The 222,604-nt window shown below is 40.1% G+C and overlaps 3 protein-coding genes across 3 annotated transcripts in view; 1 reads left to right on the top strand and 2 right to left on the bottom strand.

The window, feature by feature from the left end:
• The first annotated feature begins 1,018 nt into the window (after positions 1-1,018).
• Positions 1,019-187,813, top strand: LOC124282685 (cGMP-inhibited 3',5'-cyclic phosphodiesterase A-like). Its single transcript, XM_046718713.1, is given in 15 exon segments — positions 1,019-2,312; positions 154,330-154,590; positions 159,096-159,511; positions 159,513-159,660; positions 163,046-163,291; positions 169,985-170,029; positions 170,031-170,097; positions 172,256-172,384; positions 173,651-173,838; positions 175,512-175,715; positions 176,523-176,684; positions 178,467-178,719; positions 179,321-179,484; positions 180,218-184,232; positions 184,573-187,813. Coding segments are annotated over 14 exon segments (3,282 nt in total). The 5' UTR covers positions 1,019-1,454; the 3' UTR covers positions 180,359-184,232; positions 184,573-187,813.
• LOC124283076 (excitatory amino acid transporter 2-like) lies at positions 185,161-201,393 on the bottom strand. Its single transcript, XM_046719102.1, has 8 exons — positions 201,192-201,393; positions 200,277-200,486; positions 199,112-199,183; positions 196,702-196,828; positions 195,786-196,019; positions 194,943-195,137; positions 193,803-193,937; positions 185,161-185,245 (listed from the first exon to the last, which is right to left on the bottom strand). The coding sequence occupies exons 1-8, from the start codon at positions 201,391-201,393 to the stop codon at positions 185,161-185,163; spliced, it is 1,260 nt and encodes a 419-aa protein (XP_046575058.1).
• A 14,871-nt stretch (positions 201,394-216,264) lies between these two features.
• The window catches only part of LOC124282696 (sphingomyelin phosphodiesterase A-like), a 34,622-nt gene continuing 28,282 nt past the window's right edge, over positions 216,265-222,604 (bottom strand). The window contains exons 12-14 of the mRNA XM_046718723.1: positions 221,110-221,278; positions 220,001-220,097; positions 216,265-217,598 (exon numbers count right to left, since the gene is read on the bottom strand). Of these exons, the coding sequence (XP_046574679.1) occupies positions 217,436-217,598; positions 220,001-220,097; positions 221,110-221,278 (429 nt within the window). The 3' untranslated portion in view covers positions 216,265-217,435. The remainder of the gene's footprint in view (positions 217,599-220,000; positions 220,098-221,109; positions 221,279-222,604) is intronic.

Here is a 222,604-nt window from a genome sequence, read left to right as displayed (position 1 = left end):
TTATTGAAGTGCTTATGGTAGTCGGCCTATTGCTGGCTGTATAGGGCAACATATGAACTCACTCAAAAATATGCCATTGTCGCAGCGCTAGGACAGTGCGGTCGTCCGTCGTCACAAACTGATTCACCACAAGACTACAATTTGTGAAATGCGTTCATGGTGTCAGTCATGCCGCGATAATCGTATCTGATAAAGTTGATAATGTCGTAAAATGTGATAATGTCGGAAAATGTGATAACACTGCACATTTATAACTATCGTAATTCCCCATCACTTTACAGCCACTATACATTCAGGTAAAGTCGGTAATGTCGTAAAATGTGATAATGTCGTAAAATGTGATAATACCGCACATTTAGAACTATCGTAATTCCCCATCACTTTACAGCCCTGTGCATCCAGATTTAAAATTATTCCTCATGGTAGAGCATTTGTTAAAAACACGAATTATGTTACCGTAATTCCAACGGTTGAATAATGAAAGGTTATATTGTCTGTGCGTATCACCATACGTCAAAACTCCTATATTTACGATTCCCATATGAAAAGACTGGTCTTGTTTCCGTTTACAACTCGTTAATATGATTTCTAATATATACCAGACGTTTCTTTATTTAGTTGAACCATTTGCCGCCCACATCCGTGGTTTCATGCGTCTTATCTTCCAGACGCCCGTGCAGCATCTAATCTCTGCAGTAATAGTAACGAATTGTCGATAGAAGTAGCTTAAATATCTGCCAATATGAAGAGATGCATTTAGGAATGGGGAGAGCTAGCGGATTCGCTGATCACGCAATTCTGAAGCTCTCGCTTGTGGATCATTGCATTTATAACGGTATTTTCAGTAATTTCTTCTCCATCAATTCTCGAAATGTCGACCACAACTCAGGTGTCTTCTTATCAAATCTGGATCTCTATATCAAATCGCAGCCAGCCTTATATTTATTTGACTCAGCGTCAGCTCCGCAACAGCGCTGTTCATATCGCACGTGTGTAGAAAGTGACACAGTGTGTAGGGAGTATTACGGGTGTAACGTTGTTGTGTTGAATGTGTTTGTTTCAACAAGAGTAAAGCAAGGGATGCAATATGAAAGATACTCAGAAGACACAGCGAATACATCAGGCCAAGCCGCGAGACCCGAGTAAGTGGAGCGTTCGCTGCTTGCTTCGATCAATGTAAAGCTTGGGCTCACTGGCGACAGTCGGGAAGTAGAGTCGGAGCGAGCAGTTGCGTCGCACACCTCGATCATGGCGGAGTGTCGGTGTGCTTGTGTATAGACAGCTGATAGACAAGATGTGTATTACGGTTGACACGGAAAGATACCATTTTGCACGAGGAGAAAGTGACATCGGCAGCACAGTGCACGAGCTCCGCTAGGGGGCAAGTTGTACATTTCGTACCCAGGGTTCCTAGCGGCTGTAGTGACGGAGTCGGGAAGGGAGTTGGATTCAGTATGGCCCTACATCGGCCATCTCAACCCGCGAGGCAGGGGGCTAAGAATGACAACGACAAAGAGGAAGAAGACGCAGAGAATAACGGATACATTCAGATTTTTGTGAAACCGCTTGAACAAGGCAATTATAGTTTCTTCCTCAGTTGGTTAGGTCTGAGCAACACCAATTTCTCCAGCCATCAACTCGGCGCCCTCTACGGAGTTGGTGTGTTGTTCTCTAGTGCGGTCTTTTACCAGTTGCTAAGATGTGACGTCGGGATGTTATTCCAGAGATTGTGTGGTCTCATTGTTCCTATGTTCAGTATATTATGTGCATTTTACTGGCTGTCACTGTACTTTCGTCGAACTTGGAGCACTACGAGTGTGTACCTTCTATTCAGTTCTTGTTATGTTGGAGAAACACTAGCACAGGTATTCTTGCGGGACTGGGGTGCCACCCACCCTTCCGACCTCACCCCCCAGGCTGGTGTAACCATAAACAGCGTCACCCAGCCATTAGTTATAGTGTTCGTCCTGTTGGCCATCAGCATAGCGAGTGTGTTTTCATCACTCGAAACAATACATAGTGCTGTTGTTATTTTACTTGTGAGTTTCACTCGATTCCTAGCATGTTCCGCATTAGCAGATTTGCCTCAAGGAATAAGACCCTACGTTGCATATACATGCGGGTTTGCAGGCATACTGGTAGCCAAATATATGGAAACAGTCTTAAAACCCCCAATACAAAACTTTATGACCCAGGACGGGAAAATCCCAGTTATCAAACGTCGGCGATCTAGTTCATCGAGTGCTCATGCATTTTCTGCACATAGATCGGCAAGGAGGACATCGCTTCCAGCTCTCATTCAGAAAAGCCAGGTAAGAAACTTCATATACAATTATAGAACGATGTTGTTTGTCCTCATGTATTTCCGGGATGGGATGTAAACCCATACAAAGCCCCTTCTGCCAAGGTCGAGTGCCGGAGCCTGGTGTTGATGCTTTCATCAAGCGCCGAGCAGTAGACCCACAAAGTTCAAGGTTGGGGTCAAAGCTTACATTGACTACGCATGCGAGTTTTCTCAACATAAGAGCAACTTATCATAATATGTACACAAAGCTTTCTGCAAAACACACATGCCAACCTTCTACTATCGGTGACATGTGGTATTTGTCTTTCAAGCACTACCCTAAATGTTGTAGTAATGTATCAAATGTGCCCCCAGGTTTAACACAATGTTGTTATCATACAGCATTAGTGACACCTGATCTGTTGTGGTGTGTGTAACACTGAAAGATATTTTTCATTGGTGAATATATTTTAATATGTAACATTATAAGAACCGGTTGTACTTGTTACATTGAAATGCTGCTATAGGATGATTTAGGTGTATACACAAATATACGACTAGCACTAAATAACACAAGTTGTTCACAGAGGTACAATGTGTAAGAAGAGCCAGAAAGACTTCCGCCTGTATTCCCCCTGAAATTTCATATTCCTCAGCTGATAAGGATGAGTTTTAACATGTTTCTTTAATTGTATCTAAATAACTAAAAACATATCCAACTTCTAAAAATGCCACTCAAAGAAATTTGTCCTCACCGTTAAAATTTAGGGGGGATATGGCGGAAGTCTTACCGAAGTGCCATACTGGCCAATGCTGTGACTCCCTGCTTTAAAGGGCACAGAGTTAACAAAGACCTGAAATTGCATTTTCGTCCAGTAGACTGGTTTGATAATACTGATTGATGGCAATATACACTGTAAACTTTGTTGATTCGTAAACGTTCAGGAACACAAGTGATATGTACAGCAATGTACAGTGTTTACAACTGAAGCAAAACATCTCCATTTGGTAGAGAAGTACATATTGTTTACTGTGAAAGGAACAGGTATTTTCCTCAACTCTCTCATTATAACAAATTTCAATGAAAATTTTGAGGAAATGATGCAATACTAAATCAAGTCAGTTTTCCGATTATTTGACAACCATTAGTCATTAACAGGACATGAAACTATGTAGTAAATATAGAGTAATATATTTGTCAACATGCAAGCAATTGTCTGTTTCCTCATGCTTTGAAGGGGCGGTGGGGGTAGCCTAGTGGTTAAAGCGTCTGCTCCTCACGCTGAAGACCCGGGTTCGATTTCCCACATGGGTACAATGGGTAAACCCCATTTCTGGTGTCCCTAGCTGTGATATTGCTGGAATATTGCTAAAAGCGGCGTAAAACCAAACTCACTCACTTGCTTTGAAACAAATCCAGTGTCTGAAATTGCAATGAGAATCCTGGTTTATTTCTTCTTTTCAAGTATAGTATACATGTATATTGCCCCATTAAGGACATTGGCACCGTGTGCAATATTGCTTTTTATTTCCTTCATGAAGGATAGGGTGTACAAATGAATAGTGATTGCATATACTAGAGGTTTCTGTATAGAAGACACGTATTATTCAAACACTGCCTCCTTGTCATGGATTTTGATATACTGGTTACATTCTTTGGAAGATGTGTTTTTCTGTATAATTTGAGTAGTTAATATTTGTTTGATGTATTTTTATCGGGAAAAACAATGAATAACATTGTTCAACATATGGGAACAGATTACTTCAAACACACAATTTTGATTTGTAAAGAAAACATAATTTTTGTAGCTGTAACCAGATCAAGTGTTTATTGTATTCATGTCAGAATATAAACAGAATTGAGGACTGCATTCACATGAAGGGTGTTTGATGTTGCAGAAAAGTGTCGATTTCACACCAATGTATGGAGCGGATGTATTAAAAAATGTGTACAGCATCCCCAGAGATGTATTATGATATTCACTGCACCAAATTCTTGACAATAGGTATAAAGATCCAGTAATTTAACTCATTTTTAAATATTTTACTTCAGTACAGCATACAATTTGTATATTTTACAGGACTGTTATACTTCCTTTAAGGATTGTTGAAATGAGTATTTTGGGGGTTGTGTAGGCCCCACATGTTACAGGTGAGGGTAATGTCCTGTGGGGAGGGGTTAAAACTGGCATGTTGACAGCCATGTGGGGTCCAGGAAAATACTGCCATATTTATGTTACATTAAAGCCTGTTGAAATAAAAGAGGTGGACCTCTGGGAGGTATTAAACACAGTGCCAGCCCAGATGATGGTACTTGGTAGCCAGTACGGATTCATGTTGGAAACAGTTTCTGTATTCTACACACATTTCCCAAACCTGACGTGACTGTTGCCGTTGATGGAGACTTTCTAATTGTTCACGGTTTTTTAAATGTATTCATTGATGCTAGTTTTAACTTTGTAAGGGAACTGTTGTAAAGTTTTGTGATGTATAAATCTGAATGCCATAAGGTTTTAAATATCCTGCCACAAATCCTTCTTTCCCTAAACCTGAATTATAGATATGTTGGCGATGTCAAAAAGATTTTCAGATATAAAACAGAAATAAACAGGATCATTGCATAAGAAAATAGCTCCAGCACTGACGCTCGAGAATAGGATTTGACAGACTGGTTCTTTTATTTCAACAAGTTTTAACCATGATAGCGATGCTGTTACTTTTGAGAGTCACAGTAATAACTCATACCTGACTAAAAAGAAGTCAGGGTTGTTATTTATTGACCTAACCTCCTGACCTTGGAATCAGATTTTATCAGTCATCAAAGTTTTGAACTGCAGCCTAAGAGATTGATTGAGAACCTTACATGTCATAACGCTTTAGTTCCATGGATTGTACCTAGCTTATTTAACAAATTTCATTGATTTTTATCTCACGTAAGGCTTGATGACATCAGAAGAGCCACTGCGACTGTGGTAGTCGGGACGTCCGTGTCTAGGGGAATTTCGTTTGGTCCAGTGCCGTCACCTCACAAAATAGCCTATACTACAAGACTGAACTTCACCGAACGTGGTTCCAGTCAGGGTACAATTCTATGTATTACAATGGTTACAGTTGTAATGGCAATCATTACAAGTTCCTGGTGTCTTCAAAGGGCACGTGTAGAAAATAAATGACAAAAAATGTTACCCAAATTACCTTGATGATCTGTGTAATACAAAGCCTGTGTGATGTGATCTGTATGTCATATAAACTGAACATACAGTTCACTGAAAGCATAGTGTTATTCCTGAATTAAGGGGGCGTTGGGATAGCTTAGTGGTTAGAGTGGTCGCTCATCACGCTGAAGACCTGGGTTCAATTCCCCACATCGGTATAATGTATGAAGCCCATTTCTGGTGTCCCCAGTGTTTTAGCTGGAATCGTGCTAAAAGCGGTGTAAAACTAAACTCACTCACTCACTTTAATTAAGGGATTCAGAAATGTTATCGATCTCAATAGAAAGGAAGGAAAACTTTATAGACTACTGGTACTACTGTTACTGTCTAGGTTATTGTGGAAAGATGTTTTGAGGGTGAATAAAAGTAATTTATTGCCGGCAAACAACACACCTTAACTTCTATTCCTACCTAGAGACAGTGAGTGAGTGAATTGGGTTTTACGCCGCTTTTAGCAATATTACAGCAATATCACGGCAGGGGACATTAGAAATGGGGACCCACAGACAGGTTTGGGCTAGTTGACTGAAAAAGTTTATGCTCAGGCCGTCACAAGGACTGGCTTTGTCTAATGCTTAGTCTCTGAATATATATTTAATTTTAATAGTAAAATTTTAATAATAACAAATAAACTCTTTAAATTGAAAAGGAGACAGAGCGAGATCGGAGATTCTGAACCTGAGGAAATCTAGACTTGCTTCATTTAGGGCTTTAGCACTCAGGGTGGGCAGTAGGAAAAATAATGTGGTTCAGGGACTGTGAGACAGACTAAGGCTGGCTATACACTTCATAAGAAGAGTTTGTTGATATGGGAAGTTAGGATTATTGTGTAATAAACTTGACCTAATCAAGTGATTAGTATAATCTTTAGGTAAGTTGGTGTTACATGTTAATCCTGACAAAAGATGGCTTTGAGCATGTTTATGTGTGACCATACTTTGATCTTTGTAACAAGCAGAAAAATTCACGCTGAAGACATTTTTGTCACCCTCTTTTGATTTTATGTCCTGTGTATAAAGGAATGAGGATATATATCATGTCGTCTTGTGTGAAAACGTGACGAAATGACAGTATCGTGTGTGAGAGCATGTGTACTACAGTTTTCACATACACTGACATGGACATGGTCTTGTTTCATTGGTCTACTTTACAATGCTTTATGGTCCTTGTCTGTGTCTCAGTAACTGGTCTAAATATGTTTATTTTATAAATGTTAGGTACTCGTTAATGTACGATGAGTCTGTTTCCAGTAGGTCAAGCTCAGACCTTTGTCAAACGCACAGAGCATTTATTAGTGAATGATGCGCTATATAAATGCAATTATTATTATTATTATTATTCCCACAGCCTTTTTTGGCTTGTTATTGGGGAATGTTCTTTGTTGATTTGATTATACAACTTCAATAGGTGAGATTCCCTACATGGGTGTACAATGTTTGAAGCCCATTTGTGGTGTCCCCCACTGTAATATTGCCGGAATATTGCTAAAAATGGCGTAAAACTAAACTCACTCAAGGAGTGAATCTAATGTGATATTTTGAGTGAAACCCTTTGATATGCTGTAGGATAGCTTATTCAGCGGTGAATTTGAAAGGAATATTTGGGATTAAATGCTTACAATATGTTACAGAGAATATTTATTGTTCCCAATGATGTATTGTATTATTATACTGTAGTATTAAACTGTATTATATTTGTATATTTCGTAGTCTGGGTTTGTCAAATAGTTTGCTTGTTGTTTAAAATCGCCTTCAGAGTAATTCCTCTGTATGGACCAGACAATGCAGTGATTGACGTCCTAAGCATTGATCAGTGGAATTGGGATACAATGACAGGCATCACACGGTTCAAAGTGGCATTATCTGTGAAGGTCTTGGTTAGAATTGTTCTTCAGCAGCCGTTGCTCGTTATGGGAGGTGATTCACCAGATCTAGTGGTTTGACTCAGCTGATTCCTGTCATCCTATTCGATGTGTGTAGTTCAGGGATTTACAGGATGTGAATTCCTGCATCCTATACGCATATAAATTGACAATGGACGCAACCAAATTTATTAGCGCGTCCACAGGGACGCAGGAAAAGTCCAAATATTTTGTTAAAAATTTCAATCAAGTAACAATAAGTTATTACTGAGTCTACTACTAGCCGGGTTATGGTATCATTTGCAATATAATTACTGTAACAATGTGATGATCATGATACACAATACAATATCAGAAGCTGGATTACAACAATATTACAACATAGTGTTGTTAATAATATTCAAGTGTTTGGGACCCCCATTTTGTAGTCCAGGACCCCTGAAAATTAAGAGTATGAGTCCCATGGACCCTCAAATACAGGACTCAAGGTAGATCCATGATGGTAACAACTGGATGTCTAATACAGACTCTTTTTACAAACTACTCGCATATAATGGGATTATTAATAATATTATTGAACGGAAGCAAAATATCAAACAAATGGTGTGAAACCCAACCCATTCCAGAGAGTTGACCATTTAATAATATACACTCAGGAACATGGAATAACCTCATTAACCATGGAATCTGAAAGAATAATTTCACAATAGTTGATAAAAATCGGAAGTGGTTTTTTCCAACTGCTCACAAGCACCTGTTCTAGTTCCCATACCTGTTGGAAGCAATATGGCTGATACAGGTTGAGTCTGTTGTTCATTCATGCGGAGCCTCCTCTGCTGTTATCTATAGTTACCAGAACTCACACAGCTCCCGATCTAGATACTGTTCAGTTGGCTAATACGTAGTATTCATTTTGTGGTTGTGTAAATCTCCATGTCCATGCCGTTAGTCTGTCTGATGACGCTAGTTATCGACAAGACAAGAAAATGTCTTCAGCGCTCTTGCTGACACTACCAGCTATGGTAGCTATCACTGACTTTATCACTGACTTTATCACTGAAGCCTGAGAGATTCTGTGCTCTCCTACACAACTATCGTCTCTCGATCACAGCTATAAGGCAGCCATTTATTCTATCCATCATCACTATGCAATGGTACCTAAAAAGCTATCTCGCCCTCGTTCGCAAGTCATTGTACTGCGATTAATGTATAATAAAACAACATGATAAAAAAGAGGTCATGGGCATTTTGTTGCGAGTAACCCTTGGAGAGAGATAGTCTCATGTAGCAAGTCCGGTCGGGATTAGTGCTCGATTAGTGATTTTAATTATTGATTAGTCCAGACGAGCTTCCTGTGGTGAAGATAACCAGAAATTGGATCTCTTGGAAGTGTTTTTGCCCTGTGAGGCATTCCAACAATTCCCCACTACGCTGTGTTTCCACGTTACAAGGCTAAACACCATACGCTACAATAAGGTTGGGGGAAGTTGAGAATATTGTCTTTGTCGATTGTGAGATGTGTAAACAGGGGCAGCGCTGCAAGGACCTGGTGGGAGGTCGAAGGTCAAGTTCATTACGTCAGTATGATGCTGTTGGCTCATTTGCGGAGTAAATATGCTAATACTACAAATTCTCTTGACACTAGCGGATTACGAGTGTGTATTCGCGTTAATCGCATTTATGGGCAGTAGATTTTCCTGAAACATTTACGTTGTCCTAGCGAAGAGCTGTTGCTTGTGGGTGAATGTGGAGGTAGCTTATTGCTTCTTTATCCTCTTGCAGGAGAAGATGATTAATGCAAATATTTGAAACAAGAAGATCAATCCACGAAAGCATATCTCTTCCTCACTTGCTAATCAGGGTCGTTGTACTTGAAAACACCTAAAATGTCGAATCTATACCAAGAATGCTGTTACAGGGTCGTAGGACTGAATGTTTTTGCTGAATTTAGTTGTTTCTGTGATATAATTGAATTCCACAAGTGTCCTGAGAGATTTAGAACGTATGAGGGACATTGGGTCTGGATTATTCCGTTTTGGTAGAAACCAGATTAGCTTATGAAATTTCAAGTTGTACTTCCACAAATACGAAGACTATAAATAGTGCATGTACATAGGCGGATCCAGAGGGTGTGGGGGGGGTGCCTTGTTCTGAAAGTTTATTAAATGACCATTGAAACTCGCGTGAAAACAGGCAAAAAATGAACTGTGCACCCCTTCTTCTCAGAAAGCTGTATCCGCTGTATCCCTGATCTATCTGTTTGTTGCTGAGTATCTCTCAAAGTTTGAAATGAGGAACTTGAAGTTTTGGCTGAAATGTGCAAATTAAAGTTGAAAGGGATGAGAATATTATTGAAAATATTAATGCAAAGTTTGCAATATTCTGTTGAAAAATGTAGATAATAAGAGTTACCCGGTATTTGTTTCATTCTTATAATTGTTGGAAAAAATTCTGTAGAACAACCTGGTTACCAGTGAAGGACAGCATCATTTTCAGGGTGTCTGTTGTCAAAATTGTGGAAGTGATTCTATAGAACTAGTTACAGTATCTTGCAGAACTCTTACTCTGATGTTGTCATGTTTGTGAATGATCTGATAAATAAATGTGTTAAAGGTTCTGTATTTCTTCACACTTCATGCTGACAAACAATACATCAATAGAGATGTATTCCTTTCTTTCTCATGAATAAAATATCTGATGGTATCAATAAAAACCCACTGCTTCATCACCAAGATCTGTAAATAATCAAGTCTGAGTTGAATAAACCAGTGGTTGATATTATCAGCAATAACTCCAACATGTTTTATAGCTGTTATTCCACAGTTACATATATTCCGGATTTATCACACAGATCTGTAAATAATCAAATCCATTAAACCAGTGGTTGATATTATCAGCAATAACTCCAACATGTCTTACGTCTGTTATTCCACAGTTACATATATTCCAGATTTATCACACAGATCTGTAAATAATCAAATCCATTAAACCAGTGGTTGATATTATCACAATAACTCCAGATCTGTAAATAATCAACAGATCCAAATAATAAACCAGTGGTTGATATTATCAGCAATAACTCCAACATGTCTTACGTCTGTTATTCCACAGTTACATATATTCCAGATTTATCACACAGATCTGTAAATAATCAAATCCATTAAACCAGTGGTTGATATTATCAGCAATAACTCCAACATATCTTACGTCTGTTATTCCACAGTTACATATATTCCAGATTTATCACACAGATCTGTAAATAATCAAATCCATGAAACCAGTGGTTGATATTATCAGCAATAAACCATGTTAGATAGCACCTAATCTATTAGTTACCTGACTGCTCAGCTTTTTGTTGCTGCCATTAAGTCCTAGGACCCTGTTTTGACCTTGGCACACACAAGTCTTGAGACCAATATATTATTGATATATACCGACACCTGTATAATCATGATGTTTGTAGACGATGTTGGAATGCTGGTGGAACGGTCCTTCTGTAACCTGCAGGTGTGTGGCAAGGTCTTGATGTGTTATGACACCCCACTTGAAACTGATACCGGTTTGGTTTGGATGTTTTGCAGTGTTTAGCAAACTCCTTCAAACTAAATGGTTTGAAGTGATAAGCAGTAAAGTTTACTATCTCAGGACAGAGTTAAGTATTTCTTGTCAGTGAGCTCGTGCTTCAGGCTTCTGAAACAAATATGACCACAACGTAGGAAGATTTGTTTACGGTTAATGTTCAGCAGGAATTAAAAAAAAACTTATTCAGGTGACCCGTTGCTTTACCTGACCATTAAACCATTAAACACTTGGCAACAGCTGTGATAAAATCCATATTTTCATTCGGAAAAAAAATTAAATGTTTGCATATTATCACTGCTGGAACTAGTTTGACCTTCAAATTAGCGATTATTGATTTCGTTTATTCAATTAAATCCCTGAGCTACAGACCCTATCTGTTGGTCCCATGTTAAGTGGAACAAGCATATGTTTCACTCAAATAGGTGGTTCGTTCGTAGATATGGAAATATTAAATGTACATTACAATATGATGAAGGGACCTGGAATGGTCCTGAAACGTTGTGAGGGAAATAAAAAAGAAGTTTAATCCATAAACATATCTTGGACATCTATGTACAACTTCTAAATGCCACTAAAAGACATCATACATTACAATAGTTTTTGCTTTTTATGATGTGGAAGCTTTAGGAGAACTAAAGTGAGCCCTTGCTGCACTCTCATAAAGTAAACATTGAATACAGTTGAAACGAAAGATCCTGAATGTTTGAGTTTCAGGTTAATCAAAATGCATTATCGGATACGGAAATATCAAATATTCGTTACATTATTTTGTCAGCATTGTTGCAAACCGTGTATTAAGAAGAGTGATCGGCTTTGGGAAGGTTGTAACAGTTTTCAAACAAGCTTCATGTAATTATTGACAAGAGTCAACAGATGGCTGGTATTTACAAATACAGATGATTTGATCATTATGGATGCCGTGTCATCATGGCTATTTACAAGCTGGTAGGCTGTGAGTTACCCAGATCAATGAAGTGTGGCTGCCGTGGATGGTATCGAGCCCTGGGGCTCAACGGTTCATGTGGGTTATGGTTTCATACTGATTTCAAACATGCTGACTAAGCATATTTATTGGTTTCCGTTACAAATATGAATATCTGAATGTATGTAATTGTGATAGCAACAAATAATTCCATTTAATTTGAAAAGGGGCCCCAGTGGTTTGGGAGATTCAGAACCTGAACAAATCTAGACTTGATGTATTAAGGACTTTAGCATTGCAGAAAGGGAAAATAATGTGGTTCAGGGACTGTGAGACAGACTATCTTGTTGTACAATAGATGATTTGTACAGTTTCATCTGCAACTGATGTGGTGGGGTAGCCTAGTGGTTATAGCATTCACCCGTCGTGCCGAAGAACCGGGTTCAATTCCCCACATGGGTACAATGTGTGGAGCCCATTTCTGGTGTCCCCCTGCCGCGATATTGCTGGAATGTCGCTAAAAATGGCGTAAATCACTCACTCAAGTCCTCAGTGTTGTCTGCAAAGATATTTTGAGCACTGACTTCTTGTTTTTCAGTTTTATAAACATTTCCATTTCTGTTATAGTGAGTGAGTGAGTGAGTTTTAGTTTTATGCCACTTTTACAATATTCCAGCAATATTACATTTCTGTTATCGGCTGGGTAGGTAGGCTAATGTTCATATATATTCTGTCCTAGTATAGTGTGATGCATGTGTACTGTTAGTGTATGTATATTTGTATGGTGACTCCTTGATATTCAGCCAGATTACCTGGTTATGCTCCGTCGGGCATGCTGATTAGGAGATAGGGCTACCCTAGGGGCAAATGTTTGTCAAATGCCCCTGGGGTGGTGGTGATGGCCTTGGATCCTTCTAACCTCTAGACTGGGTTGTACATCCAGACTTTCAACACTGTCTCAGCTTGTTGTCCCACATGTTAAACACTGTGCGTCATTGTATATCTCTATTTGGGTGTAATATGTCTTGTACATCTCAGGGTATAAATAATCATGACCAATTTATTAAAATCAATACATTCATGCTAATCTTTTATATGTTCATTTGTAATACTGCTACTGTAATACTGCCATTGATAGTAATTTATATTGTAACATTTAAATACACTGTTACACTGAAACAACAATATATATACTGAGCATTGTAAATGTTGCACATTTTTTAAACATTATATCATTTTTACATCTTTGTATTAAACTATAGTTACTTAAAGTTAATATATATCATAACATTTAAGTAAACTGCTAAAGCTCCATGTGTTAAAGGCTGTAAATATTGTCCATCCATTGGATAAACAGTGCAAATAACACAATCCCTGTGTAAACACTGTATACATATAGACTCCCAGATGTTAAACACTGTAATGTGTGGGTATTGTATTGCCCTACAATAAACCCTCATAAAGCAAGGATCTAACTATGCAGATTGTAAACAGCATCTTCAGATTATTGATTTTGTGATCTGACTTGCATCCCACCATTCTGCACTCTGTATTTACCTTATGAGGGTAAGTACATTATCATGGCTAGTATACACATGTACATATTTCAGCCTGTGAATTTGCATATGTTTAAATATGAGCATATGGTATTTATATAAGTTCCATGTTTGACATACTGATTCTGCCTCTGCTGTTGATGTACAATGTAGAAGGTGATACATACTTATTTAGTAACCATCCATCTATCCATCACTGTATCCGTCTGTCCATCTGTCCATCATAAGTATCCATTTTTCCAGGTACCATCATCTTATCAATCCATCCATCAAGAACAGTATCATACATCTATCCATTTGTTTAATCATAATTCCATCCATCCATTCATCCATTTAGTTGTCATGTCTATGTCCATATTCATTGGTTCATCCACCATCCTAACTAACATTAAATTAGTTTGTCATCAGTAATAAATTAGAGATTCCAGCATTATATAATTTACCAAAAAGTAGCCAAGATTTGTTTTAGTTGAAATAATTAATCCTCAGTGAAATGCTATTCCATTTGTTCTTGTTTATATCATGGCACTCTTTCCAGCGTGGAAAATGTAGTGGAATCGCTTTGTATGTTTAATTATTGACTGGTAGACTGTGTGGAATGAGTGTATATCTACAGATCAGGATGCTGGTGATAGGCCTTGCATGCTGCTTCATCAATATCTCATGTGTAGGTGATACGATGTGTTATTACCATGCTCTGCAACACACCTGGGAGATGAGGTTGGTGTGTCAGCATGCAAACACTTGCATCTCATGTATCGCTTTATTGACAAGTTTTTGCAAACCTTCTGGCGAGAATATTGGAAGTAAAGCATTATGTATAGTTTTATTCCCTATACGAGACAAATCAACCATAAAAAAACTAAAATTAGAAATCGATATAACTTTGGACAATTTTAGTTGTTACAACTCTGGTTTATAGTTAGATGAAGCGAACATTATTGTCTAGTTTTGAACAGTTTGAAGACAAGACCATTTAATCCAGAATATCGAAGATAATAACAAAAACCACACCACACCAATAGGTTTTTTTTTCAGTCTGTGAAGCATAGGGTCGGACTGTGAAGTATGGGGTCGTATTGCCATTCTGTGAAGTATGGGGTCATATTGCCATTCTGTTAAGTATGGGGTCGTATTGCCATTCTGTGAAGTATGGGGTCGTGTTGCCATTCTGTGAAGTATGGGGTCGTGTTGCCATTCTGTGAAGTATGGGGTCGTATTGCCATTCTGTGAAGTATGGGGTCGTGTTGCCATTCTGTGAAGTATAGAGTTGCATTGCCCCAGAATTAACTCTTGATAAGAAGTTATTTACAATCCAGTGTTTTAACCTTGGATGTTTTAACTGTAAGATTAGTGGTTTGTAAACATTTCTTTGAAAAGATTCAGGTGTGATTTAAACAGATGCTTTTTCTCGAGTTCCAAACTTAAGAGCAAAGTCTTCAATTTGGAACCATTTTCAATTCATCTCTTGTACAATTACATATGAGTCCTGACAGTGGTCAGTGGCATTGTTTCAAAAGAAAGGAAACAGTAATTTCATTATCTTAAACCATGTGTTGCACTTTCACGATATATTGCAATACATATTGCAATACGCCAATGCATATCACAATATATCGCAATACGAAAATGTTAGCAATACCCAACCCTATGTAATAGGATATGATTTGATCTTCCTTGTATACCACAAACAGTTAAGGAGCACTATATTCTTTCAATTGACTAGGACTGTTCTGGCATGCCCTGTCTTGCCATGACAATTTTACTATAGTCATGTAAAAGAATCAGGAGACCTTTAATGTTTTAAGGGGTTTATGTACAGTGAAACCTTCTAAATGACGACTCAGAACACGTCACGGTAGAAACTATTGGGAATATCTAAAGCTGATTATAGAGACGTTACCCTGCCATGCATGCTTATCATAAGAGGTGACTAGCAGGATCATGCTCATCTACTAGGTTAATGCATGTCATTGTTTCCTGGTGCATAGATAGAGGATCACAATGTCATCGATCACTGGAATTTTCAAACTCATTTGTATATTGGAACGTTAGTATGTTAAGTGCCATGTTAAACAGACAGACAAATAAATGGACATTTCATTGGTTTATGTTTTCTTCTTACCACTCATTGGTTAATATTTTCTTCTTACCACTCATTGGTTAATATTTTCTTCTTACCACTCATTGGTTAATTCTTTCTTCTTACCACTCATTGGTTAATTCTTTCTTCTTACCACTCATTGGTTAATTCTTTCTTCTTACCACTCATTGGTTAATTCTTTCTTCTTACCACTCATTGGTAAAATTCCTTGTCCAGCACATTTTTCTGATAATGGAATTGTAAGGATTAACTAAGTTGTAAAAGTATTCTTAAAAGCCTGGAGATGTTAGGCTGGTGAAGTGGCTAGGTGAACTTCACTTGTCATGCCAGAGGTTGGGTTTGATTCCCATTTCTGGTGCCCATCAACTGAATATTGCCAGATGAGGTGTAAAACCATCATGTCTCGTGCACTTAAAGAATTACATGATTTCAAGAGGCCTGAACCTAGTTTAGTACATCTGTCTGTTCAAAGCACAGTCAGTACCGGTGCTGATTCACACCTTCTTGAAGGCTGTACCGATCTGGCCATGTCCAAATTGCCGACATTTTAGTAATGCGCTTCCGATGCTTCTGACACTAATATCTTTCACAGGAACCAGGTCTCAGGAAAGTAGCATTTTGGAATAATTTGTAGCTTAGTGATTACCTGGATAAGTTTTTTTCTTAACAGAGCTGAGGTGTTAAGCACAGAGCTTGGCATTTGTCAGACATGTCAGATTGACTGCTCAGGATACTAGACTGTCAGTGGATGGGATACGTTTATCGTAATACCTTCTGAATACAACTCAGTGTGTTTTATGGAAAAAAAACCTGAATTGTGCATGCAAGTGTGTTTTACTAACTCTTGTGTTCGTGAGTGAGGGGCCCTCGTTAACATTGTCTGAGTATACTAACCAGTTCAACAAATTATGATAACAAATTAGAGAAGCACTTGACATGAAAAAGGTTATCTGCCAAAAAATATTTATCAAGTAGCAAATTGTTTACCTATGTGGACAATGTATTGTTATTTTGTCAGTGAGTCAGTGGATGAGTGAGTGAAGTGAGTATCGTCAGCTTAACTTTTGATTATAATATATGTCATATCATATTCTAACATGGATAGTTGTCAGGAAATATGTATGTTAATCATACAATGGTTTGTTTTCTCAGGAGGATAAAGCCAACAGGAAAAGATATAAACTGGGAGCGTTTTTAGATAAATATGAAAATAAGGCAGATACTGCTTTCAGTGTTGACAAATATTGCACCTCCCTTGTCTGTTGGTGATCAAAGTCAAAATTGATATTTGGGGAGTTGAACAAATTACAGTTGTCACCATGATAGTCAGTGATAGAGAAATTCAGTTGTTAAACATTGGCATAGTGGAAGATTTTCACAAGTGTAGGCAGCTTAAAGGCGTAATGATAACAGAAATTTAGCTATTTTTCAGTTTCTCTGCAATAAGCTATTTGTATGACAACTGCTCTCAACGGTCCGTCTAATTCAGTCCCTACTTGAAGTAATAGGAATATCTGTCTGTAGTTATACGCATATACAGCACAATCTGTTTCCATGGTAACCTCATGTAGAGTTGCTCCACTGCATTTGAACTGGATTGTGGCTGAGACAAGGACATATTTACCAGACCAACAGAGCGATCTAAGTGATCAATGGGACATTATTTTTTGTCTTTGATGAAATAGTGTCTTGTAGTACTTAATCCAGGATAACAAAGGTCTTTACCGCTCAGTAAAGCATATAGAAGAGGGAAATTATCAGCCAGCTTAGGCCTGGTGCTCTGATAACATTTGATGTCAAGTTGTTACAACAATATTGATACTGTGACATCTATAATCCAGTGATTATATAGGCTGAGCTTAAAGGGTTACTTGTATTTAGAGTCCAGTAATGTTTACTACCAAGCAGTTTTTAGGAAATAATTATAGTCCTCTTTCAGGTACTTATTATCTTTCAGGTACTGCATAATTCAGCTGCAGCTTTTCAGGCTCTGCATAAATGGGCATTATTTGAAAATAATGTTTCAGGTACTGCATAAATTCCCATCATTTTCAGGTACTGCATGCATTAATTCCCATCTTTCAGGTACTGCATAAATTCCCATCTCTTCAGGCTCTGCATAAAATTCCCATCTTTCAGGTAATAAATTCCCTTTTAAATTCCCATTTGGGTCAAGTTAATTGAATTATTTAGATCTGACCTTTTAGGCTGTTGCTACAACTATCCTTTGGGAAACTGAGAAATTGTCTGCTTCTTGAAATGTTGCTGCTGAGTGTGACTATCTTGATGGAGATGTTAGAAGATGGAACTTATTGTTACCCTGCCTGGTGCTAAATAAATGTTAAAGGGATAAAACAAGGTCTGGTTGGTTTGAAGTACTCCGTCTGAATGGTCCATGAAACTATGACATGCTAACTCAGGGGGCTAACACTAAAACCAGCATAGTCTAAGAACGGAGGAGGGACGGACGGACAGGCAGATGGACAGATAGTCCACTGTGTAAGTGCAGTAATCTTCGATGTTAAACCCCACCTCACATCTTAGTCAAATGTTATGGTAATATTTTGAGTCCTGTAGTTATAGTAATATTGGAGGCAGATCATTCATGTGAGAATCAGTTCTGTTCCCAGTGTGACTCTCCTATACAGGTGCCCTTATTCAGGCAGTTTTGAAGTGCACAATCATGAAAACCCAGGAATATAAAGCCTTTACAAAGCACAAACTCTTTCACAAAAAAGAGGAAGGATGTCCATTGGATTTTATTTAGATATGATTTCTGTTTATCACGCATTCACAGGCATCTTCCGCATGCAGGAGGCCTTCGGACTCCCAGTGTCAATTGACGTCATCTTTTATCACTTACAAAGTGTCACATTTAATTTAAATTTTGTTGCTTTTTTTCAGTGATCAAAGTTGAAGGACTTATTTGTCCATTTTCAGCACTGACCTAAATGTTGGTATTACATGGAGTTTTGTCAGGGAGGATGATGTGTAAAGTTCAAACTACTTGTCACGTTTCAGGCTTTAGGAATTTATGGCTTTGAAAATGGATTTAAACTGACAGTCCTCATTGTAAAGGTGTCACTGCGGTAATGGATGATGCATGTTTTGCTTTTTCTTGAAAAGATTCTGGAGCAATGTTCGTTCTTCTTGATACCTTTCTGCCTGTGATCGTGATTTTTACTTTGACAAATACAGACTTGCAGGTTGTTGTGTGGAAACTGGTATTGTGGTGCAGTTCTGATGGAAACAAACATGACAAATTATTGTTCTCTGTGATTATGAAGATTTGAGTTGATCTGTGGCAACCCTGCATGATATAAGCAGAGACTAATGGCTCCCTGACTCAGTTGACACATGTCATCATATCCCGATTGTGTAGATCGATGCTCACAGTCACAATGTCGATCACAGGTTTGTCTGGTCCAGTTGTATACAGACTGCTGTCATATTGCTGTCGTATTGATGAATGCGGCGTGAAACAGCAATACAAATGTACAAGCGACACAAACCTTGAGCACATCATTGAATTGGTAGATTGCTTTGATGAGCTTAAGATTACTATATGTTTTTTTACCCAATCACTATCGGTTCTGTGAAAGGGGTGTGCGATTGAATACACAGTAGTGGTGTTCCGATTAACTGAAATAATCGAAGATTGGTCGCAGTGGCAAAACGACCAAGCAATCGATCACATTTTCTCATAATCGAACACAAACGATTTTGGAACGGCTGTAATAGAGTTTGAAATACTTGATGATAGAACATATCTAGGACGTTGTCAGGGCCTGAAAACGTGTTTATTTCTAAGAAAACTCATGTCACTTTCTGAAAAGTCATGACTGAATATTTCTTGAAGAATCTGGGAAGTTTATGTTACTCTGGAACTGAATCATTTTACACTGGATGTGAAATTTGCAAATGTAATTTGTGCAGTTTCAAAAAAACAACAACAGAGAACCAAATGTTTTTTCTTTATACTTATCTGCAACTACAACCTGAATAGGAAAATAGAAAAAATGACGCGAACCAATTTTTTTCTATGATTGGTCGTTGGTATTGAACCAATCATCAATTGTGAGATTTCAACCAATTCCCAACACTAATACACAGTACCATGGCCGCCATCTTGTTAGCCGCGATGGCTGAGTCTGAGTGACTCTGTGTGCTGGCGATTTAGTGCCTGACTCCGTGGGTGTGGGTTTGAATCCCAGATGGGACTCAACCCAACAAAAGTATAAGAATCTGTACTTTACTGAGAAAGTGCAATCCCAAATATAACATGTGTTTGAGTGAGTGAATGTCGTCCATTGTGCTGCATCAGCAGTATTGTTTTAACCTATACGTACTAACCCTGACGGTGTAGGTTATGATGGCTTAACAATAGAATGTGACCAACAAGGCCATGCATCACTGACGAAATGGGATATTGGTGAAGAGCAAAGGTTCCCCTGGTCGTGATTTCTCATCGCAATAAACCCGAGATCTATGCAAATCTGCGCTGATTTCCCCAGAGCTAGCTTGGTAGTCCTGCCGGTGTATACAGCCCGATCATCACGAAGACACCAACACCATGGCTGCCATCTCGCAGATTGAATTGATGATCCCAGAGTTGCAACATGACCCATGTTGCATGGAATATAACATGACCCACCATTGGGTAGCCGATGACATCGTAACTGGCCTACAGCCAGTGAAAGGATGGACGGTATTGTCAGAAATTGGTTGGGACGACCAACTGGTGATTCAATAATGTGGAAAGGATGTTTTATGTCATTGCATGGACATATACAGACAGGAAATTGATGATTTCAGAACTGTGTATTATCCTGGGTGGAGAACAGATCATAATTCTGTGTATTCCAGGGACCAGATTATATTAATTTGGTGAGGTTATAAAGTCTTTGTTTGGCTTTTAGAATCTAGGAGACAGGCGGGCATCATACTTTCTGGAATAGCATGTTTTTCATTCTGATCATTTTGGTTCACTGTAAAATTCTGGGGCCTTTAAGGGTTGCATACTTCTCAGGGAGTTGAGAATGAAAATCGAGTGCACATTGATCCAGTGACTGGGCAATAATGTAGTGCTTTTAAGCATGGTTCAGGTTGTGGATTTGGTGCATTATATATATACTGAAAGACACAAATAAAGGAACACAGGAAAATTCAAGCGTTTCCTTAATATTTCCCAGTTTTCATCACCAGCTTTGAATAGCACTGTGGTGATGAAAACTTGAAAATAATAAAGGAACGCTTGAATTATCCTGTGATCCTTTATTTGTTTCTTTGAGTATATATTATTTTTTGTCATCGTCATTATTTGTGGTCAGTGGTCAATATCATTAAAAGTGACCACCCAATCCACATCTAGTTGACTGTTATGATGTTATCGACCTACTCTGAAAAATAGCCCTTGTGTGTTAACAGTGATATTGCAGCCTTACAAACCCCTGAGCATGCATTTTATATATGATGCATCCCCAATCTAATCTAGCTGAATATATGTAGTGTTCCATACACAGTTACTTTTCTACTTTATGCATAACTTTATTTGCATAGGTGGGGTTGATTTTGTTTTTGTTTACTGATATTACAGCGGTAATACTGTAAGAAATAACATCAACGCTTGTTTGTAAATAGGCTAATATATGTAGTGTTCTTTTGTCGGAAGGCAAATATGATTGACACACTGCCGCTCAAAACGGCTGTACGTCACGTGTTTATTATTAAATCCCTCCAGGGCCTTGACAGAGGAAGCGTTCTGAATACGTCCAGCTTGTCAATACAGTATAAAGATTACACAAGCCGATAGTGTTCACATTTTCATATCGACTTCGGTGTATTGAAAGGATTTAAAAATCATATACCGTATTTATTAAGATCATTCAGACTTCATAAAATTCAGTGTAGTGTCTTGACAGCATTTGCCACATTACAAAAAAATGTATATTCTTTGAACCAGCTCCAGATTTATCCAGTAGGAAATAATTCACCTTACCTTACCCAGCAAGATAAGATCCTGTTGTTTTCTAACGGAAAGGTAACCATCAATCAAGGGAGATTTCAATACACTGGTTTTATCTTTTATACTGCGGAAGTTTACCACAAATGGTGTACGAGGGAATGAATTGAGGATGAAGGATTTACATTACAGTAATTACTTTAGTTGGTTGTGTCCAGGAAATGACTGGATTATTGCCGAACTTGACGTCTACAAATGTCTGGTTAGATGGATGTTGGGAGGAGAGGCAGCTTGTTCTTTTCATAATTCTAACCAGATTGTCTTTCAGCTGGAGTTGAGAAGCAGCCATTGTGTTGTAAGTCAGCACATGCACTTTGAGGCTTCTCTTGCTGTGGCCACTGTCGGCCATTGTTGAGGTGAAATTGGAAACAGAGATTGCTGGAACAAAATAACTGTTCTCCTTTTCTTCTCTGTTTCCTTGTCAACATGTCTAGTTAATTTGCATGGTGAGATGGCAAGTAATTCTTGTTGTATGTTATTGTTAGGTGGATGATGGTGATGAGATAACATGTTCCTGTGAGAGCGGAGAACATTGTATGTTTGTAGAACATAGATAGCATGTTCTTGTGAGAGCATAGAATATTCTACGTTTGTAGAGCATAGATGACATGTTCTTGTGGAAGCAGATCACATTGTATGTTTGTAGAGCATAGATGACATGTTCATTGTATGTTTGTAGATCTTAGATGACATGTTCTTGTGAGAGCAGAGAACATTGTACGTTTGTAGAGCATAGATGACATGTTCTTGTGGAAGCAGATCACATTGTATGTTTGTAGATCTTAGATGACATGTTCTTGTGAGAGCAGAGAATATTGTATGTTTGTAGAACACATGACATGTTCTTGTGGAAGCAGATCACATTGTATGTTTGTAGATCTTAGATGACATGTTCTTGTGAGAGCAGAGAATATTGTATGTTTGTAGAACACAGATGACATGTTCTTGTGAGAGCAGAGAATATTCTACGTTGTAGAACATAGATGACATGTTCTTGTGGAAGCAGATCACATTGTATGTTTGTAGACCATAGATGCCAAGTTCGTGCGAGAACAGAGCACAGATAGCATGTTCCTGTAAGAGCAGCGTTCCCTCCTCTGATTCCACAATGTCATTAAAGTACAGCAAGTATTTTTTAACTGATTGGCCCGTTACCCATTTCATCATGAAGACTATCAAGCTGAACATCCTCAAACTGGTTCTCAGGCAGTAATTAAATCGTCAATGTTTTTGCAAATCCATCCAGCAGCAAGTTCAGATCGAACTGGGTGATTGTGAAGACTTTCTTTCGTGTACCAGAAATCAATCGCCCTTCTGTCTGGTCCTGAGTTCTAGGCACATTAAATAGGTTATTGTGAAAATGGTTTATTTATAGTGCTTTATATCATCACGTGGCGCTGGCATCTTGACTTGAAGTTTTATGTTCGCAATGAGGGCTCATTGCTCTCAAGTTTCTGTGAACAATGAAGGATGACTCTCAACAAGGCTTATCTGGAATATTTCATAAACAAACACAACGATGTTGCCCTCAAGGTAATAGCGCCAAATAAAGGAATAAATCATCTTATGTGCCTCATTGTCATTGTTTGGTTTATGTTATTGGAACTGTGACAATTGAAGGAGATGAAACGTATTGCTACCATGAGTATATTGCTGAATACTGGACCCAATGACATTCAGAATATATAAATCATTGTATCTGTAGTCTATGTAGATTACCAAGTAATTTTACCTTCCCTTTAAAGGACAGCTTCACTTGAGCTGTTGGAATGTCTGAATTGCTGTACCTGTTGTCTCCTAATTTTAAGGGGGTTATGGGTAGCCTAATGGTTGAAGTGTTTGCTTGTCACGCCGAAGACCCGGGTTCGATTCCCCACATGGGTACAATGTGTGAAGCCCATTTCTGGTGTCCCTCGCCGTGATGTTGCTGGAATATTGCTAAAAGCAGCGTAAAACCAAACTCACTCACTCACTTTTAATTGTAAGGGGGTTATGGGTAGCCTAATGGTTGAAGTATTTGCTTGTCATGCTGAAGGGGCGGTGGGGTAGCCTAATGGTTAAAGCATCCGCTCGTCATACTGAAGACCAGGGCTCAATTCCCCACATGGGTACAGTTTGTGAAGCCCATTTTGGTGTTCGCCACCATGATATTGCTGGAATATTGCTGAAATCAGGGTGAAACCATACTCACTCACTCACTTGTCATGCTGAAGATCTAGGTTCAACTTACCCTTATGTACTTTGGGAAATAAAAATATTTAAAAAAACCAAAAACAAACTTACCCACCTTGGGACAATATGTGCTCATTTCTGGTGTACGTCATCATGAAATCAGTGATCTATCAACAATTCTAAACTCACTCACTCACTCACTCACTCACTCACTCACTCACTCACTCACTCACTCACTCACTCACTCACTCACTCACTCACTCACTCACTCACTCACTCACTCACTCACTCACTCACTCACTCCTCCTCACTCACTCACTCACTCACTCACTCACTCACTCCTCCTCACTCCTCACTCACTCACCACTCCTCCACTCACTCACTCACTCCTCACTCACTCACTCACTCACTCACTCACTCACTCACTCACTCACTCACTCACTCACTCACTCACTCACTCACTCACTCACGTTTCTTCCAGGAAGGGTCCCAGTTTAGAAGCACTAATTCTAACTTCACACAAGCACTGGCAATAAGTACCAGCCAGACAGACCAGATTGTGCGGAAATGTTCACGTTGATTAAAGAAGGTGACATCCCCACCTCTAGTGACAACCATTTTAATGGCAATCAAAAATGAATGATGCAGGTTACGAGTGTCAAATCACACAAAGGACCAGGAAGCTGAAATCACTTCGATAGTATTACACGAGACACTGTTAAAACATCGTGATCTATCATGCGTCGGCATATATACAGAGGTGTGTTAAACGTGTTATCACGTTTTAGTATAGAAAAAATCGTGATGTCTAATGTGTGGCGAGTATCAGGCCTGCCTGGTTTCACTTGCATCACGTGGTTATTACGCTTGGTTAAGCCGTTAGATATCTGACCTCCGCGGATCATGCTCGAGCAACTGTCTATAGCTGCGTGACGTAAGAGACAGGCAGGTGACAATAGCTTCACAGTCGCTTGATTATACTGATTTCAGAGCGTACAACTTAATGGCCTCCAGACGGATGAATTACAATTTTCTTTTCACCCATCCTCACATTTAGAATATTGGTTTAAAGATATTACCTACGTCAGACAGTTGAACTTTAAACCTGCGTTAAGAAAGGCACCATTCACACTGGCGAATAGAAGGGTTAAGGTGTGTGTGTGTTATCTGTACTGAGTTTGAATTTTAAGTTTTAGTTTTTTCTTTATCGTCTAACTGATGGGATGGCCAAGTGGAGAATGTGTTTGACTGATACAACAAGGGCTTGGGATTGATTCCCACTTGAGTACAATGAAATCCATGTCTGATGTGGCCTGCCGGGGATTTGCAGCAATGTTGTTGAAAGTGATATACAACTGCACTCTGTTACTCACTCTTTACAAACAAAAACATGTTTTTCCAATACATGTATGTTGCTTATATGGTGTTTTGCTATTTGGAATGAAAAAATCGGACATGATTTGTCTTCTATCATTATATCGTCTTTTTATGAGAAACGCAATCTTTGGTTCAAGTAGAAATCAGTGTACTAGAATATCTTACCTGTACATTCAGTCCATGTGATGTGAATCAATAAGTATAAGAGTCAGTGAAGCAGGAAGTGGTGCCATGGCTTAGTGCAGACTTTCCTGCCCCAGGATACTGACTTACATGTTTAGTAGGGGTGGTGGGGTAACCTCGTGGTTAAAGCTTTTGCTCATCACGCTGAAGACCCGGGTTTGATTCTCCACATAGACAACAATGTGTGAAGCCCATATTGCTAAAAGCAGCATAAAACTAAACTCACTCACTCACACACATGCACATGTTCATTATAAACACAAAGTCACCTTTTTTTAAAATTACACATTTTAACTTTGCAATATTTTTCACTATTTAAAGCATGGGCTATTAGTTTACATGTATGGGGTGGTTCTGATGGCATAATGAGTGAGTGAGTGAGTGAGTTTAGATTTATGCCGCACTCAGCAATATTCCAGCTATATGGCGGCGGTCTGTAAATAATCGAGTCTGGACCAGACAATCCAGTGATCAACAGCATGAGCATCGATCTGTGTATTTGGGAATCGATGACATGTCAACCAAGCCAGCGAGCCTGACCACCCGATCCCATTAGTCGCCTCTTGCGACAAGCATGGGTTACTGAAGGTTCATTCTAATCCAGACCTTCACGGGTGATGGCATAATGATGATGATGATGATGATGATGATGATGATGATTTTATAATCTCACGTTTAGTCAGACAAATTGGAAATAAATGTATGCTTATTGAACATGTTGACATGTTGATTCCTGTGTATTTTGGAAATCAGAGCGTTATCTCAGGAACTAAACCAGTTACTAACAGTCTAAGTGTCCATTGTACTCATGGTCAACAGAGATGCATTTCTATGTTGATTAAGTCGTCCTATTGTTTGATGTATCTTTGGACAATCTGTAGTCGTAATGTCAGTCAAGTGTACCAGTTTTGAACATCCATTACAGTGAGATGACTGTTGCATTTATTTCTGTTTTCATTGGTGTGTCCAAGTGTTTAAATAGGCTCAGTAAGTGAACCAGCTACTTACAGACTGAACAGCCTTCGTGATCATCGGAAACACATTTCTATATGCATGCGTCCTATTTTGGCATGGATTTTATTGAGAACAGGTAGAAATATTACTGTGTGCACCAGCAGATGTTTGACCTGCGTGTAATCTGCGGGCCTCCAGCTGTTGACGGACGCTGATGTCGCTTGCTGTCAGTTGCTGTCACAGATGAGGGAACACAGGCATATTGACACTGACATGATGTCAGTGGCAGACTTCTGATACTATCGTGGATGATAGGTGAGCCAGTGACGTCTGCACTGGAGACACTTTGACGTACGACCGATTCTATCTTGTTTGATGAGGAGCTAATGGCTCAGTAATGTCAGACGAGATACGTTGATGGTATTGATCTTGCTGTGACATTAGGAGAGATGTTGCCTTGCATGACATTAGTAGGGACATGTTGCCTTGCATGACATTAGGAGAGACATGTTGCCTTGCATGACATTAGGAGAGACATGTTGCCTTGCATGACATTAGGAGAGACATGTTGCCTTGGATGACATTAGGAGAGACATGTTGGCTTGCATGACATTAGGAGAGACATGTTGCCTTGCATGACATTAGGAGACATGTTGCCTTGCATGACATTAGTAGGGACATATTGCCTTGCATGACATTAGGAGAGACATGTTGCCTTGCATGACATTAGGAGAGGCATGTTGCCTTGCATGACATTAGGAGAGACATGTTGCCTTGCATGACATTAGGAGAGACATGTTGGCTTGCATGACATTAGGAGAGACATGTTGGCTTGCATGACATTAGGAGAGACATGTTGCCTTGCATGACATTAGGAGAGGCATGTTGCCTTGCATGACATTAGGAAAGACTTGTCGTCAGGAGAGACATGGTTTAGCATAAAATCTGAAGGGACATGTAGATTAGCATGACATCTGGAGAGACGTGTGGACCAACTTGATATCAGGAGTGATCGATCATGACATCGCGAGAGACACCAACTTCTCAACATGATTTTAGGAGAGATGCAACAATTCAAGTTATCCTGATATTAAGAAATTTGTCACCTAAACAATGAACCACACAGTGATTAAACTATAAACTATTAAATCTTGTACATACACCGATTCAAACAAATATCTCACCTGGGACACAAATTAAACAGCAGGGCTCCAGATAAATTTTCAACATCAGGAGTACGTACGTACTCCTTACTTTTTCAATGCAGGAGTACTGGAAAACCTTAAGAGTACATTCAGAGTACTTAATGGAATTTAATGGAGCATCAGTAATCTTGTGTTTCGTTTCATATATGCACAACAACATTGCTACTCTTGTGTAAACAGGTCAATAAACAATAAAACAATACTTTTTCAGATAAATATGTCTGTAAATGATTCTAAGACCGTACACCATTGCCGTGGTGCGTATCTGCTACGTTTTCTAAATTATTTCCTACCGTATCGTGCATATTATATATCCGTACATACGCCGATACGGCCCTTATCTGGAGCCCTGAAACAGAGTACTTCTCTCTTCTTACATCTTCCAGGAATATTCCTTGTCTATGAAGAGGCAGTTGGGAAGCCTATATGGCTGTTCCACATGGGTACAATGTGTGAAACCCATTTCTGTTTTCTCCGCCAGAGTATTGCTGGAATAGTGCTAAAAGTCATATAACACCATACTCACTCACTCACTCTGTGAATAAAGCGCAGCTGACTGGTTCCTGACAAGTGCCAAAGTGCGAATGATCTCTGCTGAGAGGTAGTAGATATAAAATAATCATTTCTTTGAAGTAGATGTTTAAGAGCCACATCTACTTGACTGAACGACTATTTCATTGCCACTTCATTGATGTAAGCTGTTATGAGAAAAATCAGTTCATTAATCTTGCATTCAGACAGGGAAACGAGCCCAGCTCGGGATCAGGTTGGTTCAATATGTGTATTACAAATCTAAGGGATAGTGACATAAATTAGGCCCGAGGGCTGGTCGATTATACAAGCCAAAGGAACTGGTGGTCAGGAGCTCTTCAGGCTGATGAAGTAATAAGTGGAGAGGCTTACTGATTGGAAGGAAGAACTCAAGATTATAAACAAATTGCCTCCGTTTATCTGCTCCTTTTAATTTTTCTCATGAATTAGAGTAGATGTCGAGGTGAATTCGTAAAGCCATCATTAATCCATTGTACATGCTGAGACCTTCATCAGTTGGAATACACTGGAGTGTCTTGGGGGATTTATCAGAAAGGTTTCTCATTGGATGGGGGATTGAGTCTGAGAAATCTGATTGGTTAATTATTCTGAAACTGCTTTCTGATGATTGATCCTTGGTATTTTGTTGATGACTGGAAAGACTGTTTTCCAGACAACATTTTTTTGCATTGATTAATTTGGAGTCAACTGAGTTCTAATGAAATTGAGCTGAAGGAAACTACAACTGAATTAGTTTGTAAACTGTTCTGAAAGAGTATATGGATATTTAAAATCACTGTAGAAGCTGGAGAACTAGGATTGAGGGCCATTAAGATTCAGATCATCAACTGTACTTGGCTGTAGTAGATGAATGTATTGGGATAGTTGTATTAGTGATCTTTTGTCTGACGATAGTCTCATTCCCATATGTGTACAATATACTTATTCTTGATATCCTCTGCTTTGTGATAAAACTGAAGGGCGGTGGGGTAGCATAGTGGTAAAAGCGTTCGCTCGTCACACTGAAGGCCCGGGTTCGATTCCCCAAATGGGCACAATGTTTGAAGCCCATTTCTGGTGTCCCCCGTCATGATATTGCTGGAATATTGCTAAAAAGTGGCGTAAAAACGTACTCACTGTGATAAAACTTAAAGTGCCATAAACTATTCTTACTTGTGCTTTGATTTTGCTTTATTTAATGTCACACTCAGCAGTATTCCAGCTATATGACAGCATGCTCTGGGGCAGTGGGGTAGCCTAGTGGTTAAAGCATTGGCTCGTCACGCCAAAGACCCGAGTTCGATTCCCCACATGGGCACAATGGTGATATTGCTGGAATATTGCTAAAAATGGCGTAAAACTAAAACTCACTCACTTTGTCAAAGGTCAGCATCTACAGAAATGATAGTTGGAGCATAATTTATCTGCTCATCGGCAGACTCAACTGCTTGAACAGTTTTGTTTCAAGATGATTAAATTTTTACAGTTTTTATTTTTGAGATTCTTTTTTTCAACTCAGTAAGGTCCTTGAGACGTGTGATTCGAACAGGATGGTTGAGGTGACAAAATGCTTGATGCAATTAAACCTGTGTAATATCTACATCCTTGTCTTCATCCCTGCCTTGCACTAACTAAATAACAACAAAACTATGTATTTACTATTCACATTTCCTGGATGGGTCACATTGAAGCTGCCATGTGTGTTGATCAGCCATTGAATGTCACAGTGTCATCCACAGGAGCCCTATTGTTCAACACTCTCAACACTACAAACCATAATGGCCAAGACATTGCTACCAAATTGAAAACAATTTAAAAGGAAATTAACCACATTCTTACAATATTCTTCCTGAATTGCATCTTGTAGAACCATGCATGGCTGTGGTTGAGGAGGTGAAGGTCGAGAGAAGCAGCCATCTTGTTGACTGAGAAAATTGGATTGAGATTATAGGAATGTCCTGTTTCATCGTGTACTTTCGGGATTGTGTCGAAAAGAAGCGTGCTGACTTCCGTGGAACACAAGCTGCTATTGAAAACTGCACATCTATGCAAACTTTGCACATTTCAACACAATCCTTTAGTAAAGAGTCACATTGTATGTTGAGGGCAAGCAGAGAGACCATGGACGTCACTGGAAGGACGTTTTTAAGCAAGTTCGAGTTTGAATCTCACTTAACATATTGACATATTGCCCAGTAACACACAGTGTTTTAAAAATATCTCTTAACCATAAGTGTCTTATTGACACTTTTTGTTTGACAACATTTGAAAAAAAGACATTTGTATATTTGTTGAAATGGTTAGTTTATGTGGGGTCTATGGTTGGTGTTAGAAATGCTTTTCATGTTCTTTTACACATATTGGCACTTCAGAGCCTTTGTCAAGTGTCAATAATTAGATGACATTTTCTAGATCCTGAAGCTCCTTTGGAAGTATTGTCCTTATTTTGTGGCTATTTTGTGAAAAACGGTTTTAAGATTTCAGTGACAAAACACGGTAGTTGTGACTGTATCAAATTGACATCGGTTGAATTTAATTTAATTTTTTGCCAGAACTGGTAATGTCTTCTGAAATTCACAAATTACAGGTTCAAGATTTTTCACTGGGACATGTTTTTTTGGGACACAAAAACATTTTCTCGAGTTTCAGAAGCGCCCATGGCAGTATTTCAGGATTCCATCACCGAACCCATCACAGCGACTGATGAGCATGAATTCATTGAATTTTCCGCTCCATATCCTGCCACAAATTAGCAAAGGGATTCCAAGGAGGCCAGGCCCTGGGTTTATTTCTGCTCGTATAGCTTCAAGAAACCAAACTTTGATGCTCGTTTCTATTCACTGGTTGAGTCTCAGTGAAGAAGATCAGTGTAACAAGTATGCCTGTCACAATATCAGATAGACTGAGTCTCAAGGTTGAGGTGCATCTGGTGCTTCATTATCATATTCCACATGTTGGGAAGTACTCTATACCCCATGGAGACTTCATGGCAGGCTTCTTGAGCAGATCATCTGTTTGTTCTGATGTCAGTAAGTGTGTCGCAGGTTTGAAATGAAGTATACTGTTGGCATTGAATTTCTTGTATTCAATGGCCTATGGAAAAAATGTCTTGCTCTGAAATGACCAGTTTAGGTATTGGATGAGTGTTGAAGGTTCTGTGCTCTGACAGCTGCATTTGAAGGAGTACCAATGGTGTTCATAGAAGTTTCTTTAAAAACCGACCCTGTCACTGTCTCTCTATGACATGTAAACCCCACCCAGTATCTCTCAGTAGCATGAAAAACTCAATCCACCAAAGAGACTGTCTCCCTAAGACACGAAAACCCACCCTCCAAAGTGACTGTCTCTCTAAGACACAAAAACCCACCCTCCAAAGTGACTGTCTCTCTAGAGACCCACCCCTCCAAAAACCCACCCTCCAAAGTGACTGTCTCTCTAGGACACGAAAACCCACCCTCCAAAGTAGCTGTCTCTCTAGGTCTCTCAGTCACCATGCATTGATGCACACACTGCAATGATGGTTTCATGTTCAAGGAAGCATGAAGCAAGATTAATAAATCACAAATAACCTTAATGTACTGGACTTGGAGACAGCTACCGGTCTGAAGCCTGAGTCTTTTAACATGCCCCTGTGTCAAGTAAGTTCAGCTCAGAATAGCCCACTAATTGACATTAATTAAAACCACATTAATGAACATTATAATCTACTAAAGATGTTGCCAGGAGACGAGTTTGGACTAACAGATTGATTTTGTCACAGACTTATATTGATCTTCATCACAAGAAGCAAGAGTAGCTTGTGAAGTTTCAGCTGATATGTGTCCTTCTTGTAGTACACGTAAAGTAGGGTAGCCTCTCATGTTGTACATGGTCTGTCCAAGGACTATAAATCATACCTGCACTTCAATGGGGCTTCTGAACTGATCGTGTAAACTGTAGATACATACCTTAATCATGCCAAATTTATGGCCTGTTAATGTCTATCGCTGCAACTCTCAGGTTCATGCAAGTACAAAAAAGCTGATAGATGTGAACAAAATGTTAGTTTATTTCGATATCAATCTGATTAACGGTTAACGTAAGGCCTTTCTGGAGACACTATGGATAGAGATTATATCTGTGTGCAAGCTTTTGTCTGGGTGTGATGGCCACTGCCCTGATTCATATGTTGAGCACGGGTGGCTCAGGTGATTGCTGTGCAGGGTTACGTTTCTTGGAGACACCAGGACCCTGTGAGTGTGTGTTTAGATCCCTGATAATGCTTCTAAGTATTTTGGCACCATGTCCCTCTTTCTGTGGATTCACCAAAATGGTAAAGATCCCGAGTCCTACGTCAATTCTGGGTTTACTCTAACATTAAGCTTAAGCTGCCAAAACTCACTCACACACTCACTCAGCATGTTGCAGACCTGGGCCCCGTTTCACAAAGCTCTAGTAAGCCTAAGATCTTGTAACTTTTCTCGTAGCATTCCTACTTCTTATACTGTCTCATTGACTTACGATAGTCGTAGCGCTACGAGAGCTTTGTGAAACGGGGCCCAGTGTTTGATATCCCCCACAGGCTGAATTTGTGACGCCATTTCTCTGTGCCGATGCTGAAATATTCTTGAAATGGCATAAAACTCTGTTACTTTACCCAGGAAGGCTATGAAAAGACACAGTGCCACAATCATCTGTGGTTCACACTTGCTCAGTCAAATGCTGACGTTATCGTCTATGTTGTGATAAGCAAGATGCTAAATATGACTTTGTTACGTAAACGAGATCACATTTTCATTTTCAAGGAGGATATCATCTGCTCTGTAAATAACCTATTTTGAGAGTGACGTAAGTTTAGCTTATCGGCCTTCCTGAGCAGAACACAGAGTCAAGTGTGGTATGTTTAAGGCTGATGGTTGGACAAGTGTTTCGGTCATCCTCCTATCATAGGGTACATCCCAGTTCCTTTTCTAACAATGGGTACAGTTTTAGATGTCTATTTGCTGTGTCGAGAAGGAAGTCCTGTTGACTGTTATTACTGCCTTCAATTGGTGGTTATTGGATGACTATTAATCACATATGTTTTTGTTGATTTACAAACATTCCAATATAAAAACTCTGAAATGAGATAAAGTATATAATATCTTTACTAAAGAATTTGGGCCCACCTTGAGATTATGTCACTGTTGCTTGTAAGAAATGGTGACTTGTAAGCACAAATTCTGTATTCTTGCTTTCTAAGCAATCAGACCGCCTCCGTGGTGTAGTGGTTAGAGCGTCTGCCCGGAGAGCGGAAGGTCACGGGTTCGATCCCCGACCGCGTCATACCAAAAGATGTTAAAATATGGTACTTGTTGGTCCCTGCCTGGCACTCGGCATTAATGGGTACAACAAGGACTGGTCGGCTCGGAGTCAGTATACTGTGTCTGAGCAGTACCAGAAGACACATACTCACATACACACATATCCACATGTGCATGCACATCACTATATAATTGCAACTGTCTTGAACGTGACGTTAGACCCAATTTCTTCTCACCTTCCACTACCATGAGTTAAGTAGGTATATACCATGGTAACAGAGCTGCTAAGTTACTTCATCTAGATAACATACTGCAGTCTGTAGCACATGGACAATATCAGGCTGTACACACTGTAACAACTGGTTCCTGTCTGGGAGGCAATACGACTGTATACACCAGCAGTGTGTGGCGCTGTCGTGTGTGGGGCTCTGTCGTCACTGGTATGTCATGGAGAGATGGCCAACTATCCTGGTGCCCAGCGGGAATATACCTTCCTTATTACATATGACAGGAAATGAGATTGATTCCATGACTGATGACTGTGAAATCTCCCACTGTGACTGATTCGTTCAAATTGCAGATTTTATAGATCTCGGGCATGCATATTGGCTGGGATAAAATGTTGCTTTGGTGATAAATATAACATCAACTAGAGTGATGACTGCTGTGAAGTAAATGTTTGACGTCAAAGACTTTCATTGTTCCAGTGTTGTGTTTATGAAGAACATTGAAAGCCAGAAAGATGATCAAATGTGTGATAATAAACAAAAGTATTGATCGTATTGTTTTTTATGCATTTTTAAGATCTTAAATAATTGTTTTTATAGTACTGATTTTGTAAAGGAGGAAGTGTATAATGTTGCTGATGTGATAGACCTGTCTCAAAACTATAATAAACAGCAACACTGTCGTTAACAGCAAATGGAGGCGACATTGTTGTTGAAGTGAATGCAGCAACATTGTTATGAAGCAACACAGTTGTTAAGATTGAAAGCAGCCAAAATGTTGTTAGTAAATGAAAGCAGCAACACTGTTGTTAGGAAGTGAAAGCAGCAACACTGTTGTCAGGGAGTGAAAGCAGCAACACTGTTGTCAGGGAGTGAATGCAGCAACACTGTTGCCAGGGAGTGAAAATCAGGAGTGAATGCAGCAACACTGTTGTCAGGAAGTGAAAGCAGCAACACTTTTGTCAGGGAGTGAATGCAGCAACACTGTTGTCAGGGAGTGAATGCAGCAACACTGTTGTCAGGAAGTGAAAGCAGCAACACTGTTGTCAGGGAGTGAATGCAGCAACATTGTCAGGAAGTGAATGCAGCAACACTGTTGTCAGGGAGTGAATGCAGCAACACTGTTGTCAGGGAGTGAATGCAGCAACACTGTTGTCAGGGAGTGAATGCAGCAACACTGTTGTCAGGAAGTGAATGCAGCAACACTGTTGTCAGGAAGTGAATGCAGCAACACTATAAAAGAAGGAAGAGAGCTAAACTGTTGTTAGAGTGAAAGCAGGCAACTTTGTCTGAGAAGAAATGTAACAACACCGTTGTATTCAGGAGGGAATGCAGGAATGATGTGTCTTGCAGTGAATGTCAGAAGGGTGGCCATTCACGCCGTGGTTCATCTCCTTGAGATTGCTGTGTTGATGCAACTTACAATGCAACACCAGCGTGGAGACTACCAGATAATTCCTGACAAATGCCCAGACTATCAAGTGATAAGACCGTGATGTAAACCTACCTATTCCCAGCTGTGGGGAAACAACATGCAGGTCTTGCCTTGCTGTGATTGGTTGTTGGGAATTTGCAAACGCAGGTCAGTGACGACAATGTACACACTTCTTCGGCTTTGAAGAGAGCTTTGGAAGAATGGGTAAATTATGCTTCGGGATTAACATCCTGGCTTATGTTTGTAGAAAAACGTGCCATCAGATTAACCCCTCGTACCCTGAGTTGTTGGTGCAGTATTTATACAAGATTAACCCCGTGTTTAGGGCTACAAAAAACTGGCCCAGTCAAGCTCGGGACTTGGTGCTTGAAGGTTTGACTGTAACATCCATTTGTATATAGCCTTAAAGCATTCTTGCAAAGAGACATTAAACTAGCTTATGAAGAATGTGGAATTCTTTCTGTTTTATTTCAGTTGAGTTTTTTAATGAAATAAAGCACCATTAGTTCTATTTTCTTGTTGTCCAAGGTATTTGTTTCAACATTTGTCTCAATGCTTTGAAATGAAAGAAGGTCTAATCTGATAGCAAAAAGAAACTTTGATAAGTTTCTGTAATGGTGAATCTTATTATCAAATGACAGTCTGTTATGTGGGATATTAAATATGGACTACAAATTTTTTCAACATATCAAGCATATCTAGCTAAACAAGTTTGTGTGTGTAAAGTTATTATTTTCAAATATTTTCTTGAGTATATATTATTTATTTTTTTCACTGCCCAGTTTCGCGGAATATCAAGAGGTCATTCTCTTATAACCTATGGCAAAAGTTTAACATATCTTACAACATTCTACGTAAGTCAACCTTATCAACATTCTAATTGGATGCTTAACTTTGATGAAATGTCACAACGAGAGGCTCCAGGGCATATTATATAGGCAGAGAGGGCCTTGACTGAGTCAAAAGCAGGTTTGGTAGGTAGGTGCACCCCAAGGGAAGTAATGCATCATATCGGCCACTGTGGGAATGTCCCATCTCACCATAGATACTACATGTGCCCAGTGACCCACTGACCGGTCAAAGGTCATGACTGTTTCATGATAATGTGCACTGATACAGATATGTAAAACCTGGATATCATGTCCATTGGTATTTTGGTGTAATGATGCAGGTTTAACTGAAGCAAGTATGGATTTGAAATAAAAGATGCCCAGATTTCGTCAGGTTCAGGAAACTTCCATCTCGTTGTGAGCACTTTTCCATTTAGTAGTTGTTGGTTTCTATCAAAATTATGTTTTTCAGAGACTAAGTATTTCGGGTGTCCAAATATATAGTTTGGTTGTCTGTAAAGGCCTGCTCCTTTCACAAAGCACTAAGGTGATCGTAAGTCACTAAGGTAACCTTAGTGCAATGTTAAAGAATGGGAGTTAAGGTTAACCTTAGTAAAAGTTGCTTCGTGAAAGGAGCCCCTGTCCCTGAGCTGTTGGTATCTTGTTTAAATCTCCTGCAAGAATACTTCAGCTAACTGGAGCAGTCTGTAAGTATTCCAATGTCAAACCAATGGTCGATATGGTGAGCAATATAATTGGAAACTGGTTCAAACATGGATGGAATTCCTGTGGGGAGGGGCAGTGGGGTAGTCTAGTGGTTAAAACGTCACACTGAAGAACTGGGTTCTATTCCCCACATGGGTACAATGTGTGAAGCCCATTTCTGGTGTACCCCTCTGTGATATTGCTAAAAGCGACATAAAACTCACTCACTCACTCCTGTGGGTAACTGTGTTTTTAATTAGAAGTAATAAGCTAAGGTTCTACATATGTGTATTAATATACATGCAAATGATAAAAAGTACAATAGTTTCACAAAACTTTCACATTAATAGTATAACAGGAACACAACAGTGACACAACATGAACAATTCAAGGTGACTTTGCTGGACCCATATTTCATTAACGGCAGTTTGGATTTGAGTCCTACGGATTCCACTGTCTACAAACTCGAATATAGAAATGTCAGTAATCACGGTGCAGCATTCATGGTGTAGTGGATAAAGTGTTTGCCTGGAGAGCAGTAAGTCTGGGTTCGATCCCCAAATATGTCATAACATGGTACTTCTTGTTATCCTGCCTATCTGTGAGTATGTCAAGATTGAAAAAGGACTGGCTTGGTTGACACATGTCATCAAATCCCAATTTCTGTAGATCGATGCTCATGATGTCAGTCACTGGATTGTCTGGTCTTGATTATTTACAGATCCCGTAAAATAGAAGGAACGATGAAAGTGGCATTAAGCAAACAAACAAACAAAGTGCAATAGTGCCGAACATTACCAGGCCTACCAAAGAAAACTTTCCCACTGTGCAGAAAAACGCAGAAAAGCGCACATTAATCGTGGAAATAGCAACATAAACACATTACCTCGCTACTGAAACAGTAAAAACTGCAACGAAAAACTATGAAACTGCAACATTTTCATAGCTTTCATAGTAATCGGCGAACTTTGACCTCTACTGCGCATGTGCATTACGATCCGGGCTTCTTTCCAATTTCCGAGCAACCGTGAATGCGCCTTCAGCGTAAAAAGTATTAAATATGTCGAAATAATCTCTGTCAGTTGTTTCATACGAATGGAAAGTAAACTAAACAAGTGTGCACACAAGTATCATGATGATAAATGACAAATAACACAACAGAAATACTTAAAAAGAAATGTAACTTTTGTCCAAGCTGGAAAATGTCAACATGCGGTCGAGACTTCCTCTTCCATGTGCGCATGCGCAAAATCGAAGTTGCGGGCTCCTCGTTTTATGATGCAGTGTTAGCGATTTAAAGTTGCCGTTTTCACTGTTTCAGTAGCGAGGTATTATGTTTATGTTGCTATTTCCACGATTAATGTGGGCTTTTCTGCGTTTTTCTGCACAGTGGGAAAGTTTTCTTTGGTAGGCCTGATTACATTAAATCCCAGTACGCCTCACCTCCCATTGCAGCGGTGCTAGGTATCTACCTGTCTAACACTGCCAGCAATCACAGGGGGGTTAATGAAGCAGAGAGCTGAGTGTGGCTTGATACCCTGGAGCAGTCTATCTTCCCTGTACAGATCAAGGTCACTGATAAAGAAGATATTTGTGCACATGAAATATGATATTAGAACTATTGTTGCTAAAAAAAGCCTTGTTTACTTTAGTGCAGCCGCAGTCGTTGAACCCAAAGTCATTACGTTGACCTGTTTTAACTTTGAATAAAAGAGGTAATAGCTTAATAAGAATTTGATATTTGGAATTTATTAGCGATTAGGAATATTTGGATATTTAAATACCAGAAGCCCCATAGGTTTTGTCTGTATTGCGGTGGTTTAGGGGACGTTTTATAACTTCAGAGACACAATGCAAATTTGAGACATTATATTAAAGTTAAGGCAAGTGTTCATGTTTCAAAAGGAAAATATGTCCTGAAATGCTTGGAAACAGTGTGCTCTCTAAAGTATCGTGTCTAGATATGTTTCTTGTAAATTTCAGTGAGTGTGGTAATATGTGGGTGATTGGTTTTCAACAAATGATCGATTGTGTGCATGTTTTGCACTTAGTACTAAATTGATTATCCATTAATCATACTCTCTCTATTATGCTCAATGGGCCGTTTGCATTGGAACAAGATTTGATGGAGAACAAGCTGTCAGTATAGATTCATAGGCTAGTGTTTGTGTGTAAGTGCATAACCCTTCTACTTATCTTTCATTTTGGGAACATGTTCTGTTCCTTTGAAGGTTGTTCTGGGCATAATCTCCTTTACAAATGCTGTCATTGTGGACTCGGCAGCCATATTGGAAATGCCATCTTGACTGCTACACATCTGATAATCCTATAACTTCTATAAGTTTCTCGTTACGTTTCTGCAGTGATAAGTGATGGTGTTTTATTGTGTCAGTAAGCTATGTTTTATTGTATCAGAAAGCTGTGTTTTATTGAGTCAGTAAGCTATGTTTTATTGTGTCAGAAAGCTATGTTTTATTGTGTCAGAAAGCTATGTTTTATTGTATCAGAAAGCTATGTTTTATTGAGTCAGTAAGCTATGTTTTATTGTGTCAGTAAGCTATGTTTTATTGTGTCAGAAGGCTATGTTTTATTGTGTCAGAAGGCTATGTTTTATTGTGTCAGAAAGCTATGTTTTATTGTGTCAGTAAGCTATGTTTTATTGTGTCAGAAGGCTATGTTTTGTTGTGTCAGAAGGCTATGTTTTGTTGTGTCAGAAGGCTATGTTTTATTGTGTCAGAAGCTATGTTTTATTGTGTCAGAAAGCTATGTTTTATTGTGTCAGAAAGCTATGTTTTATTGTGTCAGCTATGTTTTATAAACTGTGTCAGGCTATGCTTTGTGTGTGTCATGTTTTATTGTGTCAGTAAACTGTGTGTGTCAGTGTCAACATTAGTACATCCAAGATGGGGTGGATATCATGGCATCTTTATGAACAAATGTATAGAAAATACTAGTCTGTCATACAGACCCTGAAGCAAACATATCCAAGAAAGCCCAAGAAAGTCTAGAAAATCTGGCAAGTCTAGATTTCCACAGCTTCTGGAAGAAAGTCTCAGTGCTCCTTTTCATTATATTTTTTTTTTTTTTACAATGAACTTTTTCGATTGTAAAATATGTTCATTTCAGAGACTAGTTAGTCGAAGAAAATACCTCTCTAGTATTGATGCTTCTAAGTTCAAGTTCGATATTCATTCTGACAGCAGTGCCTACTGACCCAGTAGCAAAGTTTCTACTTCAGGTTCAGTATTTGTCTTGTGGTATGGCATGAACAGGGACAGACATCGCAACCATAGTCAAACACTTAGTAGTCTCTTGGGTGGTGGTGGTAGGGTAGCCTTGTGGTTAAAGCGTTGGCTCGTCACGCTGAAGACCTGGGTTTGAATCCCCACATGGGTACAATGTGTGAACCCCATCCCGGTGTCACCCGCTGTGATTTTGCTGGAATATTGCTAAAAGCTGCGTAAAACCAAACTCAGTCAATCAGTCAGTAGTAGTCTCTGGAAATATATAGCTCGAAGAGAAACAGAGAGCCCCGTTAGACTGCAAAAGAGCCCCAGTGGGAAAAGAGATTGAGAACCTGAGGAAATCTAGACTTGCATCATTTTGAATGTTTGCATTACAGGCAGTGCTGGGTGGAAGGTGTGTGAGACAGACAGTGAGATCTGAAAGCATCAAGTGAATAAAGTATATACTTTGTCAGTTTCCCTCATAGTGTCTTCATCTGGTGTTCATGGTTCAGTCTGGATTGTCCAGACGAAATTATTTACAGATGGCTGTCATATAGCTGGACTATTGCTGTGTGGTGTTAAACGACAAACCAACCAATCATGGCTCAGTTCATTATTTAACACCTTTTGACCTGACCAATTTGATTACACACACATTTTAGCTGAGTCTTGGAACCTTGAATCTCAAAATGGAAGATAAATCAACATTAGGGTAATGTTTGATCTCTCATCCTGATAACATTTCCTTCCAAAACATGAATCAAGTCAGTATGCCTGACCACCTATTCTTCTTAATCATCAGGGCCGGTGGGGTAGCCTAGTGGTTAAAGCGTTTGCTCGTCACGCCGAAGACCTGGGTTTGATTTCCCACATGGGTACAATGTTTGAAGCACATTTCTGGTGTCCCCCGCTGTGATATTGCTGGAATAGTGCTAAAAGCGATGTAAAAACTAAACTCACTCTCTTAATCCTCATACCTTATGACAAACCTTGGTTGTTAAAGATAATCAGTTCATGGGTTCAGAAAATGTTGAACAGTCTAGAAAATTTGCCATTCCTTATCACATTATTTGCAGTTGTTCTATAGATGCTGTTTACAGTTACAAGGTTGGTTGTTCCTCCATTGAGAACCCGTAAAGATCCGTGTTAGAATTGGTCTTCAGTAACCCATGCTTGTCGTAAGAGGGAACTAATGGGATCGGGTGGTCAGGCTCTCTGACTTGGTTGACACATATCATCGTATCCCAGTTGCATAGACCTATGCTCATGCTGTTGATCACTGGATTGTCTGGTCTAGACTCGATTATTTACAGACCGCTGCCATATAGCTGGTATATTTTGCTGAGTATGGTGTTAAACAACAACCAACCAACCAATCAATCAATCCGTTGTGTCCAACAGTTCCCTGCTATTGTCTGGACTCAGTACTGCCCTCGTGTCACACAACATGGCCGGCTGAGACTCGCTGCTACATTTTGTTATCAATTATGTCACTGGGTGAAATCAGCGCAAACGTGACAAATTAGATTATTTGTTTAAGCATCCTAAGTTGACAAGCAACATCGAGACACAAAGGTGGCAATATATGAAACAGTATTAGCAGGTAGTTTATTGTCGGCAATTGACATTAACTGTATTAAAAGGGGAAACTTTCAAAGGAGACGATTTTATTCGATGTATGGCAGCGCGATTTAGATTGTCAGTTTTGCTGAATCAGTCTGCACTGGATATATCTCATCTCGGATATATTGTTATATTTTCTTTTGAAGTATATATGTTATGATTGTATATATGACCATTTACCAAATGTTTTTTAATTTTTATTATCCGATATTCTATTAGTTTGAAGCAATATATGCTGTTCAAATTATGATAAAGAAATTCAGGTATTTCATAATGGAGCAAAAGTGAGAGTTTACTAAGCTTTGAAATATGTTTCTTAAGTTTATTTTCTGTTCTCTTGAAATGAGGTTGATAACATTGCTCTTTGGCAACATCAAATACTGTTTGTTAGACAACTAGTCTCCAATGTTCATTCTTTCGTGTTTGTATTCAAATGAAGATGACAAAAATTAACTGACTCGATCAGTTCTGCTCGATATAAGGTCTTTATATCACTGGCTGATATTAATGTGAAGATCAGAACTACAGTGGGGTGTTGCTTGTCTGCTTGTATTCATACTTACACTGCATGCCCTTCTGGTGATTTAGAGGTCAAGCAGGAGCCGAGAGGAAGGTGATACACATCTCTCTGTCTCCACTCTTGCGGTTCTTCCTTCTCATCTTTGAGTCAGTACGCTGACACTGTCTATATATGGGGAGGTGTTCTTACAACTGAACACGTCTGTGTCTCCACTCTTGCAGTTCTTCCTTCACATCTGTGTGTCCATACACTGACACTGTCTATATATGGGGAGGTGTTCTTACAACTGAACACGTCTGTGTCTCCACTCTTGCAGTTCTTCCTTCACATCTGTGTGTCCATACGCTGACACTGTCTATATATGGGGAGGTGTTCTTACAACTGAACATGTCTGTGTCTCCACTCTTGCAGTTCTTCCTTCACATCTCTGTGTCTATACACTGACACTGACTATATATGGGAAGGTGGCCTTACAACTGAACATGTCTGTGTCTCCACTCTTGCGGTTCTTCCTTCTCATCTCTGTGTCTATACACTGACACTGACTATATATGGGAAGGTGGCCTTACAACTGAACATGTCTGTGTCTCCACTCTTGCAGTTCTTCCTTCTCTGTGTCTCTACTGACACTGACTATATATGGGAAGGTGGCCTTACAACTGAACATGTCTGTGTCTCCACTCTTGCAGTTTATCCTTCTCATCTCTGTGTCCGTGCACTGACACTGTCTATATATGGGAAGGTGGCCTTACAACTGGACTCTTGCAGTTTATCCTTCTCATCTCTGTGTCTATACGCTAACACTGTCTATATATGGGAAGGTGGCCTTACAACTGAACATGTCTGTGTCTCCACTCTTGCAGTTCTTCCTTCTCATCTCTGTGTCCATACGCTGACACTGTCTATGTATGGGGAGGTGTTCTTACAACTGAACATGTCTGTGTCTCCACTCTTGCAGTTCTTCCTTCACATCTCTGTGTCTATACACTGACACTGTCTATATATGGCAAGGTTGCATCATGCTTTCGTCTCCTATTAAACATTTATGTGTCCCTACACCGTTTCATGCTACACAACAGTGTGTACATATGCTATCACTGCTGTCCATATCTAGCAGTTTATCTCTACACTTATGTTTCGAGCTACACAACTCTGTGTCCATACCCCAACCCTGCCATCCATGTCATTGTATATCAGTTTCGTAGATCAATGCTCATGCTGTTGATCACTGGATTGTCTGGTCCAAACTTCTATTGCTTACAGACCACCTCCATATAGCTGGAACATTGCTGAGTGTGCCCTTAAACAACAAGCAAACAAACAATGTCCAGCCGGGTGTCCCCAATCTTGTGTTTCATGCTACACAACTGTGTCCAATATTATGCCAACACCTCCCAGCCCTCTCCACCAGTGTCCCCACATTGTCCCAATTACACCATGACTTAATTCCAACTCCCAATATTTAGTTGTGGAAAGTCTAGGACAAGGTCTTCGAGTCTGCACTACCACAGAGGAAGAACTACATGTTCATCTTATCTGTGCAGTCATATCATCTTGGATTTGTGTAAAAGACCAACACCAGCTGTTTCCCTGAGAGAATTCCCACATGTCTACCTGAACTGGTTCAACACTAGGCCTATAAAAACCATGAACCAGAGAGTCTGTTGGTGTACAGGCAACTCTTATCTTTCAGTATTATCTCTCCTGTCATGTTTTCAACATCCTTGATAGACACATTCCATCCAGCAAAGGCCTCAAACCAGGCAAAGATGGAACCTCATTGATTTTAAATATTTGGATATTGATTTCTGCTCTAAACTGGATTTCTTTCTGCTTATGAGTGTAAAATACTGGGTTGTGGTGAGTGGTGTCGGCTCGGAGAGATTGATACACCCAGAATCTGTATACAGCCTCCAGTAATTGGAAAGTCTTGAATAATTAACCCTGAGAAACTGGACATACACCTGAGTCAGCATGGCCGTGGTATCACAGAGTCCAGGATTGATTCGCCCAACGCGAAGGAAGTGTGCGATCTTTGTCGATGCTGCTAAGAAGGAGATGTAATTGAAGTGCATTTGTACAGGATTGATTTGTGTGATTACTGTAGTATCAGCCTCCGTCTTTGCCGCCCCCTGTCCCCGAGAGTCTATTGTGTTGCGAACCTGTGGACCACGTTCACTGTAGTCAAGTCAGTAATGATTGAGCCCCAAATGTGACCCGGACAGAAGTCTGGAAGTAGTTAAGGATCTTGTTGTTTTCTGAATGACTTTGTAGGGTTCATGTTTTTGGTCTTAACGAATGCTTTCTCATGGTTGTCAGGCTTTCCGGTTAACGCCAGTCACTTGTTGACATTACACAAGGTCTTTTGTTGATGTCAGGCATTTTTGTCGATACTAGGCACTCCAGTCAATGTCAGGCACTCTAGTCAATGTCAGGCACTCCAGTCAATGTCAGGCACTCCAGTCAATGTCAGGCACTCCAGTCAATGTCAGGCACTCTAGTCAATGTCAGGGTCAGGGTCTCTAGTCAATGTCAGTCAATGTCAGGGTCTCTAGTCAATGTCAGGCACTCTAGTCAATGTCAGGGTCTCTAGTCAATGTCAGGCACTCTAGTCAATGTCAGGGTCTCTAGTCAATGTCAGGGTCAGGGTCTCTAGTCAATGTCAGGGACTCTAGTCAATGTCAGGGTCTCTAGTCAATGTCAGGGTCTCTAGTCAATGTCTCTATAATGTCAATGTCAGGGTCTCTAGTCAATGTCAGGGGTCTCTAGTCAATGTCAGGGTCTCTAGTCAATGTCAGGCACTCTAGTCAATGTCAGGGTCTCTAGTCAATGTCAGGGTCAGGGTCTCTAGTCAATGTCAGGGTCTCTAGTCAATGTCAGGCACTCTAGTCAATGTCAGGGTCTCTAGTCAATGTCAGGCACTCCAGTCAATGTCAGGCACTCTAGTCAATGTCAGGGACTCTAGTCAATGTCAGGCACTCCAGTCAATGTCAGGCACTCTAGTCAATGTCAGGGACTCTAGTCAATGTCAGGCACTCCAGTCAATGTCAGGCACTCCAGTCAATGTCAGGCACTCGTGTCAATGTCAGGCACTCGTGTCAATGTCAGGCACTCGTGTCAATGTCAGGGTCTCTAGTCAATGTCAGGGTCAGGGTCTCTAGTCAATGTCAGGCACTTGTGTCAATGTCAGGGTCTCTAGTCAATGTCAGGGTCAGGGTCTCTAGTCAATGTCAGGGTCTCTAGTCAATGTCAGGCACTTGTGTCAATGTCAGGGTCTCTAGTCAATGTCAGGGTCAGGGTCTCTAGTCAATGTCAGGGTCTCTAGTCAATGTCAGGCACTTGTGTCAATGTCAGGGTCTCTAGTCAATGTCAGGATCAGGGTCTCTAGTCAATGTCAGGCACTTGTGTCAATGTCAGGTACTTGTGTCAGTGTCAGGGGCTCTAGTCAATGTCAGGCACTCGTGTCAGTGTCAGGGACTCTTGCTGACATTCTGTCATTGTAAGACATTCCCATTGTTGTAAAAAAAATTTGTTGGTCAATGTCAGGGTCTTTACTAAATGTCAGGGTCTCTAGTCAATGTCAGGCACTTGTGTCAATGTCAGGAACTCTTGCTGACATTCTGTCATTGTAAGACATTCCCATTGTTGTAAATCATTTTTGTTAGTGTAAGGCATTCCCATTTGTTGTAAAGCATTCTTTACCAGTTTAAGGCACTCAAAGATTAATGTCAATTTCTGGTGGTACCAAAGTTGTCAGGTTTAAATGATCATAAATAAAAGATCACACTAGGGTCCTGTCTGCTTATCTTGACTTGCCTCTTGGAACAATAGAATTACTATACATCCATGGGCTCAGCATTCAGTTCAGCCTTGCCTGTACAGGTAGAGCTCTTCATTTGTCATCAGGCATTCTTGGCAGTGTAAAGCTCTACCGTTGTTATGAGGCATGTTGGTACACGTAAGGCTCTATAATCATCATCAGGATTGTTGTCAGTGTAAGGCTCTACCAGTGTTATTAGACATATTTGTCAATGTCAGCACAACCATAGCCGACATGACCTGTCTTCCCTGCCTCTCCTCCATCAAATAGAAAAGAGCAAGAATAGTTGTAAGAGCTTTGTACAGCTCCAAATGGAACCCACCCTTTTGATATCATTGATTCCTGGCTTGTTAAAAGTTGGTGTCCATGTAGACACAGACATTGACAGCAACATCATTTGTAGGAGCTGCGGCCTACAGAAAGCACAATCAAAGCTGTCGGCATCGTCAACCACGCGAGTCCATATCCTGTGTGTGTCAGGAACTTCATCTCTCTTGCTGTGTTACTGAGGTTCTACTGTCGACTGTCTACATTGAATATTGCCATGTGCTGTCATTTGGTGCATGACGACAAGGTAGTAGTGTGTTTGCAGCCCAGGGCCCCGTTCCTCAAAGTGACCATAGCACTACGACAGTGGGAGTTACGATCATCTTTAGTGCTACGATCGTTTTGTAGAACGGACCCTAGGTTCCTGGGTACAGGACTTTCAGCCTGTCAGGCTCTCGTTGGAAAAAAACGTTTCGATCAGCTGATAGGTGCAAGTTTCTTTGCAGGAGGTTGGTCATCAGTTTCGCTGACCAAATGCTTTTGGTCAGCGAAACTGATGACCAACCTCCTGCAAAGAAACCATGGACGTCAGTGTGACAAGCGATATTGGCTACTCCACCAATCTCTTGTTCTTCAAACACATGCCTATGAATATTAACAAATGACATTGTGACGTTTATTGAGAAAGTTCAACCTGCATGAGATATAGGTTCTCCGCTGTCTGTGGTATAATTCCAGATATATGCCAGCTGATGTATAAAGCTATAATAACACATGACCTACCTCACATGACGTCATACACCCATGTAAAAGCCTAATGGCATATTGCATCTCATCAAAGCCAAAAATGATGACAACGCTTTCATTAAACTGTCTCATTACGGGACAAATTGTATTTGTTATTCATCCACGTCATTGAGACAGCGAAGAGATGTGACAATGAATTTTGTCTTAGAACGTCTACACCGTCAACCAGATGAGGCAAATATGATGATAAAGCATGGAATAAACTTGCCATGCATCGTAATGTTGGCAATATGAGATAAGTAGGTCTGAGAAGCAGGACATAATGAGATATTCATTCTTACTATCTTAGAATCACCATCATCCCTGTGACTGTATCAAACACATGTTTTTCTATCAGCAGCTTAATGATTCTGTCTAAAGGACTCATTGTCTTGTTGTTTGACAAAGTCAGCTATGGAGTTGGACCTGCCATATCCCTATTATGCACAAACACAGATTTGTCAGGGATGTCTGAGGTCTCCGTCAATAGATACAACTGTTGCTGTCAGTGTTGAGACTACTCACATATACAGAGTTGTTGGATGTGTGTGACTGTACCTCTACACGTAATGTTACCGTCAGTGTTGAGACTACTCACATATACAGACTTGTTGGATGTGTGTGACTGTACCTATACACGTAATGTTACTGTCAGTGTTGAGACTACTCACATATACAGAGTTGTTGGATGTGTGTGACTGTACCTATACACGTAATGTTACCATCAGTGTTGAGACTACTCACATATGCAGACTTGTTGGATGTGTGTGACTGTACCTATACACGTAATGTTACTGTCAGTGTTGAGACTACTCACATATACAGAGTTGTTGGATGTGTGTGACTGTACCTATACACGACTGTCAGTGTTGAGACTACTCACATATACAGACTTGTTGGATGGGTGTGACTGTACCTATACACGTAATGTTACTGTCAGTGTTGAGACTACTCACATATACAGACTTGTTGGATGTGTGTGACTGTACCTATACACGTAATGTTACTGTCAGTGTTGAGACTACTCACATATGCAGACTTGTTGGATGTGTGTGACTGTACCTATACACGTAATGTTACTGTCAGTGTTGAGACTACTCACATATACAGAGTTGTTGGATGTGTGTGACTGTACCTATACACGTAATGTTACTGTCAGTGTTGAGACTACTCACATATGCAGACTTGTTGGATGTGTGTGACTGTACCTATACACGTAATGTTGCTGTCAGTGTTGAGACTACTCACATATACAGAGTTGTTGGATGTGTGTGACTGTACCTATACACGTAATGTTACTGTCAGTGTTGAGACTACTCACATATACAGACTTGTTGGATGTGTGTGACTGTACCTATACACGAAATGTTGCTGTCAGTGTTGAGACTACTCACATATACAGACTTGTTGGATGGGTGTGACTGTACCTATACACGTAATGTTGCTGTCAGTGTTGAGACTACTCACATATACAGAGTTGTTGGATGGGTGACTGTACCTATACACGTAATGTTACCGTCAGTGGCCTCTCTGATTGTAGTCGTGTACTGAACATGGAGTGCTCCTCTCACATTAGTCCGTCTCACAGTCCCTCAACCATTTTATTTTCCCTATTTCCTAGCCCTCCCTGCAATGCTAAGGCCTTAAATGAAGCAAGTCTAGATTTTCTCAGAATCCCATCTCACTAGGGCTCCTTTTCAATTTAAATTGGTTTATTTGTTACTTTCAAAATTACATATATTCAGGGACTAAGGTCTGTCATACGCAAATATGTACAAGAAAGCCATGCAAGTCTAGACAATGTGGCAAGTCTAGATTTCCACAGCTTCAATGAAGAAAGTCTCAGGGCTCCTTTTCATTATATTTTATTTTTTTCACTATGAATGTTTTATGTGAAATATGTACATTTCAGAGACTAGTTGTTAGTCTAGGACTAAGTGTTAGTCTACTCTGACATAAATGATGAACACTGCTGATTGTCTGTTTCTCCGTCCATGAACCACTATTTTCCCTCTTGCCCTGTATACTTTCTCCAATGCAAGAGCACTAAATGAAGCAAGTGTAGATTTTCCTCCTGAATGTTCTACCTCGCTAACATTCGCTCGTCACCCGGAGGGGCGGTGGGATAGCCTTGTGGTTAAAGCGTTGGCTCGTCACGCCGAAGACCCGGGTTCGATTCCCCACATGGGTACAATGTGTGAAGTCCATTTCTGGTGTCCCCCTGTTGTGAAATTGCTGGAATATTGCTGAGAGCGGCATAAAACTAAACTCACTCACTCCAACTCGCTCGGGCTCTTCCTCAATTTAAATATTTTTAGGTTCGATAAAAACTAGATATTTTCAGAAACTAAGCATTAGTCTACATTGCTGTCATTGGCCTCTATGACAGCAGTTTGGTACCAAGGAACTGTCAGCGTTGAGGGTGTATGATTCGTGGGTCTCCCTCATCACGTCCTGGATAACTGCGTCCATGGCTCTCTGGTTGATCTGGCGACAGGTCCAGATCAGATATGGTGGGCATACATATTGATGAGACTGAGAGAAGTAACAGGGCTATTAGCAGTGGTTAGGCTCTGTAGTGACAAGAGCATGATCTGTCAGATTAGAAAGGAACAAATGCGTTCAGTTTTATTTTCTCCGGAAACATTATTTCGATGTTATGTTTTTGTATCTGCTGAGCATCATGTTTCAATTCATTTGACAGGAATTTGAATATTGTTATAACACTTGTCAAGATGTTTGATAAAATTGTGGAGGTAGAGAATATTTTGTCATTGTTTGTGAAGTTTTAAAGAGTTGTAGAATAGGAGGTCATGATGTGTCCTTTGTGAAAAAGAACAGAACTGTGTTGAAGGTTTGTTTGTGGTTGTGAGCACTGATGAAGCTGTTTCAAATTTTAAGATCTTCAGTTTTATTTTGAATTTGACTAGAGAGACTCATGAATCATTTAAAAAGGTCATTGAAAAAAACCCATGTTGGTTAGCGATGTGGAGAACAATTAGTCAAGATGTCAGGGAGCCATCCTTGTCTTGGATCGAAATGGACTTGTAATGTTAATGAGTGAGTGAGTGAGCTAGTGGAAGATTAAGGCTGAGTGAGTGAGAGAGTTTGGTTTTACGCCACTTTTAGCAATATTCCAGCAATATCACGGCGGGGGACACCAGAAATGAGCTTCACACAATGTACCCATGTGGGGATTCGAACCCAGGTCTTCGGCGTGACGAGCGGAACGCTTTAACCACTAGGCTACCCCACCGCCCCAGATTAAGGCTGAACAGTGAGTGTTGTGAGTGAGTGGGTGGGTGATTGGGAATGAGTGAGTGGGTGATTGGGAATGAGTGAGTGAGTGATTAGGAATGAGTGAGTGAGTTGTTGAATGGGATGAGTGACTGATAGTTTGGGTGAATGAGTGATAGAGCAGGAAAGTTAGTGATTGGGTGAACGGGTTATTGGCATTGGTCATTTGATGGGTGAGTGAGTGAAATAGGAGGGTGAGTGAGTAAAACAGGAGGGTGAGTGAGTGAGTTTTTATTCCAGTAATGCTAGTTTTGATTTTGCATCAGATAGAGGAAGCTGTATAATTCTAGACAAACATCTTTAATCTAGAACAATCTGAAGTAAAGTCAGCCATGCAGGAATGTGACCATTCAGTTACCGAGGTCTTATTTCAATAGGGGCGGTGGGGTAGCCAAGTGGTTAAAGTGCTCACTCACCACGCTGAAGACCTGGGTTCTATTCCCCACATGGGTACAATGTATGAAGCCCATTTCTGGTGTCCCCGCCATGATATTGCTGGAATATTGCTAAAAGCGGCGTAAAACTAAACAAAATTCATGTTATTTGAATAAAACATGTAGGTCAAAGTAAAACATTAAGTGGCAATGATGAATAGCTCCTCTTCAAGATGATGAGGATGTACTCATGATTATTGGATCAAAATGGCAACCACCTTCAATATGGCAGCAATTTGCATTCCCCTGCCCACACAGTATGGACACTGATAGAGGATCTGCCATTTCTTCCTCCACTCTGGAGACGCATGTGAAACTATCATCGGTGATCAGCTGGACGTGCACCACACGAAACAGTTTACCACCAGTGCTCTGTACAATCAATCATACTTTTAAACAAGCTCCGTTTCAATGTTTATTCATTGACGTAGAATGTTCAAATATTTATTGTTATTGGATTATGTTTTGAATATTTCTAGTGTTCCATGTTTTGATAAATACCAACCTGTCGGAGACATGAGTCTCGGGCATAATTCAAACATCACTGACAGCAACAACTTTCATTTGATTCACGCAACTAAGCTGGGGTTTTTATGACCAGAATTAATTTATCATAGTTTGGTGTGTTAAATAACTTGGTTATAACATTCTGTAAGAAGATATTCTCATTTCGCTGAAGTAATCAGTTTTATTATAACATCATTTTTTAATTTTAAGTTTTTAGTTATATGTCTGTATTACATGTTGGTTTGTTCTGTTCATATTGAGCCCCAAAATAGTAATCTTTCCAAGCTTTAATAGTGAGTGAGTTTAATTTAACGCTGCTTTTAGCAATATTCCAGCAATATCACGGCGGGAGACACCAGAAATGGGCTTCACACATTGTACCCATGTAGGGAATCGAACCTGGGTCTTCAGCGTGACAAGCGAACACTTTAACCAATAGACTACCCCACTGCCCCCAAGCTTTAATAAACAGGATTGGTGTTTTCTATCTCCAGTATGTTCCATGTTGATGATAGGTATATATGTGGGGACCTTGTCTCCTGAATAAAATACAGCACTTATGACTGAACAGAGTGTAATGCACGTCAGTCCTTCATTGATTGGCGCCTGATAACCGTTCAGCAGACCTCCGCTACATCAATATAGAATGGTGTATGTATATGGGAGAGTTAATTTGGGGCTAATGTCCTCTCTGCCCTGACCATTAACCTAGAGCATGGCTATTGTACAGTGAAGAATTAGTGTGGGTTGGATGGTCTTGAAGCTTTTGTCACTAACGTGGTATACTTCATTTAGCGTCTGTGGCCTTGGTTGAGGGGGGACATGTGGTGTAGTGGATGAGTGTATGCTCGGAAAGAGGGTTGTTTTGTTATATCCGCAGTGTTATGCCGAAAGACGTTAAAAGGGCGTACATGTTACCCTGCCCAGTTCTCAGCATTAAGGGGATAAAGCAGGGTCTGGTTGGCTTGGAGTCAGTATGTTGTGTGTGAGTGGGTGTCCCTGTTAAACTCAGTTGTATCTCAGTAAGCTAGTACTGTAAGACTGGCATTAATCTGGTTCAGTACAGGCAACAACACATGCATGCATGCACATCACTATGTAGAACACTGTTTAAAGCCCCATTTCATTACACCTCACCGTGGTTGGGTTGACAGGAACTATTAAGGTATACTTCATTTACAGTCTCGTTTTCTTGGCTGAGGCCATTTACATGCTGTACTTCATTTTCAGCCTCATTATGTTGCTTATGGCCAACGACAATGCTTCATTCTTCATTGTATTTGGCAATATTGTCTTCTACACTTCATGGTCTGGTTTCCTTGATACTGGTTAAAACTGGTGTGATACATTTCAACATGGGGCATGCAATCTGTACTTGGTGTAAGCATTCAGTCTCTGCCATCCAGATCCAGTGTCTACCTTCCAGATTAATGTCTGCTTTAATACAGAACCAGTGACTCTCTCTCTATAACTTCTGGCATCAAGACCTGACATCATGGATCAGTCTCGGGTACACTGAGCCAGCGTCTGGCTCACTTAACCGGACGTCATGATTCAGTCTTAGGTATTCCCCTGACCACACAGGGTCAGAGCCAGTGACTGGTTCCCTTAGGTTTAATTTTTAATTTCTGGCACCCAGACCGGACATCATGATTTAGTCTTGGGTATACTGAGCCAGTGACTGGTTCCCTTAATTTCTGGCGTCCAGACCTGACATCATGATTCAGTTTCGGGTATACTGAGCCAGTGACTGGTATCATGGTGCCGTCTGCTCCTCCACCATTATGGCCGTCTTCTGGTGTTTGCCCTGAATTATGGATTACAGTTGTTCTCTATCGAATGTTTGACAACATCTCCCAGACATCATGTACAACACTCTTTTTTTTTTTTGTATGAAAATCAATACATGTTGGTCTGACACCAACAAGTCTCAACATGGGAGAATGTTCCTGTATAGTTGCTGTTTGTCTGAAAGTCGGAGCAGAACCATCTGATGGATGTGGACCATGGTTTCAACTTCCAGCAGCTTGTTTTCTGACCGACAATTGTGGATGTCCACTCTGCCGATAATTGATTTTAGACCCAGCTGCTCTCTGTCGGTTGTATTGTCTTACAGCAAAATGCCCGTCTTTGTCTTCTAGCAAGCACTGGTTTGCTGTATCTGGCTCCAGTTTAGAGGGACCTAATGAATACTGTATGGATTTTGGTCGTCCATTAGCAAATAGGTTAGGTCACAGGAACCGGAGAACATGCACCTTTGCCTAGTGTTTGTTTTAGAACATAATTGCCATGGTGTATGTTATTGTTAGCATGGCGTGTTTCAAAACATAGATTAGGGTTTATTTATATGTGTTCTCTTGGAGAATTAAGAATATAAACAATATTCATCCTTTTGATGTTTGCCTGGAAGAACTGAAAGGTTTGATTATTTTTTCATGGAAGTATGTTTTTTCGTCTGATTTGCACCAACACGCCTTTACAGGTTAATCTTCAATAGGTTCTTTTTATTCCTGGCTCTGGGTTGTTTTGTTTTTTTGAAAATAGTTGTTACTTAGCCCCTATATTGACTCTATACCTTTAATAATAATAATGATGCTGCAGTGTTGTAGAGCCTTCATATTCTCTGGAAAGTTTTTGGTGGGTTCAACTAGGCAGCATTTCCTGGGAGAAGTCCCATTCGCTCTATGGGCTGCGTGTAGAGGGGGCGAGGGCTCTGAGCTAATGATGAGCCTTACCAGCCCGGCTGTGCCAGGATCACCCAAACATTCTCTGCATTTTCATCTTAATCTGTAAAACATAATGATAATGGAGGTTATCTGTAATGACTAATTTGAGGTCCCCTGGTGCTTGCTCAGAGAGGTACAGGGGTGGGTGGTGGGGTATCCTAGTGGTTAAAGCATTTGCTTGTCATGCCGAAGACCCGGGATCGATTCCCCACATGGGTACAATGTGTGAAGCCCATTTCTGGTGTCCCCCATCGTGATATTGCTTGAATATTGCTAAAAGCGGCGTAAAACCATACTCACTCACTCACAGAGGTACATCATCATTGTCATCTCCCTGGGAAGAATACAACACAACCTGCCTATCAGGTGTGACAAGGTTTACTGTCAGATTACTATCCTACTAGGTACCCATTCACCGAGCTGGGATGGTACGGTGAGGTGAAATAGGGCTCTGCTTCCTGTTCAAGATTTGCACATGCTTGCAGTGTGTACGTGTGTGTGCGTGTGTGCGTGTCTGCGTGTTCGCACTTAGTTCGAGAAGCATGCAAGGTGGTACAATGTGTGAATTTCATTTCTGGTGTTCACCTGCTGTGATAAGGATGGAATATTGTCACAAGTGGTGGCAAACACACTGATTCACTGAGTGACAGGGATTTTACTACAATATGTACTAGTTACATTCCTAGGGAGCACCCTAGAGGCAAAGTATTAAGGAACATATGTGAGGGGTACAATGTCAAGTACCACAGAGGCATTGGACTATACCATAAAGGCGCAGATGTAAAGATATATTCAGAAATTCAAAGATTCACAAAGATTGTAACATGAGCCAGAAACAAGAAATACCACAGTGGAACCAAGGACTACCACTGCATCCTGAAACAAAGACGGTCAGAACAGACAGGACTAATCCAAAGACTAGAACCAAAGGCAATCACTGCATCCGGAAAGAAATGCTATTTAAATTCAGAATGTCTGCTATACAGAACCAAAGTCTGCCTCAGTAGAAGGACGACTCCATGAACTAAAACTGAAGGCAACCACTGCATCCCGACAAAATGTCTGCCTCCACAGACGGATGACTCCAAGGACTAGAACCAACTGCATGCACTGCATCCAGAAACAAATGCTACCTACAGACAGAATGTCTGCTGTAAAGAACCAATGACTGCCTCCGTAGAAGGACGACTCCAAGAACTAGAATGAAGGGCAAACACTGCATCCAGAAACAAATGCTACCTAAAGACAGAATGTCTGCTGTCAAGAACCAACGACTGCCTCCGCAGCGGGACTATTCCTGGGACTAAACCCTCGTGCTGCTAGAGTGACAGCTGGAAACCCGGTATTAGACCCTGCAACCAGAAACTGGAGCCGCCCTTCTGAAATGACCACAGATGACCCATCAGCAAGGTCCATTACCAGCAGGATTGTCGCAGATAGCCATCAGAATGTCTGCACAGGCTGGCATGCTGAGGGTGCTTTAATACCAAGGATGTAGTGTAGACAAGACTAGTCAACTCAGCTTTTACTGCATTAGTGTGATACCTTCCCTGCAAGTGTCTGTAATGATTTTAGAGCCCCTGACCCTAGAGGCCATCACTCCATTCTTAAAGTTCTTCCTCTAGTCTCCAGGCTTGCTTCCGACTATGGCACATCGATGATAGTTCCCTCCACTAAGTGTGGTTCATTTTCGTTGACTGACTCACGTATGTTTGCATTCCCATGGAGTCTGTTATCAGATTTGTCTAATGTGCTTGTTGTGAGGGTTGATAAATTGTCCCTTGATTTACAAGTGAAGGTTGGAGCAGAATCGATACTAGCCAGCTTTCATGATTACCAATGTTAATGATAGTTGATGGTTGATCTTGCAAACAAGTACAGTCACAGATTCTCTACTTAAGTTTGACACGGCGCCCTTACCTGTGTTGACCTTAGGATTGGTGGATGTGGTAGAATTATTTGTGTGGTCCCCACTTGATCATCCCTATAGTAATGTTATGTTGCTGACTATGACATAATATAACTTTCTCTCCTTTGATTGAAAGGAGTGAGTGAGTTTAGTTTTATACTGCAGTCTGTAAATAATCGAGTCTGTACCAGACAATCCAGGGATCAACAGCATGAGCATAGATCTGCAAAATTGAGAACCGATGACATGTGTCAACTAAGTCAGCCATTCTGACCACCCGATCCCATTAGTCGCCTCTTAAGAAGACAAGCATGGGTTACTGAAGATCAATATTCTAGACCTTCACGAGTCTGACTGGAAGGTAAAAAAGTGGAAATGGAATGTTAACCCAAATCTGAAAACACCTTTGCATCATGTCAATACTTTTGACCGAATTTTCATTCAATAATCATTCAACTGCCTTTTTAAATTATGATTAAAAAAATTAAGTGTTTGTTTTTCTGCCCAAACAAATTTTACCTTTTAAAACCTGTAATGTTTGGTCATGTTTTTTTGTTGACTGTTGGGTAGTGCGGCAGATAATGGCACCTGAAGCGCTTTGAATGTAGCTGACTGTCATGCTGAGTTGTTACTGACAGGTTCTAGTGGATGTCTTGCTCTGATGTACTAGGCCTGCTGGGGTGGACATGTTGCAACTGTTTTCTAATTTGTTTTCTGATAGTGATGGCTTTGTTGTCATGGAGCTGTCAATGTGGCCATACTGATTTCTTTGTGGCAGTGGTTCTGTTTTTAGTTTCTTAGTGGTAGTGGTGCCATTTTTGTGGCAGTTGTGCCATTATTGTGACACTTTTGCTGTTTTTGGTTTTTTAGTGGTAGCGGTGCCGTTTAATTTAACAAATTTTCAACCATGTCATTGCACTTCTGCAACAGTGAATCATGGGAAGGAGATACTTTTCAATGCATTATGGGAAGGCCACAGTGTCAGCTGGTGCTAGTTTTCATTTTGCTCTGGGATTTACTTATTCGGTTTGTTTGAATGGGATAAAGCATTTATTCTCTTAAGAGGTTGTGGTCATGTTACAATTGTGATGTTTTCTAACTTTTGCACGACTGGGTCATTATTAGTAAATCCCATGTTTTGAAGGATTTAGTTGTGTAAACAGTGGATGCTAGATTTGAATTCAGATTACCGATAAAGGAAAACATTGTTTTACCATTAAGCCATCTTAAGTTTTGGTTTTAAGTCACTATTTTCAAGTCCATAAAGTTAAAATTGTAGATGATGAAAGGTTCAAACCCAGGCAATCTGTATAGTAAGCAAATGCTTCAACCTCTGAGCCACCTTTGTTAATAAGAGCTGGATGAAAGATCTGCACTCATACAAAAACGTTTCTTGGTTTACCCCAAGAAGTGCTGCTGCATCTTTGCTGAAAGGAAACTAAATATTGACAAATTGCTTAGCTGTTTATAATTTCATATAAAACACCAGTCAAGTGATAAAAGTAAAATTTGTTATGAAACATCTGTTTGTTGCTCCTCAAGATGTGTCTATCACAGTGGACGTATCAGACATCGTGTTGTGTAAATATGTCAGCCATAGCCAACCACCTAGGCTGAAATCCTGCAGCTGTCAAAATGGGAATCTGCATGAAAAATCAGCTCCGAAAATGCAAAACCACAGGCAGTGCTCTTAAAATATGGATGCACACGCAGGACTCATTTCGAATTGTATATGCTTGAATAGTATGGACTGGGAGAAGAGGCCTGCTGATAATGAACGCTGGATATTGTAATGACCCAGACTAAGTGAGGAGTATATATACTGGAATGTTTAGCTCTACTATTAAGTGAAAGAATAGAATTGATCTGAGTAATGATTGTGAGGTCTGGTTTAATGTGGGTTGGAAATAGCAAAACACTAACGGATGTGACATGTTGTCTTTTTGTTTCCTGAAACTGTGTGGATGACCTTCCTGCTGAAATAATTTAATTGGATTGTGTACAGTTGGGTATTGCCTGTTTTGTGTGTAGGATTGTTGATTGGTTGGTTTCTAGGACAATGCGTGGTTGAGTTTAGTTTTTACGCCACACTCAGCAATATTCCAGCTCTATGGCGGCACTGTGTAAATAATCAAGTCTGGACCAGACAATCCAGTGATCAACAGCATGAGCATTGATCTGCGCAATTGGGAACCGATGACATGTGTCAACCAAGTCAGCGAGCCTGACCACCCAATCCTGTTAGTCGCCTCTTACGACAAGCATGTGTTACTGAAGGCCAATATTCCACGGGTAGGACAGTGAATGATTGTAGAGATTATGTGAAATGTCATGAGGGAAGAGTGGTTGTTGTTTGACGCGATAATTGTATTCCGGAATACTGATTGTATATCCTGTTGACCTGATCAGCTAATGTTCAGCAAGCAATGATACGTATCATTCCGACACAGTGACACATGCAGTCTGCCAGATCCTTACCAGTGCAGACACACTCACAGACACACAAACAGACAGACACATGCATGCATGCTTGCTCAGACACATGACTTTCTGCTCCAGAATACAAACACATTTGGTAATAATACAATAGTCCAGAGTTGATCGGATCATGAAAATATTCCCAAATATTTGCCATTTGACTTTGGAACATCTTTCAGGAGCAAATAAATAACAAGAAATGTCAAACTGTCATTTGGACAAAAAAAGACACATTTGGATGCTGCTCTCAAAACTATTGTCCTTTAACACCATAAAAGATGCTTTTCTACAGTGAGATTAATTTTTGTTTTTCTACCATTTCAAAGTCATTCTCCTCAGAAGTAAATGAGTTGAAAGTCGTGTCAATTCTTCCACATTTTAATAACAGATTCATGGCAGGGTCTGTTATTTTACACATGACCACACCATGCAGATGTTGATCTGGAAGTAGTACAAAAGCTATATCACACATGTGTTGACCAGCTGGACATCAAAGCTGTTGTCCGGTCTCTGACCCAGGCAGTATTGGCTCATATTTCACCCTTAGATGTGTAATATGAATGTATTAAACATACAGGGATATGATCACTCAGGTCAGCGCTGGGTCACCTGACATGTCGTGACTGCTGATATCGTCATGAAGGACACTTCCCCATGTTGTTGTGTGCAGTGTTTTTGTCAAAATCATATCGGAAGTGACTTTGGTTGGTGGGTTTCCATATTTGCCTGATGCCGTGTGTTTCTGCTGATTTGAGTGGAGTGTCTTCCTTTGAAGCCATCTAATTTCTTTTAGAAGAACAGTCTTTGCTCCTAAGCTGGGAAGATCCCAGTATTTATTGTTCCAGGAGCTTTTTGCGCAACCTGCTTTGAACATTAACTTGCTGGTTGTTTTTGTAATTCTTTTTACCTGTTACGGACTAATTTCAGGCTTGCAGGGAAGATCTTGAGAATTTTGTTACACATAGATGGGATCAAATTTTACACTTACCAAGTGGAATGGGTATACGTCAGTTAGTGATGGATAATGGACAGTGGGCACACAAGAAACATATGATAGTGTGTTTGAATCCTGGTTGCCAGGTGAGTGAGTGAGTGAGTTTAGTGTTACGCCACACTCAGCAATATTCCAGCTATATGGTGGCAGTCTGTAAATAATCGAGTCTGGACCAGACAATCCAGTGATCAACAGCATGAGCATCGATTTGCGCAATTGGGAACCGATGACATGTGTCAACCAAGCCAGCGAGCCTGACCACCCAATCCCGTTAGTCGCCTCTTACAACAAGCATGGGCTACTGAAGGTTTATTCTAACCTGAATCTTTATGGGTTGGTTGCCAGGTGTACGTTTCTACTGTGACAGCACCTTACCTCTGCTGGTTTCACCAATATGGTAAACATCAATACTTGCATCATATCAGGCTTTCCTCATAAGGGGGCGGTGGGGTAGCCTAGTGGTTAAAACGTTCGCTCATCATGCCGAAGACCTGGGTTCGAGTCCCCTAATGGGTACTATGTGTGAAGCCTATTCATGCCAAGACCTGGGTTCGAGTCCCCTCATGGGTACAATGTGTGAAGCCCATTTCTGGTGTCCCCCGCCCTGATATTGCTAGAATGTTGCTAAAAGTGGCGTAAAACCAAACTCACTCACTCCTCCCACATAAAGCTGACATGTCCTGATTAAACTGGAACACTAGCCAAGTCATTCACTCAAAGTGGCAGTAAACCAGACTCACTTGCCAGTTTACAAACTTTGTGTTTACAGTAGGTTAGTTTGGCTGACAAAGAAGACAAGATAACAAGAATGATTACAAAATCTGAAACTTTCTATGTAATTTTTTCCACCATCTGACTGATTCCATGTTAGAATTGGTCCCAAGCAAACAAGGATGGTTGTAAGAAGAGATCGAGGTGCCAATGTACAATGCAGTTTTAATGCTTAGGTGATTGTAACTCCCATACCTTAACTTACGACTGTCAAAGCAATAAGGTTGTTTTGTAAATTGGCAGGTAACTAGATACAGCAGCTGGTTCAGTGAATGGTGGTATGCGGAACAATTCTCAGAACAATATTCATTGGATTGTCTGTTCTCGTCACATATCTAAACACACACAGTCTGAATCCTGAAATGACAGCAATACATATTGTCTCTTTTTCGAACATGTTCAAAGAAATTTGAATGTGATTGGGTGATTCTAAGTTTGAGGCTGGTGTCATTTCGTGAAGCGACAATCCAATAGATAGTGTCTCCGCTTTGCACATTTTCAAAGACATTTGAATGTTATTGCATGATTGTAAGTTTGACGCTGGTATCACTTGATGAAGCCAGCCTAGGAGTAGAGGAGCGTGGTTATTGTGGAGTTGCCTCAGGCTGGTTCCAACTGTGTTCAAGATTGCTCCTTTTTTCGGGTGTCGGAAGTGACAAAGTGTTATTACGTGTTCTGATATGTGTCGGTGCAAGAGCTGAGTGAACATTTTCATGTTTAATGGTTATTGCACCATTATTATTCAGCATTTTGTTAAGTTGGAATTAAATTCCTGTCTCCCATCTAATACGAGAACAGTAGCTCGGAGCCATGCACTGCTTCTCCAGCTGTGATGCTCATATAAACAGGAAACCAATCAATGGCGGTGATTTGTGTGTCTCCAGAGTGATGAAAATGGTGTGTACCTCAAGAAGATGTTTCTTGGGATTAATATATCGATGGAACGTTGAGGGGAAACGTTTACTGCTAATCATTTTGATGTTGAAGAAAAATGTTGGCATCAATATGGATTTTGTGTCTCATAACGGGGAAATTTTGTGTTGGTTAAGGGGTGTTGGGGTAGCCTTGTGGTTACCGTGTTCGCTCGTCACGCCGAAGACCCGGGTTTGATTCCCCACATGGGCACATTGTGTGAAGCCAATTTCTGGTGTCCCTTGCTGTGATATTGCTGGAATATTGCTAAAAGTGGCGTCAAACTAAACTAACTCACTGCATTGGTTGAAGTGACATTGACAGTGTGTTAGGTCTCTACAAACTTGGGTTGAGATTACTAAGCTAACAGTGTATGGTTGATAGTCGTTAATGCATTATTGAAAATGAATGACATAAAAAAACAAGCTTTTAGATAGTTTCGCCCAACATGGCTATACATTCCCAGAGTTGGTAAATTTACAGTGTTTTAAGCTGCAGTTAATATTCCTTGTTGAAATGGCATGGCTGACTGACTGACTGACTGAGTTTGGTTTTACGCCGCTTTTAGCAATATTCCAGCTACATCACGACGGGGGAACACCAGAAATGGGCTTCACACATTGTACCCATGTGGGGATTCGAACCGGGGTCTTCGGCGTGGAAATGGCATGGACTAACCATTGTAACCTAGGTCACACACTGTGACTGTCCAATCCACACAACTCTCACAAGAAAGAACGGGTACTGCTGACCTATGTATTAGGCAGAATCATATCCTGTGAAACTGAGCGTCTACATTCATCAAGAGAAAGCAGGAGCGCGTTGCACCTCGCATCATGTGGAATCAAGAGTGTATGTATTTACTGTGAGAAACCAAGTTACGTCATTGTAAAACAAGAGCCTATTTCAAATAACATTTTGACAGATATAACCAACTGACTGACAGATGTAACCAACTTATAATGGACTGACTGATGTAACCAACTTATAATGGACTGGCAGATGTAACCAACGTATAATTTACTGACAGATGTAACCAACTTATAATGGACTGACAGATGTAACCAACTTATAATGGACTGACAGATGTAACCAACTTATAATGGACTGACAGATGTAACCAACTTATAATGGACTGACAGATGTAACCAACGTATAATGGACTGACAGATGTAACCAACTTATAATGACTGACAGATGTAACCAACTTATAATGGACTGACAGATGTAACCAACTTATAATGGACTGACAGATGTAACCAACTTATAATGGACTGACAGATGTAACCAACGTATAATGGACTGACAGATGTAACCAACGTATAATGGACTGACAGATGTAACCAACTTATAATGGACTGACAGATGTAACCAACTTATAATGGACTGACAGATGTAACCAACTTATAATGGACTGACAGATGTAACCAACATCTAATGGACTGACAGATGTAACCAACGTATAATGGACTGACAGACGTAACCAACTTATAATGGACTGACAGATGTAACCAACTTATAATGGACTGACAGACGTAACCAATGTATAATGGACTGACAGATATAATGAACCTATAATGGACTGACAGATGTAACCAACTTATAATGGACTGACAGATGAAACCAACTTATAATGGACTGACAGATGTAACCAACGATAATGGACTGACAGACGTAACCAATGTATAATGGACTGACAGATGTAACCAACTTCTAATGGACTGACAGATGTAACCAACTTCTAATGGACTGACAGATGTAACCAACTTATAATGGACTGACAGATGAAACCAACTTATACTGGACTGACAGATGTAACCAACTTCTAATGGACTGACAGATGTAACCAACTTATAATGGACTGTCAGATGTAGCCAACTTTTTTTTATCTCAGCCACATACTGTATAACTACTGTTTCAACAAACAAACATCAATGGTCCCTTTGAGTTTTTTGTACGTGTACTTTACTGGACGTTCCCTGCTTAGATCTGTTATGCGAAACAAAGCATGTAAAGTCATTTCATAGGTTCAGTTCTTTCATCTGACTTGAGGACATTTATTATTCACCATGTGAAAATGAGGCTGTGCAACTGACATGTGAAAAATGGCTGTCATCTGAAAGGAGCATTTAATTTCATGTCATTGGTTCCATTGTGTGAAACAAAGGCACAGGTTCTGTCCTGTGAAGTGAGCATGTAAATCAACTTGTGCATTCCCTCCTGTAAAACAAGGCATGTATATCAACTCATGCATTTCCTCTTGTAAAACAAGGGCATGTAAATCAGTTTGTGCATTCCCTCCTGTAAAACAAGGGCATGTAAATCAACTTGTGCATTCCCTCCTGTAAAACAAGGGCATGTAAATCAGTTTGTGCATTTCCTCCTGTTAAACAAAGCATGTAAATCAGCTCATGCATTCTCTCCTGTGAAACAAGAACAAGTAAATCAGCTAATGCATTCTCTCTTGTAAAACAAGGGCAAGTAAATCAGCTCATGCATTCTCTCTTGTAAAACGAGCAAGTAAATCAGCTCATGCATTCTCTTGTAAAACGAGCAAGTAAATCAGCTCATGCATTCTCTCTTGTGAAACAAGAACAAGTAAATCAGCTAATGCATTCTCTCTTGTAAAACAAGGGCAAGTAAATCAGCTCATGCATTCTCTCTTGTAAAACGAGCAAGTAAATCAGCTCATGCATTCTCTCTTGTAAAACAAGAGCCATTAAATCAGCTCATGCTTTCCTTCCTGTAAAACAAGGGCATGTAAATCAGCTCATGCATTCTGTCTTGTAAAACAAGGGCATATAAATCAGCTCATGCATTCTCTCTTGTAAAACAAGCAAGTAAATCAGCTCATGCATTCTCTCTTGTAAAACAAGCAAGTAAATCAGCTCATGCATTCCTTCCTGTAAAACAAGGGCATGTAAATCAGCTCATGCATTCTCTCTTGTAAAACAAGAGCAAGTAAATCAGCTCATGCATTCTGTCTTGTAAAACAAGGGCATATAAATCAGCTCATGCATTCTCTCTTGTAAAACAAGAGCAAGTAAATCAGCTCATGCATTCTCTCTTTTAAAACAAGAACCATTAAATCAGCTCATGCATTCTCTTCTTGTAAAACAAGGGCATGTAAATCAGCTCATGCATTCTCTCTTGTACAACAAGCAAGTAAATCAGCTCATGCATTCTCTCTTGTAAAACAAGAACCATTAAATCAGCTCATGCATTCCTTCCTGTAAAACAAGGGCATGTAAATCAGCTCATGCAATCTGTCTTGTAAAACAAGGGCATATAAGTCAGCTCATGCATTCTCTCTTGTAAAACAAGCAAGTAAATCAGCTCATGCATTCCTTCCTGTAAAACAAGGGCATGTAAATCAGCTCATGCATTCTGTCTTGTAAAACAAGGGCATGTAAATCTGCTCATGCATTCTGTATTGTAAAACAAGGGCATGTAAATCTGCTCATGCATTCTCTCTTGTAAAACATGAACAAGTAAATCAACTCAAGCATTCCTTTCCTGTGAAACAAGGGCAAGTAAATCAGCTAGTGAGTGGCTTCTTGAAAAATAAGAACTTGTACATGAGTCCCTTGATTATAAGACAGGAGGATGTGTATCAAATCATGTCTTCTCTTGGGCATCTATATCAACTCCCCAATTTTGTCCTGCAAAACAGAATCATGTAAATCAGCTCCTAGAATCTGCTCTGTCAGACCAGAGCATAGAATCAGTCATGTGACAAACCCTTAGAATCAGTCTTGTGAAGCAGAAACATATTAATTAGCTCCTAGTATCTCCTCTTCCTCACAGTGTGAAACAAGAACACATTCATTCACCTTTCCAGAGTTTCATTTTGGTTCTGCATGTTTTGTTTGTTTCATGTTTGCTAACTTCTTCGTAACAATTAATGCACATGTTGGTTTCACTGGCATAATGTTTGTTTTACTTTTGTGTTCATCAATTGATTTTGCCCCTTTCTTTTTATCTTGAAGTGGATGGACTCATACGGTATTTGGAGAAAGGTAAGCCTATTTCATCATCTCGCCTCGTATCACTCTAAGCCTCACCTGCACTACACTGCACTTACACTGCACCCACTTCACACTCAGGTCACACAGATGCCAGGTGCAGTTCACACTCTAATGCATAGATTACACCAACCTTACTGGTAGTCACTCTGTCCACACTGACGTTATGCTCTGTCCACACTGACGTTATGCACACTGACGTTATGCTCTGTCCACACCGATGTTATGCTCTGTCCACACCGATGTATGCTCTGTCCACACCGATGTATGCTCTGTCCACATTGACGTTATGCACACCAACGTTATGCTCTGTCCACACTGATGTTATGCTCTGTCCACACCGATGTATGCTCTGTCCACACTGACGTTATGCTCTGTCCACACGATGTATGCTTTGTCCACACTCTGTCCACACTGTATGCTCTGTCCACACCGGGATGTATGCTCTGCTCTGTCCACACTGATGTTATGCTCTGTCCACACCGATGTATGCTCTGTCCACACTGACGTTATGCTCTGTCCACACCGATGTATGCTCTGTCCACACCGATGTATGCTCTGTCCACACTGACGTTATGCTCTGTCCACACTGATGTTATACTCTGTCCACACCAATGTTATACTCTGTCCACACCAACGTTATACTCTGTCCACACTGATGTTATACTCTATCCACACATTATGCTCTGTCCACACTGACATTATGCTCAGTCCAGCGATGTTATGCTCTGTCCACACCGATGTTATACTGTCCACACCAACGTTATACTCTGTCCACACTGACGTTATACTCTATCCACACATTATGCTCTGTTCACACTGATGTTATACTCTGTCCACATCAAAGTTATGCTCAGTCCACCAACATTATACTCTGTCCACACTGACGTTATACTCTATCCACACATTATGCTCTGTTCACACTGATGTTATACTCTGTCCACATCAAAGTTATGCTCAGTCCACCGATGTTATACTCTGTCCACACCAACGTTATGCTCTGTCCACACTGACATTATGCTCTGTCCACACTGGCACTATGCTCTGTCCACACCGATGTATGCTCTGTCCACACTGACATTATGCTCTGTCCACACCGATATTACACTCTGACCTGACACAACATTCAGACTGATGTTACACACTGTCCACTCATGTACAGTGTTCATATCATGTGCTTGTTTCAAAGATTCACAATGGTAGGGGGTCATTGAAATTATCTGAAAGGTAGGTTCAGAATGTCTATACTTTATCAGACTGGATGGTACACTCTCATGTCCCATCTTTCACTGGAGTGTGCAGATGCTTCAATACTCACCTGTGCTTGTCGAGATGTTCTGCTTACACAGGTAAATGAGAATGGCTGATTGGAACAGAGATGTTGATTTTCAGCTTTGATGTCTATTGGAATGCCGGGAGATAAGTAATGTTGCATATGGTAGGAATACACAGGATACTGCTGTGTCACGTTTGTCATATCCTGAATATGTGGGGAATATTGCTGTCATACTTGTCATATCCTGAATATGTGATGAATATTGCTGACTATGTCATATCCTGAATATATGAGGAATATTGGTGTCATACTTGTCATATCCTGAGGAATATTGCTGTATACTTGTCATATCCTGAATATGTGATGAATATTGCTGACTGTCATATCCTGAATATATGAGGAATATTGCTGTCATATCCTGAGGAATATTGCTGTCATACTTGTCATATCCTGAATATGGGATGAATATTGCTGACTATGTCATATCCTGAATATATGAGGAATATTGCTGACTGTCATGCTTGTCAGATCCTGAGTATAAAAGGAATATTGCTATGTCATGCTTGTCATATCCTGAATATATCATGAATATTGCTATGTCATATCCTGAATATATGAGGAATATTGCAATGTTGTGCTTGTCATATCCTGAATATATGAGGAATATTGCTGACTATGTCATATTTGTCATATTCTGAATATGTGAGGAATATTGCTGACTATGTCATACTTGTCATATCCTGAATATATGAGAAATTTTGCTATGTCATGCTTGTCATATCCTGAATATATTAGGAATATTGCTCTGTCATATCCTGAATATATGAGGAATATTGCTGACTATGTCATATCCTGAATATATGAGGAATATTGCTGACTGTCATGCTTGTCAGATCCTGAATATGTGAGGAATATTGCTATGTCATGCTTGTCGTATCCTGAATATTTGAGGAATATTGCAATGTTGTGCTTGTCATATCCTGAATATATGAGGAATATTGCTGACTATGTCATATTTGTCATATTCTGAATATGTGAGGAATATTGCTGACTATGTCATACTTGTCATATCCTGAATATATGAGAAATATTGCTATGTCATACTTGTCATATCCTGATTGTTTGAAGAATATTGCTGACGCATCACATGTGTCATATCCATAATATACGTGGAATGCTACCGACAGTGTCATTCTTGGCTCGTCCTGAGTACGTACAGAGTACCACTGTGTCACATTTTCACAGCCTGTATATACATAGTTTATTGTGGAATATTATTTTCTGTGCATTACTTTACATTTTGCAACTGTAAGTATTGAGTTGTAGATAATATTGCTGACTACAGCATGACATGGAGATCACTCAATCAGTTGACATGTTCAGATAAAGATAAACGCCTCGATTATAAACAAACTCTAAGAGAAATAATCGTAAGGTTGTTGCACTTGAAATAGTTTCCCTTGAGATAAACTCGAGTTGTTAGTCCTTGATAACAAACCTCTTCAACCCGAACATCTGACAAGAGGTGTCAATTTACACCCAGTCACCACAGTTATTTTACACTTGGCTACACTTACTTTACACCAGATATTGTGTCCAGCACTGGTATATATCAGCCATATCTCCCATGTCAGATGTCACAATGTTTCATTTACATACGTTTCATCCATTGTACTACACTGTCACAGGCTGTATAACCAGATTACAGCCATACTGGGGAGACACTATTGTTGATATACAACTAGGCCAAGGTTCTTTTCAGACCAGGTAAACAGTTAACTATAGTTAGGAAGCTACTAGTCCCCCAAGTCTTTTTACTAGTCTCAGATTAACAGACTAGTGGCAGTGACTCACCCTGAGGGAGGGCTGGTGGTCCAGTGGTGTATGTTGCGACAGTTAAGAGTTGTGTCCCTTGCTTGTGTCAGGAGACTGTCATTGTTTGAATGTCTAAAACTTACCTCTTCTACATTAATGTGAAATGCTGTGATATAAATGAAATACTGTCAAAACAGTGTTAAACAGATTCACCGAGATATTTTTGATGCACTAAGGCTCTTAAAGCAAAGACACTCTCCTCATACTTGTCGTTTTGGGGGATTATGATGTCATTGAACATTTTCTTCATGACCTTCTCCAAACGATATTTTCAAATGACACCCTCCCCCTAACGACTGTCACATAGTGTGGTGATGTTTCCCGGATTCTCCCTGAGAAATGCTCTCCTATTTTGTGGGCATTAAATTGTGATCTTCCAAAATTTTACTGTGTGCCTGGTGTAAAGCCAATTCTTCATGCTCCATACTCTGGATTGCTGAAATACTTCTAAATGTGCCGTACTCACTGACTTACTGAAGGGCTTTCTTGTTACTGAAATAGAATGTGGAAGCTATTTTATTTTAAAAAATTGTTTAATTTATTTGATAATTCTTCTTGAACAATATTTAATTTGTGTTTTATGCCAGGATTTGTTTTGTTACTAACTGACTAACTGAAGGGCTTTCTTGTTACTGAAATAGAATATGGAAACTATTTTATTTTAACTTTTTTACAAATTTATTTGATAATTCTTCTTGAACAATATGTAATTTGTGTTTTATGCCAGGATTTATTTTGTTACTAACTGACTAACTGAAGAGCTTTCTTGTTACTGAAATAGAATATGGAAATCATTTTGTTTTAAATTTTAAAAAAATATTTGATAATTCTTCTTGAACAATATTTAATTTGTGTTTTATGTCAGGATTTGGTTTGTTGCTGCAATATCCCAGACTGAATCACATAAATTTACATTCTAATTTTCCTAGACTGTAATTGTATTGACTATATTGATGTCTGCCATGTCCTCAAGTGGCTGATAATTATCCTATGAACACAAGTGCAGACAGTTGTAACATAATTAGTGCATAGTTATGAGCATTTTCCGGGTGATAACAGGATAATGAAGGTGTTATCAGAACAAGCCTCCAGTGATGATCGGAGGTCAGCGGTGATATCATCTATGACATGTGCTTGAGACAGCATTGACAGTCTGACGACATATCCAGACCATTGTCTTGCCTGTCAGTTGTCAGAGATGATTGACATGTAGTCGTCAGTAGCATCCAGGGTCCATGTGTCTCATATTCCATGGGTGGTATATATTTCATATTGTTTAGGTCAGAGTAGTTGTCTAAATCACAGATCCTAGAATATATTAATAGGAACACAACTCAAGTCTAGGTTAGCTCTATCTGTGGTCCATTTGGAATTATTTTTTTGTAGATACATGTATATATTTCAGGGGTGGAAATAACCCATTGCCCGATACCCGAGTCCAGCGTTTTATTCTGTTGGGCAAGCAAATTTGTATATCACACTGTACCGGTGTCCAGTTGACTTTCCAATGTTAATTATGTTGTTTATTTAAAGAATCAACAAGAAAACGTCTGGTATAGTGGAAAAATCATCAGGGCAAGTGATTTTACATGTGCTACTGTACCGGAATTTTAAAGTTATTTCCACCCCTGTATTTATATAATAAGATAAATATTTCTGCGATTAAATGTCAGTGTCCTTTGTTTTGTTGCAACAGTGGTTATTGTTGGCTTGGATGTTAACAATTTTGCATTCTTTGCCATTACTCATATTTCCTACATGCATTGGACACTTTGTGATTGCTTTAAAACGTTCCACTTGATGAAATATCATCATCAGTGGTATTCATACCCTTCATGGCTATGGATAGGTGTTGTCGATAGCTGACATTTCTGTAAAAAGGTTCTATCGTTTTCTTGCTCATGTTGAACATGTTTTGCTACGAGGCTTTAGAAGGGAAACATTTAGACAAGCTTGAGACTAAGCTTCCAACAGCTTTAATCTTAGTTTGATGTTTTTATAGAATGAATTATTTGCAGTTTGTGACATTTTGAGAAATTTGCCGAAGCACTCAGCTGTGTATCACGTGTTTAAGCTGCCATCGGAATATTGGCAAGAAACACTGACACATTACGCACAGCCAGACTACAGCAGGCACAGCGTCCAGTACAGGACCATCATCGTCGGTCGTTACTAATTATTGTCATTGATTGGATCCTTTTAATGGCTGATCGAATCTCGTTATTGGCTGAAATTGATTGCGTTAATGATCTTCGCGATTTGTACCGAAGCTTCCGAACAGCCTTGATGGTGTTCACTGGACTGGGATGATGGCGCCCTTGCCATCAAAAGGACATAAACCACTCTCGTCTGTGCCATCGTTTTGCTGGGCCTACACGCTTTGGTTGCAGTGCCAGATCTTATTTGAATAATTTCGATGTTTGCTTAAGGAGTGATTTAATTATTGGTAAGATTAGAAAAGCAATTTGCAGGAAAGACGTCACACTTGGCACTATTAGGTGGACGGAAGTTTGCTGAGGGGGATGTTGGACATAGGAGGGGGAAGGTTTATTGCAGAATGCAGGATTATCGTGTTTTTTCATGGTGATTAATTGGAATTTGCTCATGAAATAAAGCTTGCTTTATCTTTAGTAGAAGAGAATTGGTATTCTTTTAAACATTTTATGTTGATAAATGGGATGCTGCCGCAGGTTTTATTGAACTTCAAATGCAGCTGGTGAGCAAATCATGTTTAATTCTGTTTAGAATGAAAGTTAATGGTCTTTTGTTCAGTTTAATGAAGTTGTTTGCTGTGATAAGTTGTAAGTAAGCAGCTTTGTTGGGATTAATGGGTTTTGATCCGTCTAATAAATGTAATTGCATTTGGAATAAACGATAAATCTTTGAGCAATTTATTGAGGAAATATTTGTAAAGTCAGGCGCACTTCGATGGGAAGTAAGGCAAACAAATTAGAGATGTGTTTCAGCATTGTAGCTTTATTAGTGGTAAGTGAGTAACTTTGGTTTAAGTTAGACAGTATGTCAGTTACATCAGAGAGGAACAGGGCTTATAGTCTGTTTGCAGTGAAAACGTACAGATGAATTTCACTTTAAGCAAAAAAGTAAATTACATAAAGTGAAATTAAGATTGCGAATCCTTATAATTTTACCTTGCCAATTGAACATTTAAGTCTCTGAATTTTATTTAACTTAGGGTAAAAGTTGTTTAACAAATGATCATAGTTTCAAAATGCTATTATTGGTTTGTATTACAAGGGGGTAAGCGCATCAGTTGGAACAGTGAAACAAATGCACGTGCGGTCCGTGATGAGCTTTAACTTTGACTACTGTAGAAACCAACCCTTCTTGTCCTCGGGGTTTCATTTAATGTGCATACCCCCTTGTAATACAAACCAATAATAGCGATTTGAAACTATGGTCGTTTTTTAAACAACTTTTATCCTATGTTGAATAAAATTCAGAGACTTAAATGTTCAATTGGCAAGGTAAAATTATAAGGATTCTCAATCTTAATTTCACTTGATTTGATTTACTTTTTTGTTAAAAGTGAAATTCATCTGTACGTTTTCACTGCAAACAGACTTTAGTTGTATCATCAAGGGGGTTGACAAACAGACTATAGTTGTATTATCAAGGGGTTGACAAACAGACTATAGTTGTATTATCAAGGGGGTTGACAAACAGACTATAGTTGTATCATCAAGGGGGTTGACAAACAGACTATAGTTGTATCATCAAGGAGGTTGACAAACAGACTATAGTTGTATCATCATCAAGGACTATAGTTGTATTATCAAGGGGTTGACAAACAGACTATAGTTGTATTATCAAGGAGGTTGACAAACAGACTATAGTTGTATCATCAAGGGGACAAACAGACTTGACAAACAGACTATAGTTGTATTATCAAGGGGTTGACAAACAGACTATAGTTGTATCATCAAGAGGTTGACAAACAGACTATAGTTGTATTATCAAGGGGTTGACAAACAGACTATAGTTGTATCATCAAGGGGTTGACAAACAGACTATAGTTGTATTATCAAGGGGTTGACAAACAGACTATAGTTGTATTATCAAGGAGGTTGACAAACAGACTATAGTTGTATCATCAAGGGGGTTGACAAACAGACTATAGTTGTATCATCAAGGGGTTGACAAACAGACTATAGTTGTATCATCAAGGGGTTGACAAACAGACTATAGTTGTATAGTTGTATCATCAAGGGGGTTGACAAACAGACTATAGTTGTATCATCAAGGGGTTGATCAAACAGACTATAGTTGTATTATCAAGGGGTTGACAAACAGACTATAGTTGTATCATCAAGGGGGTTGACAAACAGACTATAGTTGTATTATCAAGGGGGTTGACAAACAGACTATAGTTGTATTATCAAGGGGTTGACAAACAGACTATAGTTGTATCATCAAGGGGTTGACAAACAGACTATAGTTGTATTATCAAGGGGTTGACAAACAGACTATAGTTGTATTATCAAGGGGGTTGACAAACAGACTATAGTTGTATTATCAAGGGGGTTGACAAACAGACTATAGTTGTATCATCAAGGGGGTTGACAAACAGACTATAGTTGTATCATCAAGGGGGTTGACAAACAGACTATAGTTGTATTATCAAGGGGTTGACATCACTATAGGGGTTGACAAACAGACTATAGTTGTATTATCAAGGGACAGACTATAGTTGTATCATGACAAACAGACTATAGTTGTATTATCAAGGGGGTTGATAAACAGACTATAGTTGTATTATCAACGGGGTTGACAAACAGACTATAGTTGTATCATCAAGGGGGTTGACAAACAGACTATAGTTGTATCATCAAGGGGGTTGACAAACAGACTATAGTTGTATTATCAAGGGGGTTGACAAACAGAGAAACATGATCCGATGATGACAGGTATCTGGCTTATGATTAGAGTGAGTGAGTGAGCTAAGCTTTATGCCGCTTTAGCAATATTCCAGCAATATCATGGTGGGGAACACCAGAAACATGCTTTACACATTGTACCCATGTGGGGAATCAAACCCAGGTCTTCGGCATGACGAGCGAACACTTTAACCACTAGCTACTCAAAACGCCCCCTTATTGTTAGATATACTGATGCTGTGGATGATAATTATGAGACTAACATCTAATCTCTGAAATGAAATGAATATATTTTACCAAAAATTCCCAAGTTATGTTAAACAAATATAATTAAAAGGAGCCCAGAGACTTTCTTCATTTTTCTGAAACTATGGTAATCTGAACTTGCATGGACTGTATTGGGTATATTTGTTTGAGAGTTAGTCTGTCGTACAGACCCTCAAGCAAATATATCCAAGAAAGCCCACGCAAGTCTAGAAAATGTGGCAAGTCTAGATTTCCTCAGCTTCAGTCTCAGGGCTCCTTTTCATTATATTATATTTTTTTTACTATGAACTTTTTTCAGTAAAATATGTTCATTTCAGAGATTAGTTGTTAGTCTATTTTAGGGTCTGTATGACTGCCGAGCTTATTTTGTGATGATGCAGATCCAGGGCACCAGATAATTTTTCAACATCAGGAGTACATACTTATCATTTTGTCAATATAGGAGTACTGGAAAAACTTAAGAGTACATTCAGAGTACTGAATAGAAATTAATGGAGTATTAGTAATCTTGTGTTTCGTTTCATATATGAAACACAACATTGCTGCCTTTGTGTAAACAGGTCAATAAACAATAAAACAATGCTTTTTCTGATAAATACGTCTGTAAATGATTCTAAGACCATACACCATTGTCGTGGTGCATGTCTGCTACGTTTTCTCAATTATTTCCTACCGTATCATACATATTTTTTATCCGTACATACGCCGATACAGCCCTTATCTGGAACCCTGCAGATGGACATCAAGATATTGATGGAAGTGGCAAGGTGGTGGTGGTGATGATGTCTGGGTTGATGGGGTCAGGGCCGTGGTTGATGGTGTCAGGGTCGTGGTTGTGGGGTCATGGACGACAATGCTGTTGCCAGGCAGTGGTGCAGGAGGAGTAGGTTCGTCAAGATTGTAGTGTTATTAACTATGCCCTCCGGAAACACATTTCATACACCGGCGACACCTTAATAAAGAAAACCCAGTGTCTACAGAAGTATAGCGTCATATAATAATCCGTATCTTTGTTCATTCCTGAGGGTGAGCCAGAACAATAATATTAAATTTCCATTGTGAGGCCAAGACTGTTTGGCCACAGGTACTAATCCAGGTTGACTCGGCTCAATTGATGTCTTCTATGAAACACAATGTTTTTCAGATATGATTCCCCGTTTCATGTTGTCTAATAGAAGCCTTAAAATGCCTTTCCATACAGAACCTTAGTTCGTAGTCAGACAGCTACCAATTGCGCAGCACTTGCAATTAGTCCAACAATGTCGATGAAACCTTCCATAGCACCACGGCCAGTTTTAGCAAAACTGAAACAAACTACCATTGCAGCCACATGACACCACAACTATATTGATCTGTTTCCATAGCAACGACCTGTCAACATGTATCCACTATACAACAACCATCTGTTACTATCATTTCATCTGTCTAATCTGCAACAACTTGTCACGACAAATCACTTTTACCATCCATTTCCATGACAACCATATGACACCATCTTTACATCCATCCATTTCCATGACAACCAACTGTCACCATCCTTTTAGCCATTTATTTCCATGACAACCAGCTGTCACCATCATTCATCCATCCATTCCCACTATGACCTCCTTCCACCATGCTTCATTCACCCGACCGCCTCCGTGGTGTAGTGGTTAGAGCGTCCGCCGCAGAGCGGAAGGTCGCGGGTTCGATCCCCGACCGCGTCATACCATACGACGTTAAAACATGGTACTTGTTGGTTCCTGCTTGGCGCTTGGCATTAATGGGTACATCAAGGACTGGTCGGCTCGGAGTCAGTATAATGTGTCTGAGTGGGGTATTCATGCTTCACTGCGGCGTGGTATCTTAGTGGGCTAGCACTATAAAACCAGCTTCAGTCTGGGCTAGTACAAGCAGCCGCACATACACATACACACGCATGCACGTCGTCAAATGAGCGAAATGTTCTCCAGCACGACGTTAAACCCAATTTCACCTCACCTTACCTTCATTCATTCATACCATGACAACCAGAATTCACTCTCTACACAAAGCCTGAGAACAAACTTAAATTAGTATGTGCCAATTTCCTCTCCTGTTCTAAAGAACAAACAACCGTCTTAGATAATATGCAAGCGTATAGCCAGGATTTTGATGACCCAGGGTTTGAATCCTAAATTTTCCCTTATTATGATGCATGGTTCATCTGCTCCATATCAGTGCCTGTTAGTTTCACCAAAGTAATGAATATTTTTAATGAATCTGAGGGCAGCCCTTCTACATTACTGGCAGATCAGGAAACCACTCTCTTCCATTGCGTGTCATTTCTCTTTCATTGAGGAACTGGATGTGTGACAACTGTCTATGTTTAGAGAAATGGGTCTGCTGCTGCCTCCTACCCAGTTCAAACTGAGGATGGAGTCTGCTGTTGACCATTGTTGTCGATAACTGAAATAATTGCATTACCTTGTGGAAGATTAAAGGATTCTCAAACAGCTTACGTCTAACATCGCTGGCTCCAAATGGCCAGAAATAGCCCCGTAAGAAGGTGTGGGAACTGCTGGTGGGGCGACATACTTACCTACAGCGCTCCTTGTCTATGGCCATCAACGGGCTGCAGACAGCACATGCGAAAATAGGACTTCTTCTCAGGCGTTCTAATTTGATAACGATGATATAGGAGGCAGAGATAGATGCTGCAGCAGACTGATATAGAGTGCAAAACCTAAAGTCTCATTGGATCTACATGAAATATTTTTATCTAAATTGATTAAAAGTAAATTGAGGCATGGTTCATGGACTTTTTTCTGTTTCTTATCCTTGATAAATAAGTGAATCTACAGAGTGTATTTATTTGAACACTGGCCAAATCGCCTTGATGGGATGTACATGGACGTATATGCTTGAAGATTAGCCACTCTCTTTGCCAAAAAGTTTTGAGTCCTGTAACCTAAAGGTGTCGTTCTTCATCTGTTCAGTATGAGTTACTCATTACATATGGGCTGGCTGTCATAAGCCAAAAGCCTAAAAGTGAAAAGACATTAAACAGAAGTAAGCTTTGGATAAAGCTGACTCTCTTGCAGAAGCTTCTGTGGATAGAACAATAGTCTTCCCCACCAATAGTATGTCCTAACTGAACCAGTGTACAGGCTAATTGGTTCTGACAATTGTGTTGAGATACAAGTTGTCTATTGGGAAGTGGCATCTGCTGATGATGGGATAAGAGCTACCATGCAGCTCTACCCTGTGGCTTCCTTCATTGGCAGCCTCAACAACTCACATTCCATTAAATTAAACCTGGCAAATTCGCAGTGACATCCCAATACTTGCTGCAACCATAAGGGGAGACAACTCCCTGGCATTACACCAGTTGTGCTAAATTCTCGCTGTTAGTAATTACAGCCTATTTGTTGGGTTATGAAGAGGAGCATCAGGGGCATGCTGGGATATGTCTAGGTCGTAACGGCTTAATTCTGCTCATCATTCAATAATGATTGATTTGTATATATTAATATCTGGTAGGGATGGAACCCTGTATAATATAATAATGTATCATTAATTTGGCTTATTTTATGTCAATTAATACCTATGTTATTACCATGGATTTAATATATATCGATTGTTGTGAGCTGACAGGCAACAGCGGAAATGTACTCTGTTGTACACCTGCGATCTGTGCGTTTCAAAATAGAAACATTGAGAAAGGGATTTCAGTGATGGATGATTTTGACGGCCTCACTTGTGTTAAACTAGCAAACTTGAGGCAATGTCATGCTTTAATATATATTTTAATTTAACTGTTGCATTCAACTTTTAATACCAAGTGGTTGTCTCTTATTAATTTTCAGCCCGCCGTGATATTGCTGGAATATTGCTAAAAGCGGCGTAAAACTAAACTCACTCACTATTAATTTTCAGAGTGAGCCCTCAGGAATTTTAGGGACTGTAGAACAGAAGTTGCAACTTGATTGTAATAGAGGCACTTGTTAAAGAACATGGTTTGGCCCAAGGCTATTTCTAGGAAGCTAATTTAGAAATGTGGAGAGCTTCATGATCTGAACAATTCGACTGTTTAAACAAGACTTCGTAGAAGATCCCTACACCCTCCTTGTCAGTATGGTTTCCACGATATTGAATGATGAATGTCTGGCTTATGGGTAATACTGTGATTAATTTGACCCGTATCCTCCCCGGGACTCCTGCAGGGTCTTAGACTGAAGCCATTAAGGTGATACGTCAAAGATACCATTATAAAAAGTAAGAATAGAATTTAAGGATTGTATTGAGTTTACTTTTAGGATTTTCTTGTCTTTGTTTTTTTTTAATTTGATGGATTTTGAGGCACTAAGTTAACCTGTGTGGGTTTCAGAGACGCAACTTTGTTAGAATAGTGTCAACAAAATCTTTGTGAATCCATCAGTAGATTGTCTGTTCAAGATTAGATTATTTACAGACCTACCTATATAGCTGGAATATTAACAAAAAAACATAAAAGCCAAATTATGTCTGAATATTGCTTAAAACAGTCCACCCCTGTCAACTGATTGTCAACGTACATCAAGGTAGATACAAGAAAATGCTGCATGAAATGAATAGTGTCCCTTGCAGAGAAGTTGACAAAATTTCAAAATGACGAAGGACATATGCGTCAACAACTGCAAGTACTCATCTAGCTAAAATACCTGGGTTATCGCCAGGGGCACGGACTCTTTTCCGTGCCTTTACCATGGAGAATTAAGTCCTACATGTTCTACCGTTTCCCATGTGCTGGAAGAATCCACCATCACCATGCTACCACAGGGGAGGTGCATTATGGGTAATTACGGCTAATTTGCGTTGGCTTCGTAGTGGGAGGGCAGAGTGTAGAGCTCGTTGAGATGGGTTTGCAAACCTGAATGGCCAAGACTGTGCCCTCCATGACTGTTACAGGTGACCTCAGTACACTGCTTGAGGTAACAGCCAGAAGTTCGGGGCTATCTTGTCTGGGCTAGATTGATATTCCAGGCTTTCCCCAACTCCCATAACCTATAAAGTGTCTATTCTCAGTCTACTTAAACAATATTGTGGCCTAAATTCCCATCTGCCTTTCCTAAATTCACACTGAGTTTGGGATTGAATTGCGTCTGTTTATATTTATTCCAGATTTAGAAGGTGAAGAAAATTTCGGTCAGACTAAGCAAGAGGGTTTGAGAGAAACTGAATGAGATTGTGTCAGAATCTGTATGAGGGAGTGTAGGGAAGAGAGGACTTGATAACATACTGAGTCTGTAGGAGAGAGTGGACTTGATAACATACTGAGTCTGTAGGAGAGAGTGGACTTAATGTAACACTGAGCCTGTAGGAGAGAGTGGACTTGAGAACATACTGAGTCTGTAGGAGAGAGTGGACTTAATGTAACACTGAGCCTGTAGGAGAGAGTGGACTTAATGTTACACTGAGTCTGTAGGAGAGAGTGGACTTAATGTTAGAATGAGTCTGTAGGAGAGAGTGGACTTAATGTAACACTGAGCCTGTAGGAGAGAGTGGACTTAATGTTACACTGAGTCTGTAGGAGAGAGTGGACTTAATGTTACACTGAGTCTGTAGGAGAGAGTGGACTTAATGTTACACTGAGTCTGTAGGAGAGAGTGGACTTAATGTTACACTGAGTCTGTAGGAGAGAGTGGACTTAATGTTACACTGAGTCTGTAGGAGAGAGTGGACTTAATGTAACACTGAGTCTGTAGGAGAGAGTGGACTTAATGTTACACTGAGTCTGTAGGAGAGAGTGGACTTAATGTTACACTGAGTCTGTAGGAGAGAGTGGACTTAATGTTACACTGAGTCTGTAGGAGAGAGTGGACTTAATGTTACACTGAGCCTGTAGGAGAGAGTGGATTTAATGTCACACTGAGTCTGTAGGAGAGAGTGGACTTAATGTAACACTTAATTGAAAAAACCCAAAACCTCAGTGTGTAGTTTCAGGAGTGTGTTAATGATATAAGAAAAGTACCATTGGAGCAGTTTGTTGTGTGCATGTAGAAAATCCATTGAGACATAACCTCGGAGTACAACCTGGTCCCAGCTCTGCAAATTAAATTACTGGTCATACATTCTCCGGTCATACATTCTTGGCCATTCTCTACAGCAGCTGTGGGAGAATGTTCTTGGAGGAAATAGATTTAATCTGCTTTGAATGATGTCAGATTTCATCAGTAATGATATTTTGTTGTTAAATAAAGGGTTTCTGTAGAGAGTAGCAATCAGGGATTTGATCTTAGGGGACATTGCAGTCTTTTGTATATCTCATAATACCATCAGTTTCCCTTGCTGATATACATACATGTATTTATTAATAAATCTTGGGGACAATAGAAATGGAAATGTTTTTTATACCTATATTCATATTTATTCTATGCTGTGACATCTGTTTTAATTCCTTATGCCAGTGTATGAAATAAGGCCCGTCCGAACAGCCCGAGACAGTCTAGATTTCGGACGGACGGTCTAAATTTACAGCTAGTCAGGCGGATGGTCTGGTAAATTTTTAGATGTTCCATACATCTGAGTAAATTCACCATATTTGGTCTGGTTAAATTCATTTTGAAGTTGCCAGCCCTGATGTCTGGCTGGAGTTTTGGCTTATTTCATACACTGCTTATGCCATGTTTTTGTCAGCTCTTTTGAAATTTTGCTGCAGCACTGATTTAACTCCCCACCTAATTCACAAGTGTTAATTCTGAATTTACCCCCAACTTAACCAGGTGCTGACTGTTGATATATTTGTTTGATTTGGTTTATGCAAGCAAGATTTGTTTTGTCTGCAGCTTACAATTTAATTTACCGGCCCTTTCCAAGATGTTTAAGATCATCAATAGGTGTCTCTGATTCAGTTTATCACCTTTCTGCACATTAAGACTCGTCTGCCAATGGAGGCACAAGCTATTCATAATGCACAAAACGTAGGGCTGTAACCAAGGACAGTGTCAGAGACAGGGGATGAGTTGGGTTCAGTAACAAAAGCAAAAACCTCAAGTGAGTGAGTGAGTATGGTTTTACGCCGCTTTTAGCAATATTCCAGCAAGATCACGGCATGGGACACCAGAAATGAGCTTCACACATTGTACCCATGTAGAGAATCGAACCCAGGTCTTTGGCGTGACAAGTGGACGCTTTAACCACTAGGCTACCCCACTGGCCCAAAAACCTCAATCGCAGTTAAGGTACAAAGAAAAAACAACCGGAGCAGGATTAGGACCAACAACCACCAAATGCTGGCATGGTAAAGGGACACAACTCTATCCGAAGACCCCTGGGTCACCCATGACAATGTATTCTAGTCCATTCTGGCTAAGCGGGATTTACACGGTTATTATTTGGTAGGTTAGCAGTTGTTGTGCCCTGTGTCCTTGTTATCCAAAGCCCAGTGTAGCATTAGTTGAACTGTACAAAAAGTACCAATGAAAAAACATTCATGCGTGTAAATATTCATTCAGATGATAGGTTATGCATTATAATGTATTCTGTAGGCAGACCCTGTGTTTGTACATGGTCAGTTCTATTCTGTTCTTCGCTGAGGGTCATCTGCTTCTGTGAACATGTTGTGCGTAACTAGACTGGGATAATTCATGTTACAGGACAGCCTTACAGCTTTGTCCTATCCTCTATTCATATTGACCAGATGAACCTCCGGCTGTGTCGTCCACAGGGACTGAATGACCATGACACCTTCCTTTGTGGTCGCAGAAATGAGTTCCTATACAATAATAGACTTCGAGGCTATTGTAATCGGTCGACATGGTGCCCCCTGTGTCGATGTAAGCTGTGGAACGAGTCTGGCGACGTAAACTATGGTCAGCGCAGCCGTTGTGATTGGTAATATGTTTCCAGACACACGTTCTGTCCAGAGCGCCATGGAAAAAGAAGCTGGATATTACAGTTCCAGGTGCCATTAAAATGTGGTGATTGGTCGGCAGTAAAGATTTGGTTTCTTCATTTCCGTAACGTGGTTATGCCATTTTATGCTCAGGGTGACCTTTGTGTGAAGAAAGGAAGTTCAGTATGTGGCATGCTACCATTATTCTGTTGATGACTTAATTTACTTTAGGGTTTGCGTCTGACACACTGGAGAAACCTGTAAAGCTAATCTTCATAAGCATTGATTTTTGGGTTGTTAAATGTAATTTCAGTAGACTTTTAAGAAAGTTCTCTAAATCAAGTTTATTGTACCACCGGCTTTTGTGGAAGAATTCAGTTGTTCCTGAAAACATTTATAATTTTGAATCACAATTTGCCCATATTGCTCACAGGATCTCGAAAAAAATACGAGCTGTTACGCCCTAAAATATAGTGTGTGTCTGACAGAGGAGACTTTACAATGGGCAACCCAACCCCTTTAATGATTCAAGGAACTAGAGCTACCAGCCTTTATTCTAATGATGAATGTCTGCAACATGCTCTTGTGTTAGAGCAGGTAACACAGACTTTGAAATTACCTAAAGGTACCCTGGCTGTGCTGGGGTTATTATACACCAGCCATGTGTTTCTGAAATTATTTAGAAGTTGGTGTAGTTATACAAGACAAATCTTATGGATAACAACTTCTTGATTTTTTTCACAACGTTTCTGGGCTAGTTCTTGCCCATTCTTCAGGTGAATAATGGTGATATTGAACAGTACAATATATATATATATAGATGTACAGGAAGCCAGATATGTAAATTGAGTATATATTGTAAAAACATACCCTATCATTTTATTCTGGTTTTTGATCTCACTGCATTGTTTGTATATACTTTAATTATACCTCCTTGGCTTCCCTTCAGTCCTTCTTCCTTGTATATACTCAATTTACATATCTGGCTTCCTGTACATCTATATATATATATATATATACTGTACTGTTCACTATCACCATTAGAAGAAGAAGGAGAGAGTGAACATTATTAATATTTGAATGAAAGGAAGTAGTCCTTAAATATTCAAGATTCATGGTTTTTGTGAAATCCTGTCTAACAGATATTGGTCTGTACAAACAGTTCAATGCCTTAGATGTTCTGATATTGAGTGTCATGTGGAATTCAGGCCAGTGATGGTGCCCAGAATTCACTAAAAATTTGTGTCCAGGATGACAGCCATAATTGTATTTCCTGTTGATGGTGTTTCACCATTAGTGGTAGATGTTTTCAGATTCTTTCCTAATGACCTGTTGTGTATATAGTAGATGTGATGTCAGTGGTTCCGACTGTAGTCAGATCAGCCGTTGATTAGTGGGACTGCTTATCATTGGTTGTCATTGAGATTTACTGTAGGACAGTGAATGTACTCTGTATAGTTGAACAAAGGAGATACCGAGAATCTCTTCAGTGTCTTACGACAAACATGGGTTGCTGAAGATCAATATTCTAACCCGGATCTTCATGGGTCCAAGGGGTCAGTCTTCTTGTGGAGACATCAATGCTCATGCTGTTGGTCACTGGATTGTCTGGTCCAGACTCAATTATTTACCGACCGCCAGCATATAGCTGGAATTTTGCTGAGTGCGACGTAAAACTGAACTCACTCATTGACTCACTCTTGTAGAGATATTTATACTGTAAAGTGAGTTTTACCTGGTATTATATTAAGTGTTATTGTGGAGACTTTTCCTAGTTTTATCATAGAGAGGGTGACCTGTATCTAGTATAGAGAGTTTTACATATACTACTCACACTTGAAAAAGGATCACAAAAATTTGCAACTTTACTTGAACATAGATTTATAATTTGAAATTGTATCCATTTAAAACTGGAAAAATAATATGGTATCAAATCTTTAGGAAAAGAGAAACTTTAAGCTAACCATATGCACTTGATACATTAGTAACCATAAAAATGGTTTCCATGGCACCAACCAATCATTTTGCAAATCATGGCATGGGTCATTGAAAGCACACAACACCTGTCAATAGCAGGTATGGGGTCCACCAGACGAAATGACGATACTGAAAACTTGGATCCATGCTTACAATAGGCTTAGATATTTAAACCAAATTTGGCCCCACATCATAATTTTCTGTGAAATCAATTATTTGATCCTTAGCAAAGTGTGAATAGTATAGTTATAGTGTTTTATCTGGATGAAGTTGAGACAGTTACCTGATGTATTATCGGGACATGTGCTTCGGTTCATTCCAAGGAGTTCTACCAGAGCGATATCATCACCTTGGTGTGTAGGCCTGTCTTCAGGTAATAAGGAACTGTTGATTGAGTGTGTTGTGCTTCCCTACCAACTAGCTGTGCTTGTTAGTGGTCAGCGTCACTATAGACATTCTTGCCATTGAGCCCTATAGCCTGACCATATGGAGAGGTCAGCATCAGAACATATAGCTGCCGTTCCAACACCTCTTTCACCACAGACACTTACCATTATGTTATCACAAGCAGCAATGGTAAATTAGCTCGAGATACTACTTTCCATAAACTACCTCTTCATCATGCGGTACAGGAGTGATTAGTAGACTTGAGCAGCACCCTTTGGGAATTTGATGACATTTTTTTATGGAAATGTGGTTATTGAGAACTTTCCATTCTCTCTGGAGGCATGAACTGACTGCTTCGACATCGTGCAATAAAGGCTCATATTTGACCATGCACTTCTGGGAAGTGGGTTCTGAAGCTTTGGGCCATCAGTAGCGTGGCTGGCAGTGGTTCTTCTTATTGTTCTCAGGAGTGAAAGTTACTAACTGTATGCGTGTGTAACTGTCTACAAGTAGAATGTGTGTTTGAGTGAAAGTACTGTATGTGTGTGTAACTGTCTACACGTAGAATGTGTGTTTGAGTGAAAGTGTGTTTGGGTGAAAGTACTGTATGTGTATGTAACTGTCTACAAGTAGAATGTGTGTTTGAGTGAAAGTACTGTATGTGTGTGTAACTGTCTAAAACACGTAGAATGTGTGTTTGAGTGAAAGTACTGTATGTGTATGTAACTGTCTAAAAGTAGAATGTGTGTTTGAGTGAAAGTACTGTATGTGTATGTAACTGTCTACATCGTGAATAGAATGTGTGTTTGAGTGAAAGTACTGTATGTGTGTGTAACTGTACTGTGTTTGAGTGAAAGTGTAAACTGTCTAAAGTAGAATGTGTGTATGTAACTGTCTAAAAGTAGAATGTGTGTTTGAGTGAAAGTACTGTATGTGTATGTAACTGTCTAAAAGTAGAATGTGTGTTTGAGTGAAAGTACTGTATGTGTATGTAACTGTCTAAAAGTAGAATGTGTGTTTGAGTGAAAGTACTGTATGTGTATGTAACTGTCTAAAAGTGAAAAGTGTGTGTTTGTCTAGTCTAGAATGTGTGTTTAGAGTGAAAGTACTGTATGTGTGTGTAGTACTGTATGTGTATGTAACTGTCTAAAAGTAGAATGTGTGTTTGAGTGAAAGTACTGTATGTGTATGTAACTGTCTAAACGTAGAATGTGTGTTTGAGTGAAAATACTGTATGTTTGTTTGTGTGAAAGTAGTTCTTGGAAGTGTGAAAGTACTGTATGTTTGTTTGAGTGAAAGTACTGTATGTGTGTTTGTGTGAAAGTACTGTATGTGTGTTTGTGTGAAAGTACTGTATGTTTGTTTGAGTGAAAGTACTGTATGTGTGTTTGAGTGAAGGTACTGTATGTGTGTTTGAGTGAAAATACTGTATGTATGTTTGAGTGTGAGTACTGTACTGTAAAATACTGTATGTTTGTTTGAGTGAAAGTACTGTATGTGTGTTTGAGTGAAAGTACTGTATGTGTGTTTGAGTGAAAGTACTGTATGTGTGTTTGAGTGAAAGTACTGTATGTGTGTTTGAGTGAAAGTACTGTATGTGTGTGAGTGAAAGTACTGTGTGTGTGAGCTTGAGAGTGTGTGTGTGAGAGATAGTGAAGATACTGCATGTATCTGTATTGGAGAGAACACACTATATGTATGTGTGTATTTGAATGAAGGTACCACATATGTGTGTGATTAAGTTACTGTAACATTAGATGAATACTGCAAAGACCATAAGGATGTGTATATCTGATGAAGGTACTGTATGCGTGTCCTACATTATTGTGGCACTAACTACTTTCTCCAGATTGTCTTTGTAGGTTACTGAATTTTTTTGTTGAGATTTCTTAAGTCCTTTTTTTCCCTGTGGCCATTACAGGTTAGAAGTTTTATCTCTTTTTCCTCCGCTGCTGCCGCCGTTTGTATCAGGTTTCCTTGCTTTTCTGATGTAAGAGTTCAGTAAAAGTATTTCGTTGAGTAAGCAGCAATGATAAAAAATCCGAATTTGTTCTATTTTATTTGTCACCATTTTTTGGCCGATTTGCAGAACCTTGATTTACTAGTAATAGAAAAAGTTTGCCACAAATGTAAGAAGCAGAGTAAATGCCGTCTGTGATTAATGGTTAAAAGCAGTGGCTACAGCCACAAACATGTTATCTGCCTCACGAAGCTGGAGCGAGGTCTGATTCATCACTGGTGATGGTGCGCAGTTGTTCCGGATTCACGAAGAACCGGAAAAAAACTCCAATTGTTCCTGCAGATCTGTGTCATGCATAATATCTAGCAGAGATGAAAACGGAATCGTTTGATCATTGAATCAGGAGAAAATTTGTTTTCACAGCTGGAAAGCAAATTTGAATCCGGATTGTGTCGTTTTCTTTGTTCTTACTATAAAGTTTAAAAGTCAACGTTTAATCATGGTGTCTCCTGATCATAGTTATAAGAAACATTTATTGTCTACATTCCAAATATTGGAACATTGTCCCCATGCTTTGGGTCTGTTGTGTTAAACATTGTACCTCAACATCTGCATAAATGGTAGAGTGGGTGAAAAGTCTTATAAGAAGGGGAATAGAGAATCATACGTCACTGATGTAATCCGTAAAAACATCCCTCCGTTCCCTGGAAGCATCTTCCATCATGGCTCTTAAAACCGGGGCAAAATACTTTACCTTACCTCGGTATGTGCCACTAAGGAGAATTAATTCTGTTGTTAAAAAACAGTCGATGACGTAAAGGAAAGGTGAGAGTGGTAGGCGAAATTGTTTTAGAGGGATTTTGTCACAGGGGAATATTGATGCTGGGAAGAGTTAGTTAAGGCTTGGTGAATGGAACACGGGGTGAGTTGTCAGAGTGTACAAAGGGAAGCTGAAGATGCTTAGAATAAAAGTTTGCAGGAACAAAACCAAGCCTACTGGCGGTACAGCGATTACGTGGTGAAAGGAATTTGTTATTGCTGCTTTGTATGCTACATTTAAGTGATGAATTTGGTCCCCAGGATTATATCAAGGTGGAAAGGAAATGTACGCGATTTACGTCCAGGCTGTCACTCAAATTACCTTTTAAATAATTTGATAACATTGCTAGCATTGATTTTTGTTTAGTGTAATGATGGGTGTAGATTTGTGTGTTTCATTTTACATTTGACATGGTGCTTGTCGAAGATGGAGAAATGTTTTCTATATTTTAATTTGCCTGTATCTCCCGCTATGTTTGGTATTCACAACATTGTTCACACATACTGACATTAGACAAGAAAATTCTCCCAAACGTCATTTATTGTAAATAGGTGATGTTATACCTGTTTGAGGACATTCAAAGGTGAAGTTATGTGTCGTTTGACAATTGCTGTAAATCATATCCAAGAACATTCTCCAAAGATATTCAAAGATATGAAGACTACTAAAAATCAGTATAGATTGGTTGACAGAAAAATTAGATATTATATATATATTCTGTTTGAGAATAGCTTATAAATATTGTTTACAAAAACAAAAGAAAAGAAAACTATATGTTAATATCAGTAGGTAGGAAAATAGTGTAGTTGAGATATTGTATAATAATATGGCCTACTTACAAAAGTGGCATTTTCTGATTTTATGGGTGGAAAGTGATCAATGGCTCAAAACTCTCATCATTTCTGACCGACAACCTTCACATGTCAAACTGGTGCCTTTTTTGCAAAATTTGGAATGTCTCATTAAAGAAATAAATTAGAATGTCCAAATTGAAATTTTTAATAGGTTTAGATCACTTGTGTGAAAACAGATCGCTTGTGCTTCACAGTTTCCATGACTGTACAGACAGCGGTAGTATCAATGATTGAGCATCACCCTGTTGCTCTCTCTGCACTGGCGCCAAGGTTGGAGCGGAGTTCTTGGAATTTACTACTGCATGATGTAGTGTAGTCATGTAGGTCAACACACGTATGCATGAATACAGATATTCTGACTGTAGAGGATGACTCTTTGTGACAATGAGTTCGGTATTATCTCAGCGACAGGAGATGATAAAAATGGACTTAGCTATTGTGCTGATGGCCGCGATGAGCTGATAGGCACTCCTGGTGCTCATTTCAGTCCAGTAATAGACGTTCTTATTAGTGAATTTTGTGAAAACTGAGACTGTTTCATGGTTTAACGATGGTAATCTTCGACTGAGCCTTTGTCTTACCTTCATGTCTGAATACCGAGATCTGATTGGTTGACGTGGTCTTGATAAAATACTATGTGTATCACATGCGACAGGAGAAGATTCTGAGTGGGAGAATACATCCCTTATACTGCGTCACGGGGAAACAGAATGCTTGTGTATTTCTCAGCGAGAAAATATATATATCTTGCAAACTGCCGTTCCGTTACGAAGCAAAATCCTGGAAATGATGTGATGGAGGAGTGGACAAGTTAACAGCCATTTTCTATGAATTTGGTGTAATTCTTTTCTGATGAATGTATTTGCTATAGAAGTATGACTGGTTATATGTCGTTCAGGCATCACCCCTCAGACTCAATACCAATCACGACCATACATACCCCTTGTGACACTGCTACAACTTATATAAGGGGTGGTGGGTTAGCCTAGTAGTTAAAGCATTCAGTCATCCTGTTGAAGAACCCGGGTTCGATTCCCCACGGTACAATGTGTGAAGCCCATTTCTGGTGATATTGCTGAAATATTGCTAAAAGTGGCAGAAAACTAAATTCACTCATTACAACTTATATTATGGTAGCCTTGTAGTTAAAGTGTTAGCTTGTTCCGTTTGAGACCCTGTTTTATTCCTACATGCGAACAGATGATATATACAGCTGAACTTTAGTGGAAGTATGTTTCAACTGCTTGAATGAAACTTTGCTTGAATGAAACTTTCCAACCAATTTGTATATCTGTTTATTATTGCTCATGGAAGAATATAGCTTTGTGATTGGCTGTCCTACCATTAGGGATATTATGACATCATGATGCTTGACGTAATGACACGTGTCACAGTCAAGCCAGTTTGCAAATTGATTTACATGCAAAAGTTGGAAGCAGATCACCAGGTCAATCTCATTGCAAATTGATTTACATGCAAAAGTTTGAAGCAGATCACCAGGTCAATCTAATTGTTTCACTAAAATATTTCTTTACTAATGATGTCTTTTGATTTTCTAACCTTCACATTTGTCTCCCTTAAGAAACTGTTCACCTCATAACATCCTGTACTTTTTTACTGGTGACATGAATGTGGAAGTTTCTTGTTTCTGATTGGTTATTCAGAGGTATCAAATTACCATTACCTATAGCTGATTGGATGGCATCACCATGGCAACATATATTTATAGAAATATATTTCTTTCTAAGTCATAGTCAGTAGACAGTTTTAGATAATAAGTTGTTCAGTGAATTGTTAAATAGGTGCAGATTTCCAGTTACTACAGAATTCAATGTATGTTACGGAAAACAACAGAAATCAACAAAGAGTGTTTATCTGAGGTTTAGGCGACCACTTCAAACATGAAATGTGACGCCTTTCACTATTTCAACTTCATGTGGTTAAAGCTGCAGGTATCCTTGCTCCACACTCAAAACACAGTAGGTTTATCTCCTAATGAACTTCTAATCTTGTTATCTTACCTGTATCGTGATAGTTCCGTCATTGCCCTACATGTGCCACGGCTAATTCCCTCATACAGCAGCAGCAGCAGCATCTCCAGGTTCATTTTCAAGGTGCAGTGAATTTACCTTAAGACTACAATTTTTCTTTAGCTTTTCATTTAATTCATTTGCAGTTTTTCTAAAATACATTGTATTTAAATTCATTCTGATGTAAAAGTAAACTTTTGACAATACGGCATTCAGGAGGATGTTTGTCTGTATCCGCTGAACTGATTTCTGGACATGCGGAAGAACTTGCCTGAGGTCAGGAAGAGCGACGAGATTCATTAGTAACTGTTGTGATGTAATGTGATGTCTCTACTTATGACGATGACAGCACACAGAATGTGTGGACCTGATTTGGCGACTGACACCTCGCTAGAAATTGAAATGGATTGATAAAGAGGAGTGGGGACACAAGGAAGTGTTGGAGGTCTAGTGTGTCATGGCAACACTTGACCAGGGGCAGCTTTTTCTTTCAGGTAAACTTCCAGCTCTTAATGCATTGTTGTTGAGGTTTCTGAAGACTTGAGAAGTAAGAGTCTGCTTTGAGATTTTGTCATCTGAGCAAAAGAGTTTGGGATCTTTGGACAATGTCTTTATGATGGGTAGTGTGAACGTCCTTGGTTGTTTGAACTATGTGTCTGATGTAACAACAGACCTGATATTTATGGTGGACGTAACACGCTACAGTGTATTTGGGGTGTTTCAAGGGCAGGATATGTCCACAGTACCCTGTGCCTCTATACATCTGGACTTCACTGGTTTGTGGTTCCCAGAGCTGGTCTTTCTGTGTGGTTCCCAGAGCTGGTCCTTCTGTGTGGTTCCCAGAGCTGGTCCTTTTGTGTGGTTCCCAGAGCTGTCTTTCTGTGTGGTTCCCAGAGCTGGTCTTTCTGTCGGGTTGATTTTGTACATGACATGCAGGGGGTCACTTATTTTGTACATAAATTTTAGGGGGGATCATTCACATTGTACATGCTTCTCCATAAAAATCATCATCACCCCCCTAGCCATAAATTATGAACGGTCCCTTATTCACCAAATAATGTTGTGGAAAAATATAACATTCATAGAATTAAATAGGTTCTTAAAACAACGGTTTTTCTCATGTTAATTATTACTGAACAAGTCATGTTTGCATCAGCTGAAAAGCATGTTCTCTGTTTTGGCAACTGGGCCTTGGTAGGTGTCTTCGATGAGGGATAAACGCTTGTAGTTCCTAGTGTGTAGAACAACAGGAAAGATTCCAGGCTAATGACTATGAAGAAACTGGCACTGCCACTGACTAAGGTACAATCCGCCTGTTTCCGTGGAACAATATGAGTAATTGTCTGTCATACCCTCCATTGTTGAGATGCCAGTAAGGTGACATGTCCGAGATAATGCCGCCAGATACCACAGAAATATCCTTGTGAGAAACCGAATTATACGGAATGTCAATCTTTATTCGACCAAACACCACAATCTCAGCTTGGGAGATTACGTCTCTAATATATCTTGCTTAAAGAGACTCAAGCACACATTATGCCAGGAATTGCAACATCAAAGTTGATGCTTGTCTGCTGTGTTTTGTCTCTTAAGGGTTATTGTTGCGATCCCGTCAAAGCAGAATTACTGTAAGGTAGAATATTGTGTTGTTGGAGAGCAATCATATTTCTAATGACAAATCTCTTCAGCTGTCATGGTTGAGCCACAACACAAGGACCGGGGCTAATATTGTCTTTAGCCAGTCTGTGTCGCCAGAACCAAGGAAATGTTCCAAGAGTCTGTTTGACAACTGACTGGTTGCCGTTTTAGTTTGATGTAGCATCTTTTCGGGACCTTTGACTTGAGTTTGGACTTTAGTTATGGGCCCCCAAATGTTTATGTTTGCAAAAATAGAAAGTGTGTGTGTGCATGTGTGTTTATCTGAGGGGCCTTTTTTTTTCTTTCTTATTTTTTTTTTGGGGGGGGAGAGAGAGAGGAGGAGAGTGAGTCTGCGTGTGTCTGTCTGTGTCTGTCTGTGTTTATGTTTGTGTTTGGAGGGATTTTGTTATTTTGAAATCTACCCCCACGTCACTATTGTTTGTTCTTGGTAAAATTGTAATTTTACTTGATGGGAGATCTTGCTGTTTGTCTGAGCAATTTCAGTATAATTGCCATCTTTGAAGGGGTGCATGTCCATATCATTGCTTATTTCAACTACAAAGAGTCTTTTATGAAGGTGATGAATTAAATATGATACATTAACCTAAGGTAACCTTTATATAAGAAGGCTGTGTGAACATCCAGAACTCTATATCACCGAATCCTTGCAGCAATATGCTAGCAACATTACAACAGAAGAGGCTAGGGCTGGGCTCCACATATTACATGTTCTTATGTGGAATAAGCCTTCAGTTGCGGCATAATGAGTGAACACTTACACCACTGTGCTATCAAGCTGCCTTTTAAGGTGAACAAATCCAGAGTATGAGAGTATGGTTTTACGCCGCTGTTAGCAATATTCCAGCAATATCACGGCAGGGGACATTGTACCCATGTAGGGAATCGAACCTGGACCTCTGGCATGACAAGTGAATGCTTTAACCACTAGGCCTGAACAAATCCCCGAAATCTGCAGTGTATGTGTAGATATATGCAGCTGCAAGCTATTACTTGATGCTTTTTTCTGATATTCATGAGAGCAATTGATTTCATAGCCTTTTAAAAAGTAATATTGAGATGTATGTGAATGAAAAACATGCTTTGTGTTGTTAAGTACACATGTGTATTCATGAACCCTGAGTTGTATATAATACACACACATGATACAAGCCGAGATGTGTAACCCTATACCGATCCCACAGAGAGAGGCATTGTAGTTATCAAGTGCTGCTGCTAATTACTACAATTATGAACAGTGTTTGATGCATGTGCTCCAACTTTTCCAAGCAGGTCTGATGTCTCACTTCATCTTTTTCATCCCTCAAGCTCCGCAAATTAGGCCAACCCTCGTTACGCTAATTAGCCAAGCTTGTGGAATGTTCCTGATCTTGTGACGCAAATGCAACTGGGGAAGCACAAGCTGACGTTTGTAACCAGAAACCGGCACCTTTGTTCCGTGTGTTCAAGGTGAAGGTCAGGTCATGACCTCACGTTGCCAAGACATTGAACCATGTGTAGGACTGATTGTTTGAACATCAAATGTGTTGTGACTTTGGGGATATGACAGAAAACATTTCTTGATATTTTGTGTTGATATTAAGCTAATGGAGGATGAAAAACAACTGATAATGGGGTACATTGATGAAATATGTCCACACGTATATGTTTAATGATCAAAATAGAAGACAAGTATCACTTTCTAATATATCACGACCTAGATAGAACAGAAACCATAGATTATGTCTCAAATATCAAACTGTCATAACTTGGGCAAATATAGACTAGTGATTCATTACAGCAAATTACAGTCTGTTGTACAATAGTAAGATATACTGATTCTAGGTTTTAGCTTAGAAGATGTGAGAAAATGTGTAATTATTAAAAAATGATTATGTCAGAAACATGAGATCAGACCTGTATATAATATGTTCATTTTAACTGACTATAAGTACTTACTATACTGTACTGTACTGAACTGTATCATACTGTACTGAACTGTATCATACTGAAACTGTATTGTACTGTACTGAACTGTATCATACTGTACTGAACTGTATTGTACTGTACTGAACTGTATTATACTGTACTGAGCTGTATTGTACTGTACTGAACTGTATTGTAGTGTACTGAACTGTATCATACTGTACTGAACTGTATTATACTGTACTGAACTGTATTGTACTGTACTGAACTGTATTGTACTGTACTGAACTGTATCATACTGTACTGAACTGTACTGTACTGAACTGTATTGTACTGTACTGAACTGTATTGTACTGTACTGAACTGTATTGTACTGTACTGAACTGTATTATACTGTACTGAACTGTATTATACTGTAGGGCCGGTGGGGTAGCCTAATGGTTAAAGCGTTGGCTGTTCACGCCGAAGACCCGGGTTCGAGTCCCCACATGGGCACAATGTGTGAAGCCCATTTCTGGTGTCCCCCACCGTGATGTTGCTGGAATATTGCTGAAAGCGGCGTAAAACCAACTCAGTCAGTCAGTATTATACTGTACTGAACTGTATTGTACTGTACTGAACTGTATCATACTGTACTGAACTGTATTGTACTGTACTGAACTGTATTATACTGTACTGAACTGTATTATACTGTACTGAACTGTATTATATTGTACTGAACTGTATTGTACTGTACTGCAACTGTATTGTACTGTACTGAACTGTATTGTACTGTACTGAACTGTATTGTACTGTACTGAACTGTATTGTACTGTACTGAACTGTATTGTACTGTACTGAACTGTATTATACTGTACTGAACTGTATTATACTGTACTGAACTGTATTGTACTGTACTGAACTGTATTGTACTGTACTGAACTGTATTATACTGTACTGAACTGTATTGTACTGTACTGAACTGTATCATACTGTACTGAACTGTATCATACTGTACTGAACTGTATTATACTGTACTGAACTGTATCATACTGTACTGAACTGTATTATACTGTACTGAACTGTATCATACTGTACTGAACTGTATTAGACTGTACTGAACTGTATTGTACTGTACTGAACTGTATTGTACTGAACTGTATTATACTGTACTGAACTGTATTAATTTGTACTGTACTGAACTGTATTGTACTGTACTGTATTATACTGTACTGTTTTATACTGTACTGAACTGTATTATAAAGTATTCTACTGTACATTGTTCACAGGACGGATTAGATGGTAAATGCATCTTGCATCTCAAACAGACACAGACTCCGACTCAGTCATAGATCTGTACATTGTTCAAAGGACCAATTAGATGGTAAATGCATCTTGCATCTCAAACAACCACCAGTCTCAGTTCAGAGATCTGCCCATTGTTCAAAGGACTGCTGCCATATAGCTGGAATATTGCTGAGTGTGGCGTAAAACTAAACTCACTCCCTCACTCAAAGGACCAATTAGATGATAAATGCATCTTGCATCTCAAACAGACACCAGTCTTAGGTCAGAGATCTGTACATTGTTCACAGGACGGATTAGGTGGTAAATGCATCTTGCATCTCAAACAGACACCAGTCCTAGGTCAGAGATCTGTACATTGTTCACAGGACGGATTAGGTGGTAAATGCATCTTGCATCTCAAACAGACACCAGTCCTAGGTCAGAGATCTGTACATTGTTCACAGGACGGATTAGGTGGTAAATGCATCTTGCATCTCAAACAGACACCAACTCAGACTCAGTCATAGATCTGTACATTGTTCACAGGATGTGGAAGCCATTAACCTTATTATTTTCACAACTGCTGCAGATGTGCGTGATGTGTGCATATGTAGCTGCAAGTGGCAGTCTGTGTGAATGGAGTGAATAGTTTGAAGCGCCATCTGTTGATGGCGTAGTAAAGCTTCGGTAGATTCCCATGATGCCTTTGTGGCTGTGATTTGCCTGAAGCTGTAGTACTGAAGAAGGGGTTATATCATGTCGACATTATCATGTATCACAAGATCTAGGTAGAATATCCAGCTGTCGCGTACACTAAGCTTGAATATCATGATGCCCTCATGGCTTCTGGTTATTTCTGGGAAGAAATAGGTACACCATATTTGTCTGCACAGCTGATGAAAAATAGTATCAGATGGCTACACTGTGACCTTGTTGATAATTGTCTATTGTACCCTAATTGTGTGGAATTGTTGGCCCATGTTTGATAATCCAGTGTTTTAAGTCTCCATTCTATTGTAATATATAGCCTTCCGCTACTATAGCTGTCAATCAGAACTGACATACTTTCCTAGGGATATGGTGTGGCCTTGTGGTAAAAGTGTTCACTCATCACACTGAAGACCTGGGTTTAGTTCCACATGAGTACAATGTGTGAAGCCCATTTCTGGTGTCCCCTGCCATGATATTGGTGGAATATTGCTAAAGTGGTATAAACACTCACTCAAACTGTCCTTCAGGCACTTGAGAGTAATTTGATTGGATGGCCATTTCAGACAGACCAGTGGTTGATAGTACGAGCAATATCCCTTCATTGACGTAACAATGTCAGCAATGTCATAGAGGCTCATCCCACTTTCCTATATAAGTGAAATCTGTGACCGGAATCCATAAATCCCTCATTCTTCCATAGGGGGCAGTGGGGTAGCCTTGTGGTTAAAGCGTTCGCTCGTCATGCCAAAGGCCTCGGTTTGATTCCCCACATGGGTACAATGTGTGATGCCCATTTTGGTGTTCCCCCGTGATATTGCTGGAATATTGCTAAAAGCGTAAAAAACCCAACTCACTCATTTGTCCATGAAATGGGCCATTTGTATGAGTGTGTGTCATATAATATTCACTCACCCCTTTAAGTGGAGATAGCTGCAACGAGTGAGTGGAAAAAAGCTGTCATCATAATTTGACAAACCAGGATTTGAACCCATGATCTCAGATTTCTGGCGTGAGGAAGGGATACAACTCTGCACCACGGCGCCACCCATTCCCCTGTAAGGAGAGAGTACTGCCGAGATCCTCCCAGTGGTCGTATTGACAGCTCAGGGGGCAAGTATTGCTCCTATATCTCCTGGAGGAGGCACTGAAGGCATCAACGATATCTTTATGGTGTTTTGATATGAATGTTATCGCCACCACAGATATTTGTATCACCCCTGTGGAAGGTTAAGCTGTCCTACTTATGACAGTGGAGAGAATTAAATGGATTCTTCAGAAGATGTATTTTCCAGGAAACTGGGTTTAAGACTTTGTAATGATGCCGGTGTCACTCAGTTGCCTTTAATGGGAGATAATGTCTAAAGTATACATGGCTAGTTTGTTCCTCAACAAAGGGATGAATTATTACTTGGTATCTTGAAAGAACCATATGAGAATTTTTACCTGATTTTACAGCTTATGTAATAAACTATCTTTAATAAGATTTGGCAAAAATACTTTTTCATTCTAGACAAATAATGTCAAAATGGTTAGTTAAGTAGAATTTATTTTGTAAAATGAAAACTGATTGTATATCATGAATATTGTAGTGAGTCTGTGGATATGGTTTTACACTGCTTTTAGCAATATTCCAGCAATATCATGGCGGGGACACCAGAAATGGGCTTCACACATTGTACCCATGTGGGGAATTGAACCCAGGTCTTAAACGGGACAAGTGAATGCTTTAACCACTAGGCTACCCCTCCGCCCGGATGAATATTGTAAATGAATTACCACATAAAACATCTTTTTTTTTCTAAGAAATAGCGTTTTGTGTTGAAGAACAAAATAGTGGATACCTTTGTAAACAAGGCTAGTAACAAAACAGACTCCTTAGTAACAAGATAATTCAACTAAGCTGGCACAAATCCTTTAGTAAGAGGAGAATGAGGAATCCCAGAATGGATAGCTTTAGTGTAGGCTAGACTGATAGGGTGAGGTAGTGTTTGGACAGAGGGTAGTTATAGAATATAGCTGTTTATCTCAGCTATGGATGTTTTAGCTGATTTATTTCCCAACAGACAGTGTCGTCTTAGATGGGTTTGTCGATGGATTGACGTAGGCTCCCAGACTGGGTTAGGACTGTGTAAGTCGAAGTGTCTGGGAGGGAGCTGTTATTCCTTAATTACCATGTGTTGTTGGGGCAGTTGTGTATCGCAGCACAGAACCATCACACATCGTCTCAACCAGTCATCATGGTTGTTGTGGGGCAGTGGGGTTGCCTTGGGGTTAAAGCGGTCGCTTGTCATGCTGAAGACCCGGGTTCGATTCCCCACATGGCTACAATGCAGGGTTGTTCTGGGGCGGTGGGGTTGCCTTGGGGTTAATGTGGTCGCTTGTCATGCTGAAGACCCGGGTTCGATTCCCCACGTGGCTACAATGCATGGTTGTTGTGGGGCGGTGGGGTAGCCTTGTGGTTAAAGCGTTCGCTTGTCATTCTGAAGACCCAGGTTCGATTCCCCACATGGGTACAATATGTGAAGCCCATTTCTGGTGTCCCCAGCCGTGATATTGCTGGAATATTACTAAAAGCAGCTTAAAACTAAACTCACTCACTCACTCACTCATGGTTGTTGTCATTGGTTCCTTGTTGGATCAGCATGTTTCTTTGGTGCATTAGTCCAGATTTTGATTTCATGTTTTACTTTCTTGGTCACTGTGAAAGGAGGCTGTGCGAAAAGAATAAGATCCTTCTCCATTTAGTCTCTCTCACAGTCCCAGAACCATATTATTTCCCCTTCTGCTCTACTCTTGCTGTTGTAGGGAAATGTTAAGTGAAGCAAGTAAAGATTCCTCCCTTCTCACTTGGGTCCTTGTAAGTTATTACCTTTAGTTGCTTCTTTCTGTCAAAGTTATAGATTGTCAGAGACTCTGTGTTAGCCTGGGTCCTGTTTCATAGAGTGATCATAAGGTGTTAAAGTGATCATAAAGTGATCATAAGGTGTTAAAGTTATCATAAGGTGTTAAAGTGATCATAAAGTGATCATAAGGTGTTAAAATGATCATAAAGTATTAAAGTGATCATCAGGTGTTAAAGTGATGATGTTAAAGTGATCATAATGTGTTAAAGTGATCATAAGGTGTTAAAGTGATCATAAGGTTTAAGGTGTTAAAGTGATCATAATGTGTTAAAGTGATCATAAGGTGTTAAAGTGATCATAAGGTTTTAAGTGTTAAAGTGATCATAAGGTGTTAAAGTGATCATAAGGTGTTAAAGTGATCATAAGGTGTTAAAGTGATCATAAAGTATTAAAGTGATCATAAATTAAAGTGATGATAAGGTGTTAAAGAGATCATAAAGTGATCATAAGGTGTTAAAGTGATCATAAGTTGTTAAAGTGATCATAAGTATTAAAGTGATCATAAGGTGTTTAAGTGATCATAAGGTGTTTAAGTGATCATAAGGTGTTAAAGTGATCATAAGGTGTTAAAGTGATCATAAGGTGTTAAAGTGATCATAAAGTGTTAAGGTGATCATAAGGTGTTAAAGTGATCATAAAGTGCTAAGATGATTGTAGTGCTCATAACTGAGTGAGTGAGTATGGTCTTATTCTCTGTTTTGAAAGGTTTCATGGTGATCTGAGGTCAATCAAAGAACAGTAAAGATAGAACTTTAAGCATCAGAAAATGTATTAACAAGAAATATATTCATAACACTAGAGAGAGAATAATCATGATACAACAGTTTTAGGATAAGCTGACTTGTGGAATGAGAAAAAGCTAGACAACAATCTCATATGGAATAGAGTGAGAGAAAAAAGCAGAAAACACATTAGATCCTTTCTCAACACATTATACAAGCACTGATTATACGAATGTGACCTTCAAGAAAGAACAGACGTGATTAAATATTAAATATTTCTGATTGAAGTGAATTTAATCATGTTAATAATTAGCTTCCTGAACTGAAGGACAGCAAACTTAATGAATTTTTTTCAATGAGCTGCTGTTACTGATATTGCAGTCGGTCGTTTTTGCCAATGAAACAGTGTACATTCCCTGCGTATATTGTTCCGCGGGTATTTATAGATCACATGATCATAAATTCTGCTTTGTGACGTCAAGCTTTACACCAAGCTGCCGATTTTTTTAATTTGGTTTGCAGGGGAAGGATGTAGGAAATGTTTATAGATTTTGTTGATGGAGGCTGATCTGTGGGGCTGCCTCTGTGATGTTGGTTTTTATGGACCTCGTAAAAACATGGGGATTATTCTACACTGTACGTGTAGTGCTGCAGACGTTGTACTGCTAGATATACCTTGAACCTCGGCCCATTGTTAAATGACGACAAGCCGAGGCTTGGTCTGATGTGAAATTCACTGCACATTACATAATAGCTGAACACTAGTGGGTTCCGGCGTTCATTCCGGTTTTATTACAATATTCATACTTAATCAATATTAATAAAGCCAGCTTTGACGACAATATTTCAGTGAAGGTATTGTTACAGTATTTTATTGAGTAATTGATTTCCTTGTGATCAAATTGGTTCAGCACAAAAGCAGTTGCACAGCAGGTCCCCATGTTGATGGACTTGTTTTATGGATTTATTTGAAAGCTTAGATTTATTCACTTGTATTGGTTAAGGTCTAGCAAATGTATCAAAGGAAATAAGCTATAAAATGAAGGGGAAATATTTGATAAGTTCTTTTTTTTTATTTGATGAGATATTTGTTTAGTTGTGTTTACATCTTTCATACACCCACAGTTTGTGCATAATTTATTTTATAACTTACAAAATACCAATTGCCATGATGAATTACTGACAGACTACAAAAGTGAGTCAGTGTATTAAAAGTAATAGCTGCATTTATGTTTGAACTTTGCGACTGCACTCTTGTCACAGATATCATATATCACATATATCACACACAGTGCAACAAAGCAACAGTTTTGCTTTTGTGATAAATGCAAGCTGTGTCACAATGGCGTATTACAGAGAGGACCAACATTTAGCAGGTAAACCAGCTGTTACTGCTTGTGTTAGTGTCAAGGGCAATTACTACCAAATGCAATAATTAGCTGATGAAACATTTTTACTGTGTTATAACATACTTGATGTTACAACATAGCAACCATACCCGATGTTACAAGGAAACAATCATCCCTAATGTTACAATGTAAGATCTGTCTCTAATGTAACAGTAAAACAACCTCCACAGTGTTACAGTTAGTCTGTCGTACAGACCCTGAAGTAAATATATCCAAGAAAGCCCACGCAAGTCTAGAAAATGTGGCAAGTCTAGATTTCCACAGCTTCTGAAAATGAAGAAAGTCTCAGGGCTCCTTTTCATTATATTTTATTTTTTTATACTATGAACTTTTTTTCAGTAAAATATGTTCATTTCAGAGACTAGTTGTTAGTCTATGTTACAGTGATAAAACCATCATTTAAGTAACAGTACAAAATTGTCCCCATTGTTTCAATTTTACAGGTAACAGTCTTATGTTACTGTGTAACACCCATCCTTAACGTAAGAGTGAAACAATCATCCCCCATTGTTACAATACAGTGTAACAAATATCTCATGTTACAATGTCAGCACTACCTTTTTACCCTTTCAACACCGCAGGCTGGTTCCCAATTGTGCAGATCGATGCTCATGCTGTTGATCACTGGATTGTCTGGTCCAGACTTGATTATTTACAGACCGCTGCCATATAGCTGGAATATTGCTGAGTGGGGCGTAAAATTAAACTCACTCACTCACTTACAAACTACCCAAGTATTACAATCTAACAAATATCCCATATATTACAAGATTACAACTACCTCAGATGTGACACTGTACCAACCACATAATGTAACAGTGAAACAATATTGATGTTGTCTTTTAGTGGCATTTAGAAGTTGTACGTACATGTCCAAGATATTTTTATGGATTAAACTTCTTTTTCATTTCCCTCACAACGTTTCGGGACCATTTCAGGTCCCTTCATCAGGTGAAGTGAGTTCACCTTGGACAAATACTGATGTTGCTCAATATAGTCTTAAAATGATTTACTGATTGGTCTGATTCAGACTCACTGTCATAAAGCTGGAATATTCCTATATACACAAACAGTGTCATCTTCGGGGAAGGGCGTTGCGTGCGTGCGTGCGTGCGTGCGTGCGTGCGTCATGCGTCGCGTCGTCGCGTCGCGTCGCGTCGCGCGTCGTGCGTAAGTCGTCCGTGCGTGCAATCAACGCCAAAGACCCTTGTTCGATTCCCCACATGGGTACAATGTGTGAACCCCATTTCTGGTGCCCCAACCCTGATATCGCTGCAAAATTGCTGAAAGCTGCTGAATAGCCACTCACTCCTCACCCAAAACCCACTTACGCACTCACTCACTCTACCACCCCCTCACTCACTCACTCAGTATCAGCTGTCCAGCCTAGGATCACACATAGATTGATGATTGTGTTGTTTAAGCAGAGAGATATATTATTGTTAAAAACACTGTTTCCTTTTGACGATGAATGTTGTTCTGATGTATTTTTTCTTTCATTTCAGGTAAGTGTGAGAATATTATGGATACTATGTCTCCAGCAAAGATGGAATGTAAATTTGATGTCTGACTGACATTTGGCTGAATGGGGAGACAGGCAAGGGGCTGTGGCAGGTCATGTGACTTGTGGACTGAGGAATTGTGAGTGTTTATCGTACCTGTGTCATTTGTATCATCTTTAGACCCACAAGTTGACATATTAACATATGCAGGTCATGTGACATCCTGTTTGTGTCATGTGACATGATCAGTACTCATTTTTTTATAAACCATCATTCAAGAATCCATTAACTTGGTTTAATTGATTTAATCGTACTTGGACAGAAGGACCATCCATCTATATTTCAGGAGAGACAATGGATGTGATTGTTGGGTGACCTCACTTGTCATCGACAGACGAGATGCTGAATGATGACATGTTAATGCATTGTTAGCTAACACTGATCTACACTAAACTCATGTAACTTGATACAGGTCATAAAACTGTCATGATCACTGATAACAACCGCAAGTCTGTAAAATCTATTTTGTAACTGCCAGCTACATCGTCACTCCGGCACTTCCTTTCGCCTTTGAATGGCAGTGGGGTAGTGGAGTGGTTAAAGCGTTCGCTTGTCTCACATAGAGAGTTCAATTTCCCTTCTGGGCATGCCGAGTGATGGCTGCTCTCCTTGTGTCCCACCTAGATCCTACTTGAATATTGCTGAATGTGGATTAAAAACATACTTGAGCATACTTTACCTTTGAGTTCACACACCTGACGGGCAGTCAGAACAGTACTCTTTGACCCACTTACTGGTGTCAACATGGATTGCTGAGATAGGTGTACTTCACTTAGCTCTGTGACATACAGAAAAGTGAAAACAATTTAAAACCTCATAGTCCTTTTTATCCCTCCAGTTGAAAAATGGGGAATTACATCATGTCCGTCTGTCTGTTGTCTGTTTCCTCTGGAGGACTAAACTGTTGAATATATCTTGTTGAAACCTTAAACATATCCAGATGTCATTTATCAGCTGATCGGGATGTTGGCTTGTCACGCCAAAGGCCCGGGTTTGATTCCCCACATGGGTACAATGTGTGAAGCCCATTTCTGGTGTCCCCTGCTGTGATATTGCTTAAAACAATGCTCACTCACTTATTCATTCACTCTCACTCACTTATCACCAAGCCACCCCTTCACTCACTCACTCGCTCGCTCACTCTACCAAGAATTTCAACTGCCTGCCATGTTTGAGAAATCTTCAATACACAATCCTCAAGAAATGATATTAGTTGATGCCTTACAGCAATAGAGTAGAGCTAACTTAATCTGGAAGCAATTCCATCAACTAGGAAGAGATTCAGTGATCCTCTAAGCTCCGTACACCCACAGATCTGACTGAGGTCAGTGGTGTCCGAGGTCCATATGTGGTCATGTTCCCCGAGGTTTGGTACCATAACGGTAAACGGTCTCTGAATGGGTTTGCTGCCACACACAAACACACACAAACACACACAAACAACACAGACCAAATGAGAAAGACGTCTCTTCAGGTGTACTGTTTATTTTACTAACCCACCTTGGCAGAAACGGAGGCACTTTCAGCCTCTTTTCTTACGTGTTTACAACTGTTGAAATTCCTCTGTTGTGCCAGGTAATTTTCTGCATTTCTGGTTGTGATTATTGCCTCATATCCTACAGTCCTTGTTAATTGTTATTGGACTCTATGTTATTGAACAGCATTTTATGTGATATGCTAAATCATCATGGACCATTTCTACTTGTGGTTATTGCCTCATATTCTATGGTGCTATGTCAATGTTATTTGACATCTTAGTGGTACACTAAATCAACATCGACTGATGCTCATAATATTGACCTCTGATTTTGTATGGTCCAGCTAAAAACATTGGTGTATATTTGTTCCTATACTTCAATGTAATGCATGTGATTATCTCATGTATAATAGCCACCATTTGATATGTCCTTTGAACATTAAATTCATTGCTAAAACCCTACACATAGAATCTTAATAAGTTATGTGTTGTGAGGTAGCCCAGGTGTTGGTTTGTCACATTGGAGAACAGGGTTTGATTCTCCCACAATGTGATCAGTCATCTTAGCGCTAAGGTGACCGTAGTTTGCTCCCATACCTTAACATAGACTTAGCGCTAAGGTTGTTTTGTACACCCTGGTCTCATTCTTTTGCTGTTCTAAGCATCACCTATTAATACGCATTTTTACATGATGAATTAGAGAGTTTTGTGATTTTATTATACGTATTAGTCCGAGCCTAATCTTAGCATCAGTGGGAACTTAACTGGAACTTTCCGCTTGAGCAATAGACAGTGTTTGAGACGTGATATTATCCTATTGAAATTAATCACCTTTAAAGAGTGACAGTTTGTTCCCCTTTCAGAATATTGCCCTTTCAGCCCCATTAAAGCACAATGCCGCAAAATGCAGCCTTTGAATTCCACTACAACACTATTGTTTCTTAATGGCTTTACATAAAACACAAACTTTGCCAAATGTCTCACAATTCCAATGTTATCAACAGACATTAGTCTATTTTTTCTGTTGAGTGTTATTTCTTGTGAAGATGAATTCTTTGAAGAAGATCATTCCGCAATCCAACGCTAAGTAAACCACATATGGATGTGTCGTTTGATTATTGGTTGGTTCGGTTCCTTTCAGCAGCTTGAGGCCATGTTCTTAGTAATGTTAGTGTCGCAGTAAATTTGAAAATGATCAGTTACGATGAAACAGCAGCATTCATTATAGTTGTTGATTGTATTCAGCCATTATTGGTACATTTTTTATCTTTTCTTTTAAAGAGGACCTAACTGGCAACAAATGTATATTTGGGTTTGGAATTGAATTTTTTGTAAAAACATAAACATCAGAAATCTAGATCTAGATGTAGATCTATGTGTCATATATTTCTAACCAGGACTTAACCCTTGAAAACAGTGTTTGTGTTTTGAAAATCGTTGGGAAGGATTCGTTTCCGATCGGTAAAGATATTATTTTTCAAGTGAGATATTTGCATGAGATGAAAGTTGTCTTGGGATAAGTTTTCAAGCCGATAAGTACTGGCTATATTTCAGAACTGACGATTACCAGACATATTTTTCAAAGCAACAAGTTGTAAAGTGATTGTTTGTAGAATTGCCGAGTACTGGTGTGTTTTATACTTCCGTCATTTAAAACCCTCTTGTTTAACCCTCAGATTTTGTTGGCAGCTCCAAGAAAATAACTGAGATGAGAGAATTCAAGTGCATTATTTTCAGTGGACAGGGAGGATCAGGGAGGATTCCATTTGTTGCTGACATGCCGTTGTGTTTAAATGGAACTTGGTGCCCAATATGGTAAATGGGGCAGTGAGTAATTATGGTTTTGCACCTCTTTTAGCAATATTCCAGCAATATCACGACAGGGAACACCAGAAATGGGCTCCACACAGTGTACCCATGTGGGGAATCGAACCCGGACCTTTGGTGTGATGAGCGAACGCTTTAACCACAAGGCTACCCTATGACCCCAATATGGTAAACAGATGTTTAACTATGTTTGGGGGATAAATAAACAAGGAATAGAAATAGTTAATCACGAGTGCATGTAATATTTTGTGCATGTGTATTTGATATGGTTGTAATTTGCCTCTTTGTAACTGACAAGTTTTTTATTGTGCAGTATGTCGATATGACATTCATCGTGAGCACTGCATGACACTTCATTGGGGTAAAACAGATCCTTGGAATTCCTTACTGGTCTAGTGAGTGACTTAACTTGCATTGTCAGAATGTACCTGACAATGAATACAGCAGGTTGTCCACAAAGGAGGAACTCATTATTGACCGAGATCGTGGGTATTGTGAGTCATCCCACCATGTTTCTGAAGTGAGGAGTATAATGAGGTTTCTTCTGAACACTGTCGTTTCCAAATGTAATATCCAAGCATCAGCTGAATCGATCACTACATCCTCAAATCTAGTCTGTCATACATATCCTGACATGTAATTTTACCAAAATATTAAAAGTCAAGATTTCTTCAGTGAAAATATTGGAAATCTTTTGGTCCTTACCATTAAATAGTCAGTGATGACTTGACCATTATTTGAGGTAGTCCACCACCAATTTAAAACATGGTTTACTTGCATCTCTTAGGGTGGTGATTTAGCCTTGTGTTTAAAGCATTCACTGTCACACTGAAGACTCGGCTTTCATTCCCCACATGGCTACAATTAGACTAACAACTAACTAGTCTCTGAAATGAACAAATTTTACAGAAAAAAAGTTCATTGTAAAAAAAAAAAATATAATGAAAAGGAGCCCTGAGACTCTGAAATCTAGACTTGCCACATTTTCTAGACTTGTGTGGGCTTTCTTGGATATATTTGCTTCAGGGTCTGTAGGACAGACTAGGGTACACTGTGTGATGCCAATTTCCTGCTGTGATTTGCTTGAATATTGGAAAAAGTAGCATAAAACCTCTTGCTTGCTCTTGCTCACTCACTCACTCACTCACTCACTCACTCACTCACTCACTCACTCACTCACTCACTCACTCACTCACTCACTCACTCACTCCCGTTAACCAGTAGCATTGACTGGGTGAGTGACACATGTTTTTATGTGCGTAAGGCTGTAGTTTTTGGAGTGGATCAGATAACTGAGGCTACATGCGTATGAAGTTACAAGCATCGTGACAACCGACATGTGTTCAATCCTCCTGGCTGCCAACTCTGGTAGGAGCGGCCTTGAACCAGGTCCGGTGTTACTTTTTTCTATCAGTTTCATGACAGGTGGTGGTGAATATGAAACTCTGGAGACTCTGGTTGGATGTAGTTTGTCGTATTGATCAGGTGCCATGGAGGGCAGTCCTACAACAAAGGAAGCAGCCATGGCTATAGCCCATGACATGGATGTATATTGCGGAAGGAACGATTCATGCTGCTTTTAGCAATATTCTGGCAATGCCAGGTACACATTGTACCTATATGAGGAATTGAACCTTTGTCTTTTTGTGACAGGTAGGTTAGTGGTTAAAGCGTTCGCTCATCACACCGAAGACCAGGGTTCAATTCTGAACATGGGTACAATGTGTGAAGCCCATTTTTGGTGTACCTGCCATGATATTGCTGGAATATTGCCATATTGTGATGGGCTATGGATAAAAGCAAGGCAAAACAATACTTGCTCAGTCACTCACTCACTCTGTGACAAGCGAATGCTTCAATCACCAGGCTATTCCACCTCAAGTTCACCTGGAAGCTGCATGATATCCTTTGTCAGTTGTTTGAAGGAGGGAAGCCCACGTGATGCTGGTCTTTGTTGATTACCCAATTTGGGAAACCTGAGAGCATGGTGCTGAAAGTTATTGATCGTATTGGGGTGAATCTGGGAATTGTACCCATAATCGCTGCATCCTGGCATGCCCAAGGGAAGTAACTGTGCATAGGTAATGTAGCCATTAGATGAGGGGGTCCTCGTAATCTGAATTGTTGGGGCAGATTATAGAATTAATCCTATGTCACAGCTGGCCACTGTAATGGGATGACGATGTTCTGGGGTTATGCGATTGGATGTTCAGGCTTGGTGATTGTATGGATGGGTGATATCATACCACAATGGTGTGGATTGATGTTCATGAAGAAGATCAATCAGTGTCTGGTTTGTCTGGTGCCCACTCACTCACTCCACTTACTCCACTTATTCCACACACTCACTCACTCACTTACCACTCCTCCCGTGAAGGTCTGGGTTAGAATATTGATCTTCAGTAACCCATGCTTGTTGTAAGAGGCGATTAACAAGATCGGGTGGTCAGGCTCGCTGACTTGGTTGACACATGTCATCGGTTCCCAATTGCACAGATCGATGCTCATGCTGTTGATCACTGGATTGTCTGGTCCAGACTTGATTATTTACAGACTGCCACCATACAGCTGGAATATTGCTGAGTGTTGCGTAAAACTAAACTCACTCACTCATTCTGATCTACTCTCCTCTCCTCTCCACTCCTCTACTCCGCTCACTCACACACTCACTCCAACATCCAGCTGTGCTGTACCACCTCCTGTTTAAACACCATCAAGCCAGAGCACTCACAAACTCCACACTTCATTGTACAAATTTGCCTTTTGTTTTTATAACTAATAAATTACCATATTTATTCAACAGATTGGTGCTGTATATCATGTTTAGGAAGCAATAGGTTATACATTTATTGGCATTTATTAATTGGACGACTTTGAAATTTCTACCTCGTTCCATTGAGCAATATTTGTCCCACCAAGGCTTGAACAGTATCAGTTAACTAATACCCGTGATATTCAATATTAAAATCATTCATGATAAATTGTCCATATGGTCCATCTTTGATGCTGAGGAAGATTATGGACGGTGGACCAGATCAGGTGTCGTGGGTAGGACAGGGAGAAAATGACTTGTTGATTTATGAGCAGTTAAAGATATTTCTGGCCACATTGATATGAAAGTAATGGTTCGGTTCGATTGTGAAAGACAGCATGTTGGGTCTCAAATTACATTAGGAACGGTTGTATCTTCATATATGTGTGGATATGTTTGGGGGTAGGTATGTTTGGAAGGGTTTTGTCCATGTATACTTACTTGGAGCAGACTATGTTTAGAAGGGTTTTAGATGGGCTGTATCAAAGATATTTTTCGACATATACATGGAATAGACTGTGTTTAGAAAGGTTGTCAGCGGTTTGTGTCTGGGGATTTTGTGTAGATCTACTTTGTAGTAGACTGTGTTTAGAGAGATTGTCAACAGTTTGTGTCTGAGGATTTTGTGTAGATCACTATAGTAGCATTAGAGAATCAGACTGTTTTGTGTAGATCTACTTTGAGTAGACTGTGTTTAGAGAGATTGTCAGGGTTTTAGTCTGAGGGATTTTATGTAGATCTACTAGTAGTAGACTGTGTTTAGAGAGATTGTCAACAGTTTGTGTCTGGGGATTTTGTGTAGATCTACTAGTAGTAGACTGTGTTTAGAGAGATTGTCAACAGTTTGTGTCTGGGGATTTTGTGTAGATCTACTAGTAGTAGACTATGTTTAGAGAGATTTTCAGCGGTTTGTGTCTGGGGATTTTGTGTAGATCTACTTTGAGTAGACTGTGTTTAGAGAGATTGTCAACGGTTTGTGTCTGGGGATTTTGTGTAGATCTACTAGTAGTAGACTATGTTTAGAGAGATTGTCAGCGGTTTGTGTCTGGGGATTTTGTGTAGATCTACTTTGTTGTCAACAGTTTGTGTCTGGAGATTTTATGTAGATCTACTAGTAGTAGACTGTGTTTAGAGAGATTGTCAACAGTTTGTGTCTGGGGATTTTGCGTATATCTACTTTGAGTAGACTGTGTTTAGAGAGATTGTCAACGGTTTGTGTCTGAGGATTTTGTGTAGATCTACTAGTAGTAGACTGTTTAGGAAGATTTGTAGACTGCCTTTAGAGAGATTGTCAACAGTTTGTGTCTGAGGATTTTGTGTAGATCTACATGGAGCAGACTGTGTTTAGAGAGATTGTCAGCAGTTTGTGTCTGGGGATTTTGTGTAGATCTACTAGTAGTAGACTGTGTTTAGAGAGATTGTCAGCGGTTTGTGTCTGGGGATTTTGTGTAGATCTACATGGAGCAGACTGTGTTTAGAAAGGTTGTCAATGGTTTGTGCACGAGTATTTGATGTTGACATATTTGGTGTGGACTAGGTTTAGAAGAGTATCTTGAGTATAATTTTGTAAATACATTTGGAGCTTCTGATGTACAGAAAGGTTTTAGAAGGATTGTGTCAGAGTTTATAGTGTCTCAGATTCTAAGTACTGTGTTCATCTGCAGTGGACTTGAATGAATCATTATCAAAAGGAATGTTCATAGTCATTTCCAATAAGACTGTAAGAGTTGTGTCCCTTTATGTCAGGTTGGGCCGATCGGGAGATTTATTGCATTCAGAGGAATTAAATGTCTTTGAAATAATGTCATTTTACTTTGTTGGATGTTTCCATTATAACTTACACAGTACATATCTCTTTGGTTGGTTTTCAGATCTGCCCACATTAAAATTTAAATTTAAAATTTAAAAAATAATCAGACCAACAATTTTTTCAATATCTCTGATTGCAAAGTTGCTGTGAAAATAAGAATTTGAATGAAATGATGCTGTCAATTTTAGATTCATAATAAAGATGGATTTTATCATATTATTTGCAAGGTAAACTTTTAACATAATTCCATTTACTTATTTTTTTTACCTGCTTACCAAATGTTTGAATTTCAAAACCAAGAACATGTGTGGCCTAAAGTGTAAAGTGTTAACCTTTGATAAAGATTGTAGCTATGATAAATAATATAATGTTTGAGAAGGTATTGAGATGAAACAGGTAAGAAAACTTCTAAATGCAGTAAAACATTTACTTGAGCATACCTTCAGTATCAATTCTCAGACATTTCTCAAATTGAGAAATAAAATATTCACAATGTGGTATGTTAATGATAAACCAATGAAAAAAAGGCCTGAATTTTGCAGTTACGAATTTTACATGATGAGACAATTTTGCAGTGACAAGTTTAACGTCATGAGACATGTCTCATGGAAGTGTGACATTGTTCGTAAAACACCAGGGTGTGTTTGTCCCCAAAGTGTGCTGTCCTGACCACAACTTCAATATCTCGCAAACTTTATAAGAACTAGGAAATTTCAAAAATGAAATTTGAAACCCTGAGAAATGGGGTGCTGATTTAAGTGACGTCAGTTGTGTTGCATTTTCGTTTGTCAGTTGTGACAAGTTTGACGTAGGTGATGGAGGTTTGTAAACTCTCTGTCATGGCCATGTTAGTTTTGTGTTACGGTATGTCTATCATGCAGATTGTTCACCACGGTGTCAGAAAACTGGAGCATCTTGCATAGTAGCGCCATAACTCTGTGGTAGTTGTTAGGAGAACCCTACCTCGATGCAGCAGCCCAAAACTGCATTTTGGGAGAGCTTTGACAACTGGGAGAATACATAAACAAATGATGTTTTTTGTGTAAGCAGTATGCGAGCCATCAGTTATGGTTTTCGCATCACATTGAGGAGTTTTTCCGGCAGACTGCTGTGAGATTTATCGCAGGTAAACACCATCCAAGCATTATGCTGTGGTAATGTCGAGTCGAGCTTGCTGCCCCCTAACGGAATCAAGCATCTGAAGATGCTTTTTGTTTGTTTTGATGCATTTTTACAGCTTCACCTGGTTTTGAACTTGCTGTGTACAATTTGAGAAAGACATGATAGGAGTTGTATCTGTCTGTTATGGTCGGCAATTTGTTGAAAATTGTTTATAGTTTGGTGAAAATAGAATTGCTGTTAGAACTGTTTTTGATGTAGATGATCTTTCATGAATAAGACTGACAGGAATTACTTTGGCTCCTTATATATGGACCCAGACTCACCTTTGTCATGTTTCAGTCAGTGAATGTATTGAATGAGAAGGTATCAGAGCCTTTTTGAATGGAGTCAGATGCACCTGCTGTTTGAAAAACATTTGGTCTAGTAAAATACATATTGACGTCATGTTGTGGACTTGTGTTTCATATCATATCATATTATGTGTATACACTGTACTGTGTATTGAAAGTTTGTTCATTCAATAACTCAGTAAAAGTAAAAAGTACTCGTCACAAATACTTCATGTAAAACACATCTAGGGTTTTAAATCTCACAAAATATTCTTAGCCAGTTTATTCTAAAAACAATCCAAAACAACATTTATCAGCATTTTGTGTCTTAAAGGTACTTTCCACAAACTTTGATGTATCTCTTGCTGGTGTACATATATACTTCAAAAGAGATTCTTAAAAACATTCTGAATATCAGCTCCACTGATCTTCTGAAATATAATGAAAACATTTCTCATTTAATTTTGTGTCAGACAGCACATTTCCTTATCTAAAATAGGTTCAAACGCAAAATAAATCTCTAGTGAGGGATTTCATGATGTTGCTGGAATATTGCTGAAAGTGGCATAAAAAAATACTCACTCTAGTGATGGACATTAATCGGTGAAAATCGTAACAGAACTTATGTGCAAAAAACTCTTGTGGATATTGTTTAAAATACTGAGGATATTATCATATCCCTAATTATGGAATTTTATCCACAGAGAAAACGAAAGGAAGAGTCATAGGTTTTTGGGTGTGATACGGTACATGATCTCTCTCGGAGCGCACTTTGTATGCCTTGAAGCCCCCCAAAGCATTGTTCTCTCTCCCTAGAGCTCCAAACAGTAAGGGGGCGGTGGGGTAGCCTAATGGTTAAAGCGTTGGCTCGTCACTCCAAAGACCCGGGTTCGAATCCCAAAAATGGGCACAATGTGTGAAGCCCATTTCTGGTGTCCCCCGCCTTGATATTGCTGGAATATTGCTAAAAGCGGAGTAAAACAAGCATGATCCAAAAATTCATGCTATAGGATTACAAACAGAACATGCTAACTAACTATTCTTAGTACTAGGACTGCTCGATATGACTGCTGTCCTGTAATACTGATTTTCCGAAATATGTATTGCATATTTTTCTCTGTTCTGGTATAATGGCTGAAAGGTGAAGTACAAATTTTAGTATTATTTGTTTCATTGAACCTAGAATCTACACACAAATTCATAGCCAGGTGATTTTCCCCTTCAATTAATTGTCAAAACAGCTGGATTGAAACACAGTGATTTTTCTCTTGTTGTCTCCCCTGTATCCATGACTACAAAATGGCGGCGACTGACTATGCTGTGTAATATATACTTTATGTAGAAAATAGGATCAATCTCTGATGAACGCTTGAGCTCCAATATATATCAGTACATACTGCAGCGCAGAGATCTGTATATTGCAATATATTGCAATAATAATAATGTTTTGCCAATACGCAGCCCTTCTGAGGCGTGTTCTAGTAAGATAAATCTATAAAGTCTCTACATCCTAGGTGCATGATCTTGACTTTCACAATTAGAAAATGTTGAGTTTTTTTTGGAAGTGTTGAATCCACGATATCCATATTGCTTGGGTATGTTCAGGAGGAAGCGTATGGGTTGGATACTCCTTCCTGTCCTGAAATTCAGCAGTAGGTTGGCATTTAGTCCCAATGTTTCTTATTTAAAAATACATATCTGAATTAATTCATACTTATTGGAGCTGAATCTATCTTGACTTGCATGATCATTCTCGTTGTGAGTTTGACTCCTCTTAATTATATTTGTAAGGGTCAAACGTAAGACTTGCCTGCTTGTGGTTGCTGAGTGTAAGGGAGATAACTCTTCAAACCTTACTGTGGGATTGAATGTATATTTTATATTGATGATTGGGACAGTGATCTGCTGCTGTCAACAATGTCCAACAAATATTGTACTAATTTACCAGTTTCCTACAGTCCTGTAGTGATGCAAGAGTATCCTACAGCATTACATTGTTGTAGTGATTTAGTTTAACACTGATGTGGTATACCTCAGTGCAGTCACACTTTATCAAGAAGTTTTGGGGAACACCGGTGCAGTTTATCTTGTAATGTATCCCACCAGTAACCATGCTTTACATGTCCTTCAGAAAGTTCTTGTTAGATTCACCACATGGGTACAGCTGTATACTTATACTGCTGACTGACTGTGACAGCAATACTGACAGAAGCACCAGAAAATCCTCTTCTTCAGTGAGGGCTGACCATTTCTTTTAGAATACTGTGTGAGCTAAGATCTTTTTAAGTTCATTGTTCAAAGACATACAAATATTTTCACTGAGAATTGGAGCAGATTTCTTTTCATTCAAGGCACATTTTTTCACCCTCCAAATTGTCCAGTAAACAAATCTTATTTGTGTGAAAATATTTTTTTCAGTATCTTCCTGAACACAATATTTACCAAGAAAAAATCATCTTCCCTAATATTCCTCCTTCATGGGTTATTTTTTACACATTTTATTCTTTTTGTTTATTGTTTTCCATTGCTTTCAGGCTACATTACAACTCTTCAACCACAAAGCAACTTTATTCACTCTTTTCTAACATTACAATATTTTAGTAAAAAATGATTGCATCGAACAAAATCCAAATTTATGCCAAAGAGCAGGATATTTTGGAGAGTACGAGCAAGGATATTCAACGTATAGGGAAGGGGTGAATATGTATGATGTGTCATGTTCTTCAGATGTCCTGAGACATTTTCTATATATCATAGCCCATATGCCATATAAAAACCAGGATTAACATATCCACGTCAATCATTCATATTAATGGGATACTTGGTGGCACATTGTTACTCTGATTCTACATTCCCATAGATGGGAGTCTCTTGTTTTTATGACATTCCAAATACCTCTTCATTTGCCATTGTGACAGTCCAAATACCGATCTATGTTTATGTAATGAGGCATTCCTGACCTGTGTGTGGCTGTATGACAGATGGTAATAGTTGTAGTTACGTGGGGTATTAGTCAGTCTTGCTGGCTCCATCGGCGCTGGGACACTAACTACCCCTCTGTGAGGGAACCTGACCTTTCCTGTACTGGCACTATACATGGTTCACTACACACACTGACAGACTGGTGGCTACACACACTGACAGACTGGCGGCTACACACACTGACAGGCTGGTGGCTACACACACTGACAGGCTGGTGGCTACACACTGACAGGCTGGTGGCTTCACACACACTGATAGACTGGTGGCTACACACACTGACAGACTAGTGGCTACACACACTGACAGACTGGTGGCTACACACACTGACAGACTGGTGGCTACACACACCGACACACTGGTGGCTACACACACCGACAGGCTGGTGGCTACACACACTGACAAGCTGTTGGCTACACACACTGACAGGCTGACGGCTACACACACCGACACACTGGTGGCTACACACACTGACAGGCTGGCGGCTACACGAACTGACAGACTGGCGGCTACACACTGATAGGCTGGTGGCTACACACACTGACAGGCTGGCGGCTACACACACTGACAGACTGGCGGCTACACACTGACAGGCTGGCGGCTACACACTGACAGACTGGTGGCTACACACATTGACACACTGGTGGTGGCTACACACAGTGACACACTGGTGGCTACACACAGTGACAAACTGGTGTCTACACACACCGACAGGCTGGTGGCTACACACACTGACAGGCTGGCGGCTACACCGAACTGACAGACTGGCGGCTACACACACTGACAGGCTGGTGGCTACACACACTGACAGATTGGTGGCTACACACACTGACAGGCTGGCGGCTACACACTGACAGACTGGTGGCTACACACATTGACACACTGGCTGCTACACACACTGACAGACTGGTGTCTACACACACTGACAGCCTGGTGTATACACACATTGACATACTGGTGGCTACACACATTGACAGGCTGGTGGCTACACACACAGACAGACTGGTGGCTACACACACTGCTGACAATCTGTCCAGACACTGTTTGGAGTAGACCTCTGTTTGCAGTAGTTCTGCTGTAATCTGTTAACTTTCTCAGCTAACAAGATCCAGAATGTTTACCCTCTTTCATTCAAAGACAAAACAGGCCCATCCCTGAAGTTGATAAATTGTAGCATGGCCGTCACACTGAAGCTGCCGACAGGAAGTGCCAGGGCTGCTGTACAGCATGTCTTCCAGAGATACCTGCCTGCAGGAATGGACTTCTGCACTGATGCAAGATGTGCATGTGCTCAGTTCTGGCTGTCGTCTCCAACCATTTATCGTGACAAGACATGCCTGTACTTCATCATCTTCTCTCATGTTTCCTATCACAGCACTGTGCAGCACATTTTGTCAGTGAACTGCTGATAGTGTGTGTTTCAATGTCTACAGGAACATTTGAGCCCATCCGGTATCAGAGCTTATGGAGCTACATGAAATTGTTTTAGGAGCGTAAAAGTATGAAAGCATATCTTGTAAGAGTGTTCGTCTCTCATGGAGGTATCTTGAGATATCACCCTAGAAACAAGTTATCATTTCAAAGCAATTTGTTGTCTCCTTTGAGAATGTTGACAGGTTTCAGCTGAAGTTTGATTTGCATATAGCCTACAACCCCTGACCCTTAAACCATTTCACATGTTTTATTTGTTTTCACCAGTTAAGTATTTTATGGAGAGGTGACGTAGCCTGATGGTTTAAGTGTTTGCTCGTCACGCCTACGGTCCAGGTTTCATTTCACACATGAGTGAAGCCCTGCTGTGATATGGCTGGAATATTGTTGTAAGTGGCATCAAACACTAATCACTCACACACAAGTGTTTTATTCCATTTGAGTAAGTGGTCTCCACCATGGCAACATTTAATTGATGCTTAAAACCAATTTTGACATTATTGACAAATGGATACCAGTTCTTTTATTTCATGAGTGCGATGTTTCTTGTACTGTTGTCAAGCATTAATTTCAAAGTCACATAATAAAAGAAGTGAATAAAGAAGAAGTCCATTAAGTCACTGTACTTCCCAGCTTCTAAAATGCCACTCAAAGAAGTCAATTTTGACATACTGAAAATTAGTGTTTTTCAATCAAAAAAGAAAAGAAATGTATATTATTGTATACCAGATTAGCATTTAACATGAATACTAAACAAAATACAAGGCACAAACTGACTGAGGATATGGTTGGAATGGATCCTCAGCATATTTTAAGAGACAATCAGACTTGCCGAGTGTATGTTCTTGTTTACCTGGACTGACTGAGTTTGGATTTACGTCGCTTTTAGCAATATTCCAGCAACATCACCGTGGGTGGACACCAGAAATGGGCTTCACACATTGTACCCATGTGGGGATTCGAACCCGGGTCTTCGGCGTGACGAGCCAACACTTTAACCACTAGGCTACCCCACCGCCCCTTGTTTAGCTGGAGACCTATGAAGGTTAGAATTGGTTGACAGCAACACATACTTTGAGTTTTCAGGCTCTCAGACATGTCATCGTATCCCAATTGCGTAGATTGATGCTCATGCCGTTGATCATGATCATTGGTTTGTCTTGTCCAGACTCTATTTACAGACTGCTGCCATATAAGAATATTGCTGAGTGCGGCATAAAACTAAGCTCACTCACTCAATACAATGACATTGCTCAATATGGTCTTAAATGATTTGACCGCCTCCATGGTGTAGAGGTTAGAGCGTCCTCCGGGAGAGCGAAAAGGTCGCGGGTTCGATCCCCGACCGTGTCATACCAAAAGACGTTAACATATGGTACTTGTTGGTCCCTGCCTGGCTCTCGGCATTAATGGGTACAACAAGGACTGGTCGGCTCGGAGTCAGTATAATGTGTCTGAGTGGGGTATTCATGCTTCACTGTGGCATGGTATCTCAGTGGGCTAGCACTATAAAACCAGCTTCAGTCTGGGATAGTACAAGCAGCCTCACCTACACATACACATGCACGTCGTCATATGAGTGAAATATTCTCCAGCGCGATGTTAAACCCAATTTCACCTCACCTCACCTCACCTCACCTCTTACATGATATACTGATTGGTCTGATTCTGTAAAGGTAGAATATTCCTAATTTAGCAAACAGTGTCATCTTCATGGCCTGTACAGGATGTCAAGACAAACAAATGCGTCTATTCATAGATGTCCCCATATTTATGACAATCAGTGTAACTGACCAGACAAAGGATACGCATTGTTCAGTACAGCAAGGCTTGGATGAACTTACACAGAAGAATGTCCACTACATACGATAACCCTTGTACATGAAGTCTAACATCCTCCTTGTCAGCTCAAAGATATCGGTAATTATAGGCTGGTAATTAAACCTGACAATAGCCTACTAATGCAGACCCCTCATGGGGGCTTGAAGAGAGAGCCTGTTCTGACCATGTCAGAATGAAGGTCTTGAATGTCTGACTGCCATCTCCAGAGCAGATATCGATCAATTGTTACTGACCGAGGCCAGTTGGTGTGGCACATGATGTGTTAAAATCCATGGCTTACCACAAGGTGGTCAGTGTCCAGGGCTGGTCACTGATGAATAACAGTACTGTTTTATAACAGTGTTGTACAGTTGTACAGTTTAAAACTTTTTACATTGTGATCATTTGTCCAGACACTGTTCAGTATAGAGTGAGATGACACTGCTATATCCAAGTTAGGCAGTAATGAATCATAATCAAAATGACTATTCTTACACATTGGGTATTAAATAAGAGGATATATTGAAACACTGGGCGGAACGTGAAAGTATATGTTCAGACATAGAGTGGAATATGAGAGGAAAATTGAAACACTGGGTGGACCATACAAGGGTATATTGATACACTGGGTGGACCATACAAGGGTATATTGATACACTGGGTGGACCATACAAGGGTATATTGATACATTTGGCGGACCATACAAGGGTATATTGATACACTGGGCGGACCATACAAGGGTATATTGATACATTGAGTGGACCATACAAGGGTATATTGATACACTGGGTGGACCATACAAGGGTATATTGATACATTGGGTGGACCATACAAGGGTATATTGATACATTGAGCGGACCATACAAGGGTATATTGATACACTGGGTGGACCATACAAGGGTATATTGACACATTGGGTGGACCATGCAAGGGTATATTGATACACTGGGTGGACCATACAAGGGTATATTGATACATTGGGTGGACCATACAAGGGTATATTGATACACTGGGTGGCCCATACAAGGGTATATTGATACATTGGGCGGACCATACAAGGGTATATTGATACACTGGGCGGACCATACAAGGGTATATTGATACACTGGGTGGACCATACAAGGGTATATTGATGCATTGGGCGGGAAATATAAAAATAACTACACTCATTGCATAGGAAATAATCAATGTAATGACACATTGGAAAGGAATAATAAGGCAGAACTGACACATAAGGCTGGAAATGAATGATGGCAATAAAATATTGGATTTAATATATCCAATAGTATATTAAAAATTAACCAACATTGCCCTGAAATTAAGCAATGTTCAGGGCCCCATTTTGATTTTATTATGTTTTTTTAAAGATATGTTTTTAAATAGTTATATTTCTAGGACTGAGTTTTAAACTGATCAAATTGTTTATCCAAGTGTGTCTGAAGTACGCTGTGGAACAGTCTGTAAGCATACAGACTGTCTCAATGTAAGGGGATTAAATGTACAACAATAAACCCAGTGTAATGGCATTGTTTGTTCAGATGCATTCATTAGCCTGTTTCTTGTCCAGAGTCCTGGCGACTATTTAATTACCTACCTTGAGAAATTGATATACCTGTTGATGGGTGATCTGCTGGAAACTGAGGAAACTGGATCCCTGGCTTGCTAATGTGCTGCCTGTATCAACATAACCTATTTATTGTTTGTAAAGGCTGTTTGTCATGTGGTTTGCTTGCTAATTGTTGAGCTGAAGTAGCATGAATGTCCATATCTATTCATGATTAATGATTGCTACAAAGGAGGACATCAAATCTCACGTGAGTCTGTGTGGGTAGAAGATAGCTCAGCTGCAAATCCGGCAATGGGAAAATCTCTGCCAGGGCTATAATTGAGGTATTTATCATACAGATGGTAACTGGATATACTTATTAACATATGCTTGAGGTATTTCTTTGCCCAAGGCTGTGGCCTACTTGATCTTCAGGTTCCACCTCCTTACCCTGAGGCAATATCGTCACCTTCTACCATCAAGGCTCTTGTTCCCAACTGGTCCATTAGCATGGCTTCATTTAGCCAGGCCCCATCTCCTACTGTATCTAACCAGAGTCTGTAACATCATCAAGGCTATTCTCCACATCGTCAAGGCTATTCTCCAAATTATCGAGGCACCACCCTATCATGGCTTTATTTAACCAGGCCCCATCTCCTACTGTATCTAACTAGATCTGTAACATCATCAAGGCTATTCTCCACATCGTCAAGGCTATTCTCCACATTATCGAGGCACCACCCTATCATGGCTTTATTTAACCAGGCCCCATCTCCTACTGTATCTAACTAGATCTGTAACATCATCAAGGCTATTCTCCACATCAAGGCTATTCTCCACATTATTGAGGCATCATGGCTTTTATTTTAACCAGGGCCCATCTCCTATGGCTTTATTTAACCAGGCCCCATCTCCTACTGTATCTAACTAGATCTGTAACATCATCAAGGCTATTCTCCACATTGTCAAGGCTATTCTCCACATTATCGAGGCACCACCCTATCATGCCTTTATTTAACCAGGCCCCATCTCCTACTGTATCTAACTAGATCTGTAACATCATCAAGGCTATTCTCCACATTGTCAAGGCTATTCTCCACATTATCGAGGCTACCTCCACATTGTGCCTTTATCCAACCATGGAGGCCCATTTAACCCTATCATGGCTGTAATCTGTCATCAAGGCTATTCTCCACATCGTCCAGGCTATTCCATTTCCTATCATGCCTTTATTTAACCAAATCTCCTACTGTATCTAACATCTGTAACATCATCAAGGCTATTCTCCACACCTCCACATTATTGAGGCACCACCCTATCAATGCTTCCTACTGTATCTAACCTGTAACATCATCAAGGCTATTCTCCAAATCCATGAAGGCATCACCCTACAACATCAACATCATCAAGGCTACTCCATCCCAAACCATGAAGGCTCCTCCCCAAACTTGCAAACCATGAAGACTCCCCTACACCGCTACAGCACTTTACTTCCCATCAAGGCTTTGAACACAAACCATCAAGGCACACCCAACTACTCCTCACCAACATCAAGTGCTCCACCCCCTCGATCAGGGCAACATCAAGGCTCACTCCACCCCTCACCATCAAGGCTTTGAACACAACCATCACCATCAAGACTCCATCACCACCAACTCCTCCCATCAAGTGCTCCACCCCTCACCATCAAGTCTCTCCACCCCATCACCATCAAGGCTCCACCCCTCACCATCAAGGCTCTCCCCCCCTCACCATCAAGGCTCCACCCTCACCATCAAGGCTCCACCCTCATCAAGTCTCATCACCTCCACCCTCGCCATCAATGCTCCCACCCCTCACCATCAAGCTTCCACCCTCACCATCAAGGCTCCACCCTCACCATCAAGGCTCCACCCCTCACCATCAAGGCTCCACCCCTCACCATCAAGTCTCTCCCTCACCATCAACTTCATCACCATCAAGGCTCCACCCCTCACCATCAATGCTCTACCCCTCACCATCAACGCTCCACCCCTCATCATCAAGGCACCACCCACCATCAAGGTTCCAACCCAAACAATAAAGGCTCCATCCCTCATCATCAAGGCTCCGCCCGGCACCATCACGGCACCACCACTCACCATCAAGGCTCCATCCCTCACCATCAAGTCTCCATCCCTCACCATCAAGGCTCCACCCTGAACCATCAAGGCACCACCCCTCACAATCAAGGCTCCACCCCAAACCATCAAGGCTCCATCCCAAACCATCAAGATTCCACCCCTCACTATCAAGGCTCCACCCTGCACCATCAAGGCACCACCCCTCACCATCAAGGCTCCACCCCTCACCATCAAGGCTCCACCCTCACCATCAAGGCTCCACCCCTCACCATCAAGGCTCCACCTCTCACAATCAACACTTCACCCCTGACCATCAATGCTCCATCCTTTACCATCAAGGCTCCACCCCACAACATCAAGGCTCCACCCCACAACCTCAAGGCACCGCCCCACATCATCAAGGTTCCATCCCATAACATCAAGGCTCCACCACACGCTATCAAAGCTCCACCCACAACATACAGGTTCGATTCACAACATCAAGGATCCTCTATATACTGTCAAGCTTCACTCCTTTCTTCCCTGGGACAAGTATGGCCACCAGTCCCTCCGTTACCTCTACCGGTTCCAATGTCCCTCATGACCTTTTGTGTCCCCCATGACCTTTTGTGTCCCCCATGACCTTATGATGTGTGTCCCCTGGAGGCCATCATGTCTTCCCTCTCAGATTGTCCGATATACACAAATAAAAAACCAAAAAGCAATGTAAGAACAAAAACACTACCCTATTTCCTTGTTTACCAAGTTCTCTCATAAAGTCAATCCAAGCTTTTAATTTTAGTGTTGCCAAGGGCAATCAAACACTCCCCAATTCCTAGAAGAGCACTGATCTGTACATACCTACACTTCAATTAGTTCAGGGATCTTTTCAAAGGTTGTTAAGATATGTTGCTTTTTGTAATGTGTGTCTAAGTTCAAGAACTAAGTGAAGCATTTTTATTGAATGTTTCTGCACTTCATGGTGGTGTTGGTTGGAAAGGGATGAAACACCCCAACCCCCCAACTCCTCAACCCCTCAACTCCTCAATCCCTCTCTCATCCTCCCTTCTCTGCTTGTGTTTGAATTTCAGCTTGTGTATAAGTCTTGGTCTGACTGCACTATGTGTTTGAATTTCTTGGTGGATGTAGCGACATCGACAAGGTGTATCTGTATGGTCCATGTTTGATTCCCCATATTGGTTACTTGACAAGGTGTGTTTGTTTCATCATGGATGTCAGTGAAGATCCATGTTTGATTCCCCATATTGGTTACTTGACAAGGTGTGTTTGTTTCATCATGGATGTCAGTGAAGATCCATGTTTGATTCCCCATATTGGTTACTTGACAAGGTGTGTTTGTTTCATCATGGATGTCAGTGAAGATCCATGTTTGATTCCCCATTGGTTACTTGATTGTTTGTTACTCATGGACAAAGGTGTGATTTGTTTCAAGGTGTGTTTGTTTCATCATGGATGTCAGTGAAGATCCATGTTTGATTCCCCATATTGGTTACTTGACAAGTGTGTGTTTGTTTCATCAAGGTGTGTTTTGTTTTTGTTTCATCATGGATGTCAGTGAAGATCCATGTTTGATTCCCCATATTGGTTTCACTTGACAAGGTGTGTTTGATTCCCCCATTTCATCATGGATGTCAGTGAAGATCCATGTTTGATTCCCCATATTGGTTACTTGACAAGGTGTGTTTGTTTCATCATGGATGTCAGTGAAGATCCATGTTTGATTCCTTGACAATATTCATCATGGATGTTAAGATCCTTGACAATTGGTGTGTTTGTTTCATCATGGATGTCAGTGAAGATCCATGTTTGATTCCCCATATTGGTTACTTGACAAGGTGTGTTTGTTTCATCATGGATGTCAGTGAAGATCCATGTTTGATTCCCCATATTGGTTACTTGACAAGGTGTGTTTGTTTCATCATGGATGTCAGTGAAGGTCCATGTTTGATTCCCCATATTGGTTACTTGACAAGGTGTGTTTGTTTCATCATGGATGTCAGTGAAGATCCGTGTTTGATTCCCCATATTGGTTACTTGTGTAAAGCCCAAAATATTGCTAAAAGTGACATAAAACAATACTCACTCATTCATTCACTCTCAATTGTTCTCATTGCCCATTTAGGTCTATGAGTATGTTATCAACATTTCAGAAAGAAAGATTGGTAAAAATTAGAATATTCTGTATGTGTCTGTATGCAAATGAGAAATGTTTGGAATGCAAAGAAGGTTAAATTTAATTGCTCAACACATCAAGCACAAATAGCATCACATGACAGCAAACAATTGCGATGTTGTATTTTATGTACATATGTTTACACAAAATCTTGTCATAGCAATACCTCATTTCTGAGGGTTTCTATTATTAGTTGGTAATGCCTTACTCTGTGGTAGAGTTTCAGTTTGTAAGGTGGTTGTATGTGATACACATCACCTGAGTCTGATTTTTCCTCGGGAACAGCAATAAGCTAATGAAATGATAAATATAATTATACCATGAAGAGTTTGGAAACCCTAAATTTTAGGGAGTGAAAATGAATATGGTTTTAGTAATTCTTTAAACTATATCTCAGCAATATTAGTGTGGAGGACACCACAACTGGACTAACACTGAATCCATGTGGGGAATTGAACTCAGGCCTTTGGTATTATGAACAAATTTGCTGTAACAATGCTACCCACTACCCCTCTCTCAGTTTCAAAGGTGAGAATGGGATTAGTAGAAACTGCAAGAACTGATGGATGAGAGGACTTAAGGAATTGGGGTGATTGTTTTAATTAAATGTATGCTCGGTGACTGTAGACCCGTGAAGGTCCGAGTTAGAATGTACCTTCAGCAACCCATGCTTGTTGTAAGAGGCGACTAACGTGATTGGATGGTCAGGCTCGCTGGCTTGGTTGGCACATGTCATCGGTTCCCAATTGCGCGGATTGATTCTGATGCTGTTTATCACTGGATTGTCTGGTCCAGACTCGATTATTTACAGACTGCTGCCATATAGCTTGAATATTGCTGAGTGCGGCGTAAATCTAAACTCACTCACTCATTCTGGTGACTGTGTAGCAGTGATGAAATTTCAGGGTTTGATCCCCTGGCATTTCATATGGTTGATTTAAAATTAAAATGTATCAATTTCCCAGTTGTATTTTTAGCAATGTCATTATGTTGCGGGTGAGGTCATTTTAATATGTCATAAAATGCAAATAAAAATTATAAAATAATAGTTATAAGAGTTAGATTGGCAGATATCATGCAGATGTTTCTTTTCATGATTGCTAGGGAACAAATTCCATAGCATGTGAATCGTATTACCTTGAGACAGACTTCAAACACCAGGAAGTGAAAAATAGTGCCATAGAATTTTAAAAATTTCAGTTCGTATAAAATACCAAATAATCATATTCTTTGCGCGGATTATATCTTTTCAAAAGTGGAATAATACATTATCTTAATCAGCTTCCTCCATTTCATTCAGTACAGTAATAGGTTACCATGGTTACCATCATGTTTACTTTATAAATACGTCACTCATTTCCAAAAGTGCGACCTGAAGGAAAGGATTTATATATGTGATTATACAGATGGAATGCCAGTGTGTGTTTGTTTCCTCTGCCGTGTGTTGCCAATGCACTGTTTCCCTACCACTTATCAAAGGTCAATGCTTAAGGCCAACTAATACCACTGATCGTCATTGACACCTTTGGCGACCAACAAAGCTACATTATGTCTTCCCTTGCCTCAGGAAGTCATGCCTGGAATTTTATGTGTGTTACTGTGAGTTAAATTTACAAATGATTGCTTTACTTTCAGACTTAAGATATTGTTGACGATGAACATTCACTCTCTGCATACAATAAAGAAAAAGACACAATTGATTTCGGACGCAGCTTAATTCGGAGATGATTAGTAGTTTTGAGGATAATGTTGTTGCTGTAATACTACTCCCCTGTAGTTGAATCATAAGAATAGCCTTTCTAGGTTGATTATGTGAAATTGGAAATGTTTTGAGATTCTCCGATACACGATGACGTAGATAAAGCTGCAACTCTCGCTGCAAACTGATACATCAACATATCACATGTTGTACACGTCTTTGTTTTTGACTTTGCAGGAACTGATTCTATGTTTCTTGTTCCAGTGTTTTCATAGTTGCAATCCAAAGAGGAAATTTCAATATGTTCCTAACATTTATAATTATGATAATGATAGCTGCACCCTTCCATGGAGCGTTATGTCATCTTGTTGTTGATGTTAACACATCGTTAGGATGAGAAAGCCACAATAACTCGGTGCGCCAAGTTCCAACAAGAGTTGTATAGTCCCCAGGGAGTTGAGATTGCTAATACGATGTGCAGTTGATATTGACATCCAATGATTGAGGGAAAAAATACCAGCACCTTGAGCATGCACTAGTGCGTGGATATGTGCGCTATATAAATATCCTATAATAATAATATAAAAAAATACCAGATTCCCCATGTCTCTTATGTGTGTGAGAAGAAGTCCCAAGTATGCTATGGTGGTGGTAAGATTCAACTAAATGGATAGGGGAGGTGGGGTAATCTAGTGGTTAAGGCGCCCGCTAGTCACGCCAAAGGCCCAGGTTTGATTTCTCCACATGGGTACAATGTGTGAAGCCTATATCTGGTGTCCCCGCTGTGATATTGCTGGAATATTGTTAAAAGTGGCGTAAATATCTCTCACTCACTCACTCACTCTTAATTAACGTGGTCAAAATATTACTTGGAAACCAGAGGTCAGTATGGCCTTGTCCTCTTCCAGTGCTTGTGACCACACAGAGTTGTTAGCTCAAATTTGTTGTTTCTGTTGATATTCCCTTAAATCATAGTTCCGGAAATTAAATGTAGATGAAAAGCAGCTGTTAAAAAAAGTTTCTTAATTAATAAAAGCAAAACATCCTTCATGAGGCTTTACTATTCTCATTAGGTTTTGGAAGATAAATAGAACAAGTTGATTCCAGGGAATTACCATCTGACGTTCCTCGCTGAATGATTTACTTCAATTGAAAACCATAACGCGCACGAAAATGTAATTAAATTTTGACATTTATTTTCAAAGACATTTAATTAACCATGGTATGTTATGTAATCAGATATAACATAGGGAATGATTGTTACAAGATTTCAGTGTGAGTTGGTTTGTGTTTAGGATGCTTGTCTCAGGTTACAGTTAATTTTTCATCAGTGATATAATGACTGGTATTAGGGAATTTAATTCCAGAAATTTACAATTAACTTTTTATTAAAAGTTTCTGTATTAAGTCACAAAACTTTTGGTTTGAGATCATGCTCAAGTTCTGATTAATTGTTATCACATATAGTTTTAGTTGCAATCTGCCATGAATCATCAGAATTATCACAGTGTTCAGTTATATCGGTTTATGTAGATGCTGTTCCATTTGTTACTAGGTATCGTATGATCTGTTCCACAAGAATTGTACCGTTTTGTGATTAAGTGCTTGTGTACCTATGTCCTAGTAATTTGTACATGGGTGATTGGTTTCAGTAGATATAGGTCCCGATAGGTGGGTATAGATATGGACATTATCCACATACGTCATGAGAAGCGAAGACATTGAGGCAGGCAGGCTTGTACCGTTAGGCACACTTCCTTCTGAAGTCTTGTGTTTGGAAGATCAACAGAGCCACTCACCTCAGTATAAGACACAAAGAAGGAGACATGTTATAGTGAGAGGGAAATGTGATGTAAGAAAATATTCAGGTTGAAAATTTCACATATTGAATATATTAGATAATCTCTTTCAAAATATGTGTTTTTGAAGTTTTGAGGTTGTTTTGAGGTGAATGCGTTATAATGAGGTAGTAGCATATATAAAACTATATTGTTGGCCCAGTAGGCATACATCCCTTGAGGTTGCCAGCAGTACTGGGTAGCGAGACTTAATGGCATATGCAAATGTTATTTTCGGAATTTCATACGTACGCTTTTACATGTTAGGTCGAGAAGAAGCTGGTCGTCGTTACTGTCACTGACCATGTGGCCTCTGATGTGTGTGGTGTCACTTGTTACCTGCCTTAACGAGGAGCACCAACAGGTGTGCTGAGACAGGTAGGACCGAACTGAGAGGAACTGTGTCACAACATTGAGGATACCTGCTACTGAACAGTTATTCCATGAGATGTTATAACAGAGATGTTATGAAACAAGAACTGCTGCAACAAGAGGATTATAATATTGAGAAGTGCATGATAGGAGGAAGAACAGGATAGAGAACTTTCATCACACCAAGGAGCATTTATCAACATCAGAGAGAACTGTGAACATGAAACAGAGTACACTTTTGTTATGGTACAGAAGAAAAATTGAAGTGCTGTGAGGAATTTCAAACTGAAAACTGATTGGTTTTCCAAGTCACGATACCGATTAAAGAATATAATTTCACTGTGGAGAACATTTTGGAAAGGAAATAATTACAAACTGAATTGAGCCATGGCACCATCAAGGAATCTACCATGTACCTTTGAGAAATATACTGTTACAGAAGACTGGTACCTCTGAGTTTGTTTGTTCTCTGTCCTGAATTTTTTATTCAAAATCCGATGTTGCATATCATTTTAATTGTGCTTAATATAGAATTTATTGGCTTTCATTTTATCAAGACATTTTTGGTTCGGATACCTTGTGAGATAAAGAGGTTACATTGTTTACATGCTGTGGCTGTTTTCAACAGCTTCAGGCAATATGGAGGTAACAAGGTAAAATTTGAAAGTTGGTGAAACTGAATTTGATTTTGGTATGGAGAAATGCAATTATCTCACAGCAAAACTGTGTAATTGGACAGAGAACATTATATGAGCGTGCCTTTTTACATTTGACATTTGTTGGCAATACTGCTTGAAACCTCACAGCACCCTATCACCGTCAAGCCATATACTAGCGGGCAGACTACTGGTCTTCATAGTAACTGTTTTGTAACATTGTAATTTGTGACTACGAATATAGGTTGTCCACTAATTCTCTCTCAGTTTGCTTGGAATCGGAGGTGCCAATGTTTGACAAAACAACCAAATCACCACCAGAGTGTGTCGTAGGGAACTCTCTGAAAGAGCGACACAAAATGATTAAAAGTACGGAGGAAATCGGGCATACAGTGTGACTATGAGGATATATACTGGGTAAGTTTATAGCTTGTGAATAATTGCAGACTGAATGTACTAGAATGGAATGTCCTGTTACAGTGCAAAGATGTCAATGGGCTGGTTTTATAGAAACTAGCTATTAATATTCAACACCAAAAGTTCAGTTGATGGAATGTAAGATGTCCTCACACCAGTTGCTGACAAGTCAATGACATTATATTCTTTTGTGAACTGGTAGAGGCTGTCAAATCAGGAATTACATCAGTTTTATTAAAATTAAGCTGAAATAAGTTGTCAAGAAGACCTTATTGTTAAAAGCTGCATGCATATCTTTTTCAATTTGGTAGGGGAATGAGGGGTTAGCCTTGTGGTTAAAGCGTTCGCTCTTCATGCTGAAGACAGAGTTTCGTTTGGCACATGAATACAATGTTTGAAGCCCATTTCAAGTGTCCCCCATTATTATATTGCTGGAATATTGCTAAAAGCCACATACAAACCTTACTCACTCATTCACTCAAAATGAAAGCGATAGAAATGATTAGATCACCAGGCTCTTTTTCTCCGAAAAAAATATTTAATTCTGACAAGTTGCAACAATGGCTGTACAATGAAGCAGCACATTCTTGGTAGTTGTAGAACGTTCAATCTTTTTTGTCAGGACATGCTATTAACTTATTGGTCAGTTTGACCTTATGTTTGATTGGCATTCTGGAAGTTTGTGCAGCAGTGAGGAAAATCATGACTGTGACGTGTGTTTTAATGACTTCATGAAAAGACACATTGATTAGACGTCTCATGGTATATGGTTTTACACATTTAGACAGTCCATACATCAGGGATTAAGAAACAATTAAATTCTGTTGTATCATTCAACAATTGCTTTTTGAAAAATAACCCCAATTCTTTACTCATCCACAGTGTCAAATTTTACATCAGTGAACTGGAAAGACAAAGTTCTTTCAGAGCGGCATGTTAGTGTTTGTTGAGAAGCCAGTGCTTATAGCCTGCCACGTTATTTAAGCAGGTGTGTGTCGGTATAAACATGCATGCTACAAACGTAAGCTACAGTTGGAAGTGTGGAAGTCATTGGGCTGGGTGTTAGGATGTCCTGTACAAGATAGGGATTTTATTATACACAGTTTTTCACATGGATGATAGATTTGTTTAGTTTACACTTTGAAGCATTAATGAAAATGATGGCACTAACAGCTGAACTTAGTTTGAAAGCCAAAATCTCTTCGATTTGGTGGACTGTGGTTTAGCCTAGTGGTTAAAGCGTTCGCTCGGCATGCCAGAGATCCCCGTTTGATGGCAAAATATGTAAAGCCCACTTCTGGTGTCCCTCACGGTTGAATATTGCTAATTCGAATTTGATCCTTCGGGGGGGGGTAGCCTAATGGTTAAAGCGTTCGCTCGCCACGCCAAAGACCCGGGTTCGAATCCCCACATGGGCACAATGTGTGAAGACCATTTCTGGTGTCCCCTGCCGTGATATTGCTGGAATATTGCTAAAAGCAGCATAAAACCAATTGGTTGACCTGTGCTGGTCGTAATAAGCACCTAAGTGGATTGGGTGGTCAGGCTTGTTGACAGGTTCACACTGTATCCCCATACCCCAATCAGTCACCGGATTGTGTGGATGTTTTAAATATGAGGGGTGATAAGGTAGCTTAGTGGTTAAAGCGATCGGTCGTCACACCAAAGACCCGGGTATTATTCCCCACATGGGAACAATGTGTGAAGCCCATTTCTGGTATCCCCTGCTGTGGTATTGCTGGAATATTGCTAAAAGCGTCGTAAAACTCACTCACTCACTAAATATAATTATGTAATGATTGAAAGGCCCATCATACAGCTGGGATGTGTCCCGAGTTCACATTTAATTTTAAACAAACTCGCAAGCACACAAGTTCCCTTCAAATTCCTGTAATTATATTCACTACAACATATACCTTCCTCGGTCCATGTGACCCGTGAAGACCTGGGTTAGGATTGGTCTTCAGCAACCCATGCTTGTCGTAGGAGGCGACTAACGGGATCGGGTGGTCAGGCTCGCTGACTTGGTTGACACATGTCGTCGGTTCCCAATTGCGCAGATCGATGCTCATGCTGTTGATCACTGGATTGTCTGGTCCAGACTCGATTATTTACAGACCGCCACCATATAGCTGGAATATTGCTGAGTGCGCGTAAAACTAAACTCATTCACTCACTCCTCACTCCTTGCCACAATCTGTTGTCATAATATGTTGAAAGTATGTATATCAACATGAAAGAAAACTTAATTATGAATTAAATGAAATGGTATAAATATCCCACTTTTTATCTTAAATTCCAAAGTAGATTAAAGATAATTGTTATAAGCTGCTTTAATTGATTGAATCATGTATTCCTGATCTCCCATTTCTTACTGTAATGATGTAAATGTTTGAAGTCATCAAGGACATTATTTAGAAGTGGTGCTTGTCAGTTTGCTTCTCGTTTCTACATCATGATAACTTGATTTCACGCTGTAATATTTTGCCTTCCCGTGGAGAGAGTATCATATATTATGTTTAATACACCCACAGCTCACTAGGGGGCAGTATTCAGCAATATTACTTTCACATTAAGCATTGGAAATTACTCAAAAAAGTCCATGTCTACTCAACTGTGTGTAATAAGGTTTGATTTCCTCTTCAGATTGGCTATTTCTGTCAGATGTATTTTATGAACAAACTATCTCTGACGTAGATGGGTCTAAATACTTTGTTTGAAAAGAAACCCACACGTGTAACTGAAATTATCAACGAGGTATTGAAGTTAATGTAGTATGCAAATCAGCTATCACCTCACCTTTAAGTATCTGTTTGTAATGGTGATAGCTTTGATTACAATAATCTATTCCAGCATTTTATGATTCGGTGATTTGGTTCATTGGATGTAATTGGTTGGCACACAGAATTGTTATTGCAGTTGTATGGACGGAGAGAGAGAGAATGCATAGCGAATTAACGCTTGTAACAGATCTGTTCACACTGGTAACTGGTCTGTAATGCATAGTAACAAATGGTAATTTTTCCTCATTTTAATGTTATAATGTTTCATTGGAAAAGTGGGGCAGTGGGGTAGCCTAGTGGTTAAAGCATTCGCTCATCATACCGAAGACTCGGTTTCGATTCCCCACGTGGGTATAATGTGTAAAGCCCATTTCTGGTTTCCCCCGCCGTGATATTGCTGGAATATTGCTAAAAGCGGCATAAAACCCAACTCACTCACTCACTCATTGGAAAAGTCCCAAAGGAGTGTACGCTGTTGTAGAATGCTCACTTCATGGTTGTATTTAGCATGTTTAATGTTTTGTTTTAGAGTTAGTATGAAAGAGAGGAATGGCTTGCTGGCGAACAAGTGGGATATGTATGGTGATAGCTGGTTGAATTACTAGAGAACCTGCATATGTAAAACAGCATGTCACTCTGGCAAACTGGCCGACTGTGGCTGACAGTGGGCGGAGAGGGGAACTGTCAAGGGGATGTTGACATGCTGGATAGATGTGGCTTTGTGCACCTGACACTGCTACTTCCTGGCCTCCAAGATGCTGGAACTTGTCGAGGGTGGCCTGATTTTATACTTCCTTGTACCGAGGACAGACTTGTCAGAGCTGTTCATTGCTACCGCCTGTTAACATTTCTTTCTCTTTGTAGTTTTAAGAAAGTCAGCTACAACATTGTAAAGCACTCGTCAGCTACAACATTGTAAAGCACTCGTGACAGGAGATGGAGAGTTAAGAATTAGGACCTTTGTACCCTTGTGGCAACTCTGTTGGAAATATAGATTAGTTGGTTGGTTGGTTGGTTGGTTGGGTGTTTAACATTGCATTGGCAATATTCCAGCTATATGGCGGCGGTCTGTAAATAATCAAGTCTGGACCAGACAATCCAGTGATCAACAGCACGAGCATCGATCTATGCAATTGGTATACGATGACATGTGTCAACCAAGTCAGCGAGCCTGACCACCCGATCCCGTTATTCATCTCTTACGACAAGCATGGGTTACTGAAGATCAATTCTAACCCGGATCTTCACCGGTCTTATCACACGGAATATTTACCTTTTATTATTATTAGAGGATATTTATATAGCGCACATATCCAGGCAACTAGTGCATGCTCAAGGCACTGGTATTTTTCCCTCGATCATTGGATATCAATCTCAACGGCTTATCGTATGATCAATCTCAACTCTCTGGGGAGTATACAACTCTTGCACCCACTAGGTGTACCGAGTTATTGTGGCTTTCTCATCCTACCGAGGTACCCATTCACAGCTGGGTGGACTGGGACACGTAGTCACAGTACTTTGTCCAAGTTCACTGCACGTTGCTGTACCCGCAACTAGGTGTTTGCACGTATTCATGTGGCCACCATCTGGTCATATACCAACGGATTCGTTGGTTCTTTTAAGTGCAGAGGGTTGTGTACTGTACACTAGGGGTTGTGACAACACTGAAAGAGTCTGCACACAAAGTTGACTCCAAGGTTTTTACACCCGGTCACAGGTGGGCTCGATCCCAACACCTCAACCTCGCTGGATCACTAGCCCGGCGCTTTAGCCAGCTCGTCCACCGCGCCCCCACCTTTCCTGATTATCCCTGAAGACAATTTTCTATTGAGCACAGAGCAGGCCTACCAAAGAAAACTTTCCCACTGAGCAGAAAAACGCAGAAAAGCCCACATTAATCGTGGAAATAGCAACATAAACACATTACCTCGCTACTGAAACAGTAAAAACGGCAACGAAAAACCATGAAACTGCAACATTTTTTGTATCAGTGAACTTTGACCTCTACTGCGCATGCGCATTACGATCCGGGCGTCTTTCCAAATTCTGAGCAACCGTGAATCGCCTCGCATAGAAAAAGTATTAAATATGTCGAAATAATTGCTGTCAATCGCTTCATACCGAATGAAACGTGAAACTAAACAAGTGTGCACACAAGTATCATGATGATAAATGCCAAATAACACAACAGAAATACTTAAAAGTAATGTAACATTTGTCCAAGCTGGAAAATGTCAACATGCGGTCGAGACTTCCTCTTCCATGTGCGCATGCGCAAAATCGAAGTTGCGGGCTCCTCGTTTTATGATGCAGTGTTAGCGATTTAAAGTTGCCGTTTTTACTGTTTCAGTAGCGAGGTAATGTGTTTATGTTGCTATTTCCACGATTAATGTGGGCTTTTCTGCGTTTTTCTGCACAGTGGGAAAGTTTTCTTTGGTAGGCCTGACAGAGGGCAAAGCAGTTGGGTAAAAGGCAACATCGAGGTGGAAGTTAAATGAATGGATCACTGAATTCACACGAGCAGCACCAAGGATGGGTTTCATAAGTTTGAACCTGAGATTCAAACCTGTTCATTGGTATGATCAGAGTTAAGGTGCTTTGACCGTCTGCTGCAGATTTGACAAGACCTGGCTAGGAATGACTGGCAGTCTATGGTACATTTCAGACTGAGGACATGCTTCGAGAAATTTAGCATGATTTATAAAGTAGGCGCCAGTGTACTTTATGGCTGTTCATTCCTCATTGAAATTCTGTTCATATATCTGCCAGTTCAGTATAAGCATGCTCGGTATAACCATAGTGTATTGTACATGGAGCCCATGCCAACTATAGGATCTGGTAAACAAGTCTGGTGATCTATGTCTGAAATACTGTTCAAAATGGTTTTATAAACTCGTAATCTAATGCAGAAGTTTGTATTCATATATGTATCATCTAATGATTAACAGCTTGTTCCGGATGGTGTAACTCTATATGCAATTGATCTGTTTGCTGACGGGACGAGGACATGCACAACACTGACATGAACAAAGGTGTTGTAATGAAATAAAGTATACATCTCCATGCTCTCGAAATACTCGTATCTCTACACTGTGGTTCATGTTTAATTCAACATGCATGAAAATTCCTCCCAAATTCACTTTGAATAGTTTTCACCTGTACCTCAAGGCTCAGTCATCTTTGATGTGACTATTGAGCTTTTCACAGCTCAGGGCCATGCAGTGAGTACAAAGGTATATCCATCCCGACATAGCGTGTGATACGGCCTTATATTCCACAGCGTGAAGGGCCCCCCGTTGACTGCAGCAGGGATGAAGAATGTGCACATGCATACTCACCATAAGTTACATGTTATACCTGCTTCACATGCAAGGTAATGCAAAACACCTTGTGACGAAGCCTTGAACCTAGTCTGGATGTATATATAGTGCCTTATCATGAGAGCATTACTTTTTTAGCTGTCAGTAGTCTAATGCTTGCTGTAATGAATGGGTGTGGAAGAAATAGTTTTTAGCCATAATTGCATCAGTTTTATTACATGCTTTTATTTATTGTTATTACATTATTCTACTGTTACTTTAATTTATTGGTGTGAAATTTTTTTTTTTAAGGTTTCATAAATGCTTTTATTTATTTTGGGGAATAACTATTTATGACTTATAGTTTGTGGCATTTATGGAGATATTATTGTAAACAAAAGAGTGCACAATGAGTAAATACTTGTAGTGGAGTTAAGCAAAGCATGCACACCATGGTTTTAGTTATAATTCCATAAAACTATAAACATATTGAGAAGTCATTTCCATCAATAAATGTATGGCTGTGAGTTACCTCCCTTTGGTACAGCAGGAACCTATAAGTTTATGATACTTGTATGTTTCATCAAAGTGGTAAATGCCATAGACCTTCATCACTTCAACCTTTTCTCCCACATGTCATGATATAAGTGTTACACTCTTCAAAATTAAACCCAACTCACTCACTCACTCACTCACTCACTCACTCACTCACTCACACTAAGTATCTCAACAGTAACTTCAGAGACTGGGTTTTCATTCATTTACACTCACAAATCAGTCGACAACAGTACAAAATAAGTGACATACAACAAGATAAAGCAGCAAGACATTCTAGTCTCGGCCAATCAGAAAACACTAGTCTGTTGGCGTGACTATATTTTTCGCCTTGGTTTATAGACACATAAACACAGAAAAAGATTACCAGGTTAACCAATCAAACGCCCCGGAATCAGTTGCTGTGTTTGTATTCCTACTGATTTGGGTGAACAAAACGGTGCAGTGTAATTGTAGGTCAGCAGTGAATGATGTTTGTTACATTGCCAGGGGGGGCCTCTTGTCACCCTGACCTTAATGACGAAGAGGTTGTTGGCTACTTCACCCCTGGCAGTCTCTCAGTACGTAGATGTAGCGATATGATCATAATGTACATAGATTCATCAGATTTTATCTACCACCTGTCCAGTAAGATGGACTGTGAGTTAGTGAATTGTGTTTAGTTGTGCTTAGCAGTATTCCAGTTACGTCAGGACATGTGAGCTTGACGTGGGAGGAAAACACAAAGTAACGCAGGTCTTTGATTTTACCATTTCGCTAAAACCATGAATACTGGCGCTGAGGAACCTTGAAACTTAATCAGGTTGATCAATCCGGCATTCAACCCATGGTCATGTGTTCTTGGTTAATCTGTATCATACTGTAGAATCATTTTCTCTCCAGGGGCGGTTGGGTAGCCTAGTGGTTAAAGCATTCGCCATCACACTGAAGACCTGGGTTCGATTCCCCACATGGGTACAATGTGTGAAGCCCATTTCTGATGTCCCTGCTGTGATATTGCTGGAATATTGGTAAAAGTGGCGTAAAATCTCTCACTCACTCACCTAATATCTGTCCCACCAGTCCTTTCTGTACTGAAGCTCACAGTGAATCAAATCTAGGATTGCCATAGGTTCCTTTTTACTTTATATACAGGTGCCTGTTTTGAGCAGAATTATATATGTTTAGAAACTGCAGTATGTTTGTATAGTTTCTGTACTAATTTCACAACCTGGAAAACAGGTTGATTTGGGACCATTTTAAGAAAATTTAATATTCATCCATTTTCATAACATGTTTTACATATGCAAGTATTGTTTCATGGCATATTGTGAGATAATACTTGATCAATACCCATGGATATGTCGTTTTGATAGATATTTTTAGTACACTCACCACCCTTATAAAAGGATATCCTTTTATAGAATGATTTTTAAAATATATCGTGATAATTTTTTTCATTGTTAATAGCAGGAGCAAATGACTGATAATAATTTGTGAAGTAGCTTCTCCACACATCACAGGGTCTTCCGCCAATGGGTGTGAACACAAAGTGAAAATTCATTGATGTGGAACAATTATCGCTCGGTCTTTTCATCTCATGTAGATCCTGGTTGTAGTAACCTTATTGTGTCAGGTAGCAAGTCCTACATATTTACTGCAGATAATGATTGTCTAAATCGGCAAATCAGCTGATTGGAGAGTATCCTGTTCAGCCTTGTAACGTTCAAGTTCTTTAACCCTATGATGATGGCGTCCCATAAAATCATTGTGGAAAATGCTTGCTACACTGCACTATTTTGAGCCACTCTTTCTTCCTTCAGTGCATCTCAACAGATGGCAGCTAGTTTTATACTGGGGTTTGCGAGTGAAGTAGAGTTAAAGAGTCGGCTGATAGCCATCACGTAAAGAGTTAATAACGCATGTGAAGTCGTCATTTGAACTGGTCAAGTGTGACGCATGTTCTGACTAAAGAACTAAACGTACATACTTCATTCCTGTTTGAATGATCTGCCATGTGCCTGTTGTTATTGGATTGTACATGTGGATGTATTTCAACGTAACGAGGCCGGACTATTGTATGTGCCTGGCAGTATTGATTGTAATGCTTCATAGGACGCGGGATGACCAAGATGGAGCATACAGCTTCTTCTGTGCCAAGACATATGAAAGCTCATAATAGATACTAGCGGAATCTGTTTTCTTCCATTGATCATTGATTAACTACAGACGTGGAATCAGTCCTTGGTGGTGACAGTCCACAGCTGTGTGAAACCTGAAGTGGACTGCATCGTCCCTGGTCGTATGCAGATTTACCTGTACAAGGTAGACGGTGAAAGAGACCGTCGGGAGGAGGCAATGTAAGGACGTCCGTGAGGACTGTGCTTTTGTCCATGTGAGGACTACATCGCAGAGGACGTCTGTTGGAAATTATGCTTTTGTCTGGCCAATGAGCATGTTCTCTGGGAAACAAATTCGAACATTGCTAGAGGATTGTCTTCAAGCATGTGTTGTGATTGCTTCAAGGGATATACTACTGAACTTGTTCGGACATAATGTTTAGAAGTTTCTGTTGGTTTTGTAGGGATCTTTTCTTATGTATCTGTCATCACAGTGACTTATTTGGTGTTTGTGTAGTATGAACTGTTGTGTTGAAATTTTATGAAAATTGGAGAAAATTGAAAGTGGGAAACTACTGGGTCCGAATGGCTTGGAGGATGTTCAAAGGGTATTGAGAAGTACTTTTTCGAGAGCATTGAGGAGTATAACCAGTGGCTATGTCTTTGGAACCAGATGATGGAGAGGACCTTGGGGGGTCCTTGGACAACCGCTACGCCCGTCGGCGATGTCGACGTAAAGTGTATATACATCGCAGTCTCAGCGAGGTAAGGCAGTGGCACTGACAACCTTATGTTGTATCTATGAACAAATGCTTTAAATATGTTACAAAGAATAAAAAAAAATTGTCCGGCCACATATAATATAATAATATAAAAAATAAAATGTGTATTTCTATCTTTTATGAACATTCAGATTGTTGTGGCCTGAAAGGATTTGAAGAATTTTCTTTGAATTTGAATGTGTTCATATAGGGACATTGTCAAGGATCTAGAATTAGGAAAATATGACCCATTCCTTTAGACCGTGAACTGGATATTTCAGTGGAACCGTGTCTTTAGTCTTGATAATTCTTCCATTTCATTTCCTCCCTGTGCATGTTACTTCGCAGACATTCAGATATCTAAGGCAGGGCCTAGATTTTCGAAGCTCCCTTAGCTCTATGATAGTCGTAAGTTAATGTTAAAGTATGTCACTTACGGCTATCTTAGCGCAAAGAGAGCTTCGAAAATCTAGGCCCTGGTCTCCAACATTTGAATATTGACGTTGCTGTGTGTATCCCAGGGTACTTCATGCAGTTCACTTTAATGTTTTGCCATCTTTGTATGATGAGTTTCAGATGAGATGCGTGCATCTCAGAATTCATGACTTTATCCGTATGTCGGTATTATTCATACAAAGGTTTAAGCCAAGACTGGAAGGAAGCTTGGTTGACCTGGAAAATCTTTAATTCTAAATACTGCTGCCAGAAGAAATCACTCCTTTGAATTCAAAAGGGTTGTTTCCTGTTTATTGTAAACATTTTAGTTCTCATGCTCATTCATAAAGAACTTTTATGGAAGGTGCATAATCTGATCTGAATATTTTACTGAAGCTTTTCTCCCAATATTCATTTCACCTGGGAGTGATTTCACTGAAGAGCAGATCAAAGTAGCTGTTGAATTCTGTCACTGACGCCTTAGCTTGGTGGTATCCCACTTACCAGACCTCTTGTATATAAGGGTGGTGGGATAGCCTACTGGTTAAAGTGTCTGCTTGCCATGCTGAAAATCCTGGTTCAATTCCCTACATGGGGACAATGTGTGAAGCCTATTTCTCATGTCCTCTGCTGTGATATTGCTGGAATATTATTAAAGCTGTGTAAAACTATACATGTATTTTGTGTTGAGAATTAGTCTTCAGTAATTATTGTGTTAAGGAGATATAAACATAACAGCTCTTTCCAGCTCCAGCATCCACCTCAACACCAGCATCCCCTTGTCAGCTCCAGCGCCCCCTGAAGACTAACCCCCCTATCTCAGCTCCACCGCCACCCTCAGAACTAGCATCCCCCTCTCAGCTCAAGCACCCCCTGAAGACTAACCCCCTATCTCAGCTCCACCGCCACCCTCAGAACTAGCATCCCTCTCAGCTCCACCCCCCACCCCGAGACTAACCCCTATCTCAGCTCCACCGCCACCCTCAGAACTAGCATCCCCTCTTAGCTCAAGCCCCCCTGAAGACTAATCCCCTATCTTAGCTCCACCGCCACCCTCAGAACCAGCATCCCCTCTCAGCTCCCCCAAAGACTAACCCCCTATCTCAGCTCCAACGCCACCCTCAGAACTAGCATCCCCCTCTTAGCTCAAACGCCCCCCTGAAGACTAATCCCCCTATCTTAGCTCCACCGCCACCCTCAGAACTTGCATCCCCTTCTCAGCTCCTGCATCCCCCTTCAAGACTAACATCCCCTTGTCAGCTCCTGCACCAAGACTAATGTCCTCTTGTCAACTCCAGCATCCCCCTTCAAGACTAACATCCCCTTTTCAGCTCTAGCATTCCAAATATTATGTTGCAAGATTTCACCAAAGTGGCAAACATTTACCTCCACTGTCACTTCTATCACCTGTCATGACATAACTGAGCACTGCTGAATGCAGCTTTCAACTCATTCCATGATTAATTTCCCACTGGACTTTCCTCACACATGGTTACCACCTTGGCATGTTTAAGTGTTGGGTAATGGTGGACTTGCCTTGTGTCAGTTCTCAACAATGTTTGACGCCTTCCTCTTGAAATGTCTGAAAACATTCACTTACCTAAGTTATTAATGAAATGACAATCATTTAAAAATGGGCAAAGGTATTTTGTTTACAGACCTCATCAAATTTTTAAGAAAACGTGTGATTGTTCCTTACAGTGGGACTTTAATGTGTTTTAAACATATTTGTTTTGTACTAAAATCAAAATTGATTGGCAGACACGTCACAGGCTTATCTTAATGCTGTGCCACACTTTTGTGTAGTGTGTGAATCTAGATTACATAGAAATCATGATGGCATTACTATTTGATGATGATTTTCATGTATATTTGTATCCTGCAGCTGTGTTGACTTTCTGTCATGCGGTTCCGCATCATTATATGGGACTTTTTTTCCACAATCACAAAGAGTCCAGTGTATGATTCTGACTCTATCATAAGCATGTGTTTATAATTTAATATTAAATAGTGATAATACCAGATATTTGCTAAGGGAACAGGTCAAAAGGGCTGCATGACAAAAGGGCCCCAAAACAGAAAAGTCAAAAGGGCCGCATGCCGAAAGGGACCCAAAATGGAAAGTCAAAAGGGCTGCATGAAAATGACAAGTGTTTTGTTGCTTAAGTGAAATAAATAACCATCACATACATCTATTCTATGTCATCATTTCCTTTGAAGTCGTGAAAAATATCTATTTCACTACGGGTTTGCGGCTCTTTTGACTTTCTTGTGGCCATTTTGATTTTTCTGTTTTGGGGCCCTTTCGTCATGTGGCCCTTTTGACTAGGATCCTTTGCTAAGAGATGAGCATATCTCACCTTTCGACTGGCACCTGTCACAAACACATGCAAAGGCAAGGCAATTGTCCAATTATATAAGTCTTGCTTCATATGCAGGGATGTTCAAGTGTGTTTTCCCATAGCATCAGACCAGCAGCATGTTAATTGTGGATGTATTACACTTGATTATCCAATTAGAGATAATTACAAGCCATGTGCCGGCATGTTGGTTCACGCTGTAATGCTGGGTCATTAAACACTTCGTGTAAGAGTACACATCTGGAGTAATCATAGCACTGATTTTGTCAAATTACTTTATGCATGTGTTGTTTTAATTATAATAGGATTTAGGTATTTCAATAAAGTATATCAAAGTTATACAATGCTGACAGAAATGTTGATCACTTGTTCGAAAATAATTTATTGAGTGAATATAGTTTCACACGGCTTTCAGCAATATTGTAGCAATGCCCCATCAGGGGTCACCAGATATGAGGTTTGTACATTGTACCCTTGGGAATCAAACTCAACCTTCGGATTGACAAGCGAATTCTTTAACCACTAGGCTACCTCACTTGTCTTTCTAGTTTAAAACACATACCTGGGGATTGCAGGTATGGTGCTCATGTTTAAACAGGGCTCCAGATAAGGGTCGTATCGGCGTATGTACAGATAAAAAATATGCAAGATACGGTAGGAAATAATTTAGAAAGCGTAGCAGATACGCACCACAGCAATGGTGTACGGTATTAGAATCATTTACAGACGTATTTATCTGAGAAAGTATTGTTTTATTGTTTACTGACCTGTTTACACAAGAGTAGCAATGTTGTGGTGCATATATGAAAGGAAACACAAGATTACTGATACTCCATTAATTTCCATTCAGTACTCTAAATGTACTCTTAAGGTTTTCCAGTACTCCTATATTGAATAAATAAGGAGTACGTACTCCTGATCATGAAAAATTATCTGGAGCCCTGGTTTAAACAATGGGCTATTGTTTCATCAATGGGAAGTTTACATTATAAAGTTTGGCCTTGATGATTTACACTTTTAGTTAGTTGCTTAGGCAAACTCAGAAACAAAATATTATACAATAGAAAAAATCAGTAATAGCTTTTGTATGTTATGTTTATTTAGTATCAATATCTGAAACAAAGTGATTCACTGGGATCCTGGTTTTTACATATAACATAATTCAAATGTTTTACTTTCTGTCATTATTGATCATTATTTCTTGTTTTTGATGAATTATTTAAATGAATGAAATATAATTTTTAAAATGTATCATGACATCAAGTGTACAATGGAACCATTTTTAAAAGGTCCATCTTAATCCAGCAACACTGTTTTTGGCTATTACATTCATGAACATCTATATTTAGCTAACGGCCATTACCGCTGAGCAATTATCCATTAATCCATTAATTACTGGAGACAATGCTGTCTGGATTAACAAGGTTTTGTAGTATAATGCTAGTAATAATGAACAATAAATTCCATTATAATATCCCAGGTTCCATTAGCCAAGTTAATTCTCACGACATATGGCACGACATAATAGCAAGTTATTATGTAACCTTCACAAGTTTTGACGAGCTGATGAATCTATTAACAATGTATAGCACACCATGGTTGTGAGAATGGTGAATGTATAAATAAGGTTGATGAATGAACAAGTTTTGCAAAGGTGCATATAGGCATGTATGGGTTGGATAAAATATTTTTAAAGTCCATCTCAGTCCCTTCCTGATGGATTATGGGTAATTACGAGTAAAACAAATCATAAAAGAAATGGCTAACAACCCTTGTTTATCACTTCCTTAATGGAGATGATCAGTCACTGTCGAGGCTTCTGTTGTTTTTGGCCAGACATCTGTCTGAGTTAGGATAGGGGACTGATTAGGGATCACCCGTTAACAAAACTCTGTCGGGTTTAGAGCTGCCGATGTAATCAGGGTGATCCTTGAAATGAGAGGGAGTCTTCAGGATGTCAGTCTCCCAGGAGAGATTCCGTAGTTCATGATGAACAGGAGCGATGAAGGCAGCCATTACTGTCAGCGCAATGACGTACTCTCTAGATCTATTTATGGCTATTCCTTTCAAGGTGTTTATTTCCAGAATTTCTGTTCAAGGTTTTCTTTCCATGTGCGTCACTCAGAATCTACATCACTGTTCCAGGTCCTTGTAATGGTGTCATAAGACAGCAAAAAATAAATCTCTCTTGTTTCATTCTTCAGATAATTGCATATGAGAATGAAATTTGTTGAAAGTCAAAACGGTCAGAGGAGGTGGGGGGCCAAATGTCACCAACATACTTGCTTTGGACATGTGGGCGAAATGTGAGGGTGGGTGGATTCTCTAGTTAAAATGTCAGATCACGTTCAGGGCATGTAGAACATTTAAAAGTTTATGTATAAGATGGGATTTTGTTCAGATATAATATATTCATACACCTTTAGCTGATTATAACATAAAAAATGTCTTAACTTGGCTAATACCAAGATTAATGTTTAAAGTTGCATTGTGCGTCTCCCCTTATATAGCAAATAGATTTGACGGAGACTAGGCGGTGGGATAGCCTAGTGGTTAAAGCGTTTGCTTGTCATGACAAACACCTGGGTTTAATTCCCCACATGGGTACAATGTGTGATGCCGATCTCTGGTGTCCCCCACCATGATATTGCTGGAATATTGCTATGAGCATTGTCAAACCATACTGACTCTTATTGAGAGCTTTGTGAGGAGCTCTAACATGTTATTCTGCTGCTTGTCATTGCTATTTTAAACCCGTGAATATTTGGGTTAGAATTGGTCTTCAGCAACCCATGCTTGTGATAAGAGGTGACTAATGGGATCGGGTAGTGAGGCTCGCTGTCTTGGTTGACACATGTCATCGTATCCCTATTGTGTATATCGATGCTCATGATGTTGATCACTGGATTATCTGGTCCAGACTTCGATTATTTACGATAATATAGCCATATAGCTGGAATATTGTTGAGTGCGGCGTTAAACAACAACCAAATCCATTACTATTTTGTAACATACGTTTACTGCTTCCTGCTTCAGTTAGTCTGATTGTCTTATTTACATGGATATGGAATGGATGTATGTATATGTTCATATTTAGTCACTTGTCTGATTGTCTTATTTACATGGATATGGAGTTGGTTTAAGTATAAATTCATATTTAGTCACTTGTCTGATTGTCTTACATGGATATGGATTGGGTGTATGTATATGTTCATCATTAGTCTTCTGATTGTCTTACTGACTGGGATATGGAATGGGTGTATGTATATGTTCATATTTAGTCGTCTGATTGTCTTACTGACTGGGATATGGAATGGGTGTATGTATATGTTCATATTTAGTCGTCTGATTGTCTTACTGACTTGGATATGGAATGGGTGTATGTATATATCGGCATCTTGTCACTTACCACAGGTGTGATTGTCTGTGAGACATTGTTTGTTTTTCTGCCTCGGGTATATGTATATGTTCATAATTAGTCGTCTGATTGTCTTACTGACTGGGATATGGAATGGGTGTATGTATATGTTCATGGTTAGTCGTCTGATTGTCTTACTGACTGGGATATGGAATGGGTGTATGTATATATCGGCATCTAGTCACTTACCACAGGTGTGATTGTCTGTGAGACATTGAAAGAGTTACGGTCAAGGCTTCAGCAGCTTCTTAATGCAGTCTGTAAAAGACAGGTGTTGATTGGGCGGTGGACTACAATTTGACAGCTGTGTGTTGTAGCCTGTCAAAAGTAATTGAGTTTGGTGCTTGTGCTGTCTGTGTCATAGCATGTCAGTGAGCCTGTGTCAGACGGTGGCAGTGTTGCAGGGCTATATTAGACTAGGTCACAGCAGTGTATGGAACACAGACTTTGCAAATACTATGCTTATGGTTCAGCTGAGTTTGTTTTTATGTAGGTATTAGAATTATATTGAAGAGTTTTGCAAAAAATGGATACACACATGCTCGCTCACTCACTCACTCACTCACTCACTCACTCACTCACCGCCTCCATGGTGTAGTGGTTAGAGTGTCCGCCCGGAGTGCAGAAGGTCGCGGGTTCGATCCCCGACCGCGTCATACCAAAAGACGTTAAAATATGGTTCTTGTTGGTCACTGCCTGACGCTCGGCATTAATGGGTACAACAAGGCATGGTATCTCAGCATGCGACATGGTATCTCAGTGAGCTAGCACTATAAAACCAGCTTCAATCTGGGCTAGTACAAGCAGCCGCACATACACATACACACGCATGCACGTCGTCATATGAGCGAAATATTCTCAAGCACAACGTTAAACCCAATTAGACCACCACTCACTCGCTCATTCACTCACACACTCACTCACCCATTGACTCACTCGAGACACATGCACTACACTCACACCACACAAGCACTTTACACACACACAACATTCACAACACACAGTCACCATGCATGCATGTGCACACACAGGCCTACATACATAAATGATGGAATTCCTTGACCATAGGATTACCTCTGATAATGTGCAGGTGAACACTACACCCGTGACTGTCACATGATCTGAGGAAGTAACTAGAACTGCTTTGTTAATCCAAATGTTCTTGATTTCATGTTAATGAATAATTTGGTCAAGCATGAGAACATCTCCTGGGGCTTTGTATATCACAACTGATGACTGACGGTTGTATATGGTCAAAGGCAAGAAATATTAATCAATATTTCGAATCTCCTGTCATTGTGAGACTAGAGATCCACCAGCATCATGGGAAGTAATGGCTGCAGGGTAGATTAGCTACCACATTGTAGTAGAAGAGAATGGGGACTGTAATCTCATTGATTGGAAAAACTGTTTTTCCAGGACTTAAAGCTATGCTATATTGTGTGTGAATACCCTTGATAAATACAGTAACAAGTATAACAATACTCAAGATCTGAAAATACAAGACTTCCAGTTAAAATCTTGACAAACAATGGTTACTGTTGGCCATCCTGGTGAAACAGTGCCATGGCATATATAACCATGGATTTATTGGGCATCCTGTTCAGCTTTACACTAACCTGTGACCATTTGCTCATTGGTCATCCTGTTCAGCTTTATAGTACCTGGTGACGTCTGCTCACTGGCCATCTTCTTCACCTTCATGCAGACCTGTGACTGTCTGCTCATTGGCCATCCTGTTCACCTTCATGCTGACCGGTGACATCTGCTCACTGGCCATCCTCTTCACCTTCATGCTGACCGGTGACTGTCTGCTCACTGGCCATCCTGTTCACCTTCATGCTGACCGGTGACCGTCTGCTCACTGGCCATCCTGTTCACCTTCATGCTGACCGGTGACTGTCTGCTCACTGGCCATCCTGTTCACCTTCATGCTGACCGGTGACCGTCTGCTCACTGGGCATCCTGTTCACCTTCATGCTGACCGGTGACCGTCTGCTCACTGGCCATCCTCTTCACCTTCATGCTGACCGGTGACTGTCTGCTCACTGGCCATCCTCTTCACCTTCATGCTGACCGGTGACCGTCTGCTCACTGGCCATCCTGTTCACCTTCATGCTGACCGGTGACTGTCTGCTCACTGGCCATCCTCTTCACCTTCATGCTGACCGGTGACCATGTGCTCACGGGCCATCCTGTTCACCTCCATGCTGACTGGTGACCGTCTGTTCACATGCTGACTGGTGACAGGCCATCCTGTTCACCTTCATGCTGACCGGTGACCATCAGCTCATTTGGTCATCCCTAGTGAGTAAGTTTAATTTTACGCTGCACTCAACAATATTCCAGCTATAAGGTGACTGTCTGTTAATAATCGAGTCTGGTCCAGACAACCCAGTGATCAACATTATGAGCATTGATCTACGCAATTGGGATTCGATGACATGTGTAATCCAATTCAGCGAGCCTGACCACCCGATCCCGTTAGTCGCCTCTTACGACAAGCATGGGTTAATGAAGATCAATATTCTAACCCAGACTTTCACGGGTGTGATCATCCTTACACTGCTTCTGTGGCTGAAAGCATCAGCTAGATTAGTTCTGAGATATGTGATAACAGCACTTGCTCTTGAAGCTAGTTTTCATGCAAGCAGTGTCAATGCAGTTTACACATAAAATATTAAAGCATTCAGGGACCATACATTATCACTCACTGGTGCTTTTCAAGTAATATGATTATTACTGAGGAAAGGTCAGAGATTGTGTAATCATCATAACAGTTCAAATAGTGTTGATTTGTTTAACACTTCACTTGTCAGTATTCCAGCTTCATTACATGCATGCCATTGTAATAAGATTCTCCATACACCATACCCTGATTACCTTTAACCTTTGTAGGGCTGATTAGCCTTTGCTTGTTGTCATCACAAAATATCAAGGAAGAGATCCGAATCAACAAGACTGTAGCAATAGATCTCAACGTCCTGAACGCTGTAGACACCGGAGTGGTATGGGCGTGATTGATGGAAGGGAGAAACTGATTGACTTCCAGTGCAGGGGCTGGTCGTTACCGGTGACGTCCTGGTCACACGTCAGGTTCAGGAAGTCCCACAATTGCTACATCAATAACGTCTTCGGGTTAAGGGACCAGATGTAGTGTTCTCACTCTGACATTATCATGCTAATGGCTTTTACTTCTTGAGCTCAGGGAGGGATGCTGAACTCCTGGGATGAAGAAGATGGAACTTCTTTGACAAATTTGCTTCTAATTTAATGTACATTTGTGAGGTTGTGAACACTCCTCTTTAGTGAAAAATTAACTTTTTTGCTCTTGTTAAGTTTGATGCATTGCTAACAGGCTTTTGACTTTAATGATCAGAGAATGTCCCCTTTTATATGTCGAGACCACTTTGTGATCGTTTTATGTAGATATAGTCTTGTTTCTTTGAATGGCATTTAGAAGTTGGTGTGATGAATATAGTTTTGGTCGGCAGTTGTGGGAGGCATTTTTTCCAATAACTATAAATCATGTTTGCTGAGTCTGTTGAAAGGAAATTGTGTCACAACAAAGCAGGTATGTCTCCGACCACCATTGTGGTAATGGATCAAATGAGGGAGTGCTCTGTGAGGTAAAAACAACACAACACTAAGTCTCTGAAAAAAAGAATTGGATAAGAACAAAAAATTGAAAAGGAGCCCCAGTGAGATTGGAAATTTAGAGGAATATCTTGACTTGCTTCATTTAGGTGAGTAAGTTTAATTTTAGAGGAAATTTAGAGGAATATCTTGACTTGCTTCATTGAGGTCTGTTTCATTCCAGAAAGGGTTGGGTTGTAGGGAAATATTATGGTTCAGGGACTGGTAGATGGACAAATACCACATGAACTGGATGAAAGCATGAAAAAGAACAGTTCTCACGTCATCTGTTAAGATCGGCTTAAGTGGCCTGTTTAATAACACCAGTAAATTAAATGTCTTAATGTTTAATGTTTCTTGCTGTTTTATAATAATGTCCTAACAACTAATGATAGTTAAAGGATGAGACGGGAACTATTTTAGTCTATCTAACTTTTGTGAACAAGGTCAATGTCATTGACATGATATGACTAGAACGATGGTGTAAACCACTCACTCACTCACTCACACAATACCCATCACTGAATGAATGATATCACTCAATATTAGGTCGGATAGGGGTCACTCCAATGTTTGACAGTGTGTGATGTATAATGAACCTGTAGTATGAAATCTTATACCCCAGCAAGTTCATAGAGGGATACTTAAGAGGTACACATTGTACCCATATGGGGATTCAAACACAGGACTTGATATGACAGGCAAATGTTGTAACCTCTGGGCTAACCAAGACAGCAGTGGGTGAAGGGAGTCTCCAGACTTGCATCAGTTGTAACCTCTGGGCTAACCAAGACACAAGTGAGTGAAGTGAGTCTCCAGACTTGCATCAGTTCCCAGTCTCTATAGTGTGTTGTAGAAGCAGTACTCATTGAGTGCAGTCAGATCGAGTTATAGATCCCGCTATTGTCATCAGGTATATAATTCGTCATACTAACCGGGGAATATGTATTGTTGGGGATTGTAACCAGAGCGTGTAGTCCACATTGATGGATTCTCTATCATATAGCAACGGATATTGATATTTGTTGATTATGTCAGTGCATGTTTACCTGGTAGCAGCCTGCTAAACATTGGTGGGAAAAAATGTAGTTTGAATTAATGATAAAACTTATTGTAATGTGTTGTAATCTTTGAATGCTTCTCAGTGTATCTTAGACAGATGTTTGTATATAGTCATCAGCTTTACATGTACCTTTGGGATTAACAGCTAAATGTGAGGCATAGATTAACATTTGATCTCAGAAAAATGTTCTCCCATAGATACAAGATATTTGTTACACAAATGTTTGATGTAGAAACAGTGGCAATATTCTATAACAACATAAATAACATACATAATAAGAATATTAACATGCACACATGCATGCACACCTTTTTTTTCCAGGTGTCAGATTGCAGTACCATGTTGAAACCATGGTGGCTGAGCGGGTTAGGTGGCTGACTTTGTGTGCTGGCGATTAGGTGCCTGACTCTGAGGGTGGTTCGAATCCCGGATGGGACTAGAATCTGTACTTTACTAAGAAAGTGTCATCCCAAATATACCATATGTTACAATCGCCACATGGTGCTTCAGAATTGGAGTGTATGAATTCAGCTTCAGAAAAATCGAACTCTATAATTTGATTCCAATAAAATCAGAATGGCTTAAGATTGACATACCAGCTGAAAAATGGTATGCATCTTCATCGATACCCAATCTTACAAAATGTACTTGTGTCATGTCTCCCAGTATGACAAAAAACATGTCTTCAAAACCCTCATCCACACTTGGCTTAGTCTGCCATCTGGCTTTTCATTCATTCATTCATTCATTCATTCATTCACCTCCTCGTTGACACAGGGCCTAGTGTAGTGGTTAGTGTTCACTCGGCACGCCAAGCACCCAGGTTCGATTCCCAACATGGGTATAATGTGTGAAGCCCATGTCTGGTGTCCCCCTCCGTAATATTGCTGGAATATTGCTAAAAGCAGCATAAAACTAAACTCACCCAGTCACTGACTTACTCCTAGTAGACCCTGATTGCTGGCATCAGGTAACCTTACGAAGAAAATAACCCGTTCCCACTCAGTGTTTTGTCACCTATTGCTTACCAATTCCACTATCTAGTCAAGTTTAAGCTTTGAAGACTCCAGATCCAAATATGTTGCATCTAGTCAATATGAATTATATAACATGTCTAGGTATGCTGAATTTTTGGTTACATGATTACATGATGGAAAACAAACCTGTCGGAATTCACTTAACAAATGTACATTTTATTATTATAACTAGGAGTTATCAGCATTGTGATCATATTTATTACTTTGTTATTGTTAAGTACAAGCTCTTGTACCTACAGCGCTGATTTGAAAATATAGACACGAAATAATTGAATTGGTTTAGATGAAATAATAATTTTTAACATATGAACTTTTTCCAAGTTTGGTGCCAACCTTTGCAGTTTTATTTATATGTGAGATTACACTTACATCCTGTTTTTCAGTGAAATTTAAAAAAAACAAAACTGCTGATCAAGAAACTAAATGTCAACTGAGAAGATATGTTCGCACCTTCCAACTTTCTTTGAACAGAGACATGTATTTGATCCAGCTGGGAGAAGTAAGGCGTAGGAAGGCTTGATGTTCTTGAGATCAGGCCTGTGAAATAGGTACCTCTCTAATTCCATGAAAGCTCGACATGGTGGAATATGTTTTTACTTTTTACTTCAATTCTTTGACATAAATCACAGCATTTCCCCTCTCTCCCCCCAAGGTGTTTCTGTGGCATTCACGTCACCTGATCTGTGATATGGCCAGACATGTATGTGACGATACCTGCCCAAATGTCAAATGTTCAGAACAGCATCATCTTTCCATCCCCAGAGAATCACCTTGACAACATCTTGCAGAGTGACCTACACGTATTCGCTGTTATAAGTGCCTGGGGCACTTTAGAATTGGACAAAGGGAATGCTTAAAATGAGATACATTTGTTATCAGCAATTTAGTGGTAGTGAAGAACCCTTGTTCAAACACTGATGATGTTGAAAAAAGAATCTTAGTTGCTCATGAAGTGTACAGTGCTTTTGCGCTGCCATTTAAAAAAAAAAACTACAGGAAAATATGGACCGACATGGACAGTTGTGGTCCTTGTGCAGGTGCTTGTAAAGATCATGGACATATTGGTCTGCAAGTATTTTTCATGGAGTGCTTTTTCAAGCAAGACATAGTATATGCAGTATATAAATACAACCAGAGATAAATGAATGTAACATTTGAAGTATTTTGACTTAGATGAAATACAGTATTAATTACAATATTAAGTAGGTTCTTAAGTACAATTACAATATTAAGTAGGTTCTTAAGTACAATGTTAAATACAATATTAGTTACAGCATTAACTCAATTGATAATACAAAGTTCCGTACAGTTGATCTCAAGATATTGTAAGAAGAGACCCTCACAAAAGAGGGCATAATCCCTCACAATGGAGGGTATAGACAATCCTGCCAACAAGTGTGACAAGGCAGCTCAGTATACTTCAGTGCTTAGCACCGATTCCTTTGTCACTGGTAAACTGGTTGGGTAATTATGTCATGGCTGGACAACTAATGAAGGACTTCTTGCCAAGAAGCCTTGTCGATTGACCAAGTTCCTACTGGTACTGAAATGTTGAAATGTACACCAGGACTACCATGCTCCAGTTAATGTTTGCTATTGATACTGCTTCCAAGGACAGTCTTTATGGGACGCTGTAACAACGTACTAGAAATATTAACTGCAAGATACGTTTCTGGCTTCTCTGTTCTAAAGCAGCTGTTATACTTCTCACTGAGGTAAGAAGGTGTGATTCAATCATTTAGTGAAACAAACTTTGAGAAGCGGGAATCTTTTAATATCCAGAATTTTATGACAGTATAGAAAAGAAATGAAAGAGAAAGAAAATCATGATTACTTGTACTGCTTTGTGTTTGGTCTTTATTTAGTTTCCTGTCGTCATGTACTGGAAGAAGAATGAAATGTCAGATTTGTTTTCGTTTAATCCGTTTGTGTCAGGAATAACGATCTGAAGATACCGACATTTTGTTATCAGAACTAAATGAGAAAATCTCCTTTAGACATAATATGTAGTGGAGTTGTTTCAATTCTATCCAAGACTAGTATTCTTTATATGATGTGTCATTCTGTGGATTTCAAGATACCATTGAACTGTACTTCTGAACAATTTAGCTTTGTGTAACTAAAGAGCACTAATGTTGATATGAATATATTGCTAGTCATACGAGATACATTTAATCATAATGTATATCAAATGTGTGAAAGGCATTGCCGATATGTATTAAGGCCACAAGTTGTGATGGTTCTTCCAGTCTTTGAGGATTGCTTGATGATTATCTTATAAGACTTCTCATTGTGAAGCCGATAAATGTATGTATAGCATGACCAATATGAATAGTTATCTGTAATTCAGAGAGGGTCGTGTTTAGCTTTGTATGGTTCATATATTTCCATTGCTTAAGCTGCAAAGAGAGAATATGATTGTCAGTACGATGACCTTTGTGTACTATTTGCAAGAAGGATATTGAGAGAGGAATATTGTAGTGTGCTGGCGCTATACTTGGCAGTGATTACTGGAATCGGTCAAGTGTTATCACAGTACAATATTGGACCCCATGGTGATGCCACAATTAATGACGTCTTTAATGTACCGTTACCTCAATCGCCTTGAATTTATTACAGGGCTCTTCAGCTGAGAACCGTTGAATGTCAGAGGTGAACTGTGGGTAATGGTGCCGAGATTGAGAAGTGAACGATAAAAAACCTTCGACATTGAGTATTCATCAGTGTTAGTTGGCGGAAGAATATCTCAATGTAATCCGTCAACACACTAGTTTTACCTTTTTCCTTTTCATGATCTTAAACTGAAATATTCCTTGATTGAAATTCAGTTAGTAATGTATCGATGTGTCATTCATATCTAAACAAAATGTGTTATTTAATTAGTGACAGTGAACTGAATGTAAACTGTTTCTAAATTGGCAGTAAAAATTAAATTAGTTGAGTTTAAAGAAACCTATGTTATTTTATGCTCACAATAAAATACAAAAATACATTTAAAATACAAATGTTTATTTATATGAAGTTAATGCCATACATCTTAACAGAGTTGTAGTGGGCTAAATAATAAACATAATCATAATTATCATAATAGTAACTCGCCTCTTTAATATATTGTCCCTTCTCCTCGTCTGAGGACATTTCTGCAGTGGCATCTGTCATGCACCTTGACCGCTGCCACAAACAGAGTAAGTGATTATATTAGTTTCATATTTTTTTCAAATACAAAACAACTAAAGCTAAGGTTTTGTTTAAGTTTCGTATAATAACTACAGTTTATTAGAACCTCCTGCCAGACACATGGTCAGACAATAATCAATAATTGAGATATCAATATTTATTACATACCCATGTAAACTTAGGATAGTCATACAGGGGTGCAATATGGATGACCTCAAATTCTGTATTGAACCCCAGATTCCATATTGAACCCCAGCTGGTTCTATATTGCTATGCTATTATTTGTTTTATTCAGTAACAGATTAATGCAAGATAAGAGGGTATATAATAAATATAGAACGTGATACTAGTGCATTTGGATGTTTTATATTGAACTCGAAGATGTCATGGCGAACTCGTTTCTCTGCTCCCATTACATGTTCTTGTTCAATACAAAACATCTAAATGTACTAGTGTGACGTTCTATATATGTATCAACTCATCTATATATGTCTTTAAATTGACATGATGTACCAAGCAATCTGTATATGAAGTAACTTTGACAAGATACATTATCCAGTCTGTATGTGACACAACCTTATCAGTACCAACTCACCTCCAGGTGGACATGACTTAAGAGGGTTCAAATCATGATATATATAAAGTGCAATGCAGTCACATTGAATTCTTTCCTGCAGTATGAACCTACATGTTGGGAGTCTTTCCTTGAACCTCTGGATGTTCCACAATGCGGTCAACTAAACACATATGGTGTTGATGTTTTCTCCTCGTATGAATTGTTAATCAGTTTCCCAGCTTGTCATTGATTGGTGTTGTATGTCCGTGATGAAGGTGTTGTGCCAGGAGCTGTTTTCTGGTCTATTTAACACCATTGTGTTGTAATCATCCATCTCACCTTCCGTAATGTACTTTAAGAGTCTGAATAAATATGTTTTTGTAGAAAATATAATTATTTTGGATGCATTCCTGATGCATAACACACATGAATATTTTGACATCTGCTCTTGACACATAACCGTCTAAAATTCTTGTGAATAAATTGCCTCTGTTACATCATTACCATAATCCAGTATTCTGACTGTCAGCAAATTGTAAACTGTCAGCAAATTGTAAACAGCTTTTAGATTTTGAACAAAACTCTTCTGAACCGTCAGTAGGAAGAAATTAGTTGTGTGGATAATATTATTCATTTGACACAGTTGATGCACACTCTGAATTTGTTCTTGTAATAGATGTAAAGACATCACATCCATGCAAACAAAGTGATTTTTTCATGCAAATTTAATGGATGTTTGAAGTATTTTTAGGTTTGCTATACAAAGGAGTAAACAGTTAATGTGTGTGTGTTACCATGACAAGCTATGATTATTTGTCAACGTCACATTTAATTAAGCTTCATCTTGTGCACATTTTCTTGATTAATGTCCCATGAGACAGCAGGCAAAATAAAAATATATTTCTTGTCAGGGTTGATTTAGAGTTAATTTCCCCAAACAAAATCTTGAAATGGAACTTCTAAGAAAATGCAAAAAAATGAAAGAAGTCTATGGAACAAAACTGTTTATATTTAATTTTTATAAATTGTGAAGCTTGTCCATTAAACAAGATTGAATTAATCCTACCTTAGGTGAAAAAAAGTTCAGTTTCAATTAACTATGCAATGAATGGTAGTAAAAGGAAGATAGTATCTGGAAGACCACACACACGATCTCATACATTGCAAACCATGAAGCTAGAGACATAGAGAGCTTTGTGGCCAAATATACAAAGTATGCTATCTATCATCAACCACATGAGGATACTGGGGAAGGTTGCTGTCTGTCTTCTCCATATTTGTCTGTGTATATATAGGAAATAAATGTATCGGCTGAGAGTTGGATTCCCTACATGGGCTATATGTGTGGGGTCCCAGCAATCATGTTGCTGGAATAAGAGCATCAGCAACTCATACTCTCAGGTGTGACAACCAAAAGCTGTTTTTGAATGGTCATGTTTGACACAACCATCATGTCTTCCAATGACAGCCATATTGTCTTTGAATGTTTTGCTATGATTTGCTTTAAACACAGCCATCATGTCTTCCCCATACGGCCATATTGTCTTTGAATGTTATGTTGTGATTTGCTTTTGAAACTGCCATCTTGTCTTCCCCAGACAGCCATATTATCTTTGAATGTTATGTTGTGCTTTCCTGACGGTATATCATTGTTTCTTATCTTGCTTTTATTCTCTGTTTTCAGAGTTCCTCAGTAGGTTATGAGAGTGCCATCATAGGAGAGGCGCATGGTTTGATCAACGACATGTTGGCGGACACCAACTTGCCACCCCATGTGGTGAGCGGCCTGCGCGTGGTCGCCAGCCTCCTGAAGCCGCCAGAGAGTCATTCGGGGATCCACAAGCCAAAAGTCAGCCCCCTGGTGTCTCTCACAGAGTCCACATCATATGGCTCCGACAGCGAGGAAAGTCCGTATACAGGGGAACGGCCATCATCATTGCCAAAGGTGGATATTATAAAGATTGTTTCAAACTTATACTTGTCTGAAAAATATCATTGATGTATTGATGCATTTCTTATGAGGCTATGGGGAGATTTCCAAAAAGGAATAATATAGGTTGCCTGCACCCTATGCATGTCATAAGAGGTGGGGTGATGTGAAATACTGTTCAAACTGACTTTATTACTCGACCCATGAAGGTCCCGGTTAGAATGATCCTTCAGTAACCCATGCTTGTCGAAAGAGGCGACTAACAGGATCGGGTGGTCAGGCTCGCTGACTTGGCTGCCACATGTCATCGGTTCCCAATTGCGCAGATTGATGCTGATGCTGTTGATCACTGGATTGTCTGGTCCAGACTCGATTATTTACAGACCGCCACCATATAGCTGGAATATTGCTGAGTGCGGCGTAAAACTAAACTCACTCACTCACTCACTCACTTCATGATCACTTACCTACTGACAGTTGTGGTTGTTTACACATCTCAAAGTTCACACAAATGTTTTGGTTTCTTTCAGGATGTTGCAAAAATGTTAAACAACAGCCATTTTAAAAAATATTCCTTTTTGTCTGTTCATTCACCTAGACTTGCACAAGTCTCTCAGCTAATACTTCAAAGTTTAAATGAAAGTTATTATCCCCCGCCGCGCGTTTAGCACGAAGCGGGGGATATAGTATTAGGCTCCATCCGGCTGGCCGGCCGTATGAATCGGAATATCTTAAGATCTGTTTGACTAGATTCTTTTCATATTTGGTACCTAGGTTCATCACAGTATAAGACAGGTCCCAGTCAGGTTTGGTGACCTTGACTTTTATTTCAAGGTTACAAGGGGACTTGAACGTTTTACTCTTGTCAGCGAGATATCTCAAGAACCGTTCACTAGATTTTCTTCATATTCATCTTCAAGCTTTATCTAGGGAAGACGCAGGGCCCGATTTTGGTGACCTTCACATAATTTTCAAGGTCACTGCGACACTTTGAAGATTTCAGCATGTTAACCTGCATTCACTGGATTTTCTTCATAGACTTTCAAGACTTCTCTTGAATGTTTTTCAATAAGCAATTTCTTTAGTTCCACATGACATTCATGTCAAGGTGAAGCCCATTTCTGGTGTCCCCCGCCGTGATGTTGCTGGAATATTGCTAAAAGTGGCGTAAAACCAAACTCAGTCAGTCAGTCAGTCAGTCATGTCAAGGTCAAAGTCAGTCTTGAAAATATTTGTGTGTTTGAACAACTAAAGAGCAAGATATCAAGAGAGGTTGACTGGTCATGTTTTTGTTGACATTTAACTTCATCTTAAACTTTCATTACTTTTTAAGTTTGATTTGATAATTTGTGGCGGGGGATTATGTCACCTTAGTGACAATGCTGGTTGAAAAATATAAATAACAGAGTGGCATCCTTCGATGTGTACTGTCCGCTTATCTAGACTTGCCTTTTTAAAGGATAGAATTACTATAAAATGGGCTTAGCATTCAGTAACCTTGGAAGGAGGTCACCTTGCATGGCAAGTAAGGATGACAATGAAAACTTAACATAGACACCGGAATGCTGTGACACTATGCATGCTACAACATGGAATCTATATCAACCTGCAATAACATATATACTTTGACAGGACTTGTTTCCTTTGGATAAATCTTGGAATATTATTAAATCACTTGTCAGGCAGAATTATGTTAAAAAACAATGAAAAAATCCACATCTTAGTAACAGAGCAAAATCATCAAAAATACACTCAAAATATTCTTCTCAAAGAAAAACCATTTGCTTCTAAATCGACAGTTTCTATGGTAATGGCAAACTAAAGACTAAGTTCAGCAGCTCTGACCCAGCACAACGTTACTCAGCATCATTTTCGAACAATTTTCAGCACAAACATGAGTATCAGGTGTCTGTTGGTGTTTGCTGGTAAATGGTGATAGGGTTGAGATCAGTCTTTAACAACCAGAAACATTCCAGAGCTCCTGACTTTCAACACATGGCATTTGTGACATAGAAAAGATGCCTACTTCAGTGGAGATCGGCTGTCATTACCACTAAACAAATGAGGTGAAGAGAAGGGAAGTTTGTGGAATCTTCTCACTGGAGTGCAACTAAGGCCAATCACGTTGAAGGAAACTGGTCTAAGAGCGGCAGCCATTTTGGAGTGGGTGACGTCTGCTTCACTAGAGCATTCCTTGAACAGGAAGTGACCTGAATTCTACATCATGCCCTGAATTTGTAACCAGTATTAACTTGGGCATCAATACTTACTTGTAATAGAAAGAGAAACACAAGACTTGGACCAGTTTCAATTAGCTTGTGTTTGTTTGAAGTCAGCTGGTGATCCACTGATTCATGTTTTGATGATAGATGATATTTAAACCTGTCCTGGATTGTTAAAGCTAAAATGTTCATGTACAAGATAGGATTTTGTGTCTCCAATAACCTTAGATAACCAAATATACACTAGCTGCTGAAATGGCACCAGCTGTGCTTTAATGATTCATATTTTTATTTAATATTATTTTACATATGTAAAGTGATTTTGTTGTTGTTGAAAAACTTAGATGATATAAACTAGAACTCTTTGTCACATTATTTGAAAAAGGATTTTCAATTGCAACGTTTAATGCATGTGTGGTAGATGACACCCCAAAGTGTCATGACATTGAATAAAGAGAACCCTTGTGATGTTCTGGGTTAGGACTGCAACCCATGATTGAAGTAAGAGGCAAATAAAAGTATCAGGAAGATTCACTGACTTACTTGATGCATGTCATCATATCCCAGGGCCAGTGGGGAAGCCTAGCAGGTTAAATCGTTCGCCTGCCATGCCAAAGACCCGAGCTCGATTCCCCACATGGGTACAATGTGTGAAGCCCATTTCTGGTGTCCCCCGCCGCGTTATTGCGGCGTAAAACCATATTCACTCACTCATTCATATCCCATATGTGTAGAATGATGCTCAGGATGTCAATCAACAAACCAACCAACAAACAGTAAAGTGGACTGATGAACCTGTATTTATATGAGAGTCTAATAGTTTCTCATATTAGACCCTTAATAAAAAATATCAGAAATTTTCAAGCAGGTCTACACTACTCTGAAACTGATGACAGTTGAACAAATCTTAAAAATAATCATTTCAGGTAGGGGTGGTCGGGTAGTCTAGTCTAGTGGTTCAACAATGTGCGCCCATTCTGGTCTCCCACCATTTGCTGGAATATTGCTGGAATATTGCTGAAGCTCCTCACTCACTCAGGTTTGATTCCCTACATGGGTACAATGTGTGAACTCCCATTTCTGGTGACTCCCACCTCGTTATTTGCTGGAATATTGCTGGAATATTGCTAAAAGCGTAAAGCTCAAACTCCACTCACTCACTCACTCACTCACTCACTCACTCACTCACTCACTCACTCACTCACTCACTCCTCACTCATTTCAGATACTTAATGTTAGTCTGTTGATCTAATGATCTGTTGCCTCTGAGGAAAGTTACAGTAAAATAGAGGTTTTATGGATGTGGTGACGTGTTTGTATTTTAACAAAGCAATGACCCAGCTATAGCCAACACATCAGTGTTATAATGCCACTGGTGTCAGCTGTGTCTGTGCTGTAGGTGGAATAATAAGCCAGATTTGGGGATACATCATGCATGCTGATACGTAAATGGAAGACAATGACTTATTGGTTTTCAGACTCGGCATTACTGTTGGAAATTTTTCATTATGAACTTCTGGGCACTTGGTCTTGGAGATTCAGCTAGCCAGGCATCAATTTCAAACAGAAATGATCTTGACTGGAAAATGTGTAATATTACAGTGTGAAAGAAACAGTATAAGTATTGATTACTCCTTTCTTAGGAAGAGTGATTTGTTGTGTGTACAAGAGGCATTAGTGAGTGACCTTATCCCTGAACCTCTGTAATGATTGAGTTATGTCCCTTTGCATTAAGGATCTAGTGGTTTGGGTTTAAATCTCAAATTACCATTAAAGCCAGAACAATAGCTGTGCTCATAGGTTTCTTGATCTTGGCTAGGCATAGTCTTCAGTAACTCATGCTTGTTGTACGAGGCGACAAACAGGATCAGGTGGTCAGGTTCGCTGACTTGGTTGACACATGTCATCGGTTCCCAATTGCGTAGATCGATGCTTTTGCTGGATTGTCTGGTCCAGCCTCGATTATGTACAGTTCACCACCATATAGCTGGAATATTGCTGTGTGCAACAAACAACAAACCAAGCAATCATAGGTTTTCCATAGTGGTAATATCTTTAATAAGCGCCAACACATTATTACCCCTGATAACCCAAGCAGCCACTGAGGAGCTAAAAGGTTAACAGTCATATGACTTATACCACCAGGTACCCATTCACTTGGCTGGCTAGTTATATTTATGTGATTGTTCACAGGCCATCATGTAGGAATATTGTAAACCACAATTTATCCCATGGTCTTTACTCTCTCGTCCATTTTGTTGTTGACATCATCTCAGTTCCAACCTTTCTCTGTTGCAGCGTCTGCGTCGCAGTTTGCCTCCCAGTTTGATCCGGCGAATGTCAACCAGCACGTGGACGACAACAACATCAGCAACCGGCATGCCGACCCTGGAACCAGAACCCTGCCGTATACGTAGTGCAAGTTTCCGCCACTCACGAGAAGGAACGCCCGGCTCCAGCCCTAATGGTAGTCGTAGCAACAGCCCCTCACCAAGTTCAAACACAACCGTAGTGCTGACAATACCAAAGTCTCGGTCCTTTTCTTTGGCCTCAGCTCCAACATCACAGTCTCACCCTCGTACTCGCTTCATGCGAAGAAGCATGGTTAGCACAACGTCAGATAGCGCCACCAGCCCCACCAAGGTGGACAGTAAAGGATTATCTCCCCTTGTAAAGTCTGACGTGCAAGATGATGGAGACAGGGGGGAAGGTCAGTGCCCTGTCTAAAGAACTTCAGTGCTCTGCGTTTAGCAAGCGGTTTAACATCACATCGGACTATGAGAGCAGTGACTCCCCTAGCAGTAGCGACCACAGTGACAACGTGGGAACCAATGAAGAGCTTGTGGGATCACCACCAAAGAAAGTATGTATGACTTTGTTACTATGTGGGCATAAACTTCGTTTAGATTCAACTTCTTCATACTCTACTGTCCCCTCCCACAATAAGAATGCTGTAATATTGCAACAACAAAAAATCCTGTTTATTCGTTTTGAAATTTTATAGGTTTCTATTTAAGTTATCTGATAATCATAATCGTGTTGATATTATCACAATATTGCTAATATATACTACTCAAACAAGTTAGAGAATAACTCATGACATGGACTTACTAAGAATTCTGTGTTCTTCAATATCACTTGAGCAGTATATATTACATGTGTTATATTGTATCTGTATATGTTACCCACAATGGTTGTAAGTCTTTTTGACCCGTGAAGGTCCGGATTAGAATGAACCTTCAGTAACCCATGTTTGTCATACGAGGCGACTAACAGGATCGTGTGGTTAGGCTCGCTGGCTTGATTGACACATGGCATCGGTTCCCAATTGTGCAGGTCGATGGTCATGCTGTTGATCACTGGATTGTCTGCTCCAGACTCGATTATATCCAGACCGCCGCCATTGTGCGGCATAAAACTCACTCACTCACTCACTCATTTAAGTCTTTTTGTGGATTCTGTTTTGGAATTAGTCCCCAGCAACTATAGTCCTGTTTCAAGAGGTGATTTGATCAATCAATGTTTGATTAACTTTGGGTGATAGGGTGTCATCAGGCACTGATGTTGCTTACAATATCAATCTCGTAATGCTTGTCATAAGATCCGACTAGCAGGATCGGGAGGTCAGACTCGCTGACACATGTCATCGTATCCCAATCGATGCTCATGTTGTTGATCACTGGATTGGGTGTTCCAGACTCATTAATTTTCAGACTGCCTCTATAGAGCTGGAATATAGCTGAGTGTAGCGTAAAACTAAACTCACTCACTCCCTTTCACACCTCTTTGTGTGGATTATGCTTGCTTTAAGAGGAAACAAAATGAATGGGTGACCTGCATCAGTGTCTTGGTTGATTGCATGTCAATCACTGGATTGTCTGGTCCAGACATGATTCTTTACTGACCATTGTCTTATGGCTAGAATATTGCTGAGTACACCATGAATAGGTGGGTGGGTGTTCACACGTATGCACTCACACATACACACGCCCACACACACTCTTCGATGAAAAGGCTGAATATTGTTGACAATGACGTAAAATGTGACGGTATTCACATCCCCAAAACGACTCGTGTTTTAACTTTGAGCTTTGTTTACACATCCTCACAGACAGTGGTCATTATATTTTGCAAAATTCAAAGGAATTGATAATAAGATACTTCTTCCTTGATCATCAACTATGCTAGTTTCAGGTCAGAAACTGTTTATTTTCAGAATTATTAATCTTGCCGGTGGTTCGGATAGCATCCCTGTCCTGAGTTACTTGATTCTGTGTGTGTACATATAATCATGCTTCAGAAGGTTGTATCATGTCAGCTGGGGTGATAAAAACTTCTATCTCAAGGGGTTGAATCTAAAAAACTTGTTTACATCAAACTGATGCTGAGACAACTTACCCTTTTATTGTAGATGAATCACTTTCCCTTTTCATCATTTGCTAGTCTAGCCCATGTGTAAAAGATAATTCTTAAAACACTTTATCTCTGGTGTTAGGTCTTGACATGATCAGACAACATAAATATTTCAACTTTGAAATAGTCTTCCAGTATCTGGTATGGGTTCAGAGGCCCCCTATCTCCTATGAATACCAGGCTCTGTGAATGTTTCATTCTTGAGGAACAGGAAATCTTGTCTTCACCACAGGACCAGGAATTTAGCCTTGTTACACGACCAGGAATTTAGCCTTGTTACACTTGTTGGCACCACAGGACCAGGAATTTAGCCTTGTTACACTTGTTGGCACCACAGGACCAGGAATTTAGCCTTGTTACACTTGTTGGCACCACAGGACCAGGAATTTAGCCTTGGCACCAGAGAACCAGGAACTTGGCCTTGTCACTTGTTGGCACCACAGGACCAGGAATTTAGCCTTGTTACACTTGTTGGCACCACAGGACCAGGAATTTAGCCTTGTTACACTTGTTGGCACCACAGGACCAGGAATTTAGCCTTGTTACACTTGTTGGCACCACCAGGAATTTAGCCTTGTTACACTTGTTGGCACCACAGGACCAGGAATTTAGCCTTGTTACACTTAGCCTTGTTACACTTGTTGCCTTGCACTTGTTGGCACCACAGGACCAGGAATTTAGCCTTGTTACACTTGTTGGCACCACAGGACCAGGAATTTAGCCTTGTTACACTTGTTGTTTTAGCCTTGTTACACCACAGGACCAGGAATTTAGCCTTGTTACACTTGTTGGCACCACAGGAATTTAGCCAGGATCCTGGCCTGGTTCACTTGTTGGCACCACAGGACCAGACATCAAGGAACCAGGACACTTTTACCAGGCAACAAAGAACCACTGGGAGCTTGACCTGGTTACACTTGGCAACAAGGGTTATTATCCAGTTGTCTTTAAAAACCGATGACCAGGATCTTGGCCTGGTTCTCCTTGGTGACCGGGACCAAGTCTACTTGAACTCTGTATCAACAAGGGATGAGGGCCCATTTCATGAAGCTATTCTAGCGCTAGTGTTGTACCTCCTATACTGTAACATAGGCTAACAACAGTCGTAGTGCTACGATAGCTTTGTGAAACGGGGCCCAGTGCCCATTCAACAAAGCAATCTTAGCAGTAGGGTGACTTAACCTCCCATACTATAACATTGGCTTAGATCCTGGCCCTGCCACACTTGACAGACCGTCTTCATTTCTTGGACTGTTTTTGTTCAGAATATTTTAACCCAAGTCTCTTCCATTCAATCAGTATCCAACATCGGTCTGTCTGTACCAGATAAGAACCAGGTGAACAGAAACACATATTTAGGTTCAGCATATTTTACCCAAGTCTCCCACCCCTCCATTCAATCAGTATCCAACATCGGTCTGTCTGTACCAGATAAGAACCAGGTGAACAGAAGCACATATTTAGGTTCAGCATATTTTAACCCAAGTCTCCCACCCCTCCATTCAATCAGTATCCAACATCGGTCTGTCTGTACCAGATAAGAACCAGGTGAACAGAAGCACATATTTAAGTTCAGCATATTTTAACCCAAGTCTCCCACCCCTCCATTCAATCAGTATCCAACATCGGTCTGTCTATACCAGATAAGAACCAGGTGAACAGAAGCACATATTTAAGTTCAGCATATTTTAACCCAAGTCTCCCACCCCTCCATTCAATCAGTATCCAACATCGGTCTGCTTGTACCAGACAAGAACCAGGTGAATAATAGCATGTACAGACCATATACCTGTCCCACCATGTATTGACATATTAAAACTGTGATCTGTTAACAGCAGGAGGTGTTGAGGAGTCCGGGAGAGACGAAGACAGAAGAGAGGGTTCCGGATCCCGAGGGAAGCACAGCTGTAGAAGCACCAGAGGAAGATAAATCTCAAGTAGATGGCAGCACTGAAAATAAACTTTTATTTGACCCCTCTGAAGTGGAGGAGGCTCCTCTTTTACAAATTAGTCGATTAAATGATTGGGATTTCCCTGTGTTTGATCTGGCTGACAGTGCGGCAGAGTTTGTTCTTAGTAAGGTGAGTAATCAATCATCCTTGATGAGATATGTGTTAAATTAACTTTTTACCAGTGGTGAGGTTAAAAAACCTGAAGGCTCCTTACAGTGTTAATAGTTTTTCCATCTGAGTGAGCATTGAGAACAAGTAGCTAGCATGCTGATCTTTGTGAACAAAAACTTGAGTATTTTTCACAATTGAAAAAAATATTCTGGATGTGAAAATTTACTGTTTTAATTATGACATTGTCATATCCATACCATATTTCTTTGGATATTTATCAGGACATGTTTTTGTTGTATATAAAGAAGGAGTGGCTTGAAAACTCCAAACATTATCTATGAGACAATTCTGACTGACAATCTTTGATCAAATAGATGTATTGATATTTCTGTTGAAGACCTTTAATGTTAACAGACACATTTTTCAAGTCTTAAACCAATCTTGCAAGATTCCCCTCAGCTATTTCCTCAGGTCATAATGTTTTGCTAACCCATGAAGAAGTCCGGGTTAGAATTGATCTTCAGCATCCAATGCTTGTTGTAAGGGGCGACTAACAGGATCGGGTGGTCAGGCTCGCTGGCAAGGTTGACACATGTCATCGGTTCCCAATTGCATATCAATGCTCATGCTGTTGATCACTGTTGTCTGGTCCAGACTCGATTATTTACAGACCACCGCCATATAGCTGGAATATTGCTGAGTGCGGTGTAAAACTAATCTCACTGACCCACCCTTCTTGCATTGGCTGACAATCCCCTGCAAACTGGACAGCAATGACTTTGTTACTATATAAGTGTACTTGGTCAAACTGACCCTTTCAGCTCACGTTTGAGCATTTCTGTCCCTTGTGTTAGTGTATGCAATGTTTGAGTACATATACAACTGCATTTCAAGGTCTAGTGAATATCATCATATTTGCAAAAACACATTGATATCTGAAAACACATACGATTGATCTTGCAAAGTGGGCGACATCTTGCAGGTATGCCATATATTCATCTGGGTTATAAATGTCAATAACTGATTCAGAATATTGGTATACCACTGGTTTGATAATAACAGTTTGAACATCTTTGCTAATCTTTTATATACTACTCAAAACAGGTTAAGGACCATCTTACTGTAGTTAGTTTGTCATATAAATCATGGCTAGTTTTTGTCGTTTTCCGATTTAAGTATGCAAATAAACACATCGTGTACAAACAGGTTGAGCACAAATCCATAGGGCATTTCTGATTAATTATTGAGAAATGCCACAGAAAAGTGTGCAAAGGTTCTGTAAGAGACCAAACGATATTTGCTGGAAATTGGCCATTATAATATTTACCACAGGGCATTGTCTCTTGACGTGATCTTTGATCTTTTCACCCATATGATTACAGAAATACTGAAGTGTAAGTTAATTAGATAATTTCCCCATAGTTTCACAGCAACACTTTAGATTCCTTTTTGAGCTGTTTTGTTCAAGTTCTTCTTTGATTCAGAATCAAGTAGGAAATAACAGCTTTTGAATGTTATATTTCTGATTCGATTGAAATTATAAAATGTGACTGATGCCTTTATTCTTGGCAGTGGGCTCAATCTTGTTATCTGTGTGTGTAGTGGAATGTCGTACAATGTACAAAAATACCTGATGGAAGTATCACAATTTTCATCAGTGATGAAGGAGTCATAATAGACTTGACACTAAATCCGTGAAAACATATCTTTAGAATGATTGTGGGCGGTGGGGTAGCCTAGTGGTTAAAGCGTTGGCTCGTCATGCGAGACCCGGGTTCGATTCCCCACATGGGCACAATGTGTGAAGCCCATTTCTGGTGTCCCCACTGTGATATTGCTGGAATATTGCTAAAAGCGGCGTAAAACTAACCTCAGTCAGTCAGTTAGAATGATTGTAATTTGTTTTTCAAAAGAACCTTTCATCCTCTGCTGTTTACATATCATTGAAGCTCGGCTTTGTTTAGTTTGATCGAGGGCTGTGGGTAGCCTTGTGGTTAAAGCGTTCCCTTGTCACTTCGAAGGCACAGGCTCGATTTCCCCATAGGATGAAACAATACTCAGTCTGTCAGTCCAAGGAATAAGTAAGTTTTATGCCGCTTTTAGCAATATTCCAGCAATATCACGGTGGGGGACACCAGAAATGGGCTTCACACAATATACCCATGTGAGGAAACGAACCCGGGTCTTCAGTGTGACGAGTGAACGCTTTAACCACTAGACTACCAAACCGTCCCTGAATGATGTTGATGTGGACTGTTAATCCTCTACCAGCTCATGGGAAGCTTGGGTGGTATACTCTTCTCTGGGAGTATGATATGTCTGTGTACGTGTATGATGTATCTATCTAAATGCCATAATCATGAATGCAGTGTTTAATCCTATTTTACCTCACCTTAAGGGCGGTTGGGTAGCCTGGTGGTTAAAGTGTTCGCTCATCACGCTGAAGGCCCGGGTTCTATTCCCTACGTAGGTACAATGTGTGAAGCCCATTTCTGGTGCCCCCTGCCTTGATATTGCTTGAATATTTCTAAAAGCGGCGTAAAACCATACTCAGTCAGTCAGTCCAAGGAATAAGGGAACAGTATTTGAAAATGCAGTTAACTCAAATTATAAGACATTGAAGGTGAGCTACGGTCCCCAGTGCAAAACACCATATTCAAGTGAACTACTGGCATCCAAGTCGGGCAACTGTCCCTCCACCCAGTATAAATATGACTGCCTTGATGGAAGCTAGAGAAGACAACCAAACAGTTGTACATGCACAAGCCAATGGTCTAAATATGGACTTGAGAGCTGATTGTCACAGAGGATATTTTCCTGGTAAATCCGGCCATCAATCTGAGAGATCCCAGCTCTAGTCTGATCAGTCTGTCGCCACCTCTACATTCATCCTGAGAGATGGCCTCAGTCACGCCACTGATGTTCATCTGGAATGCCAGGCATTTGAAAATTGCTCATTTAAAAAAAATAAGGCCTGCTCCTCGTCTGTGATTTGTGTCAGTGATGGGTGGATTTTCAGCCAAAGTGGCTTGTTTGGGAATGTTTTCTGTAATCCCTCAAGTTAGTTTTGGAACTTCGGCCAACTCCGACAATAATTGTTTCCGCTGGATGATTTGTCATTTTGTGTTTTGCGTGATGTTCAAGTGATCTGCATAGCCCACAGCATTACCTTGTCATAATATACGCTCTAATCGTCAGTGATGTCATGACTTCGGGGTATAGAATGGGGGCACAACTATTTGTGAATTTTCCCAATACTTTATTGTTTACATACAGATGACAATTGATTATATTGGTCCATGATCACTAGAAAAGTTGGTTGGTTGGTTGGTTGTTAATACCACACTCAGCAATATTCCAGCTATATGACATCAGTTTATGAATAATTCAGTCTGGACCAGACAATCCAGTGATCAACATCATGAGCATCGTTCTACACAATTGGGATACGATTGCATGTGTCGACCAAGTCAGCAAGCCTGACCACCTGATCCTGTTAGTCGGCTCTTACTGAAGACCAATTCTAACCTGGATCTTCACGGGTCCACTAGAAAAGCATTCCATAGCACAGCATCAGTAATTACTTGCCTTGATAAGTTTCATCAGTCAAATTCAGCAGTGGCACTTTTGAAGAATAACTGTGTCTGTCACACAGCCCCTGAACCATGTTCTTTCCAATTCCACTCAGCCCCATTAGACATCTATGAAGCAAGTCTAGATTTTCCGCAGGTTCTTAATCCCCCTGGATCTCCATTTAAATTTGAATGAAGTTGCTGGTTTGAGAAAAGTTCTTGATTTTCAGGGACTGAGTATTAGCCTGGTTCCTATGCTTATAATTGCTAGTGGGATAGGTGAGTGGTTACAGCAGTCACTTGCCCGAACTGGTTCAGTTCCTCACCCGGGTAGAAGATGTGATGTCTCTCTCTGGTACATGTAACATCAGTCACTTCAGATTCTATTATGTTTCTGTGTCTGTGAGTGCCTGTCTCTGCACCATTCATACAAAGACCGATCTGTTTTGTAAATACATTACACATAAGTATTTTGGTGAGATGATGTGAGTGTGGACTTAGAGGTAGATATATACCATCGTCAACAATACAGCGAGGTTGCCAATCCCCTTCTGACCGGCTGGATACATGGATCTGTTTAGATGGTAATCAAGAATCACCAGTATCGTATGCAAAATGAAAAAAAAATCAAGAAACTATAATTTAAACAGTAAAGATATAATGAGCTAGAATGAAATTTTTCTTTATATTGTACTTTTTCAGTATGTTTTTCATTTAACTTCAAATCACACCCTTTTATAACCAAGGCATGTATTCTGTACATGTGTGTCTGTGGCTCAGACTGCCTGCCTTTGTTGGGTGAATTCTGACATGTGCTTTTGAGATTTGTGTTTAGTTGTGTTCAGGAGACAGGGTGAGCACAGGCGATTCAGACTGAATAATTAGATGGTATTCACATATGAGGGGGCCCAATCACTATTGATGGGAGTTTACTATGGTGTTTAGTTTTGGAGTTGTGTTGACAATGGTTGGTGAAAGTCAGCAGCTGGGTCACCTGCTCCAGGTTTGTTAGTGTACAGTTTTATCCTTAGTCAATACTTCGCTAGTTCTGGATACGCCATGCTCTTCTATCAGCCATGAATACAGATGGCTACTTTGTGCTGTAGTAGCAAGTTTGGAGTAATGAAGGTTAGAGGACATGTTGTTGTTTTGAGGTCCAGTCAGAGCTGTTGTTGTCTTGCTGATTTCCTGCTTGCTTTGTCTTGATTTGTTGGTTAAGAATGCAGACTACACTACAATGCTGCTGTCTTTATTCATGGGTGAGAAATATAGACCTTGTCCATAACATTATAGTCAGCTATGATATAGTCCATAACATCACAGTCTGCTAAGATATGGTCCATAACATCACAGTCTGCTAAGATAGGGTCCATAACATCACAGTCTGCTAAGATATGGTCCATAACATCACAGCCTGCTAATATGTGGTCCATAAAATCACAGTCAGCTAAGATAGGGTCCATAACATCACAGTCTGCTAAGATATGGTCCATAACATCACAGTCTGCTAAGATATGGTACATAACATCACAGTTATGCTAAGATATGGTCCATAACATCACAGCCTGCTAAGATAGGGTCCATAACATCACAGTCTGCTAAGATATGGTCCATAACATCACAGTCTGCTAAGATATGGTCCATAACATCACAGTCATGCTAAGATATGGTCCATAACATCACAGTCTGCTAAGATAGGGTCCATAACATTACAGCCTGCTAAGATATGGTACATAACATCACAGTTATGCTAAGATATGGTCCATAACATCACAGTCTGCTAAGATGTGGTTCCTAATGCCATAGTATGCTATGGTCTATAACATCACAGTCTGCTAAGATATGTTCACATTTAACTTCAACTTTGGTCCATAACATCACAGTTTGCTATGCTATGATCTACAACATCATAGTCTTCAATGGCTCATAATAGTGTACTAAGATAAGGCCCTTAAGATCACAGGCAACTGAGACATGGTCCATAACATCACAGGCTGCTAAGATGTGATCCTTAACATCGGAAATGCCAGTCTGTTGGGATTCAGATGACAGATGGGTTCTCATTACTTTCCAGTAAACTAATCACTCAATCAACTGTAGTGGTGTGTCTGTTGTCAATATTTAAATAATTAGTCATTAACATGGGACTTTAAAGATTAAAATGTACGAGAGAAGTATCCAAGCTGCTATCAGACAGACTTTGTCAGCAGCCTGACCTACACAATACTGAAAGATGGTTGGTGGGCTGGAGGTGGATAATGGCCAGCTAATGTCATTATTTGAAGAACTGTGCGAGAGGGACATTAGGGCAGGTCTGAACTGGGAAAGCATCTAGATCCCAGGAACATGTTCTCCACATGCCATACATCTTCGGAGTGACTACTGATTATCTCCCCTGACTCGTATTTCCCCTAACATGGTCCGCCCCCTCGGGAAATACGTCCTATTTTGCTTTGAACAAGTTGACAGGAAGGGTACTGGTAGCAGGGCTTGATGAAAGGGGAATTAATTTTGAACTCTTTTGTGTCTTATAGCTTCATGAAGAAGTTGTTGTCCCTTGAGGTTATCCGAGCTCCTTGCATCTCACAGGCAGATACGTTGTCGTTGTCGTCGATGGGCTTAAGTTGATAAATGATTACTAGGCCTGTGGTATGGGTGCCTGTTGATATCTTGCTGGGGTTATTACACTGTGTTGGTTATTAATGATATTGATATGAAGTCAATATGTTTGAGGTGATTGTGTTCAATTGATATTTTTTTAACAATTTCTGGAATATAAATGCTGTTGGTTTTTCTAAGTGTGCTATAAATAGGGAAATGGAACAATGATGTGGAAAGAAATGTTCACAGCAAATTGAACTTGTTCTTTTACATATTTTTGCTTTGACAATTATTCTGTGGTAGGGTAGCCAAGTGGTTAAAGTGTTCGCTTGTCATGCTGAAGACCCGGGTTCGATTCCCCACATTATCATGCAATGTGTGAAGCCCATTTCTGGTGTCCCCCTCCATGATATTGCTGGAATATTGCTAGAAAACTAAACTCACTCACTCACTCCAATGGTGATATGTTGAAATATGAATTATGAAACAGCAAATGTCAAAATGTTCAATGTTTCAGGAACTATTTTATTTGTTTCAGGTTGCATATAAATTATTTATGGAAGTGGGTCTATTTGAAACATTCCCGGATACCTCTACCTGAGTTTATAAGTTATTTCCACGATCTGGAGCTGGGATATAGAATAAAACCATGTAAGTATACGCTCTTAATAATCCCTATACAATTATGTTGCATATATGTTCTTATTAATTTAACTATATTTTTCTTTGATTCCTTGGTTTTGCTTATTTAAAACTGATATTAAACATTTGTAGGTCTGCCATAATACACATATTGCAAGTGATTCCTTGGATTGAGTAACCATGGAAATAGTTTTTGTCATTATATTTCTGTTTCTGAGTTCTAAGCATGGAAACTAGAATGCTCTCTTTTATGTAAATGTGGAATTTAAACAGTGTGCGTGCTTGGGACTTTTCATACTGTTATAAAAGCGAAATTTATTGAAGTAAGTCATAAATTTTAAACTGGACATTAGCTTAGACGTCAAAATGTGGGCTGGAAACAGTGTTAAGACCTTGAAGATCCATGTTAAAAGTTGTTTTGTTGTATTTACCATGATACTGTGAAGATGCTGACTCGACAATAAAAGTCATTCATTAATCTGTGGGTAGACATGATGAATAGGTCATTGACTTGCATGACACGTTATATGAGCATCATGAAAGGAAAATGTGAATTTCGTGACAGTAGTCATTAGTCATCCAGAAATATAATGGGAAAGGGTAAGAAGATGTCAGCAGTCGTGTTAGAAAAACCCTCCGCCCCCACCATCGGTATAATCATGGCGACAGTGAAGTTATATATACATATCGAATGTAGGTGAAGTGGTGTTGACACATTTCTTATGTAGTTAGCAGGGCTATATGTAAGGTAATAGGCAAGATGAGCTGTGTCCCTGAATTACTGTCAGATCTGTCTGTGGTGGGTGTCGGGAATAGCTGGAGGACAAGCTACAGGTGCTCCTCCACCTTAGTAGGGGACACACATGGAGAGATGTACAGCAGGGTAGTTCTTGTTCCTTGTGGGGAGTGTGTGTGCGTGGGGGGTGGGTCGGTTCATGTGTACAGGCGTGGGTGGGTGGGTTGGTTCAGGTGGGTTTGTGTGAACATGCATGAGTGGGTCGGTTTGTGTGTGGATAGCTGGGGTTTAGGTGGGTTGGTGAGTGAGCGAGTGGGTGGGTTTGTGTGTGTAGGTGTGCATGCATGGGTGGGTGAGCGGGTGGGTTTGTGTGTGTGTGATGCGTGCATGGGTGGGTTAGTGAGTGGGTGGATGGGTTTTAGGTGGGTTGGTGAGTGAGCCGAGTGGGTGGGTTTGTGTGTGTGTGAATGCATGCATGGGTGGGTTAGTGAGTGGGTGGATGGGTTTAGGTGGGTTGGTGAGTGAGCCGAGTGGGTGGGTTTGTGTGTGTGTGTGAATGCATGCATGGGTGGGTTCGTGAGTGGGTGGATGGGTTTAAGGTGGGTTGGTGAGTGGCCGAGTTTGTGTGTGTGTGTGTGTCGTGCATGGGTGGGTGGGTGTGAGTGGGGGTTTGTGCATGCATAAGTGAGTGGAGGTGGGTTGGTGGGTGAGTGGCCAGGGGTGGGTTTGTGTGTGTATGTGCATGCATGCATGGGTGGAGTGAGTGGGGGTTTGTGTGTGCATGCATAAGTGAGTGAGTGGGTGGATGGGTTTTAGGTGGGTTGGTGAGTGAGCGAGTGAGTGGGCGGTTTGTGTGTGTTTGCATGTATGCATGGGTGGGTGCATGTGCTGGTTTGCATGAAGAAGGGGGTTAGGAGGGAGGGGCATGGCTAGAGACACAGGGCTAATTGTGGGGGGTTGGGGACTGGTTTGGGTAAGTGAGTGAGAGATAGATACCATGCTTTATATGGATGTGTGTACATTATATGTAAGAACATAATGATGCAGTTTTGATCTACCTCCTACTGATTTGTAATTAGTTTATTTAGGATAACTTGTGCGATATTGTCTTGACGCAGTGCAATTGAGGATTGTTTTATGTGTCATTTAAAGTGTTTCATCTTAATAACTTTGATCTGACGTATACATGAGATTGTGTGGGCAATAGTATTTATAATTGTGTTGATTGATTGTCTCATTGATTGTGATGATTGTGTTGTTAATATTTGTGATAATGGCTGCGTTTTTGGTGATGGTGCGTATGCAGTTAATTATGATTGGGTTGATTGTTTTGATCATGTGATGATGATGATGTTGACTATGATCAACACAATGACCATCACAATCAACAACGTAATATTTACATTGTTACTATGACATGTTATATTTCAGATCACAATCGTGTTCACGCGACGGACGTGTTGCACGGGGTGTACTATCTGACGACTCAGCCCATTCCGGGCTTCACGCAGGTGACAACAGGAGATATTCTGTCTCGCCACGGGTCATCAAGTGAGTCAGGTATCATTGTAAGCATGGCCGTCTGCTTAGTCAGTAGTGCTACCTGTAGCGGCCATTTTCTTTTCCTTCTTAACATTTCTCCATGTTCCCCTCTATAATCCTGTTTAGGATAACATATGACGTGTTAGGTAGTGTTCCTATAACAGTCCACATGGGTACAATGAGTGAAGCCCATTTCTGGTGTCCCCCGCCGTGATATTGCTGGAATATTGCTAAAAGCGGGGTAAAACCAAACTCAGTCAGTCAGTCCTATAAGAGTACCTAGAATGTGTCGTTGAAAGAAATCAATCTGCTTTGTATTCATGTTGTGTGGACAGATATGTATATGTATCTTGTAAAATTATAAGTTGTATGCTTCTCTCGAGGGTAATATGGTCTGATGTATGCCTCTTTGTAGCAGTGTCACCCATGCCGGTAGGCGAAGGATGACACTGCTACAAAAAGGCGTACATCAGACCGTATTACCCGAGGGAGAAGCATACAACGTATTTATCTTACCACCATGTTAAATGTACAAAATATCATTTTATTTTATTTTGAAGATCGCTACTGACTATATGACATGTAAACAAAATGGCGTCTGCCCCACATGAGCACAATGTGTGGAGCCCATTTCTGGTGTCCCCGTGGTGATAGTGCTGGAATATTTGTAAAAGCGGCGTAAAACTAAACTCACTCACTCACTGGTTCAGGCTTGATTCTGATCCAGCCTCCTTCATATACCTGGAACATTCACTCACTCACTCACTCACTAACTGCAAATGGCACCTCAAACTAATTCTTTCTATCTTGTATTCAGTAGTCTGTAGAAAATAATGCTGACAAATATTTTCTGTAGTCTTGTTCCAGTTGTAATGAATATATATGCAGTGTCCTAGATTAGATATAAAAATCATGGAGTCCTTCTTAATGTTTCTTTATGTTACAAATGAGGAAAGTCATGTTTAAAATGATATTTTCTGTTAAATGAAATTGAAAAGAATAACATAATATATTTTTATGAGCAGGTTTTTCCTTTCATATTTTTCAAACTACTTTGTTTTCATTTGTGATGAGAAAAGAGAGACAAAAAAATCTTTTCAAATTGAATTTGATTCAACATTTCTCAAATTTGTGATTATCAGATCTAAGTAATTCGAAAACAGTTCATATATCCAAATATTCTGGATAAATTCTCACAGATTCTGGGAACTCTATAATTTCTAACACTGTAGATGAATCACATGGTCAAAGGACCCGGTAAAACATAACCCCGTTCTGTTTCAGAATCCGACAACTGTGATCGCACTGGTATTATTCATCGGCAGAGTTTTGCTGCTGAAGACAGTTATGGCATAATGGGTGGAAACTTCCCGGCTCTGGAGCTGATGGCCATGTACACTGCCGCCGCCATGCACGACTATGATCACCCCGGACGCACTAACGCTTTCCTTGTAGCCACAAATGCACCACAGGTATGGCTAATAGATATAGGTTGATGTAAGTGTTGAGGGGAACAGTAAGCTGGGCGTTTTAGTGGCCTTGATCTTCCAGAGGGACTCTCTGTCATCAAAGGTACAGAGTTGTTCCCCTTGGGTACAGCAGAATCCTGTGATTGAAGGAATGAATCCTGGTTCACTACAGTTATGTTTCCAAGTTCATCAGCACCATATCCACCCGTGAAGGTCCAGGTTAGAATGAACCTTCAGTAACCCATGCTTGTCGTAAGAGGCGACTGACAGGATCGGGTGGTCAGGCTCGCTGACTTGGTTGACACATGTCATCGGTTCCCAATTTGCGCAGATCAATGCTCATGCTGTTGATCACTGGATTGTCTGGTCCAGACTTGATTATTTACAGACCGCTGCCATATAGCTGGAATATTGCTGAGTGCTGTGTATAACTAAACTCACTCACTCACTCAGCACCATATCTCTGACTGAAACCTGTATGGCCTTGGCATTCTTGACATTCATTTAGCTGAAACTGAGACATAACCGTAAAATATGTCAAAACAATGTTAACCTAAACTCTCACTCACTCACTCACTCACTTTAACTCACTCACAGACTTACAAACCAATTCACAAAAACCCATTTGCTCACTCACTCAAACCTACTCATCACCCAAACCCCATCACTCACTCACTCACTCGCACACACACACACTCTCACTCACTCATTCATCACCCAAACCCGATCACTCACTATCACCTGCCCACTCTCTCACATATTTCTTTCTCAAAAATGTACTGTACTGTACAATGACTGTTCGTCCACTCACTCACTCACTCACTGTTTGTGTCCCCAGGCTGTACTGTACAATGACTGTTCATCCACTCACTCACTCACTGTTTGTGTCCCCAGGCTGTACTGTACAATGACTGTTCGTCCACTCACTGACTCACTGTTTGTGTCCCCAGGCTGTACTGTACAATGACTGTTCGTCCACTCACTCACTCACTGTTTGTGTCCCCAGGCTGTACTGTACAATGACTGTTCGTCCACTCACTCACTCACTGTTTGTGTCCCCAGGCTGTACTGTACAATGACTGTTTGTCCACTCACTCACTCTCTGTTTGTGTCCCCAGGCTGTACTGTACAATGACTGTTCGTCCACTCACTCACTCACTGTTTGTATCCCCAGGCTGTACTGTACAATGACTGTTCGTCCACTCACTCACTCACTGTTTGTATCCCCAGGCTGTACTGTACAATGACTGTTCGTCCACTCACTCACTCACTGTTTGTGTCCCCAGGCTGTACTGTACAATGACTGTTGGTCCACTCACTCACTCTCTGTTTGTGTCCCCAGGCTGTACTGTACAATGACTGTTCGTCCACTCTCACTCACTGTTTGTGTCCCCAGGCTGTACTGTACAATGACTGTTGGTCCACTCACTCACTCTCTGTTTGTGTCCCCAGGCTGTACTGTACAATGACTGTTCGTCCACTCACTCACTCACTGTTTGTATCCCCAGGCTGTACTGTACAATGACTGTTCGTCCACTCACTCACTCACTGTTTGTATCCCCAGGCTGTTCTGTACAATGACTGTTCGTCCACTCACTCACTCACTGTTTGTGTCCCCAGGCTGTACTGTACAATGACTGTTCGTCCACTCACTGACTCACTGTTTGTGTCCCCAGGCTGTACTGTACAATGACCGCTCTGTGTTAGAGAACCATCACGCAGCATCAGCGTGGAGGTTAATTCTGACAAAACCACAGAACCACTTCCTGTCTGGACTGGATGCTGCCGAGTTCAAGCGCTTCCGCTTCCTGGTGATAGAGGCCATCCTGGCAACCGATCTCAAACGCCACTTCGAGATACTCGCAGAGTTCAACACCAAGGTAGTGAATGTGATCCAGCATTAGCTCAAGGAAAGGGCAGCCCGTGGCGTCATTGACAACTGGCTACTTTCCATGATATTGATAGGTTGTTTTGTAATACGATAAGTCCACAACTAAATACAGGCTTAAATTATGCTAAATTGTTACTCCAGTCAGTGAATCAGTGTGTGCTCAATGTTTCATGCTCAACTCCCTGGGGAGAATACCGGCCAAGTGATATGCTAAAAGGTTAACAATCACATTAGAAACAAATCGTACCATGCACCCATGCCATTCATGGCAGGTGCCATTTCACAGTTTAAAAAATCATTTTTATTATAAATAAAAATTAAAATAAATTTTAAACTGGAGACATTAAAGATATCTGAGTTCTCGTACAGACATTGTAACAAATCTTCGTGAATCTTAACAGGAGATAACAATACTTTTGCCAGCCAAGAAATTTGAAATGTCTGTGTGCCTGTCTATTACATGATAAAGGATAGTTAAAGGAAAATAGTCGTAAACTTAGACTTCATATGACCAGAGACCATATAATAATAATAATATGCACTGTTGAGAATATTAGTATATATGAGCATAAATTAACAAGTTTAATTCTTACGTTTGCAAAATACGTGAAATCAATGACTGAAGTGAGTGAACAAGATTTTCGCCAGCTTCGGATAGGCTGCACAGTACAGGCCGTACCACTGATGGTTTTGCGCATTGGCTCTAGGGATGTCCCTCTATTATGTGGTCTTTGATGTGACTTGCACTTACAGTGGTCAGTTGTTTGTCCTGAAACTGTGCTGACCTCTGTTGCAGGTTAATGACGAGGATGCAAGTGGCATTGATTGGACTCAGGAGACTGACCGGCTGTTGGTGATGCAGATGGTCATCAAGCTGGCCGACATCAATGGTCCAGCCAAGAAGAGGGACCTCCACATGAGGTGGACGATGAGTATAGCTGAAGAGTTCTATGAACAGGTGGGTGAACGTCCTGGGCCCCGTTCCTCAAAGCGATCGTAGCGCTACGACTGTCGTAAGTCTATGTTAAAGTATGGGAGTTACGATCACCTTAGCGCTACGATCGCTTTGAGGAACGGGGCCCTGAATAGCTGTGCTTGCATTTCTAGCCATGTAGCCAAGGGACTGCCACATTAGGGTAGTGGATAGAGTCTGGGCCTGGAAAGGGGAAGGTCTGTGGTTCAATAGTTCAGTTCCAAGGCATACCAACAGATGTTCAAAGATGGCACTTAATAACGCTAAAACGCCTCCGTGGTGTAATGGTTACAGCGTCCGTCCGGAGAGTAGAAGGTTGTGGGTTCAATGCCCAGCTGCATCATACCAAAAGAAGTTAAAATATGGTACTTGTTGGTCTCTGTCTGGGTCTCGGCATTAATGGGTACAACAAGGACTGGTCGGCTCGGAGTCAGTATAATGTGTCAGAGTGGGGTATTCATGCTTCACTGTGGCATGGTATCTCAGTGAGCTGGCACTATATGATCGGCTTAAGTCTGGGCTAGTACAAGCAGCCGCACATACACACGCCACATCATCATATGAGAGAAATATTCTCAAGTGCGATGTTAAACCCCATTTCACCTCACCTCACCTCAATATCACATGCCTTGGGTATAAACCAGGACTGGTCAGCTTTCAATCAATGTATCATATATCGCCACATGTAAAGTGTCCCCATGGGTGACCCCCACTATATAAACCTTCAGATTCGATGCTACTTTGTATACCCCGTCTATATAGTGACCCTGAATGAAAAACATCGTCAGTGCATACACAATACCTATGCTTGCAATAAAAACATATTTGTCTTCTGTTTTAATATATGGTGGTCTTGTATGACTTGAGCACATAGTGCCATGGTATGTTTTGACATGGTGGCAATAAGAAAATCCATTCATTTTAAGGACTGGAGTGATTCAATTTCCTGTAATTTAACTGCCACGTATCTCAGTTTACTAGATTTAGTTTGGTTAGACTGACAGTATGTTTACATTACAAGAAGCCATCAGGGGGCAAAACAGAGGGGATGGGGGTGCATGCACGTTGCTAAATTAAACAGATTGATTGCTTACTATAGATCGACATGGTTCAAGGGAGATAACCATGACTAGGCTTTACTCACAATGTCACCGTAGCATGCAAGGGCAGATTCAGCTTTGTTTCAGAATGGGTTCATATGTAGTGGTATCACTGGCATAAACTTGTAGATTTGAGTAAGATATTTATATTGATCTTCTTTCCCCTTCTTTGTGTCTGGGTGAGGTGAGGTGAGGTGAGGTGAAATTGGGTTTTACGTCGTGCTTGAGAATATTTCGCTCATATGACGACGTGCATGCATGTGTATGTGTATGTGCGGCTGCTTGTACTAGCCCAGGCTTAAACTGGTTTTATAGTGCTAGCCCACTGAGATACCATGCCGCAGTGAAGCATGAATACCCCACTCAGACACATTATACTGACTCCGAGCCGACCAGTCCTTGATGTACCCATTAATGCCGAGCGCCAGGCAGGGACCAACAAGTACCATATTTTAACTTCTTTTGGTATGACGCGGTCGGGGATCGAACCCGCGACCTTCCACTCTCCGGGCGGACACTCTAACCACTACACCACGGAGGCGGTCTCTTTGTGTCTGGAAGTGATATCTTCAGCGACCTACCATGTATTTGAAGAAATTTAAGTTAACAAAATTTTGAACAGTAGTTGACAGTCATATGGCAATAATAAACATTGTTGTGACTATAGGGAGATGAAGAAGCAAAGCTCGGGATGCCGATCTCCCCGTACATGGACAGGACAAACCCCCAACTAGCCAAGCTGCAGGAGACCTTCATCAACCACTTGGTGGCGCCACTGTGCAACGCCATGGTGATGGGGGGACTGCTGCCAGGCACATGGGTGGAGGAGGATAGCGATGGAGAGAGCCTGTCGGACACCGACAAGGGAGAGAGCACCTGTAAAGATACAGAGGATGAGACAGAGACCGACCAGGAGTCAGGTGAGTTGGAAAGACGTATACAGAACTCCATGCTTAGTCTGTGATGGGGATTATGGGTTAGAACTGGTCCCAGTAACACAGGCAGGTCATAAGAAGCGGTCCCAGTAACACAGGCAGGTCATAAGAAAGAAGCGGTCCCAGTAACACAGGCAGGTCATAAGAAGCGGTCCCAGTAACACAGGCAGGTCATAAGAAGCGGACATTGTTGATTCAGTCTTATCCTAAGCGACTTAGTGAATTGCTCATGATCATATCAATCACTGGATTGTCTGGTCCAGATTATTTACAAGATGTCATGATATAATTGGAAGATGGATGGGTGTGAGTTTAGAAATAAGAACCAAATATAGGATCTTTCAAGATTTAACAGGTACTTGTGTTATATTGAGATGGAATCCATGGGCTTTTTAAAAAATGCAAACTTTTTTCATGTTCAAAATTTGTTTTACCAGGTAGTTTGTTCCTCACGTGGAAATGTTAGCTTATGCTTATATTCTATGATATACAGCAGTTCAAAGCGTTTTGTGTCAAGACTAACTCAAGGTGTTGTGTCAGCAGAGAGTTGTGGTGTGTCGGGCTTACACAAGGCTTTGTGTTGCAGGTGGAGGGTTGGTAGTTCCAGCCAAGAGGAAGAAGACACGTAAAGTCAACTGCATCTTCACTAAGAACATGAAGGACAACTATGACTACTGGATGATAAAACTGAGGGAGGAGGAGGCCGAGAGGATGGCCAATGAGGTGGACATCAATCAGACTTCAATGCAGGTCAGTCCAGAACCCAGACCGGTGAAATATAGTTCCTCACACCTTGTTCCTCTTTTCAAGGGGAGGGGGAAATAGCCTAATGGTTAAAGCGTTTGCTCGTCACGCCGAAGGTCCGGGTTCGAATCCCCACATGGGTACAATGTGTGAAGCCCATTTCTGGTGTCCCCTGCCGTGATGTTGCTGGAATATTGCTAAAAGTGGCATAAAACCAAAACTCAGTCAGTCAGTCTTTTCAAGGGAAGGGGGAAATAGCCTAATGGTTAAAGCGTTTGCTCGTCACGCCGAAGGTCCGGGTTCGATCCCCACATGGGTATAATGTGTGAAGCCCATTTCTTGTGCCTCTGCCGTGATATTGCTGGAATATTGCTAAAAGTGGCATAAAACCAAACTCAGTAAGTTACCAAGGTGAGGGTAGAATAGGCCATTTGCATCCCAGTCTTGTTGTACAAGGTGCTTCAGTAGCGAACTGGTTTCTCTTGAGTATTTATTTTTTCATGATGAAAACTTGGACTTCACTTAAAATTAGGGAAGGGATTTCTATAGCAGAACCTCCAAACACTTAAAGAATATTGAAAAATACAGAACAGCATTATGTGTTTTAGCTGAACATGAGGCAGTTTCAATGAACCAAGCTAAACTCCATTCCTGAATTGCACCATACCAGAGGGACATGTCATCTCCTGATGACTGTGTTCTTTGTGCGTATATAACATTTCCTGCCTTTTCTTTTCAGCCTGATATGCTTAACGAGAAGTCTGAAATCAAGGAGATGGAATCAATCAAAGAGGAGTCGGAGTCGCCTCCCCCTACTGCCACCCTCCCTCAGACAGGAAAGACGTTCGATGAAACTAAGCAGAGTTCAGATAAAACTTGACAGCATTCATTCAGCTTCGAGGAATGCTAACAGTATCGACTGTCACTTCTTTGAAGGCAAAGGACTGATGAATGGCATCTTGTACTACCTTGGAGCAGTAATAGACTTGCCACAGACAATGGATGGGATAGTCCATTATGATAGTATGGGTATTTGGACTGAACATGAGGTTCAGTGAACGGGAATGTAAAAATGTTGACTTGAAATACAGGATTGTCCCATTTCAGGAAAAAATGCTGAACACCCCTCTTTACAATAGTGGACTCCAAGACACAGAAGGGAGAAAGTGTCTGTTGTCATGGAGACAGATCAGGCATGTCTACAGCCTGTGGAATCCAGGAATTTTATCTCTGTACAATTTGAACCCAATGTGTAGTCATGCTTGATCATGTGACAGATCATGTGATGGATCATGTGACTGAGATTTCGCCATTCTTACCTCAAACCAAATTTGGCATGTTGGGATCCCCATACTGATGCTGCTCAACTCATCTGACGACTTTCAAGTGAAAGTATTTTTGGAATAATGCCAACACCCATTTTTCAACTACCTAACCATGCCCGTGTAGCTCCTCCCAACGCCACGCTACTCAACCTGCACTGATGCTGATTCAGCCCCATCTTTGCTGCTTGACTAGGAGAAACTGACTGGAAATCATTTGAATTGACTATAGAGGTGCTAGATCCCAAGATTTGGTGTATCGGAATAAGTATGTACACATTGTCCCTGTATTTCCGAGGATGAGATGACTGTTCTGTGTATATATTGTTTGTATTTCTTCTAAAGTGTTGTGTACATATTCGTCTAACTCCTGTTAAACAAACACTTGGAATACTCAGCGTTTCCTTGTGCACGTTTTTATTTATATATGGAAAAAGATTTATGATGAATTTTTAACAAATGGTATATTTATTTTGGATCTGTCAGGCTTGGTGTCTTGTTGTCCTTGCTGGTATGAAGTCTGTGAGTCATCAGAACTAGCCTAGCAGAGTTGTTCCCCCTTGTTGAGTTATTTGCTACTGTGATAGATGAGTTACCTCCCCTTGATCTCATGCTTCTCAATCCATTGTGCCACAAAATTACCATCAATTTCATCATATTGCTTGCAAATTAGGGATGTAAATCAATAAAATAGAAGTCAATTGTTAATAAATCATTAAAATCTTCTTAACTATCCTCTCTCAGATGATGTGTAGAATAAAAAATAATGACCCAACAGATTAAGATCAAAACTAAAACCTATTCAAGTCGGAGTTCAAATCCTTGTCCAGTCTGATCAAGGGGAGGCAACCCAGTCCACCAACTCTGATCATATTCAAGTTTTGACTGTTAAGATTTCATATCCATGTTGAGAAATACCAAATAAAGGTTTAAAACGTATTGAATAATACTTTATCACAGAGTACACACTTTTAAAACAGGGTATGACTGATTTGATGTTTCATGTCTTAAATGTTATTCATTATCATAACTTTGGAGAATGGTTAAACAGAACTGTTTTGTTTTGAAAGTTATTAAAATGAAGCTAAGTTGTCCAGTATATTGGTTTGAAGGGTTTTGTTTATGTTCTTGCACTCAAGGCTTATTATTTAGAAGTTTTTTTCAGATTTAGATATATTTTCAAAATGGGAGGCATTGATACCATTTTTTAAGACTTCAGTATATTCAGTATATTTTCTACAGAAATTAGGTCCTTAGTCGGTGGTGATAATCCAGTGGGTATATTGATGTCAGTGTCTGTATTCCATGTATAAGAAATGATACTTCTCTATACAACAGGGCATACTGAGATGTTGACATCCATATAAACTGTGAAACAAATGCTACTAGAAAAAGTTTATGGCTATAGTTTAAACATCTTTCTTTTTTTATTGTTATCAAAATTTCTAGGATTATAAGCCTTGATGATCATGTGAAGTCCTTGCTGTGATACTAATATTGTCTCATTGGCCAAGAGTGATCGGAATAAAACTTGCTCTATTTTTGTAATGAACAGTGTAGGCACCAGGTAGTTGTCTCCCTTGCCACCATCATCAACTGAAACCATGGTATCCTCATGCTAACCTTAACCACCTGATGATGTGCTCTCGCAGCGACGTGAACGGCTGTTCAACTCCATTTCACCTCACCTCGCAACATTCAGCAACGGGTTCCTGCTTGTATGACAAAACAAATTCCCAGAGTCAGTGCTGTTGTGATCACAAACTTTAATGTACTGCTTAATTGTAAGGATGAGTGGTTCTGTGGACAGGGTTCCAGCTTTTTCTGGCATATCTCTGGGTTTGAGTCTGTGGTGACTCTGTTGATCATTGGCTGACAGTGGTGTATAATCTGACTGGTTTGTGTCCATCATTAAATATTATTGAACAAACTTGGAACACCTATGTCAGTGGGAAACTACCTCTAAACTGATACCCTCACAGGGTGGCTTAGTGGTTAAAGTGTTTACTTGGGTTCAGTTCCTGGATGATGTTCACTGTTCGGTCAATGTGTGCAGCAACTTAAACCCTCGTCAAAACGAACATCTTATACTGTTGATATGTAAGACAGGACCTATGAGGACGGAGGTGGTTTAGGTTAGAGAAAACAATAGCATAATTACTTTAATATTCTTGTATATTGTACATAGCATAACCAACAGTCGTCTCCCCTTTGTACACCACAGTCACCACTAGGACAGCCACCAATAGGCAGAGTACTGGTTATAATACGTGTATCAGGACTTGCTGTGCCATTTCAGCCAATGGGGAGTGACCTTTGGTATTCTGATGTTGGAGCATGGGATATTTGTGAAAGAAATATTTTGTTCCAGACTTATACTCATTAATTTATGAAGTGTTCATTGAACTAAGAACCCCTTAAAATATTAAAAAGTAGGGCCCATACTGTGTCACCCACTGTCTAAAGGTAAATACAGCCATTTCTTTTTAGGTTTGTCAAGTTACATGTTGAAATGGAATGGTTTCAGTGTCTGAGAACATTTGAAAGTTTCAAGTGGTAATGCATTCAAAATGCAGTTGTTGATGATGGATGTAGATAAATACATATATATACCTATTATATATCTATCTGTCTATATATAATGGTGTGAATGAAATGTGATGAACATGTGAAGGTATTGGGTGAGTTTCTGTCTCTGGTATTCATGGTCTTGCCATGATAATGCAATACCTCAGTACCATATTCTAATAAATACCTGTACACTGATGATGCTGTGGAACTTACCAAGAACATGGAAAGGTGTTCTCCCCTCGCCTCAAAGACATGCTGTTGAGATGTTGACTCTTCCGCTTACTTGCAGATTGGTTCGGGATAGTTCAGGTCATAATGAAATTTTGGTTACCAATTTTGCAGTTTGAAAAGTGTTATTTGGTTGGGGTAAAAGTAATTTTAATGTTGATATGATTCTGTTACAATATGCCCAGTTGGTGTGCTATCAGTAGTCGAGGTCAGTTGACTGTCATCACACCTGTTTTAGAGGTCACTTAAATAACACACCTGGGTGGTGCAAGGAAACTGATATATCACACCTGTGTGGTGCAATCTGACTGATATATCACACCTGTGTGGTGCAATCTGACTGATGTATCACACCTGTGTGGTGCAATCTGACTGAGGTATCACACCTGTGTGGTGCAATCTGACTGAGGTATCACACCTGTGTGGTGCAATCTGACTGAGGTATCACACCTGTGTGGTGCAATCTGACTGAGGTATCACACCTGTGTGGTGCAATCTGACTGAGGTATCACACCTGTGTGGTGCAATCTGACTGATATATCACACCTGTGTGGTGCAATCTGACTGATATATCACACCTGTGTGGTGCAATCTGACTGAGGTATCACACCTGTGTGGTGCAATCTGACTGAGGTATCACACCTGAATCTGACTATCACACCTGTGTGGTGCAATCTGACTGATATATCACACCTGTGTGGTGCAATCTGACTGATGTATCACACCTGTGTGGTGCAATCTGACTGAGGTATCACACCTGTGTGGTGCAATCTGACTGAGGTATCACACCTGTGTGGTGCAATCTGACTGAGGTATCACACCTGTGTGGTGCAATCTGACTGAAGTTATCACACCTGTGTGGTGCAATCTGACTGAGGTATCACACCTGTGTGGTGCAATCTGACTGATATATCACACCTGTGTGGTGCAATCTGACTGAGGTATCACACCTGTGTGGTGCAATCTAACTGAGGTATCACACCTGTGTGGTGCAATCAGAGGTATCACACCTGTGTGGTGCAATCTAACTGAGGTATCACACCTGTGTGGTGCAATCTGAGGTATCACACCTGTGTGGTGCAATCTAACAGGTATCACACCTGTGTGGTGCAATCTAACTGAGGTATCACACCTGTGTGGTGCAATCAGAGGTATCACACCTGTGTGGTGCAATCTAACTGAGGTATGACACCTGTGTGGTGCAATCTAACTGAGGTATCACACCTGTGTGGTGCAATCTAACAGGTATCACACCTGTGTGGTGCAATCTGACTGTGATATCACACCTGTGTTGTGCAATCAGAGGTATCACACCTGTGGGGTGCAATCTGAAGTATTACGCTTGTGTGGTGCACTCAGAGATATCACACCTGTGTTGTGCAATCAGAGATATCACACCTGTGTGGTGAAATCTGACTGAGGTATCACCTGTGTTGTACAAAGTCACTAAGGTTGCATACCTGTTCTTACCTGAGATCACAGAGGCATGACACCTGTGTTTTCTGAAGTCACTGTGGTATGGTATACTAGTATACTCCTTGCAGCTCCCTTGACCAGTGGTCTAGTCACTGTGATACTGTATACTAGCATACTCCTTGCAGCTCCCTTGACCCAGTGGTCTAGTCTGCCAGAACAGTCCATGGAAGCTGAAACAGTATTTACAAACATGCATTATATTCTTATAAACAGAAATGTGGAAAATCATTTGAAGTTAAACTAATAATGCTAATATTGCCATGGCAACACTTTGTTGTTTACGAGCAGTGGACAAGCTGTAGGATTGTAGGTCTCACATGCAGAAATTGATCAATCTTGTTTAGGATTATCATTGTCTTAGTATAGCCTCAAGTATCTGCTAGTGGTCTCTACTGTCTCGACTGGTAGTGCCAACTGGGGTAGTGCTTGAAGATTCTAGCAGATTGTACTGTGACCAATTTTCAAGTCACTATATCCTGTGAATAAAAACTTGAAAATTGGGGAGATCTTTTTCAGATTAATGTTACTCAAGAAATGTTAAAAAGATTGATTTTGGAATAATTAGGTTTCAAATTATGTGGGCTGTGTTATGGTACTCTTGTGCACATGATGAGATGGTTTGTATACTTGGTGTATTTTTTGACAAATACGTGGTGATTATGGGTGATTCTGATCATGGTAAGATACTGATGTATTTTGTATGGAGGCAGACATCTCGAGTATTATGTTGTTGATTTGTTAGTGCAAGGATTTTTTGTATTTTAGAAAGTGTAATTTATTAGACGTAGCTGTAGTTCTCCACAATTAGTATTACTTCAGTATACAAGAATAATTTGGAACCGTTAAAATGAAAATGGATTCTGTTTTTTCTCAATATTTTTGTATTCTGGTTTTAATTATGCTTATAGAATTAAAACTAGGTGGACATTAGCTTAAAAATTGATTGAGGTCTACATGAAATATTGTTTGTTTTATGCTTTTATCATTGATTTAGGCTGAATGAAAAGCATATGCTGGCAAGTGGTTCCCTGGCATTAAATTAGGATGAAAAACAAACACATTACACAAATGTAGAATTGGATGATGGATGCAGGCTTGACAAAGGTTATTAATATGCTGGTGAGGATGTTGGGGGCATCTCATTCTTGTAAAAGTCAACTCCTGAGGACTATCTTGTAGGCTCTGTGACATGGTTGTCATAGTGACCATCCGATTCTTTGTATGGTCCAGCCATGATTGTTTGCAGGAATATTGCCAAGTGCAGTGTTAGACATTCACTCACTCACTCTAGTCAGTGGCCTGTTGTAGCACTTACCAAAATGCTTTCTTAAGTGGCTATTAAGCTGTAGAGTGTTGTAGAATTTGCCAAAATGCTTTGTATCCCAAAAGGTAAAAGTTAATGAATTGTAGGATACCTTTTCTGACTAGAGTACAGATACGACATGCTGGTGATGAGCTGATGGACTTGGTGCATACCTGCTGCTGCTGCAGCTCCATCACCTGGTGCTGCCAACAATGTAACTTATAACTTGACTGAAAGACAGTATTAAACATAAATATGGGGAATTATACTGTTTAAACAAGTTAAGGAACACATCTCTCATATTGCAACCGTTAATATGACATGCTGATTGACTGTAGTGATAGAGAAGTTGTCTTTGACTCTATTTTAGTAGTAATATTAATTTGTAAAACTCCCACTTGGTAGATTCGGATGTTTACTGTTTTTCGTGGAAAACACTGAAGTGATGAATTGCATGGTCATTTGGTTGGCGTAACTCTCTTTTCTTGTCACAACTTAATTTTGGATATCAAACTGTGTGATGTGATACTGGCTTGATTGAAATAGATTTTGAAATCCCATTTTAATAATTAAAGTGATTAAGCTGTTTTTCATTTGACTGGCAGTGGGATGTTTTTTTATTACAAATAGACTCTGTGGTGTTTAGTCATCTGTCTCTTTTTTCAAAATGAAGAATCAAAGTTTCATACCGTTTTAACACATGTCAATGCACTAACCTTCTATTTTGACATATATTTTAGATACAAAACATCATCCATTTTAACTTTGAATTTCATTTGTAAACTCGCCATATTTAGAATCATCTTTTTATGTGTTGTCTTTTAGTTAGATAACGGATTGTCTTTGTTCAAGGGGAATAACTCTTGTTTTTCACCTAAGGGAAACACTTGACTTCAGTGAATGACTTTTAAGAATGCAAAATGTTCGGTGACCTGAAAATATGTTATTGCTAAGTGTTCCATCTGTTTTTATCATGCATTTTGTGTAACACGTGTATGGATTACTCGGTAGCTCTCGTACTGGGTGTCGCCCTATGATAGCTGCCAACACCCGGAACTACTCGGTAGCTCTCGTACTGGGTGTCGCCCTATGTTAGCTGCCAACACCCGGAACTCCCCAGCACCATGTAACATTTCTGTGCCCTGTTTGATTGTGTCACTAATACAAGTCTACAAGGTATGTATATTTAATGTTTGATTTGTTTTAACATTTCTGTATCGATGGGTGTACAATTCAGACCAACGTGTATCTTGTCAGTCCTTCTGACAAATGTTGCAATGCTCAAGACGATGACTGGACTACTATAGCACTGACTTGGTATGTAGGCTCTTCAGCCACAAGAGCTGGGAACCGTGTTTCCACAGCCAGATGAAGTCACTGCAATGTACTGTTTTCAAAGCTTACCAGTAAATGCTCAATAAAACATAGGAAGTGATGCTTTTGTTTTGTATTTATAAGTTCTAAATCTTCAGCAGGAAGATATTATTCTACTGCAAAGGGCTTTGCAATAATGCCGCACCCAGAACGATGTTTGTACTGTTGGAGTGAGTGAGTATGGTTTTACGCCGCTTTTAGCAATATTCCAGCAACATCACGGCGGGGACACCAGAAATGGGCTTCACACATTGTACCCATGTGGGGAATCGAACCCGGGCCTTCGGCGTGACGAGCGAACGCTTTAACCACTAGGCTACCCCACAGCCCTTGTACTGTTGAAAATCAGGACAGTTCAGGATGTACTGTTTGATTGAAGTGAATGAGTTGGCTGCTTTGATCTACATTCCTGCAAGATCGCCACCAGAAATGGTCTTTACACGTTGTACCCATTTTGGGAATCTCCAGCCTGACGATTTAACACTTTAGACACTTGCCTACTCCGACTGATTTAATTTGGTTGCTTGTGGCCAAGCAAGTAGCAGTGTCAGGTTCAGCGTTGATTTACAAATGTACATATATACAAAGACTTGGATCAATATGTACAGTACTATTAGGACCTGGACCTGGACCAGAATGTACAGAACAATCGAGTCACATCTTTGGACGTATATGTACAGAACTATGACTGACTGACTGAGTTTGATTTTACGCCGCTTTTAGCAATATTCCAGCTACATCGCGGCGGGGGAACACCAGAAATGGGCTTCACACATTGTACCCATGTGGGGATTCGAACCCGGATCTTCGGCGTGACGAGCCAACGCCTTAACCACTAGGCTACCCCACCGCCCCTACAGAACTATGGGTACACAGATATGAAACAATATGTACAGAACCATGGACGTATTACGTGTCTGAAAGTGTACTTTGTAAGCAGTCATGGTTCAGTCCACAACACAAGATGTAGCCTATATTTTGTGGGAATAACTTGTAACATGATAACATTAACTGTTTAATGTAAGAACTTATGCCACAAATAAGGCACATTTGTGGTTTAAGTCTTCCCAAACCATTTATCAGTAGAATAAACTTTTGGCTTGGTTCTAAACCCCAAGGAAGACTCCGTTCCTGTGGATTTCAAAGAGCCATGTACAGAGAGATGCGTTGCTTGTCCTAGAGTATTCACCACACATTCCTGCCTCAATGATTAACCACAGGCCCAAACACAATCGATCAAGGGTTTTCCATGTATTAATAAGACGTAATTAGACCTAATACAATGTGTCTTCTCAGAAATGCAAAGAATTTGCTTAAATTCTTGCAATCTCAGAAAGAAAAAAGTTCAATTCTGTCAAAACATACAATTTTTCAAGTTTATACACGATTATGCCAGACGACAAAGTGATGTGAAAACGTCAGCCCTTGCTCTCGGGGTGGTGACCGTATAGACTAGTGAGAAAAAGTAACTGTGATTCATGGAGTGGTGTAAATTTCGTGTTATTGAAATAACAGACACACCCCATCCCCCAACTCCCTAACCCCTTGCGTTGATTCTGCCAAGTTGCCAGATAACAGAAATATAATGAGGGATGTTCTTCTTCATGTCAATTGAAGATTATCTCAACAGAGCTTGCGTGGTTCTGGTCCTGTCGTAGGCTTCGGTCCATCTTGCCCCAGTCATGTTGTAAGGGGAAGAGATCATGAGAAATAATACGTGCAGCATGTTGGTGGGGGATACTGGTGCAAGTTTGCAAAACTAAGGCAGATGACGATCTCGAACTATGTCGTCCCAGTAGCTTACACCATTCCAATTGTCGCTAACAATGAGATGTGTTCTTCCTTCATTTGTGATCTCATTGTGCTGGAACATGCTCGTACAAATCGTGAATCGCGAAATGTAAAGTCTTGATTATTTCATATTAGAATAAATGCAATTGTATTTGTTTTATTGACCTTTAAATATTGATCACAGGTTACGGTTTCTGTTGGTATATATAGTTACATCCCTGTCTCCAGTCAAGACAATTTATCTATAGTATATAGGATATATGTATGTATCTTAGTTACACGTGCACTCACACGATATATTTATATATTCTTACAAGAATCTCATTTTCAAGTACATTCATAAACGCTTGAGATATTTTACGGCCGTTTCCTAAGATTTATGGAGGTGAGGTGAGGTGAAATTGGGTTTAACGTCGTACTTGAGAATATTTCGCTCATATGACGACGTGCATGCGCGTGTATGTGTATGTGCGGCTGCTTGTACTAGCCCAGACTTAAGCTGGTTTTATAGTGCTAGCCCACTAAGATACCATGCCGCAGTGAAGCATGAATACCCCACTCAGACACATTATACTGTCTCCGAGCCGACCAGTCCTTGTTGTACCCATTAATGCCGAGCGCCAGGCAGGGACCAACAAGTACCATATTTTAACGTCTTTTGGTATGACGTGGTCGGGGATCGAACCCGCGACCTTCCGCTCTCCGGGCGGACGCTCTAACCACTACACCACGGAGGCGGTCTAAGATTTATGGAGCATGTGTTTGTAAAATATACTCGTGAAATGTTCATTTTGGTATTGATTTGAAATAAGATGTGTTTTTTCGAAATAATGATATGCAGAGTATATAACGTTCTGAGGAAGACATGCCACTCAGTGTAAATTCTGTGCACAGTTTTGAGCGTCAACTGCAAATAGATTCTCAGTGTTTGTGTAAAATGACGAATGCTATCGTGAAATGCATACATATGCGTTGCGTTCTATCGCCCCTAGCTTCAGCACCCATTCTCTATCCAAGTGGGATACGATGACATGTGTCAACCAAGTCAGTGAGCCTGACCACCCGATCCCGTAGTCGCCTCTTACGACAAGTATGGGCTGCTGAAGACCAATCGTAACCCGGATCTTCACTGGTGTAAACTTACCGTGTACTGACTGAGTATATATTTGCACTATAATTACTATAAATATCACAAATTATAAAAAAACACATGGTAGTCGTCTTCAATGACACTTAATCACAGTATTTGCATATTGTAGGTTCATTGTGAAAAGTTCCCTTATAACACAGTAAATCATAAAAAACAATGAACAGACTCGGGTAAGGCTACTATCACCTTTTTAATATAAATATAACGTATATATGGTTTACACATAAGTTCTCTTTAAATCGTAATAAGCAATGAACGGAACTGGGATGTGGCTTTTCTTACCTTCGTAATATTGAAGGCGACTATGCTTGTCGTAAAGGCGACTAACGGGATCGGGCGGTCAGGCTCGCATGACTTGGTTGACACATGTCATCGGTTCCCAATTGTGCAGATCGATGCTCATGCTGTTGGTCACATGCTTGTCTGGTCCAGACTCGATTATTTACAGACCACCGCCATATAGCTGGAATATTGCTGAGTGCGGCGTAAAACTAAACTCACTCACTCACTCACTTAATATTGATATAACCTATATATAGTTCACACATGAAGTTTTCTTCAAAACAAAAAACAGAATGAGATGATTATCTGGATTATCTGAAATGCAGATTAACGCAGGGAGATAAACTCGCTCAACACACTCAACAGTAACAAAGCTATGGACAATTTTCATAGCACATATCTTCCTTGTGGGGTCTGTATCTTGTTACTGCTGGCACTTGTTTGGCCAGTTGTTCCGGCTGCCTGTTCCGATTGTAAACCTAAAACTATGTGTTGTTCCAGTATAGTTTATTGATTTTAGAACTTGTGTCGTCATTTAGTGATTTCAAAAGTCAGTTCTGTACGTACTAATTTCTGGATGTTTCAATTTGGAAATCACTTCGTAACAGTTGCATGTTTAGAATGCCAAACATTTCAGACAAGATATAACACCATATACAGACAACACACATTTCTTGTGCTTGTATGGGAGTGCCTGCTCACACTATTTGTAAAATAGTCATTCGATTTCACATGGAAACCGTAACACCCATTATCCAAACCATCACGTCACAGTTATGTAGTTTCTCCCTGGGGAGTATACGAAATATTATGTAATGAGATTAAAACTGACAATGCATGGCGTCTCATCACTTATATATGCTCATTTACTTCAAGTGGATTGGTAATTTGTGAAGAAGACAACATAACAGAATGTACTGATATGATTCGCAATACATGAGAAACGCTCAAATAACGTTGGCATTAAACATTGATCTGTGAATTCTTTGCTCTACACAGTTTCATATTCATGGACAATAGACCCGTTAGCATGTGCACGATCAGTCCGAGGTTGGTCATCAGTGAATGGCTTCAGGAGATGATGGACACATGATGCAGCCATGCAGTCCCCACACACGTTGACGACTGTTGCAGTCCGACTCCTGTAAATGTATATCAGTGTAAAATATTCTTGAATTATCTAGATTCTGTGTAAAATCTGTTGCAATCTGTTGCAATCCGACACCTGTAAATGTATATCGATGTAAACTAGTCTTTAAACATCAAGATTCTGTGTAAATACGTTGCAGTCCGACTCATGTAAAGGTATATAGGTGTAAAATATTCCTTAATTATCAAGATTCTATGTAATATCTTTTTGCACTCCAACTGTAGCAATCCTATTCCTGCAAATGTATTTCGATGTAAAATATGTTATAAGTTCTGTGTAAAATCTCACCAAACACCACACGTAAATTTACCGTAGTACACCAGTGAAGATCGGGTCGCTCTGTCTAATCGTGTGTCACCATGCTCTAGATCTTCAGCGGAGATCTTGTCACTCTGTCTAATCGTGTGTCACCATGCTGTAGACCTTCAGTGGAGACCAGGTCACTCTGTCTAATCGTGTGTCACCGTGCCCTAGACCTTCAATAGTGATCAGGTCACTTTGTCTAATCGTGTGTCACCATGCTCTAGACCTTCAATAGTGATCTGGTCACTCTGTCTAATCGTGTGTCACCATGCTCTAGACCTTCAATAGGGATCAGGTCACTCTGTCTAATCGTGTGTCACCATGCTCTAGACCTTCAATAGTGATCAGGTCACTCTGTCTAATCGTGTGTCACCATGCTCTAGACCTTCAATAGTGATCGGGTCACTGTCTAATCGTGTGTCACCATGCCCTAGACCTTCAATAGTGATCAGGTCACTTTGTCTAATCGTGTGTCACCATGCTCCTAGACCTTCAATAGTGATCAATAGTGATCTCCTGTCTAATCGTGGTCACTTCAATAGTGTCTCAAATCGTGTGTCACCATGCTCTAGACCTTCAATAATGATCTGGTCACTGTCTAATCTCACCATGCTCTAGACAATCGTGTGTCACCATGCTCTAGACCTTCAATAGTGATCAGGTCACTGTCTAATCGTGTGTCACCATGCTCCTAGACCTTCAATAGTGATCAGGTCACTGTCTAATCGTGTGTCACCATGCCCTAGACCTTCAATAATCAGGTCACTGTCTAATCGTGTGTCACCATGCTCTAGACCTTCAATAGTGATCAGGTCACTCTGTCTAATCGTGTGTCACCATGCTCTAGACCTTCAATAGTGATCAGGTCACTGTCTAATCGTGTGTCACCATGCCCTAGACCTTCAATAGTGATCAGGTCACTTTGTCTAATCGTGTGTCACCATGCCCTAGACCTTCAATAGTGATCAGGTCCACTGTCTAATCGTCTGTCACCATGCCCTTGACCTTCAATAGTGATCAGGCCACTGTCTAATCGTCTGTCACCATGCCCTTGACCTTCAATAGTGATCAGGTCACTCTGTCTAATCGTGTGTCACCATGCCCTAGACCTTCAATAGTGATCAGGCCACTGTCTAATCGTCTGTCACCATGCCCTTGACCTTCAGTAGTGATCAGGCCACTGTCTAATCGTCTGTAACCATGCCCTTGACTTCAATAGTGATCAGGTCACTCTGTCTAATCGTGCGACATCATTCCCCTTTGTTGTTGATCAATATGTCCAGCCGTCAGTTTGTCTGTTCCTGAATCAACCGTCCTGTAACAGGTCGAATAACGCTATGTACAGCTGCCTTAACAACAACAAACATTACTTACATGAACCAGTCGACGGCGAGGAGCAGGGGGATGTCGTGTGTGGGGAGACCGGCCGAGGTCAGTATCATGACCAGGGTCGGGATGCCGCTGCCGGGGACACCAGTAATCCCAATACTGGCCATGATGTTGAGGAGGCTGCAACAAACCAAGGTCATGTCCAGCTGCGATTACACCATAGATGTCTTATTGGTGCTACAGACTCCAGGTTCGCTGAATTGGTTGACACGTCATCGTTTCTAAATTGAGTACTAGATTGATTCCCGTGCTATTGATCACTGGATTGTCTGGTTCAAACTCCATTATTTACAGACTTCCCCTATATAGCTGGAATATTGCTGAGTGCGACGTAAAACAACAAATAAACAAAAAATGAAGGCCAAAAGGAGTGCCAAGGTTGAAGGCGGCTACAATGTAACTAACAACAAATAGTGCGGTATTACATTCTGGTTGTGTTTTGGACGTTCACAGTAGTAAATGGTATAACTTGCGGCAGTTGTCTGAGTGTTATCAGTCGACCATTGTACAACTGGACATTGAAGGTCAATGAAGACCTTAGCAGATCTGTCACCATAAGGATGAAATAGTGCCGTTCTCACTCACTTTGCACGTCTGTGAGATTTGTTTGTTTTTGTTTATATTCCAGCTATATGATGGCGATCTGAAAATAATCGAGCCAGGACCAGACAATCTAGTGACTGACATCAGGAGAATCGACCATTGAGAAACGTTTATAAGCATCAAAGTCAGCGAACCTGACCACCCGATCCCGTTGAAGACTAATTGTTACCGGATCTTCGGGGTAACATCTACAAGAGGAGGCAGTAGCCACATAAATGAATACACAGAATTTGGAATTTGTGAAGAACGTAAATGATCCTCAAGTCCATCAAATCCATATTGCTCTAATGCGATATTTCCAGTACTTAGTTGCCTCCCTTTGGCGTGCAAGGATCCTACTGTCGTAGGTTCATATATCAACAAATTTGCTGTAGTAATGATGTAATGAAAATGCTGTTCCAAGTTCCGTCAATCCGTGCGTTCTCTCATATTCATATTCTTACAATCCTTAATCAGAACAAATAGTAAAATAATGTCGTTGAATTAAAAGAAATAGCACGGTATAAGCAACAGGGTTCTTACCAAAGATTTAAGACGTCAGCAAACCCAAGATTTATACCGTTAAGTTGGGCAACATAAACGGCACTGATACAATTGATCATAGCGGATCCATCCATGTTGATGGTAGCACCAATAGGCAGAACGAAGCGGGTGATGGTCTTGTGGACCTTCAAGTTCTCCTCGCAGCAACGTATTGACACCGGCAGTGTAGCAGAGCTGTGGATACACCATTGTCAGTTATTTTTACTTTTTGGACGTTTTTTGCCGAACGAAATCTGTTTCGGGAAACAATCCAGTCTGGTTAGTTTCTGGCATTTCATGTTTTCAAGTATGTGAGCTCGAACTTAGTCAGTTATTCCGCCATTTCAATATGAATACACAGAGAACAATATATGACCATTTGAAATTTTGTCAATGTCTCATTAAAAACTGTCGGTTGTCTCGAAGTAAAAACTCGGTCTCTGTGTTTTCCTTATTAAATCATCTTTTTGTGGTTATGTCGAACCTTAGTTAACTGGAACCATTTACGTAGACCCCTTCGACACGACGGCGATTGAGTGTATTTATTTTTTCCATTTATTTTCTCATTTTCTATATTAGCTGTAACAAACGTTTGTATCGAGATCACGAAACTTCCATTTAAAACAGGGGCGGTGGGGTAGCCTAGTGGTTAAAGCGTTGGCTCGTCACGCCGAAGACCCGGGTTCGAATTCCCATATGGATACAATGTGTGAAGCCCATTTCTGGTGTCCCCCGCCGTGATGTTGCTGGAATATTGCTAAAAGCGGCGTAAAACCAAAACTCAGTCAGTCAGTCCATTTAAAACAACTTGTGTTTGTAATGATGGCTCAACGTTCCACGTACCTGGACTCCGTGGCTAGCGCTGTAACCAGGGCTTGTACAACTCCATGCAATACTCGGTAGGCGTTTCTCCGTGTGACTATAAAGTACACCAGCGGTACGACCAGGAACATGTGGATGATGGCACCTGCCAGACCAGTGACCATGTAGATCCCAAGATGACGCGCCGTCCCTGCCAGGTCCTGTACCTCCAGAATCTTTCCCAGGATGAGACATAAAATCCCAACTGGAGAAAACCTGAAACAGAGAACTCGACTTCGATGGACATATCGGAGACGTTTTACACACACGTGGAGAGCCAGGTTAGAAATGTTCTTCAGCAACCCATAAGCGTGCTGACTTGATATATGTATTTCATTGTATCCCTGTTGTGTAGAATATTGCTGAGTACGGCGTAAAAAAACAAACAAATAAACCTTCTGTTGTATTTGTTATTTTTAAGTCCAGATTTTTTATATCCAGAAAAGAGGAGCCACTAAAATGCATGTTACAGGGGTTCTTAACAGAGACCTATTCAGTTCACTGATATTGCATTGTTTTACAGTGCATGGACAGAATGCACGTCTTAAACATTTCAGTCGTTTCAATCACGACGCTTTGTAAGATTGATCTGACAGTTTTCACCTTTGACCACATCAAGTAAACTATTTACTTTTATTGCATATCAAAGCGACAAAAAGTTGTTCGAGAAGGAGACTGCAGCAATCCCTGTTTTGGGACGAAAAACCCACGTAAGAGGTTATATATACGAATCATTCTGAAGTGCGATGGGGTGTCAAGAGACCTAAATGCTAGTTCGAATCCCAAAAGGAGCGACCCACCTTGACATAGTTTCACACTCAGTACGTACGGGTCAGTTACTAATACTCCATCTCCATGAGCAAAGCGTAATATAAGAAGGTACCAAACAACTACGTACCACATCACAATGCTAACCATTTTCATCGTGACGTTATTGAGAGTGGTGAAGAAGCCGAGCATGTGTTTTCCGCTGTCACCAAGCCTGCCCAGTATCACTCCGAACACAGCACAGTACAGCAACATACCTGTAAACACCATTTGTTTTAACACATTGAAAGAAATTGGGTGTTGCAATGCATGATTCCGGTTTTTAATCATTCCACAATTTGCAATGGGGGAAGCACATTCGTGACCATCTGGTGTTATTCCGAGACAAGCCGAATAGCGACTCTTGGAGGTCATACGTCACCACTCGCCCATTTCCGTAACCAAGAACGCTTATCTCCCACTTTCTAGTGAGTAGAACAGGGTGAACCTGAAACAGGTTCGTTACTGAGAAGTTTGATTGAGGGTAAATAGAACAATGTTGTGATTGAATGATAAATGGCCCCATAAATTCGAAAGAACAAATCAACTGACAATACTTAAAGTCCAACTTGGATTTTTTTCCGGAAACGAAGCTCACCCCTCTCTTTTGAGACTATGTTCGAAACGTTTCCATGGAAACCAAGAAAAATAAAAATGACAAAAATCTGCAAATAGCAAAAGGCACCACTTCAAGATCTGTCTCATATCTCTGCCAAGTTCTGTTGAAGGATATTGAACGGTTTTCGAGTTGTGCTCCGGAAACGAAGCCCACCTCTCCCTTTTGAGACGAACTCCGAATCGTTTCCATAGAAACCAAGAAAAATAAAAATGCCAAAAATCTGTAAATAGCAAAAGGCACCACTTTAGGTTCTGTTTGATATATCTACTAAGTTGGTTGAAAAATATTGAACGTTTTATGAGTAATGCTCCGGAAACAAAATGATAACGGACGGACGAGGCGTCCAGTATATCCCCCCGCATTACATGGGATAATAGCTTCAGTTTGTTCCTGTATTTGTATTTGGACTATTGCAGTATAATGTGTAGGTAACAGGTAGTAGATGATCTGTTCACTGAACCGTAAATGTTGTTGTTTTAAGGTGTCTGCGAACTGGCTATCTGCGTAATGAGAGGACACCCCAAGAACGAGCTCCATGTGCTATTAGTGCCCATCATACAGTGAACAAACGAAGACACATCTAAAACCATACTATTTACAAAATCCAACGATGAACATACTAAAAGCTCTTCTTCAATCAACTGGAAAAACTACTTTGCAGAATGTGTGTTATATTCTTCTAAAGTCACACGCCTTATTGCAAAAAAAATCATAATTAAATCATGCTGTATATCTATTTCATGTGTATATAAATGTAATTTTGGTCAGTGGCCTTATACTGAAATAAAACCTGTCTGTCTGTCTGTCATATGTCCGATAAACAATTACCAGCTGATAATAAAGTACGGCAGCAAACCGAAACATGAGTCTCATTAACCTATTCAGACAATGACCTACTTTTCAGCCGATCCGAATTTTCTCGTGTAAAAGTGAAAAGAGACACCACAAGCAACTATGGTTACACTGAACTCCAATTTCTTGTTTCATAAGAAAATGGGTTTTTTTCAAGTTAATTTGAATTTTAAACTTTAATAACATCGTATTTCTATATTTTATGGCGAGGTGTAGGCAGCATGACCTTAACTAAGACGTCACACACTGCCCATGTGTGATGAGGTCGTAAAATTCATCTGGGTCTTGTTACACCTGTAATGTGTTCTTTGCGCTTATTCAGTGTAGTTTTGTAACGCACAGCGTGATTGGTATGATATCAAGTCCGTACCAGATCTTCAAACTTTTCTAGCGGCAGAGCCTCGTTTTGAGATTTCCACGATTTCCAGATTTCCGTTTGTCAGAGCACGCTGCACAACGTGTTTACAAGGATTAGAAGGAGCGTAGTGTTGCAATATACAAGTGCTTAGATGTATCAAATAATACTGATTAATATTTATGTATTCAGTTGAATGAATTGGTCTCATAATTCTGGACTGGTTATTGTACTAAGTTGCCCTATAGGACGGAACCCAGTCAGCAGTAAACGAGACTGTTGTGTAATCAATGTTTTGACTTGGAATATAATACGTAATGTTATTGCCCAAGGCATGTTATTGCCCAAGGCATGAAGTAAAATCAATTTAAATTTTGAATTTTTTTTGAAGCAGAACGTTATGTAGATTTGAAATTTAGATAATTAGAAAACTTATTGGGCCATGTTCAACACAGTTAGGATCATATCGTCATTTATCTTGACCCCACATACTCTGAGTTGTATATGTATATATATATATTTTGCAATGTTTTCAGGTCCCACAGACGTCCTACCAATCACCCACCAATGGCATTAAGACCAGGTTGGTAGGTGAGTTTTCCAACCCATTCTTCGTCATTTCTCATGTCTGTGGATGTGTTTAGAGTCTTGTTGGGTGACACAATCTCATTCTGCCTGGGACGAAGTTCGAAGACTGTGCGTGTTGACTGAATTGCTGCACGTACCATGTTGTCTGGAAACATGTTCCTGCAGAGAGAGTGTGAAAATATATAATATATAAAACATCAATGTAAAATGATAACTAATCTCGATCATCCGTCCAAACTAACGCACACACAGGACTCTCTTGATCTAGCTCTGTCAGTTCCCTATATTCTTAAAAAAATTTTTAAGTCCGTGGGCCATGTTCACAAAACGAACATGAGTGACAGTAATATTAATGGCGCTCTAGTTACGCCTGGACAATAATCACAGTCAGATAATTGTCACAATACAACTTACAACTTGGACACTACAGAAACAGTTTTCAAACAGGGATTAAACACTGACATAATTTATTTTGAATCTCTGATGCGTTGTCGCTGGTACGATCAGAGTTGCTCATATCTGTCTCCAATATCCACAGAAGCTTCTATTTCATAATCGTGCAACCACTTGCTCAAAGCACATATTGCGTGATACAATCTGCGTGTTCGTTAATATTGAACTGTCTGTATGTAAATAATGGAGACGGGGTCACACAATCGAGTGATTAACATCATGAGCATCTATCGACGCCAACAGCCATCATTTGTTGTCTATACAGAAATTCCGCTACAGGTCTCATGGTGGCAGAACCTTCTGAAAAGCTGCTCCAGTACAATAAGTCTGGCCCCGATTTCTCGAAACAAACTTAAGTTTTTACTCAAATTTCGAACTGAGTTTGACAAATTGAAACAGCTGAATTTTTAACTCAATTGTATTTTTGAAATAAAAAAGCCCATACAAACTTAAGTAATCTATCCACCAAGCTAAAATTGTCTACCGTGTTTGAGTTTAATATCGATTTCAGTTCATTCTGAGAAATGCATTTTCCTGTGTTTTCTCAAATCAGACTTAAGTTTGTTTCGAGAAATCGGGGCCTGGTTTGAACACGCACTTCTTCAGATAGGCATACAACTGAATACAATTAATTATTAATTACTTATTTATATGGAGCCTCTTTCCAGTCAATGAAAGTCTGCTCAAAGGCGTTTTTTATCAGAGCTGTTTTCTTCATTGACTGGAAGGAGGCTCTATAAAAATAACTAATGATTAATTGATAAATTAATTATTATTATTTCTCCCTCACCTTACTTACCTGACAAGATCCAGAACGACCTGCCCGGGGAAGGGGGAGTGTACGGGGTGGCAGGTGGTACGAAGGAGACTGCAGCACCCACCAGACCAGGCCTGATGGTGAACACCAGCAGCACACCAATCAACAGCGAGATCACGGTGGATGTAATGTAATAGCCCATGGTCAAAAGTCCCAGTTTCCCTGACGATTTGCTGTCCACATTTGCAATACCTGACAATCAGTATAGCGCTTGAAAAGTTCTCACTCTTTGTAAACTACTGTATATTTATGATGGAAATGCGATTAACCAAAAATAGTTTTGGCTAAGGATTCTTCATCAGCCAAAACACGTTATATCTCTTTCAAATGATGATGTTTTGAAAGTGTATACAAAACTCGAATGATAAATGAGACGTTACGGTTATAACCCTGTATGATGATGATGTATATAATGCCCCAAACGCACTAAGCCTATAGCTACTTATAGTGGAGTGACGTCGGGGTGTTGTATGGAAGTCATTAGGGGCGGTGCGGTAGCCTAGTGGTTAAAGCGTTCGCTCGTCACGCCGAAGACCCGGGTTCGGTTCCCCACATGGGTACAATGTGTGAAGCTCATTTCTGGTGTCCCCCGCCGTGATATTGCTGGAATATTGCTAAAAGCGGCGTAAACCCATACTCACTCACTCACTCACTGGAAGTTATCAAGCAGTTTCATGGTGGCCGTTTGTCGTTGTGAGCATAACCATGTGAACACTGGACACAAACTGGCCTTGCTCCTGGTTCAAGAGAATTACACTTCGAAAAGAAAACAACACACGCTGTTTTAACGAAAACATCCTTACAGAATTTACAAAATGAGTGTTGACATTTTCCATCGGGACCCACCTGTGATCGGGACACACCTGTGATCGGGACCCACCTGTGATCGGGACCCACCTGTGATCATACTTGCAACTATCAGGGGGAGAATCAGCGTCTTCAACATCCTCATGAATACCTCTCCGGGGAAGCCGAGGAGTTGGATGGTGTTTGGGGTGAGGTTAAGCTGACGACAGAACCCCCCGATGACACCTCCTAGAACCACCGACATGATGGTGGCCACCAGCAGGCCATTTGTTCGAAGACATCTGCACGCCATTACCTTGGGGGGAAAAAACAAACAAAAAAGCACGTTGGTGTATATATATATTTTTTTTTTTTAACGCCGCCCTCAGCAATATTTTAGATATATGGTCTGTAAATAATCGAGTCTGGCCACCCGATCCTGTTAGACGCCTCTTACGACAAAGATGGGTTGCTGAAGACCAATTGTAACCCGGATCTTCACAAGTCTGGGGTGTACATATGATCGATGCTAGATATAATGTGTAAACTGTTAAATACGTCAGTGGGGTAATCGTGTTTGTATCTCTGTCACAAATGAAGAAGAAGAAAAAAATAACAACAAAAACAAACAAACAAAAACGAAGTAAACACTTCAAAATTGGATTTGCTACTGGGATGAAAGATTCTAAACCAACAAGGGTAGCTGTATTAAGTGCACAACAGTCAAGTAAGCCGTGCTTGTTTCATTTTAAGCCTGTATCAAACATGGCTGTTAACCTTCTTTTGTCCGGTATTGTAGGTGAGGTGAAACATACACGATTGTTTCACTCATATAACGACGTTCATGAGGTGTGTTTGTGTTTGTGTTTGGTGTGTGCTTGCGTCTGTGTGTGTTAGTGAGTGAGTGAGTGAGTTAAAATTTATAGTCACATCGGCAATATTTCAGCCATATTGTGACTTAAAAAGTTATAAATTAACAATAAACACAATTACATTATAAAACACCTGTCGACGAAGGACAGTAAAACAACTAGATTATCACAGTGATAAATTTAAGACTAGTAATTAAATCTAAAATATGTTACTTTTAAATGACAATACAATATAAAAACCAGCTATAGATTGCCAACAACTGAAGGTAGATCACCATACTAGGGACCATGGGGACTTACAGTACATTTGCTTCCTGCATGGACCCTAGCTGGATTTACACCATCCCTTCAGCCATTAGCAATTTAGCAAATCTAGCCATACATTAAAAGAACAGGTATTCTACGATTAAAAAAGTGGAACGTTTAAATTTACTTCGAATGTTTGGGGACTTACATACCCTCTCAGGAGGACAATAATTTTACAGTACTTTAACCCCCCTCGAGGATACAGCCACTAACAATCTTAGTTACTAATTCAAACTTCCAATCCTAAAATATGTATGTATTTACAAATCATTTAACAAATCTAATTATTTTAAAGATGCAATAATTAAATGAGAACTGATACTATTAAAAAGATCCTTCATAGTTCGTGATTTAAAATATGTATCCCTTGTGATGGAATATTCAACACAGTCAAGCAAGACATGCTTGACCGTGATTCTTTCATCACAAGGGATACAAACTGGAGGATCCTCACCTTTCAATAGGTATTCATGAGTATATCTTGTGTGGCCAATACGACATCGTCGTATGATGACCTCTTCAAATCTGGACTGACAACCCAAGTAAGTGTAACCGATATAGGGTTTTATTCATGTAATTTATTGATACCTACTTGGGTGTCCCACTTCTTCTGCATCAGATCACGGATGTAAGTTCTAATGCAAGCTTTGTAATCAGAGTAAGGAATAAGAAGTGGTGTCACAGATTTATTGAGTGCTGCCTTGGCAGCAAGATCGGCCATAGTATTCCCAGAAATGCCAACATGGCTGGGTAACCAACAGAGGACGATGTTGTATTGGCCAGTTGCAAGATCATTATATAATTCTAGAATTTCTATTAAAAGTGGATGTTTACAAGAAATATGTTTAATCGCCTGAAGACAAGAAAGAGAGTCAGAAAAGATTATGTATTGTTTATATTTAGGCTGTCTATTTATATATTTAAGAGCTGTTAGTATTGCGTTTAGTTTCTGCTGTCATTGGGTAATCTGGAAGATATTGTTTTGGACCCAATGACAGTGTGTGTTAGTGGTTTTGTGTGTGGTTTGTGAGCATTTGTGCTTGCGTCTGTGTGTAAGCATGCGTGCGTACACATGCGTGCGTGGGTGTGAGTGTGCGGTTGTGGTCATGTGTGTGGGTGGTTTTGGTTATGTGTGTGTGATTGTGAGCGTGCGTGTGTGTGCTGGTCTGATGACAGTTCCAGAGTACAAACCCACTGTGATTCCATGGTTCACGTCGACAAGGATAATACAATTATACACACTACACTGATTTTCAGTAGCCAGTCTTTGTCTTATCCTCGCAATGCCGAGTGCCAGGAAGGAGAACTACTACGTTTTTCAACGTAGGAGTTTGACATATATGACTTTCCGATATTTTAAGAAAGGGCAAAGAAACAAGTAATGAAATTCATCGCCATAATCGCACAAGTCGCGGCCGTTCCATATCCTACGTTTTGCAGCCTTATGAAGGTGAGTGTTTACAGCCCAACGCCACATACAGTATTCCTACAAGGCGACAGCGGCCTGTAAACATTTAACAAACCTGACAATCAGGTGACCGATGAATCAGACTTCCACTGGAAATTATAACAGCTAATACTTACATTGATATGCCGCCCGAGCATTTGCACCTATAACGGCTATTGAAACAATACACAATTGCACAATGTCAATAATGAAATTTTGTGAATTCATGTGTTGTGAATCATTAGTATTGTCAACGCGTGGTGTACGTGTCGACTGGGGAATTAGCTCATAATTAAGATGAAGTGTGCGTTGACGAAGACGAAGTAATACGTTGAACTCAAACTTCTTTAGTTACATGACAGACAAATACACAAGACATAAATGTGGTGAGCGGATTACTTGCTCAACCCCAGGGCGTTTCCAACGAGCAGCATTCTCCTGCTCGTGGTCGTCCCTACAGACAGTCGGAATACCGGAATCGTCCTCCTTCACCGTCTAGATGTGAGCATACTAAGTATATATATACAGTTTTTGATACAATGGACAGGCGACGACTCAACAATGGACAGACAGAAAAACAATAGCACTTCCTTGACCAGTTGATGTGATGGCAGACACGGCCAAGGGGATGACCATGTACGTTATAAATGTCATATACAGTAATTAATTGCCTGACAAGTCAATGTACAATGCGGAAGTGATAAGGATTGCATAGAATACAGATTAGCATCATATAAATAATGACAATAAAGTCTCACATGTCTTGACTACATAGTTTTTGACTTTTTAAATATTTGGACGATGGCTGTCCTGAATTAGTCCCTATAACAGTATATTTACATACACGTTATATAAACTTGAGGCTTTTAGACTAGGTATGAAGCTGTATTTTCACATTCACTTCTCGGTTCAAAATGAAAAGAATACGGGCTTTGACATTCATTGTACTTACCTAGGCCTGTCCTGCTTTGACATGTGTAGATTCTCACCAAGGGACAATGTGTGGAGTATATTGTTTTTCTCCATGAGATATTTATCACCCGAGAGCCCTTCAGTGCCATATGGTTGCACCATTAAGCTTGTAACATGATATATTTATATTCATAAGTTGTGTCATGGTAATTACATGCAGGTATAGTGCAGGCATAAACAACATAAACTGCTGCACAAATAGTGAGTGAGGTTAGTTTTTGCCGCACTCAGCAATATCCCAGTTAAATGCAGCGGTCTGTAAATAATCGAGTCTGGACCAGGCAATCCTGTGATCAACAGCATCGATCTACGCAACTGGGATACGATGACTTGTGTCAACCATTCATTCTTGGGGTGGCGTCACTGTTAAGGAGTGTTTAGGGACCGTTGATGATTTTAGTGGGGGTGGGGGTGGGGAGAGGTTCTTTGTTCTGGCAAGGTAGGGGAGGGTCATCAGTTTTGTACACATGTACTAGGGGTCAGTAACATTGTACATAAGTATATTTAAAAGTTAAGCTTAAAATATGGGAAAGGGGTGTGTGACTTAGTTTGTACATAACTTTAAGGGGCACTCACATTGTACATGCTTCTCCATAATAATCATCATCACACCCACAAAATCACAAAAATCATCATATACACCAGCCTGAACTGACAGGCACAAGAAAGTATACACCTGCCTAAGGTGACGTACAAAAGAAAGTATACGCCTGCCTAAACTGACGGGCAAAAAAAAGTATACACCTGCCTAAACTGACGGACAAAAGACAGTATACACCTGCCTTAACTGACGGACAAAAAAAAGTATACACCTGCCTAAACTGACGGACAAAAGAAAGTATACACCTGCCTAAACTGACGGACAAAAGAAAGTATACACCTGCCTAAATTGACGGACAAAAGAAAGTATACACCTGCATGAACTGACGGACAAAAGAAAATATACAACTGCCTAAACTGACGGACAAAAGAAAGTATACACCTGCCTAAACTGACGGACAAAAGAAAGTATACACCTGCCTAAACTGATGGACAAAGAAAGTGCACACTTCGTGTTTGCGGATTATTTAAAAAAACAAAAAAACTACACATTTGAAAAAGTGTTTTAATTGTGACTTATAATAGAAGCGACAAACCCTTTCCACGTCCAGAAGAAATTTCTGCTAAAAGCAGAATCGATTGTACAAATGTGACAGTATCATGAGTATTTGTTTCAGTAGTCACAAACATTGTGAAGGTGATGCCCAAGCACCACAGATATTCTTTACAGTGTTCAATATACAAAATCATGACGCACAGCTCTGTAAAGGATATCATTTTCAAACATGAATAACCCGTCCACAAATAGACTTTAGTACATGAATGTTTACATCAGTTTAGAAGAAGGAAATGTCTATACAACCAAGTGGATTAGATAACAGAGACGTTGAGCGCGATGGTAACGACGTAGCACGGTCCCGACGTCGGATCTCCTGAGCCCCGTTTCTCAAAGCGATCGTAGCGCTACGACAGTCGTAAGTCTATGTTAAAGTATGGGAGTTACGATCATCTTAGCGCTACGATCGTTTTGTGGAACGGGACCCTGGCTCTCAGTCAAATCCCTCTCAACCTGTTCCGTACAGTTTGAGCGGATATCCTCCGAAGTCCAGGCAACCTGGCTGCTGTGCCTTCAGGCGTGGCTTTACGTTCACGCAAATGTAATACCCGGATGTACCGATCTTTGGCTGCAGTGGTGACTCGAGGTCTGCCTGTACGGGGACGGTCATTTGTTATGCATGTTTAGTTGTAACAAGCTGCAAGCAGTGATATCGTGCTCAGACTAACATGCAGACGCCTGGCAACAGAAGATTGGGTATCTCCAGTGTGCATTCTTTCAATGGCGATGCTCCGTGTCGCCGCGCAAACCGAAACATCAGTCTCATTAACCTATTCAGACAATGACCTACTTTTCAGCCGATCCGAATTTTCTCGTGTGAAAGTGAAAATAGACATCACAAACAACTATGTTTACACTGAATTCCAATTCCTTGTTTCATAAGAAAATGGTATTAACAAATGAATTTCAATTTTAAACTTTAATAACATCTTATTTCTATACTTTATGGCGAGGTGTAGGCAGCATGACCTTAACTAAGACGTCACAGACTGCCCCTGTTTGATGAGGTCGTAAAATGATTCACAACGCATCTGGCTGACTGGTTACACCTGTTATGTGTTTTTGCGCTTATTCAGTGTACAGTCCGTTTGATTTCATTTGAGACCGATGGATAGCTCACTTTCAGAAAATCTAACAATTGCAACAAAACCAAATTTGGCACAGTCACATGAAATCGACAGACCAACTCTGATGATTTGTCTAATAATTTTGGACACCCAAATAAACAAGTTGTTTAACAAACGATCATTATTTTGCTGTCACTGTTCGCTGTTTCTTACGAGGGAAGACCACTTGCTGGTAGAACAGCCAAGTGTGAGAGTTGCACGTATGAAATTGAAATTTCACTACACACACTTGTTCTGTAACGCACAATGTGATTGATATGATATCAGTTCCGTACCAGACCTCAGACTTTTCTAGCGGCAGGGCCTAGTTTTGTGATTTCCACGATTTCCAGGTTTCCGTTTGTCATAGCTCGCTGTACGACAGAGCACTCTGCACGACGTGTTTGCAAGGATTAGAAGGAGCGTAGTGTTGCAATACACAAGTGCTTAGATGTATCAAATAATACTGATTAATATTTATGTATCCAGTTAAAGGAATTGGTCTCAAAATTCTGGACTGGTTATTGTGCCATGTTGCGCAATAGGACGGAACCCAGTCAACAGGAAACGATACTGTTGTGTAATCAATGTTTTGACTAGTCAAGGCGTGGCGTAGTGATTTGACCTTGAAACTGCTTTGATCGAATGCCAATATGTGATAGTAAGCTGAATTTTTATAACCAGACAGGGCATGCCCTTTGCTGCACAATTTCAACTGGAATGTGATTTCTGTTGCGTTGTGGTGATGTTTTTTTAATCCTTGTAAGAAATCTCATCAAATCAACATTTTCAGGTAAAGTCAATTTTTTCCTTATGCAATTGTGTAAAAGCATGTTATCAACACTTTTGTAGCGTATTTGGACGATTGTTTTAACACAATAGGTAATTAATAGATTTTAAAAAATACAAAACGTCCATGCGTTTCTTGTTTTGGAATGTATACATAAATTGACGCGTGATGTGCATATTCAGAATGATTTGTTAATGTTCTGACAGCAAAATGTTCAGTGCATGCCCTCACACTTAATTCCTGCTTGATGTCATTATAGAAATTTGACACGCTTTGGGGATTACCATATTATTCTATTTGCCCTCAATTGATGTAATCAAAGCAGTAATAGCATGTCGAGAAAATTCACCACCGCCATGCGCCGTTCAAATTGCATTTGTGGCATATATGTTACTGACATAACTTGTGCTTCTGACTCCGTATCATGGTGATGTTACAATTTGTTCGCGAAAAGGTGAGCGAATCCTGCCTCTCCAATACCTGCTACATTGATACAGAACGTACCCTTTTAGTTCACACACAAGGGAAGCAAAGCATGTTTTGAATTACTCGAAAAGCTGGTATCACCACTACTTCAAAGTGATTCATAAACACATGCTCTGTCATCGTATCTCTTGGTGACAATCACTGGATTGTCTGGTCCAGACTCCTTCATTACAAACAACATGGTACAGTTATAATACTGCTGAAACAATATATAGTTCAATTGTAAAATCGACTCTGCCTTTAGCAGAGATTTCTAATGGATGTGGAAAGGGTTTTGTCGCTTGCTTCTATTTGAATTACTGGAAAGAGATTGATACCTTTGGGTTCCAGTGTCTCTTCATACAAAATTAATGTCCCTTATATCAGTATTCCTTCAAGCAAATATTCGTTAATACTTGTATTCCTTCATAGAAATATGCCTGGATACAACTATGTATTTATGGCAGTATTTTTCGTACACATATTCCTTGATGCTAGTTTTCATATTAATTTATCATGATGCTAATACGGGATCCTTTGTAACAATAATTTCTGTTGGCAGTATTCCTTCATTCGAATTGTCTTTGATAACAATATTTACAGCAAATATCATGCAGCAAAAATATTTTGATACAATTATTTCGTACAACTGTATGGATGACAACTTGAAGTTGTCATCCATAAAGTTGTATGTTTCAGTATCACGTCATACAAATATTCTTGGATGCCAGTTCTTGGATGCCTTGATAGAAATCTATACTTAATAAGAATGTCCCATGATAGGAACGTACATTAAACATTCCATAAAGATGGCCTTTTATGCTGAATTTGATGAAAATCCAAACACATCAAGTTTCCCATCAGTATTAATTGAAACAAATATTCTTAGTATTTCTGCGCACAAATATATGGAATCCGAGAAGGGACATCGCTATGTCGCATTGTCGCGTTGTCAAAAACAAGTAAAGTGAGGCAAATAAACCAAAACGCGACACGCGACATCGCGACAACGCGACATTTCGCCCATTTGTCGCATTGTCGCGATGTCACGTGTCGCGTTTTGTTTAATTTTGCTTGTATTTGAGAGGGCGACAACGCGGCAATGCGACAACGCGACAATGTCCCTTCCAGGATTCCATACAAATATGTGTGTATGATCTACTCACAGAGACAGACATATAACATACCTTTACGGACGATGCGGCCTGAATGAATCGCATTTAATATGTCACACCTGTAGGTCTCCATACTTGATGTGATACATGTTACACATGCAGATCATCTGATCACGTGGGCGTCTCGGGCCAGCCTCCGCATTATCTGGACGCTAATTAACTCATGAATGAAATCAATCTGAGATATTAAACATACGCCAGCTCTAATGACTGTTCACTGGTGCTGTAGTGTAACGTATAGGTGAAATGTATCTAATTTAGGAGATGAAAGTACCGTGTTTTGTAGGTATATCATCAGTTTTACCAAATCGACCAGAGAGGCCAACAAATGGGACTATTTTGGAACAGGTGAGTGAGTGAGGGAGTTTAGTTTTACGCCGCACTCAGCAATATTCCAGCTATATGGCGGCGGTCTGTAAATAATCGAGTCTGGACCAGACAATCCAGTGATCAACAGCATGAGCAACTATCTACGCATTTGGGAAACGATGACAATGTGTGAACCAAGTCAGCGAGCCTGACGATCCCATTAGTCGCCTCTTGGGTTACTGAAGATCGATTCTAACCGGACCTTCACGGGCGGGTAGTGACATGAAGAGATTGGTCAATGATCTTAGATAATTTCGACATGCAGTCACATATAGTGAAAAACAAATATAACCTCAGTTCTCGATTAAATGATTATATTCCTGTCGTGCAAAATCTCTTTAATCTCGTTTAATTTCTCCCAACCTTGTGCACATATATTCCACTGCTTGGATATTAATTGAAAAATGTTTAATGCCTTGTTCCAGCAATACCACCAAAAACACAGAAATGATTTTCACAGAATGTACCCATGTGGGAATCGAACACGACTCTCCGGCATGAGGATCGAACACTTTAACCACTAGGCTACTAGCTAATGACATAATCAATAATTTGGTTATTTTGAAGTTGAACTTACTTATCAGTGTGTTTGAAATTATTCACGAGTAACTTCAGAAGCTATCTCTTCACCGCGAACCTCGACCTGGCTTATCTGACCTTCTTCGGTCACTAGTTGTCTGTCTAATGTAAAATAGTCATTCTGTTCATCTAAACAAAGACATAATAATATTTGATAGATGTTGTTACCAAGAGATTCGTGAAGGGACAGTATTTTTGTGTGGTTTTCACACGGTATACCAGGGGCGGATACAGCTTTTTGAGAAACGGATGGTGCACAGTTGATTTTCACCCGTTCACCCGTTTTCGCGCGAGTTTCAATGGTCATTTAATAAACTTTCAGGGGGGCTGGGGCACCCCTTAGATAATTTGCAACCCCCACCCCACCCCTAGATCCGCCTATGGTATGGTTTTGTGTGAGAGGGTTCAATGTTTAAGTATCCAATGCAATCAGATACCTCATCTCTATGATACAGGGTGAATAATGTATTCTAAACCAATTCAATAGCTATGGTATCACAACCCGATTAATATGCAAATTCAATAAAAGTCTTCCACGCTTAATAAGCATTTGTATGAGATTCCATGCTATTAATATCGTGTTTCTATACATTGGCATATATTCAGTTCATTCACATATCAGTACTCAGTGAGCGGCATTGTGTCTTGAACATTGATTGGTTTAAGAATAACACGATAAAGAGTTTCTACTAGTGTGTTTCTAATATTGTAAATATAAATAGCAGTAGGACTGATATCCTCTCTGTGTGTTTAGATATCCAGACGCTGTTGAACTTATGACCATACTCAGTCAGTCAGTATTCACCCTCTAACTGTGAATACAACAACATTCATGAGTACGTGACGGAGTATGGTTTTACGCCGCTTTTAGCAATATTCCAGCAATATTCCAGCAATATCACGGCGGGAGACACAAGAAATGGGCTTCACACATTGTACCCATGTGGGGAACCGAACCCGGGTCTTGGGCGTGACGAGCGAACGCTTTAACCACTAGGCTACCCGACCGCCCCAGAATATTTATGAGACAGACATGACCTCACTGTATAATGATGTATTTAGTTTTATCACCCCCATACGTTAACCCTTCATGGTGGCTGCTGGGCGGTGGGGTATCCTAGTGGCTAACGGGTTCGCTCGTCACGCCGAAGACCCGGGTTCGATTCCCAACATAGGTACAATGTGTGAAGCCCATTTCTGGTGTCCCCCGCCGTCATGTTGCTGGAATATTGCAAAAACCGGCGTAATCCCATACTCACTCACTCACTCACCCACGATGGTTACTAATGTTCGGGACACTCAAACGCCAAGGCAAAAGAATGATTGTCTAAAGAACTTTTATTATCGATAAGTTTATGTCAATGCGTACTTTGCCAAAAGTGATCATATTCATGCATGCTAGGTACCATGTTGAGTCAGATTGGACTGTTAAGCTCTTTTCTTCTAACCAAAAACAACAGTCATTATTTCAAATTGCTTCAGTTTGAAATAAATGAATGCAGCCAAGCTGTTTCCATTTTATTTATATCAGATGTATATCTAGTGTGAGTGATATCGTCGGCATCCATTTTTAATTACCCACATGGTCTTTTTATCGAGCCTGGGGATTCTTTTCATTTTTAATACTAAATTAATTTATCTATCTGTCTGTCTATCTATCCAATGGGTGACCAATTACTGTAATGAAAACAATAACCCATACTTCATTATAACGAGAGGTCTTTGCCTCAACAATTCTGATTACAAATTCTGAGTTGCTTATTTTGGGCAAATAGTTTTGGCCGAGGCTATATTGATCTCTAAAATTTGTAGGGCGCAAGAACTGACGGGCTGATCAGCGTGCACGGACAATGTCAATTTGAGCTAAACTAAGATGAATAATTCGACAAACTGTAAGCTTCCTGGGTGTATTTTATTTTTTCTAGTATTTTGTTTGAGTCTCCATATGATTGCAATTGTGATGATGATTTCTGGTGTCCCCCGCCGTGATATTGCTGGAATGTTGCTAACAGCGGCGTGAAACTAAACTCACTCACTCTTGCTAAGCTCTGCACTATCTCCATCTGAAGAAAATGCTTCTGACATCACACCTTGTGGCCTTACTTTTTACTAAAGCCTATAATTGACATTTTCCGAGTGGGTGGACACTGGCGCTTTACCAATATCCACTATTATTATGTTTTGCAGATTAAAGATAGTATGCAGCAGAGAGGGTTCGGGTGATCCTGGCACAGTCAGGCTGGTAAGGCTCATCATCAGCTCAGGGCCCTGGCCCCCTCTACACGCAGCCCAGGAAACACTGCCTTGTCGAACCCACCAAGAACTTTCCGGAGAATATGAAGGCTCCCCAACACTGCAGCCTTCTGCATTACCCAGAGTGTCAGAAGGGCTGTGCTCCCGGTGGTGAACCCGGGCACTCTCCTGATATGCGCCGAGAGATCAGGAGGTACCAAACCAAGGGCACTGAGAACAATGGGGAGCCTGACGACAGTGTACTTGGGATGCAAGCGAGAAATTTCAAAGGCGAGGTCCGCATACTTAGTTTGCTTTTCCTGAATCTTGCCAATCGCATTGCTGTCAAAAGGGACAGAAAATTCAATGATATAAATACATCCATTGGCTTTATCAAAAAGGACAAGATCAGGTTTGTTGGCATGAATTCTTCTGAGGCTGTATATGGGCCTGTTCCAAAGAAGTTTGAAAGCATCATTTTCCATGACGCCCTTGACATGTTCAGGGTCGTGACATGGATGGACCTCGGAGTCAAAGCCACAAGCATGGCGAAGACGGTAGTAAAAGCAACGAGCCATGCCATCATGCCTCTTAAGATATGCTGTTTGTGCCAAAGAAGGGCATCCACTGACAAGGTGTTGGACAGTCTCTGTAAATTCAGTCGACATTTCACATTGATATTTTCCTTAAGAATCACATTTTGGCGATTACAAGTGGGGAGTGACTGATCCTGAGCAGCAAAAAGGAAGCCCTCAGTTTCACATTTAAGACCAACCGACTTCATCCAGGCGAAGGAGTCGGTGGGATTGCTATTCTGGTCCACACACTGCATACACACACGATGCAATGGCTTCTCAGAAAGCTTCTCCACAAAAGACCGACTCTGGGCAGACTTGGTGAAGGGCTTCACCTGGTTTACTCCCATGCTGTACCGTCCAGCAGTACATCGCCATCAGCAAAATCAACCTCAAATTTCAGATTCTGTCCAACAACCGTGGCACGCTTAAAATAGCTGTGGAATTCCCTGCTTTCATCATGAGTCTTCACATGCATCACCAGAGGATCATCCGATAAATAAATGTGTACAAAAGTACACAATAAAATTCTATCATGAAGAGCCTCCACATTAATCAAAGCCCGACCTCCAGAATTGATTGGCATATATAAACGGTTAAGAGAGGAACGAGGGTGGTGGGCTCTGTTATCAGACATGATCCTTCTGGTCAGGCGATCAAGACTCTGAATGGCTTGTTTTGTCCAATCAACTACTCCAAAGGAATAGGAAAGGATAAGCACAGCAAACGAGTTGGTGGCTTTGGCCTTATTTCGAGCATTTAGCTCTGAGCTCCAGATTTTCTTTAAGCGAGATTTGTACTCGGCCCGAAGTTTTATCTTGAATTTGGGCATTCTGGAGCTTGTCTCGAACTTGCATTCCAAGATAGGTGTAGGCCTGATCTTCCACAAGATGCTCAATAACTCCTCCCCCTCTTGTAACTTGACCGATCCATCTTTAGTTACCTTGCCACGTTTCAAATGAAGAGTATTACATTTGTCGAGTCCAAATGTCATGCCAATATGATTAGAAAAGGACTCGACAAGGAGAACCTGTTCTTTCAAATTGGTATCTCCTTTGGTAAAGAGCTCGATGTCATCCATGTAAAGGAGATGAGTAAGCGGTGGGAGGGATCTGTGCTGAGGAGGTCCTGGATGGTAAGCTTCCTCTTTATTGAGCAGAAAGCTCAAAGGATTTAAAGACAGACAAAAAAGCAAAGGACTAAAGGAATCCCCCCTGAAATATTCCCCTTCTGATTGGAATAGATTCCGAAGTATGCACCTGCCCTTGCGAGTACATCTCAAGTTGAGTCGACCAGCAACTCATTAAAGACTTGAGTAATTTAAGTAGTCGCTCAGGGAGGTCAATACAACGAAGAGACTTCAGAATCCATTCATGAGGGACGGAGTCGTATGCTTTCTTGTAGTCAATCCAGCACATGGAGAGGTTGCGGTGGTATGTTTTAGCCTCTTCCAAAATCATTTTCCGTACAAGAAGTTGATCCTTGCACCCCCAACATCCCTTTCTTGCCCCCTTCTGCCTTCTGTAAATAATGTCATTGGATGAGCAGTAAGATGACACTAGTTTGTCAAACACCCTGTGAATATTTTGTATTGTGTATTCAAACATGTGATAGGGCGGAAGTTTTTGGGATCAGTTAAGTCTTGGGGAGAAGTATTGTGCGACCTTTGCAGAACCACGGAGGAACATCACCTGTGTATTGAAACAGTGAAGTAATGGTGTTTGGACACAGGGGAATAGTTTCCAATACCGGTTACGAATTCCATCAGGCCCTGGAGCTGTATTAGATTTGGACTTTTTAATGAGTGTCATTCAGGCAATCTGGTGAGATGTAACAGACAAACGACCTAGTTATTTTCTCATGCATTGCATGGTCATAATCACGGACCCATGGTGCCTCAAGGTTACAGTCGCCGGGTACAGACCACGGTTTCCAGAACCTTTCATTGGCATCCATGGAAGGCCGTTTATCATGCTCACCATCACCATTGTTTTAAGTTGCCTGTAGATGTGCTTTTCATTATTTCTGAAAAGTTTATTCTGTTTGATGCATTTGTTTTTCTTTTCCCATTTTTCTTTCTTTCAGTCCAAACTTTTATTTTGGCCTTAAGGGAATCGACAATTTGGAGATGTACCTTTTCTTTTGTTGTCTTGTACTGTAATGTTAATTTTCAGGCACAGCTCTATCCAGGAAATGTATTTCCTCCAAGGTTTGAGCAGCAGCGTAGAGACAACAAGTAACTTCATGTGATGAACAGTCCGCAGAAAGTTTCATAGAAATAATGTCATTTAATAAATTAATTTCATGTTTGGGAAAAGATACATTTGTTTGTTAATTGGCCTCCGTTTTTCTAAAGGTATGTCAGATATTTCATCATAAATAAAATGAAACAAATATGGTTTCAAAGGTTTATGTACATGTAACAGTACAGTGTCCCTAACCAAACCAACATATTTAGTCTCTTTGGGCAAGTGCCGCGGCTTGAAGCTGTACCACTCAGTTCATGATACTATGGAAATTCCAATCATTCCATGACAACCTGTGGGCATTGAGACGTATACGCGGTGGTGAGGTAGCCTTGTGGTTTACGCGTTCTGGGTACGATTCCCCATATGTGTTTACTGTGTGAAGCCCATTTCTGGTGTCCCCTGCTGTGATATTGCTGGAATATTTCTAAAAACGGCGTAAAAGTAAAGCCCACTCACTCACTCACTCACTAAGAACGTATACGGCGGTGTAGTTGGGTAAGACTACAGAATACCGGATACCTTCCGCCATGTTTGAAAGCACGCGAGTTTACTTAGGGTAAGGTTTAGGGTTAGGTAAGGGTAAGGTTTAAGGTTAGGGTAAGGGTAAGGTTTAGGGTTATGGTAAGGGTTAGGGTAAGGTTTAGGGTTAAGGTAAGGGTTAGGGCAAGGGTTAGGGTTAAGGTAAGGTTTAGGGTAAGGGTAAGATTTAGGGTTATGGTAAGGGTAAGGGTTAGGGTAAGGGTAAGGTTAAGGTTTAGGGTTAGGTAAGGGTAGGGTTTAGGGTAAGGGTAAGGGTAAGGTTTAGGGTTAAGGTAAGGGTAAGGTTTAGGGTTAAGGTAAGGGTAAGGGTTAGGGTTTAGGGTTAAGGTTTAGGGTTAGGATAGGGTTATATTAAGGTTTAGGGTTATGACTAACAATATGGGTTAGGGTAAGGTTTAGGGTAAGGGTTAGGGTTAGGGTTATATTAAGGTTAGGGTTACGTGACACTAACAATATGGCTGGTAGGTATCCGGTATTCTGGAGGTGTACAGTGTATTTGATATGGGTATGGTAGTTATGCTGTGGACCTGGGTCTAGATTTTCGAAGCTAAGTGTCATACATTACCATTTACTTACAACTATCTTAGCGCTAAGAGAGCTTCGAAAATCTAGGCCCAGAAGCAGCGTTTGTTTTCACCATGTAACATCTTGAGAGACCTTGGTAATGTTGGGTCAAATCCAATCTTAGTTTATATCAAAATGATTTCTTAAATGTGTGTATCTGGTTTCCAAATTAAAACAAAGGCTACAAAACAACATAATTCGATAGATGTTAGGAAATACTGCTTAACATGACAGCCAGTAGGTACACATATATGTCGCCATGTAATAATCCAGTGTGAACTCAAACCAGCCGGATAACACAACTGACCATGTAAATAAATAAAAGTATCACAGGTTGAGTGGCCTAGCAGTACATTAAGTTCAACCATACTATTTGTTTGTTTGTTTGTTGTTTAACGCCACACCCTGCAATATTCCAGCTATATAAAGGTGGTCAGTCAAAAAAAATCAAGTCTCGACTAGACAATCCAGTGATCAACATCATGAGCATCGTCCTTCGCAAATGGGATACGATGACATGTGTTAACTAAGTTAGCGAGCTCGACCACCTATCTTGCTCGTCGCCTCTTACGAAAAGCATGAGTTGCCGAAGACCAATTCCAACCCGGATCTTCAAGGGTGCCAACTATACAAAATCAGAACCAGTTTCACAGGGTGTCAGTCCTCTAGCCAAACTTTGTGTGTGTATTGCAGCTTTCAGGCTAGGTAGTGCATATATGTAAACACAGTTCATATTCTTTTACTTGCAACCCCCTGCAAATCCTCCTAACATTTTAACGATAATATTGAAGACTATGGGAAAACATCTGGTTCCGTGTCCATTATAGCTAGCACCAAAATTTGTGTAAAGTGATAGTGGAGGGTATATACAATAAGAACCTATACAACATGGCTTCCTACTGAACAGGTACACGCACCACGAAGATGCCTTATATTTCCTATAATCTGTAGCATGACGTTATAAGAACGGAAGTAGACAGTTGTAATAGGTCAAGGTCGCAATGGATGACATCCGGCAAATCTCCTCATGTCGACACAGAAAACAGCATTCTCTTCCCTGGCCACTCTGGACGTACTTGTTTCTCCTGTAGCGGTCAAACAACGACCTGTCTGTGGCAAATCTGGAACACAGGTATGTCAGATGAATAATTTAGGTATGGTGTTTGTTAATTTGTTAACACAACGATCAGTAATATTAACAATATTGTAGCCACACAGTGACAGCGTGTAAGTGATCGAATCTGGCGCAGACAAACCAGTGATGGATTTCAAACAAGTCACCGAGCCAAAGAACTCAAATGTTCACATTTTGGGTTTGGCTTTAATTAGACATATTATATTCCATAAAACTGACACCGCTAAAGCAAAGCAAGCCAATTCATATAATATTTAAATTAGATTTGCTACCACTGGTTGTGAAGGAAGCCATTCAATAAAACTTGTGAAAATAACGAAATCCAAACGCATAAGCTTAATCAAGGGCGAGACTCATTAGATCAATATTGAACCATAAAATAAGGATTCAGATGTGATGAGTATTCAGATTCTGAAAAAAACAACAACTAAGGATCATTATTATTTTGCTTTTATGAAATTGTGTCGAATTCATCGTAAAAAAAACCCTTAAATATTCATGGTGCGTAACTTGTTTTCATATAAGAACACATTCTCTTCCCACAGAGGTTACTTGGAATATCTTCCTACGAACCTCTGTTCTAATACGGCCATATTTCCGGGTTCTCGTAAAATCCCCTAGCGGCAAAAGATCGCAACACGAATTATTTCCCTTCTTTCTCTCCAATCAGAACACGTGTTACATCGACTTAGATTCAACTTGACTAACACCATTCATGACCAACTCGTGTTATTCCGGGACAAGCCGAATAGCGACTCGTGCCCCTCTGGAAGGATTTCATATTGGCGTAGGAACATCAGAACTACTTCAAACAGGAACGATAACTCTATTCCTGTTTGATTCCAATGGTACTTAATATCACCGAAGTACTCATACATTGTCTTTCAGTGGCATTTAGAAGTTGTACATTGATGTCCAAGATATTTTTTATGGATTAAACTTCTTTTTTAATTTCTCTCACAACGTTTCGAGACCATTCAGGTCCCTTCATCAGGTGAACTGACGAAGGGACCTGGAATGGTCTCGAAACGTTGTGAGAGAAATTAAAAAAGAAGTTTAATCCATAAAAAATACTCATACATTGTATTGCTGTTTTTGTTTTTGCTATTTATTCTAAAGAATTAAACCTCCTTGGTACAACTAAAAGAAAGAAAAAACCCAGATTTGTTAAAGACATATTCTGACGTAATTATTACCAGATATTCACCTTATATTTCCAATTATATTTCTGAAAAGGGTTTAATAATCACAAATGGGATTTGTTTTATTGAATATACAAATAAAATTTGAAAAAAAACCCGCTACATTAAATCCCAAAGCAGAAACTAAAAAAATGACTTGTATAATATTTCTCAAACTGAACATACGTGTAACCTTGCTGCCATACCACAAGTGGACTTTTAATTGAATTCGCTGAAAAATATATGAATGACCACAAGAAGGTCAGACTAAAATATTCCCAGAGATGTGAAATATATGCCCAATGTTAAAGATTAAAGTTGATTAGTTACATACAGATATAATATTATTGTTTTGAAACTCGTAGCGATTTATAATTACATTTCCTAAAATTGTTGGAAGCGCACGTACAATCTCCATAGCAAGCCCGCAAGATCGTCAGAAACACTCTCAGTTCGACCCATGAGAGCCGTTACGTCAACAAACGCACGTGCGTGTATTTGAATCTGTCGCCGTCAATCGCATGATTCTTATCAAAAACACCATAATAGGCAGCAAAATCCTGTTAGCTACGTTCTTTGTACTTTCAATATGACGATATATATTTTTCATGATTTTTTAAACAATGACATAATGCCATAAACGATTTAAGTACGCAGGATTATTTTTACCAAAGCACCGCAGTCATTTACGCGCGTTCTTATTGGTTTGTCGTATTTTCGCACATAACAAGCATCGAGAGGGGGACGAGTCTTCTTGCAGGTTACGGAAAGGGGCGAGTGGTGACGAATGGACTAACACAAGCAAATGTGGGGCCACAAATATCCCCCATCTGCCGGGGACTTGTGTTGATGTTACACACAAGACGTTTAATGGCTAGCTTGTCCGTTGTCAACGAGGGCGATGGAGACGCCACTGATCCGCCATAACATGACTGAGTTCTGTCTAGAAGAAACGTTTGCGCATCGCGCAGGGGAAGAAGTTTAGTTTTCTCGAAGCATACGGAAATTACCGAGGCCTTGCGAATGATCACTTTTGAAACAACGTCGCTGATTGCACAACTAAATCTGATTGCCTCCAACCACGAGTCTTGAACGCTCACACCATGAAAGGGCCGTATTAGAACAGAGGTTACGTAGGAAGATATGACTGGAGTAACCTCTGTGGGAAGAGAATGATAAGAACACTGTGTGTTATGAACCTCCATACCTGTTGACCAGACTGTGGAGGGACTGTGGGCTGAGGTCGGGGATGTCGTACTCGGACCTGGCGGAGTAGGACAGCTGCAATGTAGCTACGCCCTCGGCTGCAAGAGTGGGTGAGTGAGTGATCAGTAACTATGAACAGTATTTCGGTTATGTCAACGAGTCATCAACGTTTACCACTTCGATTAGATCGATTGAGTGAGGTTAGCACTCGGCAATATTCCAGCTATATGGCGGCGGTCCGTAAATAATAGAGTATGGACCAGACAATCCAGTGAGTGATCAACAGCATGAGTATCGATCTACGCAACTGGGATACGATGACGTGTGTCAACCAAGTCAGGAGCCTCACCACCCGATCCCGTTAGTCGCCTCTTACGACAAGCATGTTTTACTGAAGATTCTAACCCGGATCTTCACGGGTTCAGTTAGAACAACCAGGACCGTTATAATGCTCAACACCGTGCGGTTTGAATTTACCTGTCTGGTTTAATTCAGGGAGATCAAGTCGAGAGTGGTTCAGGTCTTAGATGCTTATCTCTTTGAACGAGCACAACTATGGTGCAAGAAAACCTAGAAACTCAATTCGGGGCGAAACAGGATTCGAACTCACGGTTACTCTGTGTGCCCAAGAGGAGCAACCCTGCTCAGCATATTGTTCGGTCTAAGCCACCGAATGTTACGTTTCGATTTTTTTCCACTGACTGACTGACTGAGTTTGGTTTTACGCCGCCTTTAGCAATATTCCAGCAATATCACGACGGGTGACACCAGATATGGGCTTCACTCATTGTACCCATGTGGGGATTCGAACCCGGGTCTTCGGCGTGACGAGCCAACGCTTTAACCACTAGACTACCCCACCGCCCCGATTTTTTTCCAAATTATTATAGGATTATTATGACAGGGCATTTATATAGCGCACATACCCATGCAACTAGTACATGCTCAAGGTATAATAAACCTTTCGACCGTGAAATACACAGTAAACTATAAAGGAGTCCACCAATCAAATTCTATTTAAAAATCACAAAATTACAAACTGCGCCACCTATCAAACTGAATATTGATAAGTTGATATTGTATTGAATGTATGTTTCAGATTCAACCCACCATTAGCTTTAGTCAGGTTGATATAATACTGGTCATAGTCCATGACGTGAAAGGTCTCCCTGTCCAGCTGGTACACTCTGTGGGAAGGGTTGGTCCTCGCTTGGGTGGTCACTGAAGGTGCAATGAACACCACCCCTGATGGCCTGCTCGGGTCATTTGGGTCCGTTATCTGTCAATACATAGATCACGTTTACATCAACACCTCACTATAACACTCTAGCTGTACAAAACCCTTAAAGTCTGTCATTTTCGGTTGTAGCGTTTAGTCCATTATACAAGGCCCTAAAAGTCTGGCATTTTCAATTGTAGCGTTTTAGTCACGAAAACCTGGAGTCATCCCTTATTTTCTATGGTCCATTCTTAAACTTACAGCCATATTGCTCAATTCTCTAAATATAATATGTTTCTTAGGAACTTACGATCGGTTTCTCACAACAGGTGTACATGTTCGCAGTTGAAAACTAAAGATGTAAAAAAGTATAAAGCTTACCGATTTTTATCATTCATTGGAAACAAATGAACATTTCGAAAGTTAATCCTTTTTCTTGAACGTTTGTCTGTATTTATATTCAGCAAAATCTCTTACTTTTTATATATTAGACCAGTAAATGCGCTATTGTGCCAGTGAACTATCGATCCATCACCTGATTGTCTGGTCAGTTTACAGACATCTCTAACATCAAGCTTTCTAGATGGCCATGAAGAATTAAGAAATACACTTCGCTCTACCACCATGTATAGTGTAATAAAACACACTTTTGCCCTGAACTATTATAGTTAAAGCACGAGGACGCTTGTGTCCGAGTGCTTTAACGTTATAATAGTTCAGGCCGAAAGTGTGTTTTATTACACTATACATGGTGGTAGGGCGAAGTGTATTTCTTTTCTAAGATGCCAAATGTAATACTTTCTAAAGATAATTACGATTAATTTAAGGCAGACAACAAACGACGGTGTCGGTGACCTAAATTAAGAATCCTCGCACAGGGCTAACTGGCGCGCTGTTCTATTGATGTGTCTGCCCCCTACGTTAATACGAATGTTACCAGGAATAAACAAATGATAACAGTTTGATGACGGTTTACGTTCGGATTAAATATCTTCTCTGAATTAATTTAATTACATCTGTCATTAACGTAAACAATGTGGGGCAATATGAACGTTGCATTTCTACTACCAGCGTAAGTTTAGATCAGTACATCCAGAGGAAGTTGAGTAGTCAAGCGACATTCCACAATTGCATTGTGGGAATGTAAACATTACGAACGTTACCGTGTCGCTGAAAACTTGTGAGTCGAAATGACACATTATAACCGTCGTAAACCATAAACGTAATGTTTCCACCAGTGATGTTAGCTGCGTGAAGCAACAGCAAACCAAGAAACTGGATGCAACGGTGTAGTTTACTGTAGGAGGCCGTACGAGGCGATGACAACTGACATGCATCGTGACGTCACTTACATTGTGACGTAATGTAAAATGGTTCGATTACGAG

Source organism: Haliotis rubra, unplaced genomic scaffold, assembly GCF_003918875.1.
Source record: "Haliotis rubra isolate DU_JTF1 unplaced genomic scaffold, ASM391887v1 Scf109, whole genome shotgun sequence".
In the NCBI taxonomy this organism is placed as follows: domain Eukaryota; kingdom Metazoa; phylum Mollusca; class Gastropoda; order Lepetellida; family Haliotidae; genus Haliotis; species Haliotis rubra.
The sequence above is the reverse complement of the archived record's forward strand: the minus strand, read 5'-3'. Positions and strand labels throughout refer to the sequence as shown.

Bases quoted from the DNA above. Each gene is read 5' to 3' on its own strand.
- LOC124283076 (XM_046719102.1), bottom strand. From the start codon at position 201,393: ATGGCGTGCAGATGTCTTCGAACAAATGGCCTGCTGGTGGCCACCATC. The intron at 196,829-199,111 runs GCAGAATGAGAT...TGGTGTTTACAG, and splicing joins GTCTTCGAACTTCGTCCCAG to GTATGTTGCTGTACTGTGCT. The intron at 193,938-194,942 runs GTAAGAACCCTG...GGTTTGTTGCAG, and splicing joins GCTGACGTCTTAAATCTTTG to CCTCCTCAACATCATGGCCA.